This window comes from Narcine bancroftii, chromosome 6, assembly GCF_036971445.1.
Source record: "Narcine bancroftii isolate sNarBan1 chromosome 6, sNarBan1.hap1, whole genome shotgun sequence".
Lineage (NCBI taxonomy): Eukaryota > Metazoa > Chordata > Chondrichthyes > Torpediniformes > Narcinidae > Narcine > Narcine bancroftii.
The window spans coordinates 15831800-16075044 of NC_091474.1; the positions used below are offsets into that span (position 1 = coordinate 15831800).

Genomic DNA, 243245 nt, shown 5'->3' on the forward strand with positions numbered 1-243245 from the left:
GTATGTTGGCCTTCATATCAAGAGGGTTTGAGTATAGGAATAAGGATACCTTACTGCAGCTGTACAGGGCCTTGGTGAGACCACACCTGGAGTATTGTGTGCAGTTTTGGTCACCTTATCTAAGGAAGGATGTTCTTGCAATGGAGGGAGTGCAGAGGCGATTCACCAGGCTGATACCTGGAATGGCAGGAGTAACTTATGAGGAAATATTGCGCAATTTGGGATTGTACTCGCTGGAGTTTAGAAGTTTGAGCGGGGATCTCATAGAGACCTATAAAATTCTGGCAGGTCTGGACAGAATGGATGTGGAAGGGATGTTTCCGATGGTGGCGGAGTCCAGAACCCGGGGATTCGATAATTGCTCGAGGATAATAGGCAAACCATTTAGAACCGAGATGAGGAGGAATTTCTTTACCCAGAAAGTGGTGAATCTGTGGAATTCATTGCCACAGAGAGCAGTAGAGGCAGATTCATTGAATATATTTAAGAGGGAATTAGATATATTTCTTCAGTATAAGGGAATTAGGGGTTACGGAGAGAAGGCGGGGATGGGGTACTGAACTTTAAGATCAGCCATAATCTCATTGAATGGCAGAGCAGGCTTGAAGGGCCAAATGACCTACTCCTGCTCCTATCTTCTTTGTTTCTTTGACTCTGCTATGTTTAAGAGCTCTATCAAACTCTCTTTTTTAAAAAAAACCTTTATTTATTTAAAAGATCATTAAGATAAAAAAGAGTATACAATCCAGTAAGAACAATTTTGTATAAGTATATATATATATTTTTTAAAAACACAAACCCCCACCCTCCCACCCCATCAGCCACTCTCTTAAGGAGAGCCAAGAATATAAACAAAAAAAAACTAAATATTTAATAAATCAAAGTACATCCAAATGCATATATTCCAAATAAGGTAGCCACTTATTAACAAAAAAAGAATAATTATCATGCAGATTATATGTAATTTCATACATAATAATACAAGCTTTCAATTTTTTATGCCAACGTATTATACTAATCACTATATTATCTTTCCATGTACTAGCTACACATTTTCATGCCACAGACAACACGAATCGTACAAATGTAATTTGAAACTTATCCAACCCTAATCCCCTTAAAGGAGCCATGTAGCCCATTAGAAAAATAGATGGGTCTAATGGTAACTTAATATTATATAATTTTTCCAAAACTAACTTAATTTCTTCCCAAAATGGTTGTACTTTAACACAGGATCAAACAGCATGTAAAAAAAGTTCCAGTACATAAACCACATCGAAAACAAGAATCCGAATTACTAAAACCATATTTTTTCAATTTCTCTGGAGTTAAATATAACTGATGTAAAAAAATTATAATTAACCATTTCATATCATTCATTCATCAATTTAATTACATTATCATAACACATATCCACCCTGTAATCTTCCGGAAAAATAAAAGTTAAATCATTTTCCCATTTAAGCTTAGACTTCTCCCATTCTGGTTTATCCATACTATCTTGTAATACTTGATACATAACTGAAATATAACCTTTTTTTGGTACAGAGGATATCAAAGATTCAAATTTCGTCAATACAGGTAGAATCATCTCTTTACCATAAATAACTTTTACGAAAGGTCTAAGTTGGTAATAAACAAACAGAATTTTCAGAGATATCAAATCATTCCCTCAATTGATTAAAAGAAAGAAGCTGTCCTTCTGCAAAACAATCCTGCAATATCTTTATACCCTTAGAATCCCAACTCTTTAAATGATTATTAAACATTGAAAAAGGAATAAGCTGATTATTATATAATGGGGTAAAATTGATAATTTGCCTTTTGATCCTAGAACCTTATTTCTTCTAGTCCATACCTTTAACAAATGTTTTAATACCAGCATATTATTCCCGCAACAAATTCATATTTCATCGAAATATAAATTGATGAACCTCAACTTCAGAAATACAAGCCATCTCCACTTTCGTCCAACTTGGAGGTTGGTCCAAGTCCATCAATCTACTAATAAATTTCAACTGAGCTGCTTCATAATAATTTTGAAAATGAGGTAACTGGAGTCCTTGTGAGTTTATACAATGCTACCCATGGTAAATTTACCTTTCCATAAAAATGCCCTCACAACTTTATTTAAATCCTGAAAAAATCCTTTGAAAGGGAACATGGTATCGATTGAAATAAATATTGGATTCGAGGAAAAATGTTCATCTTAATACAATTTACTCGACCAATTGAAGTTAATGGAAGGTCTTTCCATTTAATTAAATATGCTTTAATTTTTTTAGTAAAGAAACATAATTTAACATATAATGATTGATAATCAGCATTAACAGTTATTCCTAAATATTTAATTTTATCGGACCATTTCAATTTTATAATATTTTTATACTCTGAATTTTTTTATACCTTCTCCAACTGCCAAAATTTCACTCTTACCCCAATTAACTTTATATCCAGATAATTTTCCAAATTGAAATAAACATTCCTGCAAATGTGGCAATGACTGTTTTGGTTCTGAAAAGTATATCAAAACATCATCTGCAAATAGATTAATCTTATATTCCTCATCCATAACTCTCATCCCTCTTATCTTTTCATTCTGTCTTATTGTCTGAGCTAACAGTTCAATAGCCAATGCAAACAACGATGGTGACAATGGACACCCTTGCTGAGTCGAACATATCAATTTGAATGGTAAGGAAACTTGGCCATTTGTCACCACCCTTGCAATTGGGTTTGTATATAAAGCTTTAACCCAACCAATAAAAAAGGGCCAAATTTAAACTTCTCTAACACCTTAAATAAAAAATCCCATTCAACCCTATCAAAGGCTTTTTCTGCATCTAGCACAACCACCATGGGATTTGCTAACACTTTTGCTATAATTTTATAATCTACATTCAATAAAGAAATAGGTCTGTACGAAGACACTTTCAATGGATCTTTATCTTTTTTTCAGAATTACAGTAATTAGAGCACTTGAACAAGATTCCAGTAACACCTGTTATTTAGTTATTTGTTGTAATACATCCCCAAATACAGAAAATAAGTCTTCATAAAAATTTTATAAAATTTCACAGAAAATCCATGATCCCTGGTGACTTTCCATTTGGCATCTCCTGTATAGCCTCCTTAATCTCAAAATCTGTAAACAGAGATTCCAATTCCATAACATCTTCCTCCCCTAATACTGGTAACATTAATTTAAATAAATAAGATTCAATAGAACCGTTATATCCTGTTTCCCCTCAGAAGTATATAGTTTTTGATAAAATGAATAAAACTGATCATTGATTTCCTGAGGTTTATAGGTAACTATTGAATTCTTTTTAACAGCATTAATAGTCCGTGAAACCTCTTTTTAATTGCCATGCAAGTACCTTATGTGCCCTCTAACCCAATTCATAATAATGCTGCTTAGATCGATTAATTAAATGCTCAAATTGATAAGTTTGCAATGTATTATAATTTAATTTCAAGTTTGCCAGAGCCGCTTTTTTATCTTCTGTCACATCTTTCTGAAATTCCTTCTCTAACTCAGCAATTCATTTCTCCAACTCTAAACTCTCTGCCATATATTGTTTCTTAACTCTTGTAGTATAATTAATAATCTGCCCTCTTAAATAAGCTTTCAATGCATCCCATAATACAAAATGACTATCTACAGAATTAACATTCTCAGCCAAAAACAAAGTGATCTGTTCCTTAACAAAAGTAACAAACTCTGTTTTTTTCAGTAACATTGTGTTAAGCCTCCATCCATAAGATGAACATACCTCTTCTGAACTTACACAAGAAAAAAACAATAATTATCCAATCTAACTCTACTTTTATACTCAGCCTGTGGCACTCTACCCTGTAAATGTGCCTATACAAAAAAACTTTATTCTGGAAAATGAATCATGCTGAGATGAATAAAAGGAAAAATCTTTCTCCGTAGGATTAATTCTTCTCCAAATATTCACCAAATTTAAATCTTTCATCAAAGCCCCAATTTGTATCACTATTTTGATTTCCTTATACTTTTTGGAGATCTATCCAATAAAGGGTCCAAAACACAGTTGAAGTCTTCCCCAACTAAGATATTTTCATTAGCCTGATTTAACAACAAAAAAGCTTCAGAAATAAAATCTATATTAGGTACATAAACATTAAGCAAAGTCCAAGACATGTCAAAAATTTTACAATTCACCCTCAAAACTCTCCCAGCATTTCCCTCCAAAGATTGTAATTCAAAAGGCAAATTCTTATGAATTAAAATCGCTACACCCCTCGCCTTGGAATTAAAAGAAGAAGAAAACACATGACCAACCCAATCTCTCTTCAATTTCAAATGTTCTTTTTCAGTTAGGTACCTTTCTTGCAAAAAAGCAATACCAACTTTCATTTTTTTAACATAGTCCAAAACACGTTTCCGCTTAATTGGATTATTCAACCCCTGAACATTAAAAGTTGCAAATTTCAAATTAGACATTTCTACAAACTAACAATATCCTCACACACTACTAAATGCTCCCCTTATAAATCCTTAAAATCACAATCCCTCCCCATTAAAACATCAAGAAAAAAATTAAAGAAAAAATCACCCCTAAAAAAAAACCACCCAAAGGTAGTAACACCCTAAAAATCTGGGTGTGGTAAACCCCACTAGCAGCAGATGACTGTCAAAGATTTCAGTGCCATCCACCACCTCTCCCCCCAGCCAGACATACATACATTATTCAATTAAATATAATCAAATACAATAAATATATTCAACCCAGTGATTCCAGTCCATATGATTGTTCCAGGTCTTCAATATCAAGAAGATTTCATGTCAGTTTTTTTTTCTTTCCATGCTTCCCATTCTTCCCATTCCCATGCCCATTTCCATTTGCCCTTCTTTTAGGTGACAACAATGAAGATCGGCCATTTCCTCGCAAATCTTGCAACGAATTGGCAAAAATTAATGCATCATGGTCATTTTCAAAAAATTGAGATTGAAAATTACCATAAAAATCTTTTAACACCACAGGGTAGTGAAAAGCAAATTTATAACCCTTTCGCCACAATACTTCTTTAGCTGAATTAAATTCCCAACATCGCCTAATAATTTCTTGACTCAAATCTGCATTAAAAAATACTCTATTATTTTGAATCATCATGATTGGAGTTTGACTTTGTCATGCCTTTTGCACTGCCAGTCGTAATATCATTTCTCTATCTTGATATTTCAAACAACGAATTAAAACAATCCATGGCGATTGTACCAGAAACGGCTTCTTCCTTGATGCTCTATGTGCTTGATCCAACTCCAAACCTTGCAGAAAAAACTCCCTGCCCAACATCTCAGGAATCCATTTCTTAAAAAATTTTATCGGGTCAGAACCTTCAAAATCTTCTGGAAGACCCACAATTTTCACATTATTCCTCCGACTTTGATTTTCCAATGAATCAATTTTCTTCAATAATTCTTTCTTCTGAATTCTGCAATCCACAAAAGAATCTTCTACTTTTTCCATTTTTTTCCCTATTACGTTCCACTTGATTTTTACATTCAAAAAAGCTGCTTCAATTTAAAAAAAAGTATCTTGCACTGTATCAACTGATTTTATACATCTATTAACATCACTTTTAACTACAGACATATCTTGCTTCATATTTGTCATGTCTTCACACATAGTACTCATTTTAGTTTTTACTTTCAAAATTCTCAAGATATCTTTTTAAACATATTGTCCATTTGGTAGGCAATCCCTTCCAAAACAGCACACATAGAATCCATTCCGGATTCCATCACCTCAGTTTGAGGCCTACCTTCCCTGTTCTCAACCTCCATTTGTCCTTGTGTGCTGCCCAGTGAAGGTAAGTCTTACTCTTCTTCAGGCACTGCTGGTCCTCTTCTGGTGCAGCTGTGGGTCTGAACACCCGACGACGCGCCACGACCTCGTCGCGGTGCCACCGCTTGGGACCCCCACAGCCCACACCCATCCTCCGACACAACACTGCACGTCCCTGGCCCACCCAACAACATCGTGGGCTCGAGGGCCCCTCTCTCAGCTGGACCGCCTGCGCACCTGACTTCATGGGCACGCGGTTCAGTGCCGGCCAAGCTTGTTGTCAAGCTGGCACCATCTTGCAGAGGCAGGATTGGCGTTGGCATCATACTTAACCAGGCAGGAGTCCTCTGAGCCTTGGGGATTCCCACCAACGACTCCGTGGTTTCAATTGAACAGGTAGGCCTCAATTCTTCGACACTCTTGTAAGGTAGTTTCTTCTGTAATTGAGCTTTTGGTTTTTTTTTACATTGGTAGCCATTGTAGTTCTCTAGTATTCTAATAACTGTAAATACTACTTTTAATCACTTTTATAAATTTTAAAAACAGCTATTTAAAATACTAGCTGGTGAAGGGTGGAATTGCACGTCTGTCTTCTGTGCCATCTTGCCACGCCCTCCTATCAAACTCTTGAAAGCATCCAGAGAATTGGGCTCCACTGCCTTCTGAGGCAGAGTGTTCCACACATCCACAACTCTGTTGAAAACGTTTTTCCTCAACTCCGCTCTAAATGGCCTTCCCTTTATTCTTAAACTACGGCCTCTGGTACTGGTCTCCTGCAATATCGAGAACATGTTTCCTGCTTCTAGTGTGTCCAATCCCTTAATAATCTTATATGTTTCAAACAGATCCCCTCTCATCCTTCTAAATTCCAGAGTATACAAGCCCAGTTGCTCCAATCTTTCAACATATGATTGTCCCACCAACCCAGGAAATAACCTGGTGAACCTATGCTGCACTCCCTCAATAGAATGTCCTTCCTCAAATTTGGAGACCAAAACTGAACACAATACTCCAGGTGTGGTCTCACCAGGGCCCTGCATGACTGCAGAAGGACCTCTTTGCTCCCCTTGTTATGAAGGCCAACATCCCATTAGCTTTCTTCACTGCCTGCTGTATCTACATGCTTACTTTCAATGGCTGATGGAGAAAGACACTTAGATCTTATTGTACTTCCCCTTTTACCAAGTTTTCCATGGCTCTGAGGATATGATTAAGATACAAAATTATGAGAAGTTTAGAAGTTTATTCTCCTCTTATCTGAGGTGAATAAAACTAAAGGATCTAGATTTAGGGTGAGGAGTTAGGGAGAATCTGAGGGGGACATTTTTTGTTTTAACCCAGAGAGTGGTGAGTACCTGGCCTGCACTGCCAGAGAGTGGTGTCCAGATAAGGATTGTCTTGGCATTGAAGACTTCGTCCAGGTGCTGGAAGATAGAATAAACATGAATGATTGACATGGGTATGGTATTCAAATGATCTGTTCCATGCTGCATGGGTCAGTGATCCTGGTCCATGTTCAAGGATTTCCTTCCCATTCCCACCACAGACAATCATTTCATTTCACTCACCTTCAATAAGATCTTGACTGCCAAATTAAGGTGTACATTTTTGATACTTGGGTAGATCTTACAAGGTAGATTGACCATCTTCTTGGAACCTATCTAATTTACATTCCATTAAAATCAATGATATAAACAAAGGTAAACTAGTGGAATGCATCAAGGTACCACTGAACAAATATTATGTGTCATTACATATTATCGCACACCAGATGATGTCTCGTCCAGTGGTTCTCAACCTTTTTCTTTCCACTCACATATCAATTTAAGTAATCCCTATGCCATAAGTGCTCTGTGATTAATAAGGGATTTCTCTAGACCTAATTGTTACTAAAATATTTTGCTTGAGAAAAATTGTCATTGACCCATTTCCTTCGGAGTTATGAAACCGTGCACATAACGAGTCAATGAGGTTCGATTAAAACAGTGGTTTTCAAACTTTTTCTTTCCACCCACATACCACCTTAAGCAAACCCTTACTAATCACAGAACACCTATGGCACAAGGAATACTTAAAAGTGGCATGTGAGTAGAGAGAAAAAGGTTGAGAACCACTGATTTAGTCCATCAAAAATTTGTTAAATTTCATGTTGAGGATCATGTGAATAACCACAGTGGGAAAACATCACCAAAATGTTGTCAGCGGATTCACTTTATTACCTGGATCCATTTATTGGATAAATTGGATAAATTCTTGAAGAGGACAGGGAAAAGATCATGGGATTATATGGAAAATTCTTTCAAAAATATTTCACATGTCAAAGTCAAGAGTCAAAGTTCAGATTTATTGTCAGAGAATATACATGACATCACATACAACCCTGAGATTTTTTTTCTCCTTTGGACCAGACAGAATTACTACTTATCAGTCGTGCAAAAACTGTACTTAAGAAAAGATATGACACAAAAAAGACACAAACTGTGCAATACAGAATAAAGAATATTTGTTAAGAAATAATGTGGAAAGTAAACTCCTTAAATGAGTTTCTGATTGAGTTTGTTGCTGAGGAATCTGATGGTAGAGGGGTGGCAACTGTTCCTGAAGCTGGTGGCATCTGTACCTCTTTCCTGATGATGGCATGTACTGAATGATGTGGATCCTTGATGATTGTTGCTGCTCTCCGACAGCCGCATTCCACGTCAATTTTCTTGATGGTGGGGAGGGTTTTGTCTGTGATTTACTGGGAAGACTACACAAAAGAGTCTGGAAAAACAATCACCTGAAGAAACACACAAATATCAGCGTGTACAGAGCCGTTGTCATACCCACGCTCCTGTTCGGCTCTGAATCATGGGTCCTCTACCGGCATCACCTATGGCTCCTGGAACGCTTCCATCAGCGCTGTCTCCACTCCAACCTCAACATTCATTGGAATGACTTCATCACCAACATCGAAGTACTCGAGCTGGCAGAATCTGCAAGCATCGAATCCACTCTGCTGAAGACCCAACTGCGCTGGGTGGGTCACGTCTCCAGAATGGAGGACCATCGCCTTCCCAAGATCGTGTTATATGGCGAACTCTCCACTGGCCACCGAGACAGAGGTGCACCAAAGAAGAGGTACAAGGACTGCTGAAAGAAATCTCTTGGTGCCAGTGGGCTGATATCGCCTCAAACTGTGCATCTTGGCACCTCACAGTTCGGCGGGCAGCAACCTCCTTTGAAGAAGACCGCAGAGCCCACCTCACTGACAAAAGGCAAAGGAGGAAAAACCCAACACCCAACCCCAACCCACCAATTTTCCCTTGTAACCTCTGCAACCGTGCCTGCCTGTCCCGCATCGGACTTGTCAGTCACCAATGAGCCTGCAGCAGACGTGGACATTACCCCTCCATAAATCTTCATCCGCGAAGCCAAGCCAAAGGAAGGACTGGGTCGTATCCACTATCTTTTACTAGGCTCTCCACTCAGAGATATTGATACCCTCATAGCAGCCACAATGCTAGCACACTTTCCACTACTCACCTGTAGAAGTTTGCTGAGCAGTTTGATGCCTCTGCAACCCCCTGAGGAAGTAGAGGCACTGACATGTTTTCTGCAAAATGACCTTAGTATGTTGAGTCCAGGAAAGGTCCTTTGAGATAGTGACTCTCAGGAATTTTAATTTGTTCAACAGCTGCCTCCGTTTCCCCAGTGATCACTGGATCGATCATACAGCTCTGGTTTTCTCCTCCACAATCAGCTCCTTTGCTGTTGGTGCCCCATTCATCCAAATTTTCAATCTCCTTTCTGTATTCTGACTCATCACCCCTTTTTATACAACCCACTATCGTGGTATTGTCCGCAAATTTGTTGATGGTGTTGTCACACGGAACCACACCGTTGTAGGTGTAAAGCGAGTAGAGCAGGAGTTAAGAATGCAGCTCTGTGGTGCTCCAGTAGTGACGGAGGTTGTGGAGACTTTCTTACCAATCTTCGTTGATAGGGGTCTGGAGATGAGGAAATACAGGATCCAATTACACAGGCCCAGGTCTTGATGATCATATTTGAGGGGATGATGATGTTGAATTCCAAACTGTTAGCAATAAAGAGCATCCTGATGAATGCCTCTTTGCTGTCTAGGTATTCCAGGGCTTTTGTGTAGAGACTGTGAGATGGTGTCTGTTGTTATTGTAGGTAAATTGGAATGGATCCATTTCGCCACTCAGACAGGAACTGATATGCTTCAACACCAGCTTCTCAAAACACTTCATGACTGTGAACACAAACCATTTAGGCAGGTTACAACAATCTTCTTGGGCTTGTTTGAAACGGGTGGCACTAATCCCTGTCAGAGTGAGATGTTGAAGATATCCGTGAATAAATTGGTGAGTTGATCAGCACAGGTTTTCAGTACTCAGCCAAGAACTCCATCTGGACCAGACTCTTTCCTTGGATTCACTCTCCTGGCGGCAGCCCATCATCATCCTAGGATACTGACAGTCGAGGTCATGGGGGTTTGCAGTGGTTCTTAATTTTAACTTAATTTTTCTGGTAGTTAAATTAGGCATAGAAAGCATTAAGTTCATCTGGGAGTGAAGCTTTTCCATCTCCGATTGCACCAGTGGTTGATGTACCAGAGGAAGAGTTGGGGGGTCTTGCCTGTGTAGGCTTGCAGCATGGATTGCTCCACAAAGCCCACAAATAGGCAGGCATAGCTGGGATCCATGAGGGTACCCATAGCTACTCATTTAATTTGAAGGAAGTGAGATGAGTTAAAGAATTCATTTAGAGTGAAGACAAGTCCTGCCAGGTGGAGGAGGGTAGTCCAATAGAGTGACTGGTCAGGACATTGGTCCAGGAAGAAGCAGTTCTTTCAGATCTTCTGTGTGGGGATGGAGGTATAAAGGGATTGGACATCCATCGTGAAGATGAGGTGGTCCTGTTTGGGAAATCTGAAGTTATTGAGGAGGCATTGCAGATGTGGGTGAGGAGGGATTGGACCAGGGGAGAAAAGATAGAGTCAAGATAAGATGAAACTAGCTTGGTGGGGCAAGAGCAGGCAGAAATAATGGGTCCGCCCAAATAGTTGGGTTTGTGTATCTTGGGTAGAAGGTAGAAAGGGGCAGTGCGGAGGTGGGAGAGAATGAGCTTGGCAGCCGTGGTGGGGTGGGGGGGGGGAGGTGACCAGAGGTAATGAGGTTAGAGATGGTATTGGAGACAGTGGCTTGATGTGTAGTGCTGGGGTCTCCTGTAGGAGGGGTTGACAGGAGGAGGTGTTGACTGGCCTTGGCAAGGTCGAGTGCACTTTTCCTACTGAACCAGATTTGGTTTTGTTGAAAGTTGTGTCATTTCAGATCTGCCACAAATGTCAGGTGTCCTTCATTGTCCAATTGACCAACTAATTTCTGAGTGGTGCCAATCCATGGTTTCAAATGAAAATTTACATCACTTTCAATGTATTTCCCCAACATGAAGTGTTTCTCAAATGCAGAGGAGGAGCCCAGTTTTATTCATGGCAAAGCTTGGAACCCCTTCATTCCTTCACTAACTCTTAACCACTGAGTTTTCCAATCAACCTCATCAAAGTGCAATTCAGAACTCACATTTCCTCATGAGGATTGATCATTTTTGACAATCATCGCACAAATTTTGACAGTGATTCATCATTCAGGTGCCTTGTCGTTCGACGTGGGCGATCATGCCTCTCCATCCGTCACCATCTCTAATCCTCTGAATTGTCAATATTGCCTCCTCTGTTCTTCTTTGGCGAAGGCTCCATCTTTTGATAGTAAATATGTAAAAGAGTGCCATTTTTTTTGAGATAGCACAAATGAGTTATTGCATCCATTTTGCAAGCTGTTCTCCTTCAAATCAATACCTTAATTTCAGGAAAACAACTTTCAATTTTTTTTAAATTTGGTTTTATCATGTTGAAATATTAAAAGGAAAATATCAGAAATGTTCAGCAGTGTCAAGCAGCATGTGTGGCGAGAGATAACGACTAGAATGCATCAGGCCAATAGCCTTTTATTCACATTATTATTCTTTCCATGTTGAAAGTGAATTAATATTTACCAATATTCATGTTCCAGTGGCAGATTATTGAGCAGAACAGTTCTGGCTAATACAGCTCATTCATATTTGCATGGTTGATCCCTCTATTCTGTTTGGGAAAATAACCATATTTGATTTTGTATGACCATTTAAGAAATCTGTTATGTTTTATGCTTTTACTTTTTAATCATAGTTAATACTTAATGTTCAGCATAAACAAGTAGCAATTAGGAACTACATCATGAACCTGCTAATAACTCAAACTTACTTAACTGGTCTGTTATCCAGACAACTAACCTACTCAAGATGGAGTTTCTTTTGAAAAGATTAGTGTGGCATCTTTTTTGAATGTATTTATTGTAAATGTACCGTGACAGAGGTGCACCAAAGAAAAGGTACAAGGACTGCCTAAAGAAATCTCTTGGTGCCTGCCACATTGACCACCGCCAGTGGGCTGATAACGCCTCAAACCGTGCATCTTGGCGCCTCACAGTTTGGCGGGCAGCAGCCTCCTTTGAAGAAGACCGCAGAGCCCACCTCACTGACAAAAGGCAAAGGAGGAAAAACCCAACACCCAACCCCAACCAACCAATTTTCCCTTGCAACCGCTGCAATCGTGTCTGCCTGTCCCGCATCGGACTGGTCAGCCACAAACGAGCCTGCAGCTGACGTGGACTTTTTTACCCCCTCCATAAATCTTCGTCCGCGAAGCCAAGCCAAAGAAGAAAAAAAGAACTGCTATAAAATTATTAATGATAATACAAAAGATTTTCATTGGATGTTAGCTGGAAGGTGGAAAGTAATGGCTAGTAATTATTTTCTCTTTGGTGCTTACATTTTGAATATTATTTCATGGCTTGTCTATATTGAAACTACCTATCGGTACTTCTTGCACTTGTCTTGTGAAGGTCTTGTAGCCTATTAAAGACAAGGATGAGTTTGAGAATATGAGAAGAAAAATGGTTTAACCCTATGGACTCTAGCCATTTATAACCTTTCCTAAAATATACTCCAGACTGGGTCATTGGGTAAACTACAGTACTGTTACATTTCAAACCAGCAGCAATAATAATATCCAAGACAATAATATTTTCAAAACAATTTTTTTTAACTTCATATCATAACAATTCTTATTTAACTCATAACCCCACTATGCACAAATGTGTGTGTGTGTAAAAACCAAAATCAGTTCAAGCTTGATTTTGAAGTGATGATTTTAAAGTTCAGTCTCAGAAAACTTTTATGTTGAAACTCAATCTTTAGTGCTGTTCAAAAGTAATTACGGAGTAAGTGTGAGGCATCAGATTTCTTTAAATTGTTGCTCAAAAGCAATGATCAAGTGTTTTGAAACATCAAGTCATCAAAACCTCTTTAAAACTCAAATTTCTTTTGTAGAGTTGTTTTCAGAGCAATGTTTCTTCATATGAACGATTTTCTCCCTCTTGCATGGAGATTTTGGAACCTGTGTTCCGTACAGTGAAGCTGCCCTCTTTTTAAAAGAAAGAGTGAAGTTTCTTTCCACTATGAGTTTATTTCCACTATGATTTCACAAACCCAGATAAGGGCTACATGAAGTGGCCATATGAAAATGGACACAGTAGAGTCAGTCCTCTTTTCTAAAGAGACAGCGAAGTGGCTAAATTCTTCAAAACCACTTTTCCAGTGTTCCTCCTTTTCAAAAGGAGAACATAAACAGCCTTTTGTTACTGCATTTCAATTCTGTATAACTTACAGGATGGTCAACCCCCTTCAATCCTCTGTTACCGACAGAATGGCCAGACGTCTTTGGTTTCAAATGTCTCTTGTTCTAGTAATATGTTTCTCTGAAATGTCTTATTACATGACATGTGACATCATTTCTGTCTTTGAAGTTTATAATGCCTTCCTCACATTCATATGTTAAAAGCATCTCTATCTACTTATACCCTTTTCAAAAGTTTGAATCTAAAACAAAAATACTCCAATCTGTCTATTGACCATTGCTTGTTTGAATAGCTGCCTCAGAAGTAAATAAGTAGTCTTGTATTTAAACAGATGGTCTCCTTGAGCATCCAGCAGTTCTTCTTAAGCAAACAGGCTTCCAGCAGTTGAAGGAAGCATTCAAATCTAATTTTTATTGCTCTATTTTTTCCAGATGCTTCAACTCTGCAAATGGCTTGCCATCTGCCATCTCAAAGGATTATGTGTGTATTTGTGTGTGACCCTGTATCCCAACCCACAAAAACTAACTAAAAATATAAGATTTTAACTTAACTTTAAAGATTAATATTAACACAAATCTGTTACAAGTACAAACACCAGTATGAACCAGCTGGTGGTTGGGTATAAAACCAGTCCCGGAAAATGGGGACACTGAGTATATGTGCTTTTTGGTCGTCCCTGAAAACAGGGACATGGAGTCCAAAGAGTTAAGATTCAAATCAGAACTAATATATCCTGGGAAAGTAAGACAGTGAGAATTATTAACATTCAGAAAGATTAAGCAGATATAGTTAACACCATCTGATTGAGCACTGATAATAATTGACATATATGAAAACCTGAAATACAATCAAAATGACATTTCTTAATTATTCAATATTAATTGAACTTTATTTTCTAATATGAATATATTATGGTCAGAGCTTCTTAAAAAAGGTAATGATATGTAAGACTGAAGTCCACTGAAATATCTTTTCCTGATACAATGAAAATGAGAAAGACAAATATGTTATTATTATTAACTCTTGACAATACTTCAATGTTCAAATGTGTTCAATCATTAATTACATTTCGTTATTTCCAGAATTTATTTTTCTCTTCTAGCATTGTCTAATTTCTTCAAAATGTTTTCATCCAATATTCTGTGCCATCTACATTGAAAAATCTATGGATTTGATTAGAATTCTTGCACTGAGAATTTAAGCATAATTTAAAAATGTTAGATGGAGTTTTCAACCATGTTGCAGGCAGCTATTGAATCAGGCAGCCTAAACAGGATTAAGATTAAACCGGAACAATTTTTAAAACAAGAAGTAATCGAAAGACTCTGATTGAGGGTAGATGAAGTTGCACATTAAGATTAGTTTACATTTAATAACTTTTCCTGATCGTTTTATTTTGCTCTATTGTGATTCAATGCCATTAATTATAAAAATTGCTGAGCTAAAATCTTAATAGTATCAAATTAATGACAGAAAAACTTTTTGTTAATTCAGTATGATTATTACTGTGCAGAATTAATATTGTGGAAGGTGTAATAACATTGGTATTATTTTCCGAATTGCACTGCTTAGTACATATTCATTCTTTCTTTCAAGGCTTTTGCTCTAAATAATTTATGCCAAGCATGATCTAAACATCCAGCAAATAATATTGAATGCATCAGATAGAACGTGTGACTTGTATTACAATGTAGTTGCCCTTTATTCCCCACCCTTCATTCACTCTTAATTAGGGGCCAGAGGACGGGGTCAAAAATTATAGAACAAGTGTTATCATTGGTTCAATGGAACTCTCAGCTCTTGTCAGAAGATTGAACTGAAGACCTCCCAGAGACCTGAGCACATAATCTTCATTCGCCATTGAGTACAATATCGAGGAAGAATTAAATTGTCAAAGGTGTGATCTTCCAGCTAAAACCTTAAATGAATGTACAGTCTTCTCAATGAGGTAAATGATGAATGAACTTGGCCCTCATTTTAACACGGTTGGTTGCTAAACATTTCAACACAAAGCAGGCAATTGTCTCTTTTTTTGCTCAATGACCTTTAGCACATTATATATCACCATGAAGGTTCATCTCCTCACCACTTTATCACACTTTATGGAATCTTGCCAGCAGATAGGCTGCTGAGTCTTGATAACCTATGACCCACCATCCTGTGCCTCCCAACTCTACCTGGCTCCATCTGCCTTATCAACTCCCTCTTCACATGGAGCCGCCTATCACCTGATAGCTCCTGCCTTACCCCCCCCCCCCTTCTCACCTCATTGTATTTAACTACCTCCCCTCTACATTCTCCATCCTGATGCAGCATCTCAACCCAAAATGTCAACTATCCCATTGTCACAGCGTCTGCAGTCACCTTTAATCTCCAGGCTGATTTCTTCTGAATAACATTCCAAGTGAATTGGTAATTTTCAGACAAAGGGAAATTAAGGATTATGTTGAATGGTCAGAGCATGTACAGGGAAGCATTGGGCCAATTTCAAATGTTGAAATTCTCATTGTTATCCAGAAAAAATAACCCTGAGCCAAGTTTCGATCACTTTTATGCTCAACCCACCTGTAGTCATCCAGGCAAGTGGTGAATCTTCCATCACATTTCTCACTTCTTCCATAAGGGAGGCTGGGGGGCCTATGTGGAATCTGGGGGCACCTCCTTTAGTTGCTACCTTTTCATATATTATGGTTCTCATGGTTAACAAATCTGATTTGCTATGAGGAAACAGGGCATGAAGGAATGGGTTAACTCTTTTTTGTTAAAGGGGGCAAATAAAAAGGGGGAATGAGGAAATTAGATCTAATTGAAACATCATCAAGTTATCATTATTTGTTATTCATACCATGCATTGCATGGTCAAGATGAGATAGCGTTCCTCCAGGACCACGGGGGCAGATGTACATTAAGACATATATGGTAAAAGTCCATAGTCCACTATCCACCTATGTTCTGGGAATTCAGGAGCTTGATGGCTTGCAGTGGTTGGGGTCGGGGGGGGGGGGGGTTGAACAAACTGTTTCTCAATCTGGACTTAAGGGCCTGAATGCTATGGTACCTCCTACCAGATGAGGGGAAAGTGTACGTGAGGGGTGTGTGAAGTCCTTCACAATGTTTATTGCTTTCTGTGTGCATTGAGTGTTGTAGATGTCCTTCATGCCCCCAGTGATTTTTTTTCCGCTGACTTCACTATCCTCTGCAGGGTCTTCCAGTCTGAGGTGGTTCAGCTCCCAAACCAGGAGGTGAGGCAATGGCTCAAGAGGGTGGGAGATGAACTTTGCTCAGCCTTCGCAGGGAGTCGAGGCGCTGCCGGGCTTTCTTGGCCGTGGGGCGGTGCTCAGGGACCAGGTGAGATTCTCCGCCCAGGGCACTCCGAGGAACTTGATGCGCCCAAGAATGGGGGTGTGCATGCCCAGGACATTGCAGGCAAGTCCCTCCCCACCATCGAGAACATCTGCGGGGAAGCGCTGCCACCAGAGAGGATCCACACCCCACAGCACACACACACTCTGTTCCAGATGCTACAATCAGGAAAGGATTCACAAGTCCAGCACCAGCAGGAACAGCAAACTCAATCAAAGGCAAAGTTTGTATTTTATTGGGGATTTTGTGCCTGTCTATATTTCACCGTTTGCTTACATTTATTCATTTGCATGTGGGGGTCACTCATGGCCATTCAGCAGTGAGCTAGAATCTCAGGGGTGGAGGTGAACATCAAACAGGAGAGTGACCCAAGCACCAGGAGTAGTTGTAACCCGAAAGGAGGAAGCAGCACAAAGGAAACAGATGAAAGCCCCGGCTCCCTGCTTCAGCTGCGGGATCGGGACGCCCGAATCCGGGTGGATTGTCTTCGACCACGAGTGGAATTTTTTAAAAAGAGGTTATTCTCTCTCTCTCTCTCTGCGCTGGGAAGCGTTTCCGGAGTCACCCTCGGCGATCATTCATTCGCGCCGCCCCTCCCGCCGATGGACAGGCTTGGGCGCTGAGCTGCAGCGTCCGGGTGGCAGCGGCATGTCCCCGCACGGGCTCGGCGCTCCCTTGCTCGCCAGCGTCGGAGGCGGGGGGAGGAGGAATCATTAAAAGCGCGGGGGCAGCCGCCGACCGGGGAAGGAGGTGCGGAGCCCTTTCCCTCCACCACGGGCATGGCGTCTGATCTGTGAACCTCCACTCGCTACAGTTGCGGAGGAGGAGAGGGGGGGTTGTCAATGAGCGTCTCAGCCGGCCGGCTGGAAGCGGAGACACGTGTCCAGCGCAGCTTTGGGCGAGAGAGTCTCAAGGTAATTGACCTCCCGTGGGGAAATCGATCAGCGGACCGACTGGGGCTTTTCCACTCACGGGAGCGGAGCCCCTTCCAGCAGAGAGATTCCCCTCTGCCCTGATTCCGCAGCGCCGAATATTTTCTGGCTTGTAAAGTTGACTGCGGGTGGGGGTGGGTTGTGTGTGGCATGGGAATGTGATTCCATTGAAAGCAAGAGAGAGCCCTCCCCCTCACCCCCCCCCTCCCCCCTCACCCCCCCCCCCCTCACCCCCCCCCCCCCTCACCCCCCCTCCCCCCCTCACCCCCCTCCCCCTCACCCCCCCCCACCCCCTCCTCCCCCTCACCCCCCCCACCCCCTCCTCCCCCTCACCCCCCCCACCCCCTCCTCCCCCTCACCCCCCCACCCCCTCCTCCCCCTCACCCCCCCCCACCCCCTCCTCCCCCTCACCCCCCCCACCCCCCCCACCCCCTCCTCCCCCTCACCCCCCCCACCCCCTCCTCCCCCTCACCCCCCCCACCCCCTCCTCCCCCTCACCCCTCCTCCCCCTCACCCCTCCTCCCCCTCACCCCCTCCTCCCCCTCACCCCCCCCACCCCCTCTATTCATTGTCAGAAAGAAATCCGCTGATTGAACTAAAACTCCTTTCTTTCTGGTCAATCAAACGAGACCGGGCAGAAGGTGCCAAATCTTGCATTGAAACTGGCCGCAAACTTTCAGCGAAGGTGGTTTGATCTGTATCAGTCTGACTGGGAACAATAAATAGACTTGGGCTGCAGCTGCTTGGAATGGGGTGTTCACGAATGCTTGTCCCGTCGCCTGTCATCGTTCAGGGTCGTGCGAGTGAATTGAATGGTGCCTATTTATTTATTTATTTATTAAGAAAGAAAGATTTTCCATGCACCAGCCAAACCGCCTCGTCTCTTGGCCAGACCCTCCCGGCTGTGCCCAGTGTACCGAAGAATAAAGAGCAAGCAGCTGGGTTCATCTCCACACGTCGAGAGGCCGTCGGACAATTTTCTTTGGTCTCGTTTGAGTTAGCTACCCACTAAAGCGAAGCTCCTCTCCCCTCCTGTGAGGGCAGGCACCAAAATATCCCTGTGGAGGTGACTGTTGAACAAACCCCTTGCCACCTGAGGTTCATCAGCCTTTTGCAAATGCAATGATGAGATTTAATTCCACCCACCCCCCCCCCCCCCACACACACACACACACACACAATGTTCTTTCCTGAAACCTAGAAACTTGTGGGGTCCTGGTGCTATTTTGATGACCCATCGGTTTTATTTTTTAGGGTCTTGGGGATCCCGGAGAGAAAAGTGTTGGAAATTTTCAGTGTCCGGGCAGAATTGGTGGAAAGATTAACCAGATTTTAATGTTTCTGATTGAAGACTCCATCAAAATCTTGGATATCATTGGTTGAGAAGCTCCATTGATCCATCTGAAATCCAGAGTGCTGAGTCTTGATCATCAGTGATACAGTAAAAATCCCTGGTATCCAGAATTCAAACAATCAGCAAAAAAAATCTAGGACTATAAATTAAAATATACAAGAATAAAATAATAGGCAAAAATATATGTTTAAAATCGTATGTTCTCTGAAGTAACACTAAACCTTTGAAGATGGGAGCAAATATTCAGCCAGCGGAGTGCCTTGGCAGTGCTTTGCTCGTAGCAGCTGTTTGAATGTTGTGTGAAACAGCAATGGCTTTCCCCAGGATAGAGAGCTGGTTGATGCTGTTGTTGGTTGGGGTGATCTACTTATCCCAGCTTATTAATAAGAATCACCCTGGTCAGAGGCTTTACCTGTAAACTGGGGGGGGGGGGGGGGGTGGGGGGGGTTTAATTATCTATAATGTTGCTGTTTGCCTTATCAGCCATCTCTGTGGAGGGGGAGGAACCTGCAGGTGCAGCGACGGTTAAATGCTGAAAATAAAGTTGGATGCTTTAAGATTTATATATTCATGCAAGTGAAGTTTATTCAGTTTAAGCACAGTATAGTATTTTTGTCTTTTAAACTGGTCTTAATGCAAGTGTATTAGTTAGGCATTGTAAGAGCAAGTCTCAAGCATCTGGAAAATATACTTATCTGACATTTACCAATCCCCATAGGTGCTGGATACCAGGGGGTTTTATTGTATTTACACTGCCGTGCCAGCTTTGCTTTTAATTCAGATATTAGTTATATAAATGATCATGATCAAAAGCTGAAATGAAAAGTTGGGGGGGGGGGGAGAGGAGAGCTTTCTTCTTTGTTTCTCTGTAACATCCAAGTGTCAGAACATGGGGCACTTTTACATGGTTAAATCTAATTTTACAAAAAAAAATAAACAAGTGATGTGAATTGAAGCAAGGGGGAAGTTACTGAGTGAAACTTATTTCTCATTGAAGTACCAGTTCCTGATTTGGGTGCTTTTACCTGTTTTTATATATTTTTGTTCAATAAGAAGAGATGTGGGTTGAAGCAAGAGAGAAATTAATGAATTCAACATTGCAAAAGAGGAACCAATGTTACCAGTGACTAAATTTATTGTTCATTCAATTTTGCACTTTAGATTTTAGTTTCTTTACAGCTTAGCATTCCACTGTTTGACATGTTGAGAAGGGATCAGATTGAAATGCAAAATGCTTATGAGGGTTAACAGATTAGATGCTTAACATTAGTGGGAACATCTTCACCAAGAGAGTGGTGTGAGTGGAATGAGCTGCCAAGTGAATTGGTAAATGCAGACTCAATTTTGAAATTTAAGGAAAATTTGGTCTGATACATGGATTGTGGAGGGATATTGTGTGGGCACAAGTCAGTGGGAAGAATAAAAGTCTAGAAAGGTTTGTTTCAGTGCAGTCATGTTCTATGTTGTGTGCTGGTGATAACGATTTCACTGGTAGGAATGTTTAGAACCAAAGGTCACTATTTCTCAACAAGGTTCCAGCTATGTAGAGCTGAGGCAAGAAATAATTCCATCATTTAGTGATGAGTTAATCTTTGAAATGGTACAAGATATAATGAAGTATATAAAATTCTGAGGGGTATAGATAGAGTAAATGCAAGCAGGCTTTTTTTTTTACCCCCGCTGAGGTTTGGCAAGACAAGAATTAGTGGATATGGGTTAAAGGTGAAAGGGAACATTAGCAGGCTTGATTTCAACATTTAAGAAATATTTGGATAGATACATGGATGGGAGGGATATTGAGGGCTATGGTCTGGGTGCAGGTCCAATGGGAAGGGCAGAAAAATAGTTTGGCATGGAGTAGATGGTCTGTTTCTGTGCTGAAGTGTTCTGTGAAATCCTCTATCTAAGAGGCTGTGGAGGCTTCTCACTGAGTGTTCAGGACAGAGAACAGTAGATTTTTGGATGTTCATAAAATCAAGGGATATATGGTTAGTGCAGGAAAGTGAATCTAAGGTTAAAAGAGACCTTAAATGGCAGACTAGGCACAAGGGTCTGAAGTAAATGGAAGTAGCATGACAATGTCCATCGCTTACTAATGAACGTCTTGAACTGTGCAGAAATAACTTTGTCCAAAACTGAATTTGATGGGTGTAGAAACTTGGGAGTAGTTCGGGTGAAGTAAATAGAAGGTGATGCAAGTTTAATTAAATTATCATACATAATGCCATATGATTGTGATAATTTTGCAAGTGCTGAGGTGATCTTTCAGTTTCAAATGTGAAGGTATAGGTGAGGTGCCTAGAATGCATGGACATGCACTTTGGCAGAAGGAATAAAGCATGGGAAGAGAATTCAGGAAGTGAAGGTCCAAAGGGATCAGTGCAGGATTCCTTAAAGGTTAACTCGCAGTTGAGTCAGTAATAATGAAGACAAATGCAATGTTTGCATTCATTTTGAGAGGACTCAAAGCAAAGATGCAACACTGAGGCTTTAAATGGTGTTGGTCTGACCACACGTGGAGTACTGTGAGCAGTTTTGGGCCCATATCTAAGGAAGGTTGAGCTGGTGTTGGAGAGGGTCCTGAGGAAGTTTACGAGAATAATCCTGAAGATGAGAGGGTGAATGTATGAGAAATGTTTGGCCCTGGGCCTGTACTCATTGGAGTTTAGAAGGAGGAGGGGGGGAATTTCTTGAAAAATAACAACAATTTGAAGCAGGAGTTTACTTTGCAAAAAGCTCAATGACACATGAACACATTCATTTTTATTCAGTAAAGGTCCACCATTGTCATCTATCCTTTTGAGAGACTTTAGCTTGGTTCAATCAACAAAATCAGGAATTTAGTGGAAAGAAAAAGACCACAAGATGAAGCAGCAGAATTAGCTCAGTCCATTGATTCTGCTCAGCCATTGGAATATTCTTCCTTTCAACCCCATTTTCCTGCCTTCTCCCCATATCCTTTGATGCCTTTACTAATCAAGAATCTATCAACCACCACTTAAAATCTACCCAATGACTTGGCCTCCTCAGCTGGAAATTTAACAGATTCACCACCTTGTAGCTGAAGGAAGTTTTCATCTCTGTTCTAAAAGGATACCCTTTAATTTGGGAATCCAAAGCAATCAAGGATGACTTGTTTCCACTCTGGTTTTGTGAATTCTGAGGTGGTTGATGAGGCAAACGAAGAAATTGTTGACAGGTCAAGTGGTAACTGATGGAGTGAGATGGAACACAATTTCCCTTATTTGTCCATTTTGTGTGTTAGTGCTACATAAACATATAAAAACTTGAACATGATTTTTGTTCCACTCCAAGATCAGTCAGCAAAAAGTAAAGGGAGAACTGAGCAGGATAGTTCATAAATACAATGTTTGCTTTAAAAATCACAGAATGCCATTCCAGGACACTTGAAAAGTTGTTCCCTAACTCCCAATCCCCAACTCAATAATATTGAATGTTTGCTGAATCTTTTATTCCAAAAGCTCGGTTCAAGTTGTCATTCGCAAATAGAATTTGATATTTGAGTTTACAAATCCTGCTAGCACTTAAAAGGCTCGTTTCCTCCATGTTTTCCCAACCGAGACCAATGTTGTTCAGAACTTCATTGTGATGAAATTTGAAGTTTATAAAACATTTTCCCAAGGAAGTCTGAGCAAAACATTGTAACCTTGGCTTGGTGTTTGGAATCAAATCTTTTACCAAAATGGGTATATTGTTATAGTGTTATATTAAGTATCTGATTGATGTCTCTGATGCTTCAGAGAGAACTAAATATTTAACGTAACGATAGAAATTCCTGGAGTTTTATGAATTGTAAAAGACGTTCAATGGATAAAGGGGATTAGTGAAATTAACAAGATTGCAACTATTAATGAGGTGTTGTTAATGATTAAGGAATAAATGTGACTTTGTTCAGTGATATTTAGCAGGAAGGAGAAAACAACAGTTGAAGTGTCATGGAGAAAATTACAAATGAATGTTCAAGTAACATCTTTATATTGATGGTGTTGTTGAATAATAAGATGATAGAGCACCACAGAAAAGTTAGCTGACAAAAATGGAGGGAAGGAGGAAAAATTAGGTTCAGATATTAAATGTAAAACAAGTCACTTTGAATAGAGTCTTGTATGCTAAATGTTAGTCATATAAAAGCTGCCAAAATCCTTTTAATTAGTCATAAGGATCATTCCTGTAAAGGACATTTACTGCATTCAGTGCTCTTTAGGGTCTGGCTGCAATTGGGTTATCGATTTGTGCTCTGTCTGCTGCAACAGCAAGAATCACCCAGTGGCCAGTCACTTCAATTCCCACACAGACATGCCTATCCATGGTCTAATGTGCTGCCAGGTTGAAGCTGTGTGTAAACTGGAGGAACAGCACCTTGTATTCTGTCTTGACAGTCTTCAACCAGATGGCATCAATGTAGACCTCCAATTTCTGGGAGCCCCCTTCCTGCTCCATTTTCCCTGATCTCGCTGGCCTTCCTCTTTCCCTTCACCTGCTCACCCACCTGTCCACCTGTTCTATCTTTTCCAGCCCTCTGGTCCTCACTTCTCACCTCTGAGCTTTCCTTTCTTCCCCCTCCCATCTGTATTCGCATATCGCCTGACAGCTTATGCTTTCACCCGCACCCCCCCTCCCAAACTCACCTTTCTATTTGGGTGTCTGCCTGGATTCTTAGTATTCCCGATGAAGTACTTTTGGCCCAAAACTTTGGCTGTCTGCTGCTTTCCACAGATGCTGCCTGCTCTGCTGGATCCTTGCAGCACCTTGTGTTTTGGTCCAGTTTTCCAGCATCTGTGGTCTCTCTTGTTTTGCACCATTCCTTTACCATTGACCCCAAAACCTGAGACATTGAGCAAAGGCAACACTTTCCTCCCATGGAAAACAGAAAACCAGAGGGAGCCGTGCTTTGGCTCCCTGACCAGATTCTTAATTCAGGTTTCAGCTGAATTCTAGCGACTTAGTGTGGCACCTTGGAAATGCATTTGTTGGGAAATCTAAGGAGAGAGCAAATAATTGAAATGATTCAACCCTGAAGTTATTTGTAGATCTTTAGAAATTCCTAAACTCATATTAATGTAAGTTTTGGAAAAGTTCTGGTTTCTGAACAAAGCTTGGTGACTTCACTGAAATGTTTTAATCAGCCATCCCATTACATTTTTAAGCAGTTCAATGTCATTATGCAGTCATGAGGAACCAATCCAATAGTAAAACCTTTATTAGCACCTATAAACTCAAGCTTTTATTTTGTTGTGATTTATTGTCGTTTCTACGATTCACTTACCTGGGAGATCGCTTTCAATGGACAAGAATTGTGTTCCAGCACTGAACTAATGTTGCTATTGCTGTGGTGTGCCATATGGTTAGATGTTTCAAGCTTGACAACTTTCTGGGTGTGGCTATGTAAGTAGTAGTTTAATAATTTAACTGCACCCTGTTTATATTTGTCTCCTGGTGTTATGGTTTCATAACCTGAAATCCCAAATTTGATTTATGCAGATGAAAATCGTTGACCTAGGCTCTGTCATATTTGTTTTGAATGTATCTCGTGATTCGATGGTCAGTGAATGCAGGCTTTGAATTGCAGAAATTTGCACGTTTACTCTACATAACAGTTGGTGTTGGATGTGAAGTGCTTTAGGATGTCCGAAGGACACGTTAAGGCAGAATTCGAGTGCGTCTTGTTCAGTTACCAATTCACTGTACTGACTCAGGACTGTAAAAGGCAGAAATTGGGAGCCCTGAAGTACTGATCTGTGCCAGCATGAGACGGGACATTTCTTTGTCCACGTGGACAGAGGGAAAGAAGTGGAAGAGACTGAACTTGGATGCTCTTGAGGCATTTAAATTGTGCACCACCTGATGACAAACCAGACAAATTCACCCAATACAAAGGCTGCTTTGTTGGAGGTTCATTGAAGAGGCAGGCGGATGGGTTTAGATAGGGGTAGTGAGCTACTTGGTTCGGCTGGGAGTCGGAGGAGGAGCAAAAAAAGATAGGGGTAGTGAAGTAAGCACTAATTCCATTACCCCCGGGGAATGAGGAACGGGGTGGGGGTGGGGGGGGAAATGTAATTAGTGGTTCAAATTATCTGAAAATAATAATTAGAACATAGAAATCTACAGCAAAGTGCAAGGCCATCGGCCCACAATGTTGTGCTGAGCGAATAATCTATTTTAACTCCCGCAAATTACACTACACTAATTATCTATTAAAATAATCTGTTGTACCTGTCTCCACCATCATTGCGGGTAACACGTTCCATGCACTCACTGCTCTCTATCAGGAAAAACCTGCCTCTTGCATTCCCTCTGAATTTATTCCCAAGCACTTTAAAACTATACCCCCTCATGTTTGCCATTTCAGCCTCTCGCCATCCACACAATCAAAGCTCTCTGTCATCTTGTACACCTCTCATCCTCTGTCACCCCAAGGAGACAGGACCAAGTTCACTCAACCTATCCTCAAAAGTCATGCAGGTGTCATCCTTGTAAATCTCTGCACCCTCTATAGCTGTGGTTTTAAACTTTTTCTTTTTCTCTTATATTTCTTCTTTGGCTTGGCTTCGCGGACAAAGATTTATGGAGGGGGTAAAAGTCCACGTCAGCTGCAGGCTTGTTTGTGGCTGACAAGTCCGATGCGGGACAGGCAGACACGGTTGCAGCGGCTGCAGGGGAAAATTGGTTGGTTGGGGTTGGGTGTTGGGTTTTTCCTCTTTTGCCTTTTGTCTTTTTTGCCTTTTATATACTATATTATATATTATGTCTCTTATATACCACCTTAAGAATCCCTATGCCATTGGTACTCTATAATTTAAGGCATTACTTAAAGTGGTAAGTGAGTGGAAAGAAAAAATTTGAAAACCACTGTTTTAATCATACTTAATTGACTCATTATGTGCACGGTTTCATTACGCCAAAGGAAATTGGCCAGTAACAATTTTTCTCAAGCAAAATTAGGTCTAGAGCAGTGGTTCTCAACCTTTCCCCCACCACCCCCCCCCCCCAACTCACATACCACCTTAAGTTATCCCTTACTAATCACAGAGGACCTATGACATAGGGATTACTTAAGATGGTATGTGAGTGGAAAAAAAAAGCTTGAAAACCACTGGTCTATAGCATTCACATCTTTCCTGAAATGAGTTAACTAGAAATGAAAACAATAATCCAAGTGGGATCTAACCAAGGTCTTGTAAAGCTGTAACATTACTTCACGGCTTTTCAATTCAATGCCGTGGTGGATAACCATTGGCCAATACTGGTTGCATGAAGAGAGGGTTTATTCATTCACGTCTAACCATCTAAAATGTTAATGTGTACTGATGTCAGATTTAGTTTGATACATTTTTCTCCATTAAATGCACTGAGTCACATGTCTATTTTGTTATTTTAACCAGGGGAAGGGTACCCTTGTAGTCATACCCCAAAGAGTCAGCTGGAATTATGTGTTTAAGTCAATTCGTGCTGTTGTCTCACAGCTTGAGGGTCCTAGTTTGTTTCTGACCTCAGGCGCTATCTGTATGGGGTTTGTACTTTCTCCCAGTTATCACATAGATTTCTCACAGGATCTATAATTTCTTCCCACAATACAAAGACACCTTGGCACCTTAATTGGCGAATGAATTATCCCTTTGTATGGTTAAACTGCAAAAAAAAAATCAGAATGGAGTTAATAGGAATGTGAAAGAGAATAAATTGTAGGGATACAATGTGATAAACAGAGAGTGAGCTTGGGGTGGGGGGGTGCAAAATGAAGGCCTCTTGTACCCCAGTAAGTAAGCCCCTAAAGTGGGATTTGAATCCAAAACTTCATGCTCATACATCGGATTTATGACTGATGGTTATTGCATTGGAGAGGTGAAACTTGCTGTTTTGACTGTCTGTTCAGCAATTTGCCCATTGACCTTAATATGAATATTAAATGGAAGAAGGAAGGGAGGTTCTCATTAATCAGAAGCTGATGATGCTAATGGAGGTGGTGGAACTGTGTCTTTCTCAAATGATCTGAATCGAGAACAATTTCCTGCTGGAAGTCTGATAGTCTCATTGACTGATATTGTACGAACTGCTGCCAGGGAGTTGAACGTCCCTGATAATTAATGAAAGTGCTTGAGAAGAGGCAATCTGTTGCTTTATGCAGGCCAACCTGAGATGAGAGGAGATGTTCATTAATACTGTTCTGGATTGTGTTACTGAGATATATAATGCAAAATGTAAGCCTTCTCCACTTCATTTTTTAATAATAAACTATTATAAAAATAATTTGTTGCTATCAGGGCAAGTGTCCGAAGGATATAAAGGAACCAGAGGTGCTGGGTATTTCTGGACTTTGAAAGAAACTTTCTTTAAGAGGCACTGATTTATTTTTCTTTGCCAACAGATCAGGAGGCAAGTGATCCTTGATGATTTCTCTGTCAATACAATATTTAATATCCATACACTATAGATAGTAGATGGTGTTAATGATCGATTATATGATTTTGCTAATTGCCTAATTTATTCTTGTGACACATGAAATGTGCATGTGAAATACAGCATAACCAGAATATTATTTGTTGAATCTCAAATGACAGTTGAATTGAGACCAATTTATAACTCTGGTGTGAAGAAATTGTTGAATTTGAATTCCAATTTAAAAAGAATTAAATAAGAGGACATGAGCTGAGAGTTGGGGGGCAAAAGTTTAGGTGCAACACAAGGGGAAGCTTCTTTACTCAGATAGTGGGGTCTGTGTGGAATGAGCTTCCAGTGGAGATAGTGAAGGCAGGGACAATGTTATCTTTTAAGAAAAATTTGGATAGGTATACGATGTAAAAGTTATGGAGGATTATGGGCAGAATGCAGGGCAGTGGGACTAGGAGAGTATAAGTTTTTCGGCACGGACAAGAAGGGCTGTGATGGCCTGCTTCCATGCTGTAATTGTTATATGGTTGTACAGCATGGTTACAGGTCATTTTGGCCCATGAGTCTGTGCTGCCCAATTTACACCCAATTGGCCTACAACCCCGCTACATTTTGAATGGTGGGTGGAAACCGGAGACCTGGAGAAAAACCCGGGGAGAACGTACAAGCTCCTTACAGACTGCGCATGGATTTTAACCCTAGTCCCGATCGCTGGCACTGTAAAGGCGTGGTGCTAACCACTACGTCAACCATGCCACTCTCATTTCTGTTTCTGTTTTGATCAGTATTTATATGCAGTGATAAATCAAAGTCCTTTATTTTCAGATCTTTAAGGAGCTTTGTTAAATTTCAGCTTGATTGAAAGTGTTTTGCATGTGGATGCATATTCGACAGCTACTGCTTTCTATATTCCTGATTTTAATGCTAAACTAAGATGGTACTTCAATTCTGCCACAGTTATATTTTCACAAGACTTCAACTTAAACAAAGGCAGAAGTTTTAATTTTTGTTGACCAAAATAATGTTTAGTCTTCCTGTTGCTTGAATTTAATTTGTTATTCGTTCATGTTAGCAAGGCCATATTTATTGCCCGTTCTTAACTATCCTTGAGAAGATGATGATAAACCACCTTCCTCAACCACTGCAGATGGTAAAAGTATTCCCATAATATTTTGGAGAGGAATTTTCAAGATTTATATCTTGCAACAATAAAGAAACAGCTTTCCAGAGACATGATTGCATCTCTGGTGATGTTCCAGTACATCTGAAACCTTTGTCCTCCTTGGTAGTCAAGATCGTAGTAGTTGTGTATCTTTTGTAGATGGCCTACCTGCATTGTTGGTGATGAATGGAGTACTGTTCAAACATGTTGTTTTATCTTGGATGGTGCTGAGTTTATTTGGTCTTCATGGAGTTGCATTCATTCAGTTAAGCACAGATTATTCCATCCTACTCCTTGAATGGTTAGAAATGATGAAAGGGGGAAGCAGTGAGAGTGGGTCTGGCGGATCTCCCTTTGAAGGAAGAATGAGAACACCTTCAGGATACAGGTCCCTTGCAGAGACTGCAGTGGAGCAGCTGAATGGAGGTTCACCAGTGACAACAAAAAGGAGAAAATAAAATGGTGCCACTGATGTGGATAAGAGAGAGCAGACAGCACTGCTTCAAAGGTTTCTGTCATCTGGTCCTCATGCCAGTGGCTCCATACAGGTGTTATATGGCCTTTTAGAGGAGCTGACAGTGTTTTTAAACTAAAATGCAACCACGGGTCTGTGACCAAGATGGTGGAGCCTGTGCTTGGCAGTGGCCATGAGGGCCATGACCAGAAATAGTGAGAGGACAGTGACTATGCCAATAGTCCTATGAGGGGCTCAGCAGCTGAGTGACCCATGCAGGCTGGGATTGGCTCTTTGGAACCAGGTATTGAAGGCTTCTTGATCATGTGGGAGGTTTGGATCTAGATCTTGGGTTGACAATGGATCGAACAGGGTTCTGTGCAGCTGCAGAGGCAGTGGGAGCATTGGAGGTGAAGCCTCCAATCAGGGACTCCTCTTCTCATACTGTCATGGACGCCAGGCAATACTAATCGTGACTCTTTGCCTTGTGGTAGGCAGAAGGCAATTTTGTGTAATAGTCATGTTCTGTCCTATTACATAAAAATAAAGGAACCTTGAACTTGTTCTTGTATCCATGGTGTTTCCATTGCTGTCCATTTGAGTTTCTGGTTAATAGTGATTTCCCAGGATGAAATTAGTGCAATCAATATTTAGGGTCGGTAATTGACCTTCTCTTTATTGGAAGATGGTCATCTTCTGGCAACTGATCAGCCCATGACTGAGTGTTGTCACAACAACAATGCATGCAGGCACAGTTTTCATTCTGTTGAGTCGTTGAGAATGGAGTTGAACATTGCACCATACTCATCGGCAATCCTCAGGATGGGGGAAGAGTGAGTCCTGAAGCAGCTGAAGATGGTTGGGTATCTGAGTATTCTGCTATGAAGAACACCTGGAGTGATATCCTGAGTTGGGAAGATATCACGGCTTCACCCGCCATGATCATATTTTTCATTCCGTAACCACTTTTGATGCCAAAGGAACTGAGTTTATCATGGTTACTCAGTGCCAGAAATGCTACCTTGATGTCAAGCACAGTCACTCTCCTTTGGAAATAGGCTCTAATCATATTGTGGGCCAAGGCAATGATGTGATCTGAAGCTGAATGGTCTTGATGAAACTCAAATGAAGCATGAGTATGCAAGATTTTTGTTAAGTGCTGCTTGACAACCTTGTCTTCAGAATTTGTATGGTGGGCCCAACCTTCACTGAGGATGGGGGTATTATTTGAGCCTTCACCTCTAATTATCTGTTTAGGTGCTCACATGTATTAATGATTAGATGGGGTAGGTCTATGGAACTGCATTTCTATCCTAAATGCTAGATGTACAATTTCATTAAACTTGGTCTACTGCAGTCAACAATTTCTGACTGAACAATGGCAGGTTTCCAAACTAGACACATCTAATTATTTCAGAAGTTGGGTGTGCAGTCATTTAGTGTCCCCCCCCCCCCCCAGATCTAGCTCTTATAGATTCTCGTAACATTTTGCAATGCTTTGTGAATAACGTGACCTTATATATTTTACCTCTTTCCCTGTGGGCGTACTTTGCATGAAGGTATGTTTCTGATTTGGTAATATGCATATGATTTGGCAGAATAGTTAACACTGATGCAAACCTAGCTTAAACAGTGCTCAGTTTGAGAACTGTCTCTACAACCCATGAGCTTTTTTCCCAAACACAATGCCATGTGATTGAAAATAAAATGTCAGAAATCAAAGTTAGCTTAAATGTTTAAAAGCATATTCATTTTTTATAAAAATAGTCGAAACCTATTCCTTACTCTAAATAGTAGCTACCGGTCTGTTTAATCAACACAGCTGAACATGGGATATATTAGATAATGACTTTTAATCACAGTGTCAATTTAAAATAACTGATCTTTAATATTTTCAATCCCATTTCCCATTTATGATAGGATGCTGCAGTCAGTATATGCAACAGCTCTAAAAAGTTCTGATGGTGTCCTTCTGCTCAAAAGATCTATTGATTTTTGTTTTAAAATAAAATCCTCCTGAAGTCCCACATTGGACCCAGTTCATGAATACTCTTTGTGGTAATTGATTTGATTTGAAGTCGTGGTCAATTTTGTGAGCATGAGATTTTACCAGCATGATGTTTCTGAGACAAATGCAAAAGATTGTGATAATTGAGTTTCTGCTTGAAATTATCTCGAACAGCACAGGGCTGAACTATTATTCTCCCTTGTCCCACTAACCTACACCTAGTCCATCGCCTTCCATATCCATCCCACCCACGTGCCTGTCCAAATTTTTATGAAATGTTAAAAAAAAATTGAGCCCACGTTCACCACTTCAACTGGCAGTACTTTCTGTGCGGAGGTTTCCCCAAATGTTCCCCTTAAACTTTTCCCCTTTTTGCCATAACCCATGTCTTCTGATTTGTAACTGGCCTAACCTCAATGGAAAGCATCTACTTGCATTTACTCTTTAGATACCCCTTATAATTGTATGTAGCTCTATTTAAATCGCCCCTCATTCTTCTACACTCCAGGGAATAAAGTCCTAACCTGTTTAATCTTACCTAGTAATTAAGTTCCAGTCCCAGCCAAATCCAAGTATATTCTTTGGACTATAGCTATCTTATCAATAATTAGGTAAACAAAATGGCATACAATACTCCAAATTTGGCCTCATCAATGTCTTGTACAACTTTACCATAATGTCCCAACACCTATACCCAATACAGTAAAACCTCTGTTATCCAGAATTCAACCAACCGCCAGCCTTAAGCAAATGGCAAAAAATTGCGGAAATTAGAGGTAAAAAGTTCGGAAGTTTAAAAGTGGTGCTCCTTGCTGTTAGTTTGCCAGCCACACAACACTTATTCTCAAGCAACTGAAAAATTCACTTATCCGGCATCTTCCAATCTCCATAGATGCCAGATACAAGGGGTTTTACTATACTTTGATTTATGAAGGCCAATGTGCCAAAACCTCTCTTTATGACTCTATCCATCTGTGCAAGTTCTGAAAGCCTTCCTTGCTGTCTGCCACACCTCCAGTCTTTGTGTCATCTCTCCACTTGCTCCTCCTCTACATCCAATATTTTGGCAGAATTACTGATATTTTCTTTTAATCAAATGATTAAAAACAAGAGCAATGTATTCTGTAATGTCAAACAAAGAAAATAGCTGGAGGAACTCAGCAGGCCAGACAGCATCCACGGGTGGAAATGGTTAGTCAGTGTTTCATATCAGGACCCTTTATCAAGACTAGAGGGGATATTCTGTTTATAAAAGGAGACCAAAGCTATGGAGGGGGCCAGAGGTGATAGGCCCTCCCTCTCACAGTGGTCTTCTCAGCTTCCTGACTTGACATGCGACTGGCCCTTTCTATCCATGATTGCTGTCTGACTTGGTGAGTTCCTGCAACAATTATTGCTATGCTCAAGATACCAGCATCTGCAGCTTTTGTTACTTACTATTCTTTAAGGCAGTGGTTCTCAACCTTTTTCTTTCCACTCACATATCACTTTATGTGATCCCTATGCCATCGGTGCTCTGAGATTAATAAGGGATTGCTTAAGGGAAGGGAAGGTTGAGGATCACTGCTCAAGACCCAATTGTTATTGAGGTATTTTGCTTGAGAAAAATGGTTATTGGCCCATTTCCTTTGGAGTTATGAAACGGTGCACATAACGAGTCAAAACAGTGGTTTTCAAATTTTTCTTTCCACTCACATACCACCTTAAGCAATCCCTTACTAATCACAGACTTCCTATGGCATGGGGAATACTTCAAGTGGTACGTGATTGGAAAAAAAAGGTTGAGAACCTCTGCTGTAAGGCTTCTCATTTGAAGAAATATTTAACGTATGGTTAATTTTTGACCTTAACTGTAAAGATGTTCCATATTTGTATAAAGTTGGATTATCATCTTTGCAACGTATCAACATTCATGTGAAATTGCATTAGACTGACCACTTGATCTAGGTTAATTTAGAAAGATTCAATTCTATTGCAAAGATTAACCAAAGTCTTCTGGCAATTCTGGTAATCAGAAAACTCCTTAAGTCTTTAAATGAAGAACATTAAGCTTGGGCTGTGTGGTGTCGAGGACTGTCAATCATGATTCACTTGATCGATTGCTTTTCATTAATATTGCAATTTCCTCAATTAAAAATGATATTATTTGTGTCTAATTAAAAGAAAATCGTAATATTTTATCGTCACATTCTTTTCTCTTCTTCTTCTTTGGCTTGGCTTCGCGGACGAAGATTTATGGAGGGGGTAAAAAGTCCACGTCAGCTGCAGGCTGACAAGTCCGATGCGGGACAGGCAGACACGATTGCAGCGGTTGCAAGGGAAAATTGGTTGGTTGGGGTTGGGTGTTGGGTTTTTCCTCCTTTGCCTTTTGTCAGTGAGGTGGGCTCTGCGGTCTTCTTCAAAGGAGGTTGCTGCCCGCCAAACTGTGAGGCGCCAAGATGCACGGTTTGAGGCGTTATCAGCCCACTGGCGGTGGTCAATGTGGCAGACACCAAGAGATTTCTTTAGGCAGTCCTTGTACCTTTTCTTTGGTGCACCTCTGTCACGGTGGCCAGTGGAGAGCTCGCCATATAATACGATCTTGGGAAGGCGATGGTCCTCCATTCTGGAGACGTGACCCATCCAGCGCAGCTGGATCTTCAGCAGCGTGGACTCGATGCTGTCGACCTCTGCCATCTCGAGTACTTCGACGTTAGGGGTGTAAGCGCTCCAATGGATGTTGAGGATGGAGCGGAGACAACGCTGGTGGAAGCGTTCTCGGAGCCGTAGGTGGTGCCGGTAGAGGACCCATGATTCGGAGCCGAACAGGAGTGTGGGTATGACAACGGCTCTGTATACGCTTATCTTTGTGAGGTTTTTCAGTTGGTTGTTTTTCCAGACTCTTTTGTGTAGTCTTCCAAAGGCGCTATTTGCCTTGGCGAGTCTGTTGTCTATCTCATTGTCGATCCTTGCATCTGATGAAATGGTGCAGCCGAGATAGGTAAACTGGTTGACCGTTTTGAGTTTTGTGTGCCCGATGGAGATGTGGGGGGGCTGGTAGTCATGGTGGGGAGCTGGCTGATGGAGGACCTCAGTTTTCTTCAGGCTGACTTCCAGGCCAAACATTTTGGCAGTTTCCGCAAAACAGGACGTCATGCGCTGGAGAGCTGGCTCTGAATGGGCAACTAAAGCGGCATCATCTGCAAAGAGTAGTTCACGGACAAGTTTCTCGTGTCTTGGTGTGAGCTTGCAGGATTAGCTTGATCACTTGAGTTGGCTTTATCTCTTTAATATCCAAATGATCTTTGTAAGGATGAAGTACGTGCATGGAACAAGTATCCTTTGAATGATCCTTTCAATGAGCCTGCTGAGTAAGGGGAATGGTGAGAGTGGTTGTGACAGTCCATTCTTGATTGTTGTTCATTCACTGTGCAACCATCTGAAGCCTTTAAGTTTCAGGAAGAGTTTATGGCGGCAGGATAAATGTCATCATCAATTGCCACGTTAACTCTAAAGCCCTTTTGGCATGTCCCTAAACTCCATGCTCTGAAGGAAAAGAGTGCAAATGATTGATTTGGTTCAATTTTTTTTAATAAAAAGCCATCGTTTACTTATTGGAGCCTGTGTCATGAAAAAAATGCTAAATAAAAATGAGTTCAAAGGATGTATAATTATTTGAATGAAATGTTGATAAAGCTTATTTAGTGAACATAACAATTAATGTTACAAATTAAAATAAAATAAATTTGTGCACATTCCCACATTTTGTTCATACCTTCATGAAGGCCTCAAGCCCACAATGTTGTTTATGTATCTTTATCTTTGCTCTATAATGCACACTGTTTGATCTGCTGAGTTTCTCCAGCATTGTGTTTTTCATTTCTTTGAATTAAATTTTAAAAAAATATCTTTTATTTTGTATTAATTTTTTGATTTACTTTATATTAAAGATTTAGAAATCATGACTCAAAAAAGAGACACATTTGAATTTGAGGGCATAGTCCATTAGATTGAAAGGGAACCAGACGACCAAAGACCTTTCCAATTCCCTGCTTTGGTTTAATGGTTTTTATAATTCCTAGCATGGTATTCATTTGGCGATTTCCAGTCTTCTGTGATATATTTAGCACAAAGACTTTGCTTCGAAAGATGGCATTTGCAGTGATTGCGCACTTGTATATTTCTTGGAACTTTATATAACACAGATTTTGTACTTTTTTTTATTCCTCTGGGTCAAATAAACTACAAACAGTATAAAGTTATTGTTCCTCTTTGGAATGCAGCTGTGATGAGCAAGAATGCTGTACCTGACTTACTCTAGATATCCACCACAAAACACAAGTTCACCATACTTTCTGTCTTATCATTTTAGTCCCTCTTGGATTCAAAATTAATTTATTGTGCAGCCAAGGAAAATTCTCCAAATATTTCAGGTTGACAGATGTTTGATACTGCAGTACTGCTTTAAGCAATGGCTGTAAGGGATTAGTTCCATGTGTTTGATTCTGAACCCAAACTTTAACAGGATTAGGTACTGGCCACAGCAAACTGGTGTACTGCGTGAAGTTTGTGTTGCGGAACAAGCATTGTTTGTTGTTGCCAACTCTATGGAATTTGCACCATAATTCACCCAGGGCACCTTCTAATGACTGACAGCCAAGATGATAAGCTTCAGTACTTGTTTAAGGTGGAGTTTGTTTTCTCTTTCTTGTATTTATTTTCCCCTTCTCCCCCCCCCCCCCCCCCCCGACTACCGTGGCTAAGCCCTCTGATCACACTATTGTATCCATCTATATTTCTGTCAGTAACATAAGAAAGCCAGATTAAATAAATCAAATGAAAGATTGACACTTGTAATCTCTTGACAAGTACGAGTTCAAAGGCGGTTGATCATAAGAACTGTAGAAAGCTGTTGAACTTTTATTTTCTTCATGCTACTATGCCATGCAGTAAGATCATGACTGATATTTTATCTTCTTCCCTCTACTATATATCCATTGGTTCTCGTAATATCTAAAAGTCTATTGATCCTTGAATATAGTGACTCAGGCCCAACATCCCTCTTGGTTAAAGATTTCCATACATTTACCACTTCTCATCGCTGTCCTGAATGGCCAACTGCTTATCTTTCGAGGTTGCGACCCTTGATTCTAGGAACTGCAGGTGGGGGGGGATACATCAGCTCTGCATCCGTCCTCTGATGTCTTGCCATCAAACTCTAACAAGACTTCACATTCTGTGCCTGCACATTTTACACCCCAATGGTATGAACATTGAATTTTCCAATTTTAGGGAATCCTTACCTCCTACGCCTTCCCACCCTCTTTCAATTGATTTACCTTCCCCTACCTAATTCCATTCACCTACTATCCACACACCAGTCACTGGATCTCCTTCCCCCTCTGGTTTCACAATTAATATGGAAAGGTGTCCTCTGGTTTGTGTGGACAAGTTAGGCTGTGTGTTGATTCTAAATGCTTCTATGATTTGTTGTTGCCAAGAATTGGAGTATAGTTGCTTTCAAAACATGAACAAGTCCCAATTGCTTCACACTAGTAATTGCATTTTGAATAAATTCACAATATAAGGCATGGAGACATTTCAATAATGACATTTTGTTTTAATTAACTTCAATCGATTGATTATTCCAAGCACTAAATAAAATGAATAGTATGAATTTGATCTCAGTAATATTATCATCAAGAAGGTTTTTATAAACTCATGAAGAAGGAGATGAGCAGATTCTTTCTTGCCCCAAGATTGCCAGTCACGTGTGCCTTGGACAAAGCTGTTCCTTCCAGCGTGATCCTGGATGCAGTTTTGCACCAAGGTTGGCTGCCTTTCATCGGATGCAGCCCATGTTTGTCTGGATCTATTCTCAGCATAACACTGACATTCATCTGCATTCTTCATCATTCTGGCCACTTGTATTTAAAAATAAACAAAAATAGTGATTTTAAAAAATCATAGTTAAAAGAGATGTGCATATCTCCTGAAAAAAGAACAAAAATATTTAAGTTAATTCAAGAACTTTGCTTTTTTTCCCCCAGTTTATTTCCCCTATACATTCAAATGAGGCTGTTGTGCTTGTGCCAAACACCATCATTCCTTTAATCATTTTAAGTTTCCTGCCTTCTGTCATTTGCCAACCATAGCTTTGTGTGATCTCATACTTCCTCTGCACTTTGAACTTTGATTCATTCCTCCTTTTACCCGTTCTGGTTAATAATCATTGACTTGAATTATTACCTTTTTATTTCCCTCATCACAGCTACTGCATAATGTGCTGAATATTTTAATTATTTTCATTAGTGAGCAGGCAAGTTCAGTAAATTTATTCAGCTGTTCAGCACTATTTTTTTGTCTTGGACACTTTTTTTCTGCACATCACAGCAGTGTGAGGTGTTATGTCATAGATCAGCAATAATAGAAATTCACTGTTATTTTTAAAACAATATATTTATTAATAACTATTAATAATATAACAACAAAACTAAACTTAACCTCATCTATGCACAAATATACCTGTGTGTGTGTGGATTTCGCAAAACATTACAGCTTAGGCACAATTCTGAAAAGTCGATTCAATGTTCACTCTTAGAAATCCTGTATTGAAACTCAGAACTTTAAAACTGATGTTCAGAAGTAATTATGGAATAGGTGAGCCACTGAGTCGTCAGACTTCTAAAAACTTACAAATCCTTGTTCAGTTGCTTCCAGAAAAATGTTCTTTCATATGAATGATGGTCACAATTCCCTTCTTCCTTGCATAAGGGAAATGAAACTTGTTACTTCAATAATACTTGCCTGAACTCAGGCAAGATTTAGATGAAATGGCCATCAGAATGGTCATGATTCAAATACAGGAATGATTCTGTTTCCTTTACCAAGATACGGGTAAATCAAAATGATCATTATAATGGTCACAGTCACTGTTTTCCTCTGACGAGAAAAAACAGAAGTGTCCATCTCACATCAAGTTACTTCATTTCTGTCTTGCAGATCTCTGGTTACTTATTAAATCAGCCTTGCTTCTTCAAGTGTCTCAATCACATGACTTTCTTGATCAATATGGAGATCTGTTTTAATTTCCCAAAAACATGAGTTAAAATCATATGACCTGTAAATGTCCCTTCTGATCTTCCTCACAACTCTCTTCAAGTGTCCTGGAATGACAACCATTGTTCTTTTGTTCTTCCAAAACATTAACTTTGTTGATAATTTGGACCTGATGATGTCATGCTATATGAGAGCAAATGTTGTGGATGGTTTTGCTGTAAAAAGATTGTCATGAAAGGTTTTCAGCCTGTTTTAACCCTTAAAGTGTAGTTACTAAATATCTTAAGACATTTACCATTTCATACATTGCAGTAATTTGCTTTGTGGTGCATTTTAACTATGATCATTTTGTGAGAAATCCATAACAAGCAACGATGACATTCATCTGATTTAATTCTGAGAAGTCGGTCCGAGGGAAAGGATTATAGGATAATGTTTCATGGGCCACTGCATTATAATCAGTCATTTTCTAATCCATTGTCAGGCACAAAATCTAATGTTGATTCCAGAGGGATGAAAATTCATATTTGTGACCTGCACATTATTTTCCTAGTTATGTTTAGGTACTTTAATTTAATTCCAATGCAAGCTATTACAGTTGCTGGAAATGCTGGCATATCTCAGATGGTCAGACAGCAGCTGTGGTGGGAGGAGCAGTTTTATTATCTGTCATCTGTTCTAAAGAAGGGCATTATCCTGAAAAGAATGCAATTTCGGTTGAACCTTTTCAATAATTGACTATTTTTATCCTGGAAACAATATTTAATTCTGAACGATTTGGTGTTTTTTTATGTGCATCTGTAATAGATTTCCTACATTCCAGAAAGATGTGAAGGAGTAGCATATTTAAATAAAATAGCAGCTCCATTCTAGATTCTGTCAATCCAGATTTGGATAGACTCTCAGTGCTGCCTTTTGATATAGTGAATAACCTATTCTGACCAGTAACCTGGACTATATCACAAATAGGTTGAGTATTTGAGAGGGTGCTGAGTGCAAGAACAATGAAGGGCCTCAGGCGCTGAAGGCTTCCTGATCATGTCAGAGCTTTGGATCCGGACCTTGGGCTGATGATGGTTTGAACAGGAGTCTGTGGCTGCAGAGGCTGCGGGAGCGCTGGAGGCGAATCCACAAAAACTCAGTGACTGAAGGGGCTCTCTTTTGCTTCTCTTTCTCTTGCACTGTCAGGGACGTCAGGCCACACTAATGGTGACTCTTTAGGCCTGCCTCCACATGCAAGTCGGCTAAAAGTCGAATTCCATACCTTTTCATGCAGGCTCAAAGAAAGCCTACTGTGATGTCCCCTTTCAGCCTGGAGGTGGCTGAGGCACTGATGCAGTATTCTGGAGGCATGGCTACTGGTGCCATGGTGCCTTACATATGCACCGAGCAATGGCCGACTTCATTACCCATAATCCCCATGCAGCTGGAAATGCTCTGTTTCCCAGAACAGTCCCAGCTGTGTGGGGGATTATAAGTAGGATAGCTCTGCCGCATACTGAGTTGCTGGCGCTGACGAGCGGCCCCGTGAGGTGCCGGAGGATGGCACGGCTGTCCTGAGGGGAGTCATGGAGGGAGAGGGGTGAAGTGGGTCATAGGCTGACGGCGTTATCGCGACATCATCAGCGTGCCTTTAGCCAAGCCGCTTTCAGCAGCATTGCATTCATGCTGGGCGGCGGAGCAGCGCAGCGCTCTGCCGCTGACTCTACCCTCAAGAGGAATTCAAGTCGACGCCGTTGAGTTGGCCAGGGCGCATTCATGCAGGTAACTTTCGTGACGTAAGGGAGGAGAATCTCCACCTTTAGACTCGGGTTCTTTGACTTTTCGAAAGGGCCTTTTGTCTGCTTTATGGAAGGCAGAAAGCAATTTTGTGTAATATTACTTGTGTACTATTGCATGACAATAAAGGAATCTTGAATCTTATTAGTTGCTTTTGGTAGTGTGAGTAGTGAGATCTTGTGCAATACTAAAATATATTGCCAAAATCTGATTTACTTTGAGTTTAACAGCAAGTATCCAAAGATAGAATTTGCATTTGGACCACCACCCTTGATGCTATCTGTTTCACTCTCCATGGTTGCTGCCTGACCTGTCGAATACCTCCATCATTTTCCTTATTTCACATATCCCAATATGTTTTATATTCTTTGCATTACTTATGATATGTTGTAAATAATTGTGTCCACAGTAAAGTCAGAAACAAACAATGACCTATTATTTGTGCTGTGATAATGGGAATGTAGCTGATTGGAGGAATAACTTTAACCATTTCTCCAGAATCTATTATTGAGGAGTGGGACTTCTGTAAGATAGCAAAGTGAAATTGAAAATGTGTACAGTCTCCTATTGATTCTTGGATGAAAGCAACTTTGGAATCTTGTACCTAAAAATCACCCTATCTTTCATTTGATCAAAAGCCAGGTGACGTGCATGTCAGAGATATTTGCGTTATATTATGGAGAGTGAATGCTGCACAGCTTACTTCTAAAGGATGGACAGGATCAGTCAGCTTCCTTGGGCTCTATTCTTTGGCAAATTTGATAAGAGCCGGAAAACCTGAAGTATTTAAATTGCATGAGAACATTTTTTAATGGCCGAGCATTCCAAAACTGAGAGGGAATTGGCTTACTTCACACGTAGTTCTGAAAGCAAGTAAAATGTTTTTGTACTGCAGGGCAGATGATTATGTAAGCAATTTCAATGCTTTTTTTTTGTTATTAGTGAACATTTCGGGTAGAATTATATATACTTGAGTGTTAAGCAAAATTTTGAGATGTCTTGTTTTTTTTTTGGTGTATTTTGCTTTGTTTGCTTGTATCCCAGGTTGCTTCAGTTTGAGGCAATATCGACAGAAAGGAAAACTTTCATCATTTTCAACAGAATTCTTTGAAATTGTTTGAAAAGGAAAAGCAGCTGCCTCTGTTGCGGGCAGGATGTAGGAAATCGCTAAAGAAGTAGATTAATGCAGATGTTGATCAAAGTGTATATTGCATGAAAAGAGTACTCTGTCTGAATTGTTACTGTATCAATTGTACTGGGGTGCTCTCTATTGATTGGAAGCCCAGGGGGGTTCTGAATCCAGGACTGACAGAACTGTTCAATATTTTACGATAGATTTCATTCTCTTGACTCGTTCCGTGCAGTTCTTGTTTTAAGATGTTGATGTGATTTCACCCCATTCCGCCCCCCCCCCCCCCCCCCCATCCAAGGCTATGTGTAATTTTTACAACAACTGAAGAGTGCTTCTCAAAAGTGAACTAGGCACCAGTGGCAAACAGTTGATTTGTTTGCTCAGCGGAAAGGATGACTGGCCCTTATTGTGGGAAGGGAGGCTGAGGGATGGAAAGGGAGCCAGTATGGAAATGGCAGCCTGAATGGCCTTCGGTGTTAATTATGGCCTGATTTTACTCCACTTGCACATTCAAGGGGAAAGAACAATGCAGATAACTTGCAATAGCAATTTTCTATTGCCTCACTTTATATGGGCCTAGTATAGGTTGGGGATAGAAGCACAAAATGCTGGAACTGTTCAGCAAGTCGGGCCGCATGTGCAGAACAAAACAGTTCCCATTTCTGGTTAATGACCATTTATCAGACATTCTGTGTCTTTTTAGATTTCCAACCCCTCTGGTTGAAATGGGAGAGAATGGCAAGTTACACTGGACAACAACCTTTTTCCAAAAGGTTTGCTTCCTGACAAAAAAAAATTAGGGATGATGTTGGACAACCTCAAGCTAAATGCAAAGATAATAACTTTTATTGAATTGAACATGTTTCATCGCATAATGATGCTGACACATTGTATGAGATCGACAGACCTAAAAAAAGTTTTGCCGCTGATTTTCATTTGTAATCAGCATCTGATGCCTCTCATGTCAGTCTCCAACAATAGTTGGCCAGCACTGATGGATTCCAGTGGCCCTGATACCACTTTTCCATGGTCACAATGTCCTGGTGAAATCTTGCACCATGTTCATCACTGACTGCACCAAGATCAGCAGGGAGGAAGTCCAAATGCGAATTCAGAAAATGAATTTTCAATTGACATGTGGCACTTCATTATTTTGTAAGCTTGAAGGTGACTTAAATGACAAAAATGGTGATAACTAAAAAAAAAAATGTATGTGATAAGGAAAATTTTAAGGTGTTTATCAAGATCAGCAGGTCAAAATCCATAAAATACATCCAGAAGTGTTCAGGAAGCAAAATATTTTCTGTCCAGTGTTACTAAAAACCTTTTGCTATAGATAGAACATTATAGTCCTTTGGCCCAAGATGTCTTTTTATAGCTGATTGTTCTGGGAGTGAATTTTGGGAACTATCACTTGGATGAATAGCTAACAGGTGAACAGTTTTAGCAACCAGATTCCTTGAGGAGTTTGATAATTGAATCAAATGATAATCAGTTTGTTGTCATATACAATGTACAATACACCAAAATTTGTGCTTGCTGAGCCAAAAAGGTGCTTGGTAACAAAATGAAACTACAGCAATAGTATTTCTTTAAAAAAAAATAGTTAATAAATATTTACAGTTACCATAATGCAACTAAAAAAAATGGTGTTACAATAATGCTGTCAGTCTTTTTGTGGTGTTAGACTGGACTATGATTGGTGAATCAAGAGGAAGTTCAGATGCTTGATGGCCATGGAAGGCTACTCTTCTTGAACCTGAAGGTGCTGGTCTTCAAGCTTTTATGCCTCTGCATTTCTGGGCTCACAAATGACCCAATCAGTCAGTATAATTTCCACAGTATACCTGTAGAAGTTTATCTGATAGAGTATTCAATGGCACGTGTAATCTCCTTGTAAAGTAGTACAGCTACAGCGACCCGGGTTTGAATTCGGCACTGTCTGCAGTTCTTTCCGCATCTGCATGAGTTTCCTCTGGGTGCTCTGGTTTACTCCCACCCTTAAAAACATACGGGGGTTGTAGGTTAATTGGGTATTTTGGGTGACATGGGCTGGAAGGGAAGGGCCCATTGCCCTGTGTATAACTTTAAAAAAAAACAATATTGGTATTGGTGTTCTCACTCTCTCTTCTCTCTCTCTTTCTCTCTCTCTCTCTCCCTCTCTCTCTCTCTCGATTGATTATATACATACACCATCACACCACCCAGTGTGTGTATAATTTCCCTGCCCCATTTTCTTATTTATACACATAATATATATAGATGGATATCCCCTCCATTCCCTCATCCTTTACACTTTCAATCCTCTGGTTATTAAAGCAAGGATTTCTGGAAAACTTTTATGCACTTGCCAGATAAATGTTGCCTGCGAAGAATGCAATCAACTGGAGACATGTGCTGTGAAAAAGATTTGGAGCAAGTTAGTTACCTATGATTGAAAAAGGATTAAAGTTCTTGCCAGACATGACATGGAATGAGAATACAAGAGATTGAATCTTTACCTTGTAATGGCGGAGAGGCTGTATCAATGTGTGGACGATGTATGAGGAATGCAAAGTATAAAAGTCTGCCTCCCATTCAGCAGGAATTCATGCATTAAAGTGACGTACATTAGGGTTGTGGTTTCTTGTGCAACACACGGTGACTTATTAGGGTTTGCTGGTAGAGGGACAAACAACAATTATTTCAAAGATATTTTAAAACTAAATGACAGACTGTAAAGGTTGCTAGGGGCAACTTTAACTGGAAGAGAGGGCTATTTACATCTAACCTTTTTTTAAATGTTAGTATTTCAGGGAAAATGCATCCAGTCAAAAAGGCTGCACAGTTAGCATAGCCGTTGCGGTTAGTGAAATGCTGTTACAGTGTCAGCTACCCTGGTTCAGATCCTTCGCTATCTATTAGGAGTTTCCACGTTCTCCCCGTGACTGTGTGGCTTTCCTCTGGTGCTCCAGTTTCCTCCCACGCTTCAAAACATATCGGGTTGTAGGCTAATTGGGGAATTTGGGCAGTGTGTGCTCTTTGGACGGAAGGGCCTCTATTACCATGCTGTGTGTTTACATTTAAAAAAAAAATTAAATTTAAAATTAAAAAAAAAATTAAAAAGAAACAGCTGCTACAGGATTGGGCAGGAGGAGAAGGAAAGAATTGTAATTTCAAATCTGATTTAAAAACAATTACAAGGTTTATATCCCTGTAATATGTAGTTTTAAGTATTGTTTTTAAACCTTCATATTGAATGTATCTATACCTCAACAGCAAAAATCTTAGGGACAATTACTTTGAAAATGTCACTAACTTTTTAAATCCAAAAGCCTTCTAATTTTTCTCTCAACAGGGACAATGCATTCCCTACTAAAAATAAGCTGATCTCCATCTTTCCAAGCGCGCTTCCTTCTAGCTACCCCCAACCACCCCTCCAGGAAACTGGGTCTGCCATGATAAAGAGCAGAGAGAAATTCAAAGCCAGAGGGTTCAGATAAGTGGTTGGTCTCTTGCTTTACACTGTACTTGCGTTAAAAGATATATTAAAGCCCATTTAATTCTGTATTGCTTTTTCAAACTTATTTTGGTGCAATGACTCTGCAAATTTTTTTGATAATGCACAATAGCAAGGCCACGCGTATTTAGGAATTAAAACAAATTGGAAACAATTTCGCTTGGTTTTCCTTTTGTGAAGGAATTATTGTGGCCTTAATGGTTGTGTTTTCCAAGCTTGGAATTTGCCTAGTTTCAGTGTGCACAAGGGCATTGTTTTAAAACTCCAATCTAGGCAGCAGAATTTGAACAGTGAACAAACAGGACACCTGGGCTACTCTCTGTAAGAACCTGCATTTATACAACTGATTTCTAAGCCTCTGACCCAAATTACTCTACAATCAATCTGGTCACTGTGAAGCAGGAACTTTGGCAGCTAAGTTTGCAAACTTCCACAAGCAGCAGTGACTCATTAGTTGTAACGTCAAGATCAAGGCTCTCCTGCTCTTGGCAAACAAGAGGTGCTTTCCATCCACTTAAGAGGTTCAGTTGGATTCAAGTTAACACCCACCTGAAAGATGGCACACTTCAGAATAGAATAGATTGCAACACTTTTCCCGTCATTAGGTGTTGGACCTCAAAGCACACTTTAATATTGTTGCCCTTTGTGTGCTTTCTTTTTCCTGCCACTATGGGTTGGCCTGTGTTGTACCTTTATTAAATTTTCCATCGGCACACCCACCTTCGTTCTTCTGTAAATGTTTGTGCTTGGAGATAAATAGTTGTCGTTTGTGTCTGTTGATGTGCTTGTGCCATTGCTCTCCTGTCCTCAGCTCATGTATAGATCAACAGCATGGTTTAAGTGCTGCTCTTCCTCAACCTTCAATATTACTGGCTTAAAACAAAACTAGCTGACAAGCAGTGACTTGTATCTACAGATGGATAAATATACACGAGAGGGGCCATCCAATCCCTTCTGATTTATTACGTTCGAGGAGAAATTGGAGTCTCACTTCAGCACTCGGCTGTCTTTGTTTTAACATGTTGGTCACAAGGGTAGGAATAAGCCACTTACCAATTTGTGAGTTTAAATGTACACTTCTAGGACCAGGGGGAAAATTTGCAGATTTGGGAAAAATAACAGCGTGTTTGTTAGCTGCAGAATCGTACAGCACAGAAACAGGATCTTCAGCCCGAAATCCATGGCAACCAACAAGCACTCACTTACTAAGCCTGCCTAAATCCCATTCTTATTACTTTAATGCCCCACATTCTGCTGCTTGCCCGCTTCTGAGAGGAATTTACAATGGCAGTAAGAGTGGAACACCAGTCTGCAGATGCTGAAATTGTAATGAAAACACACAGAAATGCAAGAGGAACTCAGACCTGCTGAATTCCGCCAGCATTTCTGTGTATTTTTTTATTACCATGGCAGTAAACCTACCATACAACATGTCTTGGGATATTGGAGGAAACTTGTGCTGCCACCAGGAAAACATGCAAGGTCCAGAAGACTTTTTGGACCTGCCATTCAAATCATTGCTGACTTTGTTTTCCTCATAACCTTTGATACCCTTTCAAAAAAAAAAAGCTCCTTTGACCTCTGCTTTAAGTAAGAAATTGGCCTTCACAGCCAACTGTGGCAATCAATCCCACGGATTCACCGCCGTCTGGCTGTAGTACTGGAGGCCAGCATTAAACCTGGATAGCTGAGGTCACAACTCTGTCACATTGCTACCCAGATTTAGATCAAGGAGGTTGGATTTGTGGATTCTAAAATTTATATTAAAAAAAAAGTTGATCCCTTTCACTCTTGTACCTGAAAATCAGTTCCGGGCATTGGTTGGTCATGCAGGATGAACTTTGCCAGTTTGGACATTTTGACCAGTTTTGCAATATTATTAATTTAATTTAGACATGCAGCAGGCTAACAGGCCCGTTGGCACATGAGCCCGTGCCACCCAATTGACCTACAATCCTGGTGTGCTTTGAACAGTGGGAGGAAACAGAAGCGCCCAGAGGAAACCCATGCAGACACGGGGAGGAGGTACAAACTCCTTACAGACAGTGCGAGAATTGAACCCCGGTACTGATCGCTGGTGCTATAACTGTTGCGCAAACCACGATGCTAACTGCCCTCCGTGATACCAATTTCCATTTGTCTCTACCTTTTACTGTACTCATTTTCTCAACAATGTTACTTGTGGGAAACCACCTGGAGGGTGAAACCCCAGCATCTTTACTTTTTAAACACCAGTCCAGTTTTGTGGGAAACACGCCTTGCAATGAGAAAGTGAAGGCTTCTACACTGCAGACCACAATGTTGAATCCGTTCTCGGTTATTTCTGCATTTGACCAGAGAATTCTAATCTGAATTCTAGCTGTTGTTGCTGATCACACTCACTTTACCTTCTTGGACCTAGTGCTGTTGAAGGTAGACTGAAAAACAGCAACTGTCGTACAGTCGTGTCGAGTCCAGTTTGTTTGTCCTGCATCGTGGATCTTAGGTGGGAACATACAGCAAACCAGCCAACTGGGTTGAATAATTGACCAATAATTATGAAGAAAACAATTTCTCCACACATTTCAGAGTGGGATGGATGATTGTAATTCTTCCTGTGGCCTCACATCGCTGGGGTTTTACCATTTGGCTTGACCATTCCAATATAAAGCATTTGCTGGCCTGAATCTGCCTTTACCCCTCAGTACAAGCTGAGGGACCAAACATGGTATAGCTGATAATCAGCATCCAGTGCTGGTTTAATATATTGAAAGTTTTGTGTAGGCGGAAAAACAACAGCCATTTGCAGCATTCTTTCTTTAAAACGAGCCTCCTCTCATCTTTGCATGAAAACCATAGTGGGAAAGCACAGCGAACACATCAGATGGATAAAGAGCATCTTAAGCTTTCCAGCTTCTTGATATCTATTGTGGACAGACTTCTTAATGTATCTTGTTTTGCTTTTGATTGATGACATTAACTTAAAGGCCAGAATGGCTGAAGGGGGAGCCAAGTATTGGTACCAAGATGCAAGAGGGTGCAGATCATGTCAGAGATTTGGATCTGGAGCTCGGTGGCTGATGGTTTGGACTGAAGGCTCTGTGCTGTGGGAGAGCTGGAGGCAAACACATGGACACTCAGTGACTCTGAGGGGTGGAGGCTCTCCTTTGTTTCTCTTTCTCTAGTTGTAAGGGGGCACCGGGCAATTTCCGCTGATGGCGAATCTTTGTGTAAATATTTTTCTATTTTATTACATGACAATAAAAGAATCTTGAAATATGTTCCGCTGGGATTTTTCTCATCGTGGAGAACACTGCCAAAACCACCAAATAACCAACTTGTGATGACATTATACCGTGGTGGAACACTAGACACAGCTTTACTCAGGAAATCTGCACTAATAATAAAAACACAAGACGATGTTGCAGAGTATCTGCTGGCCATTTGGTGAATAGCGAAAGGCTTTCCTCAAACACAGTGAAACTGGCTATACCCAGCTTTAAATTATTGAATTTTGTCTACCACTTTCACGAACTGACCAATATAGATCTTTAAAATGGAGTCATACAAAAGGCGGCAGATGGTGGAATCTAGAGCAAAAACAATCGGCTGGAAGAACTCAGCAGGGCCAAGCAGCATCTGTAGGAGAGAGAAAATGGTGGATGTTTCTGGTTGGAATCCTTAGAAGTCTTGATCAAGAATTCCAACCCAAAACAACCATTAAGTTTTAAAAAATTGGCAACTATTGACAGAAGTTCTTCAAACCATCCTTTCCCATTTCTCCTCTCTGTGGTTGCACCCTGTCATCCATCCTACTGCTTCCCCACACGTGTTAATGATTTGGGTTTCTCTTTATATGATCTTTAATTTTCTTCCCACCATTTAGTTATCCATGATTTAATTTTTTTTTAGACGTGGAGCACAGTAACAGGCCCTTTCAGCCCACAAACCCATGCTGCCCAATTACATTCAATTAGTCAACAACCCTGACACATTTTTGAAGGGAGCACTCAGAGGAAACACTCACAGACACGGGGAGAACTTACAGACAGCGCCAGATTCGAACTCTGGTCGCTGGTGCTGTGACAGCATTGTGCTAACCGCTACACTAACTAACATCCACACTTCAGCCCTAGTGATGCAAGCTGACACCTCAGGCTGTACTGTCGAGGTGCTGCTCTGTCAGTAGAATACATATTTCTGACGAAATATAAAACTGAGGCCCATCCAGTTTCTAGGGTGAACATTAAAGATTATATGCCTGAAGTGCCAGTTGATGAAGTTGACAAAGACGATGTGGTCAAACAATAATCATGGTACAATTATGAAAGACAATATGCAGTTATATCCAAGAGATAATGCACAGCCAATGTTAGTACAGCAAGGCTCGCCAGAGGGGACATTCACCTTAATGCCACAGTTTCAAAGAAGGGGATGGTGAAATTATCTCAGGTCATCTGGTAATATTTCCATGTGACATGGCCATTTGGTCCATTATAACTTTGCTGACTTCCCCACTCTCATGTACTCACCAACTCTTCCCTCTCTAATTCTTCCATCAGGCACCGACATCAGGGGTAATTAAGATAAAGGTAAAGGTTCCATTATTGTCATATAGTACTACATTTAGAATGTAACATACATGAAATTCTTTAATTTTTGTCAACAGTAAGGCAGGCAGAGAGTTGCCACTTTGTCCAGCACCCCTCACAGAAACCTACACCACCTGGTGTTCCAAGGTGTTTCCCCTCCAAGTACTGACCAATCCTGAGCCTGCTTAGCTTCTGACATGAGACAATCTCAGGTGTATTCAGGCTATTAGGTGCTGTAGATATTACAGCAACTTGTAAATTAATAATTGGTCTAACAGCCCGCATGACTTTGGGAGTTGAAAGCAAACTGGAGGAAATTTGTGTGGTCACAGGGAGAACATTCAAACTCGCGCAGACACTGGGACCTGAATTAAACCAAAGTAACCAGAGCTGGGAGACAGCTGCTGTTCCACTGTGCCACACTTTATCTCCCTCAACTAATATCAGACGGGTGATATCTAGCCATCATCCCACTGCCACTTGTGGGAGCCTGATATTACCCCTCTACATTAGTGGTAAAGTGCGTTGGGGTGGTCTAAAATTGTGAAGGGCCTTCCTGCCACTTATTCCAATTGTGGTTTGATCTGTCCTTCAGTCCCAGCTGTGTTACTGTGGTGTTGGACACAATTAGTGAAAGATATCAATTCATGGAACCTACACTGAATAAATTTAGAACAATTTTTTACAGACAAAAAGCAGCCCAAAATTCCCCAGCCAATTGATCCTTCCCAGTCATCTATGACAATTTGTATTTCTGTAATTCTTAGTTATTTTATTAAGTAAAATAAGTGCTATAACAACAGCTTCCTCTTTTTATTCAGGCCTTTGGCATCTGAGGTATGAAATACTCATTACTGGATGTAAAAACATGATGCTGGAGAAACTCAGCAAGTCAAACAGTGTACTTTGTTATTTCTCTTTTAATGGTTAAAAATATTTTAGCAAATCATTTAGAGAGAATTTCACGAGCAGAGGTCTTTGTCCATTTTTTTTTTGTGTATTAATCACCAGAGATATTGACAGAATTAGAATCACAATTTATTTTCATGAAATTCATTGTTTGTAGCGGCATTACTGTGCAAATATTGTCATAAATTACATTTCAAAAATAAATAAATAGTGCAAGAAAATAGGATTAAGTGAGGTAGTGTTTGTGGTTCATTGTCTATTCTTGCATGTGAAAATCCTTCTTCCCCAACCTGTTATTGATCTGTTAGCTGGGCAGCTTGGCCAGTGCCATTTTAGGACTGCTGGTCTTGTACTGCTCCAGCTTTCAATCGCGCCGGTTCGCTGTGTTAAGGGACGTGTTACAGTGTGTTATGCTGCTGTTTACGACCGCGCATGCTGCGCATTGTGTCGGCTCGACCTCTGCGGGGGCGGGCCGCCACAGTTGGAAATTTTGACAAGTACGTGAAACTACTGACAAATGTGGTTAGCATGCCCGAGCAAAAGAGTCAACCTGCTGGAGGAACTCGGTGGAAAATGTCTTGATGAAGGGTTCTGACCCCAAACGTCGACGATTCTTTTTCTCCCACCAAGGCTGCTTGACTTGCGGAATTCTTCCAGCAGATTGTTTTTTTTAACTCTCTGTGCTAAATTCCTTCATCTAGTCTGTTGTTTAAGTTTGCTCTTCTGTGATGTTTCTACCTAGTACAGCATGTTAGCAGATTTGATGTTTATTCAGGAGGAGAAACTGTCTTTCAGTCCATAGGCGCACACTTGGCACGCTTGAACCTACTCACTGAAGAGAAGAGGGAGAAGTGGATTGCATTCCAAATGATTTATTTCCTGAAACAAAAGTTACCTCTGCTTTAAGTTAATGCATATTATATGGACAATAGGATATTTTTTTCTCTTGTGCATTATTTGTCAGTATTCTTCAACTGAATTTGCAAATCATACTTTTCAGTATTGCATACTTCAGGAGTGAAAGGGTTAAATGATTAGCTTCACCCACTTGGGTGTATCATGTCATAACACATGTGGACTGTTCTTTAGCATGCAGAATAGGAATGATGTGACCTGTCTTCCGAAAAGTACAATTATCTTTTTGCGCACTTAGTTTGATGGTCACCAAAGATGCCATGATGATTACCATGTCACTAATCCTGGGAATAAATGTATTGCCTTTCAGGATTTTGTTAATGAGAGAAGTATTGTGGTGAGGTTGAAGGGTCAGGAGGAGGTGTTGTTTGGTGTCTGGGAACAACGCTGATGATGTGCCCTCAGCCAGGGGCATGCTTTGCACATCCTGTGGAATGCAGACTGATTGCTGTGGAGAGAAAAGACATACCCAGTCATTTTAAATTGGCCTCCCTGCTTGCCTTCAGGAAATCTTCCTGCAGCTCTTAATGAGGAATTACTGTGTGGGAGAAGTGCCTTGTTTTCACAAGCAATGTTCATTTGAATTCTAATCAGCGGCAAAGTTTATGCTCCGAGCATCCACCACTCCCCCCCACCCCCCTCCACTGATACATCTGCTCAAGACCCCTTGACCAAGTGGACAACAGTGAGTGAAGCAAATTTGCAGAAGTACCACAAACATGAGCAAAATAAAAGGGTGAACCTGTTCTTGGCGATCTTGACTCTGAAATAGCATTCTGGAATACTTTGCATCAGACCTGAAGAAGGAATCTGATAGGTGGAAGTGCAGATATTCTGGGCCATGCTTTTTGGAACGTAATTACACTGCAGGAAAGATGTTGTCCGGCTGGAGAGAGTGCCGAGAAGATTTGTGAGGTTTTCCAGGACTCGGTGGCCTAAAGTACAGAGAGGTTGAGTAGGTTAGGGTTTTATTCCTTGGAGTACAGGAGGATGAGGGGTGTACAAAATCATTTGAGGAACAGATCACGTGAATGCAGAGTCTTTTCCCCAGAGCAAGGAAATTGGTAGTCAGAGAACGTGGGTTTGAGGTGAGCAGGAAGAAATTCAACTGGAACTTGAGGCATAACTTTTTCTTACACAGAGGATGGTGGGTGTATGGAATGGGCTGCCAGAGGAGGTGGTTAGGGAAGGTACTATTGCAATGTTTAAGGGAAAAAAATAGACAGATAGGTGGATGGGATATGTTTAGAGTGTTGTGGGCTAAACACAGGCAGGTGGGACTACTGATTGTTCACAAGCCTTCAGTCTGAGAAAGTACCATCCATCTCTGTAGCTACTTCTTTTAAGATCCTTGGATGCAAGTCACCTCGATCTATTACACACTTTGGATTCCAAATTTAACACCATGCTCCATGATATTTCATTCCTGCTCCTTTAGTGGATTTGAGCATTTATCTTGGATAATTGTAAATTACATATTTGTAGTACTGGTTTGGAATAGATCTAAGGATCTAAGCTGTTAGGTGCAAGTCCAGGTGTTGTAGCCTTGACTGGTGTCAATGTGAACAGTTAATGTTGCCTCATTTGACACTGTGGCCTCTTAGTGAACATCTCTTTGTGCGTCCAGCCATTAAATAAGAATGCACGGTCACTTGGAAATTAAGTTAATAATGCATTATAGTCTTGAAGAGATTAAATGCAGTTATGTTTTTAATACACATTTTCTTGGCAGAGGGAAAATTAATGATGCAATCATTGAAAGTTCTTGGGGAAACTGTAAATTTAGGCTTTTGAACAAAAAAAAACCACATGATTTGTTTAATGCAACAATTTTCAGACTTGTAATTTGATTTATTTACATTTTAAATTTAGACATACAGACAGCATGGTAACAGGCCCTTCTGGCCCACAAGCCCGTGCCACACAATTTGAACAGTAGGAGGAATGAGGCGGTGTCTTACAAAAGCAGCCTCTCTCCTCAAAGCCCCCACACCACCTAGGCCATGCCCTCTTCACTCTGCTACCTTCGGGAAAAAGGTACAGGAGCCTAAAGACGAGCACTCAGTGGCACAAGGACAGCTTCTTCCCCGCTGCCATCAGATTCCTGAATAACCAATGAACCCAAGACACGGCCTTACTTTTTGTGCAGTGTTATTATAATTTTTTATAGTAATGTTGTAAGATGGTTATAATATGAATGTTTGCTCTATGACGCTGCAGCAAAACATCGAATTTCATGACTTGTTCATGATTCTGAGACCAGACCACCCAGAAGAAACCCACGCAGACACGTGAGAATATACAAACTCCTTACAGAGAGTGCTGGATTCTGACTCTGGTCGCTGGTGGTGCAGTATCAGCGTTGCGCTAACCGCCACACCAGCCTACCACCCTTGACTTCTTTCCGAGCTTCATTCCAGAAATGAAGGGGTTAGCTTATGAAGGCAGAGTGAATTGTCCAGGTCTACGTTCATGGGAGCTTAGAAGGATGAAGGGGATCTTGTTGAGAAATGAAATAAAATTATGAAGGCAATCAACAAGATAGCAGCAAGAAGGTTGTTTTCACTGACTGGTGAACCTAGAACTCGGGGACACAGCCTCAAGATTCAAGGGAGTATTTAAAAGCAAGATAAGGAGGAACTGCTTATCCCTTAGTGAAGTGAATCTGTGGAATTCTCTGCCAAGGAAGGAGTGGAGGCTATCTTTTGAATAGTAGGGAAATTAAGAATTTTGGGGAATAGGTGGGTAGATGGAACTGTGCCCACAGCCGGGTCAGTCATGACCTTATTGAATGGCACAGAAGGTGAGACGGGCCACTTTGTTGACTCCTGCGCCTCATTATGTTCTTGCATGCAATTTATCTCATTCAAAATGATGTAAAGATACTTCTTTTTGCTCCCTCTGCCACTCTTTAGTAAACCTGTTCGTATCAGCTGCTTGAAATTATAAAGGCCCTGTAATAAAATGGGCCCAGATATATCAAAAGAGTAACATCAGACACCATTTGTCTGATTACCATGACCTGCTGAGTTTTTCCAGCACATTGACTCCCAGCACTTGCCGATTTTCTTTTTAACAAAATTTGGCATGAAGCTGTGTCATGGAAATTTTTGGACAGGCGACTGAAATCTTGGCTTCAATGATTGACCTTTTAAATTGCAGAGAGGGATCTATTTTTTCCAATTAGGAACGGGGAGAGAGCGAGTAACAAATGGGATGAGAAAAGGTAGCGGGGCAAGCTTTGGGAGAGTTGGGAGAGTGAACTGTGAGTATAATCTGAATAAATTCTATTTTCATTTTAATAATCAGCGCCACAAGTTTGCAATTCCAACATTGTTTCAAAAATTATTTTGTAGGATTATTGAAAGCACGATTGCTTTCACATATATTTGGAATTGTTAAGCGCAATATTTTTTTCATTTAACTGAATGAAATTCCTGGGGATAGAAAAAGGTCCTCATTATCCTGTTCTGTTACTGAAATAATCTATAAGCCTTTAACCCCTCCGCCCCCCCATGCCTATTTCAATATACAGAAAAATCCCAGGTATTGGGCACCTATGGGGATTGGTAGATGCCAGATAAGTGAATTTTCTGATAATTTGAGATTACGTGTTGCGTGATTGGTAAGCTAACTGCTGGGTGGGTCAGTTTTAAACTTGTATTTTTTTACTGATTTATTTTTCACAATATTTTCCTGGTTGCTTGAATTCTGGATAAAAGTTTACAGTATGAAATATGATGATGTTCCCACAAATTAATTTGGATTTTTAATCTGAAGAAAGATCACATCCACAGTAGGGAAAAAAAAACTAAATTTAGCCCATGGCTTTTATCTTTGTAAAAAATTCAATGCTTTCCAGTAGAAAAGGTATAAATATGTATATCTAGATCAAGGTGTGCCAAGAATTTGCACAGGGGAGATGGAGAGAGAGCATTTGACAAAGCAGAATACCCACATCCATCTCTCTCTCACACACACACACACACACACACACACACACACACACACACACACACACACACACACACACACATCCGCCTTCCTCCCACCACCCAAAATGATTGCATATTAACACGCGAGTCTTAATAATGTTGATCACCTCAGTAATGAGTTTGTATATTCTTCACGTGCCTGCGTGGGTTTTCTCTTGGGTCTCTGGTTTCCTCCTACCATTCAAAAATATACTTGGGATGTAAATTAGGTGGCTTGGGCCAAAATGGCCTGTTACCATGCTCTATGTCTAAATTTATAAATTAAAATTACAACACTATAGGAGGCATTCGAGTCGATTAGTCTGTGCCAGGTCTTTGGAGAACAATCTGGTCAATTCTATTCCCATTATCTTTCCCTGTTACAAAACAATGGTTTTTTTTTTGACCTTCAAATATTTATCCAATTCATTATTGAAAGATACATTTGAATCGACAATTGAGGTCATGGTTGAGGTTTCTTGCTTCATAAAAGTGCAATTTTGCTGTGTCAACCCTGGATGTTTGGTCAGGCAATTTAAATCTGTCTTCTCGATCAATGTGAACCATTTCTTTCTATTTGTCTCATCTAATCTTTGGAATTCTATGCCCAACGAAGCAGCAGAGACAGCCTCATTAAAAGTCTTTAAGACACTGGAAGATTTTTGAATAAAAGGGGAATTAAGGGCTGTGGGGAAGAGGCAGATAAGTGGAGCTGAGTCCACGGCCAGATGATGTTGTGGACTGGTGCAGCAGCCTCAGTTGGCCATTTGGCTTGCTCCTGCTCCTATCTCCTTTGTTTTTGACTTCTCAGTGCATCAAGATATTGTACATGAAAATCAAGCCCTCTTCTGTTTCAAGCTCAGTCATGAGGACTGAAATTGTTGATTCTCTGTTCGTCCCATATCCAGAAGAGTTCCAACGTGATAGTTATTCACTATTCATCGGGAAGGGCCACCCGGATTCTAATTGGCTCTCTTTTGCACCCTGATGACTCTGTACTGCTTAAGGATGCTCTAGAGCAGTGGTTCTCCAACTTTTTTCTTTCCACTCATATACCACCTTAAGTAATCCCTATGCCATAGGTGCTCTGTGATTAATAAGGGATTACTTAAGGTGATATGTGAGAGGGCTGGGCAGGGTGTGGGGGGAGAAGGTTGAGAATCACTGCTCCAGACCCAATTGTTACTGAAATATTTTGCTTGAGAAAAATGGTCATTGGCCCATTTCCTTTGGAGTTATGAAACCGTGCACATAACGAATGAATTGGGTACGATTAAAACAGTGGCTTTCAAACTTTTTTCTTTCTACTCACATACCACCTTAAGCAATCCCTTACTCATCACAGAGCACCTTGGCATAGGGATTAACTAAGGTGGTATGTAAGTGGGAAAAAAAGGTTGAAAACCACTGCTCTTGCCCTACACGTCAGATTCAGCAGTATACAAAGCTATCAGAGAGGCTCAATAGATAATGACCAAGGTTGGTGGAAACCCAGTTACTTCCAAGCTGCTTAACCCCTGAGATTTTGGGAGTTCAAGACTATTCGGAATGATCATGTGATGCAGTGATGATAACATGGGAGCAAGGAGGGGAGTTAAAATCTGGAAATGGTTTCGGAAGTTTTATTTGAACACTTTGGTCAGGGAAGTACGGTGATGATTTCATCTGGTGCTGTTGATGGAGGCAATGTGGATTTTAGAGAAACAAGAACCACATGTGCTGGAATGTCAAGCAGATAGTGAGAGGCTGGAGGGACTTGGTGGGTCAGGCAGCATCCATGGGCAGACAATGTTTGAGGTCAGGATCCTTTATGAGCAACGTGGCTTTAGTTTGGATTATCAGTTGGCGGGTGGCCCTCTTGGCTGAGTCAGAAAGTTGTGGGTTCAGAATCCACATCAGAGACCTCGCACAAGATCTCAAGGCTGAGGTTCTAGTGCTGTGCTGAGGTAGTGTTTGTACTTGTTGCTGCCTTTTGGATGAGAAGTCAAACAGTCTCTCATCTCTCTTGTGTGAATGGTGCAACTTTGAGGAGGAACGGGAGAGTTGTTTCTGGTGTCTTGGCTGTTTGATTCCAGTTGAAATACACTGGGCAACATTTTTTTCCCCCAAAAATTTGCTTCCTGAAAACAAATTGGGGATTATGATCGACACCTTCAAGATGAACACAAAAATAATTTCAGATTTGCAATATCAGGTAGGAATTTGGAGAAACGTTAAATGGACTTTTATTGAATTCAGCATGTTTTATCACATAATGATACCGACACATTGTGTTCGTTCAACTGACATAAACATGTTTTGCCGCTGATTTTCGTTTGTACTCAGCATCTGATGCTTCTCTTATCAGTGTCCAACAGTAGTCAGCCAGTATTGATAGATTCCAGTTGCCCTGATGCCCCTTTTCCATGGTTGCAATGTCCTGGTGAAACCTTTCACCATATTCGTCACTGACTTCACCAAGAAGAAGTCCAAGTGCGAATTCAGAAAATGAATTTCCAATGACATGTTCCACTTCATATTTTTTTGTAAGCTTGGCGTAGTTTTAAAATCTGACAGGAAATCACAGAAGTAGGTTATAGCTTTTAAAAAAGTTTAGTGTTAGGAAAATTTTAAGGTGATTTTCACGATCAGCAGCTCAAAATCCATAAAATACACCCAAAAGTGTTCAGGAAGCAAAATCTTTATTGTCCAGTGTTATCATTGCTGTCTGTGTAGTGTGTTGTGTTCCCTAACCGTTACCAGCATTGGTGGCAAAGATGGTGGCAAAGTTCTGAGATGGATGAGAGAAATGCCTCCTGAATCTTCTTTATCTTTGGCTTGGCTTCGCGGACGAAGATTTATGGAGGGGGTAAAAAGTTGGAGGGGGTAAAAAGTATCTTCTTTATCTAACGTTTCAGCAATTGCCTATGCCTGGGACCTGGAAATACAGGTTATGGGTATTGCTGGCCTGGTTTACAATTTGTGCCCATCTTAATTTGCCTTTTGAACTCGTGGCTGTCTGGACTATTTCAGTGAGCAATTATGAGCCAATCACATTGGTGAGGGTTTAGAGTCGAATATAGGCCAGATCCAGTAAGGGGAGTAGAGTTGTTTTCCTTGAGGCCACTCATGTTGTGGATTTTACAATAGTTGCTCATTCCATTGTTAATGGAGAGATTGGAGTTGTGTTTTCCCTGGAGCAGGGAATAAGAGGGGACAAACTGAGGTACTGAATATATATATATATATATATATATATATATAAATTGTGAGGGATGTGGATAGCACAGACTGCAGGAACAGATGAGTATAATTAGAGAGTGTCAGTTTAGGAGAAGGAGAATTCTGAGGGAATTTGAAGGTTTCCTTTTAAACCCAGAGGGTGGTAAGCATTTGGAAGGCACTACCTGAGAGTGTGGTGGAATGGAGTTACTGACTATTTAAGCGTTCGATTAATTTGTGAAAGGATATAAGGCTGTTTATTGGCCAAGTGCTGAAAGGTGGATTAATACAGATAGTTCCTAAGTGATTGGCGTGGTATTGGACTTCCTCCATGCTGTATGATTCCATGGCCAAATTCCTCTGTCACATTGGATATAAACCCTGTCTCATCAACTCTGGATTGCTAATTTAGCAATGGTATTGTACCCCGTGAATGCTCACTGATGTAGTGATCACATATGACGGGCCAGATTGAAGGTAATTATTTGATAAAACCATGACAAAAATTCAGCTGCAGGATGAAAGCAGTGTGAATTTATCTGGCAAAAAATGCATCATCGACTTTAAGTGAAACTGCTGACCCCAGTTCGAGGGATTCCTGCAGGTACCATCATTTACTTTACACTGCTACCTACCCTGCCTTGAATAATGGCCATTTTTGTTGCCCATTATTAATAGATTTATAATTTTTTTTAAAGTTACAGAATTGCACATACATCTTTTAATGCTTCCTATGGCTTTTCTTCTGGTTTTGCTTGAAGCAGGATCAGCATCATTCATCTTGCATTCCTGGAGGTCCCTGGTCTGAGTTGGATGATTGACAGCTGGGTCTGCAGAGAAATAACTCCTTGGAAAAAAGTGCCTTTCAGATATCAGTACAGTTTCTGCTGATGATGCAGCTATTCTCTCAAATGAGATTCTTTCCAACTTGGATCCATATGAAATATGATTCGATCCATTGAAGTTTATTCCAAATTAAATTCCATTACATGGGAGTAGCTCTTGGCATTTGAATGCCTCTGCAATATTCTGGCTATGGTTTATGTTCATTGGGCTTGACTCAATAGAGGCAATGAGAAATGGCCACAGCACTTTAAGAAAGAGAAGCAGAGGAGATCATCCTACAGGATGGTGACCACAGCAGTGGACCAGCGAGGGGCTCAACGGCTGAGGGACCCAAACAGGCTGCGGGTGACTTGTGGTCGGGGCACCAGCACAGGCTATGGGCTGTCGGAGACCGGCTCATGGGAACCAGGCATTGGAGCCAGGATTCAAGAGGGTGCTGAAGGCACAAAGAGCTCACAGAGGGCCTGAAGCATTGAAGGCTTCCAGATTGTGTCAGAGGTTTGTATCTGGAGTTAGGATTGCCGGTGAATCATACAGGTGTCTGTGTGGCTGCAGAGGCTACGGAAGCACTGGAGGGAAATCCACGGACACTCAGTGACTCTGAGAGGACTTTCTTCTCCTTCTCTTTCTCTCGTACCGAGTGACACTAATGGCGACTCTGTCTGCCTTTCAGTGGGCAAAAGTTTAAAAATATATCATGAATGCTACGTCTTTAATGTATTATGCATGACAATAAAATAGACCTTGAACTTGTGGCTCATTTTATGGCCAAGATGAAGTTGGAAACATTGCATCTTTTGATTTCTCACTGTGTTGACTATTAATATAAATACAACACTGCCATTTCAAAGATAGTAGAATTATCAATAAATATTCTGGGGCATTTCCTTGCATTGGTGCAGGGCTTACTTCTACTCTAACCATCTCAGGACCAATGAATTGCAGACTTCTCCACAGTTGGGCCAGGTGGTAGCTGATACGGTGATGGATGGGCAGTTTGCAAAGTTGCCTCCATATAATGAAGAACATAAAAAGTCTGTAAACACCGTGGTTGAGAAGAAACCAGAAGACCCGAGGGTGCTTTTAATTTTTTTTTAACCGATGCCCCACAGTGGAAGGCCCTCCTGGCTCATGAGACCGATGCCACCCAATTAACCAGGAATAAACCAGAGCACCCAGAGCAAACCCACACAGGTTACGGGAGAAAATATAAACTCCTTCCAGGCAGTGCCAGATTTGATGCCGGTCTGTTGGCACTGAGGATGTGCAAACTCTCTATGGGAGGAACCTGGAAATAACTGCTTGTCCTGTCGTTTCAGAAATCATCACAAACTAACCTAACACAATCCTTTGGGATTGTGAAGGATTACATTTGATAGGACCATGATTTTAAGTCATGTTCATGAACTGGTTATTTGTTTAGCCAGTCATTAAAAATGTACTTTCAGAGAATTGGATGACGGCCAAATCACATTCTCCAAATGAAAGAAGTAAACAGTTTGCATCAATTTAAACATTTTTTTTTGGTCTCTAATCTCTCAGAAACTTCAAGGTATCTATTTTTGTTGTTATTTTCACTAATGCAGCACTTTGGACTTTTAAAACAGATCAGGAGTTTCAATGCTTCGTTATTTGTCAATTCTCTGATATCCTAAAATGCTAGTTTCAGATTTACAGGTTGGTCATGTAATGTGAGACTGCACCGTGAATACAAACTCAGATGTGTTTTTCTCTGCCCCTCCCCCCATGAAGAACATTACAGTAGACGTGATAGATTTAATGAGACTCCAGCAATTCCTTTGTAAAGCTTCCATGTCCATCATCCTGGCTGGTCAATCTTTCCTCCTGTATCCTTCTCAAGAAAAATATTGTTGTTTATTATTCTATTGACATTGCCCTTTGCAGAAGGTTATTGCAGTGACGTTTTTTTAAAAAGACAATGTACACTTCTTCAATAATGAGTGAAAAATAATGTGGGGCATTTAGAAAGGGTTAATTTCTATTCATTTTAAATGTCAACAGCTAGGAAGATTGAAGACTTCCTAAAGAATAATGAGTTTGATTGTTTTCTTCCTTCATCCCTCTACTTTCCTAAAGCTACAAAATCATTTCCAGCTGTAGGTTAGCAGGCAAGTTTTCCCTGTGTTATTATTTCTTCTATTTTATGACTAGATGAGGTGGGGTGGGGGGGTGGAGTTGTTGATTTGGGAATTGGGAGCCCACTTTTATGGTGGGTGCTGATAGGTCATTTGGGAATTGAGGGGAAGATTTTTTTTCAATCCAGTTCTGGGCCTGCCCTCCTAGGCTGGATCAGGGCAGCACAGTTGCAGTTTATGATGCCAGAGCCCTAGATTCAATTCTGAGGTTGGGGAGTTTGCACAATCTCCCTATGATTACGTGGGATTGCTCTAGGTGCTCCATTTTCTTCCCAGCAGGTTGGTAGGTTCATTGGCAACTGTAAATTGGCCCTAATGTCAAGTCAAGTTTATTGTCATCTATTAGATGTGTACGAGCTAATGAAACAGTGTTCTCCGGTCCTTGGTGCAAAACACACAGACACAAAACCAGACATAACACATATGCAGGACAAGTATTTATATATACACATTGGTTCCTGAATATGAGAGCACAGATGGTTAGTGTGAACTGTTCCTTTGGTTATTCATTGTTCTCACTGCCCGTGGGAAGAAGCTGTTCCTCAGCCTGGTGGTGCTGGCTCTGATCCTCCTGTATCTCTTTCCTGATGGGAGCAGCTAAAAGATGCTGAGGCCACAGGAGAGGGGGTCCTCAATGATTTTGCGCATCCTCTTCAGACAATGATCCCATTAGATCACTTTGATGGTGGAGGGTGTGGGGAGGGGGGAAAGAAGGGATGGACATGCCATTTATTCTCTCTGGCCATTTTTGTGATCCTGTGCATTGACCTCCGATGCATTTCTCTGCAGCAGAAGTACCACACTGTGATGCAACCGATCAGGATGCTCTAGATGGTGACAGGTAGCCTTGCTTGCTTCAGTCTTCTCAGAAAGCGCAGTCGCAGACTTCCCAGGTGACGTGAGGTGTCCCTGATAGGTCTCCATTTAAGGGAACTTCGAGGAAGTTTATCATGTGTAGCTGAGGATAGAATCTGTGGTGACAGGGTGAGAATGAATGGTGAAATTTATCTAGGAGTAGTTGGTTGATGATCAGCATGGACTCAGGGGTTAAGAGGAGGTACATGCTTGGGGTCTAGTGCAGTAGCCTCCCCGTATCCACCTGTTAGCCTGTGCTCAGTCCCCCTTCCCCATCAGCCCACCTTTTTGGACATCTGCCTGATTTTAAGCCCTTCAGAAGAAGGGCTCAAACCCAAAACATTGACTGCCTTTTCATCTTTATGGATGGTGTATAACTGCTGAGTTTATCCAGCAGTTTTGTGTACTGGGATGAAGACCCAGTTCTCGTTCATTTTTCTTGGATTCTTATAACCTACAAAGATGTGCATCGCTTTAGGTCTTGCTAATGCCTGCCTCTGACAGAGAGGTGTGGTTCATTGTACTCTTCGGTTGCAATTAAATATCAGACATTCTCGATTCATGCAGCTGCGCATCATGTTGATTGTTACATTTACTGAGTTCCATTTGATGTGCAAATTTCTGTTTGAAATGCGATAAATAATTGATGAATGTCGTTTCCCTGAATGTTTTGGTAGTTTGATTTAATTTGGGAGCACACTGATGGGGCTGATGGCATGAGATTGTTCATAGATAGATACAGATGGCTTTGTGGGGTTGATGAGCCTGTCCTTGGAGATTCCTGTTGGCAGGAACAAGGTCAGATGTTGTGAAAGGGCAGGAGGCCGTTCCATGTAGTTCCCAGCAATTGTTTGAATGCAGGCGAGCAAATTTAACAACTGTACCAGCAGGGAGCTCAGATCAAAGTGCGGGTGAACCAGATGAGGTGTAACAAGAACCTGTAATGCCCCTTCTGGGGGGCCTGTTCTACCCACTCTGCAGTTCCATTTGATCCATGAATATCAGCTAAAATGAAAGACTTACACTTTATAGATCGGCGTGAGAACCATGACTCCATCAGGGCATCATCAGTAATGGTGGGGGTGGTTCTGTCAGTGACGAGTCTTGCAAAAGGCATAAAGATGCAGAAAATGAGCTCCCCTAGCGGTGGGGGTGCTTGCTCTGGAATCTCCAGGGCAGCTCTAGCACTTTAAAAGGAGCAGCCTTTGATGTAACTGGGATTTTATGGAGGGTTGGTTGCAACATCTATTTAACTTATTGTGAACAAGTGTATCTTCAAAGCAAGGAAGCTGCAAACGGGACCTTTAAAGCATCAGGATCATGTAATGGGTCTGGGGCAATGGGTGTATTCTTCTTAAATCACCAAGGACACATGAGTAGTACTGCACAGGAATGGCCTATGAGTCGACCATTAATCATCCACTTTAATCATTTTGCATTGATTCTATTTAACGAATATATCACAGTAGTAGAAGGCGCTTCCAGACCAATTAACCTACCAGCCCTGTACGTTTTGGTGGGTGGAAACTGGCGTGCACCCAGAGAAACCCCACATACGTCACGGGGAGAATGCGCAAACTCCTTCCGGCTGGATTCGGACCCAGGACGCTGGCAGTGAAATAACATTGCAATCACTGTGCTACACCAATCCCATTTTATTCTCCATGCATTTCATCAACCCTCTCAGATCCCCAACCTACCTGCACACTAAGGATAATGTCCAACAGCAGATTAACTTCCCCAGTTGCACATTTTTGGGATCACAAGATATAGGAGCAGAGGTAGGCCCATTGACCCGCTGAGTCTGCTCCGCCATTCTGCAGGCCCATTTGAACAATGAATATCAGCTGAAATGAAAGACTTGCACTTTATAGATTAGAATGGAATTTATTGTCATGAACAAGTCATGAAATTTGGTGTTTTGCAGCAGCGTTACAGTGAAAACATTCATGTTATAACCATCTTAAAACATTCTATATAAAAAAAAGTAAAAATGCCCGAAAAGTCAGGCAGTGTATTTTTAATCATTGATTATTCAGGAACTTGATGGCAGTGTGGAAGAAGCTGTCCTTGAACCATTGAGTGCTCATCTTTTGGCTCCTGTACCTTTTTCCCAACGGTAGCAGAGTGAAGAGGACTGGCCTGGATGGTGGGGGTCTTCGAGGATAGAAACTGCTTTTCTTTTAAAAGACACTGCCTCTTGTAGATGACCTGGATGGAGTGAGGTCTGGTGCTTGTGATGTTGCGGCCGAGTTAACAACCCTCTGGAGTTTATTCTTGATCCGAGAGTTGGCACTTCCACACCAGGCAGTGATGCAACCAGCCAGAAGGCTCAGCCCCACTCGCCATAACCTTTGACTAATCAAATACCTGAAATTAGTTTTTTTATTTAAAAATGGTAATTGGATGTGGGAGGATATCTAAGCTCCTACTATAGTTTTCCATTACATCAATCTTCTGACCTAACAACTCTTGTGACTAACTTTTTTGTCACTGACTTCCAATTTTCTTCTTAAGTCATTCACTTCCATTTATACAGCCATTTCTCGTTCTTCCACATTTTCTAATCTTTTCCCTATTTCTGTCATGACCAGCTCTATTCTACTCACTTTTTCTTCTGTACTTTTCATTTTTTTTTCACTTCACTAAATTCTAATGTCAACCATTTTTTTAATGCTCTCATTTGTTCTTTACACTATGAACCATATTGACCAAAATACATATAAACATTTCCCTCGAATATACACAGTGTCATTTTTTCCCCTTTTTCCCCCCTCCCTTCCCTCCCTCCTTCCCACCCCACCTCCCCACCCACTCAACGTTCAACATATACAATACATTAAACCCATTAAACAATGTCATCACACAATGAAAATAAACAAGAAAATTGTGTCATCTACTTTTACACTTTGGGTCAGTTCATTTCGTCTTCTTCTCATTCTGTCATTTTAGAGGGTGGAGGTCCGTGGTAGGACTTCTCTGTTGTGTTCCATGTACGGTTCCCAAATTTGTTCGAATACTGTGATGTTATTTCTTAAATTATATGTTATTTTTTCCAATGGAATACATTTATTCATTTCTATGTACCATTGCTGTACTCTCAGGCTATCGCGCGAAAAAAAAATTATGTATGTACTGTACATCTATTTTACCTTCTATTCCTCTGTGCAGAGCTTAGTCTTCTTCTTCCTCTTCTTTTGTGTCTGCATCTGTGTTTGTGTCTTCTACTTCTCTTCCTTGTAACTGTGTCTCTTCTGACTTTCTTGTCGAGCTGCTTGCCTCACTTTGCTGGGTGTTTTTTTGCATGGCTTCTTCTGGGCTAGTTATCTGTTGGGCCTCCTGTTGATGTTCTTCTTTCCTATCACTCCCTTTCCTGTCGCATTCCTCTCCTTCCAGCTGAGAGCTCTGATGTCGGGCATCTCTCAGTTGGTTACGCTGTGTTAGTTCGCTCCTCAGCTGGGCCACCCTCCCGTCCGTGTTTTATTTTTTCCTTAGTGTACGCATTGTGCATGCGCAGTTGTGCTCTGGATAGCTAAGCTCCTGAGGAAATCCACATGGTCAATGGGAGAATGAGTGTGTGCACAATGTGTTGGATTTTGATGCGCTCCTCCAAAATGACAATTTCCTGCACACACACGTTTTTTTTTATTGTTAATCCAAGTTACATCTCACTTATTAGTACAGGGGGAACTGATTTTGAATTGGCCTGCAATTATTTTGAATGAAAACTCTGGATTCTTGAATGTCCGGAAAATGTAGAAATTCAATGTTTGATGAGTGGGGAGGTGTTGTGCGGACACAGGATGTATCCAACTAAGATGATAGATGCTTTTGCCTACCCCCACAGCTCTGTAGTTCTTAATTCTGTATTAAAATGTATTGTATCTGAAGGGGAGAACAATTGGGAAGGAAGTGCCTGTCATGTCTATGTGAATTCTGGAATTTATAAAGGAGACTTGAAGTATTAATCATTAAAGACCTGAATGACTTTTGCATTTTGTTGAAGGCCTGGGTGAGCTGCAATGGAAAATGTCCAAATTTTGCAGCTATATAGGACTGCAAAATCATTTTGTTCTAATATTGGCAGGGAGGAAACTTGAGATAAATTTTTTCTTCCCTCTAATAGTTATACGATTGCAGTTCTGCTGGGATCAGTTCAGCATGTTAAATACCTTTTGGTCTCTGTAGTCGGATGAAAAGGCTGAGCTACAGATAACCTTTTATGTTTCTCTGGAGGGCTTTCACAAGACCTTCCCTAATACTTGATGAATAACTCATGAGACCCCTCTGAGGCTGTTAACATCGATCTAGATTGGTTTGCATGAGGAATGAATTGGTCACTCATTCCTTTCCAATTTAACTGTTGCTGTAACAAAGAAAACTGAACTGGGAGCGCTTAGCTGACCAGACAAGCTGAGAAAGAACTCTTATCTTACAACCTGTTTATACAATGAAGGGATTAGGTGTTTCAAAAGGAATAGGATAGGAGGTTGGGGGTGGGGGGAATGTCAAGGATGGTATCATGGCTATAGAAAGGGAGGATGCTGCAGAGGGAGTGTCGGTGTGGGTAGAAGTCAGAAAGACGAAGGGAGCGATCACTGTGGTGGGAGAAATGATAGGCCCCCCAAATAGCCCTCAGGACATTGAGGAGCAGATAAGCAGGCAGATTTTGAAATGGTGCAGGGTTGTAGTTATGGGTGATTTCAACTTTCCTGATTTTGGCTGGCACCTCTTGACTGCCAGAAGGATGAATGAGGCTGAATTTGTCAGGAGTGTTTTAGAAGGATTCCAGGTACAATATGTGGATTGGCTGATGAGCGGAGAGGTCATACTGGTTTTAGTTCTGGGTAATGAACCTGATCAGGTGGGGGAGCATTGTGGTGAGAGTGATCACAACTTCTTTAATCTCAGCATAGCTATGGAAAAGGATGACAACAGAAAAGATGGGAAAGTGCTTAATTGGAGAAGGGCTAATTATGAAGGGATGAGGCAGAAACTAGCGAGAGTAAATTGGAAACAGATGTTTAAGGGTGAAAGCACAGAGGTAATGTGGAGGAAGTTTAGGGACCTCTTGTTCTGAGTTCAGGAGAGGTTTGTCTCATTGGGACAAGGACAAGGGAACTGTGGCTGATGAAACAGGTGAGGTGACTAGTCAAAAGGAAGGAGGAAACGTATTAAATTATAGGGATGATATGGTTGACATAGGAGTTAGTGCAGGGGACCCAAACTTTTTAGACCATCGACGCCTTCATGGAATCCTTGGCCTTTTATAGACCCCCAGGGAAGTACAAAAATAAATAAGTAGACATGCAGTTTCCATGTGCATTAGGACATAATTCCAACTGCATAACAGCAACAACCCAAACTTTGTAACAACTCCTCAATCGCCAAGTATCACATTTGTAAATTAATCAAGCAAATAACCAATAACAACCAATGACAATTTTTTTTCAAAAACCCTTTGCTTCTGACCGGGAAGGTGCCAAATGGAGATAGGTCCAAGTCTTCGTCATCAGTGATGGTGATTCCATTCTCCACATCAGGTGCGATGCTGTCCGCATCGAAGAATTCACCTTGGGCTCCTGGGCAGGAGGGGGGACCTCGGGCTCCACAATTCTATAGACTCCAAAAGTTCAATTGACCCCCTGACATTTATCGACCTCTTCCCTTCCCTCCCCCCCCCCCCCCAGGCATTTGTTGAGCCCCTTGGATAGTCCCATCAACTCTAGGGTTTGACATCGACCACTTTGGAGACCCCTTAAGTTAGTGTAACACTATTACATTGCCAGTAACCTAGTTTTGAATCTGGCAATGACAGTAAGGAATTTCAATGTGACTGCTTGGGTTTTGTCCATGTGTTCTGGAATCCTCCCACCCTCTGTAACCTACAGACCTGGTAGGTGATTTGGGGATAATTGGGTGGTGCAGGTTTCAATGGTCGAAATGGGTTTTTGCCTGATTTTCAGCACTCCTGAGAAAGGACACAGACCTGAAATGTTGAATGCCTTTTACTTCCTATGAATGTTACGTGATCTACTGAGTTTCTCCAGCATTTTTGTCTACTGCACTCAGTGCAAGCATCTGCATATTTTTTAAAAAAATGATACGGCGCAATAGAAACCACTTTGGCCATTGAAACCCGTGCCATCCAATTACCCCAACTGATCTACCAACCCTGTATGTTTTAGAGGGTGGGAGGAAACTGGAGCACTCGGAGGAAACCTATGCAGGTCGTATACAAATTCTGATGCACTGAATAGTGAAATAAACCATGCTGCAGATTTCATCTGGGTTAGCCAGTGTTACCTACTTGTATTATTCTTTTACCACATGTATTTCACTTATTGTATCCCATGGACTAAATCACATTGCCACAAGAAAAATTGCAATATTTCAAAGCGAACAGACGTTGTAGGTTAATTGGGGTATTTGGGTGGTGCAGGTTTGTGCCTCATATCTAAATTTAAAATTTAAAATTCTGCAAGTATAAAATGCCTGTGAAGCAGGTGCAGCTTTTTTTTTTGCATTGGAGAGGCTTGACTGCTCTGGGGTAAGCAGCGAACCAGGGCAGGACTCCAGGGTGGGAGAGAACTCCATCCGGTCGTGGGAGAGGAGCCTATGTGGCCATAGGAGGTCACCTCAGCAGACAGCTTGGTAGCTGGCCTCACACCCAACCATGGGCTGTTGAAGTCAAGCTTCCGGGAACCAGACATCAGGACCTGGATTTGTGAATTTAGCAGATCTCCCGATGTGGTCAGCTTCCTAATTGTATCAGGGTTTGTACACCAGGGGTTGAGGAGGATGATTTGGATGCCTCAAGCTCTGGGATAGACAGAGGGCCACACATCTCCAGAGTTTCAGGAGCACAGGAAATGTCAGCATTAGTGGGGTGGGGTAGAGGGCAGGGAATCTATCAGGATAGAGGCTACTTTCTTAAGACACCACCTCTTGTAGATGTCCTCAGTGGAGTGAAGACTGGTACCCGTGACGTCGCTGGCCAGCTAACAACTCCCTGGAGTTTGTTCCTGTCCTGTGTATTGGCATCTCCAGACTCTGATACAGTGAGATCTCTCCATGGTTCACCTGCAGAAATTTTCAAGAGAAATGTTCCTGTTTCACTGCAGCGTTTCTTGTATATGTATAAGATAAATCATCTTACCAATCTCCTATTTATCAACTTCAGTGTCACTGGACACTGGCTGAGTAGCTTTATTTTAATTTCTTTGCTCCTGAGTTTTGTTTTTGGCATCTTGTCCAGGCGCAAGATCATTGTCTGGAAAAGTAATCCAGGCAAGGAGTATATGTGGAATTAATTTCTAAGTCTTTGCATTGTGCTGTGTCCCATGTTTTGACTACTTTCATAGCTTTGTGAGGCATTAGTGCATTTCCCTGCAATATTTTATGTGGCTTCACAAATTCTACACCTGTGCAAGTCCAATAAAGGAGCCCAGTATTCTTCACCTTGTGATGGCTTGAATGTGTGTGTCTGCAGAATTACTGTGCTTTATTGCACCGCTAGTTCTACTGAACCAGGGAATTCTCTAGATTTACTTGGCACAGATTTTGATTAACTCGATCGTTTCAGGCTGGTTTAAACTTTATTCAGAAGTCAGCTACGAGCTGGTTACAGTTGAGCACATAGTTTTGTGTTTAATGTGGTCCCGAAGATGCAAGCTGGAATGCTTCATTGCATTAAGGGCGCAATATAAATGACAATTGCTGCTTTATATGAACTAAGGTGGTTTGACGTTCAGTATTTTTACTGTGGTAAAATTGAATGTCATCACAGAATTGCTCGAACCATTGCAATTTCTGAATAGAAAACATCGTTTAATGATGTACATGCACAAAAGATCACTCTTTGTCTCATTATTATAGGCAGGGTTGCAGTAATTATTGAGGTCCTCGACTATTGTCGACAAGCCTTTACTATTAAGAAAGAAGCTAACTATTTGCCTAAACAAGTGATCTTACTGCATAAGAAAGTTGCATTTATAATGCACAATAGACTCCATGAGAAAATCTGGGAACATCACTGTCACACAGTTCTTTGAAAGTATCCACTTCAATTTTTAAAATAATTGTTTTATGTGATTTAATTGATTTTAAACACTAAGAGAATGTTAGGTAGGGTCATTAGTATATAATTGCATTTACAGCAATAAGCTGTATTAAATGTCTGTAAAATCTAACTGACAAAGAGGTTAGTCAGAACACTACAATTAGGATTTATCCTTTCAAACGGTGACTCAACTGAACCACAAATGCTGCCAGTCAATGGCAATGGACACAGTAGACCGAAGGGACTCGTGCTGGTTATAATACTGGAATATTCCTTTGGAAAAGTATATTTGTTATAAAGCCTGACATCTTTGTTTCATGTCCATTTAATTTCACTGGACAACAGATTATTTTCAAAAGGTTTGTGTTCTGATTTAAAAAAAAATTGGGGATACAATTTAAATTAATTTAAATGTAAATTTAAATTAAAAATTGTACATTCATCCAGCACGGAAACAGGACATTTCGGCCCATGAGTCCATGCTGCCCAATTTTGACACCCCATTAACCAACACCCCTGGTATGTTTTTGAATGGAGGGAGGAAACGGGAGGTCCTGGGGGAAAACCCACGCAGACATGGGGAGAACGTACAAACTCTTTGCAGACAGCGTGGGACTCGAACCCTGGTCCCGATCGCTGGCACTGTAAAGGCTTTGCTCTAACCTCTACGCCAACTGTGTCGCCATAAATTATGATAGACGACTTCAAGCTAAACACAAAGATAATTTCAGATTCCCTGTAACACGTAGGAAGTTGGAGAAACATTAATGAATTTTTATTGAATTTAGCATGTTTAGTCTCATAATGACGCTGACAGATTGCACTGACCTGAAAATACTTTGTCAATGATTTTCATTTGTACTTGGCATCTGATGCGTCTCATGTCAGTGTCCAACAATAGTTGGCCAGCATTGATGGATTCCGGTTGCCCTGATGCTGCTTTTCTACGGTGGCAATGTCCCGGTGAAACCTCTCACCATGTTCGTCACTGACTCCACCAGGATCAGCAGGGAAGATGTCCAAGGGCGAATGCAGAAAATGAATTTTCAGTGACACACTGCACTTTGTGGTTTTGGATGCTTGAAGCATGTTTAAAATATGACAAAAAAATCACAAAAATAGATTTTATCTTTTTAAAAAAAAGGTGCGTGATAGGAAAATTTTAAGGTGATTTTTTTTGTATCCCGAAATCCATAAAAGACATCAAAAAGTGTTTAGGAAGCAAAATCTTCATTGTCCAGTGTTAGCTGAGGAAAATCCTGCAATGTTTACTTCATTTCACGGACTTGGAAGAATTGCTATTTTTCAATTTAAAACCAAAAGCTGTATTTGCCTCATTTTTGTTTAAAAACTGAAAATAACAGGAAAATGAGAAATCACCACTCACTGAATCAAAAGTAAAAATGGTGAAATTCAGGTGTGGTTCTTAGCTGAGCGGGAAAGTTTTCATTTGCGAGGCTCGGGGTGTAGAATGCGCTCAATCAAATACCCATTCTCTTATTAGATTCGTTGCCTTGCATGTCGTGAGCTCTTCACATTTTTCCCGCATTTCTAGTGCTCTTGATTTTAATCCAGTTGAAAGAAAAATTAATTGCAGGCCATGTCTTCCATTTAAATAGTATAACTTAAAGAATATCTTCAATTTATTGATCATGGTTTCCACTGAAGCAACTTCTCAGAAATTTTAGGCAAGGGGAAATACTGATGCAAGGTCCCACAGGCAGCAAATTGAATTTGTTTCAAACATGGTGAAAGGTTTTACCAGAACATTCTAATCAGGGCAACTGGAATCCATCAATACTGGCTGACTATTGTTGGACACTGACATGAGAGGCATCAGATGCTGAGTACAATGAAAGTCAGTGGCAAAACATTTTGAGGTTGGTTGTGAATTTTGTTTACCTCACATAAGTCTTGAAAGCTCTGTTATTTAATGTATTCACTGTTAGATAACTAGATAAGTGGACTCCAAGGAGATTGGTGCTTAGCGACAAATTATCTCAACATTTTAATATTGAGATAATGTGTTGCTGAAAAAGGTGAGTTGTAGATGGTGCATTTAGCTTTATTGACAGTGGATGAACTTAATTTGCAATCGATCTTAAAGTTTTAATGATCTGAAATAGAATGAATCTTCCAGTGTTATCTTTATGGTAATTCAAATTGATTGCAAATATTAATTCTCCTTGCATTTCTTTTATTCACAACTTAAATTACCATTTTAAATTTGGAAGTTTTGATCAGAAATGTGGGAGTTTTGGTCGTAATTGGTTCCTCAATAAGGGAAGTGGAAAAATGTAGTCCAGGGACCTCTGCAGCACATTAAACTCTTCTCGGCCCGCATTACATCTTGCTGTATGCAAATTAATTCCATTTTCTGACAGTGGCAAGACTCGGTTATAACAGTGGCTAGGATGAAACAGCAACCTCTTTGTTGGGGATGCGTTCCAAGAAAATGGTGCGTAATCACGCTTCTCCATAATGCAGTGTCAAAGCGTCTGGACGTGCGGCAAGAAACGAGAGTTGAGAAACACGTTTTTGTTTGTTGATTTACTCTTTGTTTTGGCAGATTGTATATCATTCTGTGTCTCAAATTGTTGGGAGGGGGGGGTGACACGTGAGTTCTGTGAAAGTGAATTTCAGTTGCTGTTGGAGCAGTAACGTGGTGGGGAGCGCTGGGGGGGGGTCACCTGTATTTGGTGATTCCTGCAGTTGGAAAAGGCACTTAATATCCAAAGGTTGAATATTGTGGCGGGATAAAGAAGAGATATGTGTGTGTTTACTTTCGCATATCCACCGAATATTACAAAGTGCATCACCAACCATGATCAGCTTCCAAACTGTTCTTGTTACATGGGTAGATATGGCAGTCACCTTGTCAATAGCAAAATTCCAATAATCAGTAGAACCACACAGTTAAATCTGTTTTGAGGTGCTAACCTGAAGGAAGTACATTTACCAGAACACCTAATGGTTGGGGTGCAGGATTTTCTGTTCATGTTGAATTGGGACCTCAGCCGGTGTTTCAGCACAGCGCAACACTTGTCCAGTGCAATGCTGTCAGCGACGTCAATGTAAAAGGACAAGCGTACGTGTTTAAGTAGATAGCTTTACTCACTGAGCATAAATACAGTGAATGAGTGACCTGATACTAGTGGAGTGGAATTTGACAAGTGCACTTGTCTGACTCAACTCTTGTGTGTCAGAGCGAAGAGTTTCCTCAGGAAAAAGCTGCTTCAGTTATGAATGGGTACGCTGAAATATGTCATCATTACAAATTAATTTTAAGGCAGTTGTTAACCTTTTGCCCCTGTCTTCTGTTTCCAATTTTCAATTTCACTTCTTTTGCAAAACTAATTAATGATATGGCTCCCCCTTTTACCGTGTTGTTTTATTCCCTGTCCTTGTAGATCTCAATTTAAGATGTGCTTAGTGTTAGAAATACAATACCAACCAGTCAGGAAGCTTTCAGAAACCTTTCTCAATGTTCTGCCTTCACCACTTTTTAGAAAGCCAATTTATCCACGTTTTGTTTTATAGAAATGTTTCTTTCTTTCTCTAATCGCTGAGCAATGATTTTCTGATGTAAATGCCTCGTGTATTTGATGGGTTTGTGCTGTAGCAAACCTTAGCAACAAAAACTAAGTGTTACAAAGGGTACTTCATGCATGCATTGCTTGCAGGATGGCTTTTTATACCAAATTAGTTGCCGCCGATGGAAGAAGTTAACGTGGTCCTGAGATAAAATTCTGCTGCTCTATTTTTCAGTTGTGCTGGATCTATGCTCCTTGTTGATGAGTGTCTGATCACTATGTTTGCTTTCCCCATGGGACTTGCAAGATCATTCAAGCAGTGATGTATCAGTGGTGTTAAATAGCATTCAGTTGCAGATGCCATTTGAACATTGAGAGCAATTATTTCTTGCTGGTGTTCGTATTGACTGGTCACACTGGAACATCATCAGCTGCGCATTGACCAAGGAATTGGGGATAGTAAAAACACAATGCTGGAGAAATTCACCAGGTCAAGCAGTGCACTTTATATAGCAAAGTTGAAGATACATTACCAACATTTTGTGCTTTCAAGGTATGAGCAAGATATAGGCAGGCACCTGAATAAAATGGTGGGTGGGAAGGGCAGGGGGAGGAGCACAGTCCCACAGGCAGGAGGCAAAAGGTGGAGGGAGGGCTTGACAGCAAACAGGAGGGCTTGACAGCAAACAGGAGGGCTTGACAGCAAACAGGAGGGCTTGACAGCAAACAGGAGGGCTTGACAGCAAACAGGAGGGCTTGACAGCAAACAGGAGGGCTTGACAGCAAACAGGAGGGCTTGACAGCAAACAGGAGGAGGGGAGATGGCTCTGTGAATGGAGAGGGAAGGGGTGGAGAGCTGGAGGAAAGAAAACAAAGGGATGGGGAAGAGAGTGAATGGGCTAGTAAAACCAGAGAAGTCGGTGTTAATGTCATCTGGTTGGAGAGTGGTCAGACGGAAGATTAGGTGTTGCGCCTCCAATTTACAAGTGGCCTTGATTTGGCAGGTCAGGGGCAGATATATCGACGTGGGGTGGGGGAGGGGCGCAAAATCAAAACAATTGGCCACTGGGAAATTCCTGTTATGGATGTGGACAGAGTGAAGGCGCTCAGCCAGGCGATCTCCCCGTCTGCGCCCAGTCTCTCCAATTTGGAGACGGCCGCAACGGATGCAGTAAATAAATGACTCGTGCAGATGCACAAAGTGAGCAGACAGAGTGAAGTTGCTCAGCATTGGGGAATAATCCTAATAATGTGGCAATCCTGAAAAAGGCAGAAGTCTATGCTTTAAAATTAATCTTTTCAAGATCCAAACTGAAGCAGTGTGGGAATGATTAAAAGGATTGAAGTTGGGGAGGTGAGACTCTGCCTTTACAACTGTACAGCATGACTTCTGTGCTGTAAACGATGAATAGAATATTATGGCTCAGCAGTGACAGCTCGGACACTAGGTGTGTTCTTCTCAAAGAGAGTAACCTTCCTTGTCCTGTTTTTCAGTCTCTCAATCTTCCTATTTATTTTCAGGTTTCATCGGTTCTGATTATGGATTCTTCAATTCCTTCTGGTTGTACATTCTGAATTCAATGCATTTTTACAAAAAAAATGTCTTTGACCTCTCTTCAGTGTTTTGCTTGCATCTCATACTATGTGGTTTTGAAGAATTCGAATAATGGTTGAAAATAAAGTTCAGCAACACAAAATGCCGGAAGAACTCAGCTGGTCAGGCAACAATAGACAGTCAATGTTTCAGGCTGAAGCCCTTCATCGGGAATAGAAAGAATGAATCTGAATCAGGTGCGGGAGAGTTGACATATCAGTTAGAGCAACGCCTTTACAGCGCCAGCGATCAGGTCTGGGGTTCTATTCCCGTGCTGTCTGTCAGGAGTTTATACGTTCTCGCTGTGTCTGCTTGGGGTTTCCCTGGGGCTCTGGTTTTCTTCCACAGTTCAAAAAGTACCGGTGCGGGGGGTGGGGGGGGGGGGGGGAGGGGTGATGGTGTAGGTTAATTGGGTGTAAATTGGGCGGCACAGACTCCTGGGCTGAAATTGCCTGTTACTGTGCTGCATGTCTACATATAACCTTAACCATATAACCATTTACGGCTCTATGGTTATGGTTATATGTAGACATGCAGCTTTTAAAAGAAAAGGTTTATGGTCATGAATGTGTGTCATGAAATTTGTTGTTTTGCAACAGCAGTATGGTACAGAACAAGGTACAAAATTGCCATGAATTTCAGTGATCCTTCTGCTGAAGGCAATCCCAAACATGGCCATGCAGATCGGGAAATGATAGGTAACATTTGTGACTGGCACTGAGTGCGTGCTAGGTCAACAACAAAAATTTGTGTTTTAATGACACCATCAACATGAAATATTCCAAGACACTTAATACAAGTACTTCCACCCAATCATTTTACAAAAAATGACATTGTGCCAGATAAAGTGGTATCAGGAGAGATGATCAATGGGTTTTTTTCAGTGGGAGATTGTCAGAACGGACAAAAAAAAACTGTTAGAAGAACTCAGGACAAGCAGCACTTGTGGAGGTGAAAGATGCAGGAACTCCTGATGCAGGAACTCCTGATGCAGGAACTCCTGATGCAGGAACTCCTGATGCAGGAACTCCTGATGCAGGAACTCCTGATGCAGGAACTCCTGATGCAGGAACTCCTGATGCAGGAACTCCTGATGCAGGAACTCCTGATGCAGGAACTCCTGATGCAGGAACTCCTGATGCAGGAACTCCTGATGCAGGAACTCCTGATGCAGGAACTCCTGATGCAGGAACTCCTGATGCAGGAACTCCTGATGCAGGAACTCCTGATGCAGGAACTCCTGATGCAGGAACTCCTGATGCAGGAACTCCTGATGCAGGAACTCCTGATGCAGGAACTCCTGATGCAGGAACTCCTGATGCAGGAACTCCTGATGCAGGAACTCCTGATGCAGGAACTCCTGATGCAGGAACTCCTGATGCAGGAACTCCTGATGCAGGAACTCCTGATGCAGGAACTCCTGATGCAGGAACTCCTGATGCAGGAACTCCTGATGCAGGAACTCCTGATGCAGGAACTCCTGATGCAGGAACTCCTGATGCAGGAACTCCTGATGCAGGAACTCCTGATGCAGGAACTCCTGATGCAGGAACTCCTGATGCAGGAACTCCTGATGCAGGAACTCCTGATGCAGGAACTCCTGATGCAGGAACTCCTGATGCAGGAACTCCTGATGCAGGAACTCCTGATGCAGGAACTCCTGATGCAGGAACTCCTGATGCAGGAACTCCTGATGCAGGAACTCCTGATGCAGGAACTCCTGATGCAGGAACTCCTGATGCAGGAACTCCTGATGCAGGAACTCCTGATGCAGGAACTCCTGATGCAGGAACTCCTGATGCAGGAACTCCTGATGCAGGAACTCCTGATGCAGGAACTCCTGATGCAGGAACTCCTGATGCAGGAACTCCTGATGCAGGAACTCCTGATGCAGGAACTCCTGATGCAGGGTTTTAAATGTCATAAATTGCTTTTTTTTTTGCCCTTTACAGATACTGAGTTTCAATTTTTTCCTCAATTATGGAGCAATGACTTTTTGATGGAAATACTTATTACATTTAATAGGTTTACATTGTAGCAAACTTAACATTTAAAACTAATTGTTACAAAGCATACATAACTTGTGAGATGTCTTTTCATGCAACATTAGTTGCCATCAATGGTTGAAGATAAGGTGGATAAAATTCTGCTGCAATTTTCCAGTGGCACTGGATCTAGTTCCTTGTTGATTTGTGTCTGATCACTATACTTGCATGCATTTTTGTTTGGAATCTGCAAGATAATTTAACTGTTGGTCCTCTACCAACATTGCTCAAGTTTCAGCTGAGAGAAACTGAGATTTTCCAGTGTTCTGTTTTTCTGTGTGGGAAGATGTAAGGAGGGGCTTAAAGCGTCATGACAGAGGGAGAAGCTGAAGACCATTGGAGCAGGAAGCAGGGACATGACTGTTTCGATCTTGAAAGCACAAATGGTTGGATTCTGAGGAGCAAAGAGATCTGTTTGGCTTGTTGGGGTGGTAGAGGCTGCAGTGATGTTTTGGGGTAGCAATTCTCTATAAACAATTATGAGCATCTTGAAAAAAAATTGTGCAATTGTTAAAAATAACCAAAGAAAGTCAGAGGTCAAGTAGGCATGGAATTAGTCAATTATGACTCGAATTCTAAGTGGGGTAGAAGATGGAAAAATGGCAGCAAATTACATCAACAGTGATGAAGTGTTTTGAAAGGCTAATGATGAAGCAGATCAACTCCTGTCTGAGCAGTGATACATATCCATTCCAGTTCACCTATCATAGAAACAGGTCTATGGAAGATGCCATCTCACTGGCTCTACGCAAAGCCTGGGAACACCTGGACAGTAAAGATGCATACATCAGGATGCTCTTTATCCACTACAGTTTGGCATTTAACACCATCATCCCCTCAAAATTAATTAGCAAACTCCAAGACCTGGGAGTTAACACCCCACTGTGCAATTGGATCATGGATTTTCTCACCTCCAGAACACAATCAGTGAAGATTGGTAAGAACATCTATGCAATCTCCATCATGGCTGTGTTCTTAGCCCCTTGTTCTACTCACTTTACACCTATGACTGTGTGGCTCAGTATGTCAATAACACCATCTATAAATTTGCTGACAATACCATGGTAGTGGGTTGTATAATAGATAGAGATTGAAAACTTGGCTGAATGGTGCATCAACAACAACCTTGCACTCAATGTCACCAAAGCTAAGGAGCTGATGGTTGACTTCAGGAAAGGAAAGCCAGAGGTGGACAATCCTGTGATCATTGAGGGATCAGAGGTGGACAGGGTGAGCAAATTTAAGTTCTTGTAAGTCACTATTTCAGAGGACCTTTCCTGGACCCAACACACCAACTCATCAGAGTTTGCAGAGATTTGGTATGACATCAGAAACCCTGGCAAAGTTCTATGGTGGTGTGGCAGAAAGAGTGCTGACTGACTGCATCACTGTCTGGTGTGGGACACCAATGCCCCAGAGCATAAAAGGTAGTGGACGCAGCCCAGAACATTGCTGGCAAAACTCTCGACATTACTGAGTACATCTATAGGGAACACTGCCGTTGGAGAGCAGCAGCAATCATCAAAGACCCAGACCACCTCGCACATTCTCTGTTCTTGCTGCTGCCATCAGGAAAGAGGTATAGGTGCCACAAGACTCGCACTACCAGTTTCAGGAATAGCAGCTACCCTCCACCATCAGACTCTTCAAGGATGAACACAATTGGAGTCTCATTTAAGGAGTCTTACATGTGCATGTTACTGATTTTCTTTTTAGTCTCTCAATATTGCACAGTCAGTTTGTTTACATTCATTATCTGTTAACAGTTCTTTGTGTTTACATGTATACATTGAGTAAAGTTTTTTTTTCTCTGCACTGCCAATTAGCAATTCTGCCATGCCTGCAGGAAAAAGAATCTCAGGGTTGTATGTGATGTCATGTATGTACTCTGATAATAAATCTGAAATTGGAGTAATCGACTTGGAAACTGGATGAGCTGAGGGAAGGCAGAGATAAAAAAATTGCAGATATAGGGATGAAGGTTTATTACTGGAGTTGATCGAGAACATAATTAGCTCTGTGTCTGCTATCACACCAAGGGAGAAAGCTCATTAGGTGCTGGAGTTCTCTAAGCAGATCTCATGATGCATATTTAAACCAGTGTTCTTACTACTGCCATGAATATAACAACCTTACAATATTGTTTGCATGTTTTGTATTGATGGTGTAGATTTTGGTCCTCTTCGACTATGGCAGCTCCCAAAGTAAACCTATTCCCTCTCCAATTTTCCCTGTGACCAACTTTCTCCATGTTCTCCTCAGCTCTGCCCAAAATACTCAGGGCAATTTCCAGTGGCCAAGTCACCCACCAATCCACAAGGCTGTAGAATGTGATGGTGCACCCAGAGGAAACCCTTGCAGTCACAGGGAGAACGTGAAACCACTGCCCAGAACACCATGTTGTTGGGGCTGTGAGGCAATAGCTTTATTAACCATCTTTTGTGCTTTAAGTTGCCGAATTATGTGATGGAAGACTGAACATTGTTTAAGGGCAGAGGACGAATGTGATTATGTGGAACAAATCATCTGAGCTGGCTTGGTACAGCAGTGCCCATCTTGAACTCAAATATTTTCTCAGATCATGCATGCACCTTGACCCAAACCCAACACATGTGGCTAGTCCCTGTTGGGATTGGGATAGGTGGCCATATGGAATAATTTGGATCAGGGAATGTAATTAAAGATAGTGGACAAGATGCAGTTTTGCAGATAAGTAGAGGTGAAGAGAGAAATCATAGCGTGCAGTCCAGAGGCAAATGGTTTCTGTGAAGGAGTAGAATATCTATTAATGCTTCCCCTCCTAATCGTTCCCCACCCATTGTTATTCCATCAGAAAATTACATTTGTGCTAATACTTTTATGTCCTTGCATTGTCTCATCAAAGCAATTGAGCCAAGAAACTGTGTATGTGTGTGTGTGTGTGTGTTATATATATATATGTCTGACATCAGACAAAAATAGATTAGCAACCTTTATATGTGTGTGGGGAATATAAATAAGGTCACTAATGTATTTTTGTCTGATGTCAGACAGCTGTCTGCCCACCGCACTTGATGAAGCGAAATGTAGTTTTACCCACATTAAACATTTATCTCTTTTACCATCCCTTTTTTAATGTATAGAACAGTATATAAAGGAATTAAAAATGAATTTGTCGGCCACCTCAGGGTATGGAGGGAGAAAGGATGACACCAGAGAGAATTTTAGATCAGAGATGGGTAATAGTTTTAAGCTATTACGTGTGTTCTGTGTGCTCATTTTTAATGTAGAAGGGCAGAGAGAATCACACCAAGGGAGAAAGCTCATTAGGTGCTGGAGTACAGGAAGCAGCAAGAAGAGATTGATAATTATGTTTAGGGAAATAAAACTGAAGTGTTGGGAATACTCCTGCAGACAGATCAGCTGATATTCTTCACCATTCTTGCTCAGCCAACACCACCACCACTTCCATTATTCAGTTTCTCTCGGTCTTCACCCAACTGCAGACACTCCCTTTTATTCTCTCCATCCTCCCCTCTCTCTGCAACTTAAAGATTCAATATACTTCTATGTATTTAAAAAATAGATGTCGTAATACTTTTAACATACTATTATTGTCAGGCAATAAAACAGAAACTGTAGTGTTACACCAAATTTCCTTTAGACTTCTGCAAGGTAGAGAAAGGGTCGCCATTAGTATTGCCCGGCACCCCTTATAGTAAGAGAAAGAAAAGTGCAAGAGGGAGTCACTGAGTGCCCGTGGATTCGCCTCCAGCGTTTCCACATCCTTGGCAGCTGCACAGACCCTTGTTCTATTTATTGGCAATCAGAGCTCCAGGTCCGAATTTTCAAAACGTTTAGGAAGCTTTCAGTGCTCCAGGCCCTCTGGGAGCCCTTGCCCTCAGCTCCTTCTCGAATCTCGGTTCCGATACCTGGTCCCATGAGCCAGTCTCCAGCAGCCCGCAGCCTGCGTGGGTTCTTCAGCCGCTGAGTCCCTCGCTGGTCTGCTGCCTTGGTAACTGACCTGTAGAGTCATCTCCTCTGCTCATCCTTCTCAGCAGGGATTGTTTCTCCTGGTTTCTGGTGCCCTGCTGTTTTAAGTCCACTGCTTCCCAGAGTCTGCAACCCTTCATGGCTTCTGCTCAGCACAGACGCCGCCATCTTGGGCACAGGGCTCACAGTCATGGGACTTTAGATTAAAAACACCCTCAGCTCCTTGAACGGGCCATTTAAAGCCTGGACAGAGCCGTTGGCATTAAGACCGATCAGTTGGACCCATATAACCATATAACCATTTACAGCACGGAAACGGGCCATGTTGGCCCTTCAAGTCCGTACCGGTTCACTTGAACAACTCTACTTCTCTTCCTTGTATCTGTGTCTCTTCTGACTTTCTTGTTGAGCTGCTTGCCTCAGTTTGTTGGGTGTTTTTTTTTTTTTGCATAGCTTCTTGTTGTTGGTCCTCTTCTTCTGGGCTAGTTATCTGTTAGGCTTCCTGTTGCTGTTTTTCTTTCTTATCACTCCCTTTCCTGTTGCTTTTCTCTTCTTCCAGCTGAGAGCCCTGCTGTCGGGCATCTCTCAGCTAGTCGCACTGTGTAATTTCACTCCACAGCTGGGCCACCCTCCCGTCGGTGTTTTCCTTTTCCTTGGTTTGCGCATTGCCCACTCGTGATTCGTCGCGCATGCGCAGTTGCGCACTTCTGTTTCTGCGGAGGAGCATTGTGTGCCCGCTCTCTGCTCTCCCCAGGTCCGCACCAGCATCAGCTTTGCCTTAATAGCATCCCAGGAAGCACTCCAATTTTTTTCTTTTTGATGTGTTTAATTTTTAATGCTGCCAAGTTGTATTGAAAGCTCATCAACATGAAATATGAACTCGCTTACTCCCTTCCCAGATGGTGCCTAATCTGAGTATTTACAGCAATTTTGTTCTCTGATTAATTTAAGGGGTATCCTTTGCCAAACAAAGTACTGACGATTTTTCGAAGTTACGATGGGATGTTAACGATACACATTCTTATGAAAATATCCGTACATAGTCATTTGGTACTGTAGTTTCACAATTTGTTGATTGGTCGTTATCGCTATATTTTATGATTAAAATTAGGTTTTTTTTCAGTGTAGAATAAAAGGTGTTCAACATTTAATTGTAAAATAGGCTTTGTTTTAGATAAATTTGCCAGTTGTAAGCTACGCAAGCGTCCGAGCACGTTTAAAGTAGGCTAGACTACAATGTTCAGTCGATGCGGTACTGTATTTCTTTTCGACATGATTTTTCCACTTACGGTGAGTTTTTCGGAATGTCACCCCATCATAATATTGGATCCTGTGGGAATTTAACCCCCATTATTTGTTCCAACATTTCTAACCAAAAAGGTTGAACTTCAGGACCCTGCCAAGTCGAATGCAAAAATGAATCAATTTCCTGACCCCATCTAAAACATAAATCTGAAGAAGTCTGGTTCAATTTTTTTTTTAATTTTTGTGGTGTCAAATACAACTGATGAATAAAATTATATTGTTCCAGTCTATATATCACATTTATTGTACTTTTCATATTTTCTCTACATAACTCAATCGAATCCCATTCGTCTATTTGTTTATTTAAATCTACTTCCCATCTTTGTCGAGATTTATGAACCCCTACTTTTCGGGCTTTTTTTTTTGCAGTCATCACTGAAATACATTTCTTTATATACAACAATGATTCTAATTCTGTCCCACTGGCAATAACTGCTCTTGACCAAATTTTTCACATTAAAAATTCCACAACCTGATAATAACCAAGTCTAGTATTCTCAGGTACCTTGAACTTCTCCTTCAGCATTTTCTCCTACATCGATGAAGGTCTCAATCCCGAAACGTTGGTTATGTTACATAGAGGACGCTGCTTGACCTGCTAAGCTTCTCCAGCTTTTTGTGTTTTTATTTTAACCACGGTGCCGACAGATGTTTATGATTTACTTCATGGTTCACGAGTCTGCTTTCAAAAGTTAATTGTGTCTTAGCATTAAAACATTTAAATCTACCCCTCTGAGTGAATGTGCATCTGCCTTCATGTGTTTATGCATGCGTGGATGTGGATATCACCCGTAACAGTAATGTTTCTGTCTTGACTTTACTGCCTCCTGGATTTAAGGTCAACAAAATTGGTTTGTCTGCAGTCAAAAATGGGCTAGACCAGTTGAGAATGATCTTTAACAATCTGTAGTGAGCTATATATACATTTTACGCCATTCTACTATTTTTGTGATTGCCTTTAATGAGAAGTTTAAAAAAAAATCATGGTATATTTAATGAATAGAATTCAATTCCCATGGTGGGATTTAAACTTGTGTTTCTGCATCAATGGTCATGAAGTCAAGTTTATTGTCATCTAATTGTACAAATACAACCCGACGAAACAGTGCTCTCTAGTCCTTGGTGCAAAACATGCTGACACACAACCAGACATAGCCCACATACAGACAATCGATACGTACGCATGGCAACTATTCATCTATACAAATAAATAAAGATTGTTTCATGAATATGAGAGTCTCAGATGGTTAGTGTAAGCAGTTCCTTTGGTCAGTCAGCTTACTCACTGCCCGTGCGAAGAAGCTGTTCCTCCTCAGCCTGGTGGTGCTAGCTTTGATACTCCTGTATCTCTTTCCCCACAGGAGCAGCTGAAAGGTGCGGTGTGCAGGGTGGAAGCTCTAACTGCTACTCCAGTAGTGTGACCACTTTGCCATAAAAGTCTAATCTGTGCTTCCATATAACATTTTGGTTTGTTTTAATGTGTTATTCTATAAAAGTTCTATAAGAATGAAGTATTGTTATTCTATATCAAATGACTAAAATATTGCTCAGTAATTCCAGTTCCTGTTACCCACTGACGTGCGAAACTCAAGACTTCTCATTGCTCTGGAAAATTTTTTGTCTATGCTCATATTTATTTCAATTGAAGCTAATATTAAAAATAGCAGTTAACCACTTCAGTCAATTGACCTGTGATTTATTGCTCTTGAAACTATTAGTGATTATAGTTTTTAATCTGTAGGTATAACAATGGGGAGTAGTAAGAGCAAGCTGAAAGACCCGTCTCAGAAACCAAAGGCTGGAGACAACAGCATTTCATCCAGCACACAGAATCTACGCTATAGTCATGAAGCAACGCAAGAATCCCATTTAACCCCTGCAAAGATATCTAGCCTGGATGAGAACCGCTCCACTGTGACTCCGTTTGGAGGGACCACAGAATTAGCGTTATTTGGAGGAGTCATTTCATCAAATGCATCTTCACCGTCACAGCGAACGGGCCAACTAGCAGGTTAGTGTGGGAATTGGAGTGGTGCCAGTGATAAGGCGGAGAGAGAACTTTTCACCACATCTATTTGTAAACATTACCCTGCGCGACATGTGTAAACATCGGGAACCTTTCCTGTTTGCAGAGTTGATTCCCTAAGAACCCACATTAAACATGATCCATCATTTAATTTTGACGGGTTGCCGTGGAGATAATCAACTTTGGAAAGGCCACCTTTCCAGCTTGGTATTGGGGCTGAAACGATTTAATTCAGAGGACAAGTCACATACTTTCCGTGTAGTTCCTTGAATATAGAATTCTATGGGGTATCCTAATTTAAGATGCTTACATCTTGAGAGGATAGATTGAGTGAAACTATTCCTTTGGTGCAATCTGAAAGTTACATCGGGGTCCGTTTGGAATGGGACCAGAAAGTATTTCTTAAAATGGAGATGAAATTTAGAACTCTTCTTCAGATAACAGTTTAGATGAAATCGAATGAGACTTGATCATTTGAAAAATTGATTGATGGATTTTTGTCAGGGTTCCTTTCCTGGACATGTTGTAATACATTACAAATACAATATACTTTAACTTTTGTCCTCTATAGGACAAACAGAATTGCCATGAGAATTGCCCGGCACCCCTATCAGAGAAATGAGATATAGAGCATCCACAATTTGATTGAATGGTGAAGCAGGATAAAGCAGAGCAAGTTGATCTTCTTCATCAGTTGAAATGTGTGCCATTCATGCAAAGCACCAAACTGAGAATAACTCTTGATGCATGTACCTATTGGCATTGTTGGAAAAACATTTCAAGACATGCAAGTAGACTTGCTTAACAATTGGTTAGCTGTTGTTTGTGTGATCTTGCCTTATCCAGAACAGATAATGGATTTGTCTGCCCAATAGCAAATGTGCAGTGTGATAATTTCAGTGTTTGGGAGATGTGATTAACCTTTATATAGTCATCAGTTTGTTGTTTTGGAACAAACTGAGTCAGAAACCATAGAGCAGAAAATTCAATTTCTGAGCCAGCCATTCTCGGCAGCACTTATACGTCAATTAGCTTCAGGCTTGTGAGAGAAACATTGACTTCAGTGGCCCTGTGTCTAATTTTGCACCTGGACAACTTATGTAGACAACTCATTTGAATTATGGTGAGCGCAAGGTTTCCAAACAATTGGTACATGGTTTTTTTTACACCCTACCCTAGCTAAGTAATCTTGAGTTGGAACTCCCCATAGGATGTCCATGAGATTGGGGGTGGGGGGGGGGGGGGTGGTGGAGGGGAGGGGAAGTGAAGAGGAGAAAATTTTGATGGAGACCCTGTCCATCGTGGTCTGGTATTTCTTGTCTATCAATGTTTTAGTGTGTATAATTACTCTTTTGTGGCAGCCATTATTTCAGCGTGGGATGATCCTTCATTTTCTGGAGTGATGTGTTTGAATAGTTGCTCTCTTTTACAATTGACAGTAATTGAGCAAGGAATATTAATCAGGCACAGGGAGTATGGGGGGGGGAAACATTTGCAATTTTGTTGCGACATCTCTGCGGGTCTCTGGATTAGCATTAAGGGTGGCAACTCTATTATGTGAACCAGATGATTTGATCATGAGGTATTTAATTGCAAGACACATATGATCTCCTTTATAAATCTCATAGCATTTGATCATGTGCCATTGTGCAAGTATTTATAAAAAGTTATTCAATTTGCTCTGCTGAGTCAATGCTGTTAGGCCCCAAAGAAAATATTTACTTTTGCATCGTTGTGTGATGGAACAATGTTATTCCAAAATTACACAAAAGGCTTTGAAGGATAAGGAATGTTTAAACAAAATACTAACAAGATGAATTCATCACAGCGAATGTACCACCATTGTCGCAAAAATATGATCAAGAAAAGTTTCCATCCCATTCTGTGGATTTTTGCCATGTGAGTAAGCCAAATTGAATTCAAATTGCTAATTCCTAATTGCTTCACTTCAGGAAGGAGAGGCAACATTCTTGGAATGATGGACTAAAGCTACTTAACTCTGCAACTAAAACTACTTAACTCTGCAACTAAAGCATGCTGCACAATAGTGCAGGTCACGAGCTGAGACCTACTTCTCCCAATTGTCTGTGCATGTCTGCCTGGCTCTTCCATCATTTCCCCACCAGTGTTATTTTTCTGCTTTCAAGTTTGCATTTCCCTTATTTCCTTTTCTGTCTTCCAGCATGTTTGTGAATCCCTTCCATTTCTTTTTTTTTACTTCCTTCCTTCCTTCTCCTCTCCCAATTTCACCGTGCCTTCTCTCCTCACACCTGCCCTTCCTTCTCTCCCAGTTTGCTTCCCTCTTTCCCCTTGCTCACCTTGTTTCCCTCTCTCCTTGTTTCTTTCCTGCCTACAGTGGGAGGATTGAAAACTCAATAATCCAAAGGACAGAATCTTTGCCAATGTAGAACTGCACTATAATGAGAACTTAAAAAGCACAGCACATTCATTGGACTGAAGCTCAATCTAATTCAATAACAAAATCAAAAGGAATCCAGTCTCCTTTGCAGAGACCACTTTAGGATGGCAGTTGGCACAATGATGTTAAAGGGGTAGCGACTTGGATTTGAATTCTACGCTGTCTGTAAGGAGTTGGTACATTCTCTCCGTGTTTCCTCTAGGGTATCTGGTTTCTTCCCACCCTAAAAATGTCTGGGGGTTGTAGGTCAATTGGGTGTAATTGGGCGGCACGTCCTCATGGGCCCAGTTACCGAGTTGTATATTTAAATTAAAGATCTCGCACCAGCAAACTTCCTGGATCAGAGATTGAACCTGTGTCATTCCTAAATCACTTTTGAAACATGACCAACTGTGCTTAAAATATTTAACAATACAATGTGCATTCAACTGCAGGTTACGGACAAAGACTGTCACGTCAAGGACTCTGATTACCCATTGCCGCTTTTACGATGTCTGAACGTTGCTATTTGATTTTAAGTTTTTCTTTCTGATGCAGTAACCTTTCAACACTGTTATTCTGTGGAAACCCATTGCCTAAATGACTTCCAACCAGTGGCACTCACATCATCAGAATGAAGTGTTTTGATAGATTGGTGTTGAAGCATATCAGGTCCTGTCTGAGCAATGATATGGATACATTCCAGTTCATCTATCGTAGTAACAGGTCTATGGCAGATCTATCACTGGATCTGCACAAAAACTGGGAGCACCTGGACAGCAAAGATGCATACATCAGGATGCTCTTTATTGACTACAGTGTGGAATTCAACACTATCGCCCCGACAAAATTGATCAGCGAACTTCAAGACCTGGACTTTAGTTCCCTATTGTGTAATTGGATCCAGGATTTCCTCACCTCCAGATCCCAATCAGTGCAGATTGGCAAGAACATCTCTTCCACAATCTCCATCAGTACTGGAGCAGCACAGAGGTTCATACTTAGCCCCCTGCTGTATTCCCTTTACACCTGTATCTGTGTGGCTAGGTATGACACAACACAATTTTCAAATTTCCTGATGATACCACAGTAATGGGCTCTATAAAAAGGGATGACGAGTCAGCATGTAGGAGGGAGATCGAAAATTTGGCTGAATGGTGTACTATTAACAACCTCTCACTCCTTGTCACCAAACCTAAGAGCAGACCATAGACTTTAGGAAGGGAAAACCAGAGGTATATGATCCAGTGACCATTGAGGTATCAGAAGTGAAGAGGGTGGGAAAACTTATTTCCTGGGAGTCACTATTTTGGAGGACATTTGCTGGGCCCAACATACGAATGTCTTTGTGAAGAAAGCACGCCTGTGCCTCTACTTCCTCAGGAGATTGTGGAGGTTAAGTATGACATTGGAAACCTTGGCACATTTCTACAAATGTCGTGGAAAGTGTGCTGATTGGCTGCATTATGACCTGGAATGGGGGGGCGGGGGGTCCCCAATACCTCTGAGCAGAGAAACCTGCAAAAGGTAGTGGACACAGCCCAGGACATCACAGGCAAAACTCTCCCCACCATTGAGAAAATCTATGTGGAATGCTGCTGTTGGAGAGCAGCAGCAATCATGATTGGGGTGTGGTGGGGGGGCGGGGTGGCGGGCTACAGCCACGCTGTAAGACTGCTTTGAGGCCACGGACTGGAGCTGTTTAAGGGAAGTGGCCATCTGCAATAGTCATGTAAGCGTAGAGAAGTACACGAGCTCAGTGACTGGCCACATCAGCAAGTACATTGAGGATGTCGCTAAGATCAAATACTTCACAACAAGAGCTAACCAGAAACCATGGTTGGATGCAGAGGTTCTGGGCCCTTCTCAGAGCTCACAATGTTGCCTTCAGGACAAGGGATAGAATGGCACTAAGATCAGCCAGGGCTGAACTCTCCCATGCAATCCAGAAGGCAAAGCGTGGGTAGGCACAGAAGATCCACAGACAGCTGTGTGGCACTGAGGTCATGAGGTCCATGTGGCAAGGGATCAAGACTATTATGGATCACAAATCAGCCTTGAAAATTAAGGACAATGACCCTTCCCTTCCACACAAACGGAACACCTCATGCACAGTTTGATGAGAAGAAAGCTCCGTGTCTCCCTGATGAACAGGGCCCCTGCATAGCCGCGGCCTAGATGAGGAGCACCTTATTCAAGGTGAACCCACACAAGGCAGCAGGACCAGATAACATACCTGATTGGATACTGAAGGACAGTACAGGCCAATTGCCAAAGGTCTTCACAGACACCTTCATCACCTTACTGCACCAATTCATAGTTCCTGCAGGGTTCAAGACAGCCACCATTATCCCAATACCCAAGAAGGTGACAATAATAGGCCTCAATGATTACTGCCCTGTGGCACTGACCTCCACTATTATGAAATGCTTTGAGTGTTAGGTGATGTAATTCATCAAAGCACACCTCCAAGAGATGTTTGATCTATTTCAATTCACCTGTAGAAGAAACCGTTCCACAGACGATTCAATAGCCTTGTCACTTCACTCCATCCTGGCCCACCTGGAGAACAATGCTAAACTGTTGTTCATTGACTTCAACTCAGCATATAATACGATAATTCTCCAGAGGCTGGTGGAGAAGCTGCCATCGCTGTGACTCAATACCCCTCTCTATAATTGGATCCTGGACTTCTTAATGGGAAGACCACAGTCTGCTCAGGTAGGTAGCAGAATGTCGACCACCATCACGCTAAGCTCTGGGTCACCTCTGGGCTGTGTGCTCAGCTGCTCCTCTTGACGCTACTGACCCACGATTGCATCGCCAGATCCAGCTCCAATAGTGTCATCGAGTTTGCAGATGACACAACAGTAGTCGGTCTCATCAGCAACAACAATGTGTCGCACTACAGAGAAGAGGTGGAAAATCTCGTGAACTGGTGCAAGAATAACAACCTGAGACTCAACGTGGACAAGATGAAGGAGCTGATTATGGATTTCAGAAGGACCAAGAATGACCACCCTCCACTACACATCATCAACTCGGAGGTAGAGAGAGTGGAGAGCACCAAGTTCCTTGGAGTTCACTTAAATAGTGACCTATCATGGACACACATTTCCTCACTTGTCAGGAAGGCACTTCCTGAGAAGTCTGAAATGGGCAAGGCTACTGGCCACCATTAGTCTACAGGAGCTCTATCGGGAGTATCCTAGCTGGCTGTATCACAGTGTGATATGATTGATGTAGAGAAATAGATCAGAAGTCAATCCATAGGACAATAAGAGGATCACTGGAGTCTCCCTTCCCCCACTGACGAGATCTACCAGGATCGTTGTCGGAAGAGGGTGCGAAAAATCATTGCAGACCCCTTCCTCCCTGCATACAGCATCTTTCAGCTGCTCCCATCGGGAAGAGATACAGGAATATTAGTGCCAGCACCATCAGGCTTCTTCCCACGGGCAGTGAGAACGTTGAACAAGCAAAGGAACTGCTCACACTAACCATCCGAGACTCTCATTTGCACAAAACTGTTTATTTATTTTTATAGTTAAAGTACTTGTCCTGCATTTGTATTATTTGTCAGGTTGTGTGTCTGCAGGTTTTACACTGAGGGCCAAAGAACGGCGTTTCATCGGGTTGTACTCGTACAATCAGATGACGATAAACTTGACTTGAAAGTTGAGGGGAGATGTCAGAGATGTTTTTTTTTTATACAGAGAGTAGTGGGTTCTTGGAAAGCGTTGCCAGAGGTGGTCATCAATAATGAGGGCATTTAAAAGACTCAGACAGGCCCGAGGATGCAGGAAAAAAAATTAGAGGATTATGGGTGTGAGGTGTAGGAAAGATATACTACGTTGTTTCAGTTTATATAGGTTTGCAGTACATCGAGAGCAGAAGGGCCTGTATTGTGCTGTAAAGTGCTTTGTTCTAGTTTACAGTTACTGATAAGTAGAAATTCTGCCTGGCCTGCGGGAAAAATATCCTCGGGGTTGTATGTAAACTGAAAATAAATTTAAACTTTGAACCATGGCTTAAAAATAAAACCTCCAACAGCTTGTGTCATTATTTTGTTTGTGATGAACTCCTGGCAAGAGCAAGAGCAGTGAGCATTCTTGTCAAGGTCAGCACTTACTGCACTCGTCCTAATTAGCCTTTGGGGAAACTGGTGGTGAACTGCTCCCTTCTGTGGATGGGGTAGGTGGGGGAGTTACAGCTGTTACATCTTGTGGACGTGAAGGATCAGCTACATTTTTCCAAATGATTTTGGTTTTACTGATAGGGAAGAAATAGGAGCAGGATTAGCCACCAGGACCCAGGAGCTTGCTCTGGCCCTGCCCTTCATTGTAACCATGGCTGATCATATATATATATATTTTTTTTTGGGAAAAACCCAACACCCAACCCCAACCAACCAATTTTCCCCTGCAACTGCTGCAACCGTGTTTGCCTGTCCCGCATCGGACTTGTCAGCCACCAACGAGCCTGCAGCTGACGTGGACATTTTACCCCCTCCATAAATCTTTGTCCGCGAAGCCAAGCCAAAGAAGATATATATATATATATATATAAAATGCTCTGACCTCTACCATCCTCAGAGGTAGAGAATTATTTGGAAATTTTAACGCACGTCATTTTTAATTAATAGTCTCAGAAAGACACGTTAAAAACTCAGCCAGTCTCCCAGTATCCACAGGAGGTAAAGATATATTACCAATGTTTCAAAGTACAAACCAAAAGCAGGCAGGAAAGACTGGGGAGAGAGAGGGGGAAGAATGGGAGGGGGAAGGAGTCCAGACCTAAAGACAAAGGTATTAATTAGTTATGATAAGTGGAAATGTAAGAATTGATGTTGGCTCTGTGAAGGGAGATAGAGGGGAATTGGGAGAGAGAGGGAAGGAGACATGGTGTACATCCCCTTGTTTGTGACCCTGCCAATGCCAACAATGGAAGCAATTTCTTTTACACTTTCCAAACCTTTCAGTTAAGCATTGAAGAAACCAGTCACTCATCAGTTATCAACCACACTGATTAACCCAGGCAGATTCATTTTCAGTTTAGGCTGTCTTCAAAATATACAGCGTTGGTAGGTTAACTGGTATAGTTGGGCGGCATGGCTTTCATGGACTGAAAGGGGCTTCTACTTTGCAGTATTGTGAAAAAAATTTTTAAATGTGCCTCTCCGTCTCGTGAAGTAATTTGTGTTTATCTTTCTCGCATTAGCCATTACGTAAACTAATGTTGTTGATTGCTGTGGGTTAACTGATTACTGTGTGTGTTAGCAATAGCGATTCAGTTGAATTTCCCTGTGGTAGCAACTCAACTTGAAGAATGCTGGTAAAGCAGATACTACCATTTATCTTCATTTTAAATGATCCACAATGCAAAAATAATGAACAGTGAAAGATGAGATGTAATTTCCCCCTGCATCACTTATCCCCTAAAATGAAGATCTGTGGTAGAATCCCCTGACAATCAAATGATTTTGTATTTGAAGAGGTTTCCTTCGGAATGATTGATAATATAAATATGCAGTGATCAATGTAAAATCTTCCTCACAGCAACATTATTTAATATCTTGGAAGAAGGGAGTTGCTGTTTTGTGTGCAGCTTTGGTTTTTTTATATAAATTATTCTAGGCTGGGATTAGGTAATTAATAAAAGTATTCCCAAGTCAGATGGATTCCGACCTGTCATTTAAGATTCTCGCAACATCAGAAGAAAATTGTCCTAATTTTTCATCATACTAACAAAGCTATCTTTTTTAGGATTGAGTGAGAATTGGATGATTCATACTCACAGTGGACTTGTGCTTAGACTTCCGTGGATTGCTCTGGAGCATCAGAGCAGAACCAGAACTGGAATTTGAAAGTCGAGTGAGTGACTCCACTTGCCAGCCAGTATTCATAGAGGGATGTGGACACTGAACATTTCAGGTTGGGGCCCTCTTTTGAGACAGAAGTGGGAAGAGGAAATAATGGGCTTGGGAAGGAGAAATGAACCTCGAGGGAAGAGCCTTCATCTGTTCTTGGTTCATTTTTCTCAACCTTCTCATACATTCTTCCCCACCCCACCAAGCCCCCATTCCCCCAGTGGGTGCCTTCCCCACTTGTCTCAACCTCCTGACCTGAAACATTGACCGACCATTTCTTTCCATGGATACTGCCTGACTCACCGAATCCCTTCAGCTTCTCAGGGTTAATATCAGTGAAGCTGATTTTTAGATGTGATTTTAAAGGAATCTTCCACCTATCTGTTCAAATGCACGTCGGCGCCTCTACTTCCTCAGGAGTTTGCGGAGGTTTGATATGATATTGGAAATCCTGGCAAATTTTTTACAGATGTGTAGTGGAAAGTGTGTTGAACATCTGCTTCGCGGTCTGGCATGGGGACACCACTACCCCTGAGCATAAAGCCCTGCAAAAGGTAGTGGACACAGCCTAGGGTATCACAGGCAAAACCCTCCCTACCGTCGAGAACATCTACAGGGAACGCTGCTGTCAGAGAGCAGCAGCAATCATCAAGGATCCACACTACCCTATATTTGAAAAGAAAAATGTATGTATCTTGATCAATATGGTTTATAGTGTGAAAAAAATTTAAAAAAAAGGATCCACACTACCCAGCACACACTCTGTTCTTGCTGCTACCAACAGGAAAGAGGTCTAGGTGCCACAAGACTCGCACGATCAGGTTCAGGAACAGCTGCTCCCCCTCCACCATCAGACTCCTCAACAACAAACTCAATCAGGGACTCTTACTTTTGCACCTTATTGATTTTTTAAAAAGTTCTCTCTGCATTGCATAGTCAGTTTGTTTATATTCATTATCTGTTTACAGTTTTTAATTTTTTTTACATGTATACACTGTGTACAGGTTTTTTTGCATTACCAATAAGTGGTAATTCTGCCTCGTCCACAAAAAAAAAGAATCTCAGAATTGTATCTGACAATAAATCTGGCGAATTCTGAATCATCCTTTGCTTATGTGTACCTAGTGGTTAGATGTAATTGGAAAAACAATTGTTTTATAAATATTCTCCAAGATTCATGGTTTTGCCTCTGACAATTCTGTGCACAAGATGCTCGAGTACGGATGTGGCCACATACTGTATGCAGAATTCCATTCACAGGCATGGAATACATATCTGAACCCTGCTTCTTTGTGCATGGCTGTAGGTTAGCAAGAGGCATCCATACATAGATCTTTAGTCATTAGCCTTTACCTTTAGTTTAAGGCGTGCGTCAGTAAAATCTGAAGGAAACCCAAGCCACGGTGTCTCTTGCTGCTTTTTAAATTGGATGCTTGACTATTGCAACATGTTTCTGTCAGACACCCCTTTTGATCATGACACCCCCCCCAGCCCCCCGTCCTCCCCAAAGTTCCTTTGCCACTCAGCTTCTCCTAATTCTCTTATTGTTACAACTCAACCTTCCACCACCCCTCCCAAACTGACATAGCACCCTTTCTCCCAAAGCCCTTTCATTCATCCATCTCACCAGCAGGTTTGCATTCTGATCGACAGATTCACATAAGATCAGAACTATTGCCCAAAACAGCTTTAGGTTTATTGTCTTGCAGTTAAAAAGCCCTCGTAAAATAAAAAGCTACGGATCGGGTGCATGTCAAACACTTAGTGCATCTTTCTAAGTGCTCTTTTGAAGGAGTTACGTATAATTTTAATGGATTCCATTGCAGCCAGGGTGAGACTTTGTTTGGCACAGATTAACAATTGTCAGCATCTGGTTTTGATTTTTATGTCCACAGAAATAAACCAGAGAATTACGTTTTTAAAATAGCCACTATTGATGGCTTGGAGAATTCCAGGCCAGCCTTCGCTATGGGGAATGAGGGTTCAGATGTTAAGCGTTTGATGCAGAGGGAATTAATTTGCAGCCGATGAGCATTGTCATTGATTTGGGAGATAATCATAAATCAGACGACTGGGTTCCATATTGATTTTGCTTGCTCCCCCTGGCACTGCTGCAATCTTTGTTGCTCTGATTCAGTATCTTGCTGTCATGTCTGGAACAAATAGTTTTTGTGGCTGATTTTGTTTCCGTTTTTGCAATGCAAGCATGGGTCCAAGCATACAGATTTCTTCCTGACATCTGCCGTTTAAATGTTATTTGGTGGTGGAGGCTTTGCATTCACTGCCAATGTCGAAGGGAAATGCAGCCCTTGTGGAGAATTACCTGGAGTTGGACTCTGTAATGATACCTGGAGTTGGACTCTGTAATGATAAAGGAATGGCATATTCCTGAGTCAGGATGGTGTGTCACTTGTCCATCAAGTAAAGGCTTTTGCTAATGAGTACCATGTTTTTGATCTGCGCACCATGAAGGAACAAAGATGTATTGCCAAGTCAGGTATTTACAGAAAGGACTCGGGCTCTGATGACTTCATTATTAAGTTTAATCAGGCTTCTGAACACTTCAGGGATTCGTAACCAATGCTCGGGAAGGTGTGATCTGGATATGGGATCTTGAGATCGATTCATTGCTGAACAATGTGTGCGTTGTTTATGGGGGTGCTAGAGGCACCTACATTGGAGAAGGCAGCAGGATCCACAGCTATTTCATATCAGCGAAGGGATCCTTTCACCTGCTTTAATAATGTTGCTAGAATACTTTGTGACTCTTTGCCATTGTGAATAAACAAAATTTATTAATTAAAAAAGTAGCAGGCCCTTCTGTTCCACAAGCCTGTGCCACTCAATTACATGCCATTAACCTACAACACTGATTTTGAAGGGTAGGAGGAAACCAGAGCGCCCAGAGGGAACCCACACAGGCACTGGGAGAACATACAAACTCCTTACAGACTGCTGGATTGGGAGCGCATTCACTGGCGCTGTAGTAGCATTGCACTGTCTACTACAAGAAGATATTTTCTTGTATCTTGTGTACATGACAATAAATTGAATCTTGTGCATGGGATACGTGCACATGCTTAAAAAGGAATGCAGGAGAGTGAGCCTGAATGGTTGAGAGAACTGTGGGCATCTGGGCCCTGGGGAGTGCTAGTTGCATACGATGCTAATTGCATGTGATCAATTGGGTGGAATTCTTTAGGAAAGCAGACAGGTAAGTATTTCTGTGCTTGCAGATATAATTACAGATTGTGTTTGACTTTTTGGTGCTAAGGCCAAGTCTGTCACTAAGCAGTCAAAAAATAGACAGTGACAAATTACTTTGCTCAGGACATCAGTCTCTGACCTGTTTTTTTTTGGAGCCACTGAATTTATGTGGGTGGTCAGGTAAACCTCAGATGAGTGGGACTCTCAGAATGGTGACAATAATGTCTCGAAGGTCAAGGGTGGGCGGTTTTACTATTGTTGGAGATGCCCATTGCCTGGAATTTGTGCAGCTCAGATGTTACTTGTCACTTAATCCTTCCACTTTAAAAGTTATCAAGAACTTGCAGAAAGACATGGATGGCTTTATTTGACATATTGACATGGACAGCTTTATTTACTGAGCATTGTACAATTATCAGTGAAAATTCCTACTTGTAGCTAAATAACGGTGGGACATTTTTAAAGAAATCATTATTGATGATGCATGCCTGGGGAGATGCAAGCTGAAATTTCTTGATTTGAGGTTGACACAAAACTTGGTAGTTTTCTGAACTGTAAGGAAGCTTCTGATAGACTGCAGCAGGATATGAAAAAGCTGGTGGGACAAGCAGACACATGGCAGATAAAGTTTAAAGTAGCAAAATGTGAGGTGACACATTGTCGAGGAGTAATAAAGAAAGAAAATAGATACTGTTCAGAAAAAAAAATGGTTCCAGAAATGAGGAACTAGCAGATATGTTAGTGCTTTTTCACGACAGCCACAGAATAGAAAAGCCTGGAAATCATACTGGTCTGTTTCTATAGCTTTCGATTAAATTGTGGTGATCGCACAATAAGAAGGATGTGAGTGTATTCAAGAGTTCCAAGAAAAAAGATGCACATGATTGGTTCCAGGAATAATGGATGGCAGTTACAGCTATAGATTAAAGAAAATAGTCCCAGCCTCCCAAGAGCAGAGTAGGTTGAGTAATGATTTGACGTAAGTGTAGAAAATGATGAGGGGTCTGGACAGGGTCTATGGAGGGAAATTATTCTCTTTATTGGCATTGTTGAGGACTGGCAGTCATGGGTACAAATATATATATATATATATAGCCTGCCTTCAGTTGCAAAACCATTTTGTGGTTCTCTGAAAGGGCGAAGCTGAATTGATTGAAAATATCTTTGCCCAGAAGTTTTTCAGTTGATTGACCTTTTGAGTTCTCGGACATCATATTAGGCTATCTTCTGCCAATTTGACTCACTTTGCTAGGATTCAAGAAATTTCTGAGCAAGTTGCTTGGGGAAAAGCTGTGGGACCATCCAACTTCCATCCTTTCTACTGAGAGCCAGAACAAGTCACACTGTTTGATTGCAAATGTAAAACTAACAATGTCTATCCAACTAATGCGGAAACTTAAGCAAATGCCAAGATGCTGGAAGAACTCAGCAGGGGTGGGACAGCATCCATCAAGAGATACGGTCTGTCATCTCAGAAATAGTGGATCTCATTCCTGCAAGTATTAATTTATTTATTGAAATTTCTAAAATATAACATTTAAAATTAATAACGGACTTTCCTTTTAAATATTTTTCTCCCTCTCTTAATCTGTCCTTACTATATATTTTGCTTTTGTCTAGTATTTGGCTCCAACTCACCTTATTCCCATCTTGTTCTCTCTCCAGCCTTAAATCTTACTAATGAGATTTACCATTCGTTTTATACCTCACTGAGAGATCCCTGTTGTCTTTACACTGACTGCAGAGCTGAAGGGTGATGCAACTAAAATAATTCACAGCTTGTGCAAATGTGATGGCTTTTTGCAAAGTTGCTTCATGATGCTATTAAATGGAACTGTGCCAATAATCTTGTACATGACCTGAAAGACCAATGAATGGGTGGTTGGAGGGACTTGGTTAAAATGAATGTGGATCCTTCCGACTGCAGTTCTCAGCAATAAAGCAAACCCATTGCACTCGGCTTTCCACTGATGCGGCAGTGTGAGACCCTGTACCTGTGGTAGAACTCACTAAAATGGTCTATAAATTCTGCACAATGTTCCAAGAAATATGCCAGTTAGGTTTTGCTTTGCGATTAGTGACTTGCTGGCAAGATTATATTTTCAGAAATTGGCTGTAATTCTGTTGGTGTGGTGTTAATTAAGAGAGAAAAAATTGGCAGTGTCTTGAAGCATTCCGTCCCTGAAGAAGCGAGGGTGTAGTGCTGGCAAGGAGCCAATGTTCAAGTTGATGTAAGAGAGCAAAATGGTTATTGTTGGTGCTTGCTGCAAACATGAATATTTCGAAGGGCAGGTCAAAATCAGCTCACTTCAGTTCCAGAGGCTGCATTTATTCTGTGAATTAAAGCCATTTGGACATAGAATTTCTGTTTTATGAAAATATTCCTAAACTAAAACTTAAGAAACACTCTCTTGTGCAATTGTCCATTGGCAGGATAATTATGACGTCCATGTTTATAGTTTATACTTTCCTTTCTTGTCTCATACCTTCACAAAAATAAATCTCAACTTTTCCAAAAACATTAAATATTGACAGATGAGATTACAGATGCTGGAATCTGGACCAGAAAGCCCACCTGCTGAAGGAACTCAACAGATCAGGCAGCATCTGTACAGAGAAATTAATAGTTCATGTCTTTGGTCCAAAACCTTCCACTTCTCCCCTTCCATTCTAAGGAAAATAATCCCTGTCTTTCTAGTATCCCATAACTGGGACACTCCATCTGAGGTACTATTCTGGTGAAAGCAGTCACGACTCATCTAAATTAATTCAGGATGAACTCAGTGAATAGGTATAGTGTCAATTTTTCCCGACGGGAAAATCCACTTCTCAGGGGTTACAATAAATTAACATCCACCAACTGCAAGGAGTGGTTTCCTCATATATTTAATCCAAAACTCCATGTGCTACTCCAAACGTAAACAATGTGAGCAGGAGTTCCTCACTACTTGCTAGAATTTAGAAGAATGAAAGGGTATCTTATAGAAACATAAAATTATGAAAGGCAAAGGTAGGTAAGTTGTTTACATTGGTACGGGAGACCAGAACTAGGGGACATGGCCTCATGATTCAGGGTAGTAGACTTAGGGCAGAGATAAGGAGGAACGGCCTTTTCCAGAGGGTTGTGAATCTGTGAAATTCACTGCCCCATTGAAGGAGTGGAAGTGGTCTCAGTAAATGTATGTAAGACAAGGATGGAAAGATTTTTACACAGTAAGGGAATTGAGCGATATGAAGAAAAGCCAGATAGGGGGGAGATCACCCATGATCACATTGAATGGCAGATCAGGCTCGACGGGCCGGATGGCCTACTCCTGCTCCTATTTCTTGTGCTCTTATGTTCACCCCACTCCGTAACCCACTGACTGCAAGGTTTTTTGCATCATACCAAAACACGATCACATTTTGTGTCTCATTTTTTTATTTACAGGCTCGCTAAATTCTACAGCATGAGGAAACTTGAGTATACCCATGTCAAAATGTTTCTTTAAAAAAAAAAATCCCAGGAAATAATTAGTAATTGCAAATATTGAAACTTACTGAAAAGCAGCAAATGTATTTTTCCATTTTCTTTTCCAGGTGGTGTGACCACATTTGTGGCATTGTATGATTATGATGCAAGGACATCAAGCGACCTTTCTTTTAAGAAGGGAGAGCGTCTGCAGATTGTTAACAACACGTAAGCATGACATTGGGGCACCAAACTGGTATTTGTTGAGACCTGGTCATATGCTGAATGTCAATTGAAAGTTTCTTCCTTCTTTCACCTGCTCCTGATATGCTTTCTTGCTGTGAAGAGTGAGATTCTTCTGGTAGCAGTCTACCAGTATGCTCGAACTAGCTGTATAAAGTAGAAGAGCAAAAGTTACAGAATTTAGAATCACAATGAACTAATAAGACAATTGGTACCAAGAAAGGTACTGTTTGGGGTTTATTCAGGAGCCTGGTGGCAAGAAGGGATAAAGCAGGTTTTAAACATTTGGACTCTGGCCATTTTTAACCTTTCATAATGTATACTCTGGACTGGGTTCAAGTGTAAACTGCGGTAGAACCAGTTGGTGGTTGGGTATAAGACCAGTCCTGGAAAATGGGGACTCAGAATATATGTGTTTGTTGGTAGTCCCTGAAAACCGGGCCATGGAGTATATGCACTTGTTGGTAATCCCTCTAAACAGGGAGTCCAATTAAGCCTGTTGGTGCTTGCTTTCTTGCTTTTGACGGGAGGAGGGGAAGACTGTGTGTCAGGAGTGTGATGGGTCCTTCAGCATGTTAGAAGCCTTTCCCAGGGAACAAGAGATGTAGATGGAACCCATGAATGGCAGGAAATTTGCGTGGTGTTCTGAGCTGAATTTATTACTTCTGCAGCTTCTTCCAATCTAGAGCAGAGCAGCTCATGTACCACTCTGTGTTACATCCAGCAAATATGCTTTCAGTGGTGCACCTGATGAAGATGTTGAGGGTCAAGGGCGATATGCCGAGCTTCCTTCCTCTTCCATTAAAGTAGAGGTGTGAGTGTGCTTTTTGACCATTGCATCAACGTGCTTGTTGGAGAGGTTTATTCCAGAGAACTTGAAGCTATCTATTCTTTCCACTTCTGCATCATTGATATAGCGAGGAGTGAAGTCCCTTTCCCCTCTCCTGAAGTAATTGATCATCTCCTAATGTGCCACGAGACTTTCAGTTTCTTTCATTATTTGAATTTTGGCTGTCGGGTCCTCGAGTCATTAAGGTGATTTAGCCAGCTTGGCTGGTGTTGGCTTTCAAGCTTTTAGACCATCCCATCTCAATTGGATTAATAAAACTGTTCCGTTTGGAAATTCAACGCTAAATAATCACTGTGAATTTGGGAAAAAAAATAAAATGTTTTTTCAGTTTTGGGGCTTAGATCTCATGACTTCTCATCCATTTCTCCATGGTGAGCTTTTCCTTTTTGGTCCACCCAATTGACCTACAACCCAGGTGCATTATGAAGGGTGGGCAGAAACCAGACACCCCCACTGCCGGAGGAAATCCACGCAGACAAACGGAGAACGTACAAGCACCTTGCGGACGGCACTGAATTTGAACCGGGTTGCTGGCGCTGTAACAGCATTACGCTAACCACTAGACTAACCGTGCTGCCTGATGAGTTGTCACCCAGCTTTTAGAAAAGCTTGTCAAACCCAATTGATGAACAACTTTGATGTACTTTTGGCTCTTGAATCATTTCATTGTGGAACATTTTGTTCCAAATATTCCTTTCACTTTCCATCTGGGGAATTACTTCCATTAATTGTGAACTTTGCAATTACTTTATGACATGCACAAATTAAAACTTTAATATTTCTGTTAATCTGAGGGTTTTTAAAAAAAAAAAACTTTATTCCTTCTTGTTTCACTGAACCTGTTAAGTGCATAATTTTTTCTGGCAGGATCAAATTCTCAACACTTAGAACAAAATTTTACGTAAATTTTGAGCCATATCAAATAAATAATTTGCGATCGCTTATAAAATGATCCTGGCATAGTACATTAGCAAAATAAAATTTAAAATAATGTACTTTTTTAGTGCAGTCTCTAAAGGAAAACATTTCAAATGATGTTAAAATTCCATCACCAGCAGTTATTCTATTTTGTTAGTGGTGACTGAAATCCTCTCTCTTTTACACAGTGCTTTAATGTTTAATAGGGCGACCCTGGCTCTGATGTTCTAACCTCTTTGATCCAGTGTTAGACTGGAAGACATTGTATTCAAGCCCTCATACAGGGATTGAAACCCCAGTGCCTTGACTCTAGGCTGAGAGCAGTGTTGACTGAGATAGAGGAATAGTTGAAACACTTGAATGTGTTTTTTTAAAAAAAACCCAGCCTGACTTGACCATGAATAGTCTGGCTATAAATCTTATCCTGAACTGATCAATTAGTTAGGTAGAAGAGATTTTGTACGTAGTTCCCCCTCAGCAAACGTGAGGCATTTGGAAAGTCAATCTTGTCATATACATAAGTATAATGACAGATGCTCCAAATTCTTCCTTGCTGTAGCCAAACGGGTAAATAAGATTGCATTAGTAAAACTTTAAATGACCACAAATGCCAAGACAGAAAAAAAATGATACGTGTTCACAGATGCAGTTAGTGCAAGAAAAAAAAGTATTTGTATTGGTGTGAACAGATGCACGATATAATGTGGGCAAGTTTTCCCTTTCTTCTGAAAACATTGTTGCAGGTTAAAAGATCTTGTGTGTTCAGCAGGATGTGTGTTCCTGGCAGCCATCACTCTTTTTGTGGTTGGGGGAGTGGGGGGGGGGGGGGGGAAGGGAAGATCCTGTCAATCTTGCCTAAACTTTCCCCCACTCACCTTAAACAGATATCCTCTGGTATTGACCATAGCTGCCCTAGGAAAAAGGTACTGGCTGTGTACATTATTTATGCCTCCTGATTTTGTACACATTTATTAAGTTGCATCTCGTCCTCCGTTGCTCTGAAGAGAAAAGCTCAAGCTCGGTCAACCTTTCTTCTTAAGACATATTCTTCATTCCAGGCAACATCCTGGTAAATCTTCTCTGCACCCTCTCGAAAGCTTTCATATTTTTTCGTATAATGAGGAGACTGTAACTGAACACGACGTCATGGTTCTTGAACTCAATACCGTGACTAATGAAGGCCAGCATACCAAACGCCTTCCTAATCACCCTGTCAATTTGCGCAGCAACCTTGAAGGATCTATGACTTTGATTCCAAGATCTCCCTGTTCCTCCGCACTCCTGAGAATCCTGCCATTAATCATGTAATAGCTATTGAATGGCAAATCTGTTGTTTTTCATTCAGATTAGCTAAAATGAAATCTGAATGATTAGAAAATTAATTATTGTGAACTGTATTACTTCAATGAATGATAAATTGGAAGCAATGCATATATTTTAAAAGCTTGGATATGATCTAATCCCCTTTTCTCTTTCCACATGCAACCTTGATTAAATTTAGGAGATTGGATGGCAGGTCTGTATTGTCTTTTCAATTGTTTTCTTCTATGTTCCCCCTTAGTGTTAGTTCATATTGTGAAGAAAGCAAAATTCTTCCTTAATTGCTAATGGTATTTCTATTGATGTAAACAGAATAATGGCTTCCAAGTTTTTTTTCCCCCCTGTGTTGAGACCTTTTATAAATATCGTGCACCTTGGGAATACCTGTCTCAATTTCAGCTTCAAAGTGAACCATAAAATCTGGGGTTAAAGGATAAAGTGTTGGTTAACCTCATTTGATCCGCAGTGTGTATAATTAGCTGCCATTTAACCATGGTAAAACTGTAGAACTGCAATCCCATGGAACAAGGCCATTCAGCTCATGATGCCATGCTAGCTCCTTGCAGAACAATCCAGCCCATCGTGCTCCCTTGCCTGTAAATGATATTAAATTGAGAATTGTGATTGAGAGTCTACTGAAATTGACAGTTTTAGCAGTTTAAAGAAAAATGGGGCTATCAATGTTATGTTGCCCAAAAGCAGAAATAACTGTTCTCATAACTTGACAAATGAGAAAACCTGCAACCGGCAAGGAACTAGTGGCTGCAGACCCAAGAATTCGGTGATATCAGTTTGAAAATCTACACTGTAGAACTAATAGACTTTGCAGTTGAACTCACGGGTGCTGTCACTTGGAAGCAAAGCAATCTGCTTCAGCAAAATCAAACCTCAATAATTTTGTGCAGACAGATGACTTGTGGCATTTAAATATTATTGAAGAAATGTCGACTTGGTGTAACAAAATGCACTGAGCTCACTACATTTGATACCACTAAACCAGGTCATAACTGATTGATTTTGAGCTGCCACATGGCATATTTTTCCGGGCAGTGCAGTCGGATCCTCGTCAGCCCTGTGGCTGTGATTTACAATTGCTGCAGAGGAATGAGCCTGTTGTGAGGTTTCTCCTTGATCAGATGCGGGAGAAATATTTCTGCTCACAACATGTGGCTGCATGCTTGAAATTACTGAAGTACGCATTGTCAGCACAGAGACAGTCCTGAAAAATGAGTTGAAACAAATGCCTTTCTTACAAATAGTACCAGGAGATCTTTTGACCTCCTCCATAAGTGTTTTAAAAGTGAGTGCATTTTTATAATAAAGCTCCTATGGAGAGAAAGTGATAGAATTCTATCTTTCGTCACAGTGTGCTAAACACTGGTGTGTGTGTTGGCAACTGCATATTGAAACCCAGTTCTATTAGTGAAGCTGAATTTCAAAAGTGGAATGCAGCACATTAAATGCAAGTGACTTGGAGATGATTTAGAATCTTTTTTGAAGAGGAATTGCTACTTACTGATTGCGGACAAGGGAAGGAGATTTTGCTTTTGTTTGTGAGGACCTTAAACTCTTGAGGGAAGATGTTCCTCTCACTCAATCTGTTTTTTTTTTCCAGCAACTTGACAGGAATCATCAAAAGGATAAAAAACAAAATCAAAAATAAAAATGGGACTGGTTCACTGACAGGAAGCAGAATAGGTTAAAATAGCTTGTCTTTTGGTTGGAAATCTGTAGCCGGAGGGTTGCCACAAGGATAGGTGCTCTCCTCGATCCACTTAGCAATTTGGATAAGTAGACTAAAGACAATCTGTCCAGGTTTGCCGCTGAAATTAAGCTGAGTGGCAGGATGTATAACAAAGATTCAAAGGAGCTGTGAATGGCGAGGATGTGGCAGATGGAATGTAGGGTGGGAAATTGTGGAGCCATTCATATAGGGTGGGAAATGTTTTTTTTAATGGTAAGAAACCAAATGCATTCAAAGTGACTTGGTTCACCTGGTACACAACTCACTGAAAGTTGAAATGGATAAAATCTGGGTTGGGAACACAAACAAACTGTTTCAAGAGGATTTGATTCAAGACACAAGAATCACGGGCCATTAGATTGCAAAGGTAATAGATTCAGATAGGCTTTTTTTTAAAAAAAGAAACAATGTCATTAAGAAGAAATCCAATATTTACTTCAACATTGGCTTAAGCAAGTCCATACAGTGTGAAAAATATCCTTTGTAATATACTGATTTGATGCTGTTCTAGAGGGAGATGAAGCATTAAACACTGGACTCAAAGTTAAGAAAGACCAGTATTAAATCAGTTCTAAAATTGACCAGTCAACAATCTATTTAAACAGGGGTTTTATATTGGGTAAATGAGTGATAAAAAGCCACATGATGTTGAACTCTTTATTTTGGCTTTCCCAAATACAATGGAGTCAAGTAATTACTGAATGGATATTTTTAAAATAATCTACTTTTTCAGTATCAAAAGAAATAAAACTAATTTTCTTCTTAACTCATGGGCAAGCAGGGGATTGTGGGCCAGAAGGGGCTGTTATCAAGCTGTATGTCTAAATCAGTGGTTCCCAACCTTTTACTTTCCATTCACATACCACTTTAAGTATTCCCTATGCCATAAGTGTTCTGTGATTAGTAAGGAATTGCTTAAGGTGGTATGTGAGTAGGAAGGGAAGGTTAAGAATCACTGCTCTAGACCCAATTATTACTGAAATATTTTGCTTGAGAAAAATTGTCATTGGTCCATTTCCTTTGGAGTTATGAAACTGTGCACATAACAAATCAATTTGGAATGATTAAAACAGTGGTTTTCAAACTTTTTCTTTCCACCCACGTACCACCTTAAGCAATCCCTTATTAATCACAGAACACTTATGGCATAGGGAATACTTAAAGTGGTATGTAAGTGGAAAGTAAAAGGTTGGGAACCATTGGTCTACATTTACAATTTAAAACAATTATTTAAAAGATCAGGCATTCATTAAACTGTGAATCAAACTTTTCACTTTTATAGAAGACAGAATTAACAAATCCATTTACAGTTACAGAATTATATGATATATTGATGTCTTTACCAAACAATAAGGCTCCAGGGGAGGATAGTTTCTCTCTGGAGTTTTATAAAGAATTTAAAGATTTATTAATTCCGATATTTATGGGGTTGTTAGATCAAATGGAAGATCTTTGGGACTTAACTGAGTTGTTTAAAACAGCGTTAATGACAGTAATTCCAAAAAAGGGGAAGGACCCTTTACTTCCATCTTCATGTAAACCAATTTCACTATTGAATACTGATTATAAAATTTTGTTCAAACTAATAGCTAATAGATTAGCTGAATGTTTACCTAAATTGATTATTATGGACCAAACAGATTTTATTAAAAATAGAAGATCAGCAGATAATATTGTTAGATTTTTAAGTTTAATAGATATGGCTCAGAAAAGAAAAATACCATCAGTGGCTTTAGCTTTAGATGCAGGAAAGGCGTTTGATAGATTAGAATGGGATAATTTATTTAAAGAACTGAAGGTTTTTGGAATTTGGACGTTTTATAAACTGAATAAGAGCATTATATAATTCTTCAAAGTCTAAAGTGATTACAAATAGACAAATATCAAAATCCTACATTATACCTTACAAGCTCATTACAAAAAAATAAATGATCGATTGGTGGAGTATGGGTTAGTATCAGGTTACAGGTTACAAAGTAAATATTGATAAAAGTGATGTTACGCTAATGGTCGAGACAGACTAAGTTTAAGTTAAGAAAAGGACAAAATTTAAATGGCAGAATGGTGCAATTAAATATTTAGGAATTAATGTTGATAAGAATTTAAATAATTTATTTAAATTAAACTACGTGCCTTTATTGAGGAAAATTAAGATGGAAAGATTTTCCCATTTCTTTAATAGGAAGGATTAATTGTGTGAAGAAGAAAATCTTTCCTAGAATACAATACCTTTTTCAATCTTTACCAATTTCTGTACCAATAATGCTTTTTCAGGATGTAAATAAAAGTCTAAAAAGATTTATTTGGAGGGATAAAACCCCTTGGAGGGCATTGGAAAAATTAACATGGAGATTTGATCAAGGGGGACTTCGATTGCCTAATTAAAAAAATTATTATAAAACAAATTGACTCAGATTTTTGTTGCTATGAAACAAACCAAAACAGAACGATGAAAAGATTGCATGGGTGCAAATTGAACTGAGTAACATAGGAGAAAGTAATTCTGAAGACATTTTATATAAATAGCATGAGGACTTTTTAAAAGGAAAATCAGATACTTTTGACCAATTGAAAGATAAGTATAATATACCACACAATACTATTTTTTCTTATTATCAACTTAAATCATATTAAAAAAAGAAAATTAGGGAGGAATTTTAAATTACCAGAACAAAGTCTATTTGAATATCTAATAATTGATACATTTATTGAAAGATTTATTACTAATATATATATATATATATATTTTTTTTATATATATATATATATGTGTGTGTGTGTGTGTGTGTGTATGTGTGTATATATATCAAATTAAAAGAGACTATTCAGAAAAGGATTTATTTAAATCTAAATCCTGATGGAAAAAAGATTTAAATACACAGATTCAAGAAGAAATATGGTCAAAATTATGCTATGAAAGTGCAACTAATACAATTAACGTTAGATATCAAATGGTACAATTAAATTTTTTACATCAATTATATTATGCAAATTGCATGCACTTCATTTGAATTGTTCTGATCAATGTTTTAGATGTAATAAAGAAGTAGGATCTTTCCTGCATACAGTCTGGCCATGTGAAAAGATACATAAGTTTTGGAAGGAAATAAATATTTTATTGGGATGAGTTTTGAAGATGATCATTTTGAAGGATCCCAGAGTATTTTTATTGGGAGATATTTCCCAATTGAAGTTAGATATTTATTAAAATAAATTTTTAATGTAGCATTAGCAAAGAAATCTATAGCTGTGACATGGAAATCTGGTGATATTTTGGGGTTGAATACATGGTGAGTGGAATTATTAAATTGTATACCTAAGAGAGAATAACTTATAATTTACAAAATCAACCAGAAAAATATGATAAGATTTGGAAACCCTGCATGGATTTTATTGCTACGACTTTACCTGCAGCTTCCACCACGACCCCATCCAACCTGCCCTAATTAGTTATGGTTTAAGATTGTTATGTAAACTGCAATTAATTAATTAAAAGATATAGGTTTATTACACAGGCTTTTGTGTAGTAGTTTTTTTAAAATTCTTATGGATAAATACTGTATACGTTTTACTGCAAATGGAAAACAATTAAAAAAAAAAATCACATACATTGCAGGAACTGTTCCAAGCATTGTTTTTCAGTTTGTGCTTTGACAGTGATTCTTGAGAGGTTCAGAGCCATGGAACCATAGAACACTACAGCACAGAAAACAGACAATTTGGCCCTTCAAGTCAGTGCAAAAACATCATTCCACTGGTCCTGTTGACCTGCACCCATTTCATAAGCCTCCAGTCCTCTTCGATCCATGTATCCTAAGTATCTATCCAATTTATTCTTAAAGCTTAAGATAACTTGCAGTGATCCAATTTATCTCCTTCAAAAACTTTGTAAATGAAACTTTAAGGTTGAATGATGGAAAGGTTTTTTTTCATTAGTGTTCACTCTGGAAACAGGCGCAGAGTTTTGGGAAGTAAGGAAATCAAGCAGTGAGGACATGGAACCTATACAGATTAAATAGGAGGAAGTGCTTGCTGTCTTAATGCAAATAAGGGTGGATTAATCTCCAGGACTTGCCCAAGTATTCCTTTGGACCTTTAGTGAGGCGAGTGTAAAAATTTCAGGGGCTCTGGCAGAAAACTCCACATAGGAGTTTAGTCAGGAAGGTTCAGATGCTAGGTATTCATGGCGAAGCAATGAACTGGATTTGATAATGGCTGGATTGGAGAAGCCAGAGGTAGTGGTGGATGATAGCTTCTTAGACTGGAGGCCTGTGATGAGTGATATGCCTCAGGGATTGGTGCTGGAACCATTGTTGTTTGCCATCTAAATCAACGATCTGGATGATAATATGGTAAGTTGGATCGGCAAGTTTGCACTTGGCACTAAGATGTCATTGTGGACAACAAATAAAGTTTTCAAAGCTTGCAGAGGGACCTGGACCAGCTGGAACCCTTCAGAGCAGCACTGCGTCCTCCCTCTCCTGAGTCCACACTAGTGGCAGTGTTGTCGTTACTGTAGTACCAGCTCTCCCTGCAATCTCCGTTCAGGTTGTGGACAGCGAAGAAGTTTTTCAAGGCTTGCAGAGGGATCTGGGCCTGATGGAGAAATGGGCTGAAAAATGGCAAATGGAATTTAATGCAGACAAGTGTGAGGCATTGTATTTTGGAAGGACAAACCAAGGAAGGACATACACAGTGAATGGTAGGGCACTGAGTATTGCGGTAAAATAGGGGCATCTGGGAAAACAGATTCATAATTCCCTGAAAGTGGCGTCACAGTATTGAGGACAGAAGTTGGGATGTTATAGTAGAGTTGAATAAGATATTGGTGAGGCCAAATTTGGAGTATTTTGTGCAGTTTTGGTCTCCTAATAAGAGAGAAAGAATGCAGGGAAGATTAACTGGGATATTGCCCAGACTTCAGGAACTGAGTTACAGGGAAAGGTTAAACAGTGAACGCTTTATTCCCTGGAGCACAGAAGAATGAGGGGAAATTTGATAGAGGAATTTAAAATTATGAGGGAGATAGACAGAGTAAATGTAAGGTGAGGGTGAGTGAGATACAAACCAGAGGACCTGGGTTAAGAGTGAAAGGAGAAAAGTTTAGGGGAACTTCTTCATGCTGAGAGTGACTGGGGGGTGTGGGACGAGCTGCCAAGTGAAGTGGTAAATGTGGCCTCAATTTTAACTTTTAAGAAGAATTTGGGCTGGTACATGGATGGGAGGGATATGGAGGACTATAGACGAGGGGCAGGTCAGGGGGACTAGGCAAAAAAAATTGGTTTGGCACAGACTAGAATGGTCGAAGGAGCCTATTTCTGTGCTGCAGTGCTCTATGGTTCTGAGAGAAAGCATCAGTTTTCACTGACCAGACAGAATTTTGGTTGTTATAAAATACAGCTGGTGGCCACTTGAGTCTCCGCTGTCTGAATCAATGATGGTATTGATGTTCAAGTTACTTGCTTGTACTGAATCAAGACACTCTTAATCCACTCAAGTGTCCTGATTATTACGTTAATTTCAAAGTTAGATAAGTGAGCAGCAAATTATGATATACTGCAGCAGTGTTTCACTTGTACTAATAGGAAGGTAAGTGTTTTAAATTATTTCAACACTTTCTTCATAATGGTTCATTTGAAGCCAACAGTACACTTACGAATCTGTATAGGATGGATGACTGGATAGTTTCATGTTAAATGTTTATTTGAAACTTGAACAGAAAGGGTCAACTGCAATGTAATGCTTTTTTTGTCTTGTATCTTGCAGGGAAGGTGATTGGTGGTCAGGTCGTTCCCTCGATACTGGAAACACTGGATATATCCCCAGCAATTATGTTGCACCTTCTGACTCCATTCAGGCTGAAGAGTAAATAATTTGCTTTAGAAATGATAAACTGCTCTTTTTAAATTTTGATGCAACTTTGTTTCGAAAGGGAGAAGGCTTGAAGCTCGGTTGCCCCACTCGACAAGATTCTGGGGTAGTTGTATGATGGAGAGAGAAAGACGCCCAGGGCCCCAGCAGCATGAAAGTCATTTTTGTTAATACAAAAACAGTAGCATCCTGCAGCAAAATGTTGTTTATATTTGTGGATATAATGTAGACTTTGTTTTATCAAGTGCAAAAGAAAGGAATATGCTTCTTTTCAATTATCGCTTTTGCTCTTCTGCCATATTCACAGACCACCATATTCAAGCCCCTTTCTCTGCAGGCTATTTAATTTGAAGGCAGTTGGGGGGGTGGGGGGGGTGGTAAGGGAGGCCTTCACAACAGGTCTAGTTCATCTGGTCCCCTGCTGACAACACTGCATTCCACATACAGGGAATTTTTCAGCTGGGTTCCAGCATTTCTACCCATTTTTTAAAAAATCCACATTTGCTGCCTTTTCAAAAGTAAATAAAATGATTGGGCAGGATATTTGTAAAGGGTTCCTGGCAGTGCTTTTCCTCTATTGGTGAATAACTTTTAGGCTACCACACTTAGGTCAGGCATGAACTTAAACCATTTTGACCCTCCGATAGGTTCCGGAAGCCAGAAACTTGTTTAAACAAGGTTAGCCTTGGGCTCAGCTCAAGGATGCCTAATTTGAATGAATTATGACTTAAATAAACAATTTATTTGTGGTTTGTTGAGAACCTAAATTAAATGTAGACCTGCAGCATGGTAACAGGCCCTTCCAGCCCACGAATCCGCGTTGGCCAATTACACCCAATTAACCGACAATCCCGGACATTTTGAAGGGTGGGAGCAAACTGGAGCACCCGAAGGAAACCCACGCAGACAACGGCAGAACATAAAAAAAACTTATAGGCAGCACCGAATTCGAGTCATGTTGTCAAATGGCGGGGGGGATAATCAGGGGATGTTTATCTTTGTGAATATGAGGACAAGATTTTTTTTTTAAATCATTTCAAATGCTACAGCAGCTCTTTGGTTTCTTAGATTAAGCACACAATTCAGAGAGCTCCAGTGCTGAAGGGAAGATTTTCTCTGTTCTTTCAGCTCAGTTGGTTCCTTGGCTGCAAACACAGTGGGGGTTGCTGTGAAAGGATCAGCAGTACCATTCTTCAGATGGGAATTGCTGGCTCGGGAAGAAAAATTGTTGAGATGCCAGTGAAATTGTCATTATCCAAGAGCCACCTCGCTGGAAAATGTATGCACTGATGTACCTCCAAGTCGAGGAATGGAAATTTCCCAAATTATTTAAAAACGCAACGTTGGAGAAACTCAGCAGGTCAAACAGTGCACTTCATATAGCAAAGATAAAGATACATAACCAACCTTGCAGGCTTTCATGTTTTACGCCTGTCCACTGCAAAACTCCGTGAAATCTCGTCGAGGAATGCCAACCATGAAGAAGTTCTTCTTTGCTTTCCGACGGGAGTTCTGTGGGAGTCTCTCTCACTGCCCCCCTTCTGTAATCCCTGCGGCACTCAGTCTTTATGACCTGCCTCTGGGACTGTGCCCCTCCCCCTGCCTCTCTCCTCCCCTACCATCTTGCTCGGGTGCCTGCCTACATTTTGTCCGTAATTTAATGGAGGGCTCCACCCCAAAACATTGTTTATGTATCCTTATCTTTGCTGTAAAAAGCGCACTGTTTGACCTGCTCAGTTTCTCCAGCGTTGTGTTGACTTTAATCAGAGTTTCTGCAGACTTCCATGTTTTTCTCCTGAACTGTTGAAGCTGCTATTCAGAGGCATTTTTGATGCCCTGTTTTGTGTGGACTCAACAGGTCGTATGTTTGACTATTTTAACATATTGAGAGAGATATTACTGTCTGGTTCAATTAAAATAATTTTCTGTAAATAAAAACCCATTCACTCTAACTTGCATTGTAGATCTATGGATCAAAGTTGAGCCTAGAAGATTGATTTTTAAAAAAAAAAAAGCTGTCCTTAAGATCCTGAACCAGGATACCGCACACGGAATCAAAAATCATATAAATAACCATGAAATGGACATTTATCGATTCTTACTGTAACGTTATTCAGAGAATCGGTTGCCATCTATAGAAAACCTTTCTGGAAACCATTCTTGGTGTGGAATATCCTGTTAACAAAGCTAATGGGATGGTCAATTTTAATTTTTTTGCTCGTCCTGCTACTGACTCCTTTTGTTGAAATCCAAACAGGAGGTGCATTTAACTTAGTAACACTGTTTGCTTGAGCCATTCTGACAAAAATGTTGAATCTTGTTTGATGTTCAAAAAAATTTTGAATTTATTGCAGCATGTATATTTATTCTATATTCGGTCTGCTATCTTGTGGCATTTCAAGCATAAAACAAGAATTGAGATGTTAAAAGAAATTTGTAAGATTAATGATGAAACCTTGAATGCAGTATCAGGAAGAAGTACTGTATAATATAGTATCAGGCAATAGTTGATCCTGCATAAAAGTTGATTTACCCCCTTTTTTTTGGCCCAAAGATCAGGTCTTAACTGTATGCCCCGTGTAAAAGTCAACTCCCCTATTTTTGGCCCTGACCACAAACCCTCACTTCAGCTGCTTCGAGCACCCGACGCCCCGACCGCAACCCTCACCTCGGGTACCTGCCCATCCGAGCTCCTCACGTCTTGAATGAGGCTGGTACTTACCAGGGTTAAAAATAGTATCCACGTAAAAGTTGAACCCATCACATTTGAACCAAAAAATGATTTCCCAAAACTCGACCACGGCACAAGTATATATGGTTGTGGGTTTGCAGCCAGGTTGATGAGTATATTTTAAATTTTAACATTTTGGCCCACATGCCCATAATTATACTTAATTAACCTACAACCCCCGGTATGCATTGAAGGAAAAACCCATGCAGACACTGGGGGAATGTACTCCTTAAAGACTCCATCCTTTGATGGAGACTGTTGCCAATCTCATTAGGGAAAACTCCCTTTTTTGCTTAGAATTATTTCTGATCACCAAACTGTAATCTTGTTGGAATATCCAGCAAAATGGAGTCGAAAGCTTGGTGAAAGGGCAACCAATGAATCTGTTACCGTGGTGTGTGTGTGTGTGTGGTCGTTGAATGGCAACTGTTTTATTTTTTTTTCCAGGTGGTATTTTGGGAAGATTACTCGGAGAGAATCGGAGCGTATGTTACTGAGTCCTGAAAATCCTAGAGGTACCTTTCTGGTCAGGGAGAGTGAGACCACCAAAGGTAATCCTCACTGAAAATTCAGGGAATGAAATTCCAGCTTATGCTGTTTTCTTTCACTGTTATCATGTTTGCTTAGATTTGTATATTTTTTTGCGAGTAAAACATGATATTCACAATCCTTAATGCACTGTGACAGAGTGGTAATGCATCTTGGAGTAATGGGTTTAAATTTGCAATTTTGCATGTGCTGGGAGTACTGAACCAAGACTATCTTAAATGATCTGATCCAGAGTTGGTTGAAATCCACCTAGCTGCTGAGATTGATGCACTCTTGTGCACTTGCAAGTGAATCAGTTTCCAAAAGAAACTTTGTTTGTGAATGGTTAATTGCTCGGGGAATGTCAAAAGAAGAAACATAACTATAGCCATTGTTCTACTCACTTCTTCACTGGAACTTGGAGGTGTTGTAAATAATGGTGTTATTGCAATTGTTACTGGAAGAAGGGTTCAGGCCCGGAACGTCGGTAATACATCTGTATTTCTGTGTGTTTTTACTGTTACTTAAGGCTGCCGATGATTTTAACATGTGTTTCTTTAAATTAATGTTCATACCGGCTTGCCTAAAATCACCACTAATAATTTTAGTACTCTGGCCAAACTAGCAACCAACTGATGCCTGATACCTAAAGTAGGCAGAATGGTCCTGATAGCGTATTGGTGCTTTCAGTAATTTTTTTTGAGTAAACGAATGAGATGGTTGTGATGCCTTTTCTGCAGCGTCAGTGATTTGACGGCACTTTTCTCCATCATTCTATTTACGGAGAATCTGTTCGGATTTGCCAGAAAATCATGTGTGTAGCTGAAAGCACCTGAACATCACCCAAAATAAGCAGCGGAGTAAAACACAAAAGTCTGCAGAAACCGTGATTGAAATGCAAATGCAATGCTGGAGAAACTCAGCAGGTCAAGCAGTGTCCTTTAAATAGAAAAGATACAAGACCAAGGTTTCATTCTGGAGCCCACCATCCAGACGTGAGCCAAATGTCGGCAGGCATCCGAACAAAATGTTGGAGGGGGTGGGGGGGGAGAGGGATAGGGGGAGGAACGCAGTCCCACAAGCTGGATGTAATAGGTGGGGAAGGGAGGGCGGGCACACCAGCACAAACGAGAGGTTGGCACTGTGAATGGAGAGGGAAGGGGTGGAGAGCTGGAGGAAAGAAGGATGGGGTAGAGAGGGAGAACGGGGAGTGGTCGAGCAGAAACTGGAGAAGTCGATTGTTGATGCGTTCCAGGTTGGAGAGAAAATGTTGCTTCTCTAATTTACAGTTGGTCTTGGTTTGACAGACATGTTAGCATGGGAGTGGGGCACAGAATTGAAATTGTTGGTCACTGGGAGATTCCTGTCACTGATGCAGACAAAATGAAGTTGCTGTGGGGGAAGAATACAGCTTCATTTGTTGATTTTTTTTGGGGGGGGGTGGTGAGAGAAGCTGTTTCTTTCTCCCTTACACAGATGAAACCGATTCAAACAGCTTTTAACTTTTATCTGTACGTAAATTTCTCGGTTTGTATCCAACAATCTGAACAGTGGGTTGCCTTACATTCATTCTTGATCTTTCACTCGTGTGTAAAGATGTAGATTATAGAAAGTAGTGCCTTTGTGCTAAAGGTTGCCAGCTTCTCTCTGAAGCATTACTTCTGTTTCTTTGTTGCTGTGCAGTGGGCAGATGTATGTTCCTGTCATTTAGTACAGTGATGCCTTGGAACGGTTGACAGTAGCAAGCAAATATTTTGATGTGGTTAGCACTCTTCTTTTCATACATTTTAGATGATAATTTGAGGGCTGAAAGTGCGTGTGTGCTTAAATGTTCTTGGCTTTTATATTAAGGAATGAAATATTCCAGTACAGGTACTTCCCGATGTGCATCTGTGTTCTTTACTGGATGACCGGTGTTAGGTCTGCTTTGTTCATGAATGAGTGAGACAAACACCAGGCTGAGTCGAAATCAGGGTTCTTTGTTCTTTATTACCGGATTGTAACACTTGCGACTAACAAAGTTAGTCGGAGAATGCATTCTGCCGTTATCAGCAAAATGGTGATTTTTTATACCCTTGGATACATGCTTAGAACATCATCATATCATTACTTGTCCAATGACTAAAACTGTTGCTATCCTTTCCCTGCTAGCTTCCTGCCTCTCAATCCATCAATGTCTCTCTTATCTTGTAAGTACAAGGATGCATTCTGTTACTCCTTAGTACTGGGTGACTCCTTCTCCGGTCCCATCTCATGATGTTTTACCTAACAGGAGTACAAGGACACCTCCCCTTCTTGTTACTGCCCTGTACAGGGTAACTCCCTACACATTCCCATCTCATGATGTTTTACCTTACACCGGTCGTATCTCGGAATGGACATATGTCAGGGAATCGCCCTACCTGTGATATTGAAGAGTAAAATGATCGATTTCCTTCCATTCTCCATCTCCGAATCCTTCTAATTCTCTCTGTGGCTGCCGACCCTGAGCACCTTGCGGACTCTACTGGCCTCTAAATTCTGTCTGACTGTCAGAATATTGAGCAACCGAATCAGAAAAAAAACAAGACACGAGTTAAAATGCAGTGAAATCTCTCAAGGCCAGCTCTCACGAGAGGTTGGAGTCACACCAGCCAACGTGGCGGCAACCAAGGCCAGCTCTCGCGAGAGATTGGTTACCAGCCAACATGGCGGCCAGCTCTCACGAGAGGTTGGCTCAGCCAACGTGGCACTCACCATAAACAGGCCCGATTTTTCACTGTAATCATGTAAGTTTTGTATATTTCTTTTATTTTTTAAAATAAGTTTGGTCTTGTGTGCGGATAGATGTACGTCGCAAGTCAGGGAGTGCCTGTAATATGTGTATCTTCATTCAGACACAAGAGGAGGTCAAAATTTGTGGGACCAGATTACAAGCCATAATCAATGCAGGGATGTCCCACCACAAATTAGAAAAAAGAACCAGACGTATAACAGTAACCTGATGTTATAGATTCTGATGCTATGAAGTCTTAAACAATATTTGGGTGAGTGGTTGAAGGCTAAAATATTACACTCTGTCAAGTCTGTGAGGGCATTGAGAGAGCCAAATGGCACTAATTTCACTGCAGTAAATTTATTTTGAAGTTGAATCTGAGTGACATTCAAACCAATGTAATTGGTTGAACAAGAGGTAAGCCTTTAGCTTGCAGCAGTGTCAAGGCTTTGTAACAATCCAACACTGAGTAAAAATCAGGAATGCAGGAAGTGATTGGGAAGAATCATGTTATTAAACTCTGTGTACTAAATAAGAGGGGCCTGGGTTAGTCAAGACAATATTCATGTTGTTTCCAGCTAGCGTTTGGTGTCTGTATCAGAGGAGTGTGCATGAGAAACCCCATGTTGGCTGGAGGCAGAGTTGTGTGAAAAGTAGGTCAGTGGATAGATAAATATGTTTGTTTCTTTGCTCTCAAGGCGATACTAAACAGGTATGCTTCACATCCTAACAGTTTGTTCAATGATCAGAATCTGTTAAATACCACGCACACTCACACAAATAACATGACTCTCAATATGTCAGGTTGGCCAAAAATGTTTTTTTTTAAACTATTAATTAAATGTAGCATTGGAGACTTATGTTCAACTAAAATAAATTGGGAGGTTTTATTTCCAGTGCTGCATTTCAGAAATAAGCATTGAGAATTTGTTTGGAGGGAGATAAAATGGATGGTATCCTGCTGTCTAAATAAAGAATCAGGAATCCAAGGTAAACTCTGAGGATCTATTTTCCTACCTTTGCAGCTGAGCAAAACCAACATTGGAACCATCCCTGACGATCAAGAACCAAGAGCCATCCAACCTGGCACACTCTTTACAATTTAAGTCCCTGTGCTTCGCTGGACAATGACAGTGAAATTGGGCATTTGGATCAGCATTCTAGGTGTTGAACTGTCTCCAGATTGTAGCACCAATGAGGTGTGACTTGTGATATTCAGTAAAATGGAAAAGTCCAGGCCTCACAATCCCAAGCTGGAAGAGTGAAGGCTCAACATCGATCCTAATGCAAGGCTCATTCTGCAACAGCTTTGCCTCTTTGGACCTTGCCCATTAATTATGTTAATTAACCACAGGAAAGCCAGCAGTCACCAAGACCCCACCTTCTCCCCTGTTTGTCTTGCTGAAAGGGATCTTCACTGCAGTAAGTTTGACTTCCTGCTGAGACGGTTTGGAGGTGCCTGAACCTTGGCCACTGAGGGATGACATTTTATGCAGAGAGTAATGGGTACGTGGAAAAAGCTGTCAGGAGAAAAAATGGTAAAGGTGGACACAATGCTCAAAAGACATTTAGACAGGTCAACAGATAGAAAAGTTGGAGAGGGAAATGGACTAAACAGAGGAAAATGTAACTAGCTCTAGAAGCAACTTGGCTGGCAGAGACGAGTTGGGCCAAAGAGCCTATTTCTGTGCCATAAAACTTTGACTATGACAAATGTGTTTATTTTATGTAACAGTTTATACTCTACAACAATGTTTTCATAGCCCGGCCAGCCTTTACATACAATATAATGAAAGATGAAAGTCTGCAGACACTGTGATTATAGTGAAAACACACAGAGGAACTCGACAATTCTCAAGGGCTCAATCCCGAAACATCGGTAATATACCTTTACCTCCTATGGACGCTGTGAGAGTGCCTGAGTTCCTCCAGCATTTCTATGTGTTTTTCCATCCAATATATTTAGTTTAGTTCTGTTTTAAGATCTTGCAGCCCTCTTTATTCTCAGGGGATGGAAATGAATCCCATAGTACACTACAGGAGGAGAATTATCCAGCTGACCCAGCCAAAGCTAATCCCTCACTCAAAATAATTAAAATAGATAATTGCATTATTCAACAATTCATGTGAGGGATTGAACTAAGTCTCTTTAAGAGTGCTGAAGTGAAATCAGACTGTTTCCTGAGGTATATCAAGAGTTGATGCAGAAAATTATAACCTCTTTAAGTTTTATTGAAGAGCTTAGTAATGATGTAGACAGCACAAAGTTTGGATGGTTAGACGAGAGCTTCAAGAGGGATGTATGCAAGCTGGGGTGGCCACTTCTAGGATCAGGATGTGCTACTGAATATCTATAAGGCATGACTAAACTGAGAAGGGTAAGACGCTGGCATGTATTGCCAATCTAATTAGCTTACAGAGGGTAGGCTCAAACATACCTGGAGGTAATTCAAAATATATGCGATCTGGTCCATTCAAAGTTCATAATATTGCAAAATTTGGACTTTGAATTTTTCTTTTATTAATGTGCACACCTGAACCAGACTTGGCAATGCTAATGTGTAGATAGTTGTCTGGTGCATTGCATGTCTGACATGGTGTCGGTTTATGTACATTATTCAGAGTATATCAGTACTCGGTAGCATACATTTAATATAAATCAATATTTTCTGTGGCTTACGTTGGCCTGAAGCAGTAGTTTTCAAACTGCCCCCCTAGTCTCACGTTCCACCTTAAGTAATCCCTATGCCGTCGGTGCTCTGTGATTAGTAAGGGATTGCTTAAGGTGGGATGTGAGTGGAAAGGGAAGGCTGAGAATCACTGCTCTAGACCCAATTGTTACTGAAATATGTTGCTTGAGAAGATTGGCCCATTTCCTTTGGAGTTATGAAACCATGCACAAAACAAGTCAATTAGGTACGATTAAAACAGTGGTCCCTTACCAATCACTTATGACAGAAAGGTTGCTTAAAGTAGAATGTGAGTTTAGGGGGGCAGTTTGCACTTGTCTAAAGAGTAGGATACATTCCTTTTCAATAATCCATTTGGAAGTTTCTGGATTTCTGAAAGATGTTCTCACTGATGCAGGACATTGATTTTTCAACTAAATTAGTTCAACCTACCAGGAAAAATAGCATGAAATGTGGTATTTCATGCCTTGATGTCTTGAGGAATCCTCAGGTCTTTGAAACATCCACAGATTTGATTTGTATGCAAGTCCTGCTCTTGTGTGAAGGAGAGATTTATCCCAGTTCATTTAATGGTGCTGCATGGCACTTCCTCTTGTATGCAGGTCACATTGGTTTATCACTTTGCTTCAGCCTGGCCAAGACAAAGCTGATGGGCCTTAATGTTTTTGCAGAGTGAAACATGAAAGTCTGCAGATGTTGTGATGGCAGTAAAAGCACACATAAATGTGGGTGGAACTCAGCCGGACTTGCAGTGTCCATAGGAGGTAAAGATATATTACTGATATTCCGGGCCTGAGCCCTCCTTCAACAAAGCCTTAGGCCTGAAACATGGATAATATTATCTTCACCTCCTATGGACGCTGCGAGACTGGCTGAGTTCCACCCGCATTTCTGTACGGTTTTCCTTAATATTTCTGCACCTGGGCTGAAAACTTCTGAACATTTCTGAGTTAAACATCAAGCTTTAGTTGTCACGAGATCAAAACTACTATGCCTTCTGGGCATGGTATCCAGGTTTTCTGGCAAGGATGTGTGAGGTGAGTGGAGGACTTTCAAAGGTGAAATTTTGAGAGTACAGAGTTTGTATGTTCCTGTCGGGATTAAAGCCAAGGTTAGAAGGCATAGGTAACCTTGATTTTAGAGGAATACTGGGGATCTGATTTGGAAGGAGAGAGTGGTGCATAGCAGGTATTGGCAAATGAGGTTCTTGAAGAGTAGAAATAATGCAAGAAAAAAAAATCAGGAAGGCTAAAGGAAGACATGAGGTTGTGTTGGCAGACAATGTGAATGAAAATCCTAAGGGTTTCTACAGGTATATTAAGAGCTAAAGGATAATAGGGAGAAAATTGGTCCCCTTGAAGATCAGTATCAGCTTTGTATGGAGCCAAAAGAGATGAGGAAGATTTTAATCCTATTTTTTCATCTGTATTCACTCAGGAAACAGACAGAGAGTTGTGGGAAATAAGGAAAACAAACAATGAGGACATGGAACCTCATAGATTAAATAGGACAAAGTGCTGTCTTAAATCAAAAAAGAGTGGATAAATCCCAGGGCTTGACAAAGTATTCTTTCAGATCTTGAGGGAAGCTAGTGTAGAAATTGCAGGGATTCTGGCAGAAATATTTAAAATGTCCTGAGCCATGAGTGAGGTGCCGGAGGATTGGAGGGTGGGTCACGTTCTTCTGTTGTTTAAAAAAGGCTCCCAAAGTAACTCTCAAAATTATAGGTTGGTGAGCCTGACGTCTGTAGTAGGTAAATTAATGGAAGGTGTTCTAAGAGATCAGATGTACAATCATTTGGATGGCCAGAAACTGATTAGGGATAGTCAACATGGCTTTGTGCGAGGTAGGTCGTGTTTAACAAATCTTATAGAGTTTTTTGAGGAGGTTACTTCGAAAGGCTGTGGATGTTGTCTACGTGGACTTTGACAAGGTCCCCATATGGGAGGTTAGTCACGAAGGTTAAGACACTAGGTAATCATGGTGAAGCCGTGACATGGATTTGACAGTAGCTGAACAGGAGTAGTGGTGGATGATGGCTTCTCAGACTGGAGGCCTGTGACCAGTGGTGCGTTGAGACCATTGTTGCTTGTCATCTATATCAACGATCCGGATGCTAATGTGGTAAGATGGATCAGCAAGTTTGCAGATCACACTGAGATGGAGGCGTTGTGGACAACGAAGAAGGTTTTCGAAGCTTGCAGAGGGACCTGGACCAGCTGGAACCCTTCAGAGCAGCACTGCGTCTTCCCTCTCCTGAGTCCACACTAGTGGCAGTGCTGCTATTACAGCAGTGCTACGCTCTCCCCGTGATCTCCGTTGGTTTCCTCCGGGCGATCCTCCTACGTTCCAAAAACGTATGGGGTTTGTAGGTTAATTGGTGTGTTTGGAAGGCATGGGCACAGAGGCTGGAAGGGGCTGTTACCATGCTGTAGGTTTAACATTGAAATTCATCCTTCAGAGAAAAATAGAGGAGTATGGGTGTGAGGTATGGAAAAATTAGATTGTTGTGGAGTAGGTATTTAGGGTGGCACAACATCGTGGGCTGAAGGGCTGTAAAGTTCGAGGTTCTCTTTGAAGTAGAAGCATGGGTTGGCCATTTAGGTTGCTCCACCCTTCAGGGAGATCATTTGATTCTACCTCAGTGCCGCTTCCCTGCACTAATCCTCTATGCTTTGACTCCCTGAATATCCATCAATTAATTGATCTCTCCTGAGTATGTTTTGGAGATGAGGTGAATTCCACCATTTGGTTGCAGAAACTGCATTTATTCCACGCTCTAATTTGAAAGCTTGGTGCACTTACTTTGAAACTGTGGCATGTGGTCATGGGCACGCTAGCCAAAGGAAGGAACACTTCTGTTTCTACCCTGACAACCATGATTATACAGCTGGTTTTGTAATTTGGAGGTCCATATATTTGGAACTGTGGATTCAGATTCTACCTTGGGAGATGGCAAATAAGGTAGGGTTAAAATAAACAAATAGATTAATTGACTAAATACAAATAATGCTGATCTCAAGGTACAAGTCGCGTGTCCCTTCCCTCCTCGCCCTATCTGTCTTTTTTATTTTGCCACCCCAGACTCAATAGTCTCTTTTAAGCTGCAGCACTTGGGTAGCCCTCCTGGGACCCAGGTGCGATTACTGGGGCAAAGGTGCTGGAAGCACCTTTTAAAATGCAGGAGGATCGACCCATTAAATCACCAACCTGGGGATTTAAGGGGGATCCCACCCCCGCTATGACACGTCACGTACTCACCGGAAATGGTGCTGGATGTTCAGATGCTGGCTGCCCGCAAGCGTTGACGTCACCAGAATAAGCAGTTCGGCCATTTTCATTTTCAAATCGCCTGTGGACACAGCCTAGGTCAGTTGACTACCTCTGAGGCATGTTCCGGGTGGTATGGATTTTGGATGATTGCTGCTGCTCTCCGACGGCAGCCTTCCATGCAAATGTTGTTGATGGTGGGGAAAGTTTTGCCTGTGATGTACTGGGCTGATGCCCACTACCATTTGCAGGGCTTTCCGCTCAGAGGTGTTGGTGCCCTCATACCAGGCCATGTTGTAGCCAGCCAGCACTCTGATTTATTTTCAGAGACTCTTCCCTGCTGTGGTCAATGTACTAAACCGTGCACTGCCATCATTTGTTGCGTGATTCACATGTGATCTCAACCTCTCTCCAGAACTTGGTGATATCCTGATCCTTGAGCTACATCTGACTTTCCTTGAATGATCAACAATCTTTGTCTCAGACATTCCTTATAGCAAAGCTCTCCACGTCTACAAAGTTAATGCATTTCTCTTGATCTCTCTCCAAAAATTCAAGCATTCGGATTGCAGTTCACACATAGTTCATGATTAGAATTGCTTTAAGGTAAGTACTCCAGTGAAAATTGTTAAAATTTTCTGCTGTTTTCTGTCATCAAGAAGGATTGTTCATTTTTCCTCTGTTATATTCCTCACTCTGATATCAATAATTCAATTGTATTGTCATTTTGGTATCAGCCCAGATATATCAGAAAGTTCCTTTCTTGGGACAACTGATCTACACTTGAATGTTATCACAGTCCAGTAGCCATTAAATTTGAATTTAGGCATATAGCAAGGTAACAGGCCTTCATCCCTCGTGTCCGTGCTGCCCAATTTACACCCAATCAACCTGCACCTGCGGTACCTTTTGAATGGTGGGAGGAAACCAAAGGCCCCGGGGAAAACCCACGCAGACATGGGGAGAACACGCAAACTCCTTACAGACAGCGTGGGATTTGAACCCTGGTCCCGATCGCTAGTGCTGTAAAGGCATTGCGCTGTACCAACTGCATGCCTTCCACAGTAAAATGTAATGCACAAGGTCTGGGCTGACTTCTTTTTAAAAAAATCTTCACATGGGTGAAAAGTGGATCATTGATTGCAGACCATACATTTTTATGATTGTTAAAATGAAATGAAATTTGGTTTCTCCATTCTGAATTTTTTTCTGCCCTAATCAGGAATCTCCTCTGAAGGAGCTAATTGCACACACATAACCTGGATGTTTATTTCAAGGTTTTTAGGTTGAAATTCGAGTTCAAAACTTATAGTAAAACCTCTGGTATGTAGCACCTATGGAGGTTGGTAGATTCCGGAAAGGTGAGTTCTCCAGTTGCTTTACACAGCTTGTTACATGAATGGAGAACTATCAGTGAGGCACAACAATTTTAAATGTCCGTAATTTTTTTACCCATTTATTTTCTGCCGTTTTTTTTAGCCGGTTGCTTGAGGTTGCCAGTTGTTTGAATTCCGGATAACAGGGTTTTAACTGTATTGCAGTACTAGTTTACAACACCATTCAGCTTTATGGAATATATCATTTCAAAGTTTAGCCCTGTGCTATGATTAGTTGTCTGACATAGGCCAGTTTACAGTGAGGATGCTACAGTGAGAAGCATCAGGAACAATATAACGTAATGGGGTTCATGCATTTATTGTCATATACTTTGTGCAATATATGTAGGTATTGAAACTCTTACTTGTTGCAGCCAAACAGATACTTCATATTCAGAGTGCAAGAGTAAAATGTGGTGTGGAAATAGTGCAGACCATTGTTTTGTGGGGTCGGGCAGTCTGTGATCACTGTGACAAGGGGAGGTTCGTCGCAAATAAGATGTTCTCGAACCTAGAGGTGCTGGTCTTACGAAGCAGGAAGACAGGGTGAGGAGGGTTCTTTATGACATTCTTGAGGCAGTACTTCACATCGCGAGGGAATTAGTGAGTGATTACTGCCTAAAGAAATCTCTTGGTGCCTGCCACATTGACCACCGCCAGTGGGCTGATAACGCCTCAAACCGTGCATCTTGGCGCCTCACAGTTTGGCGGGCAGCAACCTCCTTTGAAGAAGACCGCAGAGCCCACCTCACTGACAAAAGGCAAAGGAGGAAAAACCCAACACCCAACCCCAACCCACCAATTTTCCCCTGCAACCGCTGCAATCGTGTCTGCCTGTCCCGCATCGGACTTGTCAGCCACAAACGAGCCTGCAGCTGACGTGGACTTTTTACCCCCTCCATAAATCTTCGTCCGCGAAGCCAAGCCAAAGAAAAGAACTTTCCCATGGACACTCAACAGGCACCTCAGTCAAATGAGCATTCTTCACAAGTAAATGACACCCATGAGTTTCTACCCTTCGATCCCAAATCTTCAAGTGAAGAGAGAATATTGAAATGATGATTAAGCATGTTATATTTTGCAGCTTTTTTTTAGCAGCTTTAAGGAGTTTCCTAAATCACCAGATATTACAGACTTTCACATCCACAACCACCAGGTTCTTTTAAATGGATTTTTTGCAACAGAAATTATTCAGCAAAGATAAATCAGGTTGGATCGCATTACAAGAGTGGATTTAAAAGGAAGTTTTTTCTCCCATTCTAATACATGCAATGACAGCAGCTGCATAAGAATTCCGGGAATCACAAACATAGCTTGTCAACAGCCTGTGCTGTCAAGCTTTTTGGCTGGAGTGCTGGATTCTGCAGCGATAGCGGGAAAGCAACCAACATGGCAATGCAAAAGGCAGCAGCAGGCAGATTCAGCCTCCAGTGGATTTTGTGCTAAATCTAATTTAATGGTCTTGAGGGCAGTTTCCCTGAAAATGCTTGATGCATTCAAAATGATGTTCAAGCAGAGTGTTGCTCAACATAACAATGAGCTCCCATCTGTGTTATTAATCACAATTCTGCTCTGAATCTTAGTAAGCTGCATGTTTCTGGTATTGCAAACACTTCCGTGTACGATTTTGTGCTCGACAGTTCTTTCTGCTGAGTCGGAAGAGAGTGAACACAACTTGAAATACATATTTTTTGATGCTCTGTTAAAAGAAAAATGAACAGCTTTGTGCTTGCATGAATCTTGAGGTGAACTCTGCAGGTTTTAAATTTGAATCAACAGGGACTCATTGGGAATGATCAGAGGGTGCAAATGATAATCTCTAACCAGTTATTCTCCAAACAAAAATCTCAATTTGTAATGCTCTCAGTTCTAAAGATTAAATGCAAGTTGATATGAAATAAATTTTGGCAATTCAGGACTGATTGGAGATGGTAAAAGCATACAGTAAATCCTGGTGGAACTCAGCCAGTCTCACAGTGTCCATAGGAGGCAGTCATTTTATCGATGTTTTGGACTTGAGCTAATCTTCAAAATATAAGCAAAAACCAGGGAAGCATCTCAATAAAGACAGGGAGAGAAAGATGGAAGAATGAGAGGGGGAGGAGTCCAGATATGATGAGAGGAAAGGTGAGAATTGATTTTGACTCTGTGAAAGGAGACAGGGGAAAAGGGGATAGGGGGGGGAGAACCAGGGGAAAGGAGACAGGGGGACCAAGATGGGGTGGGGGGGGGGGGGTGGGAGGGCTAGGTTTTAATGGAAACCGGAGAAGTTGATGTTAATGCCATCTGGTTGGAAAGTAGTTCATTGAAACAAAACTTTAAGATTTTAAGGTTGAGGTGAATTAGTGCAGGTAAACATTTGATTCATTCACGAACAGCTGTATGTGAGCCTGAGGGCCTCGAGATCCATCAGTGAATTCATCATAGGACAAAATAGAACAAGTAAAGACAGTAAAAACACACAGAAATGCTGGAGGAACTCAGCCAGTCTCACAGCCTCCATAGGAGGTAAAGATATATTACCCATGTTTTGGGCCTGAGTACACCTTCAAGGAATAAGCAAAGATCAGAAAGTTGTCTGAATAAAGACTGAAGTCTGGCAGGGGGAGGAGTCCAGACCAACAAAGGGGGTTAATTGGATAAGATGAGAGGAAAGGCGAGAATTAATTTTGGCTCTGTGAAAGGAGACATAGGAAAAAAGGAGGTGGGGGGGAGGTTGGGAGAGAGAGAGAGAGAGAGAGAGAGAGATATGCACAGACAGACAGCTTGGGGAAAGGTGACAAGGACAAAGAGAGGGGGAGGGGTTTAATGAAAACTGGAGAAATCGGTGTTAATGGCATCCAGTTGGAGGATGTCCAGACGGAAGATGATGTGCTGTTCCTACAATCTCTTGCAGTGCATGAGAATGTGTGTCAGCAAGGGAATGGAATGGGGAATCGGTGGCCACTGGGAGATCCACACTATTGCCCTGGACAGAGCTGAGTTGCTCAACAAGGCAATGTCCCAGTCTCTGCCCAGTCTCTCTGATGTAGTGGGAAGACCGGATGCAGTAGATGATTCCTGCAGATTCACAAGTGAAATCTGAAAAGTAAACAGACAGTAAAGGCTTCTGTTTAAGAGGGTGAAATGACCAAGGACTTTGCAAAGTTTTGGAAGACATGGTGTGGTCAATATTATAAGAGTGAAAGACTGGAGGAAGAGATGTTAAAAGTTGAGCATTTCTAGGAAGTTGGTGAGTATTTATTTTTCAGCCTGTCCAAACAGGAACCTTCTTTGCTTCTAGTTGCCACTTGTTAATCCCAGGCTCTCATCGTGGTATGTGCAACTCGAAAGAACAAAATGACTCATTTACAGGATTTTTTTCAAAGCAATCAGTTTTATTTTAGTAAGATCTACTTGGGGCCAAGAAGTTCACTAAAATCTGTGATACTTTGACTTGACGAAACCAATTCTTTCTGTGGTGATGCCATGCTGATAGTGTTTTGGTATGCACAGGCCTGCTCTTCTACTGATACAACCCCACCCTCCCTCCCTCCCTGCCACTCTTCAGCAAGGAAGTGAGGAAGGGATAGACAATCACTTCTTTTCACTTCTGTGGGTTCTGGGGTAACTGAAGCCCATGTGGGACCTGTGGTCGCACACAGGTGGGGCAGCAAGTAAGTAATTTGTGAGCTGGTCCCTTCCTCCCATCTGCCCTGGAAATCTGGCTGATTCCATTCAAGATCCTTTTCCACCCCAAATGCTGCTTTCCCAATTTGTGTGGTCTCACCCTGGGTGTGCCCACAGCCTCTGTATGCTTGTGAGCCACATTTGTTAGTAAAATTGAATGCTTCAAACTTGAAGCTCAACCACTGAACTTTTTATTTTTCAATATTTTTTTATTGGTTTTTATAATAAATACAGTATAATGAAGAAAAGGGAACGAAACTGAAAAAAAAAAATATCACACATATATATATATTCAAACCGTATAAACTCAGTCCCCCACTCCACTGCACTGGGTGAAGACAGAAAAGATATCAAAAATATTATATATAAAGCCCCACCTAACCTACTCTATTTCTTTTTAATTAACCAAAAAAAAATCTGAGCAGCTTATCCTGCGATTCATACCGTGAATCAAAAAACAAAGGTAAGACTATATCTCATCTGGAAGAGTGAGTACAGCTAATCACATTAAAAACACATACATCAAATGAAAGGTCCGATAAACTTCATGCTCTGAATGCACAGAAAACGCCCCAGTATCTGACACCTGAGGGGATTGTGGATGCCAGATATGCAGTTTTTCTGGTTGCCTGAGGTTCTCTCTTACAATGCCTAACTAATGAACTTGCTTTAAGAGTAAACAGTTCCGAAAACAGTGCAAAATGTAAATTTGAAAAAAAAAAAATCAGTATTGTAGTCCTTAATTATGTAAAGTTAACTTTAATCAGGTAATTCCTGTAAGTTAGAAAATTTAAATTCAAACCCAATTACTGGTGCTGTAACAGCGTTGTGTTAATCGCTACAATCATAATTAACCCCTCCATCTCCCAAGTTTACAGATAAAGACATACTAATATACTAATAAAGACTCTTACAAGACAGGTATTGGGGGATACTTTGGCAGAGGGGTGGGGGGGGGGGTCGCCCCATTGCTGGGCGGCATCAGCCAGTTCTTCATCCTGGGCGCCGCCATTTTATTCGAATACAACGTGATTGAAAATTTATTCAAACGGTTGCTGCAGGAGGGCCACGCGTGATGCGCTCTGCTGGCTGAATATTTGTTCCGATCTTTACCAAATGGCTGCGTGTTGCTTCAGAGAACATTTAGTTGAAAACTTTTATTTATTCTTATTCACTCCAATTAATTTTTTCCCAATCTCTCTATTTATTTAATTAGTTTATTTCTTCATTTTTCTTTTTTTGGCGTTTGCTTGGGGTTTCCAGTTGCTTGAATTCCAGATAATAGGGATTTTCCCGATTTTTGTTTGATATCGGGTGTTGACGTGACCTCGTTTCTGGAGTGAGGCTCCATGGATTGAACAGTTTCACATTCATCCTGCATATAAGCTGTGCACCAGAACAGGAAGCGACTTGGAGATGAGGAACAATATGGAGGCAAGAAAGTTTGAAAGAGTGACGAGGCAATGACATGGCTTTACTTAATACCAGTCTGTGATCGACTGTGTCGCAGAGCCGTTAGTTAAAGTTGAAGCTTGCTTGCCAGTACAAAGCAAGCATATTTAAGAGGAATTCTCCCCAGTCCCTCCTCATCGACAGGCGAGACCATTTCTGTGAAAGGAAGAGGAGCTTGGAATTGCTGTCCAATGAAGCACGTGTGCTTTATGTGAAGAATTAACTCTTCAGCTACCTCTTCCCAGTTTCTGTGTGGCAGACCATGTGTAGTTACTGCAATTATTGAACTTGTGCATCACTGAGGCACATCTTTGCATTCCCAAATGTGGGAGATAAATGTGAATTTTGTGACTGAGGCCCTTTTTTGATTACTTTTAGGACTTGCAGGGATATCCTCCACTTTTGAGACTTTGTTATACTTTAGTATGGCCCTTCAAAAACCTGATTGTCTGCAGTGTCATTGAAATAAAAGTCAAAGGTACTCCTGGTGACTCATGTTGAGTCACCAGCATCAGTGCCCACTGATCTGCACGCTAAACTTCTTCTGTGCTTGGTCTCAGTAAGATGTTTGCATAGTTGATAATCTTGACAGTCCTGAAGGATTTGCAAGTCATATAACTATATAACCACCGCCCATAACCCTCTAACCTCCTCACCTCCATGTACACATCATGGTCCAGCACTTGCTGGATCCCTGTCCACTGTTTACTCATTTGTTTTTTTAGGTAATGTGGGACCTCAGCCTTCAGGTATCTGAAGAGCAGTTTCTCTCCCTGATGCATGATAGAGCTTCTGATCCAAAAACCTTTCACTGATGGTGAATAAACATTAGCTCCTCGATTTTCCCGATCAGTCCTATCAAACCAACTTTACTGATATTGAGGAACTAAGGGTCCGTTCACAAGTGCAAATTATATTGGAACTAGGATAATCCGGAGACTTAATAGCACCTCTCAGCTGAAAGTAATCAGTTGTCTGTGAAATGCTGTCTTTTTGGGGGTCCTTGAGGTCATCAGGAGGACCAGGATGACAACCCTTCACTATTCATCAACAGCTCGGTAGTGGAGAGCACCACTTAATTAGTGACCTCTCGTGGACAGGCATCTCTTCACTTGTCAGGAAGCCACAATAGTGACTGCAGTTCCTGAGAAGACGAGGCTACCAGCCACCATCATGCCAGTCTTCTGCAGGACCTCTATCAAGAGCATCCTGGCCGGCTGAATCGCAATGTGGAATAGTTGCTGCAGAGAACTGGATCGGATGTCAATCCACAGGACCATAAAAGTGGATCACTAGAGTCTCCTTTCCCTAAACCTTCCCCCCCCACCTGACATCAACATTATCTACCGGATTGTTGTCCGAAGAGAGAGTGCAAAATCATTAAGGACCATTTCCACCTTGAACACAGCATCTTTCAGCTGCTCCCATCGGGAAAGAGATGCCAGAAATATCAGAGCCACCAGGCTGAGGAACAGCTTCTCCCTCCGGGCAATGAGACTGCTGAACGACCAAAGGAACTGCTCACTCTAACCATCTGAGATTCTCTTATTTACAAACCACTATCTATTTATTTATTCATATAGATCAGTGGTTCTCAACCTTTTTCTTTCCGTTCACACACCTCGTTAAGTAATCCCTATGCCATGAGTGCTCTGTGATTCATAAGGGATTGCTTAAGGTGGTATGTGGGTGGAAAGAAAAAAGTTTGAAAACCACTGTTTTAATTGCACCTAATGGACTTGTTATATGCATGGTCTCATAACTCCAAAGGAAATGGGCCAATGACAATTTTTCTCAAGCAAAATATTTCGGTAACAATTGGGTCTAGAGCAGTGATTCTCAACCTTCCCACTCACATCCCAACTTAAGCAATCCCTTACGAATCACAGAGCACCGACGGCATGGGATTACTTAAAGCGGGATGTGAGTGGAAAGAAAAAGGAACCACTGGTATAGATGAATACTTGTCCTGCATGTGCATTGTTTGCCTGTATGTGTATTATGTCTGGTAGTGTGTCTGCGTGTTTTGCACTGATGATCGGAGAATGGTGTTTCATCGGGTTGCACTTTTGCAATCAGATGTCAGTAAAATTGACTTGCCAGTGGATTTTCCTGCAGCAGAATTTCTGTCCCCACTGGAGGTCGCCTTCCAGAGGGTAAGCATCAGCTAGCTATATTATCCGCAACAAACTGCAGGAGAATGGCTCCACTGACTGACAATCCAAGAAGCTGAGCAGTACATAATAAAGCCTACATATGTGACAGTCGGGGCTTGGGGAACCCAAGGGTACGCCACTCTGGGCAAATCAAATATCCTTTTTATTTCCTTCGGCTAAGTCACATTGGTAACTTGATAGAGGTAAACCTGATAATGTGCAGGTGCTGACTTGATACCTGTGCCTTAAGAGCACCAAAATGAAGTTGCATGAAGTGTGTTGCTTGTTGAGTAATATCTCTGTCCTTTCATCCAGGTGCTTATTGCCTCTCTGTGTCTGACTATGACAATGCAAAAGGACTAAATGTGAAGCATTACAAGATTCGCAAACTGGACAAGGGTGGTTTCTATATTACATCACGAACACAGTTTGAAAATCTGCAACAGCTGGTAGTCCACTACTCCAGTAAGTTCCAAAGAAAGCAACAATTTTGTACAGGTTGTAATGAAGCTTTCCTTCCACGTTACACTGGCGCCTTTGAATGGGTGGATTAACGTTAGAGTTGTGCATCTTTCAAAAGAATTCCTTTAACAGCTTAGAAAGGCAGAAATAAAACATGGCACTGTTCCTGATGCCTGCTTTAATTTAGTCCCTTTTAGCCTGTGCCGCCCAATTACACCCAAATAACGTACAACCCTGGTACAGTTTGAAGGTAGGAGAAAACCGGAGCACTTGGAGGAAACCCATGCAGACACAAGGGTAACGTACAAACTCTGCCGTATTCGAACACCACTCACTGGTGCTGTGATAGCATTGCACTAACTGCTCACCGCTTTACAATGGTGATTTCATCAAACTATTGACAGGAAAATAAATCCTGAGGTTTTTTTTTCTGTCAGACTTCAAGAATACTGCTGTTCAATTATCTATTTAAAACAATTCTCCATAAAATTTCAATTTGATTAAGGACATGAGCAAAAACCTTCAAATCACTTCATTATTCAAAAGTAAATATCTGCATTTATCTTGTTTTGTGATGGGAAGAACACATTATTGGTAATACCAGAGTGGAACCTCCATGGACAATTTCCCCTGGAGACTTATTATAAGCTTGAGTGAAACTGTATTTTTGCGGAGAACAAAGCACATAAATCAAATATAAGGCCCTGCCATTAGCCTAGCCTTCTATCATCTCCTATCAGGCCCTTCCAGTCCAGGTTCAGGAGCATCTAAATTCCCGGCTGGGAAATAGCTTCTTCCCGCAGGCTGTGATATTGAGGAATGAGTTCCTGAAACCTGAGGTCTCTTGTACATGGAATGAGTAAGTTGGGGGCCATGGGGAATATTGGTGAAAATTTGCTGAAAAATAATAAGTCAACAAAACTTCAGGCATCAAAAGCTGTTCTCAGCAGAAATTCTTTATGTGCACAAACAAATAAAGCAACCTGTATCAACGTAAATGAAGAGGATCTTTTGAATATCTATTGTATTTCAAGATGCTTTACTTGGAACATTCTTTGTTGTGCAATTTGATTTGTTCGACACATATTGTGTTCCTTGACCTTGTTCCTCTGTTGAAATCACTCCTCAGTTTTTAAAATCCTTGTTTTTAAACTGCTTCAAGACCTTGCTCTTCCCCCCCACCCGTTGGTAATCATCTCCAAACCTGCAATCCCTGATTTTCTGTATTCTGGTTCTGATCTTTTGAGTGTCCTCAAATATAATCATTCCATCTTTTGTAGCTGTGCCACTAGCTTCCAAGCTCAAGGTGATCGAATTCTTTTCTGGAACCATTTTACATCTCTGTCATGTTTTCTGTGTTTCAGGCAGTTCACAAAAATAATATATGAATAAGCTTTCATTCAGCTGTCTCTGTTCAGACGGGCATTGATTTTTACTTGATAGTGAAATGTCTCCATTTTCCTGCATTTAGCACATTATATGAAGAGAAATTGGCGTCGTACCTAATTCATTTACAAATCACACGACATCTCGTTAACCTTTTTTTTTAATACTTTTCATTGAGGATTGAAAAGCAAAAATATCTGCTCTTGTTTGAATAATTCCTTTTGTTAATCTCAGAGGGTGAGAGAGGCTTAGTTTAATTTGGTGCCCAGATTCTTGACTTGGGTCAAGCCATGGAAAGATGCATTGACCGTAAAAAATTTTTGGTAAGATTTGGATTTTATTGCTCTGACTTTACCTGCAGCGTCCACCACGTCCCCATCCAACCTGCCCTAATTGGTTATGGTTTAAGATTATTATGTAAACTGCAATTAATTAATTATAAGAGATAGATTTATGAGACAGGCTTTTTCTTTTCCTTTTTTTACTTGATGGTGAAAATATATTACATTTGTGTCATAGTTTTTATTATTCTTTTGTTATTATGGAAATGGAAAATAAAATTTAAAAAAGGGATAATTTTACAAATGCATCCTTTTAATCGATAGTTTAGTTTGCTGGCTACAGGTTTAGTGGTGCCCCACGTATGGTGTATTCTCCCTATGTGCTCCCAACATGTTGGACTGCAAAGTTAGAAATTTCTCATGCCAACAATATGTCATCAGTAATATTACTTCAACAAAAGAATTTCAGAGCAGTACAGAGGCTATTTAAATCTTCCCTGCTCCAACTAGAGGGTCCTTAGTGCAATGGACAGGTCACGCAGCATCAGAAGAAGGGTAACCGACAATCCAGGCTTTAGCCCTCAGTCTGATTCTTTGAATTCCTCTCCCAGCAGCAGACAGTGGAAGCATCCTTCGCCATATGGAACCAGTGGTTCACCAAAGCAATTTATCATCACATGTTCAAGGATGGATAATAAATGCCAGTAAATTGTCAGTAATGCCAGATCTCAAAAAGGAAACAGAACGATTTGGGGAATTCCTGAAATATACTTTATAAATTTTTATTTAGACATACAAGGTGGTAACAGGCCCTTTCGGCCCATGAGCCCGTGTCACCCAAATTCCCCAATTAACTTACAATCCCTGTGCATTTTGAAGAGTGGGAGAAAACTGGAGCAGCCAGAGGAAACCCATGCAGACATGGAGAGAATATACAAATTCCTTTCAGACAGCGCCAAATTCGAACCCGGGTCACTTTAATAGCATTACGTTATCTGCTACGCTAATCGTGTCACTCCAAGACAAACAATTGAAATCTTGTTTTCCCATGGACTGTGACTTGACTGGAGTTTCCCCAGGAATTTAAGGTGCTGTGAATGGCACACCAGATTTGTGGCATAAAACAAACTGCTGGATGAACTCAGTGCGTCAGGCAGCATCAGTGAAGATCGAGGGGTGGAGCATATTTGAGGTTGTGAACCTGCATTAACAACTTTGAAGTCGCATGCTCTTGAAGAGAATTTGTAGAAAAATGTTCAAATGTCTGAATCCATGCTAACACGGTAAAAGATAAACCATGAAAATCTGTAGACACCATGGTATCACCATGATGTGGGGCTCAAGCCTGAAATGCTGGTTGTATATTACCACCTTTGCTACATAAAGGACACTGTTTGATCAGCAGAGCTTCTCCAGCATTTTGTGCTTTTACTAACACAGTAAAACCCCTGCTATCTGGCACCTATGGGGATTGGTAGATGCCACATAAGTGAATTTTCCGGTTGCTTTGGATTGTGCCAATTTTAAACGTCTGTATTTTTTTTTGCCGGTTACTTGAATTCTGGATGACAGAGAGTTTACTGTGTATCCCTGGAACTTTGAGCCTGACTGTCAACTTGGTTTTCAAAAAAGTAGCCCATGAATATCTACCTATTTTGAAATCAGTCAGAGTGAGCTTAAGGCCTGGGTTTGAACCCCTTTTTTCCAATTAGCTGTCAGGATAAACAAATTTGTAAAATTTTGCATGACTTTTAGGCCTGTATTGTTTGAATTTCAAGTGCTTCCAGTTTAAAAGTCTGTGCCGCTTTCTGAAATAAATCCTTTAAAATGATGCCAAGATTTACTAATAGTCTGCTTCTTCAGAGATGTGGCAATTTAAATAAGGTTATTTTTCACCTTCAGGTCCTGCCTGTGAAAGTCTATGGTATTTTCTCACAGCACCAGCAAAGATGGAATCTTGGCTGTTCTCCATCTGGATGGTGAGAGTTGGCCAGGGTGTATGTCAACTGTCTAATAAGAGCTTACAACGAAGTCTTTGTGCTACATTGTGATTGTCTTTTGCAGAGCATTCTGATGGCTTGTGTCATCGGCTGACAACCGTCTGTCCAACAGTGAAACCCCAGACCCAGGGATTAGCTAAAGATGCTTGGGAAATCCCACGGGATTCATTGAGATTGGAAGTGAAGCTTGGTCAAGGTTGCTTTGGAGAAGTGTGGATGGGTAAGAGACTTGACCTTCTCTCTGTGAACAGTGCTGGAGTGTTTAATTGTGTTATGAGAAAATCTATATTTGGAGAAATGAGAATAAATGTGTTAACCTTCGAGTTGGTTAGCGGTGTTGCATTTTAAATATTAATAGATTAAGGTCATTATCAGCCAGGTTTGCTGAGGTTCGTATTTCCATGCTGACGCATCTCTGCTGCCAATGATCAGGAGTGAGCCCTTCCATTCAATACAAATCGTGGTTGATCTTTTTCAGGACTTCATTCCTCTTCTGTCTTTGCTCTTCACTAATCATTCAACAAATTACTGGCTTCAGTTTGAAATCCCTAGTGGTCTAGTCTCCACTACACTCTGGAGAAGAGAATTCCACTGATGGACCATCCTGTGTGGGAAGAAGTTGCCCCATACCTGGGTTTTAAGTGACAGTCCCTTATCTTGGAGACCGTTTATCTTCAAGTGGAAGCATCTCAACATTTCCTGTATCATACCCACTTAGTATTTTAGGTGGTTTAGTGAGAACTTTCCTCATTTTTCTGATCTCCAAAACATGTATGTCTAACTTCACTGGCCATTTGTGGTAGGACAACCCTCTCATTGCTGGAATTAGCCTAGTGAATGTCTTCTGAACTTTCTTAAACCCCTGTATGTTCTTTTTTTTTAAAAAAGTTTAAAATCATAGACTGTATTCTGAATACAACCTCGCTAACAGCCCACACTTTTAAACTCCAATCCCCTTACACAATATTGTTTTTTCACAAATACAGTAAAACCCCAAGAATCCAGCACCTATGGGGATTGGTAGATCCAGATAAATGCTTGAGATTGCATGTTGTATGATTGGCAAATTAACGGCTATGGAATGCCATTTTAAATTTTTTGTTTTTTTTTAACCTACAGTATTTATTTTCCGTGATTTTACTTTTCCGGTTGCTTGAATTTCAGAGAATGGGGATTTTACTGTATTTGTTGCTCCTGCCTGCTAACATGTTTCATGCACAAGAACACCTCGATCATTGGAGATCTATCTCCTTGTGATTATTCCTGCTGCAATGTATAACTTCCCACTTTCCTTCACTTGCTCCGTTTTGGGCCTCTCACTCGACCAATCTACGTCCAGACGCAAAGTGCAAACTGGCCTAATTCGATTAACGTCTTGAGTTCTCTTTTTGTTATCATTAAAGTTATGTGCTTCCCCTTATTCTAGATCAGTGGTTCTCAATCTTTTTCTCTCCACTCAGACACCACTTTAAGTAATCCCTATGCCATCGGTGCTCTGAGATTAGTAAGGGATTGCTTAAGGTGCGATATGAGTGGGAAGGGAAGCTTGAGAATCACTGCTCTAGACCCCATTGTCACTGAAATATTTTGCTTGAGAAAAATTGTCATTGGCCCATTTCCTTTAGAGTTATGAAACTGTGCACATAACGAGTCAATTAGGGATGATTAAAACAGTGGTTTTCTTTCCACCCACATAGCACCTTAAGCAATTCCTTACTAATCACAGGGCACCGATGGCATAGGAAATATTTAAAGTGGTATGTGAGTGGAAAGAAAAAGGTTGAGAACATGAATAGTAAATAATTGAGGACTAAGGACTGATCCCAGTTACATTCTTACCATCTGAAAAGCATCTATTGATTTCTGACACTTCGATGTGATATCTGGATATAAGTGCATGCCAACACACAGCAAATGCTATGAGCTTTTTGGATTTCAATTTAATGGATTTAAGAAATTAAATAATAAAGATTCAAATGCAAGAATTTAAATTTCTAGCTTTTGGAGATGTATGTGTACTCATACATAATGCTGTGGCCACAGTGTGTACGTGAATGCTTAACCGCAGTTTTGACGTATTTTTTTTGGGGGGAGGGAATAATTGGAGTGGCGGTTGAGGCAGGCGAGCTGTTTGCCCCGTTCACAGTTCCTTGCACATTTTGCTCCCTTCCCAGTAGGAGCTTTGCATTTTTTTAAAAACTCATTCTGACCCCTGAAAGGTTAAAATTACATCAGCAGATTGAATATTAAGGTCATTAGAATTTTATGATTTGAACCAGGTTTGTAGAACCACTCAATACTTCTGCTGAACCCAGTGGAGGTGTCCAAAGATTAAATTCTCCACTCTCATCTGGCACTGGCTATGTCTTCATTTAAAGCTATTTTATTTGTGACATTGTTTGGTTGTTAATTTCAGCAAGATCTTAAAGTTTTGGTTCAGGATGGGTTCTGGGTCACAGAGTCATGGACTCAGCCGTAATAGTGTTGCACTAACCGCTACGCTAATCGTGCTGCCCAATTGTTATTATTACCAGTTATTTTTCAGTTTGTATTATGCATTGCGTACATTGTACTTTGTTATAGGAACTTGGAATGGAACAACCAAGGTAGCAATTAAGACCTTAAAACCTGGTACGATGTCTCCGGAGGCTTTTCTGCAGGAGGCCCAGATTATGAAAAAACTTCGTCATGACAAACTGGTCCAGTTGTATGCTGTAGTCTCTGAAGAACCGATCTATATTGTTACCGAGTACATGAGCAAAGGTGCGTACATGTGGAAGCAAGCAATGCGTCTGTTAGTAACATACATTGTTATATTTATCATGAAAATATAGCCTGGCATTTTGCAAAATCATCTGTGAAAGTGATGCAAATATGTGTAGGATATGGGGCCAAAATATAGGCTGATTTTTCTGCCTCAGAGAATATGGTCGCACTTTTTTTATTGAGAAATTTTGCATAGACATTCTCAGTATTTAAATACTGTATGAGTTTTATTTTACAATGGATTCTGAATGTTTTGTGATATTGATACATTTTAGAGTTTGCTTCTTTGTTATAATCAGTACTGTTCAGATGAAGCCATGAGGAAGGAAATTGGGTGTTCCCAGTTATACCTGGGTATCTTTCCAGACTTAGTGTGGTGTGGTTGACTTGTAACTTCCTTCAGCTTGAGGACTCAGTGCTTCAAGAGGGCATTCACCACCACCTTTGCATTGGTGGGTCTTGGATGATGGGTGCTGCTCTTGTCTTGCTTATGGCGTGGCTTTTAACCATCTGTGGCATTGTCTAATTAAACTTGTCCAGTTAAATGAGGCTGAGAGCTTTGGAAAAATTTTAAAAGAATTTAATTAGTTTTCCTTTATAAATCCAGCAATATAAATTTAGAAGTACAACATGGTAATGGGCTCTTCCAGATCACAAGGCCATGCTGCCCCAATTAAACTCAATTAACCTACAACACACTCATGTTAGGAAGTGTTTAATGCTAAAATAGTTTTGAGTACTGGTGACATAAGAAACTGCAGATGCTGAGATCTGGAGCTAAACATTCTGCAGGAGGAACTCAATGAGTCGACGAGCGTCAGTGGGAGAAAAGGATGAAGGATTTCAACATAAAATATCAATTCCTTTTTCCACTCACTAATGCTGTTTGACCTGCTGACATCACATACAATCCTGAGAGTCTTTTTCCTGTGGGATTTCTACTTATCGGTTGTGCAAACTGTACGCAAGAAAAATATATAAATACAAAAGAGAGAAATGCAAACAAAAAGAAATGTAAACCAACTATGCAACTGCAGAAAAAAAATTCACTAAAAGAAAATGTAGAAAGTAGAACTCCTTAAATGAGTCTCTGATTGAGTTTGTTGTTTAGATGGGGTGGAGGGGTAGCAACTGTTCCTGAACCTGGTGGTATGAATCTTGTGCCACCTATACCTCCTTCCTGATGGCAGCAGTGAGAACAGAGCGAGTGCTGTGCGGTGTGGATCCTTGATGATTGCTTTCCGACAGCAGCGTTCCCTGAAGATTCTCTCGATGGTGGGAGAATTTTGCCTGTGATGCAATTCCAAGATTTTACAACACCCTATGATGAAGATGCACTAATTGACTGTGTTATGCATCTCACTTGCTCTGGCCTCCCTGCTAAGGCTTATGAATTCTCTAATGTGCTGAGCGCAAGGGTTGGTTATGCGGATTAATTACCACCTGGGCCCTAGGCTGAGCTTTAGTAAGGCCCCTCCCCCCCCGACCTTTCCCCTGTGCCCCCACCCTTTGTTCGACATTGTGACAAAACACATAAATACTGGAGGAACTCAACAGGTCTTGTAGTGTCCTGAGTCCGTAGGAGGTAAAAATACCCTGTAGAAGGGCTCAGGCCCGAAATGCCATAGTAGTTGCTGAATTCCTCCACCATTGTGCTTTTACAATTCAACTTACAAATGTGAGTTCAGCTTCTCCCTTTCATTTTGCAGAGATTTAATTCAAAACAATTTATACATAACAAGTTTTCTACAACTGCCGCACGAATAATAACAGACCAACTATCCCTGCAGGCTGCAGTGAAGGAACAAATTAGGCTTTCACTTATTTATAAAACTTGATTATAAAAAATCACAGTACAACGATGATTAAAAACATAGACATATTAAAGTTCAAACAATCGCTATCAACTTTGGTTGCATTATTTGAAGTGAAATTACTGATTTAGTTTAATATACAAATCCAACAAATAATTTAATGTGCATCCTTTTTTTGCTGACCCTGCCAATTTCAACGAAATGTCCCTCGTCCCACTAGGCAGGGGGAAGTTGTGTCCCTCATCCTGCTGGGCAGGGAGAGGTAGCTGTCCCACTGGGCAGGGAGAAGTCGCCATCCCCTGGCCCCGTCCCACTGGGCAGGGAAAGGTCGCAGTGCCGCTCAGGCTGTGTAGGCGACTATGGAAACCCACCGCGGCCCCGAGGGCAGACACGGGGAGGAAGGGCCGCAAATGTCCCACTGGTTTCCCGCAGCACTCTGGCTACAGCTTCCACTGCTCCTGTATCTATCCGCGCTCTTCTCCACCCTACAACAGTGTGGTTCATTTTTGCTACTTTTCACTCGCCCAGAACCTTTCATCTGCTGGGAGACTACCTGCAATTTTTAATGAAATCAAACAAACTCAAATGATGAAAGACAATAATGAACCTCATTGTTTTTAAGTCAGTTTAATCAGACCATAATGTGTTGGGCCTCCTCACCTTCATCCTACTCACAGCCTCATGGTTAATCTACTACTGGCCCCTTCAGCCTACACCATTCATAGGTGGTGCAGCACAATTACCAGGCTTTTTCCTTCATTAAACCCTGACCTTGCTAAAAATGACCATGTCCCACAAATGAATACATGAAAACAAATCAAATCTTGGATTTTGCTCAGTTCTAATCCTTTTTGACCGAGGAACAGCTCAGTCCCAATGCCTCAGAGTGATTATAAGTGCTTTCTTTGTGCATTGGGCAGTTGGCATTAAATCTGCTGCATGTGGTCCTGCATAAAGCAAATCAACTGCAATCATTCCATGTAATAAAGAATGGCAATTAAGTTCTGTTTGTTGCTAAGAGAGGTGTATATTACACTGTATGTGAATGTTTCATTAGGAAACTGAATGGTATTGACTTTCACCTTTAGAGTCTGAACTCCAATCCAGGCAAGTGATGCAGAATGAAGGTCTGTTTTACTGATGATTGCAGAGGGCTAATGTAAAAATCAATGCCGTTAATGGTCACACACTGAAAGATGAAAGGATGCGTGGTGTGGACAATGGAAAAATAGTTGTAAAATATTGGCAATGAGGATACGAAAAAAAGATTTTAGTGTGGCTTGCAAAACAGTTTTGATAAGCAGGCTGATAAAGAGCAGAAGGGAAAAACTGTGGAAAGGAATTTAAGTCGAAGCCTGAAGTGAAATTGCATTCTTATCTTTTTGACTTGTTTAATATTCTCACCCTGTTAAACAAATCATGGGGTGATCCAACACCAGGAAATGAACTCTCTGAACTATTGTAACACATTTTTTCCATACATGGTAACTGAATATTTATAATTTATCTTTTGTATTTATTATCTTGAACCACAGACACTACCTTACACTACCTTTTATTTTTTATTGCATTATTTATTGAAATGTGGTTTATATAAATGTTTGCACTGAGACGCTGCTGCAAAACTATGAATTTTGTGGCATGTTCTTGACAATAAATTCTGATTCTTTTCAATTTGATGTATACTCCTGTAGTTTTGTTTTCTTTTAGAAGTCAGCTCTTTTGGTGCATAGGTACATTGTATGACGGAGATTACAATAAACTCATTATCATATTACAGGAAGCTTGTTGGATTTCCTCAAAGGAGAGATGGGAAAATACCTGAGGCTTCCTCAGTTGGTTGATATGGCTGCTCAGGTTAGTATTAACATCATTAAGAGTAAAAAGAAATATGATTTTCAAAGGCTCTGTTGGCCTTGCTGGATCTTTAAAGGACCTGTGAAATTCTTACCATGATTATCTATCTTAAGCACCTCCCATAGGAGACCTACATATGCTGGGATACTTTACCTGCACATACACCCTGCGTAACAAAGGTCAGCCAAACCATATCAGAAATACAAAATAGTAATGCTGGAAATACTCAGCAGGCCAAGCTGCATTTGTGGACAGAAACTTCTGGTCACACAACCTTCATCAGAAGGTATGGTTTCTGGGCGCAGGATTAAAACAACTATTAATACAGCTACATCATCCTGGAATTTTCACACTATAGCTGGGGAAACTTTGCTGTCAACAATTCCAAATTGTGATCAGTTACATATTGTCATTTATAGAGGGTGTCAATAGCAAGATATTGTGTAAGTGTTGTTTATTTCAACAAGTAGGGAGTTTTATATTCCCGGTGCATCTCATTTCTTTATTTAACCAGGTTTTTCCCCACGTTTGACCCTAATTATTTCCAGAAAACAGTTTTTTTGATGTAAACCTGTTTACACGAATGGAAAATAGCAGCATCAACTGGCAACTTCACAGCCATTGTCTGCTCTTGATTTTTAAGAGGGATTTGTGGAAATTATATTCTCTTTCTGAATTATGAATGTCCTATTTGTTTTGCTTTATACAATTGCATCTTGCTCTTGGTTGGTGAGAATCATTTATAAAATGGGATCTGTTCAAAACATGGATTTAAAAATTTAAAGGGCATTGAAGATGTGATGGAATCCAGATGCACACATGACAATAAACAATTTATTTCAATGCACAGGAAAAGCTGTTTATCTTGTGGAATTCAGTATCGAGGTAAAAAGTATTGCTCTTGGAATGTTTGACATGTTGAATAGTGGTTAAACCATTTCAAACGAATACTGCCTTTTTCCTCTGACTCTCTGTTGCTCCTCTGCAGTTATTGGACGAATGTATGGCAAAATATTTCTGATTTAAAAAAAAAGTAAATATTTATGGTTTCCAACTTTGCAGCTAGCGGTAGGAAGATACAGATGAAATTCATGGAATGTGGCAGATGCTATGACTATGCCCTATGGAATTTGTACCCTCATCAGCTGAATGCAATTCCTAAATTTCAGACTCTGAAGTGAATCATTGGAACCAAATACTTGTCTCCCAAAGATTGATTGCAACTACATGCAAAAAGAAAAAAAATGAATACATTCAATTCCTATCAGACATTTCACTCATAATTTTCTGTACCCATTACCAAAGGAGGAATGCCTTAGTTAATGTGTTTCATGTTCCAGAACCTAACAACAGATTAGATTAGTTTCAACTGTGTTGTCATTGTGCCAAGTAAAATACAAAGCCAATGAAGTACAATTAGCATCCAACCAGGTTTAAAAAATAGTGCTATATACAGATAATTACGTGCAAATAAAAACAAGGGCATTCAGCAAGCAAACAATTATAAAAGTACTGACAGTACAAAGTGAGTGCAGTAGCACTCTGCTGTGATTTAAGGTTCAGCAGGGTCACAGCCTTGGGGATGGGGGGGTGGGGGGAGCTCTCCTTGAGCCTGCTGGTTTGAGAGAGAAGGCTCCTGCCGGTTGGAAGAAGAGTAAAAAGTCCATACTTAAGGTGAGACGCATCCTTGGTGATGCTCTTCGCGTTGCCCAGACAGCGTTCCTGATAGATGTTCTCAATGGTGGGCAATTGGATGTCGATAATCCGCTGGGCAATTTCCACCACCCGCTGAAGTGCTTTACAGTCCAATACGAGACAATTGCCACACCACACTGAGATGCCATAGGTAAGTATGCTCTCTGCTAGGACGCCCTAAACAGAGCAACGCCACCATCGCCAAGATTGGGTGTTACCGGTTCTCGGGTCTTTAGCCATCAATCAACTAATCCAGTCACGTGTGTGAGATGGCTTGCGCGAATTCCCTTGGGACCAATACTATAAATAGTTCTCTAATTGTAAATAAAAGGGGGCATTCTTTGGATTTGGGAAACACTGGTGTCAGTCGTTTCTCTTTGGGTCTAATGAGGTGGAAGCTTGTATTCCACATAACGCATGCAGTGCACAAACATTTGGCACATTTACAACACTCTTAGTGGTACAGCAGTAAAAATCCATCAATATTCTGCAACAGGGGTGTATTTTCTTCATACTCTGCAGTAAATAAAGGCACTGTTAACAGTCAGCACAGTTCAATGTGATATGCCACATTTTTTTAAACCTTAAATTCAATGGTGTGCTCATTCTGATTTTGCAGATCTCGGCTGGCATGGCCTACGTAGAAAGGATGAATTACGTTCACCGAGACTTACGAGCAGCTAACATTCTTGTGGGCGAAAGCCTTGTGTGTAAAGTTGCTGACTTTGGCCTGGCTCGACTGATTGAAGATAATGAATACACAGCTCGGCAAGGTTAGCACCAGATAATTAATAATAACTAAAATGATGCCCGTCAATGTAATCACATCCCATCAGCATCAATTATTTTTTATCTTTTTCCAGCTTCAGCAGGATTTGGATGTCTGTTACAGAACTGTTCCAGGATTTGAGATTCATGTCTTGGGGCAATTGTTGCCCCATCCAGAGTTTTTAAAAGGTTGAGTTTGGAGAGCGAATGCTGTCCAGCTTCTTAGATGCATTTGCATTATACAATTAGCTAGGATTTAGTTACAAAAATGCATGATGTTTCATTGATCTTAGCTCTGTTTCCCTGGTATTCATCCTTAGCTCTTTCAAGGACACTTCCTTTGTGATTGAGATCTCCAATGTATTTCCAATAAGAAGCACCTTGTCCATTTGCTGCTACTGAAAATAGACTATATCGCAGACTTTGCCTCTTGAATGTCAAGGGAAAACTTGTGTGTGTTGTTATTACATTAGAAACTGACACCTACGTAGGAATTCCTATGCGTGGGTAATTTCACAATATAATAATGGCATAGGCTGACAATTATCAATTTTCTAATTGTGGAAATAATAACTTTAACATTTTATACCCTGATTTATGATATTTCAGCCTTTACTTTGCCCTATGTGCATTTAAAGTACAGTATTAATTAAAAATTGTGTGGCTTTGTTCGTTTGTCATCTTTGGGAATTCTTCAGTGGGATTGATTGCTCTGTCAGCTCGATGAATAATGTTGCTGGATGTCAGAGGTCCCTTTTGAATTGACCTTTAGCATTAAGTAGCATCAGAAAGGAGAAAGTCAGCACCACAGAGATCACCAGACCTTTGTGAGGATTTTTTTTTATATTGAGGGTTAGCTGTGACTGCAAAATTCAGTCCCAATTCTCCCGGATACTTGAGATATTTGTTAATTCCACTTGTCTGGGCAGGAGCTAACTTCTCACTCTGATAGAAAAATCACATGAAACCATATCCCACATTTATTTCACCTGCTTCCTCCTTCAGACCCACCACTACCATTTTGACTTTGTGGAGCTTAATCATGTCGGGCTGGTTCACATCTTCCCTGGAAGCTGAATTTTTATTCCCATTTGCCCTAAGGCTACAGCGAGATTAAACTGATAACATCATACTTTGCTTTCAGCCACCATTTCATCTTGTTGCAATGATTTGATCTTGTCAAGATTTCACTGTGTATTATGAACTGAATTATTCAAAGTCTCAAGGATTCTGCAATAGTATTTGATATTACCTCAGTTAATCGCTTAAAAATATAGCAGATGGCAGTTATTTCATGGATAAATTAAGTAGAAATGTGTGAATCAATGTGATTAAAAAAGTAATTTCTGGTTTTCATTAACTCTTTGGACTCCAGCTATTTTTAACCTTTTCTCATGTATATTCTGGACTGGGTCCAAGGGTAAACTACAGTATGCAAACCAATGGTTGGATATAAAACCTGGAAAACCAGGGCACGGAGTATATGCACTTGTTGTTAGTCTCGGAAATCCAGGAAACAGAGTCCAAAGCATTAAGGGAAGCATTAATGCTTCCCTGAGAATTAGAGCACTGTGGTTTTCTCCAACCCTGATTACTTTAAACTGACCCCTCCCATTGAATACTTGAAATTCTGCCTATCCAACTCTGAAAATAATTGACAGACTCCAAATCAACTTTCTTTTTAAAAACAAAGCTTCATTTCTCATCTTTTCACCATTTCAGTAGTAAACCCATGTGAGGTCAACAATCAATGAGTAAGAAATTGGAATATGCATGAGTTACCGGGTCTTCAGAACTGTTGGGCTGAAAGGTTGAGGTTCTGATCCAGGGTTTGGAAACTTCAGTGCAAGCACACTGCTCTGGAGGGGGCTGTTTCCCAATCAACAGTGCTTCTCTTCGGATTAGATGTTAACCTTAAGTCTTGGTGGAATACTTTTCTATTTCCAGTGGATGCCTAATGTCCCATGAGGCATTCAAGGTAAAGCAGAGAACTCCTTGTCCTTCATTAAGATCATTAACAGAGCATAATCTGTATCTTGGTGTTATTCTTTCTAAATATTTTTATTGTTTTACTTAAAGTATACAGAAAATTTGTAAAATACACATCAGAGATGTCAAATATAATCAACGAAATTGTCTAATTTATAGAGTACATTTATAAGGTAAAAGAACATCTTACAATTTTATCTTGAATGTTATATTCTCATTTTCTCTCCCATGTCTTGATCCCATGTCCAAACCGAAATTCTACATTTAAAGTATACCTTGTAGCTGGAGTAATATAATAAACTGGTGGAAGACAGGTTTTATATTAAAACTAGAGGTCTGCATACATTTCGAAACCTTATCTCTAAGTTGCCGAAAGAATAGCGAATCTTTTCTAGATTTAAACAGGACATAATATACTTCAGCCACTGAGCATGAGTGGGTGGGGCAGCATCCCTCCATCTTAGTAATATTGTACATCCGGCCAAAAGAGAGGCAAAGAACAGAACCGGAGATTTAACTGGAGTCAAACGTGCATCATCCTCTCCAGTGGTCCCAAAGAGGGCAACCAGAGGATTAGGTTCAAGATTTAAATTAAGGATAAAATTTGGAAAACAACCCTCCAGTATTTTTCAAGGCGAGGGTACGTCCAAAACATGTGAATAAGAGGAGCCTCAACCCTCTTATATTTATCACAACTAGAATTTACATCTGGATAAATACAAGATAATTTAGCTTTAGACATATGAGCTCTATGCACAACTTTAAATTGCAACAGACAATAATGGGAACAGAGGGATGTGGAGTTAACCAATTTAAAGATTAAATACCAAACCTCATTTGACAATGAAAGGCTTAAATCCTGTTCCCAGGCAGATTTAATTTTATCAAGAGGGGGAGATCTTAAACCTGCCAACTTAACGTAAATAACGGATATTAAACCTTTATGAGTGAGTTGTAAATTAAAAAAAAAACTCATCAACTGTGTTTGCATCAGGTACACCAGGAAAGTTAGGTATCTGAGAGTGGAGAAAATGATTTGCAAATATCTGGGAAAAAAATGGATATTTGGTAGGTTGAACTTTTCAGTAAGTTGTTCAAATGATGCAAAGCAGTTATCAACAAAAAGATCTTTAAAACACTTAATACCCAGTCTTATGTCATTCAGATATGGGGAAATGTACTGTATAATAGGATCTGAATGGACTTGGATTGAGTTTTCAGGGTGTAAACTTTATATTTGCTCATGTAATAATAGTGACCACAGTTCATTATCTGTGAAGCATTTTGAGCTTAGTGCTTCGTTTTTTTTCCCGCAGTTTGAAATTATCCGCCGTCATTCTCTCACAAGAGGAAGTTTTCCTACTAGAAGACAACCTTCTAAATTCAAGCATTTCTTAGCCTGATGGAGGGCAGAAATGGCCTTGGTTTAGCATTCTATCTGAAAGGTAGCACCTTTGTGACTTCAGCACTCCCTCACTGTTGAGGTGATGTGTCAATATGAATGGGGTGTGTTTATCTGGGGACTGGTAATGAACCATCACCTTCTCGTTCAGGGAGAACTAAGGACACTAGCATACTCTGTCCTCCATGACTAAAAAAAAATTCATAAGCTTTCAACCTTAAGTGAGCTCTCTACCTTCCAGAATAATCAATCATTACTGTTGCCAACCCATTTATCAGTTAACATATTCAACAATTCCAGACATTCCAGGAATGTTAAAAACACATATTGAAAGTTTGGGGTTTCTGGCAGAGAGGCTGTTGATTACATTTCACAACAATGAGCTCCAAACCTAAACCTTCATTCAGCAGTCTGTAGCTGTTGAGAACAAAAATGTACATGAGCACAAAATTCTACAGTTACTGAAAACTGAAACTAAAATTTGCAAATACTTCGCAGGCCAGGCAGCATGAGTGAAGAGCACTGAGCAGGTGAAGAGTTGTCTTGTCTTTAATTCCTCAAAGAGACATGAAAGGAGGAAATACTTTGTCTTGGTTTTAGGTGAGAATTTATGATGTGTAAATAAGTTGAATCTGTGTTAGCGTCTGAAATTAATTGGAAATATTCTCAAGAGGTATTTTAAAAAGTCTCTCATGTTACCTTGATCTCTCCATAATTGCTTTCTACCATTCATAATTCTTTATACTATTTTTTTATCTCTAAGGAATCATTTGCTCTTTTGGTAAGATTAAGCAAATATAATTAAAGAGAAATAAATTATTTGCTGTTGCATTAATAAGTTTTAAAATCATGTAATCAATCTCAATAAATACCTTAATGCTACATGGCATAATAGGTTATACTTGTGCAGGTAATTTTCTTTCTTCATTTGTATTTGTGTGATTCTAGGTGCCAAATTCCCTATCAAGTGGACAGCCCCTGAAGCTGCACTCTATGGCCGTTTTACCATAAAATCGGATGTGTGGTCATTTGGAATTCTGATGACTGAACTGGCTACAAAGGGCAGAGTGCCATATCCAGGTAAATGATGACGCACAAAAATAAGTTCACTGGTTAGCTGTGTGTAAAGCAATAGTATCACAGGCAGCAGTTTCCTTCGATATCAACCTGATTTGCCAGCTGTATCACAAGATATAGGAGCAGAAGTAGGCCCGTTGGCCCATCAAGTCTACTCTGCCATTCTAATCATGAACTGATCCATCCTCCCACTCAGCCCCATCTCCCTGATGCCCTGACTAATCAAATACTTGTTAATCTCTGCCTTTAATACACCCAATGACCTGCGGCAACAAGTTCCACAAACTCATGGCCCTCTGACTAAAGACATTTTTCTGCGTCTCTCTTAAATTGACACCCTTTTTATTATGAAGTTATGCCCTCTTGTTCTAGAATCCCCTACCATGGGAAACATCCTTGCCACATCTACTCTGTCCAGGCATTAGAAATTCCTCTATGAAGCCCCCCCCCCCCCCCCCCTTCTGTACTCCAATGAGTACAGTCCAAAAGTTGACAACCATTCTTCATATGCTAATCCTTTAATTCCCGGTATCATTCTAGTAAATCTTCTCTGAACCCTCTCCTATGCCATGACATCCTTTCTCAAATAAGGCACCCAAATCTGTGTACCCATTACTCCAAGTGAGGATTCACTTTAGAGTCTCAACATTACATCACTGCTCTTACTGTATACGCTATTCCTTTAGAAATTAATGCTGACTTTGCATTCTCCTTCTTCACCACCAACACAACCTGGAGGTTAAACTGTAGTGTATCCTGTACAAGGACTCTTTGTTCTTCGGAATTTTGAATTTTCTCCCCATCTAAATAATGGTCTGCCCGTCTGTTTATTCTACCAAAGTGCATGACTGTACACGCTCCAATATTATATTTCATTTGCCACCTCTTGGCCTGTTCTCCTCATATACCCAAGGCTCTCTGCAGCCTTTCTGTATCCTCAGCACCATCTATGTTAGTATCATCTGTAAATTTAGCCACAAAGCCATCTATTCCATTAACCAAATCATTTATATGCAACGGAAAAAAGAAGTGGCCCCAACGCTGTCCTCTGCGGAACATCACTGGCAACTGGTATGTCTGGGCATGTGCAAGTCAACAATTTACTTTACAAAAGCTACTGGAAATGAAGGATCCTTGGCTTTATAAATCATGGTGCAGTGTACAAGAACAAATAAGATTCTTAAAAACCTTCATAAATACATCTGGAATATTGTGCCTTATTCTGGGCATGATGTTTTAAGAAAGGATTTGGAGAAAGAACAGAACAGATCTTACCAAAATGATTCCAGGGGTGAGGAGTTTTGGTTATGTGGGTAGATTAGAGAAGCTGTTATCACTGTCCAGGGATGAGAAGAGGTTGCAGGGAAGTCTTAAATGATAAAGGGTAAAGGTGGTGTAGACTAATGGTCCTCTTACACAACCACTTTGTGGCTTTATTACATTACGCCTTCTGTGTAAAAGCCACGGTCATGGAATGGGGGGGGGGGGGGGAGGGGGTGGTCATTCCAGTCCCGGCTTTTTTCCGGCAGCAGAGGTAGTGACAGTGTCGGGTCACAATCTGTGTAAAACGGGCAATCCAGCATTCTGGGACCATGATGAGAAGGAATGTGTATGTGTACTGTATTTTTTTGTGTGTATTTATGGGTAGGCATTTAAAACTAGGGCAAAACATGCAAGTAGGACAACAGTAAAAATCTTTTTAATAATACCCCTGTCCTGCTGTCTTCCAGCGGCCCCCTGTCCTGCTCTCTCCCAGGGGGAGCAGGGCGGGGGGAGCTGTGCAGGGATCAAAAGCAGGCTGCTGGGAGAATGTCCTGACAGCCCCAACGCTGACCCCACTCTCCCCACACTGATCCCACTGCCCCACTTCCTGCTGCTCCCAGGGATCCTGTGCTGTGAGATCTGATTTGTCCTCAGTTTGAACAGTCTGAAGCTCACTGCGCCACTCCCCCAGCAGCCCACCACCAGCCCCCAACAATAGATAGCAGTGATTAGTAAGAGATTGCATAAGGTGATATGTGAGTGGAAATAAAAAGTTTGAAAATCACTGCTATAGATCAATACTTGCAGTAGATTTTCCCACACTCTTTTATAAATTGTGTGTGTGTTTTCCCAAACTCTGTGTGCGTGTGTTTTATTCCTGCTGTGATTTTCCCCATGCTCTTTTATTAATTGTTGTGCGTTAACAAAAGTAACGTTTGCTTGCAAACTCTTGTGTCCAGACTCATCTCTCTTGAATCTGACACTTGCTCAACACAACAATGACCAGTGCGGGAACCGACAGTGGGCCACCGGGAGAAGCTCTCGATAGCCTGCCGCCAGCCCCAAATGATAGATAGCGGTAATGCCAGTGAGCCACACAGCGACAATGATCACTGTCGGCTTTACTCACTGTTATCACCCTAATTTCAACTTTGCATATAAAGACCAGGGAAATATTTTTAAGGCATTTTTTGGGGGGAAAAAACGAGGGTCTAACATGGCATCAAATACAGTATGTTATATGTGACACTAGACGCCGACGCTGTTGTGTTACACGTCCGGTCTCTTTTGCTTCTGGAACGTTGATTTGCTATGTAAAATGACACGCTGACCCAGCAAATCAGCCGGCTTTGTTTGGCTCAGTGTAAACCAAAGCTGGCTTAATGCTGGGCCTTCGTAATGGCAATATTATGGGATTTTGTCTAAAAAAAACCTACAGGACAAACTGTGCTGAGAGGTGGATGGTCCAAAAACTAGGAGACAAAGAATGAAAAAAATGAGCAGAATAAAAGAAAAGTGACATGAGGAAACCCTTATTGATGTAGTGAGTGGTTGAGCCTTGGAATTTATAGCCTTGAGTAATCACGTAACATTCATTTTTTTTCAAATTTTTTATTTTTCACACTATAAACCACATTGATCAAGATACATACATTTTCCCTCTTGAACATATACAGTGTCGTTTTCTCCCCCCCCCTCCCTCCTCCCCTCCCTCCCTACCTCCCCTCCCATTCATTTAAAGTTCAGAAAATAGGATACATTAAACCCGTCAAACAATGTTGTCACTCAATAAAAACAAACAAGAAATTCCACTGAGTCAGTTCTTTTCATTCTCTTCTCCTTCTGTCATTTTAGGTGGTAGATGTCCCCGGTAGGTTTTCTCTATTATGTTTCATGTATGGCTCCCATATTTGTTCAAATATTGTAATATTATTTCTTAAATTATATGTTATTTTTTCTAATGGAATACATTTATTCATTTCTATATACCATTGTTGTATTCTCAAGTTATCTTCTAATTTCCAGGCTGACATAATATATTTTTTTGCTACAGCTAGGGCTATCCTAACAAATCTTTTTTGTGCACCATCCAAATCAAGTCCAAATTCTTTGTTTTTTATGTTACTTAGGAGGAAGATCTCTGGGTTTTTTGGTATATTGCTTTTTGTGATTTTATTTAATATCTGGTTTAGATCTTCCCAAAATTCTTTCACTTTCTCACACGTCCAGATTGCATGAATTGTTGTTCCCATTTCCTTTTTTTACAGCGAAAACATCTGTCAGATACTGTTGGGTCCCATTTATTTAACTTTTGAGGTGTAATATATAGCCTGTGTATCCAGTTATATTGTATCATACGTAACCTCGTGTTTATTGTATTTCTCATAGTTCCTGAGTGTAACTTCTCCCATGTTTCCTTCTTTATCTTTATGTTTAGATCTTGTTTCCATTTTTGTTTAATTTTACCATTTGTTTCCTCATTCTCCTTTTCTTGTAGTTTAATATACATGTTTGTAACAAATTTTTTGATTATCATTGTGTCTGTAATCACATATTCAAAATTTTACTTCCCTCTGGTAACCTCAGACTGCTTCCCAATTTGTCCTTCAAGTAGGATTTCAGTTGGTAGTATGCCAACACTGTATCATGAGTTATATTATATTTATCCTTCATTTGTTCAAAGGATAATAATTTATTTCCCGAAAAGCAATTTTCTATTCTTTTGATCCCTTTTTTCTCCCATTCTCTAAATGAAAGGTTATCTATTGTAAAAGGGATTAGCTGATTTTGCGTCAGTATTAGTTTTGGTAATTGGTAATTTGTTTTATTCCTTTCTACATGAATCTTCTTCCAAATATTGAGCAGATGAATCATGTAACATTCATAATGAGATTGGAGAAATATGTGCAAATATGTAAACAAAGAATATACAGGGTTATAGGGAGAGGGAGTGGTATTAGCTGGATGGGTCTTGCATAAAACATGGTCTCAATGCTTACTGTAACCATTCCATGGATCTGTGATATTCCAATTATGAATTGCCTTTTCTAATTATTATATCAGAGATCTTATTCTGAGAAAAGCAATAATTTTTAATAAGATTCTCAGAAAAACCTGAAATAAAATTTACCTGAAATAAATGCAGCCCTTTAAATCTGCAAGTTCAAGATGAGAACTCATTGAGGTGCCCCAAGTAATCACCACACTTAATATATTAGGGCAAAACTTTGTTTCCATGGAATATTCTATATGCTAAACTCGATGCAAAGAACTAAATTGCACAAAAGTATCAGTAACTGAAATGTTTAAATGAATAATTTTTGCCCAAGGTGGTCCCCGTGTTTTTTGTCCAAGGTCTGTGGCCATCTGTGGGGAAACTTTTTTATTCTGTGTTGAGTTAGCTGATCCAAACTGGCATGCAGATTATCTTAAATTGGAGTTATCACTCATGCCCACTTTTGATAAATTAATGTATTTTTAACAAAGATCTTGTGTCCCTGAGCTCAGGAAACACAAGCATCAGCTAAAGCTTCCAGTCGTGTTTGCTGAAGGGTGATCCTTAACCATATAACCGTTTACAGCACGGAAACAGGCCATGTCGGCCCTTCAAGTCTGTACCGGTTCACTTGAACAACTCCACGAGCTCCTCCGCAAACTCCTGAGGAAGCAGAGCCTCTCTTAGGTCGGTACGTCCTGAAATTTTCCAGGTCCTCATAGATTCTCTTTATAAGACCCCGTTTTCTTGGATACTTTACTCCGTTCCATTTCACTTTATATATCGTTGTTCTCTGGGAATCTTTACACATGTTTATTTTCTCTTTATAAGTCCACATCCTCTTGGATTATTTACTCCATTCCTTTTCTCTTTATAAATATCCGTTCTCTGGGATTCCTTACTCTGTTCCTTTTCTCTATCTCTTGAACAAATTTTGGATTTAAAAGCAGAAGAGCCTCCACTCCGATGTCCCTCCTTATTTGTGTATCCTCATTTGTCAAGACTCGGTGAATTGTGGTACTGGTAACCAATTTGCCACCCAAGCAGTATGCCAGTGGAGTGAAGAGGAAATGAAAATTGCTCAGGCATAAATGCTTTAGTGGAATAATCTCCTAAATTGCAGATAATGTAGGCAGATCAGGAAGGGGAAGTCCAACTAATTTGTCAACCTCTTTGTATTGTGCAATCTTGATCATTTAAACATCATGATTCACAACACAACTACCGCATCCTGTCTGGCTAAGCAAACTGAATAGATATAATTTTTAATATAACTTTTAATTTATGGCTATGGCTATATCTGGTACATCCACTGAACATAAAAGAAAATCACCAAATTAATTTCTGAATAATACCTTTTTTGACATCTTGTAGTTGTTAGATTTCAATTTTATCTTGTTATGGCAGCATAACTTCGCAGGTTATAAATCTGGAGAAATAGCATCTTGCTTTGAAAACGAGTGTTCCCACAGCTAATCATATGTTACCCATTCATCAGTGCTCGGCCATGCACAAACAATCATTCAGAGAGCAATTGCACTCACTCCTTTAAGTTTCATCTGCCTCAGCTATGCCAGAGTCAGCTTATCACTTAAGCGACTTGTTGGACACTTCAAAATCCACTCTGAGCCATAGCGAATTCCAGTTAAAATCATGTAAGGAAGGCTTTTGTTTCAAGCTCCTTTATACCAATTCTGTGTTTTTTCTTTAAAAAAAAGATCATGACATCCAGAAATTGCTTTGTGGCAGAAAGCAAAGGATGATGAGGAATGTCAGAGTGGAGGCTTCTGCAAGATTTCTGCAGGAAAAGCATCCAGTGCATGGAGCTCGATTTCTAACTGTTGGTGTGGAAATTCCTGGGGCGATACTATGGTTCTCAGCCTTTTTTGGACTGACCACCTGGCTTCCCGCCAAACATGCTATGGCCAACTAGTGGCAATTACTGTCTAAAAAGAGTTATATCTAAACAAAAAAGAGTAATTTCTGATGGAAATAAATATCCAAATTTTGATAAGCACATCAAATAACATAAGAAAACATTAATTTTCTTGCAGTTCATGAAGGGTTCGTCTTCTGAATAATTATCCTACACGAATATTTAGTCTGTTATTTTATGTTTAATTTATTTCTATAGTTACGGGATGTTTCCTTGAACTTTAAAGGTTATTCGTTTGCTAGCAATGGCCAAGTAAACTTGTAACACATCCAACAGTCATGCAATCCATCCAGGGTAAATGTTCCATGAATATTTTTGCAAAAATAATTTATATCCAATCTTGGTGGAGAAATGTGTCTTACCTTAAAAACAGGGGCCTCTTGAGTCTTGACTGAAGCGAAGAACAACAAACAGTAAGTAGACAGAAAACACACACACTTCTGAATCTGTCTTGTGTGAGGGAACTGTGACTGAGTGCCAAGCCGCTTGTATTTAGAGAGGCCAGATGACCTCACTGACCTCTGTGGCAGATTGCTCGCCACCCCACCTAAGGTCACCCGGGAGGACCGAGGCATAACCTCTGACCCGCTCTGACCTCTGAGTTGGGAAGACTCTGTGGCCCATATGGAAACACGCTGTGGCCCTCTGGTTGGGAACCATTGTTATAGGGAGAGAGCAGATGAGTGAAGTTTGCAGACTGATAATAGAAAACTTGGCCATATGTGATAGTGAGAAGGAAAACTTTAAGCTGCAGAACAGTGTATCTTGGTTGGGCAAAATAATGGGAAATGGAGATCATTCTGAAGAAATAAAATAACGGTACAACAAAGCAGGGAAATGGGGCGTTACTAGTGTAGTGATAGTGCAAGTGATCCTCCTGACCACTAGAGGGAATCAGAGACTAGTTGGTTGCAGTCATTTGCATTCAAGTTGGTTGCGTCCACATGGTCCTGGGTGAGACATTTAGTTAATAAAGTATAGTTGTTTAACAAAAGCAAGTTTATTGAGTGATAATCAGTTGATATGGCAGCAGAGATATGGAGAGTGTGAGGGATCTTGTTGCTGTAAATAAGATTGGAAATGTCACCCATAAGTGGAGGATGTTCAAACAAAGTTTCATGCTGTACCTGCAAGCCATTGGACTCGATAACAAACTTGATGCATGGAAGATTGCCCTGCTATTTACCGTGGTGGAATCTCAAACACTAGAGGTTTTCAATACATGTGTTTTTGCCAAGGCAGAAGACCAGGGCAAGTTTGACAAGGTTATCAAGATGTTTGTTGAACACGGTCCACCAAATAAAAATGAAACATTCGAGAGCTACGTGTTTCACTCATGCACGCAGCTGTGGGGAAAGCTTTGATACCTTTTTTTAAACAGACTTGAAATTAAAAGCAAGAACACGCAGTTTTGGATCACTGCAAGATTCAACAATGTGTGATCAAATTGTTTTTGGGATTATTGATAAGAAAGTGAGAGAGGGGTTGTTGTGAGAGACCGAGTTTACCTTGGCTGGAGCTGTGAGGATTTGCCACGCCAGTGAATTAGCTCTGCAGGAAGGCAAAAAAAAAGTTGCAAAAGCCGATGAAAATCTCGTACAGCTCAAAACCTACAACGGACAGAGCACTGACACGAAAGGCACATATCAACACAAGGAGAAAGATGAAGAGCACCAACCACTTCAGGTTCACAGTAGTCCCAGATGGAGATGAATCACAGCTGGGTGACAAAACTTAAACCTAGTCAAAAGGGTGTACCACATTAACAGCACCAATGCATGGAACTGGATCAATTTCCAGACAACTTCAAGGGATTTGGAGTTCTACCATTCACCTTTAAGATACAGTTCAAGGAGGACACACAGCCAGTAGCGCATGCCCCAAGGTGGTTCCAGCACCATTAAGAGAAAAGCTCAAGCAGGAACTCGACCGAATGACATCACTAGGGGGTCATAAAGAAAGTGGAGGAGGCCACAGAATGGGTGAATTCAAAGGTGTGTGTCAAAAAGAAGAACGGTGAGTTACACATGTGCATGGACCCAAAGGACTTGAGTGCCACGATAAAGAGAGAACATTATCAGATTCTGACCAGGGGTGAAATTACAAGTGAGATGGAAGGTGCAAAGTTTTCAAAAAGTTGGATGCATCCCAGGGTTTCTGGCAAATAAACCTGCTTGAAGATAGCACAAGATACTATACATTTTATATACAGCTTGGCTGATACTCATGTCTGAGGATGCTTTTTGGAATTTCCTCATCTTTGGAACAATGGAGCACGTCATAGAAGGCATAAATGGGGTACGTGAGTCCATTGATGACATGACCCTATGGGGATCCACATAATGAGAGGCTACACGCATCCAGAAGTATGGATTAAAATCAAACAGAGAAAAATGTCAGTTTGGTGTGAAGGAAATCAACTTTCTGGGAGATAAACTGTCAGAGGCAGGTGTAGAGCCAGAGAAGAGCAAGGTGAAACCAATTTTAGAGATACTCAGACCCACTGACCAAAAAAAGGTGTTTTGAGAGTGATGGGAATGATCAATTCATCCCAAACCTGTCTTCCAAAACAATGTACCTAAGGAAGATGTTACAGGATAAATTTGAATTCAAGTGGACAGCCATCCATGAGGAAGAATGGAGATGATTGAAGACCATTCCAACTACAGAATCAGTCCTTTTGATGTTCTTTGAGGGTGAAAATATCTACAGACACTTCAAAAGATGGAATAGGTGCCATACTACTTCAGGCAATGGGAAAAGATTGGAGGCCAGTAGCATACACATCAAGGACGATGACAACATTTGAATGTCGATATGCACAGATTGAGAAATTCCAAAGTTTGGTGTATGGCCTACCAACATTCATGGCAGAGACAGATCACAAGCCATTAATAGCAATAATCAAGAAAAATCTCAGGGAAATGTTGTCGCGAATCCAACCTGCAACATTATGACTGAATTGGTAGACACACCAGGGAAACTTATTGTTAGCTGACGCATTATCCAGGGCAAAACGTTGCAGAGTGAAGCACTCTCAATGAGAGTTCCACAGAGACAGATGTGAATCTCCACGTGAACATGATCACTGAATCTCTTTCCGAATCTGACATGAAATCCGAGCAAATCACAGCTGAAATGGAAAAGGGCACATTTCTACAGAAAGAATCTGAATGAATGATTGCCTGGAGGCAAATGTCAGCCACATCAGAGCAGAATTGTCAATCGTATGGCATATGGATTACTTAAAGTGGTATGTGAGTGGAAAGAAAAAGGTTGAGATCCACTGCACTAGACAGTGGTTCAGATCTGTATCTAGCTCTATTGAAATGCAGAGCACCACCACCACCACCACCACCACCACCACCACCACCACCACCACCACCACCACGCAAACATGGCGTGCCACCTGCTGAGCTTCTGATGGGACAAAGATTATGTGAGGCACTGCACTCCTTTCATCACTCAGGCTTCAATGGGCTTGAAGTTCTCAATGCCATTCTGATTACATTTCCACATTTCCACTTTGTGGCCATGGGTCAGTGCCGGGAGTCTGTAGGAGGTGGGGGGGGGGGGGGGGCGCGGAGGGGCTGTCTGTTTATGGCGAGCTCCAAAATACTATTTCATTCACTTGAGCTGAGAGCCTTGACACTGAGAATGTCTAAAATCAGAGTTCAACAATGCAGCTTGACTGACTGACTGATTCACTCACTGTTCATCTTTTGTTTAAATGCGCTGAACAGGAAAGAATATGGTTCAGGTGTTGGTCCACAGTTAAACATTTGACAATTTTTAAATAATTTATCACATTTTTGTACTCAAGGAGAAAGTGGATTTTATATTTACATAATGCCTTATTATACAAATTTCATTTGCTTTCCACATTCAATTTGGTTTTTTTTATTCAATGTCATGAATATTATTGGAATGCAAAACAGGCAATTAATATGCAGTTCAAATTTGTATACCTGGTTAAATAGTCAACTATAAATGGTCCTGGTGGTAGTTCTCTGTTCTTTGCTTGATTTTGAAGGTGGGTTTGAGCAGTGGAGCAGATAATGCCCATCAACTTGGATGGCCCTCTGATGGACATCTTCTGCTTATTATATGCATGAAAGGAAGACTAAGCACTTTGATGGGTTGGTTACTTAAAAGTGTTCACTGAACTGAATCTGACCGGTTGTTACTTTAAAACCCTGGGAGACTGCAGTCAGTTCAAATGAAGCATCCTGATTCAAACTGATTGCTGTAAGGCTGAGATGGTGTGCATCAGTACTACATTTTAGGACCAATGTAACTCTTAATTTCAAGTTTGTAATATTGTTCTTCTGTCCAAGAACAAATATTTTACAGAAGTGTTTTGGTTGGATATTAGAGTAATCAAAGATTTCACAGAGTGACTGACCTATTTTGGCCCTCTTTGCTGAGGCCATTTTCTTGATGGAAGTGTGTAGTTAATCCCCTCTCCTCCTGCAGATGCCAGCTTTTTGTTCCTCATTGAAGCACTAAACCCAATTCAATACTTCACCAGTTTTCGTAAAGCTTCTGCCTGTGACGTGCCTACTTCAATCCTGATGCTCCAGTGGAAAATTTTTAATCATCCGAAAGAGAGCTCACTGAGTGAAACACATTCATGCTTAGCAGTTCACAAGAGAGCTGGAGAAACTCAGCAGGTCTCACAGTATCTCTAGAAAGTTTAAAAAAAATTGTATCCAATGTTTTGGGCCTGAGCCCTTCGTCAAGGTATGAGTGAAAAAGAGGCAGGTGAATAAAAAGGTGAGAGAAGGGAGGAAGTGGCAGAGGGAAGTGTACAGGTAAGTGTTCATAGGTGGATATGGCTGGGAGGATATTAGAGAAAAAAGCTGAGCAGTGATGGTGGGGGGGGTGGGGGGGGAAGGGACATCTCTCTGAATGGAGATGGGGGGAGAAAAGGAAAGCACAAAAATCTGTAGGCCCCCATGGTTGAAGTAAAAACCCAATACTGGAGAAACTCAGCAGGTTATATAGCAAAGGTACTGATAGAGTAAATGTGGACAGGCTTTTTCCATTGAGAGTGGGGGAGATTCAAACAAGAGGACATGGATGGAGATTGAAGGGGGAAAAGTATAGGGGAAACATGAGGGCGAATCTCTTCACTCCAAGGGTGGTGGGAGTGTGAAATGAGCTTCCAGCCAAAGTGGTGGATGCGGCCTTGATTTTACTTTAAATTTTGAAATTTTTTTAAAAAGTTTTACAAAGTACAACAAACAAAATACAAAGTTGGATAGGTATTAGACGAGAGGGGTATGGAAGGTTATAGGGTGGGTGTGGGTTATTGAGATTAGGTGGGAGAATGTGCTCAGCATGGCCTGTTTCCGTGCTGTTATTGTTTTATAGTTATATAGGTTTAAAAATACATAACCAATGTTTCTGGCTTGAGCCCTTTATTAAAGTATGGAAACATTTTGGCAGGTGTCTGAATAAAAGGATGGGGGTGTAGTGGTCGCAAGGGCAGGGAGAGGAGAGTTTGAAGGGGATGGGGAGCTGAGAGAAAGAGGGGGGTTCGGAGGAGGGGTTCAACAGAAATGGGTGAAGACAATGTTGATGCTTTCTAGTGCTCCATGACCTGCTGAGTTTTCCCAGGACATTTGTGTATTGCATTACAACAGCCCCCCCCCCCCTGAAACTCACATTCCACTTTAAGTTATCCCTCTGCCGTCGGCGCTCTGTGATGGGTAAAGGATTGCTTAAGGTGGTACGTGAGTTGGAAGGCAAGGTTGAGAACCACTGCTCGAGACCCAATTGTTACTGAAATATTTTGCTTGAGAAAAATTGTCATTGGCCCAATTCCAGTGGTTTTCAAACTTTTTCTTTCCATTCACATACCAACTTAAGCAATTGCTTACTAATTACACCACTTATGGCCTAGGGATTGCTTAAAGTGGAATGTGAGCTTAGGGGTACAGTTTTGAAAACCAGTGCACAACAATCAGACTTGCCTGGTCAACTCCGGCTTAGCTATTGTTCTAGCCTGGTCATCTCCTGCTTAGCTATTGTTCTCGCCTGGTCATCTCCTGCTTAGCTATTGTTCTAGCCTGGTCATCTCCTGCTTAGCTATTGTTCTAGCCTGGTCATCTCCTGCTTAGCTATTGTTCTAGCCTGGTCATCTCCTGCTTAGCTATTGTTCTAGCCTGGTCATCTCCTGCTTAGCTATTGTTCTAGCCTGGTCATCTCCTGCTTAGCTATTGTTCTAGCCTGGTCATCTCCTGCTTAGCTATTGTTCTAGCCTGGTCATCTCCTGCTTAGCTATTGTTCTCGCCTGCTGATCAGTCTTTAGTCAGCTGTGTGTCACACAGGATTTGAACTGGAGAATTGCTAAATGGCATTTAAATAAAAAGAGTACAGTGATTCAGCTAAGGAGATAAAAAAAACCATTGGCTTTGACAGATTCAATATCATTGGTATAGTTCAATACAATATGCCAGCCACATGGAGAATCAGAATTTAAAAGTACATTGGGAAATAGCATTTGTTTCTAAATTTATGTTGACGAGACTCAATCAAGATCACCAATGCCGAGATTGCCTCAAAATTCAGGTCTAAAAACAGGTACCAAAGTCAAGAAGCTCATCACAAGCTCCATATGCCAGCTGTGGTGTTCAAAACACAAAATCTAGGAGTCATTTAAGAGCTCACATGACCTTTGGACTGCATCTCAAACCCTCCACTAAGACCAGTTATTTCTACCAGCCAGTTCCATTCCTTTCCCACCCTGGTTACTACTTAAACTATCATCCTTGCCTTTGTAGTTTCTGGACCTGATCATTTCAAAGCAGTCATGGCTAGTCTCCAGTATTCTTCTCTTTGCTAACTTTGTGCATCACTCTATTGCTGAAGTGCCACCATCAAGTTCTGTTCACCCATTATTGCTGTGCTTTATAATCTCAATTTTCTCTGGGTTAAGTGATGCATTGGTTTTAAAATTCTTGTCCATTTTCAAATATTCTAATGGCCTTGCTGTTCACTGCCTCTGTGATCTTCAGTTCTCTGCATATGCTGCGTTCTTAGCCCCCTGCTCTACTCAATTTACACCTAGGACTGTGTGGCTCAGTCCAACAATAATACCCTCTACAAATTTGCCGATGATACCATGGTAGTGGGTTGTATAAAGGGAGGGGATGAGTCAGCACACAGGATGGAGATTGAAAACTTGGCTGAATGGTGCACCAACAACAACCTTGCACTCAATGTCACCAAAACTAAGGAGCTGATTGTTGATCAGGAAAGGAAAGCCAGAGGTGGACAATCCAGTGATCATTGAGGGATCAGAGGAGGAGACGGTGAGCAAATTTAAGTTTTTGGAAATCACTATCTTGATGGATCTTTCTTGGACCCAACACACCAATGACATTGTGAAGACAGCACCTCCTCTTCCTCAGGAGTTTGCGGAGGTTTGGTATGACACCAGAAACCCTGGCAAATTTCAACAGAGGTGTGGTGGGAAGTGTGCTGACTGGCTGCATCACAGTCTGGTGTAGGGACATCACTACCCCCTGAGCATAAATTCCTTCAAAAGGTAGGTGACACAGCCCAGGACATCACAGGTAAAACCCTCCCCACTATTAAGAATATCTATCGGGAACACTGCCATCGGAGAGCATCAGCAATCATCAAGATCCACGTCTCCCAGCACATGTTCTGTTCTCACTGTTGCCATCAGGAAAGGGGTAAAGGTGCCACAAAACTTGCACCACCAGGAACATGAGCAGCTGCTTCCCCTCCTCCACCATCAGTTTTTGATTTTCTCTTTTTTTTATTCCCTATGTTTTGCAGTCAGCTTGTTTACTTTCAATATCTGTTTATAGGTCTTTATTGATTAACATGTATACGCTGTGTACATTTTTTTTTGCACTAAATGTTAATCCTGCTGTGTCTGCAGGAAAAAGAATGTCAAGGTTGTACATGATGTCATTATGTATTCTGAATGAATCTGAAATCTGCTTCCATTTCTGATCAGCATGGGAGATAATAATACTATTAAATTCCAAGGTCTTGGAGCTCTATCTTATTAAATCATTATCTATGTACATCTCTTTCCTACTTCAAAATGTTCCTTAAAACCTATCTCATAAAACCATGACATTGGAGCAGAAATAGGCTATTCAGCCCATCGACCCTGCCCCAAGCATAAGGTAATACAAATGGTTTTTTTAAATTTGATTCTGAGATCAGGGTTTTTTTTTAAATTTTGAAGTAATCAGATATCATAGTTAATTAAATTTATAGCACAATCGGTCTGGGTTTGAATCTAGCCCATTCTCCTCGTGTCTGTGTGGGTTTTCTCTGGGTGCTCTGGTTCCCTCCCACCCTTAAATGTATGAGGATTGCAGGTATATTGTGGTATTTCGGCACCACTAATTTGTGGGCCAGAAGGACCTGTTTCTATGCTGTTAGTCTAAATCAGTAATTCTCAACCCTTTGTTTTTGGCTTTCGCCCCCTAAGGATTCTGCTCAAAGTTTATAGGTCCCCATTCCGGTAAAGCTGTCAAGTTTAGTTGGTTTCTTCTGTACTTCTCAACTACGTAGAAAACAAAAAAAATATTTTTTGATTTCTGTCTATGGCTTCCCTGAACTATGCTGTCGACCCTGTTGAGAATGGCAGGACTAAAAATTTTTTGAAAAATTAGAACACAGTGAGAATTTTTTTTATTGAATTTGTTTTCAAACTGCAGTATTGCTTTGTCTTATTGAAATTATTTTACAGAGAAGGAACATGTATTGCACTGTCAAGTCATCTCTCAAGAAGAAGAGGTAGGCCAAGTGGCTAAAGATGTTCCTGTTCATCTCACTTTCTTCTGATTGGCAGGAATGGTGAACCGGGAGGTGCTGGATCAGGTGGAACGTGGTTATCGGATGCCTTGCCCGCCAGAATGCCCGGAGTCTCTTCATGATCTCATGATCCAATGCTGGAAGAAGGAGCCAGAAGAGAGACCAACCTTTGAGTATTTGCAGGCCTTCCTAGAAGATTACTTCACTTCCACAGAACCTCAATACCAGCCAGGAGAAAACTTGTAGGCCTAGCCATTTTGAAAGACAGCATTGGAGACATTGTGCAGCTTGAGAATGCAAAGGTTCACTAAGCCAAGCTGCATCAGCCCTTAAATCTGCTAAATAACTGGAATTCTCATGCATTGTGCAGTATCTCATCTTAGCATATTGTCCCACAGTGTATAAGATAATTTTGTTTGAGGCACTATAGATATTTAATTTGCAATGTAACATCTATTGGCGGGCAAGGCCCTGATTAAAGAGGTAATGAAGAATTTCCTTGTGCAAGCAAAGCCAAAACACCAATTAAGGAATCCTGTTCCCTTAATTAATAGGCCCTTTCATGCCAGGCCTCCACTTGGAGGCCAGCTATAAGTGCAGAGGGAAAACATAAACTTGCCTTTCATTGAGCAGCCCTAAAAGGCTGCCCGTGTGTCACATTCATGTTGAGCGGCGCCTCGGTGCTCCCTCCAGAGCCGATGGAGGTGGGGCGACTGGTTCTGTAGCGCCACCCGTCATAAATACACGGCAGAGCAATGGCCATCTTCCCTACCCATAATCCTGCATGCAGCTGGAACTGCTCTGTGTTTCCCAAAACAGTTTCAGCTACATGGGGAATTGTGGGTAGGGAAGACAGCTGTTGCTCTGCTGCGTTTTGAACTGCAGAGAGTTTCCCCAAAGGCTGAAGCGGCCCGGTGACGTTCCAGAGTGCTTGATGGGGCTGTCACAGCCTGCACTGATGGCCCCTGCTAACCGTCCCAGAGCTACTGGCCACCCCAGCCCTGAGGGGATCATGGAAGGAGAGGTGTGAATGGGTAGAGGGGAGATGGGTCACTGGCTGACGGTGTCATCAGCCCACTCCTGACCAGCAGTTGCTGTATATTCATGTGAGTGCAACGCTCTGCTGATTATCCTACCCCAGAGGGATTTCAATCGGCGCCTTGGAGCTGGCCACGAAGCATTCATAGAGGTAAGTCTCCCGACGCAAGGGCAGAGAATCTCCGCCTTTAGTCAGGCTTTTTTCACTACATGAAAGGGCCTAATTTTAACATTGTCTAAAATCTATTGCCTGTTCCTTCTCTAGTTTACCTACAAAAACAAATCTAGAATTATATCTTTATCTCAGATTTTTTTCTTCAGTCTAATGGATTGGGAAAATGTAGTAATCCAACTAAGAATTAAAATGCACCAGAAGTCCATTGTGCCTTTGGTGCTAGACTACTGTATATTTTAGTGTATAAGTTGACCGGTAGGTTAGTCATCCCCCTCTTTTTAATGATTTTATTTTATATCTGGCATTAACCCTCATTTTTCAGGCTGTCCGGGCCTCCCAATAACCACCCAAAATTTTGTAAAACACCCCATTTGCAAGTAACAAAGCTGTAAATTAAGTAAGTGGGGAAAAAACCTCAGCCTACCAGGCAGGAGGAGCGACCAGCGGTGGGGAGGTGCTTCCAGCATCGACTTCTATGCTGAATCAACATCAATCTGGTTTGTGTGGTGAATTTAATATCTCAAAAGTATATTTGACATATAAGTTGTGACCCCCTTGAGAAATTTTTTAGGGTTTCATGACGACTTATACGCTGAAATATACAGTAATTAACCTGGGGGTGGGGGGGAAACAATGTTCTTGACTATAATTTTCTTAACTGGAAATTGCAACATAGTTAAGACATTTTGCACATTTCCTTTTTATTAGTGTTGGTACCACAAACTAATTGTTGCTATTTATATTTTAACCCTTATGAATTGTAGAAAAATAATTCCGATTAATATGGTGATAAGACTTCATTTCAGGGTTTTATGTTGCCCTACAGTTCTTTGATATGTATATAATGGTTTTTTTGATGATTTGTGGAACAAAAACATTGGTTAAGCTACTTGACATAGCAATAATGTGAACAAAAAAAATGAAACATTTTGCTGTTAAGAATAAAAAAGGAAGTAGGGGAGTTTGCAGAGATAGTATTAATTTAATTAGTTAGAGCAGTATATTGGGCAACAGTGATGTTTGCATCATAAATGTTTTTTAGACTGCAATGTCGGGAAAAATCACTGAAGAAGTTAACATGATTACTGCCCATTTGGTCGTTCACACTGGGCACCTTTTTAGACTGCAGGTACCTGAGTGTACCAGTACCAGTGGTTGGGCATGCAGTAGAGTGAATGGCTGTCAACTAATTTTTCTGGTATGATTTACACTGCAGGCTTCCTCCAAAAAGTTGTAGGGGTCCTGCAGAATAAATTGTGGTGCAGGAATGGACTCAAAATTTCTGCATATTCCTTTCTAGACTGCCCATATAGCGGCAAAATTCCTTGATTGTGGCATTACATGCCTGCAGCCTAAAAACCCCTAATGTTTCAGTTGTCTGTGTGTGTGTGTGCAAAACCAAGTTCATTGTTGTAAGTGTCCTCAAGACTGTCCTCAAGACTGTCCTCTAGTGGTCAAAGTGAATATGAAAGGAACAGTTCAGTTTTCCAGATAGAATTAATAAGGTGCCAAACATGAATGCTTATTACAGATGCACATTTGATGCCACTGGATATATGAAATATTTACAGGATATTATGATGAAAAATCTTTCTATTATGAATTAACCAGCATCAATAGCTATTCGCTTTGTTTCAAGCCAAATTTGTACATATTTGGCCATTATTATGTGAATATTAAGATGTGCATTTGTGTGAAAATCCTTTGTATGGAGACGTTAACCCATTTATTTTAAATACGTTAACACTGTTAAAAAGGAATTTCGTACAGGTCCATAAATTATTCAGCACTAATGTTTGCACAGTGGGATTTCAAGGCCTTGCATTCTAAGGTGATGAAAGAATTTTTTGCACAGGCTGTAACGTATATTCTGTTTTGCACACTATAGCAGGATTGCATGGTGGAGTTTTTCTCCCCCCCATTCCCTGCAGGATGTCTGAAACTACGGTTCGCAAAGTGTTGAAAGTCGTGGTTGTAACTGGCTGATGTTTGGATGGGCAGTGAGAATTTATTTGCATGATTATCTACTCATTTTTAATGGCCAGGTCAAGGCGCACCGAGGAAGTCGGGCGCAGGAACTGAGGGTAAACGGACGGTATTGCTTTGGGGTACTTCATTGGAATAGCAAAGTTCTGTTACAATGCAGTAAGAGGGAACATGGCTTTATTAATGCCTTTAAATCACCCCTAACGTATGTATCAAGGCATTTATAAAGTTAAACCCAAAGAACTTTGTAAACATAAAATGTTCTAATATATACAGTCCAAGAAAGCCCCTTTTCCCAAAAACATGCATTCTCCTGTCTAAACATTTGATTGTTTTTCACTTTGTTATTTTAATTCCTGAATTCCACTACAATAATTTCTGAGCAGTATGGTGTTTTTAATCTGTATCTCTACTGGTAATCGTTGTAATGGGTTCAGCCCATGAGTTGGTGGCAACATTTTGCCTCCCTTAATAGCTCAAAAAAAAGTGAAGATACTTCAAGCACTCTTGGGAAGAACTCTTGAGATGAGCATAACAAAAGAGTGATACTAGGGAAATAACCCAACATGCTCATGTGAGTTTAGTTTGAACAGCACACAAGGGTTTTGTTTCCCTATCCTGGCTGGTGATCAGGCTTAAGAAGAATCACTGCATGACATTTTAGAAAAATAGGCAAGAAATGGTACAGCTGAAAATTATTGTTAATAGGCCCATGTGAATTCTTCATGAGTGTGAATAATTATTTTTTGCAAATTGAATTTGTTATTCATTAGTAATTTCCTGCATTTGACAATGTCTCTAAAAAGTCACAGGCCTTTCTCTTGTTATTCTCTCACTGTGAACAATGACTGTACTGAAACTTAAGTATGCATTTGGAATAACACAATATGTGGGGGTAAAAGAATAATAAAGTTTGTACTGAAAAGAACTGAAGACTTTCTCTTGAAAAGTCTAACTACCTTGGCAGGTTAACATAAAGACACTGGAATCAAAAGATGATATGGGTTTAGTCAGTCCTTTGTATATTGCATAAAGTATTACAAAATTTTAGGGTGAAAAGTAGGCTGTTAAACTTTTTAATTATTCAGCTCCATAAATTGGCAAAACAGCAAAACAGCAAGTGATAATTTTAATAATTTCTCTTTGAATCTTTTTTATTGCCTACAATTGTACTGAAATTCTATGTGGTTATTTTTCTTTCTCGAAAGAATGAATTGTGTATGTAATGTTTTGGCTACTAAGGTTCTTCTGATGTACACATTCCCACAGCTGGTGCAGAGAATATATTGATTTTCAAGTCTGATTTAATTTTTTTTTACAAAAAAATGCAACCTTTGCATTTTGAAAACCTCAATAATACTCACCTTTGTATGTATTCCTCTGTATAATTATGTTTTGGTGTAAGCTCTTTTGTAATTTTGGGGAAGGGTGGGGAGCAAGTTAATTTTCTTTGCAAGTTCATGTTCCATTTTTGTGCAATTAAACAAAATGGTTAAACCATACTGGTTTATGACATTTTTGGAAATGTTTGCTGATGCTTGGAGAAATGTTTTAAATCTCACTGAATTCTTCACCAACTCTGATGACCACAAGATGAATATAGCTATAGTGTTGTCCATATGGCCTTTCAGATCTGTCCCTGACCGTTGCCAGATCTCCAAAGCCCTCAATTCCATGATCCTTCAAAAAGGTATCTAAATACTCCAGTGGTTTAGCCTTTGGCCTCTCTGGGATCACTCCTACTCATCTCAATTTTATATCACTGTCCCAGGTGCTGTAGGATTTGTGGCCTCCGTCAGTTGAAGTTGACCATGGGTACTGCACCTGTCTGACGCTATAAAGCAAAGCTGGAGTGGCCCCTCCAGGGTGCAAGCTGATATGGAGATTCGTCTGTTGCCCTTCCAGTGGGAGCACATTCTCCTTACTAATGACAGGTCCAAAGGAACAATGAAAGTCAATACAGTTTGATGCCAGCAGCATCGCAGAAGTTGCCATTCCAGTGCTGGGTACAGCAGTCAGCCGCCTTCAGGGGTTCACCTCCAGATTTTTCCCTTGGGGTTTACTCCCAAATCCTTTCCCATGACCGGGTATAGCCAAAAGGCAGCAAAGATGTGAAATTGGAATTCATTCTCCAAGATAAGTTACCATCCATGGTTAATGAGCCCCATCTTTCCAGAACAGTTGGTTTCAAGGTGCCAGTGTCCTGTCTTTGCCCCCTTGGTTCGATTAGAAAATGCCATGTGGCTCCTCTACAACACATGGTAAAAAAGCAAATAGCAGGAACAATAATTAGCTGATGAATGTTACACATACACGTTATATTTTATAGAAATGAACACTGGACAACAAATGTTTTCCAAAAGGTTTGCTTCCTGCAAGAAAATTGGGAATTATGATAGATAACTTCAAGCTGAACGCAAAGATAATTTCAGATATGCTGTATCACATAGGAATTTAGAAAAGTGTTAAATTTAGCACATTTAATCGCATAATGATACTGACACATTGTGTTCGTTCAACTAACCTAAAGATGTTTTGCTGCAGATTTCATGTATGTACTCAGCAGCTGATGCCTCTCATGCCAGTGGTCAACAATGGTCAGCCAGCACTGATGGATTCCATTTGCCCTTATACTGCTTTTCCACGGTCACAATGTCCTGGTGAAACCTTTCAGCACGGAAGGCGTCCAAGTGCGAATACAGAAAATGAATTTTCAATGACGTGTTGCACTTATATGGGTACTTCCAGCACATAAAACCATAAACAATTACAGCATGGAAACAGGTCATCAGCAAAATCACTCCTACTCACCTCAATTTTCTAGTCCACACTGAACCAAGTACTCTCTTCTAGTCCCACCTATCTGCCCATAATCCTCCATTCCCCTCCCATCCACATACCGACCCAATTTTTCCTTAAATGACAAAACGGACCCTGCCGCCACTCCTTTTCCCAGAAGCTCATTCCATACAGCCACCGCTCTCTGTGAAGAAGTTTCCCCTCATGTTATTTCTAAACTTTTGCCCCTTAACTCATGACCTCTTGTTTCAATCTCTCCTACCCTCAAGGGGAAAAGCCTATCCCCATCAACTCTATCTGTCCCACCCGTAATCTTAAATACCTCAGCCTTTTACACCCCAAGGAATAAAGATCTAATCTGCTCAATCTTTCTTTGTAATCTAGATTCTGAAACCAAGGTAGAAATTTCTTAAATCTTCTCTGCACGCTCTCTCTCCCTTGTTGATATCCTTATAATTAAGATATGCAGGGAATCACAAAAATAACATATCTAAAGAATGGTATGTGTTAGGAAAATTTCACGATCATCAACCCAAAGTACATGAAATATACCCTAAAGTGATCAGGAAGCAAAATCTTTGTTGTCCAGCGTGAATCTTCCATGCAATTTTCAGCTTTTTCTACCCTTTCATTTTTTTTTTTAAATCAGGATTTAATTTTCTGTAATAACCACTCCCAAGAATTGATAGAAGATATATCAGGAATATGGGCACAGGGAAGAGAACATCTTATATTTTAAAAAAAATCATCTACTCAAGCCAACAAACTAAGCAAAGGATCATCAAAACACAGCAAGTAAAACAGTAATAATTTATATAGCAAAAATAAGTATACATAATCAATGTCTTGGGCCTCATGCTGAATAAAATGGTGGGGGGGGGGGGAGGTGGGAGGAGCACAAGCCCACAGGCAAGAGGTTCATTGGTGGATAGGTGATGTATCATTATCTTTGCTATGTACACTGTACACTGTTTAATCCAGTTTACCTATCTCGGCTGCACCATTTCATCAGATGCAAGGATCGACAATGAGATAGACAACAGACTCGCCAAGGCAAATAGCGCCTTTGGAAGACTACACAAAAGAGTCTGGAAAAACAACCAACTGAAAAACCTCACAAAGATAAGCGTATACAGAGCCGTTGTCATACCCACACTCCTGTTCGGCTCCGAATCATGGGTCCTCTACCGGCACCACCTACGGCTCCTAGAACGCTTCCACCAGCGTTGTCTCCGCTCCATCCTCAACATCCATTGGAGCGCTCACACCCCTAACGTCGAGGTACTCGAGATGGCAGAGGTCGACAGCATCGAGTCCACGCTGCTGAAGATCCAGCTGCGCTGGATGGGTCACGTCTCCAGAATGGAGGACCATCGCCTTCCCAAGATCGTGTTATATGGCGAGCTCTCCACTGGCCACCGTGACAGAGGTGCACCAAAGAAAAGGTACAAGGACTGCCTAAAGAAATCTCTTGGTGCCTGCCACATTGACCACCGCCAGTGGGCTGATAACGCCTCAAACCGTGCATCTTGGCGCCTCACAGTTTGGCGGGCAGCAGCCTCCTTTGAAGAAGACCGCAGAGCCCACCTCACTGACAAAAGGCAAAGGAGGAAAAACCCAACACCCAACCCCAACCAACCAATTTTCCCTTGCAACCGTTGCAATCGTGTCTGCCTGTCCCGCATCGGACTGGTCAGCCACAAACGAGCCTGCAGCTGACGTGGACTTTTTACCCCCTCCATAAATCTTCGTCCGCGAAGCCAAGCCAAAGAAAGAAAGAAGAAAAAGAGACACTGTTTAATCTACTGTGTTTCTCCAGCACTGTTTTTTACTTCAATCACTGAGTCTGCAAACTTTCATGATTTACTTTAAAGGATCATCAAACTCTGTCCAAGACAGCAAAACACTTATGAATTTCTTTCTTAAGCTTCTTTTTACAATCCATGAATTTTCCAAGTATCTCATCCATACCTTACTTCTTGTATTTAATGTAGGCCTCCCTTTTATTTTGAACCAACTTTTTAATCTCCCTTGAAAACCACTGATCTCTGGAACTTTTGGCCCTGCCTTTTATCCTGACAGGAACATAAAAATTCTGCACCCTCAAAATCTCACCTTTAAATGACCTCCAATTTCCCATAAAACAAATCAGCGCAAACCACTCCTTGCAATTCCCTTCTCATTTCATCAAATCTGGCTTCCCCTCACTCAAAAAAGCTTAATCTTCGGACCAGACCTATCCTTTTCCATGATTATATTGAAACTAATGGTACTATGATCACTGGATCCTAAGTGCTCCCCAACACACACTTCAGTCACCTGCCCTATCTCGATCCAACACTGCCCCTTCTCTAGTGGGCACATCAACATATTGCTGCAAAAAAACTACCCAGCATCCATTTTACAAACTCTACCCCATCCAGCCCTCTTACTGTACGGGTGTCCCAGTTAATGTTCGGAAAGTTGAAATGTCCCACAACTACCACCTTGTGTTTATTAAACAGATATGCAATCTCATTACAAATTTTCTCCTCTAATTCCCTCAGCCCATTCAGTGTCTATAAAACACTCCCATTAATGTAATCATGCCTCAGTCATTCCTCAATTCCCAAATTGCCTCGCTGGACGATCCCATCAAACTATCCTGCCACAGCATTGCTGTAATGTTCTCTCACCAATAAACAATGCAACTCCTCCACCTTTTATCCCCCCTGCTCTATCATGCCTAAAATAACAGAATCCTGGAATATTTAACTGGCAAATATGCCCTTCCTGCAACCAAGTTTCACTGATGGCCACAATATCCTGTACTTTATCTCAAAACACCATACCCTGCTTTGACTTGACTTGTTCGTATGGAATGTTGCATGATAAGTCCTCTTACATTTAAAATTGATTCTGGCCGTTCTCTTTTTTGTCTGGAAATTGGCACTTGGATAGTTTTCTGGATTCCTCAAGTTTTGTTGTTTCTCATGAGAATGGTTTTGCTTTATTCATTTGGCTTCAGAGGGAAACATTAGCTTTTCCCCAACAAAATGTGGAAATTTAAATCATAGCAGCAATAATTGGAATTAGATTTCTAATACACCACTCTCTCTCTCGTTACATTTTATAAAAACAAATTTTCATTCATAATTTTCAACTTTTTCTGCCCTCTCAAGATTTAATTTCCTGAGGAAATGATGAAAAAAATTACTTGAAATGTAAACATAGTAAAGGCTATAGCCAAAACATAGCTAAAATTCCCTTTTTAAAATTATCTGTTGATGGCAAACAGAATGAGATAAACTAAACAAACAATCATCAATTCTTTACATCCTATATCATGAAGTATTGGGTCAAGGTAAAAGTTCCATTATTGTCACATAATACTACATTTAGAATGTGACAGAGAGTTGCCACTTCATCCAACACCCCTCACAGAAATCTACAGCACCTGGTGTTCCAGGGCAGTCTCTCCTCCAGGTATTGACCAGGCCCGTGTCTGCTTAGCTTCCGAGATCAGATAATCCCAGTCACATTCAGGCTATTAGGTGCTGTGGTATGGGGCTTATAACTGGATTTGTCTTCCAGATACATTTTGAATTCCAATTTACATATATTCTGCAGGTTTCACTTTTTAAACATTATTTGTCACATGAAATTATTTCTTGGCTGAGCAGTGCAAAGCCCAATGACTCCTCTGCTTCATGCTCAGCTTCCATGAGCTAATTTAACAGTGGTGATGCTGGACCAGAGATAGGAAAGTCAGCCGTGCTGTTCTAAAGTGTGACGGCTTTGCTGCAATAACAGAATAATCAAAACAGAGCATCTGTTGGTTGATGTTCATATTAACATGACAAAGTGCTAGAGACACCTGATATCTTGACACGACATCTGAACAAGGAGTCAATGTTCTGAGTGGAGAGTTGACAAGCAAACAAATCACGAACATAAACACAGATTGAGTCCAATATTTGTAAAGACAACGTGGAAGTGGACTGTGTTCACAGACAAATACACAAATGGAATGTTCACTATCTCTGATTCCAAACAAGATTATTTCACTTTCAGCTTGGATTGACGACTGTACAATCACAAATTTCAGCTCTTGCGAAATAAAGCTCTTCCAAAAGATGGGACATTTGTCTCTCCATGTCTACAATGACCACATTGCCCGTCTATCTAAATACTTGTTGTAGTATCTGCTTCTACCCCCTTCTGGCAGTCACCTGTTAAGAAAAACTTGCCTCATAAATCTCCTGAACATTCACCCCTCTCGCCTTATATTTCTGCTCACTGCTGTTTGACATTTCCACCCGGGGGGGGGGGGGGGGGGGAAGAGTGGCTATTTACCCTATCTAAGCCTCCTACTTTCATCAGTCTCCAATGCTTCAAAGAAAATAATCCAAGTTTGTCTAACAGCTAATACTCTCTAATCTAGGCAACAATCCTGAAGATCTTCTGCACTTTCTATAAAGCCTCCACAACTTTTCTGTCACACAGTGACCAGAACTGCACGCAATACTCCAAATGTGGCCGAATCAAAGGATTTTGTCACTGGTCAAAAAAAAAAGTTATTACTGGAAAAATAAAACTAGATAGCAGGGCATACATTGCATGAGAATAGGGATGCCCTTATTTCCACACTTAACATCAGTGCAGAGGATTAGTGACCTAATTAGTCCACTAATTTAATTCTTTTGAAAGAAACAAATAATGAAAGTCAAAGAATGAATACATTGAAAGGGAATCCATTTGACATCAACAACAACATTCACAAAAGCTGGTGCAATATAAAAGCTCACCAGCACTGCATAATTTACTCAATATATGGAAGAAGATTCACTTAGAAAAGAAAAAAAACAAATGACCAAATACCAAAATTATTATTGATGCAAAATCAACTAATCCCTTTCACAATAGATAACCTTTCCTTTAGAGAATGGAAGAGAAAAGGAATTAAAAGAATAGAAAATTGTTTTTTTGGGAAATAATTTATTAACATTTGAACAAATGAAGGACAAATATGGAATAACTCATGATACAAGGTTTGCATACCATCAACTGAAAGCCTACTTAAAGTCCACTCAGGACGGAGATTACCAGAAGGAAGCAGCTTTGAATATGTGATTACAGAAACAATGATAATAAAAAGATTTATAACGAACATGTACATCAAGCTGCAAGAGAAGGAAAATGATGAAATAAGCTATAAACCCAAACAAAAGTGGGAAAAAGATTTTTAAACATAAAGATAAAAAATGAAATATGAGAAAAGTTATCCTCTGGAACTATGAAGAATATAATAAACACAAGGTTACGCATGATACAGTATAATTGGTTAAACAGGTTATATATCATGCCCCAAAAGTTTTAAAAAAAAAATGGGATCCAACATTATCAGATAGATGTTTTTGCTTTAAGAAGGAAATGGGAACAACAGTACATGCAATTTGGGCATGTGAGAAAGTGAAAAAGTTTTGGGAAGATCTAAATCAGGTATTAAATAAAATCACAAAAAGCAACATACCAAAAAACCCAGAGATCTTTCTTCTAAGTAATATAAGAAGTAAAGAATTAGGCCTCAAACGGGATGGAGCACAAAAAAGATTTATTATGATAGCCTTAGCCGTAGCAAAAAAAATGTATAATGTCAACTTGGAAATCAGAAGAGAGTACAGCAATGGTACATGGAAATGAATAAATGTATTCCATTGGAAAAAAATAACATATAATCTAAAAAATAAAGTCACATTATTTGAACAAATTTGGGAACCATACATGGAACATAACAGAGAGAGCTTGCCTCAGACCTCCACCCCTTAAAATGATAAAATGATAAGACAAAATGACTTGATTCAGTGTGTAAAAGGAGATGACACAATTTTCTTGTTTATTTTCATTGTGTGATGACATTGTTTAATGGTTTTATTGTATTATATATGTTGAACGTGTAGTGGGTTTGAAGGGGTGGGAAGGGGGGGGGAGGGAAAAAAAGGGGAGAAAATGCCACTGTGTATATTTAAGAGGGAAATGTTTGTATGTATTTTGATTAATATGGTTCACAGTGTGAAAAATAAATTTAAAAAAAACAACATTCACCACTTCCTCTGGCAATAGAAAAATAGCCATGAACAATTGTAACATTTGAAAGATATTTAGACAGGTACATGGATGGATAAGGTTTAGAGGGATATGGGCTGAATGCAGGCAAATGAGACTAGCTTATTTGACAATCAAGTCGGCAAGGACAAGTTGCATTGAAGAGCATGTTTCTATGCTGTGAAACCCTAGGACTATAAGGTGAAATGTAGATAATAAAAGGTCACACCCTGGAGAAATTCTCAACCTGCATCTAAAAAGCAGCACCATCATTCTGATTGGTGATTGTCCACTATTTGTGAGAGAGGTTTGATGGTTCATACTATAAGGAATCAGTAATTCATTTAAACACGACATCATTAGTAATTGAGGATGGAGGATGATAACTGGGGTGGTTCAGTGAATATCATCTGTAGCCCACTGGCACCCCTGACCCAGGAATTTTCTGAGACAGGGTCAAGTGGAAAAGGAACACCTGGGCACTGGCATCAAATTATGTCATTTCATGCCAGGGATTAACTGCCTCTATCCCCTACTCACATTAGGGGCAAATTCTGACACCGCGTGCTGATAAAACCAGTGGAAAAGGGATGGCAGAAAGTCACCCATTTCTAGTTGAAGGTAGAACACTCCGATCCCCGGGGATGCGTTGTGTTCAGTGGAAAAGCAAATCGTGACCCAGTTAAGGGTGGCAATGGAAACGGCACAAAGGGGTTCCTAACATGGGGCAATGCGTAACAAATTAACTGGGATGCCAGTGGAAAAGGGGCTTATGTTACATATTTATGACAGATCAGTGGAAGGCTTTGCTCAAGTAAGGCAACCATTCTCAACCCTTTTTTTAAAAAAAACTATAGCCCCTTTAGGACTTTGCTCAAAGCCCCCTTCCCTGTGAAGCAGATTTCTTCTGTACTTCTCTCCTACCGACTACATTTTTAAAAAAATAATGATTTCAGACCACAGTCCTCCTTAAATATGCTATGGCCCCTGTTGAGAACGGCTGATGTAGCATTTACGTTCCATAGTGTCAGCATTATTGTAGATTGGTATGTTCTTATTACTAAACATAACTGCACCAAACTATAATGATTTTCATTCTGAATGTTGGATGGCTGTTGACAGATTTGATGTGATGGAGAACAGGATTTCACTGCAGATAAGCACAAGAAGAGTGGGGAAAAGCCACATCTAACACAGTGGTTCTCAATCTTTTCCTTTCCAGGAAGCTGTTTATTACAGCTTTAAGTAATCCCTATGCCAATGGTGCTCTGTGATTCGTAAGGGATTGCTTAAGGTGGTATGTGAGTGAAGGGAAAGTTGAGAATCACTGCTCAAGACCCAATTGTTACTGAAATATTTTGCTTGAGAAAAATTGTCATTGGCCCATTTCCTTTCGAGTTCTGAAATTAGGTACGATTAATTTCAAACTTTTTCTTTCCACCCACAATCCCTTACTAATCACGGAGCAGCTATGGCATAGGGAATACTTCAAGTGGTATGTGAATGGAAAGAAAAAAGTTGAGAACCACTGGTCTAACAGCTCCTGCAATCTCGATGACTAACGTCTGTGTGGAAAAGAAGTTATGGCAAAAAAACAAAAATAGGTTCACGGTTGGCTTAGAGGTTAGCGCCACGCCTTTACAGTGCCAGTGATCAGAACCAGAGCTGGGTTTGAATCCGAAGCTGTCTGTAAGGAGTTTGTACGTTCTCCACATGTCTGCATGGGTTTTCTCTGGGGGCTTCAGTTTCCTCCCACCCTTCAAAACCATACCGAGGTGTAGGCTAATGGTGTGCAATTTGGGTGCACGGACTCGTAGGGCCGAATTGGTCTGTTAATTTTTTTTAAATTGGAGTTCTCCCTGTTTTTTTAAGAATGTAAATAAACTATTAACTCTACTTATACCAGCCATCTATGGGGCTACATACGTATAGAGGGTTCCAGAGGCTCCAAAACATTACAAAGGCTGCCTGAGCAAACGTTAGACTTGTGTCTCTAAAAAAAATATTGAAGCAAAATATGTTGGAAACAAAAACTGCTAGGATAATATGATCCATTTATTCTGCACCAGTTACCTGTGTTTGTTTTGATTCCAAATATGGATCAATTTAGCTGCTGCATACAAGGGGCTAACCTCTTTATATGGTGCAAGACTTTTGTCAGAAGGTCACGGATAAGATTAATGCTGTCAGCAGAAACCATAGAGCGCTCTACTCATATTTGAGCTACCTAAAACCACTCTGAATTGTAGGCAGGGGAAGAAAAGGAGAAACATTGATCCCCTGTCCTTCTAACAGACAGATCATAAGAACATTGTATCTCCAAGGTCACATCATAGAGACACCCATTTCCAATAAGCCATTGCCCAATCCTTATCATCTTCAGCACTTTAAATGACAAATAATGTTGTTCCTAGCTTCAGTCTACTTTAAAATGACTCTGTCCAGCATTACACTGGAAAGTGGGCCTGAACTTTCATTCTCAAACCTCAAGAGTTGAAGGCGTCTTGGCCAAAGAAGGGAATGCTACCTCAACAAGGCGCTAAAGTCTAAAATTCTCTTCCCAAACCACTTTTTTTCTCTCGCACTCCTTATCCCCAAAAGAGGGAGTCAATACAAGAGCAAGACCAGTACAAAAAAATCAAACAGCTTAATGTCACGTATATAATCAAATAAGAATAATAGAATTACCATTGCGACAGCCTCTTCATTGCTTATTCATTCATTGTTGTGTTCCTGTGAAATGGATCCACAGTCACTGCAACTTGGAGGTGAAGTCCCACTGGCCTTTTATTGACAGCTCTGCAGAGAGCATGTATTGTGACAGCACTACCCATTACCTGGTTGGAAGACACACAACCTGCCAATCAAGGATGGCCCTGCCCCACCCATCAGTGCACACCTGACCATTGGCCCCTTTAAGTACCCTTGTACATGGCTTTTGTAATCGATTAGACCTTGCTGGCACCAAGCCATTGGGACCCTGAAAATGACCGGGGCTGGATCCCCCAGCCCTCCAGTTCCACAAAGGGCGCCATGTATGCTTGGCTCTTTCTCTTTACCATCTTTGAGGGACCACCCTGTTTCACCCCAGGCCGAGTACCATGGAATTGCATTGGAGAATCATTTGGTGAAGTGTGCACTGATAAAGGATTGAGGGCATCTTAGTTGGTGTCCCAAGTAACATAGAGTCCAGGGGTGGCGGGTTTCGTATTTTTTTTCCCTTAATTGTATGTAACTATTTCATTGTGTATGTGGGTGCTCTATCCCTGTTGCAATTTTCCCACTCTCGTCTTCTGTAAATTGTGTATGTGTAGGCTTTATCCCGGTTGTGATCTTCTCACACACGTCTTCTGTTAAATAGTCATTTACTGCCTGTGATAGTACAGATCTATCACCAATGTATATAGTGTATAGAGTTACAGTATCTAGACTGTGCTTACAGCGATTGGCTGAGAGCTAAGCCATGCCTACTGTCTGGGCCTTAAAGGGTTGTGTCCCTAGCCAGGTCGGATCATTCCGGACTGGTCGGCCACCTGTGAAGAGCTCCTGTCTTTTGCTAATAAAAGCCTTGGTTTGGATCAACAAGTCTTTGGTTCTTTCGACAAGCTCTACACTGCCAGACTGTGTTCAGAGTCTTTGAGACCCATCCAATCTGTTCTCTCACTCACAACAGAGCAACACTGAACAATCTTATGCATGTCTGCATCTGAGGGTCTAGCATTAAGAGGATTGGTTCTCCTTTTCTGCTGTTGAGATAAATGGGCAGCACTCACGCTTCAGGGAAACTAAATTCACCATTTATACAAGATTGAATTTCCACCTATTTTCTTCACTTGGTTCTGTTGCTGCTTTTAAATGAATGTCTATTTTGATTCTTTAGCATCTCAATCATTTGAGCACTGGTGGAGTAAGGTGGCTTCTTTATATCTTGGGCTCATTCCAACACTTGCTCAATGAAAAAATGATGCAAATAGATGACAATAAAGTATTGGTTTTAAATCACAGGCATGTACATCAATGAAGGCTGATAGAATGTATGCTTGAAGCTGATCTCCTTCTCCAGTTGATTGCAAAGCAGTGATTTCAGCTGTTCTTTCATTTTGCATTTGATCAGATGATGGGTTCATTTTTTTTTCCCCCATTGGTCTATCCTATCACTGCAATATTTTATTTTCTGTTTGTTTCACATGGTCATTTTAGTGAAATCTTTGTCGAATTCTTTGGTGCATAATAGGTGGAGAGGATTGGTTTTATTTTGCAATTGCAATGCTCTCATCCTTTGCTGTAATAGTGCGCTGAGGTAGCAGCACGCAATCACCAAACTCAAAAGACTGTACAACAGGCTTTATTCAGATAAAAGTCTGAATACCAGTTCATGCTTCAGTGGCTCCTGTATGATTGGCTCAGGAGGGGTCGGCTGATTTGACAGCTGGCCAGGTGGAGTCAACCCTTAGGTGGTCTTCCTGCTGGTACAGAGATCGCCCCCTGCAGGAGGCTGGTGGTCATATCGCCACAGCTGTTTAATGCTGCAGGTATGGATTTTAGCAAACAAGAATTTGCATTTGACAAAGACTAAGCAGTTGCAGTAAAGTTGTGGTAAAGTGTCAAAATAAAGAATAACTCGTGCAGATTTTAAAATTGTGCATGACATTATTGCACTTGTCAGACATGCCAAATACATCGCCTTCATTCAAACTGTTCTCTAGGGTGCGAGTTCATTAGCATGTTCAACATTGTCAAGGACTCTCCTTTATTTACTTTGCAAAAATCTTATTTGTAGTCTCATTTAATTAGCATTTAGCAATGTTCACAGCACTTGTTTCAGCAGATTAGAATAATGGCATGTGGATTCTCCCAGAAGAAGCACATTAATGAATGAAATACAAGACAATGTGATTGGTGCAGATTTAATATTTTCATCTTTTTTCACCCTTCAAGGAATTTTTCATTTAGACTCACCCTCTCAGCAGCCCCCCCCCCCCTCCCCACCAAATCTTTAGTCCAAGACATCTAGATTAAAAGGAGAAATGTAATAATCTTCCTGATGGAATAAAACTAAAGCCCAGCTTAATAATGTTATTTCAACAGTCCTTTTACAAAAAAAGGATAAATTGCCATCTGAACTGACCATGATGCTGGTGGATATGTCTGTATCAGTGATTACTATGTATAACACTCACTGTCCAAAAAGATCAACAACAGCCTACGTTAAACAGGAAACGTAGGTGCTGTCGGTGTAGTACAATACTGAAAAGTGCTGGAGAAAGTCACCAGGTCACACAGCATTCACGGGAAGTATACAACCAATGTTTTGGGACTGAGCTCTTCATTAAGGTGTGAGCAGGAAGCAGGCAGGGGCGTGAATAAAAAGGGAGGGGGAGGAGGGAAGAAGGGGCAAGGGGAGGAATATGGGCCAACAGACAAGAAGTCACAGGTGGATATGGGTGGGAGATCAGAAGAGAAAAAAAAAGAGAAATGTGTGAATGGGGAGGGAAGAGAGTGGGGAACCAGAGGAAAGGAGACAGTGGGATGGGGAAGGAGAGAGAGATTGGGCAGGGGCCTAACAGAAAATGGAGTATTCAATGTTAATGGAATAGTAGGTGTTGTTGATCTAATTTGTGGGTGGCTTCGGTTTAGCAGTGCATGAGACCATGGACAGACACATCAGCATGGGACCGGAGTGTGGAATTGAAATGGTTGGCCACTGAGTGGTCCCTGTTATTGCAGCTTACATAGCAAAAATGCTCATCGAGACGACGGCCCAATCTGCGTCCAGTCCCTCTGATGTAGAGGAGGCTACACTGGGAGTACTTCCTGCTGTCACAGGGTTAGGCACCAAGGAGGCGATTAGTAGAAAAGGATGCGTGGATGAGGGAGTCATGGAAAATGTAGAGGGAAAAGTGTGTCTGGTGGTGGGATCACATTGAAGATGGCGGAAATTGTGGAGGATAATATGTTGGATGTGGAAGCTGATCGGGTGGTAAGTGAGGACAGGGAGGATCTTGTCCTTGTGTCTAGGGGTGGAGGGGGCCAAAGCAGATGTGTGGTTAATAGAGGAGTTGGGGCTAAGAGCTGAGTTGATGACAGTAGAGGAGAAACCATGTTTTTTGAAGAAGGAGAACATTTGGGATGTTCTAGAATGGAAGACCTCATCTTGAGAGCAGATGTAATGGAGAAGGAGGAACTGAGAGAAAGGAATATAATCCTTACAGGGGACAGGGTGTGGACAAGGAATCTCTTCCTTTGTCACATCTGACAATTACATTGCCTGCTGCTTCATGCACCCACGATGAGTTCGTCAACTTTAACCACGTTACTGCTAACTTTCACCCTGGCTACAAATTCACCTGGTCCATCTCTGGCAAACCTCTCCCCTTTCTCAATCTCCATCTTAGAAGACAAACTCGCTACAACTCCACACTCTGATGACACGTCTGTCCATGGTCTCGTGCACTGCCAAACTGAGGCCACCTACAAATTAGACGAAGGACACCTAATATTCCATCTGGGCATTCTCCAACCAGATTGCATTAATATTGAATACTCTATTTTCTGTTAAGCCACTGCCCGGACTCTCTCCCTATCCCACTGTCTCCTTTCCTCTGGCTCCCCACCCTCTGCCCTCTCCATTCACAGATATACTTCCCATCCCCTATCATTTCTCAGCTTTTTTTCTCTTCTGATCTCCGGCCCATATCACCTGTGACCTCTTTCCTGTTGGCCTGTGCTCTTACCCCTGCCTGCATCTTCCCACAACCCTTTTTTATTCAGACACCTGCCTGCTTTCTGCTAATACCTGGAAGGGCTGAGGTACACAATGTTGATTATACACCCTTGCTTCTTATGGATGCTGCATAACCTGCTGAGTTTCTCCAGCACTTTTGTACAACTAGTTTAAAGATTTATTGTCAGAGTACATACATGACCTCACTCTTAACCTTGAGATTCTTTTCCCTGTGGGTGAGGCAGAATTACCACTTATTGGTATTGCAAAAAAAACCCCCCGCATCAACCTACACATGTAAACAAATAAAGAAATGTAAACAAACTGAATGTGCCATGCAGAGAGAGAGAAAAAAAATCAATAAAGTGCAAAAGTAAGAGACCTCAAATAAGTCCCTGATTGAGTTTGTTTTTGAGGAGTCTGATGGTGGAGGGGGAGCAGCCATTCCTGAACCTAGTCTTGTGGATCTTTCCTGATGGTAGCTGCGAGAACAGAGTGTGTGGGTGACGTGGATCCTTGATGATTACTGCTTGATGATTGCATTGGCAGTGTTCCCTACAGGTGTTTTTGACAATAGGGAGGGTTTTACCTGTGATGTCCTGGGCCGTGTCCACTACCTTTTGTGGGCTTTCCGCTCAGGGGTATTGGTGTCCCCCACACCAGACTGTGATGCAGCCGGCCAGCACACTTTCCACCACACATCTGTTGAATTTTGTCAGGGCTCCTGATGTCATACCAAACCTCTGCAAACTCCTGAGGAAGTCGAGGCACTGATGTGCTTTCTTAATGAAGTGACATTTATTACAAAGTTCACTACTACTACTGCTAAGTTCTTTTTTTTTTGTCGTAGAAAACACACCCAATGTTAGTGAATGGCTGTGACTGTTTTGTAAGTAAACAAAATTACCATTATTACAATTTGGGACCCAAGAATATGTTTCCAACAATAATTCTGCTTTGCATAACTTTGTGCATTAAATGGCTACCATGTTTGCCTACAAGTTCCTGAACTTGCAAATAATTTATAGCATCTACAATATTTAGAGAGTATTGATACATTTTTTTTGTCGATTTCTCAGGGTATCAAAGTTAGACCCTATTGTTGAAAAGATATGATCCTTTCTGCTGTTTAAAGATGCTGCTAAGATTCTGTTTTCTATAATAAAACTACATGCATCTTTATCCCAAATATTATGGAAGGCACTGTATATGCATGTTATTGTCCCAATTAAATAACATGACATAAATTCAATGAAAATCAATTTGAGATTGGGTAATGTGGTTGCTTGGATCAGGGAGCATAGGAGGATGGAACAACCCAGGTAGCAGTCCAGATGAAATGCTGCTTAATGATGGTCTTATTCGTGGAGACAATCAGCTGTCTAAAACTAGAGAGTAGGCATAGGAAGAGTGTTTAATCTGCAAAAGTGTGGGAGAAACTCAGTAGGTTACCCAGTGTCCATAGGAAGCAAAGATATATATAGCCTATGTTTTAGGCCTGAGCCCTTCGCCAAGTTGTGAGCAAAAAGCAGATTGGCACCTGAATATAAAGGTGGGGGGATGTTATATGTGGATTGTGGAGAAACATTTGGCCTCCCTGCCTGTTTGGAATATTGTGGGAGGTCATGTGTCCTCCCTGTCTGAAACTTATTTGGAAGTCACATCACCTGTCAATCAAGGCTGGACTCCAGCCACCCATTAATGCACACCTTGCTGTTGGCTCATTTAAATTACCTAGGGTCATTATTGGTTAGGCACCCAGATCAAAACTGAAAATAACATCAATGCATAGCACATTCTTTCTCTCTGCCTCATGGTCCAAGCCCCAGACCTTGCTCCATGCCAGGTGGCCACTGTGGATGTCACTGGAAATGTCGAGGGTAAGGTGTGCACCACTGTGCTGAGCAATAGTACTGCAATCGATCAGTGGTTGCAGAGAGTCGCACCCCTGTTGGTACAGGGCATTGGGAGTGTGTGTGTGAAAGTCTGTAGAGTGTGAACATATAGAGTATAGGAAGTCACTGGTATCGGAGTCCATTCTGGGTCCTATGTGAATGTCTATATAGTTGTTTAGTAATATAGCAATTGAATATTGTTTGACGTTCTTCGCTATTTGTCTTCTGCGTGTTCGTTAAAGTTACCTGCGATTGTAACACTTGTCTCTCTGTGAACCCAATGAACCAGATATTCTTCCAAACACAGCAGGGGAGGAGGACAGATGGGAGAGGGAGAGAGAGAGAGAGCACATGGCAGCAGGTGGATATGGATGAGAGGGCAGAAGAGAAAAATGAAGAGAAGTGACACGGGAAGGAGATAGGTCTGTAAATGGAGAGGGAAGGGGTAGGGGAGCTTGAGGAAAGGAGACAGAAGGATAGGGCAAAAGAGGGAGACAGGGAAGGGTCTAACAGAAACCAGAGATGGTTAATGTTGATGTCAGAGATGGCCCAGATGGAATATTATTCCTCTAATTTGTGGGTACCCCCAGTTTGGCAGTAGACAGACATGACGGAATTGATAGGATGATTGTCGTCAGTGCAGCAGTCATCTTGAATAATCTTTACTACTTTATGACCATCTAATTTTAAATTTAGAGAACTGTTTGCATGGACTAGGAATATAAACCAGAGAACTACCAACAATTCACGAATGAAAGACAAACACCAATAATATCAGATTGTTTTAAAGTTAGCGACTGACAAGAAAGTGGCTTTGAAGTATAGATTATTATTGGAGCTTTATTTTGAATTTCAAAATAATCCACAAAATTAGCAATTAAAATGGCTTACAAGGTGTTCATATAGGTTTAATAACTAATTTATATTCATCTAAATTAAAAAAAATTAAGTTTGCAAGGACTTGAAGAGCCTAGTTGTGGGGAAAATTGAATATAGCAAGTCCTCACTTAAAGTTTTTGATACATTCTTGGAAAGTGCTACTTTGAGTGAAGTTACTTTAAATTTTTTTTTTTACCATGGGCTCAATAATAAAACAAGTCAAGTTCCTATTTTATTTCTGGTCACAAAAAAAATCACCAAACTTATAAATAATGACCAAAAACATTTCTAATTTTAAACATTGAAATAAATGTATGTTATACAGACTTAAGAAAGAATATTAAAAAGGTGGCTTAATCAGTGTGTCACCCATTCGTGAGTGGGGGGAGGTCCTGCTGTCCTAACTACAGGACAGATACATATCTGTAAGATAGAAAGGGTGCAGAGAAGATTTACCAGGATGTTGCCCAGGCTTCGGGAACTGCGTGACAGCAAAAGGTTAAACAGATTAGGACTTTATTCCCTGGAGTGCAGAAGGAGGGGGGGGGGGGGGGGGGGAACCATTTGATAGAGATATTTAAAATTATGAGGGGGATAGACTTTTTTCCCCCCACTGAAGGTAGGTAAGATACAAATCAGAGGGTATGGGTTAAGAGTGAAAGGGAAAAGTTTAGGGGGAACTTCTTCACAGAGAGTGGTGGGATTGTGGAACGAGCTGCCAGCTGAAGTGGTGAATGCGGGCTCAATTTTAACATTGAAGAATTTGAACAGGTACATGGATGGGATAGGTATGGAGAGCTAGCGACTGGGTGCAGGTCAATGGGACAAAGCCAAAAAAAAAATGGTTCAGCACAGACTGAAAGGGACCTGTTTCTGTGCTGTCTAAATGTGATCAGTGGTTTGACTCTGATGGCCTGATGAAGTAAAAGCTGAGAAATGGTTCAAAGGCACTTAACGATTTGTAATGGAAGTCACTTAATCACTGAACAAATCCAACAATTATGGATTTCCAATTTAGTTGCATTTTATAGGGATGAAAACATTGATCTATATCAAAGTTAAAATTGCTAATTTTGACAACACTGGTAAAATAAAATGTTAACTCTATGTTCAAGAAAGTACACCAGCACCTCTATTTAGTCAAGCCAGAAGAAATTTGGTGTGTCACCCGTGTCCCTCAACAACCTCTACAGATACATCATGACAAGACACTTACAGTGAAGCATTACTGCATTTACAGGGACTATTCTGCCCAAGATCATAAGAAATAGCAGAATGGTGGATGCAGCTCAGGTCATCATACAACCCCACTCTATCTAGCAAACAGCCAACAATATTAAAAGACTCATCCTAGCCCAGCCACACTCTTGCCTTCCCCCATTTGTTAGGAAGAAGATTCACAAGTGTGAGATCACACACCACCAAATTTAAGTTTCCTTCCGCTTCTTAGTAGACTCTCACACACACCTCATACTAATGAAACAACACTGCAGTTTCTCTGTACTAACCCTAAGTTCTATGAGCCTCCCTCAGAACTTGGGGGTCAGAGAGGAAGGTTTACGGCCTTTTAAAAGTAAAGCTTCTGGGAAGAGTGAGGTGTGAGAGAAAAGCGTACAAGGTGATAGAGGGGAGAACCAACAGTTAGAAAGATTCGAGAAAGTGAAACAATGAGGGAGACACAGCAATCTGCGCTTGCAGAAACCAGAGGGGACCACAATGTAAACACTGAATGCAGTGGACTAAACTAGAGCAAGTGAATTAATGCTTCACCTGTATGACTGTTTGGAGCCCTGTGTCGTGGGAACGTATGAACGGACAGATGCTGCATCTCCTCCGGTTGGCAGAGAAGGTGCCATGGAATGGAAGAACAGACCAAGGAATCAATGAGTGGTCTCTATGAAATACAGAAAGGGAAGGAGCAAAAGTGGTGGAATCACATTGGACACTGCAAAGGATAGAATGCTGAATATGTAGGCTGGTGGGAATGAAGGAACATACAAAACTACCTTGGTCTTGGTGGAGAGGAGGCAAGAAGAGGTGTGGAAATGCAGTTGAGAGGGGAACTTGACTACATAAACCTGAGAGCATGGTGGAATCAGGTCACAAAAGCATTTGAAGTTGAATGTTCTGTACAGGGGCAGAATGCAGCACCAATGTATCAGAGAAGAAGTTGGGGTGTGGGGAAGTGGTCTCAATAACCCTGGAACAAGGAGTATTACACATATCCAACAAAAAGATGGGAGCAGCTAGGCCCCATAAGGAGAGAAAGAAAAATAATGGAAAGGCATCTTGAAAAAGGACATTCCTTGTTGTGTTGGCACATTAGTTCTGTGTTGGCACATGTGTAAGTGTCTAGGTCCCTTTGGGTAATTATGTTCAATCCTTTACTATTTAAATTGCATACTGCTTTATGCACTAGAGTGCTTAGCCTCTATGTTTTCCACACTATTTTTCATCTGCTATGTTTTTGCCCACTAGTGTGCATGTGCAACGTAGAATAGGTTGCAGTTGTCCCAGTTCTCCTTTGAGGTCATTTGATAGAGCTTACAAAAAAGGCCAAGTGTGGTCATATTTGCATTTCCAGGACTATTTTGTGCAATCCACATTACACCATAAAGATCAAAGTACACCAAACAAATAATCTATGACATTAAAAATGCATGCATGGAGGTAAAGGTTACAGCAGTTAAATCATTATTTGTAGAGTTTTATTCAAAAGATTACAACTAGAAATAAGTGAGTACCAAATAAAAAACAAAATAACAAATCCAGTTATCCATTAAAATGCAAGATACTTCTTGCATTGGTCCAGGTAGTTATTCCTTTGATGGGAGCAGAAAAAGCTAGATACAAGTATCTTCCATTTTTTGATATGCAAGTCACACAATATGTACATGCATTCGAAAAGAGTACAGGGAGGAGGGGGGGGGGGGTAGCAAAGGCAGATGATAGATCAGGGGAGAGAGGGGACAGCAGCAAAGTGGGGGAAGGAGGGATGGCTGGGTAAAGGAGGGGAGAATTGGAAAGATAGGAAAGGGGGAAGGGAAAGAAAAGGCAAGCAAGTTTAGCAGAAAGCAGGGAAATTAATGTCAATGCCATCTGGGCTGGAGAGTGCCCAGACAGAAGATAAGGTGTTGTTCCTTCAGTCTGCGGGTGGTCAGGGTAGGATAGTACAAAAGGCCATGGACAGTCTGGGAGAGTGACTCAGAATTGAAGTGATTGGCTACTGGGAGGTTGCTGTTGTTGCGGACCGAGAGGAGGTGCTCAGCGATCTACCAATCTGCGACTGACCTCTCCCATGTAGAGAATGCCTCAAGGAAGCACAGGATGCAGTAAATAAGTCCCTTTTAACAGGCATTCCTGACCTGCTGTGTTTCTAGTGTTTGCTGTTTCCATTACAAATGGCAGGTTTACAGCAAAGCACAACATTTCCGTGAAAGATACCAATGCTTGTCAATAGCTAGCTTCTCCCGGTCCTTTGGTCACATGAGCAACAATTAGAAACAAAAATTCTTAATTTTAAAACAGTAAAATTCCAAAAGGCTATTCTTCCCAATTTGGAAATCCTGATGCCTCAGCTTCTGGCTTGCACTCCCTTTAAAAATCACCAGGTCCCCATTTCTCAACCTCCCTTGAAACTTACACTTGCTGGAAATTATACAACTTTAACATCTTTAAAAAAAAAATTAAAAGCATGTTGGAATGTTAATTTGAATACTGAACAACCTAGAAACATTGCTATTCTGGCTAAGACCTTTTTGATTTCTGGAGTTTTACTTTCACTGCATATGTATCTAAACAAAACCCCACCTACATTATGGAATAAACAAAAAAATGACTGAATTATACAATAAAAAAATACATAATTTTATTAATTGCATTATTTGAACATTTCTGGCATATGAGCTTCTGGAGAGATGAGTGCAATCCATTTCAGTAATACTTTTTTTATATCTTTCTTGATACACGAAGTAAAAAGTTTACTAATGATCACTGCAGACAAATGGTTTAACATGCATCCCACTGCTGTTCATTGCTCCAATTCGAAGATGTGAATGCTTTGAGTGACGGAGTTTGCTTCAGAAATGGGCAAGTCTGTGGTCTGGGATTGGTTGAGGTAATAGCAAATCTCAGAAACAGCTGCAAATAAAGGTCAGGATTCCCAGAACAGTTGTGAGCCAGATGATTGGGTCCTCTGTAGTAGAGGCCCATTGCACTGGCAGAAGCAATTACCAAAGGTCTTAAATTTTTAACATATGGGCCCAAGATGGCAGCACCTATGATTGGCAGACTCTGGGGAAGCAGAGGCCTGGTGCAGGGCATCAGAAAACAGGGAGACCACCATCCTCCCAGTTTGAGAAGCAGAGATGACCCACAGGGTAGCGACCACAGTGGCAGACAAGCGAGGGCCTCTGCGGCTGAGGAAAGCACAGGCAGTGGCGGGCTGTTGACGACTTGAAGTGAGGAAACCATGCAGGCTGCAGGAGATGGTGGTCAAAGGATTCATACCAGGCTATAGAATGCTGGAGATTAACTTGAGAATGGCTGAAGGGTTGCCAATGTATCTGAACCAAGATGCGAGAGGGTTCCTAATTGTGCCGTAGGTTTAGATCTGGAGCCCGGGTTGCCAATGGTTTGGAATGCAGTCTGTGGGAGAGCTGGAGGGGATCCTAGAGATACTCAGTGACTCGGAGGGACTGTTTTTGCTTCTCTTTCTCTGTCTGTAAGACACACTTCAAGCAATTTCTGCTTATGCTGAAATTAAATGGCCTTGTGACAGACTAAAGGCAATTTCATGTAATATTACACTGCTTTAATCACATGACAATAAAGGAAGCTTGAACGTTTTCCTGAAACTTCCATAAATCCAATTGTAAGTGTTACATGTCGAAAGTCTGTTTAGCAGCAAAATATTATTATTTTAATTTAAAATATTACTATTTTAATTTCCATGAGCTATATTACCAGAGTTTCAAATGCCTGTCATTCATAATGACTGTGTCTATATTGTTGTTACCAGTCCTTTATAATGAACTATGATCCAATAAAAATAAACTTTCTACATTCAAAGTCCAATGTTCTAGTCAGATTTCATGACCAACATTTACGATGCCTCGAAAAGGAAAGCGAGAGCAGTTTTGAACCTCATTGGCATTCTGGCTCAATGGCAGAGTACAGGAAATTGATAATTTTCTTCATCAAGCCTGCTGGCCACCTGAATTTATAGGGATGACAGTACAAAATACTCAGCAGGACCGCAAATTCATTGCAACATGCACTTTATTCCTCACCTGAATCTCATTTAACTCTCGACCTTTTAGCAAGTTTCAACCTTGGTCACTGTTATAAACCTTTTTTTTTAAAAAAAGCACATTCAATAATTAGGAATGTGCAACAAATATTCATAGAGAACCTATCTAAACAATGATAATTATGCAATAACCACTGGCCACGTCATAAGGGAAAACCATCAAGCTCAAGGTTAGCGTATCTTGAAAGAACAGACATGACCAGACTGACATTTCATGGCAGTATTTCTAGCATTCCTACTATGTATAACGGATTACAAATTCAAACTTAGAGTGAAAATTCAACGCATAACTGTTGGGCTCCCGTTTCATCCAGAACTATGTTAAGCCACTAAAACAGATGTAACTGTTTGTTTCTCATTGGCAAAAAAAAAAAATCACACTTGGGTTCTAGCCATTTGTATATGTTACCATGTAACAGTTAATGATAAGCAATCAATATTGCTGTTAACGATAATTATCTTATCAATGAACGATCAGATCATTTGAAACATTTTGCAAACCCTTGAAAAATTGGGTAGTTCTCTCCCAATGTAAACTATTTAAAAAATTCCCAATTATTTCTGAAAACCAAATATATATTTTTTTAAATAACAAGATTTGGTTCATCTATACCAGCTCTCAAAGCATTCTCATTCCCTCACTGTATTCCCTGGAAAATATTACCTTAATGAAGGGCTCAAGCCCGAAATGCTGGTTGTGTATCTTTATATTTGCTCTATAACCCTATTGGACCTGCTAAGTTTCTCCAGCATTGTGTTTTTATTTCAACCACGGTGTCTGCAGACTTTTGTTTTACTTCCATTCCCACCAACTCTCTTGCAATTTGCCTGCCACGCCAAAAAAAACTACCTGGAGCAGAATTTGGACATTCAATTTGAATCTATGGATAGCACCCAGGATAAGGATTGAAGCCAGGTCACTGCAGCAGCCTCAATTGCCGTGCCTCCATACAGCCCTGTCAGACACTTTTTCTTTTTGGAAATTTGACATTGCACAATACAGTTAATTGCATTTCTCGGGGGGGGGGGGGGGGAGGCAGAAATAAAACACTAGCAGAGCAGAAACATCAAGGCCTATGCATGTTGCAGAAAAATAGTGCTGCAGCCTTATCTACTGATCAGCTAGATAGTGAGAGAATGCATTTATTGTTTCTCGGAAATTTTTTTAAAATTCGATTTATTTTTAAAATAAAACAAAAATCACAAATTTTTACCATGAATGCTTAATAATGGTCAAGTTGAGTCACACATTTAAAAACCCAGAAATGATCCTGAAATAATGCATGAAATTCACACTCGGACAGAACATTTATGTTGGTTCTACTCTTGTGCATCATTTTCTCCTACCAAGTTGAGTTAGGGGATAAGACAAATGGACAAAGCAACCTTGTCATAGTTGCGGCTAGAGAAATCATTAACAGCATGACAGAAGGAAAATATATTTCAACAAATACAAGTAATGGCTCTCCACTGTGGGATTATTTTGCCAATTTTTATTGGACCAAGGGCTCACAGGAAAGGGTATTTGGAAACAGTAGATCAAAGTGATTTCTGAAGTCAGGATACATGTAACCAATAGTTTAAAACCTCATTAGTTAATGGACCCAAAAGAAATAAAATAAAAAGCAATCAAATCAAAATGTGGTTCCTTCTTTGTTACTTGACCTAGTAAAATCAAAGACAATAATTACATCATTGATCAAGCCTGGATAAATGAAAATATGATGCACACATCTTATTGATTGAAATAAAAAAAAATCAAAATGCAAGTAATGCTGTAAACCCGTTTTATTTTCTGATGCTCATTTAAAAACATTTGGTGCTGTCGACTGCATCATGCAACACGCTCGCACATCACAGATGCAGATGGAAGTGCACGAATGGGTTTAAACATGATCAAAACATCAGTGGAAATATCACAACCGAACAATTTTCCCCATTAGGCAGCTCATTTCACTTACAAATCCAAAAATAAAAGTCAAAACGATGAATGAAACGAGCTTCCTGGTGGCACGAGAGAGAGGGAGGGAGGAAAAAAAAACCTGGAGGTTTCATAACAAGGTTGCCAACACTATTTATAATATCCAACTTGTACTTTTCAAAAATCGCAAACCCACTGTGACAAAGATAAATGGGATGTGTAAACTGAAACATTTCAACTGCAACCTATACTGAAATCCCTGCATTTTTAAACACCGAAGCGATACTATTTCAGCTCACACGTTTGTGCAAAAATAGCATCCTTGTCCTAGAAAGGGCAGGAAACACACAAAATACCCCCCCCCCCCCCAAAATGTACATGCTCCCTGAATTAAACATTAGGAACACCAAGATCTCCCAACTCTTGCACATCATGAACCAGAAAAAAAGCATCTTGAGAGTCCTGCTCAACAACTTGAGAGCTGGCAGACAGACAGTAGATCCTGACAATTTCTTGACCCCTCTGCCTCTCAATAATGCTTGCAAAAAGGCCTCTTCTTCCACGCTCCTGAGCCAAGTGCCAGGAGCAATTCGCAGCAGTGGCCATCCATGCAAGTTGCCCTTCACAGAGGAGGCATTATTCTCTTGTTTGTTTGCTGTTGGGACGCAAGAAAGGAAGATGCAGGAACTCGTCCCCGGTGAATGAAGCGTCCAGTCACCCAGGCCCACTTGCCCAAGGAGCGAACGGAGGTTGGAGGAGGGCGAGAGAGAGAGAGAGCAGGGCCCGGGACTAGGTGGCCACGATGCTGGGGTCGTGCGCCGAGACGGGCAGCGGGGCCCCGCCGCAGTGATAGAGGAAGCAGTTGCCCCAGCAGCTGTAGCAGATGAGGAAGAAGGCGGCGAGGAAGACCAGGGCGCAGATGGTGCACGGCTTCCTCTCCAAGAGGAAGCTCAGCAGGTAGAAGCCCATGAACATGGAGTGGCTGAACCAGAGCGCCGGGTTCAGCGGCTTGGGGATGAGCAGCACGGGCAGCAGCCACTGCAGGCAGTACATGGCGTCTTCAGGCGGCGGCGGCGGCCTCCTCCTCCTCCTCCTCCAAGACCCGGAGGTCCACCTCCCGGAGCCACGGCGGCCGGTCCCTCGCGCTGCAGCCGCCGTCCGCGCAGCCGCATTTATGACGGCCGAGGCCCCCGCCGCTAGGTGCCCTGGCCAGCGCCTGTCTCGCCGAAGAGCTCGGGCTGGCCACCTCGCCCTGGTTTGGGGGGGGGGGGGGGTTCAGATCAAAGTGGCCGTCCTTTCTATTTATTTATTCGAGTGACAAGTGGTGAATGCAATTCATTGCCAGAGGGACAGCCTATGGGGGGGGGGGGGGGGGGGCAAGGATGTCATGGTGAGGCATTCTGTCCACCTTATTGGAGAAGGGAAACCAGGATGGAAAGGGGCAAGCACCTGAGGAACAACTGATGGCTGTTGGGCTGCACTAGATGGAGGGGCAAAACCTCACCGAGGCTGTGGTGGACTCTCAGAAGCCGCTTTCAGGTGGCCCGGCAGACGCGGCTTGTGGGTGGGTGGGGGGTGGCCACGGAGAAGACAGCAATACTATACTGACACCGAAGGAGAGCGGCATCCGAGCGAACGCCGGCTCCTGTGGACGGTGGCCGTGGCCCCACTGCTGCCTTCAGGTGCGACGGGGGATTCTCCGAGCCGGAGGATATACCCACAGGAGGAGGGTGAGGTCAGTGCTCCTCCTGGCCGGGTTCTCCACTTTCAGGTGGCCACCCGACGGCCGCATAGGGGTAGAATAGAAGGCTTTACATCAGGTATTTTGGCCACCTGAAAGTGCCTAGTTACCACCAAGACTAGGCTGAGGGAACAATAGGCTTCAAACTTGCTGGCCTGGATCCAGGTATAGGAAGTGTGAGAAACAGAAGTACCTTCACAGATTTCGCTCGAGACAAAAATTGAGAACAAAGAACTTTTATTGTACAACAATGCAAAGTTGGGTGCTTCCCCTTACCCTGGGAATACACACACTAACTGGGGCTCATCCAACTTTTATACAGTTCATTTCAGTGTAGAGGTACCCTCCCCCCCTAACATTCTTCTGCCTCCTGGATTGGTTTGGCATTTAGTAATTCTGTCTGCCTGCGTGCAGTTTCTGTAAACTTGAAAGACCATGGGGTATCCTGTCTGGGTCCCATCATGTCATTGTCCTTATTCATGAATCTGCCTTTGTCCTTATTCACACATCTCAACCCCCAGGACTTACTAATTCTATATGCAGAACTTGCTAATTCTGTCTTTCACTATAATACCCTTATTCTATTATACTTGCGTAACCCTTCCTCACACTCTTATCGGAATTCATCCCTACTCAGCACTTACTTAACTTCCTCTAGTATTCCTTATTTCATTCATACTAGCTTTACGTCCTATATTCTATTATCTCTCACAGAAGTGAGAGGTGGCTCGACCTTTATGGTCCAGGACCATGGGGGTGGAGTCATCAATGGGCAGGCCAGCTCCAGATAATACAGTAGCCAACAATAATTACATACAATGGAGGAAACATCACCATAGAGGCATTTCAAATAACATAACATAACAATTACAGCATGGAAACAGGCCATTAGGCCCTTCTAGTCCACACCGAACCAAACACCCCTTTCTAGTCCCACCTCCCTGCACAATGCCCATAACCCTCCATCATCTTCTCATCCATATACCTGTCCAACCTTTTCTTAAATAATTATAACATAACATAACAATTACAGCACGGAAACAGGCCATTACAAAGTAGACGTTTCCCATAGTATAGGGGAGTCTAGGACTTGAGGCCATGATTTCAGGATGAAAGGGCGTCATTTTAAAACAGACGTGGAAATTCCTTAGTCACAGAATCATGAGTAAGTTTTAGTAGTTGGTGTGCGCAAAAATCTTATGCTGTGCAAATATTTTTTCCCTGTGACAAGTATGTGCGCGCATGGAATGCTTGTGCAAATCTAAACCTGAAATTGTTCAAGATCATTTTGGCACAGCCTGTCTCATGGCTAGTAAAACTGTACTGGCATGTATTAATATAAGTATGATTGTAATCTATGAAGGAACATTAAGATTTTATTTTATATTTTGAACTACTTTGTTCAGTTTGTTGTTAAATAATTAACCTTTTGAGCACACTTTAATTTCCTTTCTGAGCTGGTTGCACAACATGTGCGGACGGAGAACAGTGGTTGTGAGTCTGGAACTTGTGGCCACAGGCGGCTGTGGGAGCAAGGTTATTGGGTATATTTAAGGCAGAGATTGACAGGTATTTGATTAGTCAGGACATCAAGGATTATGGGGAGAAAGCTGGGGAGTAGAGCTAAACTCATGATTAAAATGGCAGAGCAGACTCGATGGGCCAATGGGCTGACTTCTGATCCTATATTTTGTGATCAACGTTGACCTTGGCGCATGCGTGGAAGGGTCACTGGTCGACAGGTGAGTCAGGAGGAGCTGGGAGATGGTGACTGGGGTGGATCACAACCCAGGGGTGCATCAGAGAGCAGGAGGAGGAATCAGAAACCCTGGGGATGTGGGGAAAGGAATCAAATCCCTAGGAAAGTCAGCAAATGGTAGGGTTGTAGTGCAATACACAAAGGTGCTGGAGAAACTCAGCAGGTTACACAGCATTTACAGGAAGCAAAGGGTAATAAATGTTTGAGGTGAAACTCAGAAATCTGCAGACGTTCTGATTGCAGTATAAACATAGAAATGCTGGAGGAACTCAGCAATCTCACAGTGTCCATAGAAGGGAAAAATGTTTTGGGGCTGAGCCCTTCTTTGGGATATAAGCAAAGAACAAGAAGGCGTCAGAATAAAGACGGAGGAATAGTAGGGAGAGGAGTCCAGATCAACGGGTCTGAGCCCATCATCAAGGATAAGCAGGGAGCTCGCAGGTGCCTGAAATGAAAAGGTGTGGTGGGGTTGGGGAGGAAAAAAAGTGCACAGACCAATAGGTCATGGGTGGGAAAGTAGAAGAGCAAAGAGCTGGACATGATCATAGAGTAGCAGGGATTGCAGAAGGGGGGCACTGAGAGACACTCTCACAGAACTCCCTTTGAAGAGAGGAGAATTTCTTCAGGGCACTCATTATCTTGGAAGATCTTTCCTGGACCCAACACACTAATAGCATTGTGAAGGAAGCACATCAGTGCCTCTACTTACTCATGAGTTTGCTGAGGATATCACAAACTCAGGCAAATTTCTACAGGTGTGTGGTGGAAAGTGTGCTGACCTGCTGCATCGTGGTCTGGTATGGGAACTCCGATACCCGAATGAAAAGCTCTGCAAAAGGTAGTGAACACAGCTCTGGACATCACTGGCCCTCCCCACCATCAAGAACATCTATAGAGAAGGCTGCTGTTGGAGCACAGCGGCAATCAAGAATCTACATCACCCACCACACGCTCTGTTCTGGCGTCTGCCATCAGGAAAGAGGTCTAAGTGCCACAAGACTCGCACCACCAGATTCAGGAACAGCTGCTCCCCCTCCACCATCAGATGCCTCAACAACAATCAGGGACTTTTTTTAAGGACTCCTACTTTTGTGCTTTATTGATTTTTTTTTCCTCCAACCAGTTTGTTTATATTTCTTCATTTGTTTACACGTGTATGTGGAGTACAGTTTTTTTTTGCCCAGAAATTCTGCCTTGCCTGCAGGAAAAAGAATTTCAGGGTTATTCGTGATGTCATGAATGTAGTCTGACAGTAAACTCTGAAATCTGAGTCTCATGAAGAGATTTTGCTGTGGAGCAGCTGAATGAACACTGTGATTGTAGTGCAATGTACACTTATTGATGTTGCATGACACCTGCTGAGTTACTCCTTAATGGAGTGGAGGAGGGTGGGGAGTCAGAACTTGGAATGTTGTGGGTAAATCAGGGGTAGAGTGAGGTGGGGGAAATCAGACCTCGAGAGTGAAGGAGAAAGGTCAGCATTTGAGGGGGTAGGTGAAGAGGAGGAAGTAATTCTTCAGGCCTTGCGGGGGTGGGGGGGGGGGGGAAAGAGTTGAGGCAGAGCACCATTTCCTTTGGTATCAGAGGCTGAGTGGAGCCAGTGGAAATAACACAGGGGGCAAAGGAACTAACTGGTGAGACAAGGTGGGAGGACTCACAGCCCAAGTGTTGGGGAGGAAGTGCGCGGAATAATTAGAGACTGCTCGGAGATGTGCGGTGAATGTTGTTGAATACTACTATCTTTTAAAAATATTTAATATTCCATACATGCAGTAACTACAATCATTATAATAGATATAAAAAACAAATTGATTACATACATAATGGTTTACACCCCACCCCATGAACCCCTCTCTCTCACCCAACCCCCCCCCCAAAATATACAAATTGAAAAAATTAGAAATTTATAGGTATAAAATGTATGAAGAAATAAAAATAAGCAAAAGGTTTTAGATTGCAGAGAGAGATTTCGCTAAGTACAGCTCGTTAGTTCTAACATAAACTAATAGAGGAGAATTCTGCAGGGCTAGAGGGACAGAAAGAACATCACTATTTGAGTATATTTGTAAAAACAGAGTATATTTATTTCCTAAATTATGGGTGTTTTTCCCCCAAAGGAATACAACTTTGAATTTCAGTATGCCACCTTGGCATAGTTAAAGATATATCTAATTTCCAAGTAATTGAAATACAGTTTCTTGCTCATGCTATTTTAACAAATTTCAATTGATAAGTTTATAGTTTCAATTTAGGATTTGTGCCTTCAATATTGTGTAATAAAAATAAATAGGGACTTGATGGAAAAACAACTCCTGTAACTTGTTCCAAAAAGTTACCTATAGTCACCAAAAAAGGTCTCACATTGGGACGAGACCACATTGAATGCATAAAAGATCCTACATCTTTAAAACATTGAGCTGATAAATCTGATTTCAATCTATTCAATTTCTGTGGTGTAAGATATAATTGATGTAAAAAAATTATATTAAACTAATCTATATCTTACATTGATAATACTAGTCATAAAATCCCTACACAAATTTTCCCACATTTATTGGTCTATTGTAATATTTAAATCTATATTATTTAAACTTTGGATACAACCTCTCATCACAAAAATCTGGTGCAATAACAAACATATTTCAGTAAAGTACAAAAATAGTTAAGTAATAAGGAGAAATGTTTTCTAATGGATACCTGTAGTTGACAATGCGCTGTCTGTAAACCTGTGTTACACTGCAAGACCCACTCAGATATGACTTTTTTTTAAATGTTTGGGCATTAACATGCTATTAAATTTGTGTTTATTTCCTCCACCAGCCAGCTGAGGGGCCATATAGATTCAACTTTGAACAACAATCAAGTAACACAGCAATCAGTTTAAAGTTCCTAGACAGTAAATCTGATCACTGACCTGATTCAGGAGAAGTGCCTTTCTCACTGATGCAAGAGCATTTTCGTGACCATATACAGCATAGGGTCACCCAGCATTGAAACACCCCTTCTGCCCCCTCTGCCCATACTGAATTGAACATGTAAATAAAAAGCAACTCCAATCGGATACATTAAATTACCATATGGAAGGTAAAAATGACCATATGGAAATACATGAATATTCACAATTACAGCACTCCAAGGAAAAAAAGTGGTGTCCCAGGCATGTTCAAAGGGACTCTAATATGAAAGGAAGGCACATTGTTTGAAGAAGGATGGTATGTTTGGAATAGAAAACCTTACCCTGGGAGCAAATGCGATGGTGATGGAGGAATTGAGATAAAAGAATAGTATCCTTTCTGGGGGCAGTGTGTGAAGAGGTGTAGTCGAGGTAACTGTGACGATGCATCATCAATCAGACAGGAGACTATTGTGGACATACCAACAGGTTTTAATTCACTTGAGAACATAGCATATCCTTACTGTTTGGCTGTCCTGTACCGAGTTGCAGGGGGCTGTGGAACATCCACCTTTATACAGGAGTCTGTGGGGAGGGGCCACAGGTACATCTGGCCAATAGGCATGCTTTATTAGATAATTATACATTACAGTGGTTTACCACATGTCTGGAGAGAGTTTGTCTTCCAAGATGGGATAGAGATTGAGAAAGGTGAGGGACCAAGTGAATTTGAGGTTGGGGTGAAAGTTAGCAGCAAAGTTTATAAAGTTGACAAACTCATCATGGGTGCTAGAGGCAGCACCAAAGTAGTTGTCAATGTAGCGGAGGAAGAGTTAAGGAGCCTTGCCTGTGTAGGCTTGGATTGCTCCACATTGCTAACAAAAAGGCAGACATGCGGGTACCCATCGATACCACTTTGAAATGGAGAAAGAGGGATCGGTCAACGGAGAAGTTATTGGGAGTGAGAAGAGGTTCTGCCAGGTGGAGGAGGGTGATGGTGGAGGGGGACTAGTTGGGTATGTTGTTGAGAAAGGAATAAAGGACTGCTGAGTCCTTCAATATCGTGGATGGAGGTGTATAGAGACTGGATATCTACGAGGTGAAAATGAAGTGGTCGAGTTCAGGGAATTGGAAGTTGTTGAAGTGGAGGGCATGTGATGTATCGAGAATGTAGGTAGGAAGGGACTGGGCCCAGAGAGACAAAATGGAGTCGAGGTCAGATAATATCAGTTCAGTGGGGCAGGAGCACGTAGAAACAATGGGTAACCAGAACATAAAAGTGAATACAATAAAACCCTGGTATCCGTAATCTATGGGGATTGGTAGATGTCGGATAAGTGTATTTTATGATTACTTGAAACTCCTTCAATGCCTAAATTATACACCTGAATTAAGAATAAACAGTTTAAAAGACAAAAAATACTGTACTACACCTACAATGAACAAATTTCACTTGTATGATGTATGAATATATAAAGCTTTAAAGCATTTTATTTTATTTTCAGTCACATTCTTTGAAAATATTTAACCGTTGCTGCATCTGCAGGTTCCTCCCCTTCCATGGTAATTATCTATGTTATTGTTCCAGACGAACAATAACATAGATAATTACCCCCCCCCCCCCCCATCCCACAAAGTTTACAGACAAAGCCTTACAAATGTACTTAATAATATACTAATAAAGACTTTAGCTAAGCAGGGATAAGGAGACACTTTAAGAAAGTCACCCCAATGGCGAGCGACATCAACCAGCTCCTCATCCTGGGCAATACCATTTTATTCAAACACAACTTTATTTAAACAGCTGCCACAAGCAATGCATGACCAAGGCATTCCACTGGCTGAATACTGTATTTGCTCCCATTTTCACCAAATGTTTGTGTTACTTCAGAGAACATTTACTTATACAAATCTAAAATTTTTATTTATGTTAACTCTTTATTTATTTTCTTCAAATTTCTTTTTGCAGGTTGCTTGAATTCTGGTTACCAGGAGGTTTACTGTATCATCAATAAACAAAAAACCTGCACATAAATTGAACAGTAGCCAGGTGAAGTAACATTTTTGTTACTAGAAAACACCCAACAATAAAGATTGATCACTACTGACCTCCCATGCAATATATGTTTCTTATTTTCTATTATTTTCTTGATGGGAATGATCAATGAAGTACATTTACCTATTCTAGGCAATTTGTTATCAACCCTGACTATCCTTCTCTTGCTGCTTTTTCCTGGAGAAATCCTATTTTTATTGGAAATAGTTGCTGTGATCTCTGCGGACTCTGCTCTTTAAACCAATCGCTTTTCAAATAATTTTACCTGAACTTTATCTTTCATAGGCAACTGCAGTCACTGGAAACTGGAGTAAACTGCTGGAAGAACTCGGTGGGTCAAGCAGCGTTCATGTAGATAAGGGGATGGCGGACATTTTGGGTCAAGACCCTGCATCGAGGGGAGTCTGACCTGTCATTTCTCATCACAACGCTAATTTGTTCAGCACTCATTTGCAAACATAAAGTGGTGATCTTACTGCCTGAGCTTTGCCTTCAGTTTCCCAGCTGTTTTCTGCCACCAGACACAGAAGGGAATCCAGTGGTTGGTCATGAATTTGCTGCAGTTCCCCAGCATTGAAATTAGGGAATCTGCTCAAGAATCCTCCTCTAAGGTTTGATCTGGTGATCAACTCTTAAGTCCATTTAGATGAATTGAAAATTTTATAACTGTTCTCTACCTTGAGAAGTTATTTGTGCTTGCTGTAATATTACTTTAAAAATTACTTTTAAGATTTTTCATTTGCATTTAAAAATATTTTAATTGATTTTAAATAGGGTTATTCAGAAAATTAAGAATAAAATATGTGATAATTTTGACAGCCTCTGTGGCTTTGTGTTTTTGGCTATTTTGATGTTGTAACTTGTGAACATGTTACCTCAAAATCTTACTATAACCATATAACAATTACAGCTCAGAAACAGGCCAGTTTGGCCCTTCTAGTCTATGCCAAACACCTTCTCCCACCTAGTCCCATTGACCCACACCTGGCCCATCACCCTTCACACCTCTCTTGTCCATATACCTCTCAGCAAGTCATTACCAAATGGGTTGTGGTCGCTCAATTCACGAATTCATCTCCTTCCCTGGGATAATTGTGTGTCTTCACAACATACACGTCAAGTGAGCTCCAAACCTCTCATATTTTAAAGAAAGCACTTGCTTCATTCCATTAGTGCCACAAGATGGCAGCAAAGACAAACATGATGGAACAATTACAAATGGAATTTTTCTTTTTTCTTTCTTTGGCTTGGCTTCGCGGACGAAGATTTATGGAGGGGGTAAAAGTCCACGTCAGCTGCAGGCTCGTTTGTGGCTGACAAGACCGATGCGGGACAGACAGACACAGTTGCAGCGGCTGCAGGGGAAAATTGGTTGGTTGGGGTTGGGTGTTGGGTTAATGGAATTATGATATAGAGCAAACACACACACATAACTGCCTCCTAATTATGCTATTGATTTTATTCCTCATGTTTAGCAGATAGACCTACATAATCTCAACAGTCATCATTGTTGCGCATATCTCAAATGCAATGTCAGCCGTTAAATCATAGGCCCCAGATGTTGCATACAAAACTGAGTTGCAGAGTATGATCCCATTTATGAGAAGATTGTCAATGACTTAGCTACCACTCCTTCTACACTTGTGAAACTAGAAATAAAATCAATTAAAGAATAAAGTGATCTATATTTTTAAACATAGAAGTTTTACAATCTTTTATTTAATGCTGAAGGAACCTGGGTTAAAAGATACTGAAAACAAACAAGATTGTACAGAATGTACGGTACTACTCAGCTACCACAGCTGGATTTACTTTCAAAGAAACATTTCCCACAAACTCATGCCAAATTACACTGGACAAGAATGATTTTTCTTCCTTAACACTTTTGGGCCGCGTATCACAAAAATGACAATATTTCCTATCACATACTGCTTTTTTTTTAAAAAATGAAATAACATTTTTGTAATTTCCTGTTATGTTTTAAGTCTACTTCAAATCCACGAAGTCCAATATATCAATGAAAATTCATTTTCGGCATTCGCACTTGGACTTCATCCCTGCTGATCTTGGTGCCGTCAGTATTGAACACTGCAAAAGGTTTCACCAGGACATTGCGATCATTGGAAAGTGGTATCAGGACAACTGGAGTCCATCAATGCCGGCCAATTATTATTGGACACTGACATGAGACGCACCAGATGCTGAGTACAAACAAAAATTAGCAGCAAAACATTTTTAGGTCAGTTGAACTAAAGAATTTCATGACATGTTCAATAAATAAATAATAAATTCTGAATCTAATGCAATGTGTTAGTATCATTATGCAATTAAACATGCCAAGTTCAATAATAAGGTAATTTAATGTTTCTCCAACTTTCTACATGATGCAGCAAATCTGAAATAATCCCCATTATGACAGACAACTTCAAGCTGAACAAAGGTGTAGTTAAGCAAACCTTTTGAAAACATTCATTGACCAGTGTGATTTACACAAATATTAGCACCCATAGACCAGTAGAGTGTGTAGCATGATGCTTCAGCATGATGCTGAACCAAGCCATGAAAGACCCCAACAATGAAGACGCTGTTTACATCCGGTACCGCACGGATGGCAGTCTCTTCAATCTGAGGCGCCTGCAAGCTCACACCAAGACACAAGAGAAACTTGTCCGTGAACTACTCTTTGCAGACGATGCCGCTTTAGTTGCCCATTCAGAGCCAGCTCTTCAGCGCTTGACGTCCTGCTTTGCGGAAACTGCCAAAATGTTTGGCCTGGAAGTCAGCCTGAAGAAAACTGAGGTCCTCCATCAGCCAGCTCCCCACCATGATTACCAGCCCCACCACATCTCCATCGGGCACACAAAACTCAAAACGGTCAACCAGTTTACCTATCTCGGCTGCACCATTTCATCAGATGCAAGGATCGACAATGAGATAGACAACAGACTCGCCAAGGCAAATAGCGCCTTTGGAAGACTACACAAAAGAGTCTGGAAAAACAACCAACTGAAAAACCTCACAAAGATAAGCGTATACAGAGCCGTTGTCATACCCACACTCCTGTTCGGCTCCGAATCATGGGTCCTCTACCGGCACCGCCTACGGCTCCTAGAACGCTTCCACCAGCGTTGTCTCCGCTCCATCCTCAACATCCATTGGAGCGCTTACATCCCTAACGTCGAAGTACTCGAGATGGCAGAGGTCGACAGCATCGAGTCCACGCTGCTGAAGATCCAGCTGCGCTGCATGGGTCACGTCTCCAGAATGGAGGACCATCGCCTTCCCAAGATCGTGTTATATGGCGAGCTCTCCACTGGCCACCGTGACAGAGGTGCACCAAAGAAAAGGTACAAGGACTGCCTAAAGAAATCTCTTGGTGCCTGCCACATTGACCACCGCCAGTGGGCTGATATCGCCTCAAACCGTGCATCTTGGCGCCTCACAGTTTGGCGGGCAGCAACCTCCTTTGAAGAAGACCGCAAAGCCCACCTCACTGACAAAAGGCAAAGGAGGAAAAACCCAACACCCAACCCCAACCAACCAATTTTCCCCTGCAACCGCTGCAATCGTGTCTGCCTGTCCCGCATCGGACTTGTCAGCCACAAACGAGCCTGCAGCTGACGTGGACTTTTTACCCCCTCCATAAATCTTCGTCCGCGAAGCCAAGCCAAAGAGCACCCATAAAAGAGCATTAGATGAACACAAGAAGGAAATAATGCTTGTTTGTGTCCTACACAGAGGGCCTTGAAAGAGGGAAAGAAGCTACCAAGAAGAGTCTGGTAATGGTAGAAATGTAGCTGGGATAAATCAACTTTTAACAATCGAGGAAAAGTTGGCCTGTTAATTTATAAGTAGCGGATGTGGTAGCCTTAAAGCAGATCTGTCATTTCCTGCCCTTAACTGCAATTTTTTACTTGGCAGAATCAAACATCTTTCCTTTTGATCCCAAGTTCATTTATCATTTGATTGTAAAAGTACAACCCGATGAAACAGGGTTCTTTGGTCCTCAGTGCAAAGGCATACCGTCACACAACCAGACATAACACACATACAGACAAGTGATTATATATGCAGGACAAATATACATAGAAAACAAACAAATATTGATGAATATATATTAGAGTCTCGGAGGGTTAGTATGAGCAGTTCATTCACTTACTCAGTATTCTCACTGCCTGTAGGAAGAAGCTGATTCTCAGCCTGGTGGTGCTGGCTCTGATACTCCTGTATCTCTTTCCTGACGGGAGTAGCTGAAACATGCTGTGAAAGATTCCCGGTAGATGATGTCAATGGAGGGGGAAGGTGGGGAGGAAGGATAAAAGTAGTAAATTGTTCCCATTATTCCAAAACCCGATTGGCTAAATTCTATCCTAACTTCTAAATGCGATAAAAGTAAAACTGAAGATGGTTCACTGTATTACATATTTTGGTTATGTCCTTCTCAATCATTGGAAAGATGTAGTTCATACACTACCTTTAGTCCTTAATATTAATTTAGCTCCATCTCTTTTTATTGCCTTGTTTGGAATACGTGGGCCAAATCCCATGTCGTAGCTTTTGCCTCCCTGATTGCCAGAAGGGCCATACTAATAAAACAGAATGATGCTGTCTCTCACATTCACTCCAAATGGCTGTCTGATATGATGACTTGTTTGACTTTAGAAAAAAAATCAGATGTTCCACTACTGTAATGAATGTAAATTTTATTTCTTTATGAGATTCTTTCCTTAATTATTTCCCACAATTGTAAGCTCAACTAATTTTCGATTCTTGACCTCATTGTTTTTTTTTTGCATTATCAGATAGTGAACCATGTATTTTGTCAACAGCCTCTGTAGGTAGGGGGGCAAATTTGTAGATTAGCCTGCTTTTTTTCTCTTTTTGCACATGTATTTTTTTTTGTCATTACTGATATTATTATCATATAAATTTAATTATTGTTCTATTCATGCTTATGTATCTATATAATATTTGCTAACTCAAATTAATAAAAATATTGAAGGTAAGGAAGGATCCTCTCTGCCACTCTTATGACCCTGTGGATTAACCTGCGTTTATGCGATCAAATTCCTTTCAGCTAGCTCTCTGTAAGATTTAAGCTTGAAAGGATGGAGAAACATATTCAATGTATTTGCATCTCAGCAATTTTGTTGATTTCAACTCAGTATTAACAACTAAGCTTAGATTTATTTCATTTAAAAGACCTTTGGAATTGTTCACTGGTTTAGCCTCTCATTTAATTGTCAGTCATATGACATCACAAACAACCCTGAGATTCTTTTTTTCTGCTGGCAAGGCACAATGACCACTTATTGGTTAGTGCACACAAAAAAACTGTTCAAGAAAATATGTAAACAAATAAATAAATATAAACAAACTGACTGTGCAATACAGAGAGAAAAAAAATCAATAAAGTGCAAAAGTAAGTCCTTAAATAAGTCCCTGATTGAATTTGTGGTAAGGTGTCTGATGGCAGAGGGGCAGCAGCTGTTCCTGAACCTGGCCTAATCTTTCCTTCTTATCCTTGATGTTTGCTGCTGCTCTCCAATGGCAACGTTCCATGTAGAGATTCCCGTGTAGAGGTTGGAGAGGGTTTTGCCTATGATGTTCTAGGCTGTGTTCACTACCTTCTTCAGGGCTTTATGCTCAGGGCTATTGGTGGCCCCGTACCCCAGACCATGATGTAGCTGGTCAGCACACTTTTTACCACATATCTAGAAACTCTAGGCAAGGTTTCAGATTTGATAAGGATCAATGGAGTATATATGCCTTATAATTGCATTCCACATACACAATGGATGCTTGATTGAGTCTGTTCTTGAAGCGAACTTCTTCAATCAAACACCTTCCACTTGGACACGTTTCATCAGTGAAACATCTGCTTTTGTAGACACACGAGATTACTTGCCAAGAGCAATGAATGGCGCAATAAAACTGAAGAGCACTAGACAAAGCAGCAAAACAGAAAAGTAGAGAAAAGAAAAAGTTATTTTCTTCTTTTCCCTCTACATCTTCTATCCTGTGGTAAATGAAAATATTTAAAAAAAATCTGATTTAACAACAAAAAATTCTGGAGACACTTGGCTTCATTTTAAAATGTCATTGAGATAAAATGGATTTGTTCACTTGGAGATGGAATTGTTCAGAAGGAAGAAGATAATGATTTAGGTTTTCTCAGGGCTTAGTTGGAACAAATCCCTTGACCCTCTGGGACTGGACATCTGATAACGTCAAGAGAAAAGGTGTTAAGGTAAAACTAAGTCAGGAAATAAAGTGTTTCAGCAGAATGGGAGCTGAGGCAGGGGCAGCATTAAGTAATCTTATAGAAAAGGTTACAGGGTATATTATATTATAAATATGTATTTAAAAGAGATAGATTGTGGGGGTTTAGTGAAGGTCACTTCACAAACAGACATTATCATTTCACAAAAGACATCTCATTTGAACTGCAAGTAGAGACTTGTCCACAGTGACTACAGAAACGTTGATGAATGTCTATGGAGTCCACACAAGTAGATATCTGTGGACTGATGTTGAGGAATAAATGGACAATTGTCTTTAAAGCAACAGATATCCAAGGCTCACAAACTGATTCTGGTGCCACCAAAAGTTTGCTGTTCTAAGAGGGGTCCTGTGGATTTGCAAGCAGAGAGAGAGAAAAGACCAAGCAGGATTTCTCTTTTGGGGAGGGGAGGGAGAGAGGGGAGAGAGAAGGCTGCAACATGGCAAGCTTCTTGAAAACCCCATTTTGAAGATGGGTTGTGAGTTCTGAGTTCAGCCTGTTGAAAACCCTTGTAGTCCTTACAAAAGGAAACGGTTGGCTAGAGCGTTTCTCCTGAAATAAGGAAAACAAGAGGAACTCTGTGGTGACCTGGAAGAGGAGGTTATCACTTGGAAAATCCACGATGAGGCAAGTTTCCTCGGCAAGCCACTGAAGTGGCTTTTAGAGGAAATCAGTTTGTGTATGTGTCCAACGAGCAACAAATCTCTCTCTGAAACCATCTAGAACCTTCCTGATCAGTAACCATTTACCCTTAATCACCAGAACCTGGTGAAAATTCATAAATGTTAAATTCTGTGCACAGTATACAAATTGCCTGATACCAGTGAACTTGGAGGAGTGAGAAGTGAGATTGGACTGTGAATCAAAGAACTTTCCTGAAGATATACACATTACATACACGTGCGCTTAGAATTAGAAAGGGCTTAAGTTAGGTTAAATTAATAGTGATAAGTTAAAGTTTGATCCTGTTTTTATGTTTAAAGAAAATTAAAAGCAACTTTAGTCTTGGTGAATTTTTGTTGCTGCTGGGTTTTGGGGTCCTCTGGGTCCGTAACAAAATGGAACCAGGTTGTTTCAGTACTGTGAGGAACCTATGGTCAGAAACTGACAGCAGCTTCAGCTGTGGTCCAAGGTGATAAACACTCTAATTATGCTTCAGACAATTGTCAGGTGGAATTAATACAATAATAATGAGTTTATTGTCTCATACACACAAGTACAATGCATATATGCACCAAAATTCTTGTTTGGTGTCACCAAACAGGCACCTACAATAGTATATATTAAATCACAGCAGCACAGAAAGGGATAATAAATTTAAAAGATAGGCAATGAAAATTCTCCTTGTTGAATGTTAAATATCAGACAAACAAGTGACAAATATAGAGTGGCTCAAGAGAGGTGCTTTGAGATGAAGCAAGATATCACCAATCTAAATATGAAACTGATAGAAACATAGAAGATAGGAGCAGGAGTAGGTCATTCGACCCTTCGAGCCTGCTCCGCCATTCAACGAGATCATGGCTGATCTTAAAGTTCAGTACCCCGTCCCCGCCTTCTCTCCGTAACCTTTAATACCCTTATACTGAAGAAATAGATCTAATTCCCTCTTAAATATATTCAATGAACCTGCCTCTACTGCCCTCTGTGGCAATGAATTCCACAGATTCACCACCCTCTGGGTCAAGAAATTCCTCCTCATCTCGGTCCTAAATGGTTTGCCTATTATCCTCCAACCATGGCCCCGGGTTCTGGATTTTCCCATCCTTGGAAACATCCCATCTGCATCCATTCTGTCCAGTCCTGTCAGAATTTTATAGGTCTCTATGAGATCCCCTCTCAATCTTCTAAACTCCAGCGAGTACAATCCCAATTTGCGCAATCTTTCCTCATAAGTCATTCCTGCCATTCCAGGTATCAGCCTGGTGAATCGCCTCTGCACTCCCTCCATTGCAAGAACATCCTTCCTTAGATAAGGTGACCAAAACTGCACACAATACTCCAGGTGGGGTCTCACCAAGGCCCTGTACAGCTGCAGTAAGGTATCCTTGTTCCTACACTCAAACCCTCTCGATATGAAGGCCAACATACCATTTGCCTTTTTAACCGCCTGCTGTACCTGCATGCTCGCCTTCAGAGACTGGTGTACAAGTACCCCTAGGTCTCTCTGCACTTCCCCATCTCTTAATCTATTGCCATTCAAATAGTAATCTGCCCTCCAGTTTGTATTACCAAAGTGGATAACCTCACATTTATCCACATTGTAGTGCATTTGCCATGGATCTGCCCAGTCCCTCAATTTATCCAAATCACACTGGAGTTTCCTGGCCCCCTCTTCCGTGCACACAACCCCTCCTAGCTTAGTGTCATCTGCAAATTTGGAGATATTACATCCAATCCCCTCATCCAGATCATTAATGTAAATTGTGAACAGCTGGGGTCCCAGTACAGATCCCTGTGGCACCCCACTGGTCACCGTCTGCCACTCAGAAAATGAGCCATTTATCCCAACTCTCTGTCTTCTACCTGCTAGCCAGTTCTCAATCCACATCAATACTTTGCCCCCAATCCCATGAGCCTTGATTTTGTAAGCCAGTCGTTTATGCGGGACCTTATCGAAGGCCTTTTGGAAGTCCAGGTACACCACATCCACTGGCTCTTCCTCATCTATTTTACCCGTCACCATCTCAAAGAATTCCAATAGATTTGTCAAGCACGATTTACTTTTTGTAAATCCATGTTGAGTCCATCTGATCCCTTCTCTGCTAGTCATATGCTCCGCTATTACATCCTTAATAATGGATTCCATCATTTTGCCCACTACTGATGGGTAACATACAGATGAGAAATAGGAGGGTACCAAATTGGATTCTTGGGAGCATCACAGACAAAAGTCTCATAGAAAGATAAATAGGAAGGTAACCAGTCAAGGGGACCCCAGACCACATGGCCAAAATGAAGAAGTATTGATGTGGCAGCTTATTTTCTTGTATTTGCTGCAAGGTGAGCTACACTCTACATTTTGCCTTTACTATGCAGGCCCATTTTGATTTCTTTTACATCACCAGACTCAATCCCCACCTCAGCATCTGCTGCTGAACCCATGATCCAAGCCTTTATAGCCCCCATTGTTGTTTTGATTCACTCCCAGCTGGTTTCCCAATTCCATCCTCTGCAAATGTAATGCAAAATTCTGCTCTCCATTTCCTACCTTGCATCACCTCTGTGCTCCCAGTTAAGCAATTGTTCAACTTCAGAAACTGAGTTGTAGGGAAAGGTTAAACAGGTTAGGACTTTATTTACTGGAATATAGAAGAATGAGGGGAGATTTAATAGAGGTATACAAGATTACGAGGGGTTCAGATAGAGTAAATGCAAGTAGGTTTTTCCACCTGGGTTAAGTGAGACACAAACCAGAAAACATGGGTTAAGGGTGAAAGGGCAAAGGTTTCACGGGAACTTCTTCACCCAGAGAATAGTGGGAGTGTGAAATGAGCTGAAGTGGTGAATGCTGGCTCAATTTTAACATTCAAGAAAAGTTTGAATAGGTACATGGATGGGAGGGGTACAGAAGGTTATGGACTAGGTGCAAGTTAGTGGGTCTGGTCAAAATAATAGTTCAGCACAGACTCAAAGGGCCCGTTTTCAGTGTTGTAATGTTCTATGCTTCTATGGTTCTTTTAATCTCATCCAGTTCTCTCCACAGTCTATTCTTTCTCCAAGCTTTGCCAACCCTAAAACTCTCTGGCCAATCTGCTCTCAACCAACTTTATTCTCTTGAGTGTTATTAAATTTCTCCAACGTTACCAACTATGTCTTTAGTTGCCAAAATCCTAATATCTGGAGTTCCTTCCATCTTAAGGACATTCCTTCTATAGAGTGCAATCAGATTCCACACAATTCCACATGAGATCGCACCCACATTTAAATTTAGCACAGTAAACAAGCCATTTCAGCCCACGAGTCCGTGCCGCCCAATTTACACCCAATTAACTGATACCCCTGATACTTTTCAAACTGCTGAATGAAACCGGAGTCCATGGGAGAAAACCTACGCAGACATGGGGAGAACATACAAACTCCTTACAGACAGCATGGGATTCAAACCCCAGTCCTGATTGCTGGCGCTGTAAAATGGTTGTGCTAACTGGTACGCTAACCACCCCGCCTCATGTACAAGTACAGTTCAGAATCAGGATTTATTGTCATGAATAAGTCATGAAATTCAGTGTTTTTCAAGAGGATCAGGGGAAACATACATATTATAACCAAGTTGTAACATACCATCCCTAGTCTTGTATTCATTACCTTTTCTGATAAGAGCAAGCATGCCTTCTTCACCACCCTGTGTCACCAGTCTCAGGGAACCATGTAGAATAAAACCCCTGGCATCTGGCACTTATGAAGATTGGTAGTTGCCGGATGTGAATTTGCTGGTTGCTTGAGATTGAATTGGTGAACTGACCACTAGGGGCACCAATTTAAAATTTCATACTTTTTACCTATTTATTTTCCAGGATTTTTTTTTGCCGTTTTCTTGAGGCTGCCGGCTGTTAGAATTCTGGATTAACAGGGATTTTACTGTAGCCTCGGGTCTGTGTTCCAGGGCCTCATCTTTACTGTCTATGACCTGCCCTGGTTTAATTTAGCAAAAGTCATCACTTCACATTGATACTAGTTACATTCCATTGGTAGAATAATAAAAAGAAAGTTTAATTCTTCTAAATGTTGGCTCACTATAACTCTTGGAAAGTGGACAAAGAACTGCTGCAGTGAATTAAAAAATCAGTTCAAGTTCATGATGTGTGCAACAGAAAGGACTCCAGCTGGATCTGAGAAATGAGTTGAGACGACCTCATGGGCTATTGAGAAAGTGTTGCACATTGAAATCATTTTTTAAAAATCAACTCAACAGAAATGTTTTCTTTCAGGGACTGACAATGCTGATGAGTGTATCCATTGCTTCAGCGTTCACATCAGATTCAATCAGTAAGATAGCACTGAAGACATTCAATAAATGGAGAGAAATATTGATTAGCAAAAGAAAATGCTAGCTTATGGGATGAAGGTACAACACATGCAATGAACTTTATATTCTCATGAAAAAAAATCATAGAAACTGCAGAAACTAGAAATTGGAATTCTAAATTGAATATGCCAGAAACATCCAGCAGAACATGCTGTGGAGAGAGGAGCGAATGCGGCTCAGACCATACCCAAATCCCCTTCCCCTCCGTCTGCACTCGGACAAACACCCAATTTAAGGCCGATGAAAGGATTCATCCTACCCCAGCCTCACTCTCTCAACTTCCTCCCATTAGGAAGAAAATTCATGAATATGAGATCACGCACCACCAGATTCAAGGAAAGTTTCTTTCCCCTGTTATCGGACTCCTGAATGAACCTCACACCAGTAAAACATATTGCCTTTGCTCTGACCTAACCGATCACTCACTCTTTATAGTGCTTTTTACTGCTGTACTATGCGAGAGTTGTACTTCTCACCAAACAAACTTTCTTACTGGACATACACATGACAATAAACTTGAACTAAATCTATTCACTCGCTAGTTTCATCGTGTATGGACAGAGGGTAGTTCATCGAATATTGATTTACATAGTAGTGATGTTCTTTCATAACCTCACTAAAAGCTTGTTTTAAAATCTCTGCTTTCATCTGTTTGTCCCCATAGAATTACTTTACTGGTATCAAAGAGATAACCTTGATTAATTTCTTGCTCACTGATTGAGGAAATAAAGCTGGTTGTGTGATTTTGATGTGTGCTAATGCCCACACAAAGGATTTCCTATCATTTCTCATCTCTCTAATTTATTTCTTTTCTCTGAATCTTGAACTGAAATGAAAGCACATGACACAGTTTAATACACTCCTATTCAATTGAGTTTTAAGCTGATAATGATAAAGTGGACAGCTTGAAACACAGTGATAGCATTGGACATAATAATGACTCCAGGGTATCAGCAATCTCAAAAACCAAAGGCGGTTTCAAATGATATTCATTTTCATAGCAGCGCTGGATTAAAAAGAAAATGGATGGAAAATTTGGTAAAATATGCAGTTAATTCAGGACTTTCCAAATTGCGTGAATGTGGCCTGGTTAAACTTGTTAAAACCGTTGCAGGGAACTGGGATTCACTGGTAGTATTTTGTGCAGATGGCTGTCCCTGCCCCTCAACTGCTCACTATAACCCTAGTTCCCCACCTAAATCCAGAACCCTTCTGAAGACTACTGTGAAACATAGTTATAAGCTAATGAAAGCATTTGTTCTCCCTCCAGTTGAGAGAGTTTTTATTCACACTACAACCATCCACACAATCGTACGTATACAATGTCAGAACAAGGTCAAGTATTCTTATCTTTTGGGTTGATTTACTCTGTCAGTTTGGCAGCTGTCAGAACAGACACACCAGACTGGGCAGTGCGGTGCCATTCAGGTGGAAGTCATGGCCCTGGGACACCTCAATGTTAAATCAAAAGCTATTGAAATTTTACAATATTCAAGACAAACATAGGCAAAGAAATCTCCCAGTGATTATCATCAAACCCTCTCCTTGAGCTGTGGTGTTAGAGCTCCTCCATGTTGGTGCAGTTTCAAGTTCGTGATCTAGAATAATTTAGTCGCACAATTATTGGTTGTGTTGGCTGAGTCCAAAAGGATACAGCTAGCAGAGTGAATCAACATAGGGGATAAGCATATTTGACCTACATAAGAGTATTGATAGGATTGACCAGTGCAAAGTGCTCGTGAAGATTAAGTGCTGTCTTCACACTGAGAAGTCCTCCAAACTCTCTCTATGTTAAATGGGATGGATTCAAAACAGATCCCACAGCTCAGAAGTGGCTTTGTCAGGATCCTGCAGGATTGTATACATCCACAATCTGCAAAATTCAAGGCCTGACATATACTTCTCTCTTGTTTTATCACCTGCTTGGTGAACACTAAAGGACTTACCAGGTGCATCAGCAATCTTAAGTGACGGTACAGTTAGCATTAATGCTGAACATTGAATATAGCACAAGATTTACTGTTACAGAATTGTAAGATTAATCTTCAGGTATATAAAATTCTATATATATTTTTAGTAAAGTTATTTTATGGGGGGGGACAGGGTCACATTCACAGACACAGACCCTGACACACAGAAACCATTTTGAAAGTCGAAATGTCTGTTAAAACATGGTTGACTGAAGCTGTGTAAATAGCCATAAAGCAAGCAATTGTCTTTTGAAATATTCAAGATAATGAATGTTTACTCAGAGAAATAGCTGCATCAAAAGGAAGCCATTTGCAGGTTGGTCAGCAGACAGGTTGAAGTTATTTGCTCATAAAAACTTTGGAAGAGATAAAGTCATATTCTTTTAGCATATAGATGTGAAGTAACTCCAAAGACAGCAATGCTGTCACATCACATGATTAAAGACATTTTCAGAGAACTTCTTACTGAAAACAGAGACATTTGAAACCAGAAGAAGTTGCTTGACCATCCTGTAAGTCACAAAGGATTAAAATGCCATATCATTCTGTGATTAACACAGATGGACAGTGGCTCCAGAAGGCATGATCACTTTGCTGTTTCTCTTAGTAAAGAGAGAGAGCAGTGCTGGGATGGCATTTTAAATTGCCACTTGTGACTGACCCAATCCTGGGTGAAAGAAAGCAAGGTCATTTTTGTTTCTGAATCGTAACTATTGCAATGGTTACTTCGTCAGACTCAAACCCATTAAAGGAAACACAAGAACTGTAACCTCCATGCAAGAGGAGGGATCGTTCATTTGAAGAAATGATTCTCAGAAAACTATTCTGTAAGAATTTCATGAGTTTCAAGAAGTCCTGATGCCTCATACCTTCCCCATAATTACTTTCAAGGAACAATTTTAAAAATTCTAGATTCAAAACAAAACTGACTGAACTTTAAAATCATCAATTCAGAATGATGCCTGAACTGTGATGGTTTTGCCACCCACACCCACCCACACACTTGTGCATAGTGGGGTTAAGTTAGAGCAAAGTTTAGAGTTAAGTAAAAGGTGTTATGTTATTAATAGTTATCAATAAAAATAATTGTTTTGAAGATACCATTGTCTTGGTGAATTTCTAATGCTGCTGATCTAGGGGTTAATATTCACAAAGTCATCCTACAACCACTGGATCAAAAGTTCTGCCACATCTAGCCCTGATTAATTGTGGACAAATTAATAAATATCAGGAGCTGGAAACTCCATAAACTTCCCTATCCTCAGCAATAGAGGAGTCCTGCACACAGGTATAAAAGGCAAGGTTGGAAAATTTGCAACCTTGAAGAGATGAACTGACATTTTGGACTCCCCTCTCCGTCCTCACCATCATTGCCTATTCATTCCATAAGATGGCAAGAATCCATTAGATACATTGCATGCAGCAAAGGGTGTTTCCTGATAGAATCTTAACTAGTGTGGAAAAGTTGTGCTTCTCCACTCATGTCCCTAGCCAAAAGTTTTGCAGGGGCGTTATAACACTCGCTAACAGCAAATTAGAAATCTTCAAAACAACTCCAAATAAAAACGACCGAGCTGTTGAAAATCTGCTTAACCTATACTGGAGCAATCTTGTGTATATTTGATTGTCCAAGTAGTTGTTGGAAAGTTTGTATTCTCATTCTTTAACAGGAGGTTCTTTTCTCTATAATGTTTATTCCCATCTAAAACTCTGGCAAACCATGGTATTGGAGTTTTAACTTCAGTGTTCTGTAAAATTACAGTTTCCATCTAGTGACAGAACAAACACATATTGGAATCGTACATTGCAGAAACAAGCTCTTTGGCCAACATAAATTAACCATTTACTAATCTGGTTTCAACTGAAACAAGGCAACTTCAAGGCTCAGGACTCAAACTGCAATCTTTTATTCCTAAGATTTGTGGCCTCCCATGATCTCAAATACAGAATCGTATGCATGTTATGACTGCTTTGGTGGTGGACCACAAGATAATAGGAGCAGAAGTAGGCCAATTCGCCCATCAAGTCCTCTATCTATCATGAGATGATCCATCCTCCCACTCAATCCCACTCCACTCCCCGGCCTTTTCTCCATAACCCTCAATACCCTAACTAATCAAATCCCTGTCAATCTCCGCCTTAAATACACCCAACAACCTTGCTTCCACAGCCACCTATAGCAACAAGATCCAGGTGGAGGTCAAGATCATGGCCATTCTTAGTTTCCTCACTTCAAGCTATCTGCATTATTAATATAGCAAATAACTCAGGCTTCATTAAAGATTTTTGTAGTACAATGACCTTAACACCTTTATACCTTTCCTTTACACATTGTTGATTTATTAATCTGTAGTGAGGATTAAATATTGACTGAGATACTGGCGACAATTCCCTTCCTCTCCTTTGAGATACTACAAGGGCACCTTTTATGATCATGAGAGAGAATGCACAAGGCCTTGGTTTAATATTTCATCAAAGTAACTGCTCTTTAAACAATGCTGCATCCTGCACGATACTGGAGAGTCAACCTAGACTTCTGTGTTTATGGGATCATTTCCCAGAGGTTGGTGGAGAGCCTGTTCTCACTACGATTCAACACGCCTATCTGTAATTGGAGGCTGGACTTCCTGATGGAAAGGGACAGTAGCAGAACATCGATCACCATCAAGCTGAGCACTGGCGCACCTCAGGGCTGTCTACTCAGTCTGCTCCTGTTCACCTAACTGAACCACGAACGCATCACCAGATCCAGCTCAACAGTGTCATCAAATTTGCAGATGACCAAACAGTAGTCGGCCTCATCAGCAACAATGATGAGCCGCACTATAGAGAAGAGGTGGAAAATCTTGTGATATATGCGGTGGTAACAACCTGAGGCTCAACGGGAACAAGACGAATAAGATGATTGTGAACTTCAGGAATGACCACTCTCCACTACACATCAATATCTCTGTAGTGAAGAGAGTAAAGATCACCAAGTTGCTTGGAGTTTGCTTAACTAGTGACCTATCATGGACATGCATCTTACCTGTCAAGAAAGTGCAACAGTGACTGCACTTCCTGAGAAGACTGAAGCAGGCAAAGCTCCCAGCTACTAACATGTCAAGCTTCTACAGGAGCTCTGCCAAGGGTCCTGGCCAGTTGCATCACAGTGTGGTAGGGATGGTGCAGAGAAATGGATCGGAGGTCAATCCACAGAACCAGAAGAGAGGATCACTGGAGTCTCTGTCAACATGATCTACTGCGCAAAATCATTGGGGAACCCTTCCACCCTACACACACCAGTTTTCAACTGCTCCCGTCGGGAAAGAGATACAGGAGTATCAGAGCCATTACCACCAGGCTGAGAAACAGCTTCTTCCCACAGGCAGTGTGAATGCTGAACGATCAAAGGAACTACTTGCACTAACCATCCAAAACTCTCATATTTATGAAATATTTGTCTGTATGTGTGTAATGTCTGGTTGTGTGTCTGCGTGTATTGCACCGAGGACCGGAGAATACTGTATCACATCATTGGACTTGTGCTATCATCTGCTCTGTTAATAAACTTGCCTTGATTACTCAATCTTCTGAGAAAAATGGAAGGAGCTGACACCAAACTGAATTTTGGTTAAAAACTGAGAACATTTAATTTCACAATTTTGACTTTCCCAAGAAGTGGTGTGGGTGCTGCACCATTGCTCAGCCAAAAGAGATGTAAGGCGTTTCTTCCGTCTGATAACCTACAGGACACCCTTGGGCAAGGTATAGTACCTGTTTAGCCTCCCAGACAGGGTGACATGAAGCCATGGATTGCAGACTGTGGATGTTTTTTTTAAACAAGCAGATTCTACAAATTGTAATTTATGGTTGTAAAACTAAAAGCGGTAGGCAGATGAATCTACTGATCAATGGCCAGGGCTACCTGTCCAGTATGGACACTGCAACTGAAGAAGGCAACGGGAAACCATTTCAATATTTTTCCCTTGTATATAATCATGAACTCAACGTGGACTGCAAGCTTAGCTCAAAAAAGGAGCCTTCACCGAAGGAGCCCAGGGGAGGCAACAACTACAATTCAGAGGGTCAGAGATCATGACGGATGGAGAGACATGATTGGCCACGCCGAACGGCAAAGCACCTGAATGATGATGAAGTAGTATCATTGGACTCCCTGAAAGTGTTCTAGAAATTTGAACCAACATATCATGTCACTTTGGCAATTTTTTCAATCAATAATCTACAATGTGTGATGAAGTGGCCGAAACTCTTCACTGGGTGAGTGCATAAAACAATTGGTTGGAATTATACGAAGGCAGGTCTCCAGAAGTGAAAGCTATTTCAGTAAGAGAGGCCCTTGGTATCAATCAGAATTAGATACGTGTAATCCATGCACCCTGCTATGATTGCTACTCTGAGTTTGCTACAGGCACAAGACACTTGAGTAATTTATGAAAAGTCAGTGGAAGGTTAAAAACAGACATTAACATTTGAAAACAGAATGAAAATAATTCACAGTTGATATATTGGGCCTGGAGCTTATCAATGTATCATTGAGCAGACAATATCAGATTCTTTAAAATCAAGAAGGGTTTGACTCCACCAGTGGCTGTGATTACTTCAAAATTCTCTGCACCAAGTCAATAACATCAGCTTTTCTGTTAAACAAATGGATTCCAGCACTGGAGAAAATTATTTGTTTTTCAGTTTGATAATAAAGATGATATTTGCTACACAAGTAAATTTAGATTTAAATGTAGGAGGAGTAACAGGCCATTTTGGCCCATGAGTCAGTTTCGGCCCAATTTAGACCCAATTAACGTACACCCCTGGTATGTTTCGAACATTGGGAGGAAATCAAAGACCCTGGGAAAAACCCACACAGACATGGGGAGAACGTACAAACTCCTTGCAGACAGCATGAGATTTGAACCTTGGTCCCACTCGCTGGTGCTGTAAAGGCATCGCGCTAACTATTACGCCAACCGTGCTGCCCCCTCAGTGCATTTCAAGTGATCCAAACCGTGAGTTAAAAATCGATAATCAGCAAACATTTACTTACATTTTTAAGCATGCGATGAACCAGGAAGGTTCACCGCAGCAAGAGCAATTGGATGGTTTCAGGAGACTAAATGCCCTCTTGCTCCCTCTGCTAGCATTTTGTAGCTGTACTGTACAGGTATGTGGAGCAGAGGGAAGTCTTACTTTCAGCTGTAAGTATGGGGCAACATGGACATTAAATACAGCACTAAGCTCTGGCTTAGCAGCAGAACAAGGACACCAACTTCACGGCACAAGGTGGGTTTGAATATTCCTGCCTGAAAATTGGTTTTCATCCTTTGCTGATGGAATAAACAGTCCAGCAAATTCCCCTTCATTCTTCTGCGCTCCAAGGAATAAAGTCCTCACCTGTTCACCTTTTCCCTGTAATTCAGCACTAAGTATGCTGGTACACCACCGGCCTACTGCAGGGGGTGACCTCTGTACCTGCAGAAGAGCACTGGGACAAGGCAACACTTGGTCGACTGTCAATCAGCCAACCTGAATGGACCAAGCCCCACCCGGTCGGATGCCAATCACCCTCCGGGATATATGCCAGATCCGGCCCTTCAAAGACAGTATCAGACCATGCAACAACATTCCTCGCAGCCAGCTCTATGGAAATTTATGTCGAATAAAGCCTATAGATCAGACTTTATGTTTTGTGTGTTTGCTTCTGTTCAATAAGCTTCAACAATAATCTGTGAACTTTTCCGCATGCTGATCTCTCGGCAGGGTACCAGACCGCAAAGGAACAGATCCAGTGGTGCCAATATGAAAGGTCACCGTATATAGCAGGATGAATGCAAACAATAATGAAATCTTCACCTCTGTTTGCCCTGAATCAATAGTGATCGTTTTCTTTTAACTTTATTTTAATTAATATTGATCCGATTATCTGAAATGGTCGGGACCAGGCCTATTTCAGAAAAACAATACTTTCGGATAACTGGTCATTTTTTAAAAAAACACCGCAGTAGCAACTGCAAATTGCTTGGTAACGGTGTTTAAACAACAACAAACAACGAGGGAAGGCTTTTAAAGCATGGAATAATGTTTAATTCTTACCAAAAAAACAACCTGAACAAAATAAGATAAATCCAACCCCAAAAACTCAGAATTCTACTGAGAGGTTTTTCCCAAAATTCCAATTTTTTTTTCCCAACCTGTCACGTCAGTTCAGAACCCCCCAAATTTTTTTGGATAACTGAGGATTTCCGATCGTTTCAGATATCCTCATTTACTGGAGGTGAAACCCTCAATTATCTGAAAAAAATGTCAGAGCCAAACACACATCACTTCTGGGTTCAAAAACATTTTGGATAAGTGAAGATTTCGGATAACCCGATTTTGGATAATTGGAGTTGTATTATATTTTAAATTAGTGTACATTGAAATCTTTTAAGGCTTTTAAAAATAAAGACATACTTTGGATTATTTGTGTGCATTTCAACTGTTTCTGGATGCCAGGTCATTGCTTGTGGAGCAGCTGTGGTTGTGAGGCCTCTAGGACATCAGGATCCACAAGATAAACATGACCACAAGGACACTATGGGTGGCAATAGAAGGTCCAGCCTTGATGAGCAAGAAACCGAGCAAGGTGCAGTCATCGATAAATGAATTTGTGACATTCCAAATAGAAACAACGAGCAATAGAATATTGCTTGAACCTGGAGCAGAGCAACTTTGTCTACAATTCTGGCGATGTTAGGGCCAAAGAGAAATTCAACCTGAAATTTTAGCCAGAGGTCTATTTGCCTTAGCACTTCTGTTTCCTTGTAAAACTTCCCCAATGACAGGGCCTCCACAGCTGCATGTGGCAACCAATTCCGCAAATTCACAACCCTTTGGGTAAAGACATTTCTCCTCATCTCTTTCTAATTCTAAGACCCACCAAGGGAAATATCCTATTTGCATCTAGACTGCCCAATCCTTTCAGCATTTGAAATGTTTCTATGAAATCTCCTCTCATTCTTCTTTTTTCTAGCAAATATAGTCCAAGAGCCTTATATGTTAGCCCCTGCACAGGCTTGTGGGCCAGAAGGGCCTGTTACTGTGCTGTATGTACATCTTAAATTTAAAGAACTAGACAATGCCTTTCTGGAAACGTTGTAATTGAAGATTTCAATCTTAAGGCAACTTTCATAAAAGCAGCACTGTTCACCTGCTCAGTTAAAACTCTTCTTCTAGCCTGTCATTCTTGAATACCCAATGGAAAATTTCAGTATGTTACAGGGAAAGAAGGCAGATACTTTATGGGGTAGAAGTAGATGCCCAGGAGAGGCAAGTCTATAGCAGGGGTGGGGGGGGGGGGGGAGCTTTTGGTCTGCAGAGTGAGGAGTCCACCAGCCTCCTGACCTTTGCTTTACCTTTTGGCTGGCTTCATGTCCTTCACCACTTTCTCTCATCTTTACAACAACAAAAACTGGGCCCTCTTTGAACCTCATTTGTCCCTGGGGCCTGAACTGATCCTTCTCCACATTTTTATTAGGAATATGAGATCAGTCTTTCAAATAACCAACAGGTCTGAGGAATACAGCAAGTAAACAGAGAGAGCTCCCCCACATTAATGTAAAAGACCTTTATCACAAAAAGAAACCTGGTTTTCCATTTATTACTTATTCCAATGTGCAGCAATCCTACATTAAATGTTACTTGTTCAACAGACACTAGAGTCCTCATTCAACATTGCATCCAAAGGGTGAACAATCCATTAATTCACAATACACTTTAAAGCTCTCTATTATCATCTTCTAAAGATTAAATCATGTTATAAGTTTATTCTGGGTTACTCACAACTTGCAATAGATTTGACCTCCATCTTGGTACCACCCTGTAACCTGGAAATGCTTGTTTATTGCATTGCTGCAGTAAATTAAAATGACAAAAGATGGCGCCATATCTCTCAAATCCCATTGCCCCTCCCACTCACCCCCCACCAATATTTTGTTCAAGCATCTGCTTACATTTTGCTCCGAACCATGATGAAGGGCTCAAGCCTGAAATATCGGTTATGTATCTTTATCTTTACTAAATAAAATGCACTGTTTGAGCTGCTGAGTTTCTCCAGCATTGTGTTTTTACTTCAATCACAGTGTCTGCAGACTTTTGTGACATACTCCCTTCTGATCTTGACCCTGTGCTTGGGAGCCCGCTCTATGCTCAAGAATTTACTCAGCACCAAGGTGTGGTGCACTCTTAGCCAGAATCAGACACACACAAAGATAAAGACTGTACAACAGGCTTTAATCCACAAAGACTTCCACAGAGCCAGGCAGGTTGTGGCTACAGCAATTCTGAGTGAGACCTTGGGAGGGCGGCGCAGGCTTATATCCCGGAGGGTGATTGACACACGACCGGGTGGGGCTTGGTCCATTCACGCCGACTGATTGACAGGCGGCCAGGTGTTGTCCTGTCCCCTTACACTCCTGCAGGTAGAGGTTTCCCCCCTGCAGTAGGCCGGCGGTACACTCCTGCAGGTACAGAGGTTTCCCCCTGCAGTAGGCCGGCGGTACACTCCTGCAGGTGCAGAGGTTACCCCCTACAGTAGGCCGGCGGTACACTCCTGCAGGTACAGAGGTTGATCCCTGTAGTAGGCCGGCAGTACACTCCTGCAGGTACAGAGGTTTCCCCCTGCAGTAGGCCGGCGGTACACTCCTGCAGGTACAGAGGGTCCCCCCTGCAGTAGGCCGGCGGTACACTCCTGCAGGTACAGAGGTTCACCCCTACAGTAGGCTGGCAGTGTACCACCACTCAGGGATTAGATGTGCTCACAATAAAAAGGCTGGATTTCCAGGGATGCTCACTGGCTGGCACTGAAATTGAATAAATAAAAGCCATCTGCCTGAAGGACTCAGTGGATTCAGCAGCATCTGATGGAGGTGGGGGGGGAGGAGGCCCACGTCAAATTGGAGGTGTTTCAGTTCAAGACCCTGCATCGTAAGGGTGTTACCAAGATGTCTCCTGATGCAGGTGTGATAGTACAGACCTATCACCAATGTATATAGTTACAGTATCTAGAGTATGTAATGACTGCTTACAGCTATTGGCTGAGAGCTTAGCCATGCCTACTGCCTGGGCCTTAAAGGGTTGTGATCCTAGCCAGGTCAGATCATTCCGAACTGGTCGGCCACCTGTGAAGAGCTCCTGGGAAAACTGGGAAAGAAAGCACTGAGTCTCTTAAAGAGGCAAGCTGGCTTCTCAGCTTCGGAGCAAGAAGGTGACACTTCTCCAACCAAGGAGACTTCAGAAGATTATGATGTGAAGAAGAAATGTCGTTCAGAAGAGGAGAGGAGGTTGACCAGGATGATTCCAGGGATGAAGGGGTTGGCCTATGAGGAGAGACTGAGTCGACTGGGACTGCATTCACTTGAATTTAGAAGAATGTGAGGGGATCTGATAGAAACATATAAAATTATGGAATGCACAGATAAGATAGAGGTAGGTAAGTTGTTTCCATTTGGTAGGGGAGACCAAAACTAGGGGACATAGCCTCAAGATTCAGGGGAGTATAGTTAGGAGATGAGGAGGAACTGCTCTTCCCAGAGACAGGCGGATCTACGGAATTCACAGCCCATTGAATCAGTGGATGCAATCTCAGTAAATATATTTAAGACAAGGTTGGATAGATCTTTACATAATAAGGGAGTTAAAGGTTATGGGGGAAAAGACAGGTAGGTGAAGATGGGCCTAACATCAGATCAGCCACGATCTCATTGAATGGCATTGCAGACTTGTTGGGCTGAATGGCCTACTCCTATTTCTTATGCTCTTATGTTCATGAGGCACATAAAGCAAAATAACACCATTTAACTCCACCACTCAGAGTGGGTGGACCTCGAACCCTTTGAATTTAGTACCAGGGATATCTTTACCAGATACAGATTTTCACGTGAAAGATAGCAGCCATGAAATATATCAATATATCAATATGTCAGAGTGAAATGTATCAATATCGTCTTCATAATTTATCTTAAATTTGGAGAATAACAAATCTTGTGAAGTTTTGATGTTTTCTGCCACAGCATATCCAAACTTGGTCCCGTCGTAAACTCCCTGGCCATCTTCTGCTAACGTCACCTGCAGGAGATAAGAAACAGTATAAGAATTCACACGGCCATGAGAACCTTAGGGTTCAAATATTTTACATTGACCTTTATGTAAAGTATGGAGAAGATTGCTCCTGCTGAGGAAAAACAAATTCTCAACAATATGGGGTGAATGTTTTTATTCAGCCGTCCGAGTTTTTTTTTTATTCATGTAACTTCATGTCTAAGTGGTGTTCATTACTTCTGCATTCGAAAGGGACTATGAAAGACTACTACTGGTGAGAACTGTCAGAAGCAGCTGGATTTTATAGCCTCAAAATGACTGAATTTCAGTTCTTAATCCTGACATTTGCATGAACAGATAAATAGCCACATGGGGTGCATTAATTGAATGCTAAATTTGGAATGGTCGATGAAAAAATCTACCCAGTGATTATTTTATAGCCCCTAATTGTTTCAAAAGATATATCGGTTCAATTACAAAGTGGTTATAATCTACTTTTTGACTATGTTTTGTCCTTGAAGCTGGGAATTTTTAATACAGTGCAATGTCTTCTCTACTCTTCCATAACAATAAACCAATCCCAATCATAGACTTTTATCTCTTGAGTCTGGACCAGATTTCCATCTAAGTTACAGGAAATTAAATCAGTGTTTCAGCTCTTCCTGAACCTGAGCATAACTGTGCATTAATTCCATTCTGATTCAAACTTTTTCAATCTATCTTACAATAAAAGCTGCTTATCTCCAAAGAACTTACCACAGGAGTGGGCCTTAACTACACAATGGATAGGAAGTTGTTTCCCCTTCATTGCTGAGGGCTGAGCATAACTTGCTTCCTCACCCCTCCCCAACCCTCCTCCTCACCTTTTTATGTTGGCTCAGCTGCTGCCTGACCCAATGGGTTCCTCAAACATTCTGTTCCAGATTCCAGTAATTGTAGTCTCTTGCAACCTATCCAGTTCAGTGGTAGCCAATGAAGCCATGTGACATCCAGACTGTCATGAGTGAGGCAAGAGATGCTTGCTGGAACAGTTGGGTACGATGGATGGGTCTTACTCAGACATTTATGCTAGGAAGCTTCTAGGAAGAGTCTTGAGATTGTCAGTGCTTTCCTGGATGCTCCTTCTCCTGGGAACATTCATGAGTCTGGAACCTGTAAAGCTGTCACATATTACTGGGTGGTTTTGAGATAATCTAGAAATGTTGTCTCCATCCTTGGTTTGTTAGAGTTCAGAGTGGTGCATGTTTCAAGATTCTGGCATCAGAGAAGTGAATGGTATAGCCTGTCCCATTGGAATCTGCTGCATATTTGAGCTTCAACGCTGGGGATATTGGCTTGGGAGAGAATTTTGGAGGATTTGAAGAATCAGAATCAGGATTTATTGACATGAACATGTTACAAAATTCATTGTTTTGTGGCAGAATCACAGTGCAAACATTTATATAAATATCATTATGAAATAAATAAAAATAGTGCAAGAAAAGGTCAAAGTAAGGCAGTGTCTTTAGTTCATTATTCATTCAGGAATCTGATGGCAGAGGGGAAGAAACTGTCCTCATGCCACTGAGTGCTCATCTTCAGGCTTCTGTACCTTTTTCCCGATGGTAGCAGAGTGAAGAGGGCATGGCCTGGGTGGTGGGGCTCCATGAGGATTGAGGCTGCTTTCTTAAGATGTCCTCGATGAAGATGTCCTCTATGTGTAGATGACCTCGATGAAGTGAAGACTGGTGTTGCAGCCAAGTTAACAACCCTCTGGAGATTTTTCTTGTCCTGAGTGTTGGCACCTCTGTACCAGAGAGTGATGTAACCAGACAGAATGCTATCCACGATAAACCTGTAGAAGTTTTCAAAAGTCTCAAACAAAGAGGAGATTTGGTACCACTCCAACACATTGAAGAACCTTCTGTAAGTAATCCATATCTCCTTAGTTCACTTGAAGGGCAAGGCAGCTGCTGGGTGGTAGGCCATGAGTTTTATGCTGTGTTTAAGTTCTTTAACTTTGAACATTTCTTTCCTCAGGTGTGGTGTTATGAGCCCAGAGGACCCTAAAACCCAGCAGCAATAGATATTCACCAAGACAAATGGCTAGTTAAACAAATGTTGCTTTTAATTACCTTTAAACATGAAAACAGGATCAAACTTTATCTTATCACTATTAACTTAACTAACCTAAATTAACCCCCTTCTAATTTTAAGTAGATGTGTATGTAATGTGTTTGTAAGTTTAGAAATGTTCTTTAATTCACAGCCCAATCTCACTTTTCATTCCTCCAAGTTTACTGGTTGCAGGCAATTCTTATACTGTGCACAGAATTTAACATTTATGAAGTTCACCAGGCTTTGTGCTTGAAGGATAAATGGTTACTGCTCAGGAAGGTTCTTGTCAGTTTTCAAAGAGAGATTTGTTGTTCGCTGGACACCCACAGCTGATTCCTTTTAATCAGTCACTTCAGTGTCTTGTCAAAGAAACTTGCCCCCTCAGGGTTCTCTAGGTAATAACCTCTTTCTTTCAGATTACCACAGAATTCCTTTTTGTTTCTCTTATTTCATTAGGCAGCCAATCCTCTCCTCTTGCATGAACCACAAGGGTTTTGACCAGACTAAAATAAGAACTCACAAACCGCCTTCCAAATGGGGTTTTCCACAAGTTTGCCAACTTGTCCTGTTCCAGTCCCAGCTGCAGCTGCTGACTGTAAAATTGCAGAACTGTATTCCCCCCCCTCTGAGAAAAAAGCCTGTTTTACTCTCTCTGCTTGAAAAACCATATGACCCTCTTAGAACAGCAAGTTTCACTCCAAAGAGCCTGCAGCTGCGATGAGTTCTTTCATCTGTTGCCTTTTTGTAAACAACAAACGATTAGTGAAGTCTCTTGGGTGATCTCCAAAGCTTTTGCAAAGGTTCTTGGTGCCAGCCTGTCTAGCATGAATATTTTAAATGAAATCTGTTTTAAAGAGATTTGATGTGACCTTCATTAAAAAACCTGCCCCAATTTATCTCCAAAAATCATATCTATATACAATACAAACACAACATAATCTGCCACACACGTGGTGATGTTGTGCAAGGGGTAAGTGAAGGAAGTTCAATAGGGGACTGTTATTTTGTGGATGTTTAGTTTCTGCTCATTCCCTGATTTACTGCTGTGAGTTGACAGCTATATATTCAGTCTTGGAAAACTGCACACAACATTCTGATGACTGAGACTAGAGTGACAGTTCTGGTCTGGAGGCAATGAAGGGGAAACAACTTCCTATCCATTGTGTAGTTAAGGCCCACTCCTGTGGTAAGTTCTTTGGAGATAAGGAGCTTTTATTGTAAGATAGATTGAAAAAGTTTGAATCAGAATGGAATTAATGCACAGGACAAGCGGGGAAATGCAGATTACAGTCAGTGCCACAACAAGCAGGCAGGCAGAAAAAAAAGCAAAACCCTAATAATGAGAAATGATTCAACAATCGTGTTGGACTGCAAGAGTAAACAAAGATAAGAACATCCTGAGAAAAGATGTTCTGGCTTGGCTGAAAAAAAATGACCAAATAGATTCATTGATTGGAAAAGATAAAAGTGGTCCATAAGACCATCAGACATAGGAGCAGAAATAGGCCATTTAGCCCATCAGGTTCACCCAACCATTCATTTGTGAGCTGATCCATTTCTCCAGTCAGCCCCACTGCCCAGCCTTCTCCCCATAAACTCTGATTCCCTGGCCAAACAAGAATCTATCAATTTCTGCCTTAAATACACCCAATGATCTGACCTCCACAACTGTGGCAAAAAATTCCACAGATTTAAAAAAAAAGTCAACTTATATTTGAGTAAAGTGATAGTGAGTGAATCACTTGGCTATTTTATAAATCCTTCCATTGCCACCATGCATAACAAGGACAGAGTTCCCTATCACCCCATCCAGCCTCCAGATCCAACCTATAATTTCTGTAATTTCCACCACCTACTATGTGATCACACCACCAGACAATTTGTCCCTCTTCTTCCCTCCCCAACTTCCACAGAGACCACTCCTCCATGACTCCCTTGTCCATTCTTCCCTTCCCACCCCTGTGACTGCAAGAAATGCTACACTTGCACACACATCTCCTCTCTCAACACCATTCAGTGCCCCATACAGTACTTCCAAGTGAAAGAAGACTTTGCTTGTGAATCTGCCGGGGTCATCTACTGCATCCAGTGCTCCTGTTGTGGCCTTCTCTACACTGGAGAGACTGGATGCAGAATTGAAGATCATTTCATTGAGCTCCTTCACTCTGTCCATTGTCATAACGGGATCAAGTTTAGATTTTTATGATTAATAAATGTCTCATTAGATCACTCGCTGTTTATTGCCTTAAAAAAGATTAATCTATGGAGATATGGTACAAAAAAAAATGTTAAATGATGCAGCACTGAAGTGAATAATTGCAGATGACACAAAGATGAGAGGTGTAGTGGACAGCGAGGAGGACTTTCAGAGCTTGCAGAGGGATCTAGACCAGGTGTGAAAATGGGCTACAAAATTGCAGATGGAATTTACTAAATACAAGGTAACTGAGGAGGGAATACAGAAAGTGGCAACACAGGGTCATGAAGAGAGCTTTAGACATACTAGCCATAATTCAAAGTATTGAGTATAGGAATTGGGATGTTGTTGTAAAGTTAAATAGAGATTGATGATGCCAAATTTGGAATATTGTGTGCAGTTCTGGTCACTGAACTCCAGAAAAGATATCAATATAATTGAAAGAGTACAGAGAAGATTTACTAGGATGTTGCCGGAACTTGAGGAACTGAGTTACAAGAAAAGGTTAAGCAGGTTAAGACTTTATTCCTTGGAGTGCAGAAGAATGAGGGGGGATTTGATAGAGGTATACAAAATTACAAAATTATACAAAATGTGTATAGATAAGAGTAAATGCAAGTAGCCATTTTCCACAGAGGTTTGGAGAGAAACAAAACAGAGGATATGGGTTAAAAGGGTGAAAGGGGAAAAGTTTAGGGAACATTAAGGGGAACTTCTTCACACATAGAGTGGTAGATGTATGGAATGAGCTGCCAGCTGAAATGGTGTATGCAGATTCAATTTGAACATTTAAGAAAAATTTGGACAGATACATGGATTGGAGAGGGGGGTGATGTAGGGCTGGTATGGAAGGGTATGGACAGGGTGCTGGTCAGTGGGACCAGGCAGAATAATAGTATGGCACAGATTAGAAGAGCTGAAGGGCCTGTTTTCTACGCTATAATGTTTTATGAATCTAAGACTGAGAATGACTATCTGCCAAATATTTATCTTGTATTTTCAGGTGAAAACTGTTCATCAGAATTCTTCCATGGAGTGCTATTTCAACAGTCCACATTCTTAAAGCTCTCAACGGAACCCCAGTCAAAAAGCAACTTGCATTTGTTACTTGAAGCCAAATATATTGATAGAATGAAAACTGGTATGATTTTGAATCTCTGTTCAAATAATTTGCAGTTTGCAACAGCCTTAATGGGTGGTTGCTGGGCAATATGCACTTGCTGGAGCCATAGGTCAGATAGTGCAATGGCTACAACGTTCTTCTCAATGTAACGGTGACTAGAGTGAAATATTGTAACTTACTTCTATCTTCAGAGAATGAAAACATAACTTTGATTAATTATATAGATGCTAATAATTGTGCAGATTAAATATTCTTTGCCATAATATTTTAATGTGCTTTATAAAGTCTGATTATCACGATTCAGTTAAAACGATGACTCTCACAAGAGCGTTAACAATTTCTGACAGTTCACATATGGCCCCCTTCCTTACTTTATGCCAGGAGTGGCCAAACTCTGATCCACAGGACAACAGCGGCCCGTTGCCTATTTTTAATTGGTACTGGGTGAATTTTAAAAATAAAATGAATTTTAAAAATAAAATGGAATAAGGCCTGTTAGAATATTATCTCTAACAATAAATTGCACAGTATGTACATTGCAATTCTAGGATTCAACGTTAGATATCTCTGCCATTTTGAACAACTACTAGACCGACTTGTGAAATGTTGCTCAATTGATGAAAATGGTGATCTCAGTTTAAAAAAAAAACATTTACCTCAATTGAATAAACAGAGTGAAATGTAAAAAATGGAAAATAACAAGGAGTGCTGAAAATTTTAGAAATGCTGGGAAAATGTATGCTTTTTCAAAGAAGTCAAGGGAAAGTGTGTTGGTTTAATTCTCAAGGAATGTGTTAACTTTAATAGCCTATCTACAGATTTACACATTGCATGAACTGTATTCACTGAGAATTCTGGAGAAATGTTGGAGACTGCTATATCCCTTTCCTGAACTTTTCTCCTGTTCTTATTTTGAACTCAGCTTTTTTTTATTTTGCATTGTCATTTGAATGAGAATTTTAAAGTTTTATTGTATTCATTTAAATTAAATTTAAGAGCAGCAGATACAGAAATGCCTACTGTAATTTGTGAGCACATCACCAAACTGCCATCATGTCCACAGTTAAACTGTTCAGAGTGTCGTAGAGTTATTTTGATAGAAAATGAATTTTCAATGGAACTGGGGTTTTCTGGTCTAAAAACACCATTTTTCTCGCAGTATGACTGGTTGAAAACTGCCAGGCTTAATATGACATCTGATATTTTTTTCTGCATGTGGCCCACAACCAAAAAATTTTTCCACCCCTGCTTTATGTTTTGTGATTCTATGTGATAACTCAATCACAGGCTGGTTGTTGATGAGAAAGATAAGTCTGGAGAGTGTTATAAATCATCCACAAGTGCAAACAAGCAGCAGGAGATAATCAGAAGTGACGCAAATTCAGCTGAACCAGAAAATGGAAATTTAAAGTATATCTTGTAAATCAGGGTGAAGTAAAGAGTTGTTGTCTAGTGGGTTAGAAATGTTCCTGCAGCATCTCTGCATGAGACAGTAATCAGAATTCATCAACTCTGAAAATCAAAGGGCAATGGGTGGAATTTCCTCTTGCTAATTCAGATATCATCGGCTGACAGATTGATTCCTCTGCATTCAATCTGATATTCTAAAGGTCTGTAGTACATTTTCAAATTATGAGTTTGATAGACTCGGTATTACAATCAGATGAAGTTTCACATCAATATTCGAATTGTAGAGAAATTATTATCCATCCAAATTTCTCCTTCCAAAACAGATATCTGAGGTTAATAATATTTTCTTTTCTTCTAATATCACAGTCATCCAAAAAAATGAAGAAAATACATGAAAGACAAAAAAATATAGACAGTACAAGGTTTCAGTTGGACTGAAATGCGTGCAATGCAAATAAACGAAAACTACATGATATAAACCATCATATGAAGATGCTGTAATTTCTTTCATTGACCTGCTGTAAGGAGAATTTATGTAAGGAAAGTCTAAGAAGAATTTCTTAATTTTTAATTTAAAACAAAATAGTTACCACATCAGATGGACAATGCCTTGTTTCTTTGGATTGCCAGATTTAGAATCTGATCGTACCGTGATAATTGGGTCTGTGATTCGATTTAGGTAACCATCCATGTGACATTAAGATGGCACCAACAAGAGGGTCTGCAGATGCTGGAGAACTGAAGCCACACACAAGATGCTGGGGAAGGCAATAAGATAGTCATTGGTTCAGGCTGAAAACCCTGCATAAGGGCTGGGAAGAAAAACAAAAGGTTAGAAGCAAGAATAAGCCAACCTCCCCTATTATTCTGGCTTCTGCCCTTTTTCTTCGCAAAACCCTGACAGGTTTCCAGCCCGAACTGTTGCCTGTCTATTGCCTTCCATGGATAGTGTGTGTCTCGAGTTCCTCCAGCATTTGGCGTGTTGCTCCGGTAGCACAAATCTTTTCCACTTATCAATTCATGGGAAATTTCAGCTGCAAAATATTTTATTCAATATATTGAATTTACACCTGAATAAATGAATAAAAATGAAGGGTGGAGGGGGCTGGGTAACAAGCACTAAAATTAGCAAGATAAGGAATGTATTTGTTGCAATTGTGCTATTAGGGGATTAATTTCATGCATCCAATATTAAGTGTGGTGATATGACCACCAGCCTACTGCAGGGGGCGATCTCTGCAGGAAGACCACTTAAGGGGCTGATCACCTGAATATAGACCTGAGCTGGCCCCTCCTGAGCCAATCACATCGGAAGCCACCAAGGCTTGAACTGGTGTTCAGATTTTTACTGGAATAAAGCCTGTTGAACGCTCTTTTGAGTTATGTGCTTGCTTGCTGCTACCTCAGAGCACCACATTAAGGATAAAAATGTAATGATGCAGATTTTAATGTGCTTCAATGTATAGGTGGCTCCTACATTATAGCGTTCCTAGAAAATGTGCTGTACTGCAAATTCCATAATATCAAGCTTTGTCATCTGGAATCACAAGTGTGTGATTTATTTACTTTCTTTCACATAAATTACATGAGGTGAATTTTGTTCAGTACCTCGACATTTTGGTTAGTGATTGGTGAATTCATTAAGGGGGGCATTTTTGTCACCTATATCACCTTAATGTGGGGGGTTTGGCTGTAGTTTACTGAATGCTTCTTTACAGAAGGAAGCATCCATTCAAATTTATGCCATTTTATTCAAATGAAGCCAGTGGATAGATATATTTTATACATTTCCATGTGTTCTTTTTTTTGGTTCAGCACAATGGGATTACATCAATAAACAAATGTTAAGCCAATGAGAAACCTAGGGCTTTGGAGGTGGTCTTCCAAATTATTCATCCGGACACTTCAAAGATGCATATAAATTAGAGGGTGCACACAATAACTTCAAATGCTGCAGAACACTCTATTGGATGTTATTTAATGCTTCAGCCTATTGGAATGAAGAATCATGATGGAGCCATCCAAAAAATCTACTAGGAAGCATAATTTGGACATATAGTACAACTCTATGATACCATATCTGAAAAAAAAAACGTTAATTTTGAAACAAGGAATGAAATGTCAAATGTAAAAGTAAATTTAAATGTTAATGATCATGTCTGGTTAAAGTCAGGTACCCTGTATCTGAAGACTGAAAAGATTCAAAAACCAAATTTTTAAAGTGCTGACATGATGTCATATGTTGAAAGAAATTCACGACCTAACTTGCACATGTGAGGCTCTGACGCTAGTTAGTGCCAGTTTGGTAACAACAGAGCTCTGTGGTACAAAACAAAATCTTTGCTTCTGGATGTGAATATGTCAAATGGAGCTGGGTCCAAATCTTCAGCATCAGCTGCAGCCAGAGACAGTGATGGCGACTCCATTCTCAACATCGGGTGCAGCACTGTCCTCATTGAAGAAGTCATCTCAGGTTCCTGGGCAATAGTAGGGACTATATTGGGGACTGGCAGTGGTGGTGAGGTGAGGAACCGGCGGTGGCAGTGGGGCGGTGTCTGGGACCGGTGGTGGTGGTGGGGAGGTGTTGAGAACTGGTGGTGATGGTGGGGAGGTATTGGGGACTCACGATGGCAGTGTCAAGGACCGGCGATGGTGGTGGGATGGCGTCAGGGACGGGCGGTGGCGGTGGGGAGGTGTCAGGGACTGGTGGCGGGAAAAGACAAAAATCATTGTTGATGAAGCAGGTGACACTTGAGGAAACATTTAAAAAAGCCATCGAGGAGAATTTCTAGTGTTTGGTGCTACTTTTATCTTCTTTTATAAGCAGAGATCAAGTTTTATTGTAAGTATTAAACGTTATTTCATGTGAATTTTCCACTTATTGTTTGTTGCTGTTGTTTAACTGCTGTTACAGGTATTCTGCTGAGTTCCAGTTTTCTGATCACCAGGAAAAAAAACCGAAAAACTGAAAATCACCCGGTCCCAAGCGTTTGGGATTCAGAGTACATATTGGAATGAATAAATGCTTAAATTTCTGGAGAGTTTCATGGTTGTATACTATACACTCTTCTTCCAAACCTTTCCATCGTTGTTGAAATAAGCAAAATTGCTGTCCCTCAGTTCAATTCTTATGTAAAAAGACAGAAATGCTGGAAGAACTGAGCAGGTCTCGCAGTGTCCGTTGCAGGTGATGATATATAACCTGAACCTGAGCCCTTCATCAAGGTCTACATCAGTTACATATCTCCAATGGACACTGTGGGACCTGCTCAGTTCCTGCAGCATTTTTCTTTTTTTTTACTGCAGTCTTCCATGTTTCACTCCATTCATCTGTATCTAGAAGAATTCTGTACTGCAATAAAATTGCTGCAAGGATTTCTCTTTCCATTCCTAGATAGTTACCTCTTTTGTCTCTCTTTGGCCAAATCCTATTCCTCATCTACTTGCTTTTTATGTGTTTCCAACGATGACCACAGTAGGTGAAAGTTGATTTATAAACCACTGTTGTTGCTTTGTGGTTTAAAACTAACTCTTTGTTTACAGAAGCAAATACTTCCAGCTATTATTACTAAATAACACCATGAAACCAACTTTTAAATACAGGAATAGTTAAAACATGTCACTGCCTAAGAAATAAAATCAATATTATTGAGTTGAGGTCTTGCTTTCAGGGCTGATCTATTCTTGGAATCAATATCCATTATAATTATAAAATGTAATCTCCTTTTGATCAGTTGACTGAATTCAGAATCTATTTTATATATCCTGATTGTTAATCAATACAACTCCACGAACACCATCCTCAGACTGTTTAATCAAACTACTCAGACATGATCTTCCATACTTATTTCTCTGCTTATATGCCAAACATATTCTTCAAAGCAACAGTAAATCTTCTTATAATCCAGTCAGATCTTTTCTCTTCACTTTATATAACTGGTCACTCATTCACTGAGATATCTGGGAAGCCTGCTTGAGTATCTGAATAACTTCCCAATTCAAACAAGGTGAAATCACACATCTCAATTCACCAAACCTCTTGGCAAAAATATCTCATTACCATTAAATATTGTGATCTGTGTCATAAGAAAAATCCTATCCCAGAATCTTGTATCATGAAACAGATTTTAATGAATAATTTGGTACTATTTCGTATGACTGAACGACCGAATGAACTGCTTATACAAACACTCCAAAACTCTACTATTTATTCAACAATATTTATTATATGTATTGCATATGTATCATTTATCTATATGTGTATTATGTCTGTATGGGTATTTGCATGTTTTTGCACCGAGGACTGGAAAATACTCTTTTCTCAGGTTGTACTCATACAATTGGTTGATAATAAACTTGAAATTGAACTATTCTTTACATACAATTCTGTGATGAGTTGTTGTGATGAACTGTAAAAGAAAAGGAATTAAAACATATGTCATGGAAATGGCAAAATAACATCACAAATCAATGAGTTTAAACATGTTGCAAACAATATAAAACTAATTTAAAAGCCTCTGCCCCTTTAAGAGCGCTGTCATGCATTCGTTTTTCTCTTATACTGGGCTCTGCAGTATAATCTTATCTCAAATTATGTAAAATTCCCACCAAGAAGATGATGGCCAATGTAAACTTGGCATCATTTGATTACCGGTTACATGTGGGTGACGTCTGCATGTTACTAGAACATATAGGTGGAGAACCTGGAACTTTGTATTTCAGTCGATGGAAATATAAACAAAATGGAAAGATGCCAAATAAACTGTGAAGCCAATGGCATTTTACATAGATTGGTTTGCTACATGCACTTCAGAAACCATTTGGTTGAAAAACTAAATACCAAGATTAAGCAAGATGTATGGAAATGATCATTCCCAATGTCACCTTTCAGAAAGGAACATTAAAGGGGTTCATGCTCATGCTGAGATTCCAATATTATCAGCACAGTCCTTTTGTTAAAGTGGACCTGAGGTTGTTTGCAAGCAAACATGAAAACAGCTGCAAAAACAAAGTATTAATCACTTTGCAAAGCATGAGAACTTTCCAGCAGGAAGAACTGCCACGAGCAGCTAGTCTCAGCCACCCCACCCCCCACCCAGAGTCTGCCTCATGGCTTACAAGTCATATATTTCAACCTTTAGGTGTCGAGAACATTTTTCTTAGAATTCTCTTGGGATTTGTTAATCAGGGTCAGAAGCCCTAATATGCCTGAGATTGTCTGATCTCAGAAGCAAAGCAAAGCCTGGTCAGTACTTGGAAGGGAGACCACCTGGGAACACCAGGTGCTGTAGATTTCTGTGAGGGCCGCTGGACAACTCTCTGTCTGCCTTATGGTAGACAAAAGTTTAAAGAAATTCATGTATGTTACATTCTAAATGTAGTATTATGTGACAATAATGGAATCTTTACCTTTTTTGAATTATTAATTATTATATATATATGTGTATATAAAATAATTAATTATTAACCCAATGGTTAATAGTCTTTTACTAACTTATGAAATAAGGAAGACATTATCAGCTCTAGCAGATAACAAGAAAAAAAGGAATGGAGCTAGCTTCCCTCTTCCAGTCCACATTTTAATCCTTGCATTCTCACTTTGACTTACATGAATATGCCTACTTTCTGAAAGTGTGGGATTACAGAAATCCCCCCCTATAAATCAACTTATCAGATCCAAGTATTGAACCAAGGTGGCTTGGTTACCCCTGCCAGATATGAAAACACAAGAACACAAGAAAGTAGGAGCTTGAGTTGACAATCTGGCCCGTCGAGCCTGCACCACCGTTCGATACCTGATCGTCGACTCAGTTATCAGCCTTGTTGTGACCATGTGTCATGCCATTTTTTCCATACCTCTCCATTCTCCTACTGGGCCAAAATCCATTCGACTGTGTCTTAAATGTAGTCGATGAGATAGATTCCACCTCTTCCTTGGGCAGAGAATTCTTTGTCGGGAAAAGCAGTTCGTTCTTATCTCTGCCCTAATTCTACTCCCTTGAATCCCCTAATTCTCATCTCATTTACCAGTGTAAGCAATCTTTCTGCTCCTATTTCGGTAACTCTGATGTACACAATAAAATTAGTATTGTGATGGTGAATGTGCAACATGTGAACGAGTTAGGGCCTCTCTTCAAAATGAAAGGAGAATGTCAATACTGGAACATTATTTTGTAGCAACACAATTGCAGCTCAGTGACAGCAATTAATTTCACCCTCATTTGCAAGGTCATTGTCAAGTATCTGGAACATTGAATCATCCCCAAACTCAGGATGAATGGTGGTCGCATACAGAATTTGACTAACAAAAAGCAGCACATAACTGGTAAGTTATCTGCATAGAACTCATGTCCACTGCTCTCTTTTTAGAGAGCTAAGCAAATTAGCTCCCAATTTGTTGATCGATTTGTTCACTCCGACCCAAGATATCCAGCTTTCACGACAACCCTGTTTTCTGCGGGTTCTTTCAGCAGGTTACCACTCAAAGTATTTAAACAGGCAACGACAAAACAATGTGAAAAATGATGGTTTAATCTATTTTTTTTGTTTCATTCAAGAAGTAACCTGTCAAATGCAAGTGGCTGATGTGCTCATTGCTATTTTTCCAAAGGATTACATTTTAAAAACAGAAGTTAAAGAATTGGTCATTGGCTATTGTGGTTTTTTGCATATTTGCTTCTCGTCACATTTGGAACATTGGAGTATCTCTTTTACTTCTGCAATAACAAGTGACTTTTTTTTCATGAGCCCAGTCCATTTACCTAAATTGGTGCATGTTTGTTCAATGGAAAGGCTTATATTTCTATTATTTTCCTCTTTATTTAACAATGGCATCTAAGTGTCCTTGTTTATGAGAGGGCTATTCATTTAATTTCAGGCTTAATTAATGAATTTAGTGATTAAACATGTCTACCGACTTGGGACTACAACCTAATGAATATTAGGTTTGCTGCATTCTTGATCTAATTTCAGCTAAAGGCAAACCCCTTTTCCATTCAAGAGGTGGTGAGCATATGATGAGCATCTAAATTTAACTGAAAGGAATCATTACCACCCAAAACAAAAACAAAGCAGATGCAATGTTCGGATATAAATTTCTGGAGAAACTCAAGTCTGATCAAGAATTTTGACCCAAATCTTGACTCTCCATGTCCCTCCACAAATATTTCCTGACCCTCTGGATTCCTCCAGCAACTAATTTTAGCTCCAGATTCCAATTTCTGTAGCATCTATAGACTCTTGTGTCTGCAATGTTTATATCAACGTTCGGATAGCTCTGCTTCAGCAATCGATCAATATAGGTCAGGAAGACCTGCCTCTATTTATCTCTCGGGTTTTGCTGTGTTTCTTTCCACTGTTGCTCTTACAGCAAATAGATATAATGATATGAATTGAGATCAGTTGTTTCTGGAATATTTCTTCTGCTTTTCCCTTTCATAGAAATTAAATTGGGGAGAGAATTGGAATGGCCAGCTGATCTGCTATTGCCCATTTCTCATTATTAGCCAATGTCACAATTACCTCACCACTCTTTACCATTCAATATTAAAGTTGTTCATCCACATAGCTCCCAAGATACATTTTGCTGAAGGTAGAAGGGCATCCTTTCTTGCCCATGACACATACAATGCAGTATCACCTTTATCTTGCCATTTACAAGCTGGCAAATATCATGGCTCCCTATGGAGTCAAACCATCTGCTCTGAGATAATGTACTATAAAATCTGTGCAAATTTCAATGCAAAACAAGTACTCCAACTGACTGTTGTTACGGTTCATTATTGCTGCCAAAACATTCCTGTTTTACTAAATAAACATTCAGAAATAATTGGCATTTAGGCTGAATTACCAAAGCCTTTCTATAACTTCATCCCCATAGCATTAGCAGTTCCAGCAACAGTTGCCAGAACTATGAAGGCAGTTATTTTTCCTGCTGATGTAATTCTTTATTTTTTACAGAGCCAAGAATTGTTGCCATTGTGGAAAAGCTGCTAAGTTTGCACTTGGCAGGAGCACAAATTCAGCGACAAATATACTGTGATTACGTGGATAGGTGAGAGAAGTTGGGGCTGTTTTATTCAGAGAAAGAAAGGCTATATCATGAAAGCTCTGATTAGACTGGGTTGTGGGTGAATGTTCCTTTTGGTGGAGGGGTTAAGAACTACCTCAACATGAAAAAAGGAAAAAAATGAGATTTGAGAGGGTCACGAGGAAAACTTTTAATGTGGAGTGTGGTTTATAACTGGAATGCACTGCCTGTAGATTTAGCAGGTTCTTTTGTGATCTTCATTAGAGAATGAACTAAATATATGGTGCGTAAATATTTGCAAGGTTAAGGAAAAACAGCCAGAGAGAAAGAAATTATGTCCCGATAAAGGAGTTTGGCCTGAAACATTGACAATCCCTTTCCTTGCACTGATGTGACCCCCTGCTATTAGATTTCTGAATGGACAATGAACCACAGACACCACTTCACTTTACTCTTCTTTTGGACTAATTCATTTATTTTTAAAATAATGCAATTTATAGCAATTTTTCACCTGTAGGGCTGCCACAAAACAATGGCTTTTGAGACATGTTCATGACAATAGATGTTGATTCTGATTCTACCACTTTTTGACCCATTGAGTTCCTCCAGTAGATTGTAAATTATCTTGCTAATTTGGATGCAATCCCTATCCAATTAATTAGTTCAGATTATTCCTCTTAGTAGAGCTTTGAATGTTTGATTTGGCTTGACCAATCCAACAACAATCTGAATAATTATCCAGCAATTCAAAACCTTTGTGGCTACATCTTTAGCAACATTCATTTTATGTTAGACCCTGATGATTGATTTTTTTTTTAAACAAGGGTACGCAATTCAGTGGGAAGTTTGCCAAACCAAAATAGTCCAATTTAAAGTTAGAAGATTAGACATTGTTTTATACTCAGTTTGCTGCATTAGATTAAAATGCAAATCAGTCCTAACACTTCAATATGATTTCTATTCACAGGAAAAGCTAATGCCATGAGGATACACAAGTGCTTCTTTTATTAACAGTCCAGCTTTCATTAAATTAATTGGTTATGGCATGGAATTGTACCTATTGGGATATTTATTTTCCATTATTCAAAGCTTTAAGAATTATCTTGGCATCATTACAAATAATAATTGTAAAAAAGTATGAAAACAATCCATTTATTCTATAGACACTTCAGCAATATAGTTTGAATTTATGTACTTTTATTAATTGTATTCATCACTCAACACAAACAATAATAAGTTCACATTTTAAAAACATGTTTTCATAGCTAAAATTATATTTCAGCACTAGAAAGATCAAAACCCAGACCGAAACAAAATACTCAGACAGATACTGATCTACGGGCAACCTTCGCCTTTCCCACAAAGTGAAGCAGCATCATTTGCGTGAATCAAGAAACACAAGTTGAGAGAAAAAAAAATTTTTGTGTTTATTTATTTACTTTTTTTCTCATTTGATTTCCTATTTCAAACTTTTGGGTTGTGATCTGTGAATTTTGTAAGGGTGATATTCCATAACACGGTGATCACTTGCATAAGCCACATTTACAAAGGCAGTTCATGATTTGAACTCATTAAACTCCAAAGTTCACAACATTTGAATGAAGATAAATATCAGAAATCCTTGGCCCTTAAATAAGCAAAATGGATATCTCTGTTTGCTTCTATAAACCCTGCCCCCCCCCCCATTTATAATTTTCAACAAACTTTAAACTCACATTACAGATAGTTAAAATTACAAATAAGCAAGTTATCCATGGGGATTACACACAGTTTAGCTCTTAAAGCCTGATCAAGATGATCTGTGCCTACAAAGATTAAAAATGAAATATCAGTTTTCACAGATGGCAGAAATTCACATGTAACAGAACAACTAACAAAATTCATTGCAGAGCATTTCAAGTGAGTCAATACATACCATTATAAATTTACACCAAAATTAAATATAATTATTAAGAAATAAAATGGAAACAAGCAACTTTTTACAGTAACAAACATCCAAGCTAGAAAGCATCCAATGTACAGGGCAGTGCTCAGAAATTTATGTTTAATAATTTATCCTTTAATATTAAGCTTTGAACCATGAACGCTGATAAAACCCTCATTATTTCAGAAGAATCTCCACACTATAAATCTCATATTTGCACGAACAAATCTAAACTTGAAAATCACTTTGAAGAGTATATATCCACTTGGTGGATTTGTGAAGAGGATCTGACATGCATCTGATAAGGAGTCCAACATTATCTGTCGGAAAGACTTTGGGCGATCAAAAGAGATTGTATAGGCTCTGTCTGCCTTTTCATGGATCAAAGGAGACAATTTAATAGAAGTACAGTATGTAAAATTATTTGAGGCATGGATAAGGTCAACAGCTAGTGTCCATTTCCCATGGTAGGAATGGACATGCAGTAGAGTTAGAAGGAGGAGGTTTACAGGAGACGCGAGAGGTAAACCTTTGTCACAAAGAGTAGTTGGTATCTGGAATGAGCTGTTGGATAAGGTGGTGCAGGTAGGAACAGTCACAGCATGCATGAGGTACTTCAATGAGGAATATGAAATTGACTCAGGCAAGTGGGATGGCCGAAGGGTCTGTATCCGTGTTGTATAATTCATGTCCCTCTGAGATTTAAGTGGCACCTTCAATGCAACAAAATGCCCAAACAAACTTTTCACCAAATCCAGTAAATTTAAAAAATGTAAATCAAAACAATACTGTAATGGAGATACTCAAATTAAAACACGTAATCTTGGAAATATTTAGCAGGACAGGCAGCATCTCGAGAAAGAGAAACAAAGTTAATGTTTTTTGGTTGATGACTTTTCATCAGAAAAGTTGGGGGTCCCATGAAGTTCGTCAACAAATTATTTCAGGAAGTGAAACAGAAGCAGAAATCCCATTCTACTAAAAGGCCGTTGACTTGAAGCGTAACTCAATTTTTTTTCTCCAAGGTGTGCCTGGTTGAATAAGTATCGAGAGCATTCTCAGTATATTTTTCCAATGTTCTTGGGTAAGTGCGCCTGACACAAAAGATAATCAGGCCATGATTCATGGCCAGTAATTTATTCAGAAGTACATTGCTGTGAAGGTACATAATGCCAAGATCTAGGTGCAATTGTCTGACAATTTTTTGGGTCATTTCCTGACTGCCTGCTTCCTTCTGTGCCACAAAATTCTATAATTTTTTGATACTGTTTCCATTCTAATAGGAGTGGCATATAGTTTCCACTATGAGTACAATCAACAATTTAGATGCAAATGAAACTTTAAATTCCACTCGTTGAGGAAAGTATCTTTTCCCCATTATTTTGCTCAAACTCATTTTGATATCACCAAATATTAAAAACAAACTATTAAAGCTTCATAGCATTTGGGCTTTAAACATATTCTAATTTCTCTTTCGGACTGTGATTTGTCTAGGGCCTCAGTTCTCACATTCTCTCTGATATACCAAGGTTCCCATTTCTGTGCTTCCCTAAACACACTGGAGCTCCAGTTCTTGCACTGCCTTGAAACTCACCAACACCCTGTGATAGTACAGATTCTATCACCAATGTGTATATGTGCAGATGGTCATGTAGGATGACTGTGATTGGCTGAGAGCATAGCCACACCTACTGGCAGGTCTTAAAGGATTGCTCCTAGCCAGACCAGGTCATTTTGGACTGGTCGACCGACATGTGATATGCTCCAGTCTTTTAGTTAATAAAAGCCTTGGTTTGGATCAACAAGTCTTTGGTTCTTTCAACTCGCTCTACGCACCCCAGTTCTTTCGTTGCACTTGATTCTGTTTTGTGTATTCCCTTAAAACCTGCAGGTTCAGTGGAAAATTTATTAAACCACTGTACTGCATAACATCTTAAAAATAGTACATTGAAATGTTGGAGTATTGACTCAAATTTATTCAGCAGTGCAGACTAACTGCTTGCCAGGGGTGCAGCGCTGCAGGAGCTCACAGGGGCGCTGCTCCACCACCTCTGGGGGAAGCTCCCGCACCTCCTTGTCGCCATTTTTGGCGAATTCCTGCACCTAAGCGGCACATACCAGATTATTGCAATTTTACTGGGTGTCAATTAAACTAAAGTTCACAGAAGTCCATTCCCCACCAACTAAATTCTTGCAACT

The 243245-nt window shown here is 40.7% G+C and overlaps 2 protein-coding genes and 3 long non-coding RNA genes across 7 annotated transcripts; 2 read left to right on the plus strand and 3 right to left on the minus strand.

Moving 5' to 3' along the window:
• The first annotated feature begins 17285 nt into the window (after positions 1-17285).
• Positions 17286-168350, plus strand: LOC138735754 (proto-oncogene tyrosine-protein kinase Src-like). Of its 3 annotated transcripts, none has more exons than XM_069884108.1 (12): positions 17289-17438; positions 84368-84637; positions 99706-99805; positions 110419-110517; positions 113702-113805; positions 131466-131615; positions 135344-135499; positions 137863-138042; positions 141640-141716; positions 144031-144184; positions 148519-148650; positions 163687-168350. In XM_069884108.1, exons 1-12 carry the CDS (start codon positions 17345-17347, stop codon positions 163893-163895), a joined length of 1725 nt encoding a protein of 574 aa, XP_069740209.1. In that variant the 5' UTR covers positions 17289-17344; the 3' UTR covers positions 163896-168350. The 3 variants fall into 3 exon arrangements, with proteins under 3 accessions (XP_069740211.1, XP_069740209.1, XP_069740210.1); XM_069884109.1 differs by lacking the exon at positions 17289-17438 and adding an exon at positions 17503-17835; XM_069884110.1 differs by lacking the exons at positions 148519-148650; positions 163687-168350 and adding an exon at positions 148069-148165 and having other exon boundaries at positions 17286-17438.
• On the minus strand, positions 63983-65535 carry LOC138737427 (uncharacterized). The gene is made up of 2 exons (XR_011340905.1): positions 65268-65535; positions 63983-64473 (listed from the first exon to the last, which is right to left on the minus strand). It is a non-coding gene; the product is annotated as an uncharacterized lncRNA (long non-coding RNA).
• LOC138735757 (uncharacterized) lies at positions 163510-197018 on the minus strand. Its single transcript, XR_011339934.1, has 2 exons — positions 196907-197018; positions 163510-163786 (listed from the first exon to the last, which is right to left on the minus strand). It is a non-coding gene; the product is annotated as an uncharacterized lncRNA (long non-coding RNA).
• Positions 192314-193695, minus strand: blcap (bladder cancer associated protein). The gene has a single exon (XM_069884111.1). The coding sequence runs from the start codon at positions 193512-193514 to the stop codon at positions 193251-193253; it is 264 nt and encodes an 87-aa protein (XP_069740212.1). The 5' UTR covers positions 193515-193695; the 3' UTR covers positions 192314-193250.
• LOC138735756 (uncharacterized) lies at positions 194011-202778 on the plus strand. Its single transcript, XR_011339933.1, has 3 exons — positions 194011-194196; positions 200824-200904; positions 201196-202778. It is a non-coding gene; the product is annotated as an uncharacterized lncRNA (long non-coding RNA).
• Positions 202779-243245: the final 40467 nt, after the last annotated feature.

Coding starts and splice junctions, on each gene's coding strand:
- LOC138735754 (XM_069884108.1), top strand. CDS start 17,345: ATGAAAGCCCCGGCTCCCTGCTTCAGCTGCGGGATCGGGACGCCCGAA. Junction 17,439..84,367: donor GTGGAATTTTTTAAAAAGAG/GTTATTCTCTCT, acceptor TTTAATCTGTAG/GTATAACAATGGGGAGTAGT. Junction 84,638..99,705: donor GCGAACGGGCCAACTAGCAG/GTTAGTGTGGGA, acceptor TTTCTTTTCCAG/GTGGTGTGACCACATTTGTG.
- blcap (XM_069884111.1), bottom strand. CDS start 193,514: ATGTACTGCCTGCAGTGGCTGCTGCCCGTGCTGCTCATCCCCAAGCCG.